Raw genomic sequence first — 288,358 nt, 5'->3', positions numbered from 1 at the left:
AAATGCCCCAACTAAAGCCTGCTATCTTTAGACAAAACACCAGGAAAAGGGCACCTAGCAAGACAGAAACCTTTTATAAGATAATTGCTCTCTTCTAGCCAAATACTACACACACACACACACACAACAAACAAAAAAAACCAGCCTCACCTTCACCCACGCCAGCAAAGACCGAGTGGGGATCCTAGACTTCTCCCTCACCAGGTGTAATAAGGGGCTCAAACTTCCCACAGGTGTGAGTCAGAAAAGTCCTCTTCCACAACTCAGACTTTCATGCCTGAGCTCTAAATACGTGTAGAGGAAATATTTAAGGCAATGTATTATAAACATAGGAAGCTAAAGCGATATAAAAGGAGGTCCTTTCTACGCTTTGTTTGAACTGGTAAAATGTCGACACTAGTAACTGTGATAAGTTACATACATACTGTATAATGCCATATAATGGAATCCCTAGAGCTACCATAACAAAAAGATAAGATATACTTCAAGATATACAAAAAGATATACTTCAAAACACTATTGGCTGGGCGTGGTGGCTCACACCTGTAATTTCAGCACTTTGGGAGTCCGAGGCAGGTGGATCACCTGAGGTTAGGAGTTCAATACCAACCTGGCCAACATGGCAAAACTCTGTCTCTACTAAAAATACAAAAATCAGCTGGGTGTGGTGGTGCATGCCTCCCAGACACCTGGGAGGCTGAGGCAGGAGAAAAGCTTGAACTCAGGAGGCAGAAGTTGCAATGAGCCAAGATCATACCAGTGCACTCCAGCCTGGGTGACAGAGCAAGACCACATCTCAAAAACAAACAAACAAAACCCACTATAGAAATATCAAGACTGAATTCTAAGAAATGTTCAAATAACCCACAGGAAGTCAAGAACAAGAAAACAGGAAGAAAAAAAAAACACACACACACACACAGAGCAAATAAAAAGCAACAAATAAAATGGCAGACTTAAACCTCGACATAGTAATAATTACATTAAGTATAATTATCATAGAATTTTCAATGTTTAGGTGGGCTTCCAGTCCAAGATGCAGAGAGCGCATGTGTTTGTCTCACCACCTGGGGTCTCAATGGACTACAGATTTGGATAAATTTCTGCAAGATGGAAAACACATGGTATCATGCTAACAGACAAAACGCACAGTAAACAAAAGAGTGATACAATAGAGAAAGAAACCATCTGTTTGGTTCTACCCTTGAGAGGCTAATTAGAGACTATTTCACTAGCTCTACTAACTAAAATACTATCACCTGGCAGGAAGCAGTGGGGGTTGCAGGGAGGGGCGGTGGTGAACTCCAAATAGATGATTACCTTTCTGGTGTCAGTGCCTGGGCCATACCCCTCACTCCTAACAACAATTCTTTTTCTCAGTTTCCTTCCTTAAAATCCTCCATTAATTTTGTATTCATTCATTTGACCAATACTTAGTGATTAGCTACTAAATGCTAGGCACTGTCACAGATGCTGGGGAAATACTAGTGAACAAGATAGACAAGGCTGATTTGGGGGAGTTTTAATTCTACTAACGAACAAATAATAAATATGAAAACAAAAATATAAACAGATCATTTTAAATAGTAGTGAGTTCTATGAAGGCAGAGACATTACAGGAATTGGTGCATATCCTTCCACCTGCTCATCACAAATAAATTTATTAGTAATTGCACTGCTACAACATTCCAAAGGCTGTTGAAATTCCACCTCTCCAAGGGCTGGAGTTCTCATTGCTATCGGCAAATGATCTTACTCCAGAATCCCAACCTTAGGGTATGCTTCCTAGGACTACTCTTAGAATACAGGGTTAGGTCATGTATTAGTCCATTCTCATGCTGCTAATAAAGACATACCCAAGGCTGGGTAATTTATAAAGGAAAGAGATTTAATTGACTCACCGTTCCGCACTGCTGGGGAGGCTTGAGGAAACTTACAAACATGGCAGAGGGGAAGCAAGCATGTCCTTCTTCACATGGTGGCAACAAGAAGTACTGAGCAAAAGGGGAAAAGACCACACCATCAGATCGCATGAGGACTCATTCACTACCAGGAGAACAGTGTGGAAGTAACTGCCCCCATGATTCAATTACCTCCCACCAGGTCTCTCCTACAACACATGGAGATTATGGGAACTACAATTCAAGATGAGATTTGGATAGCGACAGAGCCAAACCATATCAGATCAGGTTCTCAAAAAGCCAAGCCTAAGGTAAGGATTCCTGTGCAAGTGGTTTATGGAGAGAGTGCTCTCAGAGGAAATGCCTCTGGGAGTGATAGAAGTAGGTTTGTTTAGTGAAGGAGCTGGGCAAAGGTATGTTATCAGCTGAAGTGTGACCTCAGCTTGCACTCACAGAGAGCTCTGGAGTATGACTTGTACCACAAAGATTGTCCTACCCAGAGGCAAAGGAGATTGAACTGTTATACTTCTGCTTTGGCCTTTGAATATGAGCCACCCCAGGGCAAGGGCCAGAGGTGGGTAACCTCTCAGGCATCTTCACATGAGACAGCTCCTGTCATTCAAAGGCAATCCTCTCAAGAAGGATTTCTTAACTTCCCAACTTTCAATCTGGGAAGATTTATTATTGTCTAGCTTATTTTTATAGAAACTGTCATTTTATTAAATAATAGTGACACACTAGCCTTATATGTTGAAGACCTCCCTTAAAACTGCTGACAGATGTGGCATAAATCATTGTAACAAAATCAATTCTTTTTGGTTGGTCCAAGATTCCATTTTCCTTCTTGTTGAAGAAGCAAGTGAACTTTAAAGGAAAGAGCTAACTTTCCAAATTCAACCTGAGCTAGATACAAAATAAATAAAATAGAAGCTGCCCATTCTACCTTTTTTATGCAATAATAACAATAGTCCACTAATTAAGTCTTCCCTTCAAAAAAGATACTACTGATTACCAGTAATACAATATGTGTGCCAGGTGCAGTGGCTCATGCCTATAATCCCAGCACTTTGGGATACCAAGGCAGAAGGATCACTTGAACCCAGGAGTTCGATACTGGCCTGGACAACATAGTAGGACCCCATCACTACAAAAAATTTTTTTTCATTAAAAATTAGCTGGGCATGGTGGTGTGCACCTGGAGTCCCAGCTACTCTGGAGGCTGAAGCAGAGAGATACCTTGAGCCCAGGAGGTCAAGTCTGCAGTAAGCCATGATCATGCCACTGCACTCCAGTTTGGGTTACAGTGAGACCCTGTCTCAAAAAAGAAAAAAGATTTTTCCCAGGGTTTTAGAGTTCTCAGAGTGTCACAAATGCTGAGAACAGACAAGGAAAGAGGAAGAAAAAGTACAGAGAAACAATTTTCTATCCCCTTTAGTATTTACAAACTATAGTGTGTCCCTTATTTCTTTCATTGTTATAATCTGGTTTCTTGGCATTTAAGAAGGAACTGAGATTTTTCTGTAACTTTGATGAAGAACATTCCCGGAGGCCAATGTCTCTATGTGCTGGAAACCAGAAAGGGGAAATGTCCCAGCTAGAGTCTGGTAAACCATAATTCTTCCTATTGTCAAAGGATTTCACATCTTTGCTCACACATGGGAAAGTTCTCAAAGTAGATTTGACAATATTTCACAAATGCCACAAAAGGACCATGCTCAGCAAAGACAATTCCAGGCTTGGCACTAAACAATGTAATCTATCAACTGGCACCAGTGAGTCTCACTTGGTCTGAATGATCCACAGCACAGACCAGTACCACTCTTAGACTTGGGCAAGAGGAGACTAACTTGGGCACTGTTATTAAGAGGATTTCACTCTGGTCTTTCTCCAGGCACCATCCTTCTCATGGGGTGAGGATCCCAGGGGTCAAAAGGCTATGCCTACCTAGAACCTGACTCCCTTCTTTTAAACCATATTTCAGATATGAGGGACCCCAGAATTTCAGCTCTGGCACTGGCCCTTTTCTGAGTCCCTCTACCGTAGAGTGGACAGTGCCTCTGGCAGTCATATCTTTAGGCTGGGGGTTGTCCAAGGAGCAGCCATTGTAAGAATAATGAACACAGATGTGTGTGCAAGACCCTTCATGTACTGGGCAAATTCAGGGGTGGGAAAAGAGAGTAGAAGGGCTGTGATCCAGGGCCTAGCTTTTCCCACATGACCGTACTTCAGCAAGACCTCTGAAAGTCCTAAAACTCTCCATATAAATAGTATTCAGTTTAGGTAATAATTGAGTTATTATGTGGCACGCACAGTCAGGACTGGCAGGCACTATTCTCAGTATCATATATGTATATACAAATATATATATTATATGAATTACAATATATTATATATAAATATATTCACTTAATTTTCACAATAACCTTATGGGAAATATGCTTACAGGGAGATTAAATAACCTGCACCAGGCCACACAGTGAGTGGTGGGCCCAAGATTTGATCCCATGCAGCCTGGTTCCAAAATGTGTACTCCTATTTCACCATTAAAATTCAATTTTGCATCCCTTTGTGAATTTCTAGATTAGATAAATTTGACGTGTATCACAATCTTCCTTGGAATTTGCTTTGTAAAAGCAAACAAACAAACAAAAAAACAACATGATTTTCTTGGAGAAGGCGACTTGCTTAGTTACAACAACAGGGTGGATCCGGTGCTATATAGAGCAGCTTGCTGCAAGAACACGCGGCGAAGGAAACTTAACCCAGACCATGGAGTCAAGGGGCACTTCCAGAGGAAGACAGTTTCTGAAATAAGTCTTAAAAGATAGGTCCAAGGTAGGCAAGCAAATAAGATGAGAGCAGGACAATCTATTCCAGCCTCTAGTAGGAGAACAAAAACAAATAGGAAGGAGGGCTCTTTATTTTATTTTATTTTTTCATGGATGGGATTTTATTAAAATTGTACATAGATCTCAAATTTAAAGTTAAAAATGAGCATTTTTTTTTCTACTACCAAAATAGTTATTTTAAAAATAACTTGGAAGCCAGGCGCAGTGGCTCACACCTGTAATCCCAGCACTTTGGGAGGCTGAGGTGGGCGAATCATGAGGTCAGGAGTTTGAGACACTCTGGCCAACATGGTGAAACCCCGTCTCTACTTTAAAAAAGAAACAAAAATTAGTCAGCATAGTGGCGGGTGCCTGTAATCCAGCTACTCTGGGGGCGGAGGCAGGAGAATCGCTTGAACCTGGGAGGCGGAGTTTGCAGTGAGCCGAGATCACGTCACTGTACTCTAGCCTGGGCGACAGAGCAAGACTCTGTCTCAAAAAACAAAACAAAACAAAACAAAACCAAACCTCAGAAAACTTTAATACAACTTGGTTATATATTAAACATTCACCTAAAATCCCAATCATTTCTCTCCCATCTCTCTCTGCTAGAATCTTGGAGGGCCCTTTAATTATAAGTAACTCACTGCAAAACGCTTTCAAGACAAGAGTGAGGGGAAGGTGAAGAGGGCAGAGCTGAAGTGTTTATTATATCTCTAAGTCCATTGCCTTCAACCTAAAAGCTGCCTCTGAAAATTTATCCAGAGGAAATGAAAAAACTGTGTCACTTCTCTGAAAATTCATATTTTTTTAATATTCAGGGAAAAATTTACAGAAACTTAATTGTGTATAACCTTACCTTGTGAGCAAGAAAAATGACTCTCAAAGATGATAAAAATCAGTAGTTGTCGAGAGTATGATCTTTTGATTCAAAGTAGAAATTCACTTTTATTATTAATCTTTATTGGGCCTACTCACTCCTGCCAGAGTGGGTCATGCAAAGACTCTGGGGTCTTAAGCAGAGTACAGTATTTGGTAAGAATGTTCTAGGGTTTGGTTTACACTGACCACCACTGAGATGCCCATTGCAAGTATATGTAGTCATTTGAAGTTTGGGACTTCTGCCATGTCTATGCCACACTTGGACATTCAAATCATTACAGAGTCAGTCTAGGAACTCCTGTGCCTACAGTTTGGTCTCCTTAGGTGCTCTAAGCAACCATTTGCCCTGGGAGTCATGCCATTTCACCAGGACACCTAGAGAGTGGGTTTCCATCACCACTGGAACCCAAAGACCTGTCTCCTCAGCCTTAGAGAAGCTTCTCCATTCTCTTGCTACTTTTTTATCCTGCTTGTTTAAAAAAGGCATTTTTTCTCTCCCTCCTTTCCCTTTTGAGACATTTAACATTTTCTCTCCAATTGCTTTTGGCTTTTCCAAATGCCAAAAAGAAAGCTTGTATTCAAGCAACTCAGGCTTTAGGCACTGAAAAAACATACATAGCAAAGGAACAAAGGCCTTACAACTGGGAACAGGCCAGGCATGGTGGCTCATGCCTGTAATCCCAGCACTTTGGAAGGCCGAGGGGGGTAGATCATGAGGTCAGGAGATCAAGACCATCCTGGCCAACATGGTGAAACCCCGTCTTTATTAAAAATACAAAAATTAGCTGGGCATGGTGGTGCACACCTGTAGTAACAGCTACTTGGGAAGCTGAGGCAGGAGATTCGCTTGAACCCAGGAGGCACAGGTTGCAATGGGCAGAGATTGCACCACTGCGCTCCAGCCTGGTGACAGAGCAAGACTCCATTTAGGGGGAAAAATAAAAAATAAAAATAAATAAATAAATAAATAAACAAACCTGGGAACAAATTCCAGAAGGACAAGCATCTCAAATATCTGTTTTCCAGCAGCAAAAAAATTAATAACAATTCAACAAATGATTATATAGGATATTCGAATTGTTATACATTTTGCATCAATATAAATAACACTATAAAAAATTCTTCTTTGGTATTTGTATTCTTGGGATACATTCAAATAGTAGAAGCACAATATATCATTTGAGGTGCCTGCTTACTTAAGCAAATGTAAGGTGAGGTCATTAATGTTATGACTGAAAGACAAAAGAGAAGCTTTTTGTCAATTGCTGGAGTCCACTTTTCCCATGAACACCTTGTTATACTCTGAAGGTGAGACAGAGTAATTTTCAGGAAGCCATTGGTTTCCTGGAGGAAACTCAACTCCTCATGCCTAAGATTCAAAGTTAGAAGGACTCATCAGAATGGATTGAGATGGTCTCGTGCAAGTTCCTCTAGCAAGAAAGCAAGCAAAGCCCCCCAGAAACACTCACCAGAAGGGAAAGAAAGTTTGGGATGGTACTGGAACTCAACACAAGGTATGAAAATTGGGAAGGGAGGTTGGTTCTGTAGCAGCGTGAAGCTAAAGTAGGAAGCCCCTCTGGACCAGTGACTTACAGAAAGTCTTGCTAGCCTAAGCCCTTGCCAAAGCACGGGCATGAGATTGGATTAGATAAGAGATCACTGCACAGTGGATAAGCATCCAAGCATCCGCCAGTCTGCATAGACCAGGTCTCCAGCAGCAACAGTGTTGTGGGCAGTAACTACAGCAGTAGAGCTGATGGACTGATTCCTCCTTCCAGTTCCTTGTCTCCTCTGGGATGTTGAAGCACAGCTAGTCTTTTTTGCCTAGGGTCCTTGGGTAATTGAGGATATAGAATGAGAGAACACAAGAGGAGGAATTGGTGGGTGTTTGAAGTAGTAATTGAAAAAATTAGACATGTGAACATGCTTGTGTCCCAAGCTGGAAAAACAGGTCAATACATACATATACTATCAGAGTCACAGATTTATTTACAACCAGAGAAAAGACAGAAAATCATAGCTTCTTTGTTGCTTCTTCAAGTAATCTTACCTGCTGTGTAGAAAGGATATCTATCTTTGAGTTTACTACAGTAAATTTGGTCCACCAACTTTATTTAAGCAGCCCTTGTAGAAACTCAGTCATCTCATACAAAATTCTGTGGCTCTCAGATTTTTAGATGGAGTGACCCATCCTCTTTCTTCAGGATGGGATATGGGCAGTGGCAAAATGATTACCTGACCTTATGAAAGCAACAAAGAGGACCCAACATTACATGCAGTGCCTCTGGATCCTTGCTGGTCTTACAGCAGAAATCTTGTCTGTGTGTCTCCTTGACTGACCACTGAGGCATAGGCTACTAGTCACAAACTAGTATGTATGACCAGAGACCATGGTCAAAGCCATTTGGCCCTGTCCCAAAGTCTCTACCTCCTACCTAAAGTGTACACAAAATAAATATAGTTCAGTTGAAAATAGCTGAAATATTGAGGGATATTTAGGGTACAAGAGTACTCACAGCAGTATTGCAATTACAATGTGTATATGAAGGCCTTATTGACTTGATTTACATATTTTTCTTCTTTCAATATGTTCTAGTTAGTTGAAGTTAACAGATTCCCAAACAACCCAAAATATTTTTTTAAAGTACTAGGAATTATAATTATATACCTTTCATGAATGAATGGTCAAACAAAATTCCTGCCAGAGATAAGTTTTCCAGTGTTCTGACAAAAGGGCCTGCTATCAAGTATGTGTTGAGAGCCATTACAATGATATTGTGTATATCAACATTTTTTTTTTCAATTCTCCAAAGTCAGAAAAATGGAGAAGCCTCCCACCAAAACTTCAAGAGAAAGGGATGAAAGAGTTGCTCACCCTCCCTAAACTTTAAATTCAAAGAAGGGGGCAACTAAATTGGGGCTTTGTGCTGTTGGACAACCCCTGGCTGTGGACCAGCAGTGCAGGATGGGCAATTTGCCTAAGCAGTTGTGAGCCTGGAATCTCTTGGGCAGAATCATTGCTTGAGAATAGTTTATCTCCAGGAAATTTCTTTGCTGGGGGCAACTGGGAGGGAGAAGGGTGGGGGGCAGAAAGGTCTACTTTACTTGAGATGTTTCTCAGCAGATAAGTTTCCAAAAAATCGTCATTCATATCTAAATATGTCTTCTAGAGAGATTAAACAAGGTTCTAAGAGCTGTAGAACAGGTTTAGAAGAAAGTGTTCAGTTAAAGTTAGGCTAAACCTATAATTCCTACAGGCAATTTGCTCCTGGAATAGTCAGCACCAAAATCCCATAGGGGGATTTTATGGATGTGTACCTTTTGAACAGAAATCTTTAAAATTAATTCTTTTTTGTGTTAAAAAGGAAAACATGAATAGTAAGATGCTATGATATAAAATGGATGATGTTAAATATAAATTGATTTACCTATATTCCTTAACTTGAAGATTTAGTGCTTGGTAATCTTAATTTGGGAGGGGTTTATTGTGAGGTTTTACATTTTAGATAAGCTTCCAATTCAAGATGGAAGAGGAAACACATGTGTTTGCCTCAATACCTGTGGCCTCAGTAGACTACAGATTGAAAACATATGTGGAATATGGAAAGCAGATGGGGTCAGGCTGACAGATAACAGAGCATAGGAAACAAGAGAACGAGGCAGTAGAAGCCATTCTTCATGGCTGAACCGTTGAGAGGCTTCTGGCTAGGCAGAGGCAGGCGTAGAGAGTAGAAAGGGAAACAGAAAGAGAAGTCACCTTCAGCCACTAGAATGGCTGCTCCGCTCAGCCAGCATCTCTGTTCTAGGCCCCTGACCATATAGAGTAATGGGTGGCACCAACATTTAACCAAAGTAGAAGCTATTCTCTAAAATAGTAAATCATTTATCTGGGTAGGATTATAGTTACCCTTGACGATCCAGGTACTTCAGAGAACTTTGCAGGCTTTAGTTTGGAGAGCAAAAGTGATGAGCAAATAGCCAAATGCCAAAATGAGGATTCAGGGGAGAGGCCTATTGAAGGAAAAATCTATAGAAAAAGCTCACAGCTGTGCCTGAGTTTCACCAACCCATTCCTTCACGAAAGGAAGAGAGATTCAAGCATTAGCAGAAAGCCAAGACAAATCACAACACCAATGAGAGGAACCAAATGAGCACATTACAAAAATAATAATGACCCCTGAGGAAAAAGCAATTTTTCATAGAACTGAGAAGATCTAAGGAAAAAATTCTAATTTGTATTCTCAGGGAAGGTTGAGAGGATATTGAGATATTGCATCCAAAACTATAAAAGCAGATTGCTATAGAAAAGGAGAAAAAATTAAGATTTTTTTTAAAGTGTAACTATTTTAGCTAAAAGAGAAAAGTCAATATAAGAATATATGGTTGTCAGCTGGGGTGGCCATGGGAATGCTTGAGTCACCACTTCCCCAACCACAGGCAGTGCAGCTTACAGCTCCCTGTGCTTAAAGAGAGGAGAGAATAGAGTCAAGAAAAGTTTGTCTTGCAACTTGGATATCAACTCAGCCACAGCAGGATAGGGCACTGGTCAGAGTCCTTGAGGCCCCCATTTCAGGCCCTAACTCCTGACAACATTTCTGGACACACCGTGGGCCAGAAGGGAAAACGTTTCCTTGAAGGGAAGCACCCATCCTTGGCAGGATTCATCACCTGCTGACTAAAGAGCCCTTGGTCCCTGAATAATCAGCAGTGGCAGCCCGGCAGTACTTGCTATGAGCCTTGGATGAGTCTCAGAGCCCTGCTGGCTTCAGGTGTGACCAAGCACATTCTCAGCTGAGATGGCTATGGGGAGACCCCTCCTACTTGAGGAAAGAGTAAAGGTGACTTTGTCTTGCAGCTTGGGTACCAGCTGGACCACAGTGGGGTACAGTACCTTGTGGGCTCCTGGGGTCTCTGATTCCAGACCTTGGCTCTTGGATGGCATTTCGGGACCTGCCCTGGGCCAGAGGGGAATCTAATGCCCTGCAAGGAGAGACTCAGGCCTGACAGCAATCATGCAAGCTGACTGACTAGCCTTTGGGCCTTGAGTGAATATTGACAGTAGCCAGGCAGCATTCAGCACAGGCCTCAGGCAGTGGCAGCCACGGGAGAGACTTCTCTGCTTGAGGGAAGGGGAGGGAAGAGTGGAAAAAACTGTCCTGTAGTTTGGGTGCCAGCTAATCTTCAGTATAATAGAGTAGCAGGTAGATTTCTAAGGTTCTCGACTCCAGGCCCTGGCTCCCAGATGGCGTCTCTGGACCACCCAGGGCTAGGGGAACTTGCCAGCCTGAAGGGAAAGACACATGCTCAGCTGAATTTGCTACCTACTGATTGTAGAGCATTTGAGCCTTGAGGGAAAGTAGGCAGTAGCCTGGCAGTGGTCACTAGAGGCCTTGGGCGAGACCCAGTGCTGTGCTGACTTTGGGCCTGACCCCATGCCGTCCTAGTGGTTGTGGCCACAGGGGTGCCTGTATCATCCCTCTCCCAGCTCCAGGCAGCTTGGCACAGAGAAAGAGACTCTGTTTGGAGAAAAGTAAGGAAAGAGAACAGGAGTCTCCTTGTAATCTAGGGAATTCTCTCTGATCTTATCCAAGACCACCAATGTGATACCTCTACAAGTCTGCAAGAGCCACACCATTACTCGGCTTGGGGTGTCCCTTGAAGCAGATATGGTTGCAGTAACCAAAGACTTAGATCACAACACCCAAGTTCCTTTGAATACTTTGAAAGCCTTCCCCAAAACGGACAGGTTCAAACAAGCCCAAACTGTGAAGACTACAACAAATACCTAATTCTTCAATGCCCAGACACTGACAAACATCCACAAGCATCAAGACCATCCAGGAAAATATGACATCACCAAATGAACTAAATAAGGCACTAGGGATCAATCCTGGGGAAACAGAAATATTTGACCTTTCAGACACAGAATTCAAAATAGCTGTTTCGAGGAAGCTAAACAAAATCCAAGATAACATGGAGAAGGAATTCAGAATCCTACTAGATAAATTTAACGAAGAGACTGAAATAATTAAAAACAAGCAGAAATTCTGGAGCTGAAAAATGCAATTGACATGTTGAAGAATGAATTCATCAGAGAATCTCATCGGCAGAACTGATCAAGCAAGAGAAATAATTAGTGAGCTTAAAGACAGGCTATTTGAAAATACAGTCAGAGGAGATAAATGGAAAAAGAACAAAATACAATGAAGCATACCTACGAATCTAGAAAATAGCTTCAAAATGGGAAATCTAAAAGTTATTGGCCTTAAATAGGAGGTAGAGAAAGAGATAGGCATAAAAAGTTTATTCAAAGAGATAATAACAGAGAACTTCCCAAACCTAGAGAAAGATATCAATATTCAAGTACATGAAGGTTATAAGCACCAAGCAAATTTAACACAAGGAAGACTACTTCAAGACATTTAATAATCAAACTCCCAAAGATCAAGGATAAAGAAAGGACCCTAAAAGCAGCAAGATAAAAAATAATAATAATAACATACAAAGGAGCTCCAGTACATTTGGCAGCAAACTTCTCAGTGGAATCCTTACAGGCCTGGAGAGAGTGGCATGACATATTTAAAGTGCTAAAAGAAAAAACTTTTATCCTGGAATAGTATATTCAGTGAAAATATCCTTCAAACATAAAGGGTAAATAGCCTTTTCCAGACAAAAGCTGAGGTATTTCATCAATAGCAGACTTGTTCTACAAGAAATGCTAAAGGGAGTTCTTCAATCTGAAAGAAAAGGATGTTAATGAGCAAAAATAAATCATGTGAAGGTATGACACTCACTGGTAAAGTAAGTACACAGAATGTCATAACACTGTAATTGTGGTATATCTTGAGTAGAAAGACTAAAAGATGAACCTATCAAAAATAATAACTGCAACAACTTTTCAAGATGTAAATAGTATAGTAAGATATAAATAGATATGACAAAAAGTTAAAAAGCTGGGAGATAAAGTTTAAGTATAATTTTTATTAGTTTTCTCTTTGCTTCTTTATGTAATCAGTGTTAAATTGGCATCAGTTTAAAATAATAGGTTATAAGATAGTATTTGCAAGCCTCATGGTAACCTCAAATCAAAAAACATACAACAGATACACACACAAAAATACAAGAAATTAAAACATATCACCTGAGAAAGTCACCTTCACTAAAAGAAGAACAGAAAGGAAGGAAAGGAGTAAAAGAAAACAACAAAACACCCAGAAAACATAATACAAATATTAGTGGCATGGCATATGTAAATATCGGTATATCAAAGAGCTATCAGCACTCCCATGTTTATTGCAGCACTATTCACAATAGCCAAGATGTGGAAGCAATTTATATCCACCAACAGACAAATGGATAAAGAAAATGTGGTACATATACACAACGGAGTATTATTCAGCCATAAAAAGAATAAGATCTTGTCATTTGCAACAACATGGATGGAACAAAAGGACATTATGTTAAGTGAAATAAGCCAGGCACAGAAAGATAAACTTCACATATTCTTGCTTATTTGTGGGAGTTAAAAAATAAAATAAAATGATTGAACTCATGGAGATAGAGAGTAGAATGATGGTTACCAGAGGCTGGGAAGGGTAGTGAAGATGGGGGTGGGGGAAGAGGGGATGATTCATGGGTACAAAAGTATAGTTAGACAGAATGAATAAGAGCTAGTATTTGATAGCACAATGGGGTGACTACATTCAACAATAATTTATTATACATTTTAAATAACTGAAAGAGTATAATTTGATTGTAACACAGAGAAAGGATAAATGCTTGAGGTGATAAATACCCCATTTACCCTAATGTGATTATTGTTCATTGTATGCCTGTATCAAAACATCTTATGTACCCCACAAATATATATACCTACTATGTACTCACAAAACGTAAAAAGAAACAAAAAGAATGTATGGTTGATTGACTGTATTAATTATCCCATTTCTTCACCCCTCACTTTATCCAAGTCCTTCATTATTTAACTTCATGGCACCTTCCCTCTTTGCCTCTGAGCTCATCCATGTGAATTCCTTTAACCAATGATGATGCTAGCAAATGTGACACAGGCAGAATCTAGAAAAATGTGTTCCTTCTCTTTTACCTTAGTCATTATTTTCTTGACATATGTAAGAAACACATGGAGTAGAGCTCGAGGGGCAGCCTGTAGACTCTCAAAGATACTCTCTACTGAAAATACAAAAAAATTAGCCGGGTGCGGTGGCGGGTGCCTGTAGTCTCAGCTTCTAGGGAGGCTGAGGCAGGAGAATGGCGTTAACCCAGGAGGCAGCGGAGCTTGCAGTGAGTGGAGATCGTGCCACTGCACTCCAGCCTAGGCAACACAGCGAGACTCCGTCTCAAAAAAAAAAAAGATACTCTCAAGCCTGACAGAGATCAGAACCACCTGTTTAAGTCTCAGCTGAATGCTCCTCTCCTGGGAGGCTTCCTTGGCCCCTCCACCTAATGAACCCTGCCTTGGGCAATAATCTCGCTAATTTTATACTGCCTTCATAGCACCCATTATATGAGTCCATTTTCACACTGCTGAGAAAGAAATACCTGAGACTGGGCACTTTACAGAAGAAAGAGGTTTAATGGACTTACAGTTCCACATGGTTGGGGAGTCCTCACAATCATGGCAGAAGGCGAGGAGGAGCAAGTCATGTCTTGCATAGATGGCAGCAGGCAAAAAGAGAGAGCTTATGCAGGGGAACTCCTCTTTATAAAACCATAGGATTTCATGAGACTTACTCACTGTCACGAGAACCGTATGGAGGAAACCGCCCCCCTGATTCAATTGTCTCCCACCAAGTCCCTCCCACAACACGTGGGAATTATGGGAGTATAATTCAAGATGAGATTTGGGTGGGGACACACGGCAAAACCGTATCACCCATCATTAATGAAATTATCTTGTTTATATCATTGTGCTCATGTTTATTGTTTGTTTCCTCTACTAGAATGAAAGCACCACTGGATCAGGGACCTTGTCCATATTATTCACTAGTGTTTGTTTCTCTAGCATCTACAACAATGCCTAGCCATTAGCAGGTAATTAGGAAGTATTTGTTGAATAAATTAAATTTGAATGAATTAAAAATGAATAAATACGTTGGTGGAAGGAATAACTGGAATGAAGATTGGTATTAGGATAGATGATCAAAGAATTTACTAATTGATATGCCCCAGGCATGGACAGATTAGAAAGACTGACATCCATAGAAGGCCTGGAGGCCCCCTCTTGCCAGATGACATTTTAGTGGACCCAAGGAAGACCCAGAGGATCCCTGAAGTAGTTCAACATTTTAACAACGGGTCTGTCCCCCAGTGCATACCATTTGAACACCACTCTGCTGGCTAGGACAACCATGTAATGTGCTATGGTAACAAAGTTTCATGGACTGGACAAATACATGCAGTGGCTCATTTTTGAGTGCTCAGTAACGTCATCTTAGTGCCCGCAAATCATGTATCTGAGGCTATGTAAAAACAAGATTGATCAGCTCGAATGTCAAGCTCTCAGGCATCTTTCTTTGCTTTGTGGGATTGAAATCATTTAAGGAAAGGAATGAGATCACTTACACTTTTTAAAGACAGAGGGACGCCCTGAGCTTCCCACTTCTCCCACCCACATTTCTCTGAAGTCAGTGAGGCACTACTTCTGCTTGGCAACAAAGAAGCTGCCTTCTCTTATTTCCCAAAGTCCCCCTTTTTTTTTGCCAAGATAATCTTTCCCAGACAGAGGCATTCAGGAGAAATAGAAGTCTCCAGTCCCCAGAAGTGGGAAGGGAGGCAGGAAATCACACAGAAAAGGCCCTGGCAGTACTTAGTCAAATGAGTTCAGCATTTGGATAGGGACCAGCAGCTGACACACATATGAGAAGATTAGGAGAGTATGTGTACTGAATAGTTCACCAAAACCAAAAAAATTAAAATTGTAAGGCTGTGGGAAAAAATACTAGTTATGACAATAAAGCAATTAATTTTCCTTACAAAGTATCTGTTAACCACAACTGGCAAATTAATCACCAAAATCATCACCAAAATAATCCACTATAAAACTTCACTTGGTTGTTTGAGAAAGGAGAAAGCCTGTTAATCAGAGCCAATTTTTAATGGCTGATTTTTCTAAAGCCCTTTTAGTGCTCAAATAAGGGTAACTACTAACAGTCTTTTGGACAACTAGTATCAAGAATGAATGAGAATCATTCTTAAGGACTTTAGGTTGTTATATTCATTAGTTGCTAGCATACTTACAAGTAGATTATTAGTATTATTGTATTAAGTATCCTGTCTTGTTTCTCAGAAACATTTTCTCCACACATGTTAATATTTTAAAAATCAGTCCATGCAATGATATGATGATTAGAACCATAAATAGTTTGGACACTAATTAATGAAGCTTTTCATTTTTAGGAAAACAGCAGAATTATCTCAGAAAGGCTATAGGTGCACAGCTTTTAACTCTACCTCCTGCTGCTAAGGGATGTTAAATATTGGTAAACAGAAAGTGAACACAGAAGAAAGAATTTCTGATTGATGAGGGCAAGTCTTTCAAAAACCATCCAATTTAAAAGATACCCTTTTCCTGGCCGGAAACCAGAGAAGTCTCTAACCCTCTCCAACCACAATTTCAGTAATTTTTTAGATGGCATTTTTCCTCAGAACAATTAACATTATAGAACAGGCAGAATTCTATCATCCCTACAATTGACAGATAGCAAGAAATAACCCTCCAAAAGCCAGAATAATGGAAAACATGGATGAAGTCATAAAGTCACAGTAAGAAGTTCCATAAAGAGTAAACTGATTATGTTACAAGTCAGGGAGTTCTGTGAAATTGTGTTGTCTAAAATCGAGAAGTAACTAAGATAGGCTATTCCATGCAACGTGCTGTCGAGGGTAGAACACACTAGTAGTGATCACTCCAGGCTCAAGATTTAACCAATAACCTAGTAATAAGGATGGGTACCTAACAATAGAAACACACCACAGAGGTGGCGGGCGCCTGTAATCCCAGCTACTCCGGAGGCTGAGGCAGAGAATTGCTTGAACCCGGGAGGCGGAGCTTGTAGTGAGCCGAGATTGCGCCACTGCACTGCAGCCTGGGTGACAGAACGAGACTCCGTCCCAGACAAAAAAAAAAAAAAAAAAGGAACATACCACAGATATGCACATGAAAAGGGGTGGCGGTAGGTTGTGATGACAAAGGTTACTAAACACAAGTGCTTTACTTTATTCCTTAGTTTGGGTTGACTCATTGGCCCCCACAGGGCATGCGATGGGGGTGTGGCTCGCTTCCTGAGTGCCCTGCTGCTCAAACCTCTAGGGGAGCACACAGGCGGGCAGGCTGTGGGGCTCCGACCCCACCGCAGTGTCTAGGGGTGAATGTTTAGGCTCCCCAGCCCCAAAAGGCGTGTGTTAAAGGGTGCTCTATTAGTTTGCCGTTTATAGGTGGCTTGTGTTAACCAGCTCAATTAGACCCTCTACCCTGTCACAAGGACAGAGGGCTTTCTGTATCCTGGGTTCTTGCCTGGTGCACCCGAAGAATCAGATGACACGTGGGCTTGGAGAATGAGTGCAAAGTTTTAGTGAGTGGAAGTAGCTCTCGGCGGATGGGGGAGCCAGAAGGGAGATGGTTTTCTCCTGGAGTTGGGCGGCTCGGGGGCGGCTGTCCTCCGACTGCCCCACCGAACTCCACCTGGTCCCACCTGTGGATGGCCTGCCGGCTTGCCTGTGCCTGTGCCTGTTCTATATGCTCTTCCGCCGTCATGCTCCTCTCGACGTCCTCTCAATGACCAGCCGCTTGCGTCTTCTTCCTCCAATGCGCTCCGCAGGACGTCCTGCCGCTTGTGTCTCTGCCTTGCTAGGGTCTCATGTCTTTATAGTCCCAGGATGGGGGCGTGACTGGCCAGCGTGGTCTTGGAAAATGCAACATTAGGGTAAGAAGGCAGCAGTGCCAGTACTCACCTAGGTCTGTGAGGATGGAGCCCTAACCAGGGACCACCCCCGTCTCTAACCAGCACTTCTGTTCTCCCATTCCTTATCATTTAAAGGGACCACACTCTACCCTTCCCAGCACTCCCGTATCATCATTGTTTTATAAAATCCCAAGCTGAATAATTTGTTATTATAAGCCAAGAAACCTGAAATTAGACCCAGCCGGTTTACATCCTTAGTATCCTAGGGCAGAGACTGGCAACCCCAAACCAGAACGATGCTTGAATAAATCCTATTTCTCTTGCAAGTACTCCACACCAAAACCAGTACAAAAGCTCTGTTCTAACACTTATCCTAATTATAGGGCGGGGGGGTGGGGGGGCAGAGATCAGTAATTTATTCTGAGAATCAATGGAATTGATCAATGGAATTTATTTTGGAATCAATGGCATCAAAGAAAAAAAGGTTTTAAAAGTCACTAATCTCTATATTGAAGCAGTAGTTTTAGACGCTTTAGTGATAAAATGCTAGACACAGCTTATTGCTAAGCAAGCATGAACAAAGCCCAAAACTAAGATCAAACACCTGGGAGAAAACAGACAGAATGGCAAAGTGTAAATGTTGACCAAACTGAGTACAGGCTGAAGCTGAAAATTAAGAGCTCAGAACACCAAATGACTACATAGGGAGCCTGAACACCAGGGTCAAAGAGGAACATAGGTAGTCAAGGACATAGAATTTAGAAGAGTGTATGATGGGTATCCATGGCAAAAACAAATATGAACAGACAAGTACAGATAAACAGATCCACAGGGGACAAAGACATGAAGCTCAAGGACTAAGCTCTTGACACTTATAGTATCCTGGTTCTAATCCTGTTTCAAAGCCCAATTGTAACTCTGCTATTGGATTGTCTATGATACTTCTGCATTCTTGTAGTAAATTCTCCAACCCTTCTTCTTTGTTGTTTCCTGTTACTTGTAACCAAAGAATTTTTATTAACATAGCATATGTACGTTATAAAGATCTGGAAGCATATTGCCAAGTAGTTCTTCAGAGAGTGCATGGGATTCATTTACCCAGTGACAGGTGCCTGCTTCCCTCCATTCTTACTAACTGGATATTTTCATTCTTTCAATTCTTTACAAATTCTTTTTTATATTCTAATGGCCAGTTTACTCAGAAATAGCACACTGTCTTTGCCACAGAAATATAGGAGGGATGGATACTGCTAAGAGATTTAGACTCAGAGAACAGGGACTCCTATTGATATAAATTTGGATTCTCTTCCATTGGAAAAAAATGATGAGATCATTTATGGCTAAATATGGAATAGTAAGATCATGCTAAGCAAGGGGATCTTTGAATGAATGGACAGAAGGATGGATAAGTGTGTGCTGCATCACAATGGAAAAGGAACTGAACATGGTGGATACCTTTTAGGTCTGAAGGAAATTGCCCAACCCATAAAGATTTCCTCATGATCCCACTGGTGTCCAAAGCTGATCCATCAAAAGGATACCTACTCTGCCACAATGTATTAATCATAACTTTACATAATAAGATGAGATATAAGAATTATAATGGAGGAAATTATTTTGTAGAACTGACTACACTGCTAGCCAATGAGTAACTGAAGATTATGAAACTTATCAAAGAGTTCAGGTGAGTAGGTAGTTAAATATGTACCAATCAATATATTCTAAATAAAGCTGGTTAAAATATGTATTATGTTACTCTCAAAGACACAAAAAATCTGGGAATGATCCCACTGGTGAGCATGAAAATAAATGTGTAAGAAGTATATAAATAGCAATAGCAACCCCAAAAAGCCCCCTAAATTTTAATTTTAAAAGTAAAAGTGGTTTAAATAGAGATATATGTCTTGAGATGGGATAATTGGTATTATTAGATGTAAGTTATTTCCTGAATATAATTAAAATTCAACAAAGATACATCTAGAATTTGACAAAATATTCATCTGAAAGAAAAACCTATGGGGCTTATAAAATGTTGGATTAATGGGGGCACTTATCCAAACATATTTTAAAGATTACCATAAAGCTACAGTAATCAAAAAAGTATAGAACCGGCAGTAGAATAAACAAGAAAAAGTCAGTTTTAAAAAACAGATTAATATGATAAATCTGAAAGGAATGAAACATGATAAAGGTTGCATTTCAAATCAGTGAGAACAAGATGGATTAGTGAATTATACTTGGGAAAAAATAAGTTAGAACCATTATGTATCTGTCAAGGTCAACTGCAAAAATCCAGTGTATTTATTAGCTAGTTTAAGCAGAAGGAAATTTATTACATGGTACTAAAGGGCTTACGGAATCATTAAGAGAAATGGCAAACAAACAAACAAACAAACAAACAAAAACCCATAGTCTGTACTTCCAGGAACAGCTCCTAAAGCCACAGGGTAGGTCTGGGCTCGGAAAGTTGGTGCCAATTTGCTAAATTTCTTCTACAGTGGCTAGGTCTGCAGGCATACTGCCTTTGCTAGTTTCTGCACAACTCACTTGCCAAATTAAATCTCACACAAGTACATTTGATCCACGAAAGCTAAGTCACGTCAGCAACACTCGTTACATAGATGTGTGGAAACTGCAGGTTTTAGTTTTCCAGCCTGTGCAATGCAAGGAAGGGCATTAGAAGGAGGAGGACTAGATGGTGAGCTGAGCAATTTACACAAACCAAAATAATCCTCAGATACCTTAAATGTAAAGAACCAAATAATAAAATATAACAAAATATAGATACGTTTAGGCATTTAAACTGATATTTTTTAGTATTTGAAGTATTACGCTATATGTTAGTATGGTGTATAATAACATACATTGGAAACATCTTGAAGTTATCAGTATGTAATTGCTTGTTAATTATGGTGCCTCACACAGACTGTCAGGCATTCTTTAAAAGAATTAGAGGATATTTAATTATATGGAAAGATTTCACAATAGATCACTGAGTTTTAAAATTAGGTAATACAAGTTATAGGGTACAAACTCATTTTGCGAATTATTCCTGTAAATTGTGTTATATTCAGTACACATTAATAGATATATTACATGTAATGTACATTTTAATTTATAACATGTAACAAAACACATAACACACACATATATTTCTGGGGAGAAAGAGAATGAGAGTGAGAAGGAAAAAGATTATAAAAATGGTAACAATGAGTATTTCAGAACAATGTGGTTGTGGGTTTATTTTATTTCTTTTTTTGCTTATAATTTCTTAAGTAGATATACAATAATAGAGTATCCCCTCTGTTACAAGAGGAGGTTATTGTAAAAAAAAACACACAAAAAAAAACCAAAAGAACAATGAACCAATATAATTTAGAAAAAAAGATTTTTTAAAGATTTTAGAAATAAATGTTACCTAACTTTTTTTTTTTTTTTTTTTTGAGACGGAGTCTCGCTCTGTCGCCCAGTCTGGAGTGCAGTGGCGCTATCTCCGCTCACTGGAAGCTCTGCCGCCTCCCAGGTTCACGCCATTCTCCTGCCTCAGCCTCCCTAGAAGCAGGGACTACAGGTGCCCACCACCATGCCCAACTAATTTTTTTGTATTTTTATTAGAGACGGGGTTTCACCGTGTTCGCCAGGATGGTCTGGATCTCCTGACCTCGTGATCCGCCCACCTCGGCCTCCCAAAGTGCTGGGATTACAAGCGTTACCTAACATTTTTAATGAAAGTTAACGTTTACTGAGAACTTGCTATTTGACAGCCACTGTTCTTAGTGTTTTAAATGTATTAATATATTTATTCTTCATAACAACCCAAAAGGTAGACACTATTACTATTTTCATTTTACAATGAGGGAACACATAAAAGGTTGTGTAAATTGCCTGACATCATACAACTAGCAAGTGGTTGAGCTTACTATACAACACTGTTATAAAACCCAAGCTCTCAATCACAACATTAAATATTATCAATATTAATATTCTTAGCTAATATTTATTGGACATCAACATAAAATATAATGCAACCATTTTTAATGGTACAATTCAATGGCTTTTAGCATATTCACAGAGTTGTACATTAATCACCACAATCAATTCTGGAATATTTTCATCACCCCAAAAAGAAATCCCACTTCTGTGAGCCCATCACCACCCCATCACCCCAGGCATCACACCAATACTTAACTTCTGTAATCTATTGTATCCTTGCAACAATGCTGGATGGTAGAAGTGAATAGCCCCACTATACAGATGTGAAAACTGAGGTAGCGAGAGGTTGAGAAACTTGCCTAAGTTATACAACTAGTAAACAGTAGAATTGGGACTTAAATTCAGGCAATCTGTCTTCAGAATACATTCTCCTAACTACTCCGCAATGCCCTACCACATTATATTACAAAAATGAAAGCTCATGAATAAGTAGAAATTACTCCAGGAATATAAAGATTGTTCAATTTGAATAAATCTCGCAAAGTGACATATCACACCAATAATAATAGCGAAAAAAATACTAACCCCAAAAGCACTCAGTATCTATCTCTAGCAGAAAAAAATAGATGGATGACCCCCACAAGTAAACAAGAATAGAAGCATGCTTACACGTCTATCTGAAATAACTGTAATTAATACCTAACATTGACACAAGAAAGTCATATGTAAGTAATAAAAAATAAAACATATCTGTTATCATTACCCTAACTTAAATTTATTCTACATGTTTTAACTAATGCAGTCAGTAAAAGGAAAATATGAGGTTTCTCTTGAAAAAGAAAATGTAAAATAATTATGTCTGTATAAATAGAAAAATAAAAGAAAACCAACTTCAAAATCATCTTTAGTAATGCAACATTTCAGTAATCCAAGAAACTGAAAGTCTGTGAAAATAAAAAGATATACGTGTGTGGGAGTGGCAATGGGAGTGGAGGGTTAGAGCTCAAATTCATCTTTCAGGCTGAACAGTCCCCATAAACTGGAAATCATTAAGTCCTGTTTCACCTCCCAAGAATGCATACCAGTTAAAATTCTTTACATTCTTTTTCCTTGCCTATTTTGCCTGGAAAAATGCTTGAAACCACAATGTTGGACAGATAGTTTATTTTTGTGTGTCAGGATTTTAACTGGAAGGAAGAGGAGAAAATTTTTCGTGGATCTTTAGGTTATAATGATTTGACCTTTTACTAGTTATAGGATTTATTGCCCACATGAAAAAAAAGGAAGAACTTTTGCAAAGGAAGAGTGGAAAAGCTAAGGGCCAATATTGTGTATTCCCGTCTTCCCTGACCTACTATCCAAAACCTCCAGTAATGTAGAGAAAAAAGAAAGGCCCCAGAGTCCTTTGAAGTCTGTGTGACTTCAAGGAAATTACAGAGTAACAATGTCATGGAGCATCTTGCCGGCTGCTGGAGACCCCAGGGCTCTAGGCTGAAGGGAGTCTTCAGCTTTGCAGGTCCAAGAGCCCAAATAAATCTGCTCAACTAAGGTTATTCTGGGATGTCCAAGAGCTTTGACTAAATGAACTTACCAGATTTTTAAAAAATATATAAACCAGTCATTTATGCGTCTTTACCTGCCTCCTTCCCACAGAGGTTTTGGTGGCTAAGATGTCAGTCCATTAATTTATCTTTAGAAATACATCAGTAGCTGGGGTACACCAGATGAAAACTGACTTGGAGTCAGAATCCCTGGTCCAAGTCCCAAATTAGTCATTTAAATACTATGTGTGATCCTGGCTGAGCCACTTAGACCCGTCATTCCACCAGAATTAGCTTTACCAATGTCACCAATAACCTGCTGGTTCCCAAGTACAATACACTCTTTTATTAAACTCTCACTTAACCTCTCCATGGCCTTGTACCCTGCTGATCACCTTTCCTCCTTAAGTTTTCATGACACCACCTTTCTGGTTTTCCACTTACCTGTCAGCTGATCCTTCTCCTTATTCTTTATCTTATCCTTTGCATCTAGGATCTGTCTTTAATACTCAACTATTAGGGTTCAAATTCCTTTCCCTGGGTAGCCTCATCCAGATCCATAGATTCAAGTCCCAGACCTTTATCCTAAGACCCAGAACTATAGATTAGACATTTCCGCCTGAACAAACCTTGGAGACCTAAACTCAACAGACCCCAAACTGAACTAAGTGTCTACCCTTATGCCTTCCCCACACTGTCCAATTCAGAAAATTAACTCCTCAGGTGAAGTTGATGCTGCTAATCTATGAATGACACTTTGAGTAGCAAGTTTGAGAAGCGAGAACTTTTTTCATGGCTCCAACACTGGATTATCAAGTCTTGCAGACTCTTCCTTGTTTATAGCCCCTCGCTCCTCATCATCCCCACCTCCATTGCCTTAATTCAAGAGTGAATGACACCTCCTTCAACAGCCTCTCTGCTCTCTCTACTGATCTCCCTGACTCCTTGCTGGGCCATGCCAATTTTTCTTACGTAGTCCTCCCATAATCACCTTTATCAAAGGCCTGTTTGAGACTCTTAAATGGCTTTTCCATAGCTCTAGAGTTATTTAAGCTTCTTTGCTTTGTACACAGGCCCTTCATGGTCAGGCTTTATTCTACCTCTAGACTCACATCTACAATCCCACATCCCTTGCATCTCAATCGTTATCTCGATTTTCCCAAACACATCATGCTGTTTAATGTATCACTGCCTTCCTACACTCATTTCTTCTACTGGAATGCCATTCCAAACCTCAAAACTTATTCTTTTCTCATCTTCCTAGGATCAATTCATTTATTCCTTTCAAAAGAGGTCTGCCCTTTCCCCAGTGTGATAGGTTGCATTTGCTCACCACTCTCTGCCTATACATTTTTGCCATGGCTTCATCATGACCAAAGTAGACTTTCCCACCCTTGTGCCTTGCTGTGGCCAATAGCACAGAAGCAGAGGTAATAATGTGCCAGTTCCAAACCCTTTTAAACAAACTTATGACATCCCTATGAGAAGAAGCTGTCTGAGCCTGTCTCAAAATGATCATGAGAAACACATGGAGAACTTCTCCAATCAGCTGACCGTCAGAGGACCAAAAGACATATCAGATAAATCCTTACTGGTATGTGCAGTTTAGAGGTGTGGTTGCTTCTTTTTTGGTATGTTGTAGATTAACAAAAACATTTAGTGTAGTTTATTTGTCCTCTGTCCTCCCATAGCCACTCTGCATGTGTTAGTCCAGCTCTTCTCCAAGACAAATGAGAAAGTAAAACTGGCACCTTGACCTGCTGCCATTCAAACTTTAGTCAAAGGGGAAAAAACATCCTCTCTGCTTTCTAATAGTTTTCCAAAAGATAATAACACCCTGCCTTGTACTATTCCTCCAAATAAATGAAGACTTCAGCCCTTTCCCTTAAGTTGTTAATTCTTTAACCAAAATAATTTTATCCTTAACTTTTATAATATATTCTACATATATATGGGAACCTTTATTTACTTATATGACAATCAAGTGAAGAAGTACCTGATTTTCTGCCATGAACAAACCAACTTTCACCTTGTTTAATTCAGGGAGCCCAGCTCTCTTGAAATCTGGAGTAACTTGAAAAACTATGCAAGTAGAAATATTTTTATTTTTCAATGCTTTTGTTTGAGGTTTTTGTTTGTTTGTTTGTTTGTTTTTGCCAGGAGCAAAAACTTGGGGCATTAGGCACCATCCAGGGCTCAGCATTCTAGAAGCCTATGTCTTGCAAGAGTGATGGTAGCTCAGGAATTTGTCTGTGAGAGAAGAAACCAGAAAGGCACTGTCTTGGGATGACGCTAAAATAAAAAGGCTGGCTCACAATCCAAACTTATCGCCAAACCCAGAGAAACAGGCAGGCAGTGAATCCCACTATGAGTACCAATAAAAGCAATTTGGGTATCCAATTCTAACACTCATGAGAAGGTATTACTGCCGTTGTTTAGAGGACCATTCAGCCTCTGGCATAGGTGAGAGGGAGACAGGCTGACATGGAAAACCTCTATTGCAAAACTTTTCACATGGTGACACAGAAAGTTTGTGTATAATTCTTTTATGTTGTTTATACAAAATAAGCTTTTTCTTTCCAGCTTTTTTTTTTTATTATTCTTATTATACTTTAAGTTCTAGGGTACCTGTGCATAACGTGCAGGTTTGTTACATATGTATACTTGTGCCATGTTGGTGTGCTGCACCCATCAACTTGTCAGCACCCATCAACTCGTCATTTACCTCAGGAATAACTCCCAATGCAATCCCTCCCCCCTCCCCCCTCCCCGTGATAGGCCCCAGGGTGTGAGGTTCCCCTTCCTGAGTCCAAGTGATCTCATTGTTCAGTTCCCACCTATGAGTGAGAACATGTGGTGTTTGGTTTTCTGTTCTTGTGATAATTTGCTGAGAATGATGGTTTCCAGCTGTATCCATGTCCCTACAAAGGACACAAACTCATCCTTTTTATGGCTGCATAGTATTCCATGGTGTATATGTGCCACATTTTCTTAATCCACTCTGTCACTGATGGACATTTGGGTTGATTCCAAGTCTTTGCTATTGTGAATAGTGCTGCAATAAACATACATGTGCATGTGTCTTTATAGCAGCATGATTTATAATCCTTTGGGTATATACCCAGTAATGGGATGGCTGGGTCATATGGTACTTCTAGATCTAGATCCTTGAGGAATCGCCATACTGTTTTCCATAATGGTCGAACTAGTTTACAATCCCACCAATAGTGTAAAAGTGTTCCTATTTCTCCACATACTCTCCAGCACCTGTTATTTCCTGACTTTTTAATGATTGCCATTCTAACTGGTGTGAGATGGTATCTCATTGTGGTTTTGATTGGCATTTCTCTGATGACCAGTGATGACGAGCATTTTATCATGTGCCTGTTGGCTGTATGCATGTCTTCTTTTGAGAAATGTCTGTTCATATCCCTTGCCCACTTTTTGATGGGGTTGTTTGTTTTTTTTTTTTTCTTTTTGTAAATTTGTTTGAGTTCTTTGTAGGTTCTGGATATTAGCCCTTTGTCAGATGAGTAGATTGCAAAAATTTTCTCCCATTCTGTAGGTTGCCTGTTCACTCTGATGGTAGTTTCTTTTGCTGTGCAGAAGCTCTTTAGTTTAATTAGATCCCATTGGTCAATTTTGGCTTTTGTTGCCATTGCTTTTGGTGTTTTAGACATGAAGTCCTTGCCCATGCCTATGTCCTGAATGGTATTACCTAGGTTTTCTTCTAGGGTTTTTATGGTATTAGGTCTAACATTTACGTCTCTAATCCATCTTGAATTAATTTTCATATAAGGAGTAAGGAAACGATCCAGTTTCAGCTTTCTACTTATGGCTAACCAATTTTCCCAGCACCATTTATTAAATAGGGAATCCTTTCCCCCATTTCTTGTTTTTGCCAGGTTTTTCAAAGATCAGATGGCTGTAGATGTGTGGTATTATTTCTGAGGATTCTGTTCTGTTCCATTGGTCTATATCTCTGTTCTGGTACCAGTATCATGCTGTTTTGGTTACTGTAGCCTTGTAGTATAGTTTGAAGTCAGGTAGCATGAGGCCTCCATTTGTTCTTTTGACTTAGGATTGTCTTGGCAATGCGGGCTCTTTTTTGGTTCCATATGAACTTTAAAGCAGTTTTTTCCAATTCTGTGAAGAAACTCATTGGTAGCTTGATGGGGATGGCATTGAATCTATAAATTACCTTGGGCAGTATGGCCATTTTCACAATATTGATTCTTCCTATCCATGAGCATGGTATGTTCTTCAATTTGTTTGTGTCCTCTTTTATTTCACTGAGCAGTGGTTTGTAGTTCTCCTTGAAGAGGTCCTTTACATCTCTTGTAAATTGGATTCCTAGGTATTTTATTCTCTTTGAAGCAATTGTGAATGGGAGTTCATTCATGATTTGGCTCTCTGTTTGTCTGTTACTGGTGTATAAGAATGCTTGTGATTTTTGCTCATTAATTTTGTATCCTGAGACTTTGCTGAAGTTGCTTATCAGCTTAAGGAAATTTTGGGCTGAGACAATGGGGTTTTCTAAATATACAATCATGTCATCTGCAAACAGGGACAATTTGACTTCTTCTTTTCCTAACTGAATACCCTTGATTTCTTTCTCTTGCCTGATTGCCCTAGCCAGAACTTCCAACACTATGTTGAATAGGAGTGGTGAGAGAGGGCATCCCTGTCTTGTGCCAGTTTTCAAAGGGAATTTTTCCAGTTTTTGCCCATTCAGTATGATATTGGCTGTGGGTTTGTCATACATAGCTCTTATTATTTTGAGATACATTCCATCAATACCCAATTTATTGAGCATTTTTAGCATGAAGGGCTGTTGAATTTTGTCAAAGGCCTTTTCTGCATCTATTGAAATAATCATGTGGTTTTTGTCTTTGGTTCTGTTTATATGCTGGATTACGTTTATTGATTTGCAAATGTTGAACCAGCCTTGCATCCCAGGGATGAAGCCCACTTGATCATGGTGGATAAGCTTTTTGATGTGCTGCTGGATCCGGTTTGCCAGTATTTTATTGAGGATTTTTGCATCGATGTTCATCAGGGATATTGGTCTAAAATTCTCTTTTTTTGTTGTGTCTCTGCCAGGCTTTGGTATCAGGATGATGTTGGCCTCATAAAATGAGTTAGGGAGGATTCCCTCTTTTTCTATTGATTGGAATAGTTTCAGAAGGAATGGTACCAGCTCCTCCTTGTACCTCTGGTAGAATTCAGCTATGAATCCATCTGGTCCTGGACTTTTTTTGGTTGGTAGGCTATTAATTATTGCCTCAATTTCAGAGCCTGCTATTGGTCTATTCAGGGATTCAGGTCTTCCTGGTTTAGTCTTGGGAGAGTGTAAGTGTCCAGGAAATTATCCATTTCTTCTAGATTTTCCAGTTTATTTGTGTAGAGGTGTTTATAGTATTCTCTGATGGTAGTTTGTATTTCTGTGGGGTCAGTGGGGTTATCCCCTTTATCACTTTTTATTGCATCTATTTGATTCTTCTCTCTTTTCTTCTTTATTTGTCTTGCTAGCGATCTATCAATTTTGTTGATCTTTTCAAAAAACCAACTCCTGGATTCACCGATTTTTTGGAGGGTTTTTTGTGTCTCTATCTCCTTCAGTTCTGCTCTGATCTTAGTTATTTCTTGCCTTCTGCTAGCTTTTGAATGTGTTTGCTCTTGCTTCTCTAGTTCTTTTAATTGTGATGTTAGGGTGTCAATTTTAGATCTTTCCAGCTTTCTCTTGTGGGCATTTAGTGCTATAAATTTCCCTCTACACACTGCTTTAAATGTGTCACAGAGATTCTGGTATGTTGTATCTTTGTTCACATTGATTTCAAGGAACATCTTTATTTCTGCCTTCATTTCATTACGTACCCAGTAGTCATTCAGGAGCAGGTTATTCAGTTTCCACGTAGTTGAGCAGTTTTGAGTGAGTTTCTTAGTCCTGAGTTCTAGTTTGATAGCACTGTTGTCTGAGAGACAGTTTGTTATAATTTCTGTTCTTGTACATTTGCTGAGGAGTGCTTTACTTCCAATTATGTGGTCAATTTTGGAATAAGTGTGATGTGGTGCTGAGAAGAATGTATATTCTGTTGATTTGGGGTGGAGAGTTCTGTAGATGTCTATTAGGTCTGCTTGCTGCAGAGATAAGTTCAATTCCTGGATATCCTTGTTAACTTTCTGTCTCGTTGATCTGTCTAATGTTGACAGTGCAGTGTTGAAGTCTCCCATTATTATTGTATGGGAGTCTAAGTCTCTTTGTAAGTCTCTAAGGACTTGCTTTATGAATCTGGGTGCTCCTGTATTGGGTGCATATATATTTAGGATAGTTAGCTCTTCCTGTTGAATTGATCCCTTTACCATTATGTAATGGCCTTGACTCTTTTGATCTTTGATGGTTTAAAGTCTGTTTTATCAGAGACTAGTATTGCAACCCCTGTTTTTTTTTTGTTCTCCATTTGCTTGGTAGACCTTCCTCCATCCCTTTATTTTGAGTCTATGTATGTCTCTGCATGTGAGATGCGTCTCCTGAATACAGCAAACTGATGGGTCTTGACTCTTTATCCAGTTTGCCAGTCTGTGTCTTTTAATTGGAGCATTTAGTCCATTTACATTTAAGGTTAATATTGTTATATGTGAACTTGATCCTGCCATTATGATATTAACTGGTTATTTTGCTCGTTAGTTGATGCAGTTTCTTCCTAGCCTCGATGGTCTTTATGTTTTGGCATGTTTTTGCAATGGCTGGTACCAGTTGTTCGTTTCCATGTTTAGTGCTTCCTTCAGGGTCTCTTGTAAGGCAGGCCTGGTGGTGACAAAATCTCTAAGCATTTGCTTATCTGTAAAGGATTTTATTTCTCCTTCACTTATGAAACTTAGTTTGGCTGGATATGAAATTCTGGGTTGAAAATTCTTTTCTTTAAGAATGTTGAATATTGGCCCCACTCTCTTCTGGCTTGTAGAGTTTCTGCCAATAGATCTGCTGTTAGTCTGATGGGCTTCCCTTTGTGGGTAACCCGACCTTTCTCTCTGGCTGCCCTTAAGATTTTTTCCTTCATTTCAACTTTGGTGAATCTGGCAATTTTGTGTCTTGGAGTTGCTCTTCTCGAGGAGTATCTTTGTGGCATTCTCTGTATTTCCTGGATTTGAATGTTGGCCTGCCCTACTAGGTTGGGGAAGTTCTCCTGGATGATATCCTGAAGAGTGTTTTCCAACTTGGTTCCATTTTCCCCCTCACTTTCAGGCACCCCAATCAGATGTAGATTTGGTCTTTTTACATAATCCTATACTTCTTGCAGGCTTTGTTCATTTCTTTTTCTTCTTTTTTCTTTAGATTTCTCTTCTCGCTTCATTTCATTCATTTGATCTTCAATCGCTGATACTCTTTCTTCCAGTTGATCGAGTCAGTTACTGAAGCTTGTGCATTTGTCACGTATTTCTTGTGTCATGGTTTTCATCTCTGTCAGTTCGTTTATGGCCTTCTCTGCATTAATTATTCTAGTTATAAATTCTTCCACTCTTTTTTCAAGATTTTTAGTTTCTTTGCGCTGGGTATGTAATTCCTCCTTTAGCTCTGAGAAGTTTGAAGGACTCAAGCCTTCTCTCGTCTCGTCAAAGTCATTCTCCGTCCAGCTTTGATCTGTTGCTGGTTATGAGCTGCATTCCTTTGGAGGGGGAGATGCACTCTTATATTTTGAATTTCCAGCTTTTCTGCCCTGCTTTTTCCCCATATTTGTGGTTTTATCTGCCTCTGGTCTTTGATGATGGTGATGTACTGATGGGGTTTTGGTGTGGGTGTCCTTCCTGTTTGTTAGTTTTCCTTCTAACAGTCAGGACCCTCAGCTGCAGGTCTGTTGGAGATTGCTTGAGGTCCACTTCAGACCCTGTTTGCCTGGGTATCAGCAGCGGAGGCTGCAGAAGATAGAATATTGCTGAACAGCAAGTGTACCTGTCTGATTCTTGCTTTGGAAGCTTCCTCTCAGGAGTGTACTCCACCGTGTGAGGTGTGGGGTGTCGGTCTGCCCCTAGTGGGGGATGTCTCCCAGTTAGGCTACTCAGGGGTCAGGGACCCACTTGAGCAGGGAGTCTGTCCCTTCTCAGATCTCAACCTCCGTGTTGGGAGATCCACTGCTCTCTTCAAATCTGTCAGACAGAGTCGTTTGCATCTGCAGAGGTTTCTGCTGCTTTTGTTGTTGTTGTTGTTGTTTAGCTGTGCCCTGTCCCCAGAGGTGGAGTCTCAGTTGAAAATGCAGAAATCACCTGTCTTCTGTGTCGCTCGTGCTGGGAGCTGGAGACTGGATTGTTCCTGTTTGGCCATCTTGCTCTGCCCCCGCAAAATAAGCTTTTTGATGCTTGTGTGGAGACATTACAAACAATGATTACGAGCCTGACTGGGCTGTATGGGACATGCTAATGATATAATGTTAAGTGAAAAAACAGAAAGCAAAATTGTTTTGTACACTATCATTTAATAACATATTCCTAGAAAACTGACTGATAGAAAATACATGCCTGACCAGGCATGGTGGCTCATACCTGCAATCTTAAACTTTGGGAGCCTGGAGTAAGTGGATAGCTTAAGCCCAGGGGTTTGAGGCTGCAGTGAGCCCACTGCACTCCAGCCTGGGCAGCAGAACAAGACACTGTCTCAGGAAAAAAAAAAAAAAAGATAAGAAAATACATGTCCAAAGGGATTTAATTGAGTGAAGGTAAGAAAATTTTTAAAATATATCTGTTTTACAAAATACGTAGGAATATAACTTTATGATGAAAAATAATAAATGTATCACATAAAATAATATCTACAAACAAAAGCTGAAAATTTAAAAAGAAAGGTTTTTCAGTGAGCATTGAATGAGATCAAAACAGTGGGGAAACGTTGCCCAAGTATTCCTATGGAGATATTCTACCAAGGGGTCCACTATTCATTCCAGTCCATCACAGTTTCCTCTCCAAACTGAGTTAGAGACACATGACTCACTCTTTGGCTTTAGATTTCTAGACTCCACACAGACTACAGCCCTTCTGATACATGACAATTGAGAAGATTACTGTTTACTTCAATTATATGCCAGTTATATACTCCTGACTGGTTTTCTTGACTGAACATAAACCTTGGTCATTTGCTGAAGAGTTAGAAATATTTTATCAGCAAATACACTTCATTTTATTATTGAGTGCTCGTATGCATAGAAGAGAAGGCTCATTTTTATTTCATTTTCAGAGGTAAATTTTCATACCTCATCTCCAAATTCAAGTTTCTATCCGATTTGGTAGCCTCATGCACCATATACAGCCTGTTCTAACGTTTAACAAATATGAGTGAAAACAGCTTGTCCCTATCTCTTTCCTATCTTGTTCATAATAACCCTTCAGGCACTTGATGTTAAAACTATCCATCAGCTCTAATTATTCAAATTAACCCACCTTCTCTGATTGACTTTGGCTTTACCCCCTATGTTTTCTTTTCCAGGAAAAAGAAAAAAGAGGGGAGATTTTTTCTGGATACCTGTGTATATCTCCTCATTGGTATTTAATTGAAGACATCTAAAAGGAACACTCTGCATTGGTACCAATATCACCAGCATTGCCTGTACTGTAAAGCTGAATGTAAGGTGGGTGGGGAGGGGAGAGGAGGTAAGCAAAGACATCGTCCTGTACCAAAATCAATTTATCTAATAGGAAATCACAAATAGGCATGATGTTTTGCAATACATACAATCTGTGTGCTGATTGGGGGAAAGGCCTAGAGTTAGAAATAATATGTTTATGGAATGACTAGCTTCTAATAACCAAGAAATCAGTATGGGATTTCTATAGGAATAACCAAATGGCAGGAGTGCTATTTAGAACATATTCTGTTTGGGTGCTAATGAAGGGGAATATACAGCTATACAGCTTTATAAAACCATAAGACAGGAACATGCCCCTTGCTCTGCAGGGCTAACAGAATGATTTAAACAGGAACACTGGGAGTAGACTATTGAAAGACAGCATCAGGGACAGGATTGGTCAGGAAGAGTTTGGAGATGGGTTACGGTACTAAAATGGGGAGTTAAGGGTCAAGTCCGTTCTATCATAGAAATGAGGAGGTCACAGTCAGAGGTTCATGTGCTGAGGCTTGGAGAGCCCATTCAAAAAGAGGCAGAATTCTGGACTCGGGTTAGGGATCAGCAGGTAAGGCTGACCGTGTGACTATTAAGAATCACGGGTACAGTGGACCTGGCCCTTGGATGATGTCACATTCGAGGAAGCACTGGCAGAAATGGCCAAAAAAAATTTTTTTCAATCTTCAACATGCAACCTTTAAAAACAACAAAAACAGTAAATGTACATTCAAAACTCTTGCTTGTATTCTCTCTGAGTTACTGTATAGACTAACTTCTTTTTTTAAATTTAATTTAATTTAATTTGAAGTTCCGGAGTATATGTGCAGAATGTGCAGGTTTGTTATGTAGGTAAACATGTGCCATGGTGGTTTGCTGCACCTATCAACCCATTACCTAGGAATTAAGCCTCACATGCATTAGCTATCTATCCTGATGCTCTCTCTCTCCCCCTACCCCCTCAACAAGCTTCATTGTGTATTGTTCCCCTCTATGTGTCCAAATGTTCTCATTGTTCAGTTCCCACTTATAAGTGAGAACATGCAGAATTTGGTTTTCTGCTCCTGAGTTGGTTTGCTGAGGATAATGGTTTCCAATTTCATCCATGTCTCTGCAAAGGACATAATCTTATTTCTTTTTATGACTGCATAGTATTCCATGGTGTATATGTGCCACATTTTTTTTGTCCAGTCTGGCACTGGTAGGCATTTGGGTTGATTTCATGTCTTTGCTATTGTGAATAGTGCTACAATTAACATGTGTGTCTGTATCCTAATAATGGAATGATTTATATTCCTTTGGGTATATACCCAGTAATGGGAATGCTGGACCAAATGGTATTTCTGGTTCTAGGTCTTTAAGGAATCGCCACACTGTCTTCCACAATGGTTGAACTGATTTACATTCCCACCAACAGTGTAAAAGCATTCCTATCTTTCTGTGGAGACTAACTTCTTATCTCTCTCCCCAGCCACCATGGTCCCTTCCCCATCAGCTATTTCTGTGCCTTTTTCTGCATCCAGGAGCTGGTGGGGCAGAGAGAAATGTTCCTTAGAGAGCAGTGGGTGGAGATTACCCTAGGTAGGAAAACAGCTTTCTCTTGGGGTAACTGGGATGCTTAAGTGACTTATACAGTTTAATTTTTATTATGTCTCTCTGCCCCTCTGGTCAAAATTACCACGCCCCCAACTTCGCAACATACACACACACACACATATATATACACACACAGAAAAATTCTTATTTTAAGTGGGGATCCCAGAAACTCTTTTTATTTACAGTCTAACTTCCCCACTCTTTTTCTTCTACAGGGGATACCTGTCACGGCCCTTGTGATTGTGCCTCTGGGCGTCTTCCAGCTGGAAGATGTGTGTGTGTTGGGGGTGAGGGTTGGGGGTGAAAGATGAATCTAACTCCCTCTGGTAAAGGCAGACTGAGCCTTGAACTACTCAAGGCAGGTCAGACTCTCTCTGAATTCCTCTCACAGTAGCTCATTGAAAAACATTTCCTAGATGAAGTCTTTATGACCCAAAGGGAAAGTATTCCAAGACTTTCCAAGAATATTCCAAGAATATCAGACTACTATCACAACTACCAAATTTAAAACATAATGAAGGTAGTAAACAATAGAAGAGAATCTTAAAGTCAAATTAGAATCTCAAGCCATACTTAAAAATGTTGGCATGCTTCCCAAAATTTCCTCAAGCATGATTTTCACTGTTTCTCCCAAGTTTAACTGGACACAGTTTTGGGGGAAACAGGGAGGCACATGGAGAGTTGACATGGATCTCCTGGAATGTAGATGGTCCATAGAGTAAAACTTTTCTCTTGTCTGGGGCCACCTGTGATAGCAAAACAAAGATATAGGGCTTATGGGAGAGTAGCCTATTAATATGGTTTGGCTTTGTGTCCCCACCCAAATCTCATGTTGAGTTGTAATTCCAAATGTTGAAGGTGTGTCCTAGTGGGAAGTGATTGGATCATGTGGGTGGTCTCTAGTGATTTATCACCATCTCCCTAGTGCTGTCTCATGATTGGGTTCTCATGATATCTGGTTGTTTAAAAGTGTGTAGCACCACCGCCTTCACTCTCTCTCCCTCCTCCTCCAGCTGTGTTGAGCATGCCTGCTTCCCCTTCGTCTTCCACCATGATTGTAAGTTTCGTGAGGCCTCCCCCGGCCATGCTTCCAGTACAGCTTGTAGAACAATGAGCCAACTCAACCTCTTTTCTTATAAATTACCCAGTATCGGGTAATTCTTTATAGCAATGTGAGAACGGACTGATATACCTATCCATAGAGAATTTGGGCTGAGATTTTCCTAATGGGTTGTATGAGAGTTTCAGACCTTCTCAGAGTAGCAGTGAAGTTCAGTGAAGCCTAGTTTGAGTCATCTTGCAAGGTCTCTACCTGAGAAATTGGCCAGGGCAAGGGGACCTCAGTGATAAGAGCTCTGTAGTCTTAACCTGAGAAGCAAAAGCTGACGATAAGAAGATATCAGAGGTGGCAGATGCAGACTGAATTACTAATACTAGGGAGTAGTGCCAGATTAAAAATCCCCAGATAATTTGCAAAGAATACATAAAAGTGACCCATAAAAGAAAAACAGGAATTGAGAATCTGACATGCAGGAGGTTCCAGTGTCAGGTTATGACACAAAAGCCATATAAGCCATTGCCCTTTTCTTTTAATACCTCTTGCACTTCCACGATGCCCCAAAATCATGAAATAGCAGTCAGTGAACAAAAAGAGCACAAAGGGAAAGGCTCTTCAAAACTTTCAGGGGCATCAAAAAGAAGCAAAGCCTGAGACACTGTCACAGCAAAGAGAAGGCTAAGGAGATATGATAACGGAATAAAATATGGTATCTTAAATAAAATTCTGAAACAGAAAAAGGAAATTAGGAAAAACTAATGAGATCTGAATAAACTGTGAACTTTAGTTAATAATAATGTATCAATATTGATTCATTCATTATAACAAACATACTTTAGAAATGTAGAGTGTTAATAATAGTGGAAACCCGGTATAGGGGATGTGGGAACTCTATTATCTTCCTAAGTTTTCTGTAAATCTGAAACTGTTTTAAAACATCAATTTTTTTTTCAAAGGTAGATGAGGGATACCAGTTAAGAGGCTGTTAAATTAATTTAGAGGCTGATGATAGGAAGTGGGACCAGAGAGGTAGCAACTGAAATGAAAAGCAGGTATTTGAATTTGAGTTACATTCTAGAAATAAAGCAGACCACACTTGCTAGAGGATTGTGTTGTGAATGAAGAAAAGGAGGTACTGAAGGTGCCTCTGAATATGGGGCTCAAGTGACTGGATGACTAGTAGGGTGTGTTTGTTGAGATAGGTATTGGGATAGGAAAAGATGATGGTTATTTTGGGGCAGGGGAAGAGAATGGATGTGAAGTGATTTGTTTTAGATATTTTAGGTTTGAAAGGTCTATTAAACAGTAAGATGAAGTTGTCAGGTAGTTTGGGATTCAAGGGAGGGCACAGGGCTAGGCACATATATTTAAAAGACACGTTGGTATATTTAAAGTCCTGTTATAATTGACAGAAATCAGTGTGATGGTATTTAGAAGAAGGCCCAGGACCAAGCCCTGGGGCACTACAATATTTAGAGATTATGAAGAGGAAACAGAACCAGAAAGGCCGACATGGAAGGTGCAGCCATAGAAGTAGGAGGAAAACCATGGAAGCGTTTAATTATGGAAGCCTAGTGAGGGAGATGTTTGTCAAACCCATCAAATGCTGCTGAGTAAGTAAGAGAAGATAAGAGAAATGACCACCAAATTTAGAAAGACAAGAGTGCTTTTAAGAGAGAGGTAGAAATTAAAGCCCAATTAGGGTGGATTAAAAAGAAAATTTTTAATCTCTTTTTAAAAATTTGAAAAGGTGGTGGCTCATGCCTGTAATCCTAGCACTTTGGCAGTGCTAGGCAGGCAGATCACTTGAGACCAGGAGTTCAAGACGAGCCTCGCCAACATGGTGAAACCCCCTCTCTACTAAAAACACAAAAAAATTAGCCAGGTATGGTGGTATAGATCTGTAATCCCAGCTACTTGGGAGGCTAAGGCATGAGAATCGCTTGAACCCAGGAGGCAGAGGTTGCAGTGAGCTGAGATCGTGCCGCTGCACTCGAGGCTAGGCAACAGAGCAAGACTCTGCCTCAAAGAAAAGAAAAGTAAAGAACAATGAAACGAAAATGTGTTGTAAGGAAGTGGAAATAGTGACTCTCAACAAAATTTGAGAAGTTCTGTAGCAAAGCGGAGAAACAAAATGAGAACCATAAGAGATAAGGTCAAATCTTTTATTTTTTAGTAGGCCAGAAACTCTGAAGGAAGTCAAAGAAAACAGAAGACATAATACCAGAAAAGAAATAAAAATTCAAATCACTAAAATCTTTAAAACACTCTTAAATACCATTTAAAAAAAAGAAAAGAAAAAACCCACAGAGTTTTGGCATCCATCTACGGACCCATGCAATTTTCTGCTTCCCTCAACATTGGGCTCGATCTAAGCTTTAGTGCTGAGCACCTAAGGGAATCTCCATCCATTTACTATACCCAGAGAAAAGCTTGGTCTCAGACTCCTGCAGTCAGTAGCTAGTCAGGTTGTGCCATCCTGGGGACACTAAAAACCGACATATGTAATTGCTGAAAGGGCTCACATCAGTTCCAGTATAAATCAAGCTTACCCTTCACTGATTAAAAAAGGAAAAAAAAAAAGGTAGATTCATCAAAACACCTTGCTATAGAAAGGATCACAAGTTTAATGTCAAAGCCCCTTCTCTCAGAGAAAAAGAGATAATAGAAAAAATAGGAAAAAAACTTTTCTAAAAGATCACAATGCATATTTTCAGTGCAGTTTGACAGGCTTTAGGGATGCATGAAACTAACTTATGTGACTATGGGAAAGTAAGCAATCAGAAAATAGAATGGGTTCTTAAGGGAAAAATGATTTATAAAATTAAAAAATGAATAAAAGAGGCCAGAAATAGCAGAATGAACACTATACTGCTGAAAAACAAGTTAGAACAGCAACCTAGAAATTCACTCACCTATTCAGCAAATATTCTTTAAGTACCTCCTCTGTTCTCTATTCTGGCTCACACGTAAGCCTTGAATATATAATATCAAGAAAATAAACTGCAGTCCCATGGAGCTTTCATCCTTGTAAGAAATCTTACAGAATTTGGTGAAGAAAAATATATTGATATAAATGATAAGAGAAATTGTCAGTAATATGGACAATAGATAAGGGTGACACTGTATTTATATAATTAGGTATTCCAGAAGAACACTAGAGAGCAAATGAAAGAAAGAGTAGAAGAAAATTTCTCTGAGCTGCTTGAGATTTACAGCAAAAAGACTCACTGAGTTCTCTGGAGACATGATAAAGTGCATTCAATTATATTAATATCAAATTTTAAGAGCATATAAATTAAAAAGCATTACTAGATATAGGAAGCATCACCATATAATGATATAAAATTTAATTCACTAGGAAGGTAATTTTAAACATGAATACTCCTCAAAATATATGAGGCAGAAATTCATAGACCCACCCCCAGAGAAAAAATGACAAATGCACCATCAAAGTAGGAGATATCAATATATCTTTCTCAATTGCAGATAGAAAAAGCAGAAAACAACAAAATAGCTAAGATTTTCAAACATAATCAGCATGACTGATCTAATGAAAACATAGAATTTTGCATCCAACCATTGGAGAATATTAGTTTTTCTCAAGCCTGCAAGAGACTTTTAGAATATGGATACCAAGATAAAAACTCTTGGCTTCTGAATTCCAAAATAAATATTACATCCTAAAAGATTATATACTAGACTGGCATCATTTATCACTGCTGAAACACGTAATGCTAGAAATAATTAAGCAATGTTTTAATATTTCTTAAGAAAAATATTATTACACAAGAACTATAAACTCAGCCAAAAAATATTCACATAAGAGGAAAAATGAAATATGTTTTCATACATATAAGCAATCACAAAGTATGCTTTCTGGGGGAAAAAAGTCATTATGGAAGCCAAAAGAAAAATGATTCAGCATAAAGAGATAAAGAAAGAGGAAGATGGGGGGAAAAAAAGAAAAAAAAAAAAACCTAACAAGCAACATAACCGGCAGGCTAGAGTTATCTAAGGACTTCTTGGCAGATGTTAGCAAAAATCCTTCAAAGAGAAACATCATTAGGAAAAAAAAGGATCTGAAAATAAATATGGAGTTGTTTTAATAGATGAGGAATTTTAGAGAAAAGAATAGGAAGGACTTACAACTCTGGTAAATTTCTGAATCTGAAAAAGGGAAACACACACACATATAATCTCATGATTAATAGAGCTTAAAATGTTTTTGGAAAATACTTTTTAAACAGACAACTTCAAAGTAACTGGAAAAAATAATTTCAAGATGGCAAATTAGAACAAAGAAAAACAAGGATGTACAAAAGCATAATAAAGAGAAATTTAAAAAACTAAATAACCCTATTATGAAAAGCCTCATGGAATGAATAATAGAGCAAAAACAAGATTTCTGCTGTTTATAAGACGTATGCCTAAAACAAAATAATGTAGAGTTGGAAAATTAATTTAAAAAGAGCAGTCTTGGAGATACTAATATTTAGAGTAATCTAAAACCAAATAAACAAAAAATTTGATTGCATAATAAAATGTTCAACCAATGTCAATCTAAGTCAAAAGCATTTAGACTGGCCAAATCACAATCATAATGACAGATCATATAAAAACTATATTAACTTCATAATTGAAGTAGAAGAGAATAAATTAAGATATATTAAACATACCAGTTCCAAACTTTATGAAAAATAAAATATAGACCCGTATACCCAGCAAAGAACTTACAAACTTTTCAAGTTTTAGGGATTTGACATGTTAATTCTAAATTGTAAATGAAACAAATGTGTAAGAATACGTACAAAAATATTGGCACAGAGGAATAGTATGAGTTTCCATGTCACATATTAAAAAATTTAACATTATGATGACTTAAATATTATATTATTAAAATGAATGTAAAATTATAATATGTAAATTTTTAAACTGAAAGAGTTGAGATCAACAAGCTACTTTTTCTTTCTTATTCTTTTTCTTTCTCCATATGCACATAATCTGTAACACTCATTTACAAATATTTTAAAATTCCATAACTGCTGTTAAAAGATTGGCTTTTTAGGGGAAAAAAGGTACATTTTCTTACAATATACTTAAATAAACTGCACTGAAATTGAATACTTAGTAATTAAAAATAATAGATGCACAAAATAAAAGAAAAGATAGTCAAATAAGTTTAAAAATCAGAGGGAAAAGCATGTCTAATCTTGTCTCAAAATTCAGAAACCATCAATGAAAATTATATAGGATTAAGAAAAAAATGAAAAATTTTTATATAGCCAAAGACATTATATTCAAAGCTGAAAAAATATATAAGAAAGATGAAGCGCTAGTTTGTTAACAAATAAATAGCTTCCAAATTAACAAAAACATCAACTCATAAAAATAAAAGATATGCACAGAAAAGAATAAACTTATGAAAAAATCCTCAATTTCACCAATAAACAAAGAACTGAAAACTAAAATAAAAGTGAGAAATAATCACATACCAGTGTGCCTAAAAATCAAAAGATTGCTCATAACCAGTATTGATGAAGACATGAGAAAATGGTCTCTAATAACTAAAAATCTCGAAGAATATCCCATCAGTAGTAACAAAAATTGAATGTTCATACAGGTAGCAGCAGTTTCACTTTTAGAAATTTATCTTAGGGAAGTAATAATTGCACAAAGATATAGATTCTTATCTCAGCATTTTTTTATAAGAAGAAAAAATTGGCCAGGTGTGGTGGTGTATACCTGTAATCTCAGCACTTTGGGAGGCCGAAGTGGGAGGTTCACTTAAGTTCAGAAGTTCAAGACCAGCATGGGCAATACGGCAAAACCCTGTCTCTACAAAAAATACAAAAATTAGCTGGGCTTGGTGGCACACGTCTGTAGTACCAGCTATCTGGGAGGCTGAAGCAGGAGGATTGCGTGAGCCTGGGAGGTTGAGGCTTCAGTGAGCCATGACCGTGCCTCTGCACTCCAGCCTGGGTGACAGAGCGAGACCCTCTCTCAAAGATAAAATAAAATAAGGTAAGATAAGATAAGATAAAATAAAATAAAATAAAATATTATAAAAACTTAAATTGCCACCAAGGAAGCATTATTTTAATTACAGTACATGAACACAATGGAATTTCACGTAGCAACTGAAAAGCTGAGATGCATATATATGTGTAGGTATGCAGAGTTGCCCAAAATTTGTAGAAAACAAAACCAGAAACAAAACCAAAAGAATATTACAAAGCAATTTGTATGCCAAGATCCAATTTTTGAATGATGTTGATTAAAATTCATAGTTACATCTTTAAGGTACAATATTCTAACTTTATTGCTTTAACTAAATTTAGCCTTCTTATAAAACCCTACTTCCATTCAGTGGTAGAAAGAAAAATCAATCTCACTCATGCAGGGTAACTTCAAAAATGATTTTAAAACTTGGTTTCTTGAAGGTTAACTATATACCTCATACCTTCTAAAAATATAAATTCCAAATGATTTCACATTGTTATTGTATTAAAAAAGTCATTAGACTACTAGCAGGAAACATAGGTATCTATTGACATAACCTAAGTATAGGAAGCAAAATTGTAAACAAGCTATGGAAGCTAAGAAGTTCAAGTAAAAGATTGGTATAATAAACCCCATACTGTTTAAAATTATGTAAAGTGAAACAGATTTATAAATGAATAAATAAACAAGAAAGTTTCCTTTATTAAAAGGGAAAATGATAACCTTCATAGCACATATGGAAAAGTGTTAATATATGTACTACATGAAAACTTTCCTAAATATTAGTTAAGAAAAAATAAAAATATCCCTTCCCTAAAACTTAATTTTTCTTCTAATATATATTTCAAAATAACTGCCCCTCCATTTTCTCATCAAAATAATTTTCTGTTCCTCCTTGCCCAATGTGCCAATTCTCTTGCTTCTCCCAAACATTTTTATTGTATTTTCTAGAGTAGAGCTTCTCAAACTTTAATGTACACACACATAGCCTGGAGATCCTGTTAAAATACATATTCTGATTCAGCAGGCCTAGGTCAGCTCTGAGAGTCTGCATTTCTTACAAGCTCCCAGATGAAACAAATGCTGCTGGACTCAACTACATGTTTTAAAGATGAACACATTCGGCCATATCCTTCTTCATTACTTCATTTAACTTCTCACTTTTGTAAAACTTAAGTACATTAGGAATGGGAGTGGGGAGCTAATCATTCCTCCTCATTCCCTAGGGCTGCTTCTAGACATGCAACGCTGCCTCCTTCTACCAAAAACTTCGAATACTTCCTGGTTGCTGTCATCTACTGGCCCCCAGGATGTGTCTCCTGATCCCCCTGATTCATTGAAGACTCTGGCTCCTGATTCACAGGCTTCCATTCCACCTTAAATCCAGCTGGCATCCTAACATGACCTTCCACCTTAAGTCCAGCCAGCATCCTAAGTGAACGATTCATCGTTCACATGGACTTGCCGGTCATCACTCTAGACATTCAGTCTCTCGATATTTTCCTCTCCATGAACCTTGTTTTCCTGTCTACCTGAACCACCAATTCTCCTCACACCTTAGAATCTGAAATGGTTCCACCCTCCAAATCTCTTTATGCAGATATTCTACTCTCTGAGCCAGCCATAAGCTCCTATCATTCTAACTTGGTGGCTGAATTTCCCCCTAAGGGCTGGTTTCACGGACATAAGATCAGTGTAGTCAGTTGCACAGGGTTCCACACTTATGAGAGACTGCATGTGGTTTAGTGCTCTGCTATGGGTGTCCTGATATTCTTAATTTTTGAAGAATAGGCTCCACATTTTTATTTTGCACTGGGTCCCACAAATTATGAAGTTGGTCCTGCTTCTCCTATGATATGAATTCTTAAAAATCTGTATTCATTTTATTATTTATTTATTTATTTTGAGATAGGGCTTTCACTTTTGTTGCCCAGGCTGGAGTGCAGGCGCAATCTCAGCTCACTGCAACCTCTGCCTCCTGAGTTCAAGCGATTCTCCCGCCTCAGCCTCCCGAGTAGCTGGGACTACAGGTGCACCAAGCCAGGCTTTTTTTTTTTTTTTTTTTTTTTTTTTTTTTAAGTAGAGACAGGATTTCACCATTTTGGCCAGGCTTGCCTTGAACTCCTGACCTCAGGTGATCCACCTGCCTCAGCCTCCCAAAGTGCTGGGAGGCGTGAGCCACCACACCGGCCTGTCTTCATTTTAAATACAGGAATAATATATACTCATTTTAACAAATTTTAACAATATAGAAATACAACATTTAAAGTCAAACATTCCCCCACCAATTACATTCCATAAAAGTAAGTACCATTAATAATGTTCTGTATCTTTACCTTGTCTGTCAGTCAGGATAGGGTGCATATGTGTGCAGGCGTATATTTTTAGTATACTTCATTATTAAATAATTCATATCAAATATATTTTCTGTAATGGGTATCCTAGACATCTTAACATATCTGTTCCTCTATGTCTACATTATACTTTTTAACTATTAAGTGGTATATTTCATTGCATGACTGCACCATAATTTATTGTAGCACCTGGGATGTGTTAGAGCCAAACAGAGAAGTACATTCAGATAACTTAGGACCTCCATCATGAACTAGGAAAGTAAAACAAGAAAAAAAAAAAAAACTCCACTCAGTCACAAAATAGAATATATTTTCATTTCCAGTGAAATGCCTCTATTGTTATGATGAGTGTAGAACCTGCCAAACTGCTCTGTACAGAACTCTTTACAGAGTCCACACCAAGCCCTGTACTTCAGACCTGCACACCTGCAGAAGAAATCCATGTCAGGTAATAATACCAATCTACCTGGACCCTTACTCTTAAATATGAATGAAGAACTCAAGGTCATCAGGTATTAAAGAAAAGCAAATGATGTGGAAAAGGAATAAGATAAACCCACAGAACTGACTGTGGAGAAAACAGAAATAATGTAAAAAACAGACTACTGCTACCTATATTTGCTTTTGTTTTAATTCTTTATCTTATTGACACTTTCATTGTATTGGCCCTTTTAGTTCCTCCTTATTCATTAGCACTTTTCTGCCTTCACTTCAACCCCTGTGAATTTTTCCGGTTGACTATTGCTGTGTAATAAACTATCTCAAAATTGGTGGCATAAAACATCAATCATTGTATTATGTTCATGATTCTATGTGTCAGCATTTTGGAAAAGGCATAGCAGGGGTAGCTTGATTCAGCTCTACTCTCTCTGGGGACCTAGTTGAGTGACTAGAAATGGAGGGCCTATTTAACTGGGCACATGTGTCTGAGGCTTCATCTGATAATGTTCTATATTACACTTCTGACACCAAATATGGGAGAGGACTTCTCATATCAACTAAGTCTCCAACTCTCTCTACACAAACTTGGTGTCCTAGGATTCAGTTCATTTCCGACACTAACTGTGAAGAGTTAGCACAGACTCCACTAGGGCTTAGTCCCACAAGGGCTGTGTCAGTTTAGACGTCAATCATGTGTCTGAGCCACCTATACTTGTGACCAATAGGCTATAAGTCAGGGAGCTCTGTCAACCCCTTCCTAAGGTTTGATAATTTGCTATGATAGCCCATAGAACTCTGGAAAACAGTTCACAAATTACTACTGGGTTATTATAAAGGACACAACTCAGAAACGATAGATGTATGGGGCAAGGTATGGTGGCAGGAGCTTCCATACCCAGTCTGGGCACACCACCCTCCAAGCACTTCATCAATAGACTCACCAACTAGAACTCTCTGAATTCCACCATTTGTGGGCTTTTATGGACATTCTGTTATGTGGGCATGATTGATTAAACCATTCACTATTGGTGATTGAGCTCAATATCCAGCCCCTCTCCTCTCCCTGGAGGTCTGGGGGTGGGGGCTAAAAGTACCAACCCTCTTATCACATGGTTAGTTTCTCTGGCAACCAATCCCTATCCTGAGTCTATCTAGGTGCCCACCAAGAGTCACCACATTAGCATAAACTCAGGTACAGTTTAAACAGGCTTTTTAAGAATAACACACATCACTTCTCTCACTATCTCAAAGGAAATTTCTAGGGCTTTAGAAGCCCTTAGGCTAGGAACTGAGGATGAAAATCAGACAGAAAATTCTTATATCACAGTATCACACCTTGGTTGTGGCTATCAGCTGGGTTGGCTTGGTTTTCTTCCTTATGGTGTCTACTGGAGCTAGAAAGTCTAAGATGACTTCTTCACTTACTTGCCTGACTGTTACTCCTTCACAGGGCTTCTATGTCCTATAGAGTAACCTGAATATCTTCCAGTGTGGCTCAGAGCTAAACCCATAACAGAGAAAGCATCATTTCGACCACAGAATCCAAACTAAGCCTGTCAACAACACTCCTGTCCCTTTCATTAACATATGCTCTTGATTCACATTTCTGTCTTTTTGTGTCACTTGTTGGTATCAATTAAATTATCTGCCTTCTTTGGCCTACTCTGAGATGCTGCATATTTTGAAGGAAAAAGAAACCACAACCAGAAAGCTGGTATATTGTTACTTTGAGAACTAATCATGATAATGAAACTAAACAAAATATTTCAAATCTTTCTGACAATCCTACAAAGTTTTTATAGTCAGATCGCTTACAACTGTCTTCCATTGTCTTTATTGACCTCAAACCTTATTCTCCACAAAACGTTTCACCTACTAATTGACAGGAAGTCATCAGTAGTGAGCTATTTGACTTTACATCACAAACTCTACAAGCCTACTTACAGCATACCTAAATAAGGTCATTTATTCTACCTGTGCTCAAAGCTGTTTTCTCCTCCTAATCAACAATTTTGTATTGTGTAATCCCCAATTGTATCATCAATTGTTTCTTCCTACCAGCATTTAACTATATTCAAATCATAGATAGATAGATAATCCGTCAACCACCTGTTTCTTTCATTGCAACCATTTTCTTTTCTTCCTTTAGATGCCAATCTTTTTAAAGTTGGCTATATTTGCTGTTTTCAATTTTTCACCTTTGATTTACATCACTACTTAATTCAATCTAGATTCTTTCTCCATAATTTCTCTGAAACTTTTCTCGCCAATGACAACTTTGTAGGTAAATCCAGAAGCTATATTTTTTATCTTGTATAATATCTTGGGAACATTTGACATGATGGGATTCCTCTTACTCTCTTCCCCCTTTTTTGCCACTGTGATAACTTTCTTCAGTCTTTTTGATGAATTCCTTTCTAATCATAAATGTTAGCAATTCTCCAGGGTTGCTCTTGGCTTTTTCTTTTCTTCTCATTCTGCATGCTTTCCTTGAGAAATCTCAAACATGCTCATGTTTCCACTGCCATCCATATGCCAGTTATAGATTTTTATCTCAAACTTACTCCTTTCTTCTAAAGCAAGTCCTATATGTGCAATTAGTACAACTCAACTTCCTACACAACCTTCCTTCTTGGATGTTCCAGAGATACCTACTACCATACACATCTGCAACTAAACTTGTATTCTTCCCCCGACCCTCACCCCAAATCTGTTCCTTCTCTAAAATTTCCCATCTTCATAAATGGCAACACTACCCATGCAATTGCTTACGCCAGAAGCAAGAGGGTTTTCCTTATTTTTTCATTTTCCCTTATAAACCTCATCCCATCAATCACTAAATCTTCATTGGTTTTACCTTCTAAATATATCTAAAATACACCCACTTCCATGCACACCACCAGCACCTCGCTCAAGCTAATGTCATTTTTCACTTCAGATATATTAGTAGCATTCAATTGCTCTCCTTCCATCCACTCATGCCCCATCTAAACAGTTATCTAATTAGCAGGTTTTGAAATTGCCTATCTCATCATTTTTCTCCCTACCTTGAAACTTTTGAGTGGCTCATTGCCTTCAAGAATAAAGAAAAAACTCCTGAGCATAATTTTATAGGGTCAGCCTAATATAGTTACTGATAACTATCCCAACTCCAGCCCCTGTTTCACATGCTCCACATATGTAACCATTCAAGTCCTTAAATACATGCTTTAAAAACTTTACACATGACATTCCATTCTCATTCCCATGTGTCCCTTCCACCTAAATAACTTCTACACAGTCCTTAGCTGTAAACTTTAAAATCGTTTTCTCAGGCAAGCCTTATTTGCAACTCCAACCCCATTCTTAGACAAGGTTACCTCACCCTCACTTGTAATAATTACTCACCCGACTGATCTAATTTCGCAGAGGTCAACCCACTCTCTCCTTTCCAAGAGAGTAAAAAATAATAATAATAACATAATTACTCTCCCAATGGATGTCCTTTCTAGACTGTAAGCTCTGTAAGGATAGGTACCATATCTTTCTCATTTTACCACTTTCTCAAACATGCAGCATATGTTTAGTACAGCTAAATAAATGCTTCATTAGGAACCAAAGAAACATTTAAAAGAAGTTTGGAAAAGAGAAGGTAAAGTATGATTCTATTTTTGAAAAACACAAGTAGAGATCTATTATAGGCTATGACGAATGTATAAACAGAAATGCACTCAGCTGTGATCAACAGAAATGTGAAAAACACATTAGTGATTTCACTTTTCTTATATCATGAAGAACATTAATGTAGGGAGTCCAGAGCCTGCACAGCTGTCACAAGATAATTTGATCCATCACATCTACATTCCAGAAAGAAGGGGAAGGGCAAAGAGCAAAACAGTATACATCATCTAAGTTAGCCCCCTTTAAAGAACTTTCTTAAAAACTCTACCTAGCACATTCTCCTTACATCTCAAAGATCTGAACTATGACACATGACCAACCTTATCTGTGAGGGAGGATGAGGAATTTCTTAGCAAAGGAGATAAATAAATGGATACTGGGTGGACCACTAGCGGTCTCTACCTCAACTATAGTGGTAGAGATTATACGATTATATCTCAAATGTAGCCCAAAATTTTATATAAAGAGTAGTTCTACCATAGCTGGAAAACCACGAGTGATTTTTATGTTTTGTTTTATTTTGAAAACATTTTATTATTTTGCTTTCTTCCCACTTTTACATTTTCCTATATTGAACAACTGTTATACTTGTAACAGATGAAATGTTATATATGAGTAGCCAGAACTATTATACTAGAGATATAAACTAATTAGGAGGGATTAGTCCTACCAGATATCAAATAATGTTTTAGGCCAGGTGCAGTGGCTCATGCCTATAATCCCAGCACTCTGGGAGGCTGAGGCAGGTGGATCACTTGAGGTCAGGAGTTTGAGACCAGCCTGGCTAACATGGGAAAACCCCATCTCTACTAAAAATACAAATATTAGTGGAGCATGGTGGTGTACACTTGTAGTCCCAGCTACTCAGGAGGCTGAGGCAGGAGAATTGCTCTAACTCAGAAGGTGGAGGTTGTGGTGAGCCAAGATTGTGCCGCTGCACTCCAGCCTGGGTGACAGAGCAAGACTCCATTTCAAAATAATAATAATAATAATAATAATAATAATAATAATAATAATGATGATGTTTTAAAGTTATCATAAACAAAATGAACAATAGTAGAAAATTGATCATTAGTACCAATAAAAGTTCCCCAAAACAAATATATATATGTATGTGTATACATACATGTTTGTATACACACACACACACACATAAATATACTATAAAGCAAAATTTTAAGAATAGGTTATTCAAGATTGATAAGTATCTAAAGTATAACAATCAGAGTCACAAAATTTTAGAAAAATGAAAGATTTGTTAAATTATCATGTGGGTGAAAAGACTTCTTTAAACAAGACAAAAAAAAACCCAAAAAACAAAAAACACCAAAACAACAGAAGCCATAAAGAAAAGATTGATAAGTGAATCTAAACAAAAACTAAAAACACAATTAAAAGGTGTGAAATTTGAGAAAATATTTGCAATATTTTAATAGACAGAGTTATTTCCCCTTATATAAAAATAGCTTCTATATAAAAATGAGGAAAATTTTGAAAATACAATAGGAAACATAAACTTGGAGCCCAAGAGACTACACAGGATTAGAGATAAAAATTTAAGAGTTGTCAGTGTACAGGTGTTTTTAAAATCATGGAACTAGATAGAAGCACATAGTAAAAATGATAGAAAAAGAAGAGTATAGGCACGGGAATGAACTTTGGAGGACTCCAGCAGAGGAAACTATTCAAGATATTAGACTGATATGGTTTGGTTGTGTCTCCACCCAAATCTCATCTTGAATTGTAGTTCCCTTAAAGAACTCCCACTGAGACGGACCCAGTGTGAGGTACTTTAATCATGGGGGCAGTTACCTCTATGAGTTCTCGTGGTAGTGTGTACGTTTTCATAAGATCTGATGGTTTTATAAGGGGCTTTCCCCTTCAGTTGGTCCTCATTCTTCTCTTTCCTGCCATCATGTGAAGAAGAACATGTTTACTTTCCCTTCTTCCATGATTGTAAATTTCCTGAGGCCTCCCAGTCCAGCATAACTGTGAGTCAAATAAACCTCTTTCCTTTATAAATTACCCAGTCTCAAGCAGTTTTTTATAGTAGCGTGAGAACAGACTAATATAGTAAATTGGTACAAGGTAGTGGAGTGCTACTGTAATGATACCCAAAAATTCAGAAGTGACTTTGGAACTGGGTAACAGGCAGAAGTTTGGAGGGCTCAGAAGAAGACAGGAAGATGTGGGAAAGTTTGGAATTTCCTAGAGATTTGTTGAATAGCTTTGACCAAAATGCTCAGTCCAGGCTGAGGTGGTCTCAGCTGTAGATGAGGAACTTGTTGGAAACTAGAGTAAAGGTCACTCTTACTATGCAAAGAGACTGGCAGCATTTTGCCCCTGCCCTAGAGATCTGTGGAACTTTGAACTTCAAAAGAAATGATTTAGGGTATCTGGCAGAAGAAACTTCTTTTTTTTTTTGAGATGGGGTCTTGCTCTGTCGCCAGGCTAGAGTGCAGTGTTGTGATCTTGGCTCACTGCAACCTCCACCTCCAGGGTTCGACCAAGTCTCCTGCCTCAGCCTCCAGAGTAGCTTGGATTAGAGGCTACTCTGTACCACCACACCCAGCTAATTATTGTATTTTTAGTAGAGACAGGGTTTCACCATATTGGCCAGGATGGTCTTGATCTCCTGACCTCATGATCTGCCCACCTTGGTCTCCCAAAGTGCTGGGATTACAGGCATGAGCCACCCTGCCCGAATTCTGGCAGAAGAAATTTCTAAGCAGCAAAGTGTTCAAGAGGACGCAGAGCATAAAAGATTGAAAAATTTGCAGCTTGACAATGTAATAGAAAAGAAAACCCCATTTTCTGGGGAGAAATTCTAGCCTACTGCAGCAACTTGCAAAAGTAAGAGGAGTCAAATGTTAATCACCAAAACAATGGTGAAAATATCTCCAGGGCATGTCAAGGACCTTCCCAGAAGGTCCCAGAGGCCTAGGAGGGAAAAAATGGTTCTGTGGGCCGGGCCCAGGGCCTCCCAGCTGTGTGAAGCCTAGGGACTTGGTGCCCTGCATCCCAGCTGCTCCAGCAGTGGCTAAAAGGGGCCAAGGTACAGCTTGGGCCATTGCTTTAGAGGGTGCAAGCCCCAAGCCTTGGCAGCTTCCACATAGTATTAGTCCTGTGAATGCACAGAAGTCAAGAATTGAGATTTGGGAACCTCTGTCTATATTTCAGAGGATGCATGGAAATGCCTGGATGTCCAGGCAGAAGTTGGCTGCAGGGGTGGAGCCCTCATGGAAAAGCTCTGCTAGGGCAGTAAGAAAGGAAAATGTGGTGTTGAAGCCCTCACACAGAGTCCCCACTGGGGCACTGCCCAGTGGAGCTGTAAGAAGAGGGCCACCATTCTCCAGATAACAAAATGGTAGATCCACTGACAGCTTGCATCATGCACCTGGAAAAGCCACGGACATTCAACATCAGCCTGTGAAAGAAGCCAGGAGGGGAGCTGTACCCTGCAAAACCACAAGGTAGAACTGCCCAAGGCCATGGGAGCCCACTTCTTGCATCAGTGTGACATGGAGTCAAAGGGTATCATTTTGGAACTTTAAGGTTTAATGACTGCCCTAGTAGATTTTTAACTTGCATGCAGTCTGTAGCCTCTTTGTTTTGGTCAATTTCTCCCATTTGGAATGGGTGTATTTACCCCACAACTGTACCCTCCTTATATCTAGGAGGTAACTAACTTGCTTCTGATTTTACAGACTCATAGGTAGAAGGGATTTGCCTTGTCTCAGATGAGACTTTGGACTTGGACTTTTGAGTTAATGCTAGAACAAGTTAAGACTTTGGTGGACTGTTGGAAGGGCATGATTTTGTTTTGAAATGTGAAGATATGAGATTTGGGAGGGCTCAGGGATGGAATGTCATGGTTTGGCTGTGTTTCCACACAAATCTCATTTTGAAGTTCCCATAATCCCCAGGTGTTGTGGGAGGGATCCAGTGGGAGGTAGTTTAATCACAGGGGTGGTCACCCTTGTGTTATTCTCATGATAGTAAGTTCTCATGAAATCTGATGGTTTTATAAGGGGCTTCCCCCTTTGCTTGGTTCTCATTCTTCTCCTTCCTGCCATCATGTGAAGAAGGACCTGTTTGCTTACCCTTCTACCATTATTGTAAGTTTCCTGAGGCCTCCCTAGCACCTGTGGAACTGTGAGTCAATTAAACCTCTTTCCTTTATAAATTACCCAGCCTTGGGCAGTTCTTTATAACAGTGAGAGAATGGACTAACACAAACACCAAAGAAGTGATCATGTGAAATTTCTAAGCCAGAGTTGTAAATGATGGACTTCAAGGCCGCTACTGGTGAAGAATTAAGGAAATGCAAGAAAAATGATACTGGAAACTAGAAGGAAGGGAAATCCTTCTCAGGTTGGGGCAGAAAGTTTAGCAGTGCTGACACCTACAGTAACATGGAAAGTAAAAGAGGTACCTATAAACTCAGTGCTTTTGCTAAGGAAATTTCCAAATGGGGTATTGGAGGTGTTTTCTACCTCCTTTTTGCCATTTATAGTAAAATGCAAGAGAAGATAGAAGAGCTAAAGAAAGTGCTGTTAAATATAAAAGATCCAGGAATTGTTTGGTTTGAAAACTGTCCACTTCCAACAATGGAAAATGATGCTAAGTAAAAAATAGCTTCAGGCAAAGAACAAATTGAGGGCGATTTCAAGAAAACATGATCTAAAAATGAAGCTAAGTTAGTGACTAAAACATTTTGTTCAGATTTGGAAAAGGTCTAAGTTGATGCCTCCAAGAATAATTCAAACAATAGGGCTTCTAAGAAACTAAAAGATTCTGTTTCTTAGCAGCTTCAGCAAAAGCCAAAGATAAAAATGTCTTATTTCAAAGGGATCTGTTATTTAGTGGTTGATACTTTTGTCTAATGGAGTAAACCCCAATAAAACTCATAGAAAACCCACAATGTTTTAAGGTAAATATATTATCAGAATCATTGTCAGGTTGAACTGAAGTAGACACAGCACAAATGCAAAGAAACGTTTGAATGCCCAGACTTCTACAGTCTGAAAGCAGGCTAAGAAAACAACTTAGTGGCAAACACAAGCTAACTTTCATAGAGAAGATAGGAAAACTCAAATGACAAACCAAGAACTCAGAATGTGGCACTAATAACCATGGAAAATCATTCTCAAGTTTTAAGTTATAATCAAGGAACTGCCAACAGATCTCTTGTTGGATAGCATAATGTATTCCCTACATGTGTCTTCCATGTCTCTCCTTTATTGAATGTCTATAGTGGTTATTTTTATGCCTGTCCCATCAGTTATTTGATTTGTTGGGGATGGGGTTGGGGATGTGGGCACAGATAACTATTTCTCCTTAGTTCACAGGTCTTCATATTGAAAGAAACCCTGTTGAGGGGTTGTCCTTAAGGAACCACAGTCAAAGAGCCTCATCCACGTGTAGAAACACAAATGGTTAGATCTTGTACTTTGATGATGCTGTAAAAGGAGAGACTATTGGGCACTCTGGGAAGGGGGAATAAATATGTTTTGCATGTGGAGAAACATAAATAATTGGAGAGTGGAGTGAAAACTGTTGTAACCAGACTTCTAGATGGCACCCAGTGATCTTTGCCTCCTGGTATTTCTGCCTTAGGGTGATTCCCTGCACACTGAATTAGAGCTGACCATGTGACCAATAGACTATTATGGAAGTGATAGATTGTGATTTCCCAACTAACTTGTTAAATACACAGCCACTTCAGTCTTGGTTTCTTGGATTACTAGCCTTGGAAGATGTGACGAAGGCTCTTTCCTTGACTAAGCTCTGCTCTAGTCAGGCTCCTCTGAACCTCTTCTTAATTAGGCCTCACCCTATAGACACGACAGACTCTTAACACAAATGATTTCATCCACCATCACCATCATCCCTACAAACACTAAGAGACCTGGAGAACAATGTAACCTTTTCAGTTTGGCTTCTTTTATTTAGTAATCTACATTTAAATTTTCCCATATTTTTATATGGCTTGATAGCTCATTTATTTTGAGTGCTAAATAACATTCCATGGTCTGGATGTGCCATAGTTTATCCATTCACCTACTGAAGGACATGTTGGTTGCTTCCAAGTTTCAGTAACTATGAATAAAGTTGCCTTAAGTATTCCGTGCAGGTTTTTGTGTGGACATAAATTTTCAACACATTCAGATAGATACCAAAGAGTATTATTGCTAGGTCATATGGTAAGAATATGTTTTGTAAGGAACTGCCAACTATCTTCCAAAGTGGCTATACCATTTTGCATTCCCATCAACAATGAATGAGAGTTCCAATTGTTCCACAACTTCACCAGCATTTGTTGTTGCCAGTATTTTGGGCTTTTTAATTCCCTGTTAGTTATAGTTAAGTTAGCTTATTAGTTCTAGGAGTTTGTCATTTTCTTCAGATTTCTTAGGCAATCATTAAAGTCAGTTTTATTTTTCCTTTCTGAAACTTGTTATTTCCTTTTCTTAACATATTTTACTAGATAAGACTTCCAGTATGATGTTGAAAAGGAATGGTGAGAGGGGATAGCCTTGCCTTGTTCCTTATCTTAGTGGGAAAGCTTCTAGTTTCTCACCATTAAGTATGATATAAGCTGTAAGTTTTCTGAAGATGTTCTTTATCAAGTTGAGGAAGTTCACTCTCCATCCCTAGTTAGAAAGTTTTTTTATCATGAATGAATATTAAATTTTTTAAATGGTTTTCTTCATTTATTGATATAGTCACGTGATTTTCCTACTTTAGCCCATAGATGTGATGGATTACATTGAATTTTTTAATGTTAAATCTGCCTTGCATGCCCAAATTAAAATCCTCTTGGTCATAGCGTATTTTTTATACATTGTTGGACTCAGTTTGCTAATATTCTGTTGAGAATTTTTGTATCAATGTTCATGAAAGATATTGTTTTCATCTTAATAATATATTTGATTTTGGTATAGGGTAATGCTAGTTTCATAGAATTGAGTTAGGAAGTATTTTCTCTGTTTTTATCTTTTGGAAAAGATTATAGAGAATTGGTATAATTTCTTCTTTAAATGTTTGGCAGAATTCCTAGTTAATAAACCCACATGGGTCCAGTGCTTTCTGTTTTAAAATGTTATTAATTACTGATTTAATGTATTTAATAGGTATAGGTTGACTCAGATTGTCTTTCTTCTTTTGTGAGTTTTGGAAGATGTCTTTCAAAGATTTGGTCCATTTAATCTAGGTTATCAAATTTGTGGACATAGAATTGTTGTTCATAGTATTTCTTTATTATCCTTATAATATTCATGGGATCTGTAGTAATGTCCACTCTTCCTTTTCTGATCTTAGTAATTTGGAGACTTTCTCTTTTTTTCTTGGTTTGGCTAGAGGTTTATTAATTTTCTGTCTTTTCAAAGAACCAGTTTTTGCTCCCATTGATTTCTCTCTATTGACTTCCTATTTTTAATTTCATTGATTTCTGTCTAATTTTTATTATTTTTCTTTGGCTTACTTTGGATTTAATTTACTCTTTTAAAAAAGTTCCCTAAGGAGGAATGTTATTGATTTTAGATCTTTCTTCCTCTCTAGTATATGAATACACCGCTAAAAATTTCCCTCGAAGCACTGCATTCACTGCATCCCACAAATTTTGATTTTTTTTAATTTAGTTCAAATTTTAAATTTATTGAGATTTCTTCTTCGACCCATGTGTTATTTAGAAGTGTGTTGTTTAACATGTAAGTCTTTTGGGGTCTTTTGACCAAACTCTTTTTTAATTAAAGAAACTTAAAAGACTGATAGTATCCAATATTGACAAAGAGATGGGTTAAAAGATAATCTCATACACTATGGTACTATAAACTGGTACAATATTTTTGGAGTACACTTTGGTATGCTTTACAAAAAAATGAAAATTTAAATGTCCATTTCCTATAATCAGGAAAAGGCAAAAGTCAATCTTAATGCTCATCAAGACTGAATACTATTTATCAGTTGGGATAACCTATGTTGCAGTAACAAATGAATGCCAAAATCTCACTGAAAACAGAGCACGTGCTTATTTCTTGTATAAATCAGAAATTATCGGAGACAATGCTCAATCAATTTAGAAGTTTATTTTGTCGACATTATGGACATCCCCTGAAGAAAGGAACACGGAAATCACAGAAACAGTCTGTCCTGTGTGCCTTTCTCCAAAGGGAAAAAGGCTTCAGTATTTAAATGGGAAGCACAGTTTGGAGGCGAAAGAGAGAAGGTATGGTCATATTACTGAATCCACATGTTGCACGAGAAAAGGAGCAGGTAGGGGAAAAGTCAGTTACATATTTGTCTGGTGCTCAGTAAATCAGCACTTTATATATGATAAGGTGAACATAGATAGATGTGAAGATATCTGGCCTTTTATCTGCAACCATGTGCTTAGGGAAAAAAGGAAAAGCAGTTTCTTGCATGACTTAGATTTCAGCTGAATTTTTCCCTTTTGGCATAGTGATTTTCATAGTGAGATTTTATTTTCCTTTCAGACTTGATAAAGCTGTCCATTCAATATGAGACATCAGGGAGTTTGCTCTACATAGTCACTCAAGCTGATGGGGGTTTCACTCTCTTATTCTGCCGCCTCTATTTTTGGCTTTTGGAAGGTGGAGGGGGAAAAAAAAGATCTGAAAAGTAGCATGGGGTATTTTAGTTCATCAAGTCTAGAAATGACAGATGTCACATCCACTCACAGGCCATTGGCCATAACAAGTGGCACAGACCTGCCTAACAGAGTTGTAGCTTTCCAAGATTCCAGGAAGCAGGGGTAAACAAAACATTGATGACCTGTAATAATCTCTACTTCAACTGCAGAGTAAGGCAGACACATACTTAAAACTTGGATAGATAACTATAGTGTATTATCAAGTTAAAAATCAAGTACATTGTAAATAGATAAACTTATTTTGTTGAAAAGAAACAGTTTCACATGTTTCTGGATAATATATTCAGATAGTAAGTTCTGCTTTTTTATTTCTCCTTGTTTTAGCTCATTCCCTTCTTCTTATTCAAGCAGATCAGAGGCTATGTGCTTCTCATCTTGGGGAAGAATATAGCAAGATGGCAGCTGAAAAAAATCAGACTCCAAAATCTAAGTCTTCAGTCCAGGGATATATCCTGAGCTTCAAGTTTCACACAGCCACTTTCCTACCACAAAATTCTCATTTGAAGGCTCTACTCATTATATTTTCTCTGTAAAATTGCTCTTATGTTCCTTATCTCAACATATCACATTCCCATTCATCCAGTGTTCGAGGTCACAACTCAGGAAAACATCCGTATCCAAACAATCACCGTGTCCCAAACACCCCTGGAATCCATTCATCTCTGCACCACCATTGTCACCTTCACCTTTTGTCTCAGTTAATGTGACAGCCTCTGATCCTATCTTTTGCCTTCAGTCTTTCTTCTCCAATTTATTCTGAAGTATAAACCAGATTGTGTGTTTTTTTTTAACTTAAATCCTTTAGCTTATTTCCTACAATTCTCAAGGATAAAATCACTTCCAAAATCACTCAAGTCATCATGCCAGCCTGCCTTTCAAGCCTCATCCTCACAGTTTATACCTGCCCTTCTTTCCCAAATGGCATGCTTTCTCTCACTAAGCATTTACACATCTTGTCTGAAATTCCTATCCGCGTATGATAGATGCGTGCCAATTTTTCTAAAGGGTTGTTTTGATGTAAACTGATTACCAGAGTGAGTGCAAGTTCAAGAGCTGAACAGGGGTACACCTCTGTACAACTCAGGTTCAAGGTGAATGGCTTTGACAGGACCGTTCTCATTCTAAGACAGAGTATTCTAAATTATCCTTTCAAAGATAGTTCCTCTCCCTACCTTCCACCATCCATTTCATTTTCCTTTAATTTCTGTGTCATGCCATCGTGTCCTTCATAACTCTTAACACAATTTGTACTTTTATTTTTAACTTATTTTCTTCTCCTTCACTGCAACTAAATTTTAAGTTCTATTAAAGATCTTGCTTATCACATTCCCAGCAATAACGTAAGAGTCCGGTACACAGAAGACTCTGAAAAAATATTTGTAGATGAGTAAGTCAAAGAATGAGTGGCAGATAGTGATAACAACTACCACATCTAATTATGGTCATAAAATTTTCACTTAAGAACTGTTGAGTGACACCACATTTCTAGTTTTGTTCTAGTCATTGGTATAATACAAAGGTCATGGAAAGCACAAGATTATCTTACTCTCAAATATTAATACTTGTTTTCTAGCTTAGAATACAAGCACGCCTGCAATAATATGAACACCGCACAGCACAGTTCATGCACCTGTTAATGACATTATGTTTTCTTCTCTTACTTTTACAGTGTTAAATTCTTTGAGGGATTAAAAAATATATAAACAGGTACTCATAATTTGTTTGGGGGAGCCACAATAGATAAATATATATAAGGAATTATGGATTACAATATAAAGAATATGTAATTAGGCATCAAATAATGCTATAAACAACAAATATTAGAACTCCAATTTTTTCCTTGAGACCGTTTCTTCATGTGTCAGAGTTATCACAAAGATCAAAATACAAATTATATGAATGTTTTCTGTGAGCAATAAATCCATTACCCATGCAACACAGTAGTGCTATTAAAAATTTTCCCAAAGCATAGCAAAGTAAGTTCACTACTCAGAAAACACAAACACATTGGTAGGTCATATCATTCAAAGGATTTAAGTTTTTTCTTTTTTGTTTTTTAACATTATTCTGACTTAATTTTAACTGTAATATTCTTAAACATGAAGGAAACTCTTTATCAGGATTATGGAATTAAAGAGCATTTCTTGATTAAGCATGCCTTTACTTGTAGTTCACACATTTCATTTACATAAACAAGTGTTAAGTACTACTTAGCACTATATGTTCTTCATAATAGAAAATACAAAGATTCCTTTCATGAAAGATGAAAGCTAAATGATGCAAATTATAAACAATGCCACACATGAAACAAAATGAAGTCTGGCTTTCCTGATGCCAAAGAGATGTTGAGAGTTCCACAAACCAAACAAAAATATAAAAATCACGGCTGGGCGTGGTTGCTTGTGCCTGTAATCCCAGCACTTTGGGAGGCCGAGGTGGGTGGATCATGAGGTCAGGAGATCGAGACCATCCTGGCTAACATGGTGAAACCTCGTCTCTATTAAAAATACAAAAAAAATTAGCCAGGTGTGGTGGTGGGCGCCTGTAGTCCCAGCTACTCGGGAAGCTGAGGCAGGAGAATGGCGTGAACCTGGGAGGTGGAGCTTGCATTGAGCAGAGATCGCATCATTGCACTCCAGTCTGGGCAACAGAGCAAGATTCCATCTCAAAACAAAAAAAAAGTAAAATCACTTTGTGAATGTCTGTGTTGATCAGGTAATGTGTGCAACAGATTATCTGTCGTCTGACTTCCAAACTGTAGGGGAGACTTCCACTTTCTACTTTACTCATTTCTGTATTCCTTGAAATATTTGTTTGCATGACTTCTCTCTGGACTATATATAGTCTATAGTTCATGTATACAGGGACTCTCTCTCCCTTTCTATTAACTCTAGGGAAGTATCAGCACCATACCCATTGTTACAGAGAAGTCTTATGAGTTTTAGCATGAGAAAATTATTAAATGTAATTGAAGAAATGAGGACTAGATTAGTGAATGCTAGGAGTCAGAATGGGGGTAAGGGAGTTGGATGAAGCTATAAATTGCAACATGAGGAATCTCTGTGGTGATGGAACTGTTCTGTACCTTGATTATATCAATGTCAACATCCTGGTTGTAATGTTATGCTATGGTTTTGTGAGATACTGGCCACTGGGAGAAACCAGGTAAAAGATATACGGAATCAGTCTATACTATTTCTTAGAACTGCATGTGAATCTACAATTATCTCAAAAGGAAAGATTTAACTGGAAAGCGACAGTAACAGTATAAGCAATTAAACAAAACAGGAACCCATGAGTTCATACTGGTATAAATGAGTGAATAAATGAGAAAAAAAGTTTCTCACAGAAGAATGCCAGTATGTTTTGAAAAGAGAATTAGAAATTCATCATTTGGCAACTATCAGAATAATAATTAATTCATCCAAGAAATATCAATGGATGCTAAAACTAGACATTAAAATTTGATGAGGAACAGGATACTCACATAGTCCCAATTTCCTCTCTACAGGGTGCTTATTACAAAGGAAAAAATGATTGAGGGTGTGTGTGCAACAGGTATCTGTTTTCTTCATAGTGGACAAACCTAGTAGACACCACCTTAACTGCATAATCAAAGTATCTAATAGGACAAATCAACATGACGTGCTGTTGGATGGGATGTGGTCAGAAGAACCACAGCAGCATTTCTGTCTTGTTTTGTCAAAGATAAATGACCTAAATACAATTTAAAATGTCAGACAAGCCAAGTTGAGAGACACTCTAAAAAATGACCTGTGATCTTTAAGTGACAAGGTCATGAAAGTCAAGAAAAAACTTAGAGACCGTTGAAGATTTAAGAAGACTCAAAGAGAGATAATACAGCCAGCCAGCTTGGACTAGGTTATTTTGCTATAATGGACATTATTGGACAAATTGATGAAGATTGAGTGGGATCTGTGAATGAAATGGTTGTTTCTGTATCAATGTTAATTTCACTTTAATAATTGCATTGAGGTTACGAAAGAGAATGTCCTTATCTGTAGGAATTACATAAGAAAGTATTCAGGGGTGATGGGGCATCATGTTGGCAATTTATTCACAAATATCTGTAAATTTGGTTAGCTTCTCCGTAAGTTCCAAAATACAAGTTATCTTTAGCATAAAAAATTGGGTTGAGAATTCTCTCTGCAGGCTAGATTAAGGAATCTTGTGCCCAATTTCTCCTTCTTCCTCTTCTAATGAACATCCATAGTCAAATGAGGATAGCATGATTGAAAATGGAATCTCCTAAATCAAGGATTGGCAAACTTTTTCAATAAAGGGCCAGAGAGTGAATATCTTAGACTTTGAGGGCCATTATAGTCTCTGTTGCAACTACTCCACTCTGTGCTAGTATTTAATGGTACAAAAGCAGTCATAGGGAATTAATAAACTAATAAGGATGGCCGTATTCCAATAAAACTTTATTTATGGACATTGACATTTGAATTTCTTAAAATTTTCATGTGTCACAAAATATTTTCCCAACTATTTAAAAATTTAAAACCTGTTCTCAGCTCATAGGTCATACAAAAATAAGTAGATTCGACTGATGTGCCTTAGTTTGCAACTCCAGCATATTTTCAAATGATCATTACATGTCACATCATTGAAGTTCATATTCAGAGTTATAAAGCTCATATTCATAGACTATTTGCTAATAATTTATGATTTAAGTTTATAATTTAATAATATGCTAATAGTCTGTGAATATGAGCTTTATAAGATTAAGGGAAGAATTAGAGAATTTGCCGTCAGACTATACAAGATGCAGGTGAATGCTATAACATGAACAGACCCTGTTTAGGAAGATTAACAATACATCCTGGCTCCTAGTTACATACACCTCTTTTATCATGTAGTGTCCAACCTCGTTCACAAACCACCCATTCTAAACCCACAAATAATCCCTAATTCTTATGGGGTTTGGAATGAGGTGAAGCTCAGTTGGTATGAAACAATTAGCACTTTGTTTCAAAAGCTCTTTTCATTAAAATGTTCTATTTACTTTGCTATAGTGAAGGCATGTGATAAAAGAGGTGTTTCTACAGTTTTTAACCTAGCATGAGTGCATACTCTCGGTTTTAAGGGAAGGAGCTAGAAGCAGTATATAATTTTTCAGAAGCTGAGAGAATTCCGGAGTAAATTAGAAGGAAGATGAACAGTGGAACCTAAAACAATAGCTAACTGGGAAGGAGAAAAGGAAGGCTGATAAGATTCATTAATTGTATGTTAGCTGTGGTTTTAGGTCTTGAAAATTATGGTTTCACTAATTTCAAAAGAGGAATATGTGAGGGGTGGCTAATTTGTAAAGAACAATTCAAAGACATTTGATTTCTAACAATCTTATATCCACCTAAAATTAAAGGTTCAGAATTCTCTTCCAAATCCTGAGACATTCACTTGAATAAATATTTTATCTTTTTCCAACACCTTAGTGATATACTGAAAATGTTATAATGGTTATATCATTGGAAGATATATGTAACTTTCATCTTATTGGTTATTAAATCTATAAATAGAAATACTACTGTGATTTTATAAACTAGTGAGAGTGTTTCATGAAAGCTGTCAACATTTTTTGTAAAATCAGAGTTTTTCAAAAAGAAACTCACTCTAACAGTTATCCTGTTGAGGTAAAGTACCATCTTAATAAATTGTCTCCTCTCATGGAACATAAACTACTATCTTACAGACACTGGCAAGATTTATTACTCAGATTGAAAAAAAACAGTTGGGGGTTGGGGGAGCACATGGTTGCTCCACCTCAGGGTTAAGCAGCCCTTGTAACAGAGAAATAAAGGAGGTCACAGCAGGAAAAACACCCATGCAAGGCAAGCTGGAAGACTCTCGAACAAGAGAAATAGCACTGACCAGAACCACACATTACCAAGCGCTGATTGAAAATGATTTATTAAAGTCCAATTAGTATGCTTTTCATTTCAAATAATCCATACAGCCTCCAGAAAAATATGCACATGCGTAAAAGTCCAAGTTCATTTCTTTCACTTCCAATATAAAGTATTCTGTATTTTGTAAAAAGTATGTGCAAACACCTTTCTGCTAATTGAGTCCCCACCTTCTTTTCACTACGGGTACTTTACAAGTCTGCCCTCTGCTCAAACAGTAACCGTGCACTGATGTCCTCCTTCCTAGACAGTCATTCATCTCCCAGACTTCTTTCTCTCAGACATCCTCCTGACCTCCCCTGACCTGCTTCACCACTGTGTTACTTCACTGGTCACTTGTTACAGCAAACTGATGCAACTACTACTCTACCTGGACAACGTATTAAACAGGTATCACCTAATAGGGCAGCAGCCTATTGGGGTGATTCCTGGAGAATACACAGTAACCAATCACCTACTGACACACTCAACCCATTTGCTACAGATAGACCCAAACTAATTGATATGACAATCCTTTATTCACTCAGCACATTTGGTTTCTTTGAATTTTCTTCAATTTTACATTGCAGGTGTGGCTACCAAGAGCTGGATAATGAGTCACTCAAACAAAGTTTGGAATTGCGAGATATATTGGGATACCTTGACTCTTGAGACAGTTGAATGCTTCTAGTTGATCTTGTTATATTAAAAAGTCACTCTCAACTAAACTGACCACTGCATTTCTTTTGTAAAAAGGTCATTTGACTGGCTTTTCCTCACAACTGCCACCCATGCAGTGCAAACGCAGGAAATCCCTTTTTATGAAAGGTATAAGTAAAAGATGACATTTCACATTTTTTGAAAAAAAGAATCCTTCATGGGAATATGTCCTAATAATCAATTATATGGACAAAGTTTATGCACACAAAATTTCTGCAAAATGAAAATTAGAAATAACCTAAACAGCTAACAACATGGGAATGGTTAAATAAACTGAGTTGCATCCATTCAATGGAATATAATATAGCCATTAAAATTGTTTTTGTAAAATTTTTAATACCATAAGAAAATGTGGCAATTTTGCAATGAAAAAGATCTACTTATAAAACTGTTTACAGTATGATTCCAATTATGTAAAAAAGGTATACAATACATACATAGGCATATATGGGGGTTGCTTTTGAAAGGTGGTTCCTTCTGGGTTGTGATATTATCAGTAACAATTTTTGCTTTTTTATACATTTCTGCATTTTTCAAGTTTTCTATGATGAGTATATTATTTTACAAAGACTACGAAAACTTTCCTCTGATACACTGGTAATTAGAATGTACTTGGGTATTTTAAATATGTGGGAACAATATTACAGTGCTTCATCTTCTATGACTTTTTTGGAATACATATCACTTTGGCAAAAATTTACATTCCCTGTTTTAAACTTGTTACAACATTTTAATTAAACAGTTAATATTGTCATTAGAGCATTGTTTGCTTCATAACCTAAACAAATACTGGCTTTGAAGTCTAGGTTCTATTTCCTAGAAGATTTAAAATTAGTATCCTTTTAATCTTTTTAAGTAAGGCATACTGCATACATACATTACATGCATGCTTTCTAAACAAAAGATAATTCCAGCTTACAGTTTTCCTATGTAAGGGAAAAAATGGAATTACGGTAGTTTAAAAACAGTCCATAGTCTCATCCATCACAAACATGCTGATAGGCATAAACATGTTTATTAAGTGAAACGTATCCTTTAAAAATAAAAAAGGGAAGGCTGTATATAAATGAAGCTGTGGATTCAACTAGTCAGAATTTATCCTGACTTGCACCAAACCACACAAAATCTTTTTAAAGTCTAGTTAGTGTAGTCTAAATGGACACTCCAGAGTCTGTTCTTGAATTCCATTGCAAGAGCTCCACTTCCTACTTTCAGAAGGGATGGGGATCAAGGTGAGGGTTGTCACATAAGCTAATTTTCAATATATATCAAGTCTTGTGGGGCCTAGGAACAAATACTGTCATTGGTTAGTGTTTAAGTACATGAGTTGACATTTCTCCTCTCTCACACCCCACCTTGCCCTGGCAATTGGGTAGGGGGAGACTGTTTATCCTCCAAGAGAGGACGGCTGGTTCCTCATCTCAGTTTCCGTTCTAAACCACAGAGTGGTCATTGCTGTGAACTCCAGCCAAGATGGTGTGGTTGAGGGAGGAAGCCGAGCGGTCTGAGCCTTCTGTGGGGCCGCTGGGGTTCTCACTGCGTTGGCAGCAGAGGATCTGCCTAAAGGTGGCGCTCATTTCTTTGTCGCGGTAGGAGTAAATGATGGGGTTCATGGCAGAGTTGAATTCAGCAAGGAGAAGGAAGAATTTCTCATAGGCCAGCACGTCGCACTGCGGACAACACACGTCTAGAAGTAACAAAACCAATCCAGGAGTCCAGCAGATGATAAAGGCCCCTACAAGGACAAGGATAGGGATCAGGAGGATTTTTAAAAAGAGAATGAAAAAACATTATAAAACATGCAACCATAAAGTGAAATGATTTCAGTTCAATATAAAAATACTGAAGTTGGAAGCCACAAATCATTGTTGCAAATGAAATACTCATTTCCTGAGATAATCAGAAAAAATTTAACGATAGTCAACTTAAAATTTTATTTCGGACGTTACTAAAATCAAGTAATTATGAGACATTGATGATTATTATTTTGAGCAAAACACAAAGAGTTTGATAAGCAATTGAGATATGAAAAACTGCATAAGCACTAATGCAAAAGATAAGCACTAATGATTAAGTGTCCTTTAATGTTTAATTAAGGCATAGTTTCTGGATTCAGGTTGTCTGGGCCCAAATCCTTGGTGGACATGTAATGAACCGGGTGAACTTAGGCAAACTACTTTCTTTCCTTAATCTTCCCATCTGAAAAATGCAGATGATTATATTTACACCTCATGAGGTTTGTTGTATGGATTAAAAGAGTGTTAAGGAAATAATCACTCAACCTGTACCTACAATAACAATAATATTACCTGCTGAGTAGCATGGACCTGTTTGGAAATTGTGATTTTCAATGATAAGATCTATGTTTTATTTTTATTCAACAACTACCTACATAGTGCTGTCCTATATGCTGTACCAGTAATAACTCATTGAATGTTCACAGTAGCCATATGACATAGAAACTAATATCCCCATTGTACAGGTGAAGGAACTGAGACCCAGAAAGTTTACATAACTGGCTCAAGGCCACAGTACTGGAAAGTAGAAAAATCCCAGAGTTTCTGCTCTTAGAGGCTGCCTCCAGAGTTCAAGCTCTAGAAAATATTACATTTCTACTTCTTGAAAATGATAACATTAAATATTTTAAACCACATTTAATGTTTTAGATATTTTATTAATTTAGATCAATTTTGTTCTCTTTCTTCCCCCAATTATTCTGAATCATTACAATTTTACTATAAGAGGAATTAAAATATAGATGATATGCTTAATTCTATTTCATTTACTTTCTGAAATCACTCATCATTTGGATCCCAGGAAAATGGAGGCATAAAATAGCATTAAAACCTACCACTGTGTTACTCCAGACTCTGTTGGGGATCTTCTACTGAAAGAACATGAGCCAATAGCGGTGGGCACCACTGTGTCCCATTACACCTCACCTAATGGGCCCCATATGTGTAATCAGGCAGGCTACATATGTGTAATCAGGCAGAGCGGAAGTAGGGGCAATCCCAGAAGGGCATTTGCATCTTCAGATTTAAATGGCACTGGCTTTGGTGGATGCAGGCTTGGACTGGGGTCATGGATTTGGTCCAGCCTCAAGGAATTAGTTTCACAAAATGTAAACAAATGAGATTTAGTCTCCAAACAGCCCACTTTTGAATCTGAGCTTTCTTTTGTGAAACTTTTCAGCAGGGAAATGAAAATAAAGGAGAAAAGTACCCCCATAAAGCTCTTTGTTCTACAACACAAATGTGTATTGGTTTTAAACTGCTGTTCACTTTGAAGATTGGCCAAGGTACTTCATTTTCTAATAAATACAATACCTTAGACTTTCCTTGGAGAGAAAAAAAATATTTCAAATATCAGGAGATAATAGCCAAGGAGCGATTTGAACTTCAATAAAAATGTTAATAAAGCATTCATTCCAAGTCCTTGAATTTCCTTGCTTGAAAATCACTCAGAAAGCTAAACATAAAGGAAAATCAAAGGAATGCCTCTTGGGTTTCAAAAATAATGCATTATTCATTGAGAAGCCAGGAAGGGAATTATTCTCAGGATGGAAAATGCTTGGATGGAAAATACATGGTCCCATTATGCCATTTACTTGGAAACTAAAAACACACAGGCCCTTCATGAATGGAACAGCATTCTTTCAAGTTTCCTTTCCCCTTTCTTTTATCAAAGCTCTAATTGAGTTCAAATTCAGAACTTGATTAGACACAAGGAACATGCATGTCAATAGCTAGATTTTAAATAAAATGATCTTTTTCTCCTGGGCAGCAGAAGGGAATATCTTTATTCTGACATACTTAAGCTGCTTAACTTTGTTCAAAAGTGAGATAATTCAAATACTGTCATTTGTTTATAATTTCTCCCAATGTTAAAATTTAAATGGTGTAAGATCTTTCCAGAAAGAGCCCATGAGCCTTACTTTTAGACCAAGAAATGCAAGGAACCCTGCTAGACTGAAGGCAGGAAGTGGGAAATGCCACAGCCTGACACAGGAGCTACTATGTATGGATGCTTCATTGAGGAACCTACAGTCCTATCCCTTTTTCTCTTCACTGAAAGGAACTGGTTTTTGTACTAGGATTAGGCCCCACCACACAGTCCCAACACTCTGTGTTTGGATCTTCAAGACTCAATCCAATCATTTCAGTGACTCACAGTACAGGCCTCAGAAATCAACATCTAAAACCAATCATATGGAAATTCCATGCCCCCCTCCCCCTCCTTTCTATTTCACAGAGGCCTCAAGGATCAAACTGACCAAAAGATGAGGATGCAATACAGAAGAGGAAAATGGGGGCTGGAAAATTTCAAGGGATGAGGCTCCTAACCCATAATGAATGGATATTCTGAAATAAAGTTTGCTAAAATTAGGGATTTCCCCTTGAGCTTCTAAAAACAATAATAAACCACACCTAAAGTCCTTTAATAATAGGGAGCTAACCATAATTCAGTCAGGTTACAGTACTTGAGATGTGCATTGTGGACCCTTCAACATGTAATCTATAGAGTCCAGTGTACACCTGAAAGACAGGTTGATACGAGTTAAAACACCTCCATCTCAGCACCTGTAAAGTGGAGAAATAATAGCTCCCTGCCTACTCCATATGGCACAGTGAGGATCAAACTTAGATATAACTTGTAAAAGTCCTCTATAAACTGCATATCTACCTGACCACCATGACTTATGTGAGTGGCACAGACTTGTGGCAGCTGCTGTTACAGAGCCCTAGGACAGATTCTCCAAGGGCAGAATGTGAAAATGTGTTTTGGACAAGGAAGAGCTGGCATGTCAAAAGGCTCTAAGACAATACTATCCTGATTATAAAGAAATTCCTAGGACTTGCAGTTGGGTATGAAGAAGATAACAAGAGGGAATAGAGAGAGAACACAGGGAAGCTTGTAAGCCTCAAATCTTTCTGGAGGTTCTCATGGGTCAATGCCAACACTTACCAAGATGGGGAATGAAATACAGTACTCAGTAGTCATAGTGTTTTATTAGTTTGTATATTTCCAGCACATTTCTGATAGAAGAATCCCACAAACCCAGGCACCACACCGATGAACAGTATGCAACAGTATGAAAGAGGAAGGGCCCGGTGTGGGAGCTCACACCTGTAATCCCAGCACTTTGGGAGGCCGAGGCAGGTGGATCACCTGAGGTCAGGAGTTCGAGACCAGCCTGGCCAACAATGGTGAAACCCCATCTCTACTAAAAATACAAAAATTAGCCAGGCATGGTAGCGCACACCTGTGGTCCCAGCTGCTTGGGAAGCTGACGCAGGAGAATCACTTTAACCCACTAGGCAGAGGTTTCAGTGAGCCAAGCTCACGCCACTATACTCCAGCCTGGGTGACACAGCAAGACTCCATATCAAAAAAAAAAAAAAGTTAGAGGAAGTACAAGTAGTTATGGTTATTTATTGTAAAGTCAGAAACAGAAGAAAAATCAGAAGATGCGATGCCCAAGGTCACAAACGTCTTGTATATCTGGCTGAGATATTTGAAATTTGTCCAGTCCAGCATACATTCTCAACCATAGCCACATATTACAATAGCCTGCAGAGCTTCTTTAAAAAATAAAGACCTTCATCCACCCCTCCCACTGTGGGATTGTAATCTCATTGGCCTTACTGGTCAGATTTTCATTTAAGACACAACATTGGTGACAGAGTGGAAGAAGAAAATAAAGTAAAGGCAAAACTATTTCCAAATTCCAAAAGAGAAATAATGAAACCCAGAATCAGGGCAGCAGCACTGGGAAGAGATATAGAAGACTGGAGAAGTATTTAGGAGAAGGACTCCATGAGATGGATGAGACAGAGAAGTCTAGAATGACTTCTAAATTTTTCCTTTGGTTGAAGGAGGAAACACAGGAGAAAATCTTGATTGGTGTTTTGTTAGGGGAGGTAAGGAGAAGAGAGCTAATGAGCTGGGTTCAGTATGTGTTTAGTTTGAGGTACCTGCAGGACATCAAATGGAAATGCCTTAATTACATCTAAATAGGCTCATGGCAATTTGTGTCATGGGAAACTGTCTCTCAGAGTGCTGAACAAAAGTGGTTATATTCCCCCGGATTTGCCAATATTACAAGTAACATGGGGCAGAGGATATTCAAAACAGATTTGTGGGTTGTCCTTCCTTGAACAAGCTTTATTCCTCCCTGATGCATCTGTCAAAGCAATCCGTGAGAACTCCAATGCCCACAAAGATGGAGGGAGAGGTGCTGGAATGCAGACGCAAAAGGCAGGAAGGAATGAGGCTGTTTTGGAACAACAGGTCACAGCTGCAGATCGAGATCATATTACCACACCTTCCCTCAAATCTACACAACCTCATCAGCTGAATAATGCTTACCATCTGGTCTCACAATTACAATCTTTTTTTCTAGAATGACTTTTTCCTAACTAGTTGAACTTTGCTTACATATGGAATGCAAGAACCAAAGTTAAAGAGGAAAACAGTCCTTGCCAGAGAAGACCTCTAGAGAGAGTGTCCAAGATTTTTGATGAAAAACACAGAAAGCATTTCCAGTCTGGCTGGCAAAGTTGTGTTTTTACAAAAGAACCAGACATCCCACAGATCCAAAACAAGTCAAGGTAAATCAATTCTACATCAGCACTGTGCCCAAGGTGGCCTCACTCTTCTTGATTTTCAAATAAGGATCCCAGAAACAGTCCTATCTCAGAGACCTGGGGTGGGAATCAAGGGAGAAAATAGGTGAGTGCCTAAGTTTCTTTTTCTGTTTTCCCTAAATTGTTTATTCCCTCAGGTCAGTCAGCTTGTATCCCAGAATCTAATCAAATTTTAGTTCATCTCTGTAGTTATATTGTGATTTCTGCTATTAAGATACACACATAATATATAGTTAGCTAGGAAATCCTTCGATGCTATGTATCTTAACAGAGCCTATGTCAGAAAAATAGGCCACAGATGCAAAGCTTATTCTTCCTCAATCTCGCAGCTAAGGGTTCATTATAATGGGGGTATAGGTGGATGGCTTTTTGAGATTAACGCTTTTTCTAAAAGAGTAACTCAGATTAATTATAAAATCTTTTTTCCTGACTATTGAAACTTTGTAATTTAACTGAGATATCTCCAAAGTATTATTGTTCTATGTTATTTCCACCCTGATACCAATTTTACTCCATATAGTTTGGTGTTCAACACTGCCATTCCTTCCTGGTCACAGCACATGTTGCATATGTTTAAAGTTTCACAATTTCATTTACTGTGTGATGTGCTCTAGTATTTTCATTACTCTTGAGAGCAACATTTATCTTTTAAAGAAGGATAATAACACCATACAGAGCTCTAAAGCAAGCAGAATACTCATTATGTTCTCTTTTTAACATTCCTGGGTGACAGTTTTAGCTTCATTAGACTCTATCACCACATGCTACCTTTCCTGTACCCAAGAGAATGCCAAAGCTGCCTTTCCTCTGGCATACTCTCAAGTAGTGTGTATCGCACACGTACAAGCTCCATACCCTCCAACAGACTCTAACTCTCATCCTGCAACTGTACATTGGAAAGTCCACATTGAAATAACTTGTATGCTAGTGCCATTCTTACAGACCATTCAGGTGCTGAAAAGCCAGGAGAAACCACTTCTCCACTGCTACCTCCCCTAGACAAGTGAGCAATACCTTTTATCTGCCAATTGCAACAGGCTCTTGACCAATTCCTCTTCCTCCACACTGCTTCCCTAAAGTCCAGCTTGTACACAACAAGTATAAATCAATTTGCATTAAGTCACTCTCCTGCTTAAAACCCTCCAAAATCTTCCTACTTGAAATCCTTACTGCTATCCATAATGCCCTACACATGACTGGCCCCTGCCACTTTCTTGGATCTCATCTCTTTCCACTCACTCCCCATTTACGAGGTTCCAGTCACACAGACCAAGCCCATTTCTGTCTCAGGATCTTTGCATTTATAGATCCATCTGCTCGGATTACTCTCTCTGCAGCTCTTTATGTCCATTTACTTATTAAATGTCACTTTCTTAAAAAGGCTATCCTTGGTTATCCTAGCCAAAGCAGCAGCCCACCACCATCACCATATTCTCCCATTTTATTATCACCACATCATGATATACCCAAATGACATATCCTTTATTTATACCCAAAATTATCGTATTTATTGGTTTACATGTTTATTGTTTTATCTTCCCTCAACAAGAATATTAACTTCATGAAGGAAAGAATGCTACCTCTTTCATATCTGTATCTCTGGAATCTAGAATATCACTTGGTGACAGTAGACACTCAGTGTCTTCCACTGGATGAATTAGCAAGTCATAGCTAAGCGCCTAGTACATATATCCCAAACAAGAAAAATTAATGAGTAGAAATGTCATTAAATTATGGGTGGAAAATAAACATTAACATCTACCGTGTGTAAGGTCTTTAAATGGATGCTACAGGACATTCAAAGGAGCATAAGGAAGACCCTAGAAGACCAAATTCTAGAATGGTGGAACAATTCCTACACACTTTTGAAGGTTCAGAATTTGTATCCTATAATTTTAGCCTGTATTACCTGGCCGAATTCTTTTTAAGTGTGAGGGTTTTTTAAATAAGTGCACAGATAGATAATAAAAGTGCAAGCACATGAATGAGAACAAGAAGCAGCAATTTCCGGACAACTTCTGAGACAACGGGCAGGAGGAAGGAGTGGGGGACGGTGCTTTGGTTATATCTACAATTCTTTTCAGAGACCTGAAGCAAATTACACAAAATGTTAGCATGTTTGATTTTAATGTTTGGCAATTAGATGATTGTCACATTACTTTTTGTGTTTTTTATATATTTGACTCTCTCATTCAGATATTTATAAATTTAGAAATGTTAACAACAAGAAACTAGGAGTCTTGATTTTTCTTTTCTTATGTAAGAGGTAAGAAGAGCAGGTAGAACAGTAGAAAGTTTGCTGATAGTTTTGTCTTGTTTGGGGGCTACTGTAGATACTGAACTATATCTTGAATTTATTTTATTTTATTTTATTTTATTTTTTATTTTGAGACTGAGTATCACTCTGTCGTCCAGGCTGGAGTGCAGTGGCTTGATCTTGGCTCACTGCAACCTCTGCCTCCCAGATTCAAGCAATTCTCTTGCCTCAGTCTCCTGAGTAGCTGGGATTACAGGTGCATACCACCATGCCTAATTTTTGTACTTTTAGTAGAGATGGGGTTTCACCATGTTGGCCAGGCTGGTCTTGAACTACTGACCTCAGGTGTTCTGTCCGCCTTGGCCTCCCAAAGTGCTAGGAATATAGGCATGAGCCACCATGCCTGGCCTGTATCTTGAATTTTTTAAAGTATGTTTTTAAAATTTAAAGTTAGCCACTACTAAAAATAGATATTGGATGTACCACTCAAACCACAAAAGAAAGAAATATTTTTTAAAAATGAAGGAAGAACAAAACAGTTTGAAAAGAAAACTCAATTTATCAAAAGGTAGGAAAAGAAAAGATAGAAGCAAAAGCAAGGAAATGCACACACATAAATAGAATGTCAAGAATAAGCCCAAACATGGGACTAGACATCAAAATGTGATGCCCTTAATTCTCTTATTAAAAACAGATTCAACACCATGACTTTTGAACAAATTTTTGTTTTCCCTTGAACTTCTAACTGCTTTCTCTTTTTATTCTCTCTTTTGTTACAGATAAGAAACACGTGGTTTATTACAGCAGAAGCATACCACAGATGTATTTCCAACTTTTTAATTATACAATTTATCCCCAAAGACATTTCCTGCAGCCCTATGACTTACTAACCCAATCGAACCCATTGATTTCTAGGCCTGCTTTTCAACTTCCATTGGGGGTTGCTTATTTTACATACCCAGGTGGTACATTGCTTCTTCAAACGTACATCTTTTTTTTTGGAACCTCTTTTCTTCTCCCTCCTCCACCCCCATTTTCTAGAGTGTACCATGAGCATTCTTTCTAGAAAGTTTGCATAAGCTTAAAATCATTTTCTCTCAGAACACTGTCTTCTAGTATTTAGTCTTGCAGATGAGAAGTCTGATGTATGATTCCCATTCTTTCCGTGTAAAACACCTGCATAGTACAGGTCCTTACTTACTCACCAAGCTTTGTCTTGCACTGCATGTCTGCTTTCTGGACTTACTAGTTTTCCATTCCTTTCAATCTATCGCAATCCCCCTAACCATGGGCCTTTGTGCATGTTACTCTTTCTTTCTGGGATGTTACCTGCTCTCCTCACAATCTAATTCCTACTCACACGTTACTTACCGCTACTTCTGGGATGCCTTCCCTGATTAAGTCAAAAATCCCTTTGTAACATGCTCTTGGCACAATAAAACCCTCCATGGTAGAAGTTATCACAGGTGTAATTTATTTTTATTTATAGTGTGATTATTGATTACTTCTGTCCCTCATCCGACTATTTTTACTCCACTGTGTCTATATTACCTAACAAAATTTTTGGCATATAGTAAGTGCTCTATAAACATTTGTTGAATGAATAAAAAAAGTAAGTGAAAGAAAGAACAAGGATCTAGTAAGCTAGCTACCTAGGCCATTAACCAAACATTTTTCTCATCCTCTCCTACCTGAAACTGTCACAATGTCTTTCATTAACTTTGGGAGATCACAAATATCACTAGAATATGATGTCTCGGCTTTGCTCATAATTCTTGCTTTGCCCTTGATCGACAATTTTATCTACAGTCTCACATTTGTCTTTAGATTAAGGAAATATCCTATTACTTTGACTACTTTTCTCTCCATTTTTTCTGTTCATTTGAGACTTCTTTTACAATGAATGTTGGATATTTGGGAATCTACATTTAAAAACTGATTGACCCTTGACATCTCTTAATTTTCCATTTATATTTTTAACACTTTACTTTTGATTTGGTATCCTGGGTGATATCCTGGATTTATTTTCAAGGTCAAATATTTGATTTTTAGCTATATCCATGTCACTACCTGGTAGTGACTTTCAGTTTGTCTGTTTGTTAGTAATGGGTAAAGGAGGGCAAGTGATCAGATTTTTTTATTTTCAGGAACACTGTTCTCTGAATGATCATTTTACATAGTAATGTGTACTAATTTAGTCAACACGGTATCTTCTTGAATCTGTGAAGCTATTAATTAGAGTTTATTTGATGTTATTTTATGCTTCCTATACTATCACTGTTTTCATGTAAAATGTTGCTCTACATTCAAATGCAGTGGGTGGGGGTCATCATGCTTCAAGGAATGTCTATTCATTATGCAGGAAACATTCCTGAATAGAGGACCCTCTTAATTTGAGAAGACAGCATAAAGAGTTGCCACCAAAGTCAGCTTTTCCCTATACCTAAAACATTCAGCCATGCCATCTGAGTAGGCAAAATGCTATATGAGATAATTACATGGGCAGAGAGTGTTTCTCTGAATGTTCTTATCTACAAATAGAACAAATAAAGTCAGAATAATGTTCCAAAAATATGGAAGCAGCACAGGCCACCTAATTAGATCCAGGATGCATGCACACATACCTCACTGCCAATGGTAGCTACTATTCTCAGGAATAGAATGCAACCCCTGAGGTCTATAAGCATACAAAAAAGGAAAGGCTTTAATTTACCTGCAATAAAACCAATACAGTCTAAACCTTGTTAAGATGGATCACTGCCTCTTCCTTTTTTCCTAATTCTTGTCTTCTGATTTCTACCCAGCTCTGTCTTAGGGTGAAGTAATTGAGGTTAAGACCGACTTGCCAGGCCAGGCATGGTGGCTCATGCCTATAATACCAACACTTTGGGAGGTCAAGGCGGGTGGATCACCTGAGGTGAGGAGTTCAAGACCAGCCTGACCAATATGATGAAACCCCGTCTCTACTAAAAAAATACAAAATTAGACTGAGCATGGTGGCTCATGCCTGTAATCCCAACACTTTGAGTGGATGAGGCGGGTGGACTGCCTGAGGTCAGGAGTTCAAGGCCAACCTGACCAACATGTTGTTACCCTGTCTCTACTAAAACTACAAAAATTAGTTGGGTGTGATGGCAGGCGCCTGTAATCCCAGCCACTCCGGAGTCTGAGGTAAGAGAATTGCTTGGACTTGGGAAGCGTGAGCCAAGATCACGTCATTGCACTCCAGCCTGGGCAACAAGAGCAAAACTCCATCTCAAAAGAAAAAAAAAAAAAAATTAGCTGGGTGTGGTGACACATGTCTGTAACCCCAGCCACTCAGGAGGCTGAGGCAGGAGAATCACTTGAACCTGGGAGACAGAGGATGCAGTGAGCAAAGGCTGCACCATTGCACTCCAGCCTGGGCAACAAGAGCGAAATTCCATCTCAAAAAAAAAAAAAAAAGAAAAAAAAGAAAAAGACTGATTTACCAGAGCACGGTTACCCATCAAAAACCAAAAAAAAAAAAAAGCTACTCCAAGGCCTACAAAGAGATTACCTGGTAAGCCCTTACTATTTTCAAGTCACTGATATTATTTTAAATTTGTAGAAAAAATAGATACACACACATATGTATGCATACACATATAACACATACATAACATGTATGCACCATGAACACTCAGGACAGTCTTCACTTTACTGTATCATAAAAAAGACAATAAGATTTGTTTTCTTTTACATAATGTGCACTATGAGACTCAATCAAAAACGATGGTGCCACATATATTCTTCACATAGAAAATAATTCACAATTCTCAAAATGATTAAATCTATTTTGCCTTGTAAACCTAGTGATAGACTGCAAATGTTTTAAAAAGCAAAATTTCCCCCTTATTTAAAAAATACTAAATAATAAACTTCACAGAAAATCAGTGTTGTCAACTCCAGACCAACACCATCTAACTGAGAAAGTGATACTAAACTAATTGCATGACTGTGGTCCAACTGTTACTAAGGTGATTTAAATAATATTTATCCCTTTAAAAGGATAAAGGAAATTCCCCTCAGAATCTTTCCCTAGCAAAAGTTCAACATTAACAGGAAGTTTATAATTGGTTTTGCAACATATTTAATTTTTTAACTACAAATTAAGATTCTCCCAAAATAATGTAAATCTAAACAAGTACAGAAATCTGGCTGAAAATGCTCATAGAATGTAGCTGATGACAAAATCCTGTGGATTTTTTTCTTTGCATTTCATGAATCACAAGATATGTATTACCCAAGAGACAAACTTCAAAGATAGAGAAACGTAATGGAAATTTTATTTACAATTCGTTTCCTTACTATCAAAATGGGGAAAATACTAAAAATTTAATCTAAAAGCCAATTCAGAAAACTTTGTGAATTATTTACATAACCTAAAAATGTTTATATTTGTATAATTTTTAATAGCCAAAAGACATGAAAAGAAGAACAGTATAAACTGTAAATGTGGTCATTGTCATTCTTTTTGAGATTAGTTACATCTCCTATAGCTGCCAAACGTCCTGGATTGATCTTTAGGAAGCACAGATTCTAGGCAGAGCAGAAAGGAGGTATGGTCTGTTCTAAGATGATAGCTGTGTATCTAAGATATCTCTCATTATCAAAAACTTTTTATAAATTAAAAAATTTCCTTAAAGTAAGGTTATAAAAACAATGATTCAATTGGGAAGTGGGTGTTTAGGCTATAGAATTCCAGATTCACAATCATAAACATAGTTTTTCTACATAAATTTCAATTATTTACCTACAAGCGTAGAGTACAAAAGCTGGCTGATACAATTGACAACACCAAGTCTAAATATCACAAAGCAAATTCTGACTAGCCCATAAATCCTAAGCAAAAGTCAATCAGTTCTAAAGCTGTCAAAATAAACTGCAACAATATCACTGATAGAAACTTATCCTATAGATATATTTACACACAATACAATTATGCATGTGCAAAGATTTGCAGCATTCTTTGTTTTAAAAACTGTAAATAACTTAGATAACCATCAATAGAGAAGTAAAATAAGGTACACTTGCACCCATAAAGTAAAATCCTATTCAACTTCTACCAGTTTATTCTGCCTTTACTGATACCAAATCATCAGATGCCCTACAGTAAGCCTTAACTGAGGATAATAGTCAATGCATCTAATAGTGTTTAGAACAACAAATCATAAAAATGATACTTTAAACATCTTATTTAAAAAAATAAATTTGTATTCATTTACCAATCTTTTGACAGAGTCAAGGCTTTTTATTTGAACACAGGTCCATTGACTGGAGTTCTGTGTCATATTCCAAGCAAAAGCCACCCCAATTAAGCATCCCATACTACTTCCAATTTGGCTCCTCCAGAATAGTCAGAACTTAAAATTCTTGCAAAGCGATTTCAGTGAAAAACCTTGTGGAGTGTTTTTATGGTTTCTTCAAACCTCGACAGTTGTTTTCATCAGTTCTTTTTTTTTCCCCCAATTTACCTTAATTGAATGTTAACAAAGCATTCACCTAATTTTCATAGAAACAATGCCTTCTTTTTGCACTTGTTTTATTAGACAGTATAATTATTTAATTAGTTATGTAACTAGGGATACAGCAATGAACCCAGCAGAAAAAAAAATTCTCTGCTTTCATTAAGTTTAGGTTCTAAAAGGAATGAGAAAGACAATCAACAAAATACAAAATAAGTAAGATACATTTTAGAGGGGAATAATATTTGGAGACTATGGAAGAGCAAGTGTGGATAAAGAAGAGCAGGTAGAAGCTCACACAATAAATCAGACAAGAGATAATGGTGGCTTTGAATACGGGAAAGTGGAGATCATAGACACATTTTGACCACACAGCTGATATGTATGGCTAACAGACTGGACATTAGAGAGAAGGAGAAAAGTCAAAAATACCTGAAAACTGAAAAAATGAATTTAGTGGCAAGGAGGTCACTGATGACAGTTCAGTGGAGTCATGAGAACAGAAGCCTGATTGGAATAAGATCAAGAGAGAACAGGAAAGAAACTGAATACTGCAAGGATATACAAGTCTTTGAAGCAGTTTTACTGGAAGAGAATAGAAAAGTGGCTATGGGCATGAATTAGTATGTTTCACAAAACTATTGTTAACACATTAAGTTGGTGAAAAGTCATGTAAGAATAGGTGCATATACTCAGTGTGTATATGCAGATACACAAGTGCCCTCCTACACTCGCTTATGCTTATATATGTAGATAATTTTTTAAAATTCTACATCAGAAATTAGTATTGCCATGGCTAAAGATTGGGGTGAGAAAGTAGACTCATTGTGTATTTTTAACTACTAGAATTTTTATCACAAATCATTACTTTAAAATTAATTGTAAAATTGTAATTGAGTTTACAACTGTCAATAACAACAGGATACCAACTGAGCTGCTGGAAATTCAAAGCGGCTTTAGGTTTGTTTGCTGTGCAAATAGCATAATCACTATCGGTTCTAGTAATACAAATCACATACCCTAATTAAGTGATTGCATTATATCCAAATGGAATGACTGTAACAGACTAGAAATCCATTAACGGCACAGTTTTGCATTCAGAGGCCAAAATATTTTTACAAATGAATACAAATAATGAGAAAGAAATGAACCATGCATTAAACTCAAGAAGTTGAGCAAAAATATATAACGTCCCTAAAAGGAAAAAAGAAATTAAAACACGTGACTGAAATAGAAAATAAAAAATAATAAACTTGATTAAGACAACAAACCTGGTATTTAAAGAAACAACCTAAGAGACAAGTGTCTTATATATGACCAACAAAATAAAACAGATTAGAAAGAAGAGATAACCATAGATGATGAAGTTCACACACTAGAAGAAGTTACATGAAATTATTTGCCAATAAGTTTGAAAGTATGGCTAAAATTGATGTTTTTCTAAGGAAACAAACTATAACAATTGATGCAATAGTTTGAAAATCTGAATATACCCAAAACAAAAAACATAGAGTATATAATTACTAAAAAAGTTCCTTCACCCCCTCAAAAGGCAACAGATTCTGATTGATTTGTAGATGAAATTTATCAAACCTAAGGGACGTATTACTTCCTATGGAATTTATATTGTTCCCCAAGCACTAAAATGTTTTAACAAATTCCAACTCATTCTAAGAGACCAAAATAAACTATAAAAAACTGACAAAACAAATCTCTCCACCACAAAACTGTAGATGAGTTTTTCTCAATGGGATCGGAGTTGGCTTTGGGGATGAAAAACTTATTTGTTGCAGGTAACTGTTCCATGAATTATAGGGTCCTTAGCACCCTGCCCATTGTGGCCAGCAAAAACTACTCCCTCACATTCCCAAATGTCCCTGGAGAATACTCAGCAGGAAGTACCACCTTTCCTTGAGAATAACTGTATAGACCGTCAACTTCATGAGTATAATTGAATCCGTCAGCAGAATGCTATGATACAACTAAAAAGGGTTAACACTAGGAAATCGCTTAATGCAATTCACCACACTATTAAGAAAAAATATTAGCACCAATGACTAGCATGGTAAAATCTAACATTTGCTTTTTTAAAAGGAAGATAAAACACCACCAACAAAAAATCAAAATATAATTACAAGTACAACACTTAGTAATCTGGGAATAGGGGGAAATTACAGAAAACTTATTAGAAACCAACAGAAATCTTATTTAACAATGATATACTAGAAGTATTCCATTAATATAAGGGATACGAAAAGGATATCTGTTTGTACTGACATTCTAGTCAATGAATTAAGCTGGAAAAGAAAAAAACTGATAAACAATTGAAAATAAGTTGTCTTCAGATTGCCTACTTGTTAATAGAGAAACTAAAATACCCGATAACTATTCAATCAACTATTGGAAAAAAATTTGTACCTCAGAAAAGTGGGCATATATAAATTAAAGTGCAAAACTAAATGGATTTCTTACAATAAATATGTAGGTGTCATTTGCAAGATAATCATCATTTAGCAAAATTATGTTATTCTTCAATAAAGAACATTATATAACTTTTAAGAAAAAATACCTAAATAAATGGAGCTAGTACCATATTCTTGAAGGGGAAGATTCAATACTTTTAAAATAGGAATTCTTTCAAAATTAGTTAGTGTATTAAACGCATTTGCAGGGGCAAGTTAATGAAGGGCTTATCTCATTAAAACATGATATAAAGCCACAGGTTTAAGCTAGTTTGGTACTAGCAGGAGGATTAGTGGCACACATTAGAATCCAAAAATGAATCTCTGCATAACAAAATCTAATACATATTTTAAAACATGAAGAAAAGATCAAATGCTCAATAAATAGTCTTGGAATAATTTGACATTAGGTTGAGGGAGGGATATCAAAGTTAGATTCCCATTATATATCAATACAATAATAAAATGAATAATCCAATTAAAATGCAAAATATTTTAATAGATGCTTCTCAAAAGAAAACGTATAAATGGCCCATTAAGCATATGAAAAGGTGATCAGCTTCACTAGTTATCAGGGAAATGCAAATTAAATCCACAATGAGATATGACTGCACACCCACTGAATGTCCAAATTTTAAAAGAGTGACCCTAGCAAATGCTGACTTGGATATAGTGGAACTGAAACTTTCATCACGGCTGGTGAAAATGTAATATGGTATTAATTATTTGGAAAACAGTTTGGCAGCTTCTTCAAAAGTTAAACATTCACATATCATATGACTCAGCCATTCTACTCCTTAATATTTATCCAAGAGAAAGGAAAGAATATGTCCACACAAAGATGTGTATGAAATGCTCAGAGCAAAATATTTGTAATAGTCAATAACTAGAAACAACGTAAAAGTCCATCCACAGATCAACAGATGAATATACAGTAGTATTTGTGATCAATGGAATACTAGTCAGTAATAAATAGAAAGAAACAAACTATCAATATATGCAACAACATGTTATATGTCAATTATAGTTGAATAAAGTAGGAAAGAGAGAATGACAGAGAGAGAGAGTGAGGAAGAGATTGACCAACACTAGAAAGGCCAGCACCAACCATCTTTAGTTTCTTCTTCTTGTTACCTGTATAAAGTAGCTCATAGCTCAGCCCGGCGCAGTGGCTCACGCCTGTAATCCCAGCATTCTGGGAGGCTGAGGCAGGTGAATCATGAGGTCAGGAGTTCGAGACCAGCCTGACCAACATGGTGAAACCCCATCTCTACTAAAAATACAAAAATTAGCCAGGTGAGATGGCATGTGCCTGTAATCCCAGCTACTTGGGAGGCTGAGGCAGGAGAATCGCCTGAACCTGGGAGGCAGAGGTTACAGTCGGCTGAGATCATGCCACTGCGCTCCAGCCTGGGTGACAGAGTGAGACTCCAAGAGAAGTCTCACTCTGTGAGGGAAGGAAGGGAGAAAGGGAGGAAGGCAGGCAGGCAGGCTGGCTGGCTCAAAAACACTCAATAAGCTTAGTGGTGCAGGCTGTGCCCTTCCTGGGGAAACCCATGATTGTCCAGCAATATCTGTGGCTGGGTGGTTGAGTCTGTTGATCCAGGGACGAAATGTTAGCAAGTGCTTTGGCTTCAGAACTAAAGCTCATCAGTATTAAATATGTTATTCTGATCTTAAAAAGAATAGCTAGCAGAGTGGGAAAGATTTAAAATGCTCCTACTAATGACATAATGGTAATAAATAAATGGGCACACTCATACACTGTTGATAGATGAGTCATTTGACCATCTTTTTGAAGGGCAATTTGGCAATATCTATCTAAATGTATAATGTCCTTTTTTACTCAACAATTCCATTTTAGAAGTGTATCATCCAGATATACTTGAAGAAGCATATAAAAATACGACCACAAAATGTTCAATGAAATATTCATAATGGTAGAAAATTAGAAACTATCTCAATATCCACTGATAGGATACATAAGTGGAGTAGTAAGCAGCCATTAAGCAGATTGGCACTGCTCTACCATAGTTACCCACATGGGAAGATATGCACATTACATTAAGTCTGTAAAGTTACATCATTTACAATAGGTCGCTTATTATAAAATTGCTATAGGTCTTATATGCATGTGTACCCTATGTGCATTTCAAAAAATGTCTAGAAGGATACACACCAAATCATTGGCAGCAGTTACCTTTAGGAACCAGAGGCAGTTGCATGGACTTTAAATTTTAATGTAAACATTGTTTTTGTAAATTTTTTGGTAAGAAATACGTTTTTCTAAGCCTGCCCAGGACAGGGTGGAAATTGACGGGAAAAAAAGTCCTGGAACCCACTGGGACACAAACTTGGTCTCAATTCCTGCTCTCATCCAGGGTAAGTGTTTGTAACTAAAAGTGGTATGGGACTGTCTGTTTCATGGACATCATTTTCCCACCTGCTTACACGTGGCCTCAGGGTGCTGGCCCGCATGAAGTACATCTACTATGCTCCCTGGTCTAAGCAGGAGGAGAAAAGAGGAAAGACAGACAGTGGACTTTGATAATGATATTGATGTAGATAACTAACCCTAAATTATTACTTTTTTTAATTCTGTGGAAATGCTTCATTAGAATAAATTAGAAATGCTTCAATGGAAAGAACTTCATTAAAAATGTTTTTAAAATAATGATAAAACCTTTATTAAACACTATTTACCATTAAAAAAAGAAACATGTTTTTCTTTAATAATTAAGGAAATGAACGACAATATTCACATGGGAACTCAAGAAGCTAGTTAGTGGGGAGGAAGAAAACTAGAGATATCTTGGAAATAAAATTTCTTTTAATCTCCAAGGCTGCATAATTTGGAGGACTTTAAAAGGTATGTATTCATCTTTTACAGGAGGAAAGAGACAGACCTGAGGTCAAATACTGTTTCTTTTCCTTACTGCTTATGGGACATTGGACAAGTTATTCACTTTTGTCCAGCCTCAATTTCCTTATGCGTCAAATGGGGATATGATCTACTTTCAGCACTATTGTGAGGACTGAATGAGACACTGCAAGTGGAATATGAAGCACAGAGCCACCTAATGGGTTCCCTTCATTTATTTCCTTTTCCTCTTCAGTGAATACCCAAAGGTTAGGCCTCCAAGAAATGTGGATATTTTGGGTGAACTGTTATTGGTTCTCCCAACCTAGAGATAGCAAAGTGGGAAGCTGTACTCCCTACAATGCCATTACCCTAGTCACAGAGTGACATCAGGCTGTCCTTTCATCTGAAACGATGCTGAAGTCACCCATCAGCATTTCTTGATGAATTCTTAAACTTCAGAGCCAGTCCCCTTTTTGCTTAAAATTAAAAATAAGGGACAGGTGCAGTGGCTCACACCTATAATCCCAGTCTTTTGGGAGACTGAGGTGGGAGGATCGCTTGAGCCTTGGAGTTCAGGACCAGCCTGGGCAGCAAGGTGAAACCCTATCTCTAGAAAAAGTAAAAAAAAAAACCAGCCAGGTGCAGTGGAGCACATCTGTGGTCCCAACGACATGGGAGGCCGAGGTGTGGGGACCGCTTGAGCCCAGGAGGTCGAGGTTGCAGTGAGTTATGATTGCGCCACTGCACTCCAGCCTGGGGGACAGAACAAGACCTAGTCTTAAAAAATAAAAAAAAATCTAAAATGAGGATTTGCTTTTAATGTCTTAATTTTAGACCCTATCTCATTTGAAAAAGAATTTGAGGTAAGTTTAAAAGTTTAAATGGTCCTTTATTTTACCATCCTTCAAGTAAAGGGGAATAATTTCTAAGAGGAATGGGCTATCTCAGCCTGCTAAAGTACCACATTCTGGAAAAGGATGAAATCCTTCTGGCTTTAGAGAGCCTGGGAAGACAGGGTGTAGTGGATGCCCCTACATAGCCAGAACAGCTGCCCACAGCCAGGTGTAGCCAGCAAAGCTTCTGGGTGGCTTGCTCCAACCTCTCCTCTCGGGCAGACACTAGGGCCTGGTCACTTGGCTGTGTAGGCTGCACAATTAGTTATTGCTGCACGGGGACCCCCAGTCAGGGCCTAAGGCAGAGGCCAGATCTTCTTAGCTGGGAAACTAGGGGAAACCCACTTGTTTTTCAATGACAGGGCCTGACCTAGTTGAGATGTTTGAGGAAAACAGATAAGCCAGGGAGGGAACTCTTTAGGGAGCGAACATGCAGGCCTTGTATTTCTGTTTTTCACAGGTTACAGCTTGGGAGGGTCTGGTGGAGACTTATCAGACCACATAGCACTGACCGGGGGTGTTTGGAGCTGGATGCACTCTGGCCACCTCGGTAAGATTGGACCCCACCCTACAGAAACAGCTGGACTGCTGGGCAAAGGCCAGCACTGAGAGAATTTCATTGCAGAACAGTTCTGGCTAAAAAACAATAAAAAGAATTTTCCTAAGAAATAAAGTAGCAACAAAAGAGAACCAGATGCAGCCCAGAGGGGCTTCATGTTGGCCCCGTGTGAAGAATAGAAAGACAGCCGTTGGGACACCTGGGCACTTCTCTTGCTTCTCATGCCATTCACCCATCCATTTCGTATACATTTCTTTGTCAAAGATCTTAATCAGATCAGGTTTACAGAGTGAAAAATTTCATTAGGGAAGATGTAAGCTGGGTCAATTCCTTTGTCTTCCTTTAACTGTAAACCAGTAAAGTGCTCGCTTCCAGTTTAGATTAGAGGGAGAAATGTGCTTGCTCCATTTAATCCAGGTATATGATGCTAATGAAGAACTTCAAGTCCTGCTCATAATTATTCTTGTTACCACGAAAGATTTTTAACTGTGCTGGATACTTTCTAGGGCCCTCTTATTTTCAAAAACATTGCTGACAATTTTCTTTTTGACAGTTAGTTTTCAGACTCCTGCTATTTATTCAGGTCATTTGTGGCCTTTTGATTTTTAACTATGTAAAGTTTTGAGGTGCAATTACATCTTTTAAATGCATTTATATATCTTTATAATGCCTAATTAAATTTATCAGGGGCAACCCACATTTGAAACATTTAAAAGGCATCTCAGAATGCTTTTTATTTGCTTAGTCTGATTATAACTCAATTACAACTTATTTTGTGTTTTGCACTTAAGTATTTGATTTTTACAACATTCCCCATTGTACTCCATGGTATGATCTAGAAAGTAACCCTACACTTAAGTAGGCAAGAAAAACAAAGGAAAGGATCTGGTAGAATACTACACTAAGGATGACCCAGAGTGAGGTTACTAGATTGGTGACTTTGGGATTTAAGCACTGTATGAACTTGAAGTAAACACAGAATACATTGAAGCATGACTTAAAATTTGGGAGGGGGTGAGTTAAATGACTTGTATTTGAATATGTAACTTTTTAGTGAACTCTTTAATCAGACAGAGACATTTATTTTCCTGAATCCTGCCTTCCTACCTGACATGGTTTGGCTCTGTATTCCCAGCCAAATCTTATCTTGTAGCTCCCATAATTCCCACGTGTTATGGAAGGGACTGGTGGGAGATGACTGAATCATGGGGAGGGTCTTGCCTGTGCTGTTCTCGTGATAGCAAATGGGTCTCATGAGATCTGATTTAAAAACAGGAGTTTCTCTGCATTAGCTCTCTCTTTGCCTGCCGCCATCCATGTAAGATGTGACTTGCTCCTCCTTGCCTTCCTCCGTGATTGTGTAGCCTCCCAGTCATGTGGAACCATAAGTCCAATAAACCTCTTTCTTTTGTAAATTGCCTAGTCGCCGGTATGTCTTTATCAGCAGTGTGAAAACAGACTAATACAGTATGCTTCAACCCCCTTAGCATGCTGGCAAAGTTCTTACGCATCAGAATTACAAACAGATCTTATAGGGAGAAACTTTTGCATCCGTGTCATCTGTTTATCTGAGAGTGGAACAGCATTTGGCTTCCTCTTCCATAAGTTAGAGGCATCTGTGTTCTTCAAATCATAGCATCCTTACTAAGCTCCATCACACTGTCTTTGAAGATAAGACAACTTAAGGTAGAAGGAAAAAGATAACTGGAGAACTAATTCTAGAAAGACAGGGAGAAACATTTAAAAGTAGAAAAAATAACTAGATATAGATTAAAATAAGGCCTTTGATTTTCTTTTTCCTTTTCTTTTTTTTTTTAATGAGCAGATATCCACACTACTGTAGTCAAGGATCATTGTCTCTGCGTTGCTGTTATTGTTGAATTTTCATTACTTGGGGATTATTTCACAAGGGATACATAAAATCCTCAAACGCAGAATTTCTGGAGGAAGGAAGAAAATATTTAATAGCAAAAACAGTGAGCTCAAGAAACCCTAGTAATTAGAATCATAGTCTTGACAAGTCAGATTTTCACTGGTCTTCAGATACGTATTTCAAGAGTTGAAAAAACTAGTGACTCATTTCTGTGACACTGGTGCCTCTGGGAGTCCAGTGAAAGCCAAGGCTCTATCCTGAAGGGTAAAAAGGACCCTAAAACAGCACAACGCTTACAATTCCAAGCAATACAAACCAATATTTCTAGACCAAGTTATTTTTTCCAGTGCTAGTTTTGCTTTTAGAAATTTAAAAAATATGTGTCTGTTTGACTTTGCCCAGTAGCTTTGGAATTACAAAATTATTTTATCAGAGAATTAACATAACTTGGCACTTTTATTCATTTACATATGAAGTAAAAACATTTTTATGTAGATTACCATGTGCAAAGAAACATGAATTTAAATCTAACTTTTGTACTAGTATTGTAGTGACAGCTTCCATCCATTTACCCATCCTTTTCTCCAGACAGAAATAGTCTACAGTGAGGCAGTATGAAACTCTAAGAATACTATATTTAGAGTGGGAGAACCGGATTTAAAATGTTTTAAAAGTTGCAAGGGTCCTCAAGGGTCATCTGGTTTACAGCACAAATTTACGAGATGAAGACAGCTATGTTTAAAAGCAAGCCTCCAATATTGTCCTTTCCACAAAACATGCAATGGTTTGATCTTTTGACTAGCACCAACTTCTCTAGGCCTCAAATTCTTCATCTGCAAAATGAAGGAGATCACTTAACAGCCTGAGAAATCTCTGGCTAATTAAACTAGAATTTTTAACTTGCTCCTTTTCTGCAGCACCGAATTCTTATTTTTATTGTAAGATGCAGTATTCATAAAATCAGGCCTTTCACATAATGTGTGTCACCTTAACTCCAAAACATCCTATGAGTGTTTTCACTGCATTCGTGCAAAGAAAAAAAATGAGATAATTCCTTGTAGTTGTAACCATCATGTAAAGTAACAGATTTTGATAAATACCAAAAACCTGATAATCCCCTTAGGTTCCTTGGACAAATATCAGATAATTGTTTTTTTTAAAATATAATACAAATTATTCCATTACCCAAATGATTGTTCTGGAGAATTAATGTTAAGAATGGAAATACTGGCTACATTTTATTACACATAAAGAATCAGAATATAGGATACTTAGGATGAGTTTCCTTCTTCACAATGTGAAATCATTAGGAAGCTTCAATTTACTATGAAATTTCTAGACATTTGAAATGACTATCTTTTTTCACAGTTGAAACTCTAGGAAATGTCTGAATTAAAGTACAAAGTAAAAATGATGGCATCCATCCATTCAGTTAAAACGAAAATTATCTACACCAAGAATTTTCAGAAGTTCATTTGATCCATAAATAGTGTCAAGCAGCTATCTTGTGCAATGCAATGTGGTCAGTGTCTTTGGGAGAATATAGAGATGAAATAAAACACAGACCTGGCTTGAGGAGACCAGAAACTGAAGCTGAGAAGAAAGGCATTTATGTAGCTAAACGGGAAACATAAGTGCAGAGAATAGCAGAGGGAGGAGAAAGGAAATGACAGGGAGAGAAAGAAAGCAAGAGAAAGTCACCTAGACCAGTGCTTCACCAACTTGAATGTGTACATGAATCACTGACAGATCTCTTAAAACACAAATTCCGATTCGGTAGGTCTGGAGTGGGACATGAGAGTCAGCATTTCTAACAGCTGTCAGGTAATGCTAATGTTACTCATCCATGTACAGCACTTTGGGTAGCAAGAGTCTAGAAGATCAGCACTCAATAGAACTTTTTGCAATGATAGAAATGTTCTGTATCAGAGCTGTTGAATGTGGTAGCCGCTAGGCACATATGGCTATCAAGCACTTGAAAAATGATGAGTGCAACTGAGAAACTGAATTTTTCAATTTGTTTAACTGTAATGAATTTAAATTTGAACAGACATGTGTGTCTAATAGCTACCCTATTGGACAGTGCAGCTCTAGACTATGCAGTTAGTTTAGAGCAAACTGAATAGGGAAGCCTCAATTTCCTACATGCTTTGAGTATATAAATTAACCTAGCTCAGAATTTCTCTACTTTGGCTAGATGATTCTTTCTTGTGGGACTGTTCATTCCATTGTAAGATATTTAGCAGCACAGCTGGCTTTTGCCCACTCGATGCCTGTAATACACCACCACCCCCCACAGCCCCAATTGCGAAAATAAAAAATGTCTCCAAACATTGCCAAATGTTTTCCCAGGGCAAAGTCAGTGGTGTAGATAATGCTTTTACATAAAAAGTTATATGAGACAAATAGCAACACTCTTTCAAATAACTCACTTATTTGTATTCATTTTCTATTTCTGCTGTAACAAACTATCACAAAATTTTGTGACTCAGAATAACCCAAATTTATTATCTTATAATTCTAGAAGTCAGAAATCTGATGTGAGTCCTTGCTAGGCTAAAATCAAAGTGTTAGCAGGGCTGTAATTCTTTCTTTAGGATCCAGGGAAGAATCGGTTTCCTTGACTTTTCCAGCTTCCAGAAGCTTCCACTGCTCATGGACCCTTCCTCTATCTTCAAAGCCAGTGATCCAGCATAAAACCTCCCTGTCTCAAGGCCTTTAACTTAATCACATCTGCAAAGTCTCTTTTGCCATGTGGAGTGGCATATTCACAGGTTCCAGGGAAAAGGATGTGAGCATCTTTAGTGATCCATATTTCTCACTTCCACCATGTTAAAATTAAAATTACAATTGTAAATCATTTCATACCTAGAATAACTTATGATAAAATTTTCCCCCAAAATTCAAGAGAACAGGAATTTTCTTCTGTGCCACAAGTACTTTCCTACCTGAGAACATTTCATAGCATTTATAGTCACACATAAATTCATCTAAAGAAGAACCAATGTTACAGTTTCTGGCACCATTCCCAGGCTTTCTTGACCCTGTTGCTATCACTAGTATAAAATTACATTTTTAATGCCCAACAAATGAGGAAATATGATTCATTTCTGAATCTCTGGGTGTTTCCTGAAATTTAAGAATTCCATTTGTATTTTATAGACTTATATTTACTACTTTAAATTTTTCTTTTAGATATATCTTAAAAGTGAAGGTAGTATTTGGTTATTTGAACCCTCATCCAAAACCTTCATCAGCACCTTCCCTGTGTTTTTTAGATTTTTGCTCATATGTGCCAAGGGCTAGGACATCTTAAGTTACAGAACACTTAGTGACAAATTTAATTGAATCTAATTATAGTGCTGAAATGTTTAAAACAAACCTTTTCTTCAATCTGTTCCTATAAACTGCTCTTTAGAGTGAAAGCCTGCATCTGCTCAAAATGTTTCTGAGATGGGCGAGGATGAGTAAATAAAGCCAGATGGCATTTACACTTAGGGTTTCTTTCCCTTTTTGAGTTTGACATATAAGATTTGACTGTCTTTAAAAGCTCATTTTTCCCAGCCGGTGAATTTGACAAGAGGTGATTAGGAGGAAGTGGTGAGAAGGAGAAGTGGTGGCCTAAAGATAGAGTATTTGTTGACTCACATTCCCACTACGACAAGAGTGGCAAAACTGAAAATGAGGCTTTAACTCTTCCTCCACACTCCTAAAGATGTAAGAATTTCAGCTCATTGAAGCCCATAGAGGCAGCATATATTAGTCTGTTCTCATGCTGCTAATAAAGACATACCTAAGACTGGGTAATTTATAAAGGAAAGAGGTTTAATGGACTCACAGTTCCACATAACTAGGAAGGCCTCACAATCATGGTGAGAGAGCAAGGTATGTCTTACATGCAGCAGGCAAGAGAGAGTGTGTGCAGGGGAACTGCCCTTTATAAAACCATCAGATCTCATGAGACTTATTCACCATCATGAGAACAGCATGGGAAAGACCCACCTCCATGATTCAATTACCTCCCACCAGGTACCTCCCATGACATGTGGGAATTGTGGCGGCTACAATTCAAGATGAGATTTGGGTGGGGACACAGCCAAACCATATCACAGCGTGATTATGAAGTAGGGGGAAGAAAGAAGGCAGGTGGACTGCATTTCAGTTTTGTTTACAGGGAACTATGAAAGGTAGAAACATAAAGAAATAGAGAACTTTCTACTGAAACAAAGCCACTAACCAAATTCATTTTTTCTATTATGAGTAGTCTTACGGGTCTTCTCCCACCCCACCTCTACCCAAAAATAATCCCTGCACAAGAATTCTGGTCTGGACAAGATTGTATGGATACTTTTTCCCTGTTCCTCCCAGCTAAGTATAAATATAAACCCTAGAAAAAACACAGAAAGAAGCCAGAGAACTCCAAAAGATGAACTGGTTAGATACCTCACAACTAGAGGAATGTCATAGTGACAGTGTCTTACAACCCACAACCTCACAGAAGGTCACCCAAGCCCAGTGTTTCTAGAGCCTCATCCTAGTGGCCAGCCCAAATAGGCTCATTCCCACTCAGACCAAAGGGGAGTCCCAATAACACTACCAGGCTGGCCAGCGGTACTAGCCAGGGAAAATGGAGCAGGAGCCATGATGATATGGTTTGGCTGTGTCCCCACCCAAATCTCATCTTGAATTGTAGTTCCCATAATCCCGTGTTGTGGGGGACCTGGTGGGAGGTCACTGAATCATGGGGGTGGATACCCTCACGCTGTTCTTGTGATACTAAGTTATCACGACATCTGATGAGTTCATAAGGGGTGTTTCCCACTTTGCTCAACACTTCTCTCTCCTGCGGCCTTGTGAAGAAGGATGTGTTTGCTTCCCCTTCCACCATGATTATAAGTTTCCTGAGGCCTTCCCAGCCATGTGGAACTGGGAGTCAATTAAACCTCTTTCCTTTATAAATTACCCAGTCTCAGGTATGTCTTTATTAGCAGCGTGAGACCAATATACCTGCTGACTATGAGACAGGAAAGCACTCTCCTTACTCACCAAGCCTAAGACTTCCTTCCTCCAATAAGAAACAGCAGGTGCCTTGCATCACTAGCAAAGGGGATCCTGCCACAAAAAAGGCTCCACCTGGGAAGTGTTTTCCTTGGAGAGAGGGGCAGTCCTCAGCACTAGTGCCTGTCTCCAGGATATCTGTTTGTATTCCCTCTACCCCCATCAGAGGCATCATGAGGCTTTACCCAGGAGCTCCACTCCTTCAGGCAGCACCAGCAGGTACCAGGAGGAACCCCAGCAGCCCCAGATAAACCAAGCAGACCAAAATAGCACCACAAAGTCTCTGAAAATGTAATTGTTATTGGATGCACAGCCCACAAAATTAGGCCAGGATTTTCTTGCTAAACCTAAATGGGATGACTGCTTACTAAAACAAAAGATTTAAATCAGACTCGGAGTCTCCTAACACCATAGCCAAATTCCAGGATAGAATGAAAAATTACCCATCAAACCAAAAATCAGGAAAATCACAACTTGACTCTGAAATGACAATGGACACTAACCCTGAGATGAATCAGATGAAGAACTTATTGACAAATATTTTAAAGCACCCATCCTCAAAATGGTGCAATGAATAATTGCAAATTATTTAGAAACAAATGAAAAAACAGAAAATCTCAGCCAAGAACTAGAAGTTACAAAAAAAGAACCACAGCGCTCACAGTTCAGCAGCAAATACGCTAACATTTGAACAGCATAGATAAGATTAGCATGGTCCCCCGCACAAAGGTGACATGCAAAGTCGTGACGTGTTCCATATTTTTTAAGAAATTAAAAAAACAACCAAATGGAAATTGTAAAACTAAAAAGTACAACAAATATAAACTTAGTGGGTTCAATAGTAAAATGAAGGCAACAAAGGACAGAATCAGTGAACCTGAGAACAAATCAACAGAATTACCAAATTTATTCACTATGAACAAGAATAGACTAAAACCCGACAAATAGCAGACCCTCCAGGACTTGTAACACAATGACAAAATGTTCAACATTCATATTACAGAGGTCCAGCACAGAGGGAAAAAAAGAGAGTGGGTCTGAAAAAGTATATTTAAAAAAATGACTTAAAATTTTCTAAATTTGGCAAGAAAATACAAATCTACAGATTCATAAGCTGTATAAATCTCAAACAGGATAAACCCAAAGAAATCCAGATCAGGACATTTCATAATTAAAATTTTGAGAAGTGAATTGAAAAAAAGAAGTCTTGAAAGCATTCAGACATTCCGAGAGCAACAATATATTACCCATTAGGAAACATCAACTCAAATAACAGCAAATTTCTTACCTGAAACCATACAGGCCAGAAGGACAAGGTGCATTTTCCAAGTGCTGAAAACAAAGAACTGTCATCTTCAAATTCTATATCCAGGAAAATGATACTTCAAGAATGAAGAGAATATAGAAACATTCTCAGATGCAAGAAACAAAAAGATTGTGTTGCTAGCAGACCTTTTAAAAATTGCTAAAATAAGTTTTTTGAACAGAAAGAAAATGATGGAAGATGGAATCTTGGAGCATGAGGAAAGAAAATAACAAAAAAACAAGCTGAAATATGGCTACATATGATAGATGATTCTCCTCATTAGTTTCATAAGACATATTAGATGACTGAAACAAACATTATAACACCATCTGATACTCAAGATAATAATATTTAAAAGAGGGAAAGGTAAAAGCGTTTCAATGAAAATAAGGCTCCCATGTGTCACTCCAAGTGGTAAAACGTTGATATCAGTAGACTGTGATAAGTCATATGTGTATTGTAATGAGAGAGCAACCAAAAGGAAAATTATTCAGAGGTATATTCAAAGACATAATAAATTGAAGTATAATCCCAAAAGTCCTCAATATCTTTGAGGTTCTGCATATTAAATGACTCAATATAAATAAAAGCATAAAGTTCACAGCAAAGCCCTAGGCTATGAGCTACCTCATTCGGAGACAGAACTACACTGGAGCATGTTTCTGACTCTTAACTAGGAATGTGGATCACCAGAAATTCCTGGACCTTAACTGCCACATCTTTGAAATAGGAGTGGCTGGAGAAGTAGGTCTGAAAGACAACCTGGACCACACCCAGTGATAATTCTATACATTATTACAGGTTTTAATTCTTCTCATCCATCCTGTGTTATCCCTTATGATTCAGATGTCTTTCAAAGTGCTCTGAAAACTGTAAGCAAGTTCACAATCCAAAGAGGATATTGTATGACACACTCCAATCTCTCACAAACCCCAAAGTAGAGAGGAGAGGAAGTGACAGAAGGAAGACACTTCAAGTGTAGCATAAACCCTCTGGAGCATGGACCATTTCCACTTAGAGGAATTATTCATTTCTTTCCCACCTCTGGTACGGAACACAAATAAGAAAAGCAGAGTTAACTATTTATTGTTGTTCATTCAGCATCCTCTTAGATCAGCTATAACAAATCCCTGGAACTAAAGGAACTATATGAAAATTGGCTGATGCCGATCATGGTCCACCAACTTAACATGCTCTCACTTCTTCCTCAGTTCACCACGCTATCCTATTCCAAGTCTGCATAAGTGGCAAGATAATTTGCCTTTGAGAAGTGCTAGGTCATATATGGATGGTTGGGTACACTGTACAATAACATGCATTTAAAACAAAATATGCCTTTGCTATTTTTTTTTTTTTCAGACGGAGTGTCACTCTGTTACCCAGGCTGGATTGCAGTGGCATGCTCTTGGCTCACTGCAACCTCTGTCACCCAGGTTGAAGCGATTCTCCTGCCTCACCTTCCCCCAGTAGCTGGGATTACAGGCGTGTGACACTACACCCAGATAATTTTTGTTTATTATTATTTTTAGTACAGACGGGGTTTCACCATGTTGTCCAGGCTGGTCTCAAACTCCAGACTTCAAATGATCCGCTTGCCTCGGCCTCCCAAAGGGCTGGGATTATAGGCGTTAGCCACCGCGCCCAGCCTGCTATGTTTTATAAATAAGTATAAACACCTTAATTGCACCATTTACCGTAAAAGTTAAAAGGTTTCCATTTTCTTATCAGTCATATGTAAAGATTTAAAAGGCTCTAAACATTTCCTCAGTGTCTTATGTTCTACGGAATTATTTTTCCTAGACAGATAGTGGTGAACCTACCTGGGCTAGAACATGCCAGTGTGTGCACTTGCTGGCTGAGTGTCCTGGCTCAATACCCTGAGGTTCAGTTTCTTTGTTTATGAAAAGGATATGGTAATACCTAATTTATAGCAGTGCTATAAGAACCAAATGAATTTCTGTATCTCAAACACTTGACATGTAATAAGCTTTCTACAGGAGCTATTATAATCCAGGAGCATGCTCTTTGTCAGAAACTTCACCATAGGTAGCAATGGATTTGGAAACAAAGTAAAACATTTCAAGAAATCAGATTAGTAAAGGTTATAGCACAAAAATACATCAAGTTCTATGGACAAGATAGATGTTACCTCTAAAGCCAAAATTCTCCCTGCTTATGTTAGGGACTTCTAAGATCCTTGGAACTCTAGAATCAACCATCTGACTACATTGCTGGTCCACTCTCTGTCTTCTATTACATGTAGGATGATGTTAACCCTTCCTACCTTGGTGTAATGTGTTTCATTAAAAAAAGGAAAAAATCCGGCCAGGCGCCCTGGCTCACGCCTGTAATCCCAGCACTTTGGGAGGCCAAGGCGGGCGGATCACGAGGCCAGGAGATCAAGACCATCCTGACTAACACTGTGAAACCCCATCTCTACCAAAAATACAAAAAATTAGCCAGGCGTGGTGGTGGGCGCCTGTAGTCCCAGCTACTCGAGAGGCTGAGGCAGGAGAATGGCATGAACCTGGAATGCGGGAGAATGGCGTGAACCTGGAAGGCGGAGCTTGCAGTGAGCGGAGATCGCGCCACTGCACTCCAGCCTGGGCGACAGAGCAAGACTCCGCCTCAAAAAAAAAAAAAAAAAAAAAAAAAAAAAAAAAGGAAAAAATCCTACTTCTTAATTTGTATAATATAATATTCACATTGGTGATGTTTTTTTTTTGTTTGTTTGTTTTTTTTGAGACGGAGTCTCGCTGTGTCGCCCAGGCTGGAGTGCAGTGGCCGGATCTCAGCTCACTGCAAGCTCTGCCTCCCGGGTTTTTACGCCGTTCTCCTGCCTCAGCCTCCCGAGTAGCCGGGACTACAGGCGCCCGCCACCTCGCCCGGCTAGTTTTTTGTATTTTTTAGTAGAGACGGGGTTTCACCGTGTTAGCCAGGATGGTCTCGAACTCCTGACCTCGTGATCCGCCCGTCTCGGCCTCCCAAAGTGCTGGGATTACAGGCTTGAGCCACCGCGCCCGGCCCACACTGGTGATGTTTTTAAAAAACTTATTTCAAGCCGTGTGTTCTTTTCTTTGGGTGAAAACTTCTGATTACTTCTGATTAAAGACACATAATCATGAAGAGTATCATCTACATAATTTTAGCCTGTGCTAGGAATGCACGTTTATCTTTTCATTTTTAGTACCAACCAAACATATGCCAAAATGGTCACCTCCAAATATTATCTAATAAAAGTACATATTCTGATCATTGTGTGGTAGAACATTTTTTCATATTAAAATATTTTTCTTGAGTTTGACTCTGAAACTTAGGAAAATAAAATGCTTCACAACAACAATACTATTATGGCTCATAATCAGTTATCAAAATACTTTTAAAACAGCTTATTTTCTTCTAGAATGAAACTTTTTAAATTAAAATGCTTTTCCACATAAAATGCATAAGTATATTCGGCAAATACAAAACGTAACAAATACAAAACATAACAAATACATCACATAAAGTAAATGAACTATATATTTACTTGCAAAACCAAAGTATCTATGGAGTGACACTGGATATATATGCTTTGAAGGCCAACTTAAGGATAAAGGAAGTTTCTAAAAATTATGATATAAAAATCCTTTATTGATGCAAAATGGATTCACATTAACATTTTAATTATGTAACTTAAAAAACTAGAATTAAGAACAAAACAACTTCTATGAACGTACATTTTCTGGTATTACATGCAGCTATCTGATTTCAAAAGTTGATATATATTTGAAAAATGTTAAAAATTACATTGATCATATCACTTTAACAAAAGGGAGAAAAGGATAATACTACCTCTGAGAAAGGACTAAATCTTATTTAAGAATTTGATGGCCCCGATGTCATAAACAATAAATATTCCTGATAATATTCTGTCCGGCGAAAAATCAAGAGAGGAAGAGAGAAGCTAAGATGAACAGAGATATATGGTGAACAACCTAGAATGACTCACTGGAGACTTGATGGGCCCTGAGCCACTGATGGTTCTAATACCCTTAGCTCTGTAAAAAGGTAAGGGGTAATCATTCTTGGTCTTTAATGGAACAGACTCTGGTGAAAGAAAGGGAATAAACTATAGGGATAAAGAACACACAACCACCTCAGCCAAAATAAACAGGTTACCTGTAAAGGGAGAATAATCAGACTGATCCCAGACTTTTCTATAACAATGTTAAAAATCAGGTTCCAGTAAAGCAACATCTATATGAGTTCACAGAAACTGTTTTGATTCATTAATTCTATATTCTCTCTTGACATTCACATGTCTGGACAACAGGAAAATCTCAGATAAAGGATATGTGTTTTCTTTACATGGTGAGACTACAGGTTACTATTTTCTCTCTTTGATTCTTAATATTTCCCTATATATCTGTACTGATCATATGTTATCTTTACAGAAGAAAATAATTTTTATTAATAATAATGCAGAGATTAAAACAGAAAGAGCAGAAACTACAGAGAGCATAAGGATGGCTTACTATGCAAAGAACAGTAATTTGATTTACATCAGTTTAATTGTTCTAAAACTTTCACATCAAAAAAGAAAGACTTAACCTTTGACAAAACACACACACACACACACACACACACACACACACACACACAGCTATTCTGATTTCAGGGAAAAGCTAAAATAGATTCATAAGAAAATTACACTACAGAAGATGGAGGCTAAGGCTTATATCCAACCCAAATAATTCTGCTTCTCATCAGTTGCTTCTTGTTTACTTGTTCTTCGGAAATAAATAGTGTGTTCTTCTTTTCTTTTTTTTTCCCTTATGCATATTTTAGGAACATTTTTCTATTTAAACTAGGAACTAAATTATTATTAATTTTAAATATCTAAATGTTTATAAATAGTAAGCTATTTTAAAATATTTTACTTAAATTATTTTAAAATAACATTTGTTTAAATATTTTTATAATTCATTAATGCTTAATAAACTATTAATAAATCTATATGGATTATAATTAACTATATATTAGTAAATTGATACTAATAAGTTATTGTCTAGATGCTATTTTATTAAAATTTAAATGTACTGAATTATAATTATTTTCATCATAAAGTATTAAAACAGGAAATTACTACTGAAATTAGTCTCTTGTCATATATTATATTCAAGAGAAATCCAAAGGGAAATATAAAGCGGAATAACCTTAAAGGAAAAAATACATTTTGAGGTTGAATGGAACATTCTGGTATTTCAGAGAGATTCATTAGTTAGTGAAGTTACCTAAGCACTATGAGGAAGTACCTTTTCTTCTGTGGACCAGGAATTCCCTGACACGAATACGACTTCCTAAGAGGCCATGAAAATGCAAAGGGCCAGCTCTTGGAGTTGCCCTTCCTGGAAAGAACTATATTGAAGGGAAAGGGCAGGTGTGACCAGCATCCTTTCAGAAGAACTGGTGTGGTCACATAGAGAAAAATGTTCAAGGAGTCTTATAGTTTCCATTTCAGAAGGGACAAGAGAACTACCAATCAGATGCCAGGGTAGTATTGAAACCAACCCCATTGTTCCACAGACTGTTCTTTTTGATAAACATAGAAATTGACCTTTTTTGTTTTAAAGCTTACTTGAAACTTATATTTATTTTATCTGAGTTCGTTTCTTAGGAAAGGACCTTCAGGCCTCTCAAAAAAGTATCAAAGAAGTGAAACTCACCAGATCACTGCACCAAATGCCACATCCCTCACTCGTCATGATTGCATCATTGCCCCTCTCTAGTTCCTGTTTCTTACACATTGTGACTTTTTTTTCCCTTCTATATAAACCCCTGGTTTTAGTCAGTCAGGGAGATGGGTTTGAGTCTGGCTCCCATCTCCTCAGCTGCAGCACCCAAGTAAAGCCTTCTTCCTTGGCAATGCTTGGCATCTCAGTGATTGGCTTTCTGTGCAGCAGGCAGCAGGACCTAGACCAAACCCCTGGTGTTTCAGTAACAGTATAAGTTACATGATCCTAGCACCTACTTGTACAGGCACAGCTCATTTCACTATGCTCATTACATTTTTTAGAGACTGAAGGTTTGTGGCAGCCCCATATCACATAAGGATAGTGGCACCTCTTCTCCAGCAACATGTGCTCACTTTGTGTCTGTGTCACATCTTGGTAATCCTCACAATATTTCAAACTTTTCGTTATTATATCTGTTCTGGTGATCTGTGACAAGTGATCTTTTTGTTTTGCTTCATTTATTAAATAAAGTGTTTTATTTATGTATTTATTTATTTAGAGACAGGGCCTGGCTCTGTTGCCATGACTAGAGTGCAGTGGTGTGATCTCGGCTCACTGCGACCTCTGTTTCCTGGGCTCAAAAGTGATCCTCCCACCTCAGCCTCCCGAGTAGCTGGGACTAGCTGGGAATATAGGTGCCTGCCACCATGCTCGGCTAATTTTTTGCAATTTTTGGAGAGACAGGGTTTCATCGTGTTGCCCAGGCTGGTCTCAAACTCCTGAGCTCAAGCTATCCACCTGCCTCAGCCTCCCAAAGTGCTGGAATTATAGGCATGAGCCACCACGCCCAACCCAAATGTTATTTTTAGAGCAGGTTAGTTTCACAACATAACTGACCAATAAGTACAGAAAGGAAATTCCACCTAGGATTTTCATAGGTGGAGAGGAAAAGTCAATGTCTGGCTTCTAAGCTTCAAAGGGTAGGCTGACTCTCTTGTTAGGGGATAATGCAGCTGGTGTGTCTTTAAGCAGAAGCCAGTGCTCATTTACCATTCCAAAAATCCTACAGCCCTTAAAAATTATACTAAAGCTACTCTGCCTGTAGTCTATAAATGGAACAACAAAGCTTGGATAACACATCTGTTTATATCATGGCTTACTGAATATTTTAAGTCCATTGTTGAGACCTGCTAAGAAACAAAGATTCCTTTCAAAATATTACTGCTCGCTGACAATGTATCTAGTCACCTAAGAGCTCTGATGGACATGTACAGGGATATTAATGTTGTATTCATGACTGCTAACCCAATATCCATTCTGCAGCCCATGGATCAAGGAGTAATTCTGACTTTCAAATCTTATTTAGTAAGTACATTTTGTAAAGCTAGAGATGCCATAGATAGTGATTTCTTTGATGGATCTTAGCAAAGTTAGTTGAAAACTTCCTGGAAAGAATTCACCATTCTAGATGCCATTAAGAACATCCATGATTCATAAGAGGAGGCCAAAATATCAACATTAATAGGAGTTTATAAGAAGTTGATTCCAACCCTCATTGATGACTTTGAGGAGTTCAAGACTTCAGTGGAGGAAGTTAGTACAGATTTGGGAGAAAGAGCAAGAGGAACTAGAGTTAGAAGTGGCACCTGAAGATGTGGCTAAATTGCTACAATCTCATGATAAAACTTTAATGGATGAAGAGTTGCTTCTTATGGAGGAGCAAAGAAAGTGGTCTCTGGAGATAGAATATATCCTGGTTGTCACTGTTGAAATGACAACAAAGGATTGAAAATATTCCATTAACTTAGTTGATAAAGCAGCACTAGGGTTTGAGAGGACTGACTCCGATTTTGACAGAAGTTTTACTGTGGGTAAAATGCTGTCAAAAAGTATCACATGCTACTGAGAAATCTTTTATGAAAGGAAGACTCAATCAATGTGGCAAACTTCATTACTGTCTCATTTTAAGAAATTGCCACAGTCACCCCAACCTTCAGCAACCACTACTCTCATCAGTCAACAACCATCAACATCAAGGCCAGACCTTCCACCAGCAAAAAGATCATGACCTGTGCAGGGCATGGTGGCATACGCCTATAATCCCAGCACTTTGAGAGGCCAAAGCAGGTGGATTGCTTGAGCCCAGGAGTTTGAGACAAGTCTGGGTAACATAGCAAGATGTCATTTCTACCCAAAATACAAAAGTGAGCCAGGCGTGGTGGTGCACACCTGTGGCCCAGTTACTACTTGGGAGGCTGAGGTGGGAGGATTGCTTCAGCCTGGGAAGCAGAGGCTGCAATGCACCAAGATTGTGCCACTGCACTCCAGCCTGGGTAACAGAGAAGATCCTATCCAAAAAAAAAAAAAAAAAAAAAAAAGGGGAGGATTTGAAAAACTAAGAAACAACTTAAGATACTTTTTTTAAATTTAAGTAAAAGAAAAAATATTTTCAAAAGATTATGACTTATGACTCACATGATAGTTAGCATTTTTAAAGAAATAAGCTTTTTAAATTAAGGTATGTACTTTTTTTTAGACATACTATTATTGCACACTTAACAGACTATAGTATATTACAAACATAACTATCATATGAACCAGGAAACCAAAAAATGTGTGTGACTCACTTTATTGCAGTATTTGCTCTATTACAGTGGTCTGGAACCAAATCTGCAATATCTCCAAGGTATGCCTGTATCTTTCCCACTTGCCTATTTCCCAATTGAGATCAGAATTAACACTTGTAATACAGAAAAGGGCTGGGTGATTGTTTTAAGGGCCAGCTGGAAAGCAGAAAGTCTAGGGAGACAGTATCTCAGTCTGAAGAAAACCTAAAAGGCAGAAACCCTTGGGTGATAGGAAGTGAAGGCAGGTAGATAGAAGAATAAACATCTGGGTTACTGAGGGCTGTGGGAGGGAGAAAGGAAAGCACAGTATCAATGCAGAAACCATGTGACTACATCACAGCTTTTAAATACTTAATAATAGAAAATGGAAAGAAAAACTACTTCTTTCTAAACACATCCTACTTCTGACCACCCATGAAGCCAGAACTCTTTGCTGTGACCCTCTCCATCATCAAAGTGACTAGAACTTCACATTACAGAATTGTGCAGCTTGTGAGCTTGAACATTGCCAGGAATCTCCACCCCTCAGAGACAATTCCGATTTCTTTACAAATGCAAATATTTGATCTCTGACCCAGGGATAGAATACAAAACTGCAAAACTCTTATCTTTTCATGACAGTTTTTAAAAAAAGAATTATTAGGGGGCAAAGATCTTTTGGCTGACTACAGAGTTTCCTCGGTTTTTTTTCTTCTAAAAGCAAAAAGAGAAGAGGAAACACCAAATGAGCTTCTCCTTTCACAATAAAACCCGTTTTCAGACATTCCTCGTTCTGGGAACATTGAGGTTTTATTAATGGAAATAGTATTTGGATATTCAGGCTTTCATCAACCATGGAAGCTGGCATAGTCTAAATTTGAACCAAGTATTGAAATACAGCCATCAATTTCTTGCTGGAGACAGTGTCTCCATATCACAGTTTTTTCATTACTCAAACAGGAGAAGGGCTAGAGATTCTATTCTAAATGTCACCAGGACACTCTGTTCTTCCTTCTTCACCCACCAGATGAGAAGGGTTCCTTTCAGTTCAAAGGATGCTAATCTTGCCTCTCTTGGGACTGTCCCAAATAATAAATGGGCTGACCTTAGCTAAACAGAGCAACTGGTCAAACCTGGGAAGATCAGATTTTCTGCCTCAGAAAGTACTGTCACAGGAACAAGGTTAGGAGGTTAATAGGCATTAAGCCAGTTACTCTTTAGCACATCCTATGAAGTGGTGTCATGTGTGCTATTTGTGCTGTTTCCCAGAGCGGAACTTAAACTTGAAAGTAATTGACTTGTCAAGCTCCATTCAAACTGAAGTCTGTATTCAAATCCAGATCTTTCATTATATTCCCTGACCTAGAAAACCATCTGGAATATAATAGGTGCCATCTATCTAGGAATCTAGCTATGTATCTATGTAGATAATTCTTGTTTATATATATCAGATAGGTGTTGAACTGTCTGACTCCAAAAGCATTTTTCTGCCAGACCACGCTGCATAGAAAGTATAGACTTTTAGAGCACCTGTTAGATTAAGTACAGGTTTCCAATAGGTAGTATTTACCACTACTACAAGTCAGCCAAATCAGAAAGGTTCATTATCCTAAAAGAAATTAAAATCAGTGCCAACTTGTCATAATATACATACACACAATTTGTTTCTAAAAGTCTCTAAATGAAAGTTTTGCAAAAGTATTGATGAAAGGTATTTATACACATATATATGTATATGTACACACACGTATCAAGTTCATTTCAATAAGTATATATATCCATTTTTAGCTTCAGATATTACAAAACTATGTAATAATCAGAGTAGATCAGCAGATAAGCCTAATCAAGTGTGTCCAGAAACAAAAAGCACATTCTGAATGGAACAAAGCAAGTGAAGTGGAGTTATGGAAAAAAAGACTAAAGGACAGGCTGCAATGTGATTTTGGAAGGATGAGAACATTAGGGTAAGAGATTTCTGCTTTCCTTCTTAGGCAGTGGGGATCCATTTAAATTGTTGAGTAGGAAGATCAAAGTGACTATTTTGTAGAATGTAGATGAAAGGTTACATGCTCAAAGAGGAGAGAACGTCAAAGAAGCTCAATTGGGTACCTGCTATATTTTTCCACAAGAAGGCTGGTTATTACCAGACTGTATGAACAAGACACGTCCAAGCTTGACAAGCATCACTGACTTATTTTTGGCAGGCGATTTGGGACAAAAAGAAGTTCCCTCATTGCTTTTTTCCTTTGGTTCCTGCCCACAAAGGATGCCAGCATCTCAAAAGACAACTCTTCCCAGGAACAAGCAAGCTCCACACCTAAGACCTTACAAACTCCTTTGCCTGATTCTAATCCTGTTTCCCTTCGTCTTATGTCACTGTCTCCCTAACTTTTAAACCATTTTATCATTGTGTACACAAATGCCTTTGTGTTAGTCTGTTTTCATACTGCTGATAAAGACATAACTGAGACTGGATAATTTATAAAGAAAAAGAGGTTTAATGAACTCACAGTTCCACATGGCTGGGGAGGCCTCACAATCATGGTGGAAGGCAAAAGGTACATCTCACATGGCGGCAAGCAAGAGGGAGAATGAGAGCCAAGAGAAAGGGGTTTCCCCTTGTAAAACCATCAGGTCTCATGAGACTTATTCACTACCACCAGAACAGCACGGGAAAGACCCATCCCCATGATTCAATTATCTCCCACCAGGTCCCTCCCACAACACATGGGAATTATAGGAGCTACAATTCAAGAAGAGATTTGGGTGGAGACCCAGGCAAACTATATCAGTCTTTAATAAATGTGTTTCTACAAAATTTCTAGAACAATTCTGGTTGTGAGAATAATTCTTGGTTTCCTTCTTTCCCAGGCTGACAGTCTTATCGAGAGAGGCAGAATGCTGATACTGACATGTAAGATGCCTAGTACAGTATGCAGAGACAGGCTTCTTTTTATCTCTTTTCACTTCCTTCCTCCATTAAAGACTCAAGGAAAAAAAAAAAAAAGCTTGTTTTATTTTGCTTGCTGAGATGATACTTCTGTTTTACTTTTCGTCCTTCAAAATTAATGTTTTAGCTCTCGAGCTAAGTCAAATGCTAATCTCATCCTCAAAAATGAAACCTATCCTTAGTTCTAGCCACTTAGCTTGAAAGAAACTTGAATAAAACAGATTTCACAAATTAAAAAAAAAGAATTTAATGATCAGAATGATAGTGAGAGCCCCTTTGTGCAAGCTGAATGCAAACACAGTCAAGGAGGTCTCTCATTTAAGATGCAGACATTGTCCTTAAGGATAATTTCTATGGTTTTTAAACTTCCCATATAATTGTATCCTCTAAAGTGTGCTTATGATTCATAGTTTTTCTTTATCTTCTTTTGTTTTAAAAAACAGTAATATTTATTGCTATTTTATGATCACGAGAATAAAAAGTATGCATTATAGACTATTTGAAAATGAATATACAACAGGCTGGGTGTGGTAGCTCACGCCTGTAATCCCAGCACTTTGGGAAGCTGGGGCAGGCAGATCATTGGAGGTCAAGAGTTGGAGACCAGCCTGACCAACATATTGAAACCTCATCTCTACTAAAAATACAAAACTTAGCCAGTGGTGGTGGTATGTGCCTGTAATCCCAGCTACTTGGGAGGCTGAGGCAGCAGCAGCAGAAGAATCGCTTGAACTCAGGAGGTGGAGGCTGTAGTGAGCCGAGATCATGCCACTGCACTCCAGCCTGGGAGACAGAGTAAGACTCTGTCTCTCCAAAAAAAAAAAAAAAGAATATACAACAAAAAAGTATCTATAATTCCATCTCCAGGATCCAAAATCCAATCTGTGAACATATGATACAAAATATGTACATGTGTCTATACACACATACATATGTCCACATGTGTATGTACACATATAACCACAATAATATATTTGTATATACTCATTTTTCTTAGAATAAATTTCTGGAATTATTAAGATGTAAATGGATATGAATGGTTTAAATTCCTTAGATGTAGATTTTAGCTATTTTTCCATATGTTATCATCAAAAACGAAACACTGACTACCCTAAGAAAGAAGAAAAATTGAACAAGTGTGCCTTATTTTTCTCTCTTGCTTACTTCTGAGTGTCTTACTTCTTACTTCTGTCTGTCAATATAATAATAAGTTATCAAATTATCAATTTGAAAATCATGGTAATAACATGAATGACTAAAATCAAACAAACAGGTAAGTATAGAGTGATATAACCTTATGGTAAAATGTTAGACAGATGTTAAATTTAAAGGATAAAGGAATCTTGAGTATAATATCAATTATATAACACTACTATATACATTTAAATGCATGTATACACACATATAAGCATGCAATAGCCATTATCTACTGAGGCCTGTCATATAATTGGCACTGTGCTAATAAGCTTACTGAATATACTTTCTCAGGTAGTTCTCGGCAATAACCTTATGAGATAGGACTGTTTGTATTTTACAAATGAAGAAATTGAGGTTCAAAGAGGTCATGAAACTTCTCTGGGCAATACAGCTAGGAATGACGGGGCTGGGATCTTACTCTGGATCTGGATACCTCCAGAGGCCTTTGCTCCTAGCCACTATGCTATATTGGCACAAGAAAAGACACACTGGATGGAAGTATGTCAAAATGGTAGTCAAGTTCAGACTCAATTTTGTATCCTTATTTAAATGATTCTGTATACTATAAAACACTGATATAGGATATGATTTACTTTTATAATCAGAAATAAATTAATGAATAATAAATATTGCATGCAGGCTTTGTGACTCAGACCCAGGTGGCCTGGATCACTCAGACCCTCCGTAGGAAGGCCATTATTTATTATTATTATTATTATTATTATTATTATTATACTTTAAGTTCTAGGGTATATGTGCATAACGTGCAGGTTTGTTACGTATGTATACTTGTGCCATGTTGGTGTGCTGCACCCATCAACTCGTCAGCACCCATCCACTCGTCATTTACATCAGGTATAACTCCCAATGCAATCCGTCCCCCCCTCCCCCCTCCCCATGATAGGCCCTGGTGTGTGATGTTCCCCTTCCCGAGTCCAAGTGATCTCATTGTTCAGTTCCCACCTATGAGTGAGAACATGCGGTGTTTGGTTTTCTGTTCTTTCGATAGTTTGCTGAGAATGATGGTTTCCAGCTGCATCCATGTCCCTACAAAGGACACAAACTCATCCTTTTTTATGGCTGCATAGTATTCCATGGTGTATATGTGCCACATTTTCCTAATCTAGTCTGTCACTGATGGACATTTGGGTTGATTCCAAGTCTTTGCTATTGTGAATAGTGCCGCAATGAACATACGTGTGCATGTGTCTTTATAGCAGCATGATTTATAGTCCTCTGGGTATATACCCAGTAATGGGATGGCTGGGTCATATGGTACTTCTAGTTCTAGATCCTTGAGGAATCGACCCTTGGGTTGGCCATGATTTTTTTTTTTTCCTCTTCTTTTCTTGTAGGTAACGTGGAACAGTCTCCTAATGAGGCAGACGTCTTTTTAAATTCCTACAGTTTTCTCTAGAGAATGCTAATTACTCCCAAACCACTCCCTAAAAAAAACTCCACTGACTTTAACTGGAAATTATTAAAAAGGTATATCCAGATGTTAGCAACAAAGATAATATTTTTTAAACTTGGAAAAAATAACTGTAACAATATGCATGGAGAACTATATAATTCATTCTTTTGGGTAGGCCAAAACAACGTCTTTTCTTTTTCTTTTTCTTTCTTTTTTTTTTAAACACTGTTGAGGGCAGATACAGTAGAATAACTAGTGTTGAATGTGTACATTGTCAATATTGTAACAACTTTGTAGTTGGAAGATAAAATAACTTCTTTTCAAATATAAGCTAAGATACGAAAAACAAAACTTCAAAATGTTCTTGGCCAGATGCAGCGACTCACGCCTGTAATCCCAGCACTTTGGGAAGCCGAGGCAGGTGGATCACCTGAGGTCAGGAGTTCGAGACCAGTCTGGCTAACAAAGTGCAACCCCGTCTCTACTAAAAATACCAAATACAAAAAAAAATTAGCCACGCATGGTGGTGCATGCCTGTAATCCCAGCTACTTGGGAGGCTGAGGCAGGAGAATTGCTTGAACCTGGGAGTTGGAGGCTGCAGTAAGCTGAGATTGTGCCATTGCACTCTAGCCTGGGCAACAAGAGTGAAATTCCATCTCAAAAATAACAATAATAATAATAAAGTTCTTAAGCTTTTTGGGGGCAGGGCAATAAGTTTTTAATAAGACTAAGAAACACTGTGCTAAACCTGATTCTTGAGGGAGCCAACCAAATATATTAGAAAGCCACATGACTGGGCTGTATCTTTTAAGCCCCAAAGAATTGCTTTCATTGAACTGCACTTTGGTTATAGACCACCAACCTTCACTGAGAAATGATATGACATGACTTTATAGGCCATGGCACTGAATGCGCTATAAAGAATGTAGAGCTCTCCAGAACATCACATCATAGCTGATGCATCCATCACAGAACAACACCCACATGAGAAATGTCTCTTTGGACTCAGTAGTTAGAAGGATTATTTCTCCTGATTTTACTTTATGGCCACCAAATCACGAATCTTATTGTGTTTTACATCTTCATTAACTGCTGGAAAGTATGTCTTTACCTGACTCCATCCACGTCAGTTTCTTAGATTTCTTTTTCCCTTTCCCTCCTTTTTCTTATTTTAAACTCAGCTTTGTCCTCTGAACTGAATGCATCTTTTTAAGCTGTCTTAGGTACTTTTCTTTTGAGACGGGGTCTCGCTCTGCCACCCAGGCTGTAGTACAGTGGTACGATCATGGCTCACTGTAGCCTCCACCTACAGGGCTCATGCTATCCTTCCAACTCAGCCTTCCAAGTAGCTGGGACAAGACACCATGCCTGACTAACTTTTGCATTTTTTTTTTTTTTTTTTTTTTTTGTAGAGATGGGGTTTTTCCATGTCATCAGGCTGGTCTCGAACTCCTGAGCTCAAGCAATCCATATCCACTTTGGCCTCCCAAAGTGCTGGAATTATGGGTGTCAGCCGCTGCACCCAGTCAAATTCTTTTTTTAATAAAAGATTAAGTATAAATAAACAGACACATACTCTGTCCACTTTTGTAAGACTGTTAATGCAATACTGCTATTGTACATAAACACCACTCAACATGAATGAAACCAGCATATTTCCTACACTAAAAAGAAAATAAATTTTCATTTATATTTTAACAGTGAGATTGAAACAATCTAAGGTCTCTCACCCACAGGTCATTCAGCAGACACTCAGGTTACAACCTGAACCCAACAGAGCAGCTGGCTTATCTATGGGGTCATGATTACATCGTGATTATGTGTTTCCATGCCACTATGTTCAGGAAGTAACTGGTCTGGGTATAAGATTTCTAGCCATCCTTGAGGAGAGTGGACAGAAGGGACCATCAGGTTAGAGATGCAGCATTTCAAAAACAAACAGAAGGGATGAAGGAAGTGGAAGTGAAGGAACAGGTAAAGAGATATGAGACTCAGAAAAGAGTAATGTCTCTGTAGCCAAAATTAGAGAAAAATTCAAAAAGGAAGTACTAGATGATACATTCTTTAACAGATGACTAATATTCCTGGCACAAACTTTTTAAAAACTAAGCATACATTTAAATACATAACATTCCATCCTTTAGTCTTCAACCTAACAACATCAATTCCTTTAAAACAGCATTTTTGAAAAGCTGATTTTTTTTTTTCCATCTGTACTCAAAAGGGTACATCTATGGTGGACACACCCTAAGATATTCCAAAATGAGTCACACTCTCGTGTAGTTCCCCCTCCCCTGGTATGTGAGCAGAACCTGTAACTTGCTTCTAACCACAGAATATGACAACGGTTATAGGATGCCACTCCCTTGATTAGGTTCTGTTAAATAGCAAAAGTGAAGGGGTTTTGCAGATGTAATTAAATTGACAATAAATTGCTCAAAAGGGAGATTATCCTGGGTCAGTTGGACTTACTTAAGTGAGCTCTTACAGAGGCCAGAGACTGGAAGAAGTACAGATTTCTCTCTCTCTCTCTCTCCCTCCCTCTCTCCCTCTGCCCACCCCCTGCCCCCACCCATTGCTGGCCTTGAAGACACAAGTTGCCATGAATTCTACAGCCACAAGGAAATGAATTCTACTAGCAACCTAAGGAACTTGGAAGCAGATCCTTCCCTAGTTGAGCCTCCACATGAGAATGCAACCCAACTGGCATGCAGACTTCAGCTTGTGAGACCCTGAGCACAGAACCCAGCTAAGCATGCCTGGACTTCTATCCTACAGAGACTGAGAGATAATTCATGGGTGTGTTTTAAACCACTAAGTTTGTGACAATTTGTGATATAGCATAGAAAATGAATACAACATCTAAAGACAGAGACAATTTGCTTGGAAATTGCCTTTTAATCAACTAAACAGAAAAAAAATGTAATGGAAACTTCAGACTCCTCTCTTAACTTCTCACATCACTTAGCCAAGTTCTCCCACACTAGATGTTCCAGATACTTAAACTAAAGCAGCTGTCACCATATCCAAAATGCTTCGCTGGAGAACCATCACATGATACCATTGTGGGGGTTTCAATGCTTGCTTGCCCAAGGAAATCTGCCTCCAATAAACCAGGAAATGTTTAACCCAGACAGCCTGTAACTTCCACAATTTTCTAATCAGCCACCAGAGAGTCCTCTTTAGAGTGTCATAATGACTCAGCACACACACACCCATGCCTTCAACCCCAAAGCTGCATATCTATGTATATAGTTGTTCTCCCTTCACCTACTTGGGCATGAAAATCACCAAATGAGCACAGAATCAGCAAAGGCTGTATAGGCCTCAAAGGAGGAGGCAACGTTTCATTTCCATTTTAGCACTGAGATCAAAACACAGCCAAAGGCCAGGCTATTCAGCTGAGACTTGATTCCATAATAGCATGTTCTCTCTACTCTGCACAAAATTATACCCTGATTATGTATTTCCATGCCACTGTGCCCAGAAGGTGGTTAGGCAGCAACAGCTCTAGCATGGGTGGAAAGGTTAGGCATCTGAATATTTAGAAAAGTAGAGAATTGGGGGAAGGGAAAGTTTGTCTCTTTTTCTGAAGCATTTTTCTGTCAACTGGAAATCAAACTTACCAATGCTTACATTATACTTTTCTGAGTGAGGAACATAATGCTTTGGATGCATAGTTTAAGTAAGGTCTACAAGCAATTTATCTTTTGAAATTATTTATAATGAGAAAGAATTGGCAATTTTTTTCAAGTGTTGTGTGATTTTTATGCACTAAGTAAAACCATTATAATACTTATATATACTAGACAAAGCAGAAATAGCAAATTTTCATTGTTTAAAAACAAATCAGAGAATAACAATCTTCTTTTCCTTTTTTTTCTTTCCTTCCTCTTTTGTTTTTAACTTTTGAAATACTAAAGGCAGCAAAATAACAAGTAATAAGCACCAGCATTGAAACTACAAGTCCTAGGTTAGGGTATGAGGTCCAGCAAATACTGAATTCCTTCAGCAATTCACATCATCTCTCTGAATCTGTTTTATCATCTTTAAAATGGGTAAAACACTATCTGCACTATCATACCTATAATTTCATAAAAATCATCACAGATCATATGTCTACCAAGATATTGTAGAATAAACCAAATGTGGCCAGGCACAGTGACCCATGCCTGTATTCTCAGCACTCTGGGAGACTGAGGTGGGAGCAATGCTTGAGGCCAGGAGTCCCAGTCCAGCCTGGGAAACATAATGAGAACCCATCTCAACAACAATAAAACTTTTTTTTAGTTAGGTAGATGTGGTGGCACTTGCCTATAGTCCTAGCTGCACAGGAGACTAAAGTGGGAGAATCCCTTGAGCCCAGGAGTTTGAGGCTGCAGTGAGCTGTGATCGCTACTACACTCCAGCCTGTGTGACAGAGCAAAACCCTGTTTCAAAAAACAAAAATAAAAACAAAACAAAAACAGACAGGCTGAGGTGTGAGGATGGCTTGAGCCCCGAAGGCTGAGGCTACAGTGAGCTTTGATCTAGTCACTGTACTTCAGTATGGGTGACAGACCAAGACCTTATCTCAATTTAATTTAAAAAAATTATATGAATGTATTTTTCATTTCAATATTTATGTTTCCTTTCATGAACTGACAAACTAAACTTTAAAAGCCAGTAGTTTATTACTCTGTTCCTAAAAAAATTAAAATAGTTAAAAGTAAATTACAAAGTTACTGTCAGAAAAATACGTATAGTAACAGTTAACATTTAATAAATGTCAGACATTGACTAAGGGGCATCACATAACTTCTCATTTGATTCTCACATGAAGGAAACCAATTATCTCTATTTTACAGATAGGGAATCTGAAGTTTCAGGAAGTTAAAGAGTAAGTGGTACACCTGTAATAAAAAAAGTTAAGCAGATTAATCCAGAGTCCACAATTAACCACTCAACTGTTTCAAATACATTTTCTGGGTTGATACTCCAAGAAAAGGAGCGATGAGATGTGGTCTCGGCATACAGGTGGTCTTTGTTGTTGTAAAGCAGAAAGTGTTACTAGTGAGCTAGGAGACCTGATGTGGAGGACAAGCCCACCCACACTGCAGGAAGACCGCCACAGACAGAATCTAATGGCCAGCCACATGAAAGGCATGCCATTAGGGCAGGTTATGATGGACATAATGCTCCCTGGAGTTGTGAACTGAAGAAGTCCTGTAGAATTTAGAACACATTGATTGACCTACAGCCAGCTGCCAAACCACATCAGAGCCTACCGGTCTGCATCTAGGTCTGCAAAGGTCCGGAGGCTACAGAGACTGCTGCTGCTTGATGTTGACTATGCAGAGAGCAGATGAGCAATGAAGAAAGTAACCAAAGAGCTGGAACCAAGACATAAAAGTAGGAACTGAGGAAGAAGAAGAGTCAATGAGACAAAAAAAAACTGAAGTAAAGCCAGAAACCAGAAATACAGTAGGGCTCTGGTTCCCAAACTGTGCCCCAAGGCACCTTGGGGTGCCACAGTGAATTCAGAGCAATACTACTAGATATTTTTAATTTGAGGGCAACTAACATTCGACATCTATCAGACACCCTCTGAACTACTAGCATGAAGTAGTTCAGCGCTTCAACATTAGATGGCATTACATTCCTTTCAATGACATCATGTCCTTGCAATATGATATCTGCTACAATAAAAATGAAGTGTAAACATAAAACTCAGTGTGGAACAGAAAATGAAGATGGTGTTTTCCAATCTGAATTCAAGTTTTGAGAAGTTGTGCAGTGCCCAACAGGTGCATACATACCTTGGTAAATATGAAGAATTAGATAAAAATAATTTTTTCTTTCAATTTTTATGGTTTTGTTTTACAAAATGGCTACTAATTTATTAGGACCTATATACATATTAAGTTGAATTAACTAAGTAAGTTGAATATACTTATTAAGTTGATTTAATAAACGAAACTGTTAGGTATTTCTTTTAGCTTTGGAGCACTGTAAAAAACTGAGATAGTATGAGCACTGAACTGAGAAGTCGTGGGAACATTGCTTAGGGATTAAAGTTGTCTAGGGAAGATAGAAAAGTAAAGGATCTCAGCAGTGAGTTGCATATCTCTTTTCAAGGCCTTTCTATTATTATTATCATGCTTTAAGTTCTGGGGTACATGTGCAGAACGTGCAGGTTTGTTACATAGGTATACACGTGCCATGGTGGTTTGCTGTACCCATCAATCCATCATCCACATTAGGTATTTCTCCTAATGCTATCCCTCCCCCAGCCCCCAACCGCTGACAGGCCCCGGTGTGTGGTATTCTCCTCCCTGTGTCCATGCTTTGACATGGCAACACCACTCAATACAAAGGAGGCTTGCCCCACTGAGTCCCAGAAGCATCATGGGTCCTGACCCTTGTAGTCTGGTCCTGCTCAAGGCATAATAAAGATCTGCCACAATGACAGGATTAATTCAGGGACTTTAGATTTCAGCAAGGCAATATGATAATCTGATGAAAACAAGTTATGTATCATGTATTTTATAATAGTACCTGCTAAGTACTTATATACTTGGCATCTTATACAGACGGTCCCTGACTTACAATAGTTTGATTTAGGATTTTTTGACTTTACGACAGTGTGAAAGTGATACAAGCATTCCTTAGAAACTGTACTTTGGGTACCCATGCAACCATTCTATTTTTCACTTTCATTTCAGTATTCAATAAATCGATGAGATATTTAATGCTTTATTGTACAACAGGCTTTGTGTTAGATTATTTAGCCCAACTGTAGACTAATGTAAGTGTTCTGAGCATGTTTAACGTAGGCTAGGCTAAGCTATGATGTTCCAAGGTTATGTGTATTCAATGCATTTTTGACTTACAATATTTTCAATTTATGATGGGTTTATGGAGATGTAACCCCACTCACTGTTAAGTCTGGAAACATTTGTGTAATAATCTTACTTAACCTTTTGAGGTTTTACTGTTTCTGCTGTGTCTCTCATTTAACAGACAAGGAAACTGGAGCTTGCAGCAATTGGATACATTGCTCAAGTGGATTCTGCTGGTATGCAGTAGTGTCAGGATTAGAATCCAGGAAGCTGGGACTTCAAAAGTCACACTGTTAATCACCATGCTGTACTGTTCAGCTGTTAGGCCTTTCGGTTTCTAAAGAAGTAAATATACACTAGACTTTCACATGGAACAAAGTACTTCAAAGGAGTACGTATATTTAAATGTGGCCAAATGCATTCCTATTTTTGTTTATTCTTAGTTTCTAAATCCTTAAAAAGTTTCCATCTCTTTTTTAGGTTTGCTAATGTTTATCATCACGAATAAAGATAACATAAATGGTCGTAACATAGCGCCATTAAAAAAAATCCAATATTGGCATGAATGTGACAAAAGACTCCCAATCCCCTTGTGATAAGAGTATAAATTGGCACAAACTTTCTGAAGAACATTTAACAATAAGTCATTATGATTCATTACTCTCTGAGGAAGGAATCATAAGAGATATTTATCTTAATGCTATAATAGCAAAAAAAAGAAAACTTAGATGTCCAGTGATTATATATTTATTTCATCATATGAATGTACCAAACTTTGGTTAGAAAAATCGCACTTTCAAAGATTACTTAATGGCATAATAAATGCTCAAGACAATCTTTTAAAGAATCTATAAAATTGTATGTGTTATATGAATTGAATTGTAAACAATTAGCAGAGGACTAGAAAGAAACAGTATATTCAATTTAATATTTTTTTAACTATAAAAGGTAACATTCTAAATGATTTTCTTTTTTTTTCCTTAATGAATATGCATTAGTTTGCTAATCAAAAAAAGAGTAAGCTGGGTGTGGTGGCATGCACTTGCAGTTCTAGCTACTCAGGAGGTTGAGGCAGGAGGATCACTTAAGCCCATGAGTTCAATTCCAGCCTGAGCAACATAGCAATACACTATCTTTAAAATAAAAAAAAAATTAAAAAGAGGAAATGTGATGTGATTAAAATAAGATTCAGTACTTAACAAGGTAAATGCAGTCTAATACTTCATTCCGTAAACATCACCTATACATCAACACCCAAGTCATAAAATTCATTTATATAAAGCTTTCCTGATTTTGCTTCCAACAAGATAGTCTCTCTCCTCTAAATTCTCATACAGCTTTATTTGTACTTCTTTTATGGTACTTTTGTCACCTTTTGCCTTTCTCAATAACTGTCTATGTATATGTGCCATCCTTCCTACGAGACTATAGGCATTGGCATGTCAGGGCCATATTTGCTTCATAATTACATCTGCCATGAGTCTGACTCCCATTCTCCCTGTATTTTAGTCATATTTGTAAGTGAATAGGGATTATACATTTTGGTTTTTGTTTTCCCATCACACAATAGGCAATATGCCACCCAAGTTGAATTGGTTTGTATATAGTTGCAGTGCTCTTTATGGCACCCAAGGAGACAAATACACTTAGTGGATGGTACCCCAAAGTACAATTTTTTTCTGAGATTTTGGATAGATATAGATATATGACAAAATATATATTTAATTTTATATATCTTATATATATAAAATAGTCCATATATCTAAAGACTGTCTGGCCTCTAGGGGGCCAGTATCCCTGTATCCAAGATGTTTGAGCAGATGCTGAAAAACCATTTATCATTGCTACCATACAGACAATTCAAGCCTGGCTTTGGAAGACTGTATGAACATCATAGTCCTGATAGTCTCATAATCCTGATAGATGACAGTTTATAGAATCCTGCTGGGATTCTACATTCATTGATTGAATGAATGATTAGAGAATGAATTTATGGACAAATACACAAATTAATGGGTAGAATCCCCATATAGAACCTTCAGATCACCTTGTACAGGCAGAGAATGGGAAAATGCCACTCATCATTATACAAGCCTATAAAAGAAGCTAGATAACTTCAAGGAATGACGATCCTGGGAAGGTAGCTCCAACCACTAACCACAGCAGGCCACAGGTGGCCCTTTCATGTATGTGGGCCATAGGGAAAGTATAAGAACATTACATTCATTGCAGCATGTGCCAGGCAGCATGCTAAGCACTTGAACAAATCTAATTTTCTCAACAACCTCCCCATTTGGGGGAAGAGCACTCTACCCAGTTATAGATGGGAATAGAAACTCAGAAAGGTAAATATACTGCTCTAGATCACACAGTTAATATGTCAGCAGAACTGGGCTTTTGCACACAAGGACATGTAAGTCCAACTCCCAAGCTCTTCAGATTATACCATGCTGACTCAGGAAGAAATTAAAGCCTATGAACAAGCAAATGATTGATTTACTCTTTTTCTACAAAAGTTTCCATGCAGACACATACAATTGTATTAGGTTAATGCAAAAATAAACATTGTTGGTCCATCCCCATTCTTGCGGGAAACAAATGGTTTCTCCTCAGAATAATATAAAATCATATGCCTACTTGAAACATTCTTAGATACCCCATGATTTCTCAAGATACCTTTTAGTAGATTGGGTGATTTTCAGACATTAATTTACAGGTGACAAATTTTCCTAGGGTGATAAAACTAATTAGTGTGGATGTTTCAAATATTTTGAGAGGAAAGTCTATTTCGTGTGAAACAATCTATTTTCTTTGATAGCTCTTCAAGAGCCAAGAATTTTGTCCTAGTGGTTTTGTGGGGTTTTTTTTCCCTAACTCTCCTTTCCTTTCCTTTTCCCTTCTGATCTTCTCCCCTGTAAAGCAAGTGTGCAAACTCACATGCCTGGGGCAGTCACGGATACTCACGGTACCAAAAATGTATCCATTCCAGTGGAAAAGGTGAAAAGGGTTTTAAAATTGAGCAAGGACAGGTTGAATGCCATGTAATTTAAACCAAAGCCAGCAACTCCTCACATGGTCATTGTTGAGGTTTGTGTGATGTAAGTACTGATGTCTGAATCCCAACACAAAGATTCTACTTCAATAGTCTGGGCTCAGGCCCAAAAATCAGCCTGTTAAATAAGCATCCCAGGTGACTCAGATGCAAGGTGGCCCTTGGACCACACCTGGAGAAACACTGAGGTAGAGAAGTCCTTCGTGGTACAGATAAAGAGGTTGTGTAAAGGTTAAGTGGATTGCCCAAAGTCAATCCAACTAGTAAGCGGCAAATCTGGAATTAGAATACAGCTAACGCCTTTGCAACTACGCTACATCACATTTTTTACTTAGCATTCCGCACTTTTTTTTTTTTTTTAATTTGGGTCACTGCTCTATAAGCAGCAGCTGCAAAAACATTCATAGCTTACATTTGTGTGGCACTTCCTATAAAAAGAGCTCTCACATTCATTATCCAATATGATCCTCACAAAAATATATTTTCTGTATTTGGCAGATGAAGGGGCTGAAATTCAGAGAGATTAAGATTCTTGCTCAAAATTATACTCAATTTGGGACAAAGTAGGACTTAATGAGTCCTGATAACTAGTAAGCACTCAAATGTTAAACATTATTATATTTTCTTTTTAGAAACTCTCAAAACTAAAAATATTGACCTAGGAAAAGTTAAGAAAAGTAGGAAAATTGAAAACAAAACTGAAAACAGCCAAACCGCACGCAACAAAGTTTAATACATATTAGAACTTCAAAAATGAATCAAATCTTTTTATAAAATTTAGCTGTAAAATGGGGCCAAGGAAAAGTAAATGTGAGAGGAAAAATAACTCACAATAATAGATAGATGCAGTAACTAAAGTTACTGCAATTTGATATGTTAAAAAACTAGAAAAGTAAATGTGAGAGGAAAAATAACTCACAATAATAGATAGATATGTTAAAAAACTAATCAATAAGCCTTCATTGTGTAACTTACACACAAAGATTTTATTGTTATGAAAATTTTAGCTGTATCTGAAAATTGTGGCAAACTAGAAATATTTTAACTGTGCTATATGTTGAAGGGATTAAAGTGAATAAATAATATGCACTCTAGAAATGTCTTCTCAATAAAAATCAATGTTACTGTAATTCTGATTTAAATATCCATATTTATAAAGATACTACAAAAATGTCCTTGAAGTCTAATCAAAACAATGGGTCAAAATGTCCCATGATCTCAGTAAGCTTCCTAGTAATAAAGTTATATCTGTTACTATTAAAGTTATAAATCGGTAACTGTAGAAGGAAAATACATTGAACATGTAATATTTTATAATTTAATGGTAGTAAATCAGTTATGTAATATAGATACAGCAATACATAGAAATGAATACTTTTTGTTTCTGCTTCTAATTTTAATGCTTTTTAAATTTACAAATGCTTTCAGACAGATTTCTTGCCTTAAAAGTATTAATACTAATTTAGATTGAACTAAAGCATTATGAAATTCCACTAAGGAATTCTATTAATGTTACTATCTCACTATGCTATATAATAACATAAACTACTGTTAGAATTACTCAAATTTTGTTTCTATAGCATGCTCTTCCACTCTAAATAAGTAGTTCTCATGTACTGGTAATCTAGAGTATATGTATGATGCCTTAGAAATAGTGTTTTTAATTAAAACATCTTCACTTTTCTTCTAGAACATTAGAATTTGCCAAAATAAACAAAGCCAGTGCTCTAATCTCTACCATCTGATCGTTTTATACACACACACACACACACACACACACACACACATATATACACACACACACTTTTTAAAGAATGTCTAAATACAGCCTCTTTTGCTTTAGTTCAGAAACTGACTGATTCCAGCTCCTCAATTTATAGCTTGGCCTTTCCTCTCAGACTGGACCAATATACAAAGGAGTACCACGTGCTTGGCAAGGTTAGCAAACCCAGTCTCTTCAGCATAAAATGGTGAATCACTTGCTGGCTACAGCAAAAGCTTCTTGACTGTTCAATTCATCCATCTTTTCTGCATGTTCTTTAAGGCTAGGCTCCTAAGTGACTACCTTCTCTCTCTCCCAAGAGAAAGGAAAATAACTTGAGTGAATGAGTTCATGCCTGCAATATAAATATGGGAAGCTTTTTGAAGCACAGAAATACCTGTTTAGAATGAACTCATGGAAAACCCAACTTAAAATGCAGTGTTCTTTGTGTCAACAAAAGTCTACTTGGGCAGAATAAATAAGTGAAGCCATGAATTTCCAGTCTCCCAATGCCAGATTAAATCCCATTTCTTCAAAAAGACCCTGTTATTGCTGTGTCACCCTATTAGAACTTCATATTTGCTTTGGATCATTATAATAACTCCTCTATGGGTGCAGGAGCCCTGCCAGGGTTTAAGTAAAGCCATGACCACATTCAGTCTAGACACTATCATCTTCACTAAAATACATGAATAGAAAGTAACTTCTCAGAGGCATAGGCTCTAGTTAGGCCTCAAAGAAAAAAATATCAAAGGTACCAACAGAAGAAAAAAATTGTTTATAGGAAGAAACAAATTTCATTAAAATGCTTTTTTCAAAGAGCATGACAAAGACTATGTAACAGAAGGGAAAAATTCAATTTTGACATAGAAGTATACAACATTACCTGTTCATAAGCAAACAAAATTTCTGAGAAACAAATACATGATTCTATAACCTGAATACAATCCTTTATTTCAAGGCAACTCAAAATAAAATGCAGAAATAGTAAATAAGTGAAACTTCTTGTGTAGTTAAATTGAACTCCAGGATAATATGGAAGCCTATAAGACAAAGGAGAAAATCCATGTAACATAGAATTAATTGCTATCCAAAATGCTGTATTTCCCAGTCAATAGTGTGTGTGTGTGTGTGTGTGTGTGTGTGTGTGTGTGTGTGTGTTATAGTTGCCAGATAAAACACAAGATACCCAGTTAAATTTTAATTTCAAATAAAGAAGTATTGTGTTTCTTTTGTTTTTAGTATAAGTATAGCCCATGCAATTATTTTTATTGGCTGAATTCGGCAATTCATGTGTGTGCCTCCTATGTTCATTCTCATTTTTTCAATCTGTATCAGGAAATCAGAAATGATGCTTCGAGTTGCAAAGAATGTAAACCCCTGAAAATAGAACTATACATTTCTAGATGAAACAGCTGCTTGTGAATTCTACTGCTGTAACAATAACAAAAAACACCTGAAGACATTCTGAAACCTCAACCAGGCCATTACAGACTGTAAAATACCATAGAAAATTATATTCCCATTATGCTTCAGGTATAGGTGTCAACTTCTCCTGGCAATGATCTTTCAGATCCTGAAACACATACATGTCACTGTCAATCCCTTCTTCTCCATAGGATGTTATTCTGACATATAGAAATGAATCCCTTTCCGCCGGACGCGGTGGCTCACACCTGTAATCCCAGCACTGTGGGAGGTCAAGGCGGGCGGATCACCTGAGGTTGGGAGTTTGAGACTACCATGACCAAAATGGAGAAACCCCATCTCTACTAAAAATACAAAAAATTAGCTGGGTGTAGTAGCCTGTAATCCCACCTGCTTGGGAGACTGAGGCAGGAAAATCGCTTGAACCCAGGAGGTGGAGGTTGCGGTGAGCCGGAGATCACGCCATTGTACTACAGCCTGGGCAACAAGAGCAAAACTCTGTCTCAAAAAAAAAAAAAAGAAAAAGAAAAAAGAAAAAAAAAGAAATGAATCCCTTTCCTTATAAGTCAGTAACCATTCAAAACCCATTTACTTCATAACCAGTTTGATGATGTCAAACTGCTATCTCTAGTCAATTTAAAAAGTGAATATGGGACTGGGCTCGGTGGCTTACACCTGTAATCCCAGTACTTTGGGAGGTCAAGGTGGGCACATCACCTGAGGTTGGGAGTTTGAGACCAGCCTGACCAACATAGAGAAACCCCGTCTCTACTAAAAATACAAAATCAGCTTGGTGTGATGGCACATGCCTATAGTCCCAGCTACTCGGGAGGCTGAGGCAGGAGAATTGCTTGAACCCGGGAGGTGGAGGTTGCAGTGAGCCAAGATCGCATCACTGCACTCCAGCCTGGGCAACAAGAGCGAAATTCCATCTCAAAAAAAAAAAAAAAAAAAAGTAAATATTATGCCAGTGCAAAATGCAGCCAAAAAGTTATAAGTAAATATTGCCTGACAATTCTGGAAGCTTCCCTTTCCACTCTAAGGATTTATACAAGATGTACATGCCTAACAAGGGTTATTGTCATAGCTAAGTGACATACTAATTACAATATAAGAAAGGTAATTAAATATTTCATTCAATTCAGGGTATAAAGAATATCTAATAGAAATAATTCCTTTGCCTAGGCTTACTTGGAAAACTTCTATACACCATCTAAGATGAAATTCCAACATCAATTTCATCTCGAAGTCTTTTCCAGACACTGCCAGGTGAAATACAGCATTCATATAGCACTTTGCCTATTTTATCATATTATATTGTATTTATTTACCATATTATATTGCACTTATTTAAATTATATGTCATCTACTATGATGAGAGCTTCTTGAAAGCAGGATACATATTTTTGTTGATCTTTGCAGTCATCCTCATTAACAGAGGGTCTAGAAGACTTCAATGCATGTTTGCTGACAAAGTAAACTATTATCAACAAGTTTGCACTGGAACTTAGCCTTAAAAAAAGTCCTGAGAGGCAGGAGTTATAGCTGCTTCATTTCAATGACCTTATGGCAAATATCCCTTTGAATGGGACCCATTATTAAACCTCATTGAATTTTCGGATACCTGGATATATTATTATTGTAACTAGGCAACCTGTAAAACTCCCAATCCAAAACAAGAGGTATATTTCATGTAGTCATTCAACAAATAACTAGAATGCCAGGCCCTATTCTAGGTGCTGGGAAGTAGGATTAAAGCCCCAGCATCATAGAACAGCCATGATGATACTTCACAGAGATTCATGAGGTAGCAGTGAGAGATTAGGAGTTATTAATAAATATCATTTTCTTCCTAAGTAAATGATGATGAATTCCAGACTAAAGGATTCATAGGTGGTCACACTGTGAAGTTAGGACTGGCTAGAGAACAGCAATCAAGTCTCATGACCCCAACCATTTGCCATTTCTTCTATACATGCCAGACATGGCCCTTCACTGCTGATCAAAAGGAAACAGAATAACAGAATGGTACCCTAGATCAGGGGTTCGAAACCCCCAGGTCAAGGACCAGTACCGGTCCATGGCCTGTTAGGAATCGGGCCGCACAGCAGGAGGTAAGCAGCAGATGAGCAAGTATTACTGCTTGAGCTCTGCCTCCTGTCAGATCAGTGGTGGCATTCGATTCTCATAGGAGTGTGAACCCTATTGTGATTTGCAGATGTGAGGGATCTAGACTGTGTGCTTCTTATGAGAATCTAACTAATGCCTGACAATCTGAGGTGGAACATTTTCATCCCAAAACCATCCCCCCTCCTCCAACCCATCTGTGGAAAAACTGTCTTCCATGAAACTGATCCCTGGGGCCAAAAAGGTTGGGGATCACTGCCCTAGATGATACCTGGGCTTTCAGCTGTGCCTTAAGTACTGCAGATCCATCTGAAGGAGCTCATGACTTTCTTATATTGACAAAGTGGCCTGTTCCATTCCAAAGTTCTTTTTAATAGTCAATGCCATTTAACCATCTCTGAAGAGTTAGCAGGTCAAAACTATTAGCATTTCCTGTGATGCTAACAGGATTTTTCATACACAAGGCTGAGGCTCAACGAGTAGGGTGTAGGCAAAGCTGCAGTAAAAGCAAAGGCCATTCATTCGGGATAAAAATTTGCAGAGTATAATTCGAGCCAACAGCTGCCAGAACACAATAGTAATTTCATACTACGTCATAGAAATGAAGCACCCTCTCAAACATCAAATTATATGTGGACTTGGTGTGTAGGTAGATGTGAATGGATGTGGTTGTGTCAAAAAAAAAAAAAGAGAGAAAGAAAAAGAAGGGGAATGCTCATGAGGACACAACCTAAGAGTAATAATACTTGCTACCATTAAGTGTTTTCTGTAAGCCACATGTATGTGCTTTACATAAATCAGTTCATCTAATGCTCACAACCACTTAAGGAAGGTCCTACGATTCTTACTTTATTAATTCTGAAACCAAGACTCAGAGAGGTTAAGTCAGTTATTCGGGATTATGGAACTCGTAAGCGAGAAGCCAGGATTTGAACTTCAAACTCTGGCCTATCTTACTGCAAATTTAAACTCTCAACCCCTAGGCAATAGTGATTCTCAGTGGTCACCACACTTCATTTAAGAAATCTTTGCATCATTTATTACCTTTAACGACAAGGAAAAGTAAATGACTTTCCAACATTCATATTTTGATGAACAAGAGTCTCGGCCAGACAAGGCCTGAATCACTCAACAGACCTAAAATAAGAGCTTCATGTTCTGGTTCCTCTGTCCACACTTCAAAAGGAACTCTGTTAGGTTCACGCGGTATTTTTGGTTTCTGTTTCTGTTTAAATGTTTCTTCTGAGAAAAAATATTTGAATGGAGATGGGCAACAAAAGGGTATAAAGAACTGGTGTTTGAAAGTTGTTTTCTGTTTTGACCCAAGCCCAGGGTGTGGGGTCTGGGAAGCACTGTGGGACTTTTGCAAGGACTGTCTCCTGGCCACCACCCATGCCTAGTGGCTGGCCAAACAATGGAGGCTCTCATGGATATTCTCTCAGGTTCTTCCTCAAAGAGGCCTTTACAGGGATGCCACTGGGACCTGAGGAGACTTGAGGTAGCTTTAGTTCCTCTTCAGAGTAACAGAATGTGTAGCTGGTCACCTGTGGCCAGGGAATAAGAGACTCTGTGTCCACTCCCTGCCCCCAGCAACAGGACCAATTGGGAAGTCTTCCCTTCCTGCCACATGGCAATCCACAGGAAAGTAAAGCCCCCAGATTCATCTCTTTGAGAGGATCCTTTATACACTCACCACTCCCTTTAATGGGGGATAGTGCATCTAAACGCTTAATATTAGAGAAGGTAATGGCTGGTCCGAGTGCAGGGAGGTGTACAACTAATTGATCATAACCAATTACAGATTTCTTTGTTCTTTCTCCACTCCCACTATTCTACTTGACTAGCCTTAAAAAATTAAAAAGAAGGTGGGATGCACCGTTTATACAAAGAAGAATCATAGTCTCTTATGTTTGTCCTAATCCCCTTTCAAGTTTTCCTCTAGAAAGCTCTACATGGTTGATCCACAGTAGTTACTGTCCTTATAATTTTATTTATAGAATAGAGTCCTAAGAAATCTTGGAAATCAAATTGGTCAACTTCATCCTACAGAAAAAATTAACACACAGGGAAAGTAACTTGCCCAGAATCATCCAGAGAGTTCTTGTCAAAGAGTAGATTCCAGAGGTGCCCTGACTTACTGAATATAAGTGAACACACACACAAACACACACACACACACACACACACACACACAGAGAGAGACAGAGAGAGAGGAGAGAGATAGCACAAACTTAATATAAAAACCAAGTGGAATGAAAAATAGTAATGCTGTTGTCAAGAAAGCTAACAGGATGTTAATATATGTGAAAAGCTAATAATGTACAAGCAATTCGGTTTCAATGACTTTTTTCAAGGTTTCATTAGGGAGGGAGATTACCAGTTGGTTATAAGAAGACCTATTCAAGGAAACTCTTTCTGTGAGAACCAGTTACCTTCACAGCCACAATGTTTACACCTAATCCTGGCTAGCCACATAAACACATGGCTGAAGTTCCCAAAAAAGATGAAGATGGAAAGTGTGGATGGGAGTGAACAAGGCAGGGGCAGTAAAAACAGCACCTTAGTGGAAGTCAGGAAACCTGGATCCTGCCTTGGATCATGAGCTAACTAAGACCTGAAGTTCTCAATTAACCTGGGGGTCTCAGTCTCCTCATCTGTAAGATGTAGGAGTTGAATGATGTAATTTTTAGGGATCCTTTCAAGTTCTAAGAATTCTAAATCTGGACCGACTCCAGCCAAAAAAAGAAAAAAAAAAAAAGCTTTACCAATTATACACAGTAATACAAGTCCAGTGTTGAAAGCTGCATTTGAAAAGCTGAAAGAGAACCTAGAGAAAAAATATTGGCTGGGCATGGTGGCTCACACCTGTAATCTCAACACTTTGGGAGGCTGAGGTGGGCAGATCACTTGAGCTCACGAGTTCAAGACCAGCCTGGGTAACAGGGTGAAACCCCGTCTCTAAAACAAAAAAAGAACAAACAGAGCAGAGCCTCAGAGGAGGTTGAACATACATCCTAGGTTGCCCTAAACAGTCTTGATTTACTCCTGTTATCCCAGATTCCCAACAGTTAGTGCCTGTTTTTGCTCCCAAAAGCGTGTTTGGATGATACATTATGTGAGGATGCTGCCTATAAGGAATTGGTGTTCATTTGATCTTGGGGGACCCTTCACCATCTCCCATCTCCCACAGACAGAAGCTCAAATTTCTTAGTATGTTACAAAGGTTTTGACCCTCTTGTCAAAACTCCATCCGGCATATCCACTAGATGCTAATCACACCTGACTACTTTCAGTCCCTCAAAGGTGATCATCATTGCTCATGAACTGGTCACCTTCTCCTCCACCCAGTGCTACAGTAAGGCAAGCTCCTCTACATCCAGCAAGACCCAGCTCAAGATTGCCTCCTCTGGGAGCCCCTCCCATCCCTCTACTCGTCATCACTCGCTGCCCATACCTCTACTAGCACATGAACCCGAGTGCTTTGCAACTCTTTTTAGTCTCCTCTACTACATCATAAGCTCTGTAAAGAATTTTTTCTTTTATCCCTTAGCACACAATTAGCACTCAACAACATGTTTATTGAAGTAAACTGAAAAGAGAAGCACATATAGATTTGCTAACAGGATACTAGCCAAATTAAATCTTTCATCAGAGTGAACAAGAAAACAATGGTCTTAAACTTATGTGACTCCCGCCACTTTCGTCACCACTGGTGACAGTCACCATGGTATGTGAAGAGTCAGTGTCCTGTGGTCAAAAGGCATGGTCTACAAGAATCTGAAAGCTGATTTCCAGTTCTGCCACTTACCAAAAGAATGATCTTAGACAAGTTATTTATCCTATCCTAATTCAGTTCCCTCAACGTAAAATGAAGAAAATGTAACTCCTTGATGTAAGATTATAAACAACACAGGAAGAGTAGGGCTGCGTACTGACCCTAGCACAGAGTATGTAAGACATAAGGAGTAATTTGATTTCCATGGTGATAGTTTCCAACCAGAACAGATCAAACTAGAAAAACAGTGTCTCCCTCTTCTTCTCCAAAGAAGTAAGTCACACCTGGATTCATTTTACTTTATGTCTCTCCCCAGGACTCAGATGTAAAAACCTCCACATCTTAACCATGATTTTCTCTCTTCAAATTCTGGATTTCCTCCTTTCTAAGTTTCTCAGACAGAAGTGTCATCACAAAGAATACAGCCAGAAAGGAAAGGACTTATAATTCAAGACACGCTGTGGTCAAATAAGGAAGAACATCTTGACTGCCACTCTGACTCAATAGTGGAACCGACTCAGAAGGAATTCTTGGTAAAATGTCAAGTAGGGAGACTTCAAGCCTAGGGGTATAACATGACTTCATGCCAGGGCAATGAACCTTAAAGTTAACTATACCTTGAACAAAATCCTCCCTCAATCAGAAGCCATCAGTTAGTGCTAATGCAATACCAAACAGTGGAAAAGGGTGGATGAAATGAGAGTCATCAGAGGCAAAAGGAAGAAAAGATTGCTCCCTTAAAAGCTTTCTCTGCCCAGGCAGCAAAGCTAGGCAGTTTCAACAGAAACAAATGAGATCACAGTGTTTCAATTTAATAGCACATTGCTGGCCGTTCAAATGTTATAACTAAATACAGCATGTGCTGCTAGTTGTTTTGATTAAAGGGAAGTAGAATAACATGGAGGGGAAAAACACTTGGGCTCTGAAACCCAAGTGCCCAACCTTGAATCCCAGCTCCTGACCTTGAATCCCTGTTCCTATACTTACTAGCTGTGTGGCTGTGGGAGAGTTACCTAACCTCTCCTTACCTCAGTTTTTATCATCTGGAAAATAAGGATAACAAATCAGTAACAGTACCTATACTCCATAGGGTTGTAATTTACAAATACAAATTTCTAAGGTAGCACCTGATTTATGCCAGATAAGTATTTCACAACCAAAAATAATTATTAAGATCCAGTACTCACTCAAAAGCAGCTTAATACAAGATCATGCTTAAAAATCAGCCATTGGTATTGCCCACCATTAATCTCAAAGATGCCTTTATTTTAATATAAGTTGACTCACAGGAAGTCAGTTGCTGACCAACAAATTCTTCTCTTGATCATGAAGACTGAATAGGTCTAAAACCCAGGGATCATTTTGATGAAGTTAAAATGGAAACTGAGTAATCATTCCCAGAATAAATGGAAGTAAAACAAACATATTATTTACTGAGCACCCATTGTAGCCAGGCATCTTCCAGGCTGTTGTATTTTAGAAGGCATGGAACATAAATGTGTCACTAGGTTTGGCTCCCACATAGTTGAATAAAGTGGCATTTACTGTAATGAATTCACTATGGCTCTGGTCTTCAGTTTTGAAGGCACAGAAACTTGGTTTTGTCATCACATGCATTTCCTCGGCATTCATTGACTACTAGATAGCCATGGCAGGCAATGTGGCAATGTGGAGAAAACAGACAACAAATCATTACAATCTTGCCTGCTCTCACACACCTGGAAATCTGGCAGTGAAGAAAAATATTAAAAACCAAATGTGCACAAACTAAGGTAAAATAACCAGAATTATCAATGGACTAATTTACAAAGAGAAGAACTTCGAGTAGACCAGACTTCTTGTTCCTACTGAAGTGGGAGATCAGCAGGACTTGTTTTCACAACCCTGCTGATCAAAACAGGATGTAGCAAAGAAACCAACCCAAACCCGCAAGGACCAGGAATCATAATACATATGCATTGGACATTCCTACCAGCACCATGACGGTTTACAAATGCAATGGAAGTTAACCTTACATGGTTTCAAGAACTCCCCATCCCTTTTCTAGGAAGTTCATGAATAACCTGTTTAATTATATTTATCATTAAGAGTGGGCGCCCAGGCATGGTGGCTTATGCCTGCAATCCCAGGATTTTGGGAGACCAAGGCAGGAAGATCACTTGAACCCAGGAGCTCAAGACCAGCCTGGGCAACATGACAAAACCTCATCTCTAAAAAAAAAAGAAAAAAATCTGGGTAGCTGGGTATGGTGGTATGCACCTGTAGTCTCAGCTAATTGAGAGGCTGGGTGGGAGGACTGCTTGAGCCTAGGAGGTCCAGGCTACAATGAGCCAAGATCATGCCACTGCACTCCAGCCTGGGTGATACAGCAAGACCCTGTCTCAAAGAAAAAGAAAAAAGAATGGGTACAAATATAACTAGTCAGCAATCTATTAGTGCTGCTCTATGCTACCCTGCCTATGAGATAGCCCTGCTCTGCCTATGGAGCAGTCATTTTGCTGTACAGTTACCCTAACAAACTTGCTTTCTTTCACTGTTGGCTCACTCTTGAATTCTTTCCTGGGCAGAGTCAAGAACTCTCCCAGGCTAAGCCCCAATTTTGGGGTTTGCCTACACTACGACAAGACCAACCCATGTCTCCCATGTTACCATGCCTATCTAAGGATGGACACTTACAATTCAAATAGGAGAGCACATTGTAGGAATGGCATTAGGCACCACGCCTTGAAAAACATCTGTAAAGATTGCGACTTCCCTATTCTAAGCTTTCCAACCACTCCCTGCCCACATCCTGCCCATTCTCTGATTCTCACCACTTTTCTCAAAAAGGCTACGGTCCATTTAATTTCTGCTTCCCCTATCACAATCATATTCCCATCTTTCTTCACCAAATACCTTCACCTATCACTGTGATGGGGTTTTCCATGTTCTAAAACTTCTTCCATCCCACAGCTTTAGAAATCATGCTCTTTATTCCAGAGATGTCAACTGCATTCTATCTTTGTGAAGTATACTAGTTTAAATATTATTTCTGTTATTTTAAAGTTAGTGGTTGTATAGTGGTAGTAGTTGGGCATGAGAAAGAGGCATTTAGGGCAGATGTACACTGAAACACTAGCTCCTATAGCCTCAAAATTATTATTTCAACGTGAAAAACAACCCAATGAGGCACAAAAGTATGTCAATCATTCAGTACTTTGCACACTGGAATACACAAGATATTATAGAAAGGTCAAAATTAAAACAAGAACTTGGCAAGTTAACAGTCCAAGTTCAGTAGTCATTTGCTGCTGGCAATTCTGTGAACTATGAGTAGCCCTTTTCATAATAGAAAAAGTTCACGCATATAAAAAATGTCAACCAACATTTAGATCATCAGCAAATAAACATTTGAGTCAATACAGATAAAAAGTCTCTTGTTATTTAATGTCTCATGTTTTATTTCATACAAAAATAGCATCCATGGTAAACGAAGATGTGTTTCATCCACATTATGGAAAATACGGCCTTGTGGCACAGGTGTGCTTAAGGTCCTGTTAATAAACATACAGAGAAACCATTTTTGTAGTTCTACTACTAATTTTCATTGGATGAAATAAGACAATCTCATATCTGAGGTGACGGGGTCCTCTGTGTTTCAGTTAGTGAGGCAGGCTTTTAGGTGTGTCAGTGATCCCAAGGCTTAGTTGCTATTCTCACAGGTCTACAAGACAGTCAACAATGAGTATAGCTGAAAATGATGTCTATGATGCATTCACCCTAACCAAAACAGACAAGACCTATGCATCAATCCGAATGCTACTTTATATAATGATCATTAGGACCCTGTCTCATTTCAGTGGCTAAAATTAAGGTCACTCCCAAAGTTTCAGAGGAGCCACATAATCCCATGTTACATTCACTCAAAAATGCTATACAAATTGGAGCACAGAGAATTATAGGAACTTCCCATTGAATTTCTGCAGGGAAAGAGGAGGTGATAAAATGGTTTTTTTTGTTTTTTTGTTTTTTTGTTTTCAATTTCCATAGGGAAAGATGAAATGATAAAAGGTTTTCAAAAAAGATTTTTTAATGTGATCAAATGTTAACCTGAATACAGTCTATGGAGAATGTGTAATTCCATTGGGTAATTATTTTTAAAAATTCTCATTCTAAGCTCCAAAGGAAATGTCTGCATCTGTCCTTTTCATGGGTATACCTCCAGGAGCCAGAACATAGTAGGTGATCTTTAACTACCTTCTACATACATAACTGAATAAATATGTTCCTCTTGATCACTACTATGAATTTTTCATCCAAGAAAAACAATGCTTATTTAAAAGCAGAAGGTATTTGACTCTACAAATCTTGCTCTTCACCTTGAAATATGGATTAACTTCCATTACTACAAATAGAAAATTAATAGAAAAGAAGGAAGTTTTCATGAAGATGACGGTCAGAGAATATCATTAATTCCAATCTGTTTTGTTCAGTAAATCTATACAAAACTTTGATATACTTACCTATAATGTAGTAGCAATTACAGAATAGACTAATAAAAATAACTATACATGGAAGCATATTCATATTCTATGAAAGCACTTTCTGTCTGAAAATACGTAATACAGAAACCACAATGCAAAAGTTTCACAATTTAGGCTGTAAGAAAAACAAAACGAGTTTGATTGGTATTTCTGGTATTTTCAATATTAGACAGCCAAACTCTTCAATGACATTTTTTACATCATCATCATTTATACTACACCACTGAGACCCATGTTTCCCTAACACTAATTCTATAATTTTAGAAAGACTCATAAGCTGACATTTAATATAAAGGTGCCTCATCCCCTTGTAATTCCTGCATATATACCTGGTGAATATTCATACTGTTGGTTACCTCTGTCACACAAAAAAATGTGGTTTATGTTAAGTCATTGAGAATCTATAAGGTAAGTTACAGTCAAGACAAAACTTACCAAGCACAATGACCACAGTCTTCAGAAGACTCATCATGGTATCCCGATTCCGCCGGGGTCCAGAACTATGCCGAGACATTCTCATAGTCCTCTGGCGAACATAGCCAAAGATGTGAGCATAGAGAACCACCATTACCACAAAGGTCACCAAGTTGAAAATGGCCCAGAAGACTAAGTAAGAGTCGCTGTACAGGGGTGCCATGTTGGAACAATTTTCAATATCACAGATACAGTTCCAGCCCACACTGGGTATAGCACCCATAACGATGGCCATAGTCCAGATGACCACAATGACCACCACTACCCGCCGGTTGCTCATCCGTGTGTGGAGCTGCATGCGGAAAACCGTAATGTGCCTCTCGATTGCAATAGCCAGTAAGTTGGCCACAGATGCCGTCAGGCTGGTGTCAATGAGGCCCTGACGAAGGAGCCATGTGCTAACAGTCAGCCTCCGAGTATTGGGCCCTGTGTTGAACATGAGATAGAAGTAGGCCAACCCAGCAAAGAAGTCTGCAGCAGCCAGATTAGCCATTAGGTAATAAATAGGAAAATGGAAGCGGCGGTTGACATAGATTGCCACCATGACCAGTAGGTTGGCCAACATGATGAAGATACAAACAGTGATTCCAAGTCCCATCACCAGCTTGCTGACTGTGTTCCATTCTGTGGCAAGATGCTTTCCACTTCGGTTATAAAAGAAGGCAATGGATTCGTTGTAGAAGCACTGTGGTTCATTCATGGCTGTGAACTAAAAGAAAAGGAGAAAAGATGATGAAAAAGAAGCCACAGGTCCAAATTTAAAGCTTATATAGACAACACAAGACTTCTATAGTACATGCAACAGAAAAACAAAAGCAAATAATTTGAACATTTGATCCTGCATACCATCTTGTGATTATGTTGAAACCCCAAGGTTTCTCACAATATTACTGTCCTCAAGATTAAAGGCAGTTGGAGTTAAATAAATGACAAGGTCTCTGTTTAGTGGTTTCACGTCATTGAAGTCTACTAGAAAAGCCACATGGCCAAGAAATCTTGCTCAAAATATATGAGACAGACAAAAATTTTGCAGAACATTGCAATTGGATATTTACCATAGTAAAATCTATTTGATCTGTTATTTAGGGAATCTGTAAACACAGTTGGTTTCTAGATAGGGTATCATTGCCCTATTATTCTCCATTTCTATTCTCACATAGTATGTTCCATGTGGGACAGACATTTTGTAATGCAGGTTCCCACAAGGACCATCATTCCGAATATTTCAAAGAAGTCACTGTGCATCAAAGGTTTTTTGCCCAAAGCCAGCATTTGCTGCACAACATTCCTGTGGTCAGCACTGCCTACCCCCATAACTCCTTAACCTCAGAATAGGACTCGTCAACCAATCTATGACATTTCAGAATTTTTTTCTTTTTGGAGGACCCAACGTAACCTCCAAAGAGTAGGTGGCCCTTTGACAATTCTCTACAAGTAAAATATACTTAGATTAGATGCAGCGTATTTTTTAAAGTATGGAGTGACAATGCTTTATAACATGTTTACTTATTCTTCAACATCATTGATAAGAATATATTTCCTTATTATTTATAATCTCACTTAAATCTAAAAAGGATTGAGACAGTGTAAAACAGAATAATATATATTTACTTACATATATCATAATATATAATAAATTGTAATTATATATAATAATATATTTAAACAAAATTAGAAAATAAGTAACAAAAGAGAAATTAGAAAATTGTACATCACATAGAGTAAGTCATTTTTCTTGAAGCTGTAAGCTTACCTGGGACCCTTAAAATTAAAAAATGTATCTTGAAGACAGTTCACATTCTACTATTTCATTTTTATTTTGCTTTGCATCTAATAAATTACCCAAAACATATGACACTTTTAACCACTATTTTTGATCAAATATTCTACTGAATATCCGTAGGTTGTACATAAATGTTTACCAAACACTGAAACTTCCAAGAACAATGTGAAACACTTAAGTGGTTAGTCTTCTGACTTACCCAGGCATCTAAAGTCTCTTTCCTTATCTAGACTTCAATAGCTTTTAGACTATGCTTCAAACATTATACTTAATACACTGTATAATTATTTATCTGTTTACTTGTCTGCTTCTTAAAGAGATCACAGTCCCAGGCACGGTAGCTTACACCTGTAATCCCAGCACTTCGGGAGGCCAAAGTGGGTGGATCACTTGAGGTCAGGAGTTCAAGACCAGCATGGCCAACATGGTGAAACCCCCTCTCTACTAACATGGTGGTGGGCACCTGTAATCCCAGCTACTTGGGAGGCTGAAGCAGGAGAATCACTTGAACCCGGGAGGTGGAGGTTGCAGTGAGGCAAGATCATGCCACTGCACTCCAGCCTAAGTAACAAAGCAAGACCCTGACTCCATCACAAAAAAACAAGACAAAGTTGATCAAGCTGTTTCCCCACTGGACATGTTTTAATGGCTTATGAGTACACGTTAGATAAAAGTCTAAACTCTTCAATCATCTTATCAGACCTTACTTACCTGCCTCTCCAGCCTCAACTCAAGATATTAATGACTCCAAACTCTCAGGTTCAGCGCTATTTAATGTGTTGTGCTCTCTCTCTCAACTCTGGTTCTCAACAGTGAAAACACTGGTTTCCTGTATCAGAATTACCTGAGAGTTTGTAAAACACTGATTGCTGACATACCCCGCAAGAACTTCTGATTCAGTAGATCTGAGGTAGGGTCCCAAGTAATCCCAAGGCTGCTGGTGCAAGGAATCACTGTATCATAATTGCTTAATTATTTGTTGATCCCCTCTACACTAGGCTATGAAACCCTATAAACGCAGAGATTCTAGCTTGCTTATATTCATTGTTGTATAGTATTCAACTGTTCTATGGACTACATGCTAAATACATATTGATTTCCTTAATAAATTAAAGATATTTCCAAAAATGTTTAAACTTTACAACTTTCCTTTCTGCAAAGGATATTTAAAACTTTGTCAAGACAAATATAAAAGTCTGTTCTTTTCATTAGTCTCTATAACCATTTACCTTCTCTGAATCAAGAAAGGTTTAAACCAAATATCAAGCATATATTATTTCACAGCATTCCAACTTCTGAACACCAAGTAGCAACAAAGTTAAGGAGAGATACAAGAAGCTTCTTAGCCCTTTCCACAGGGAAAAACTATAAAGTTAAGGATGGCAAAATTAAAAAGTATAAATTATCTCTTTAAGCCACAATGTACAAAGATGAGTAAAACTGACAGATTTTCTCTAATGGTAGAGAAAAGTGCCCTGTCTTGTGCCATTTCTTTTCTCTCAACAATTAACTGTAATGCCATAAAAACCATACATATTTAATGGCATAACTTAAATGATTTTTGAAACTCAGTTTTATCATTTGTGAAATGAGGAAATTGGACTAACTTATACATAAGTTCTATTTCAGATTTAAAATCCTATACTAAGAGGATTCTGGATAAGAACTCTGTATTTCATGAAAATTAGCAGCTAAATATTGAAAGAGTAGAAAATACACCAGGAATTAAAAATTGGGAGTGTATAATATGCTTCAGAAGAAGTGAGAGGAATTTCAGTTGGTTTTATGACAATAGAGGAATTAAAAGAGAGGAATTAAACCCCCTCTCTTATCGTCTGCAGAAAGCAACAGGTCGAAAGAATAAGCAGTGGAGACCCTGAAAGTACCTCCAATGGCAGTCAGAAGGGCAGTGTGAATGGGCTTTCCTACTTCTTCAGGAGCTGACAGACTTAGAAAACCCACATGGTTCAGAGAGAATCCAATCTAACTGCGATTGGACTATAAGCCAGCAAGATAGTCAGTGCTATAATGACAGAAAAACAATTATGGAACATAACGGGGAAAAATATAATCAAAGGAGGTGGCCACTCATCTCCCACCAAAGAAGAAATCACCTCCCACTGAAGCAGATGTATGGGAGGGGAAAAAAAAAAAAGAAGAGAGAGAAAGAGAAAAAGATTAAATGATGGGACATCTCTGATTTGTGTCCTCAATGTGTTTCGTTAATATAGTAACACTGAAAATAGAACAAGCCATTAGGAAGACAAAAGAAATCAGTAAAAACTTCACAAAAATAGTTTTTTATTGCTACTTTAACAAATGGCTATAAATTTAGTGGCATAAATATACAAATTTATTATCTTACAGTCCTAGAGGTCAGAAGTCCAAAATAGGTCTCATGGGACTAAAATCACAGAGAGGGCAGGGCTGCGTTTCTTTCCAGAAGTTCTAGGGGAGAATCCATTTCCTTGTCTTTTCCAGCTTCTAGAGGCTGCCCACATGTCTTGGCTCATGGTCACCTGTCATCTTCAAAAGCTGGTAATGACTAGTCAGGTCTTCCTCACATGACTGACACTCAATCTTCTCTCTCACTCTTCCACATTCAATGACCCTTGTGATTACACTGAGCCCACCCAAAAATCTAGGAGAACCTCCCCATCTCAACATCTTTAACTGAAACATATCTGAAAAGTCCCTTTCTCTATGCAAGGTAGTAGTCACAGGTTCTGAGGATTAAGTAATGGATATCTTTGGAAGCCATCATTGTGCCTATGAGAACAAACTGAAAAACAATTTCTGAATTAAAAATGGCAATGCAGACAATGAAATGAAGTATAAAAATTACAGAAAACTGAAATGGCAGGTAGAAGACTTAAGAAATTCACCCAACACTCAGAAAAGAGTCAGAGATGGCAGGAACAAAAGAAAAGAAGGCACATATAGGAATAAAATTCAAGATGCACCAGGAATCCAAGGAAGATCAGAAGGAACCTGAAGAAACACAGCTCCAAACAGAAGACAAGTTATTGCCTGAAAAGAAAGGTCTCAGATTACTGATTTAAACTTACATAGATTACAAAACAAAGTTAATTAAAAGCAACTAAAACGTAGGCATATCTTGATGAGATTTTGGGATCTCAATGGTAAAGAACAATTGTAAGAGTTTAGAGAAAAAATAAATAACAAGTCAAATATCTAAAGAGAGAGAAAATCAGAATTTCAAAAACCAGATCCATTATGCAGAGAAATTTCTTGAGATACACAGCCAACTACACTGATGTTTTCATATGAGGACAACAAAGAACAGTCACAGAAATGTAAGTATTCAGAAAGAATGGCATCTACATTTCCTTCGTAGAGAAAGTATATATACTATTTAGCTCATGAGAAAAGAAAAAAACAAATACACACATACAGTAAATACAAGACCCTGGCAGCAAGCATTAAAACCCACAGAACATGATTCTTAATAATTGTTCTTCATAGGGTTATAAAACTTAAAGCAAATACCAAAAATAATTATTGAAAGAAGCTATACCTATTAATAAAATAGCAATTTAATAATAATCTGGGATTAAAATTACTTACTGTGTAGATAAAAACTTGAAATGGGGAAGCAGAATGTAAACATATTAATTTTATCTTATTACTCAGGTAAAAATGAGACGATTTAAATTGTGACAAGTTTTCAAAAATAAATTTAAATATGCTGATTCAAAAACCACTGAATTGAATAATTATTACACTAAAGCAGAATGACAACTTTTTGTATTATTGGAGAAAAACAGAGTGCAAAATAGGAGGAATGCATAAGCAATATACAGAATGACAATTTTGCAAAATTTACATAGGTGAGATTATAGATGATTTTTTCATCTTTAGAAAGTAGCTCATATTTATTGCAAGAAATTTTGGGAAGAACAAAAATACATCATACAAAGTTCAATAAGTACTTTTCTAAAAAGTTCATTATGAAATCCAAATCACTATAATTAGAAACTTCTCTGTAATAAGAAGTTATAGAATTTTACCCTGCCCAAGCAACAAAAACATTAAATAAGATAGCATTATTCCCAAATTAAGTTGTCCTCAAAACTGAAAAGAGAAGTTCATATTCATGGCCTTTTCTCATCCACCAATTATTTTATCTTAAGATGAGAGGGTTCAAAGGAAGTGATCTCGCTAGCTGCTCTGTACAATAGATGTTCCAAATCTCAGAAATTTACCTCACCTTATTGTGTGATCTCAAAATAAGTTATAACAAATCTGCCAAGCCTAAACTCTAAAGCGTCACATATGGTGTTCACCTTCACCATGCACTTCATTCATCCATGTACACATTCATGAACTTTAATAGGATACCAAGTTGGGCATGGCACTGCATTATGCCTTCTAGGGGTATGACTAATGCACCCAAGCGCCTGCCATGGAGCCACTCATAGTACATCTGATGTGTTCTTTCATCTCTTGAAAGACAATTACATACGCATTAGCCAAGAGGAAAAAGGAACAGTTGGCATAAACTCACATACTAGTAATTACATCAATGTGGTTTAGTATTTAGATATGAATGTAAATATGTACTCTACTGAGATACTCTAAGGGAGACTGTAATCTCTGCTGATAAAGAACTAGTAATAAGATATAAATCAAAAAAACTTACTTCCTCCACTTCCATTAAAATACAGTAGAGTGAGGCAAGGCGGGTGCCTGATTTGCAGCTTTGGTTAAGCATTCTCATGTTCAACCAGCTAATTTGTTTTTCAGTACGTTCCACAACTGTTCTGAATCTCAGTTGTCTCATTTGTAAATTAAGGTAAGGATGACCTCTAAGACTTTTTAAATTCTTATTCTTAAATTCAAAATAATCAGGCCTATTTTCTTTCTCCAAAAAAGATTAGAAAAGAGACAGCATAGAATTTAATTAAATTCCATTAAGTCTCTATTAACAAGAAAAAAGTCCTCGCCCTTCTTAGAGCTTCAAATTGGACATTTTCAAAAGTGAGGTGTTTTGTCACAAGAACTAGAAAATGGGCCACAAAACAATACTGAGATCCACTAAAAATGATTTTAAACTAGAATACTTAAAATTGCTGAAGAATATGCAACTAGTAAATTTTAGGAGGTTTATCTGAAAAAGTACATAAAATGCTACTTCTTATAAAATAATAATGTATATCAATGTGATATACACATAGGCAAAAAGAAACTGTGGAACACATAAATTGTAAGTTAATAAAAGCACTTTTTATCTATTATAGCCCATTTTCTACCATGCTGAGAAAAGGAACACATCATCGTACTTGCCAGATTTCCGAAGAGAATTCTGTGTCAGTCCTAAGAGGAAGGAATGGAAAAATTCACTAAAAACACTAAGATGTACTGGATAAAGCATAATAAATAGTCCTTAGATGCACTGCTAAGCTAAGAGGGAACTTAAACCAAGGTGAAAGGCTGTCCAGGCAGCAGACTGTCAGAGATCATGGGGACAGGGCTTTAATACTACTGGGAAACAAGATAAGCCCTTGGGCTTGACTGAGGCAGTCAGTTGGAATTAAGACCCACCCATCAAGCTAGCAGCCTCAAAGATCTTCATATCAGTAAGTGTGTATATCAGAAAAAAAAAAGATATCCCTACTTGCATTGGGAAGAACAAGGAAGTTTTGTCGAGCTCAGGCTCCAGGTTGGAAAATAAATAAATAAAGAGTCCCTTAAGAAATCATGACTCTAGTCCCATAAATCATACAAGGCTGGGATTTGAAGTTAGACTACGTCAAGTCTGAGAACCCCCAGGAGAAAAAATTAACACAAACCAAGGTCCCGAGTTTGGGATATCCCCATTCTCCTCCCACTCACCGCCTAATACTAGCGAACACCAAACTTCTCTGGAGGAGGAGACCTCAACACAGTCACATGGGATTCTCTCAAACCAGCCCCACTGAATATAAACTCATCTTCCAAAAGTGAAAAAACACAGGAGGATGCCACATGTGAGAATCCCCAGAACAGTCCACAGCAGGATTAGACCCAAGAATGTCAGATAATAAATGATTAAAGACAAAACTGAACTAACTGCATTCTCCCTTTTCCACTTCTATTGGTTCAACAGTTATACACTGCTTCTATTCCTTAATGCTTAGTCTTAATATTCTAACATGCACACTTGACAAGAAGTCTGAAGGTAATCCTCTTCCCTTGATACGTTTTCTCTCCATTGCCTCCACTCCCATCTTACATGTTACTGTGGCTCAACATTCGACTTCCGTTTGTTCTGAAGCCTACCTAAAATTACTTGCTATTATTTATTTTCAAAGTTTATTTGGTTACCCCATAAGAAGCCAGTAGAATTATGTTACAAGAACAAACAAGGAGAGTAAGAACAAGATAAATGATGAGTTAATCTAATTTAAGACCATAAATGAGAGTTTCTAAATAAAATGCAAGTAAATAAAACATGCATCTTCAAGATACACACACACACACACACACACACACACACACGATAGGGTGCGTGTATGTATAACTAAATGGGTTGTGTGTATGTATATATATTTCTTATGACCAAATAGGGTTTATTCCAGAATGCAAAGATGATTTAACATTTAAAAATTTGGTTACATAATTAACCACTTTAACAAATTCAAAGAGAGAAAACAAGCCAATGATCATCTCAAAAGACATGGAAAATGTGCTTGGTAATTTTTAATACACTTTCATGATATTTTGACAATCTACAATTAGAAGACAATTAATTTCCCTAACTTATTGAAAGGTAGCTATCAAATATGTACACTAATTGTCATATTTAAGCATTCGCTTTCAAAACATTCATATCATATTTAAATACGACATTCATGTCATATTTAAGCATTCACTTTCAAACAGAAACAAGGACAGGTTCAACATTAGACAGATCAACGAGACAGAAAGTTAACAAGGATATCCAGGAATTGAACTCATCTCTGCAGCAAGCAGACCTAATAGACATCTATAGAACTCTCCACCCCAAATCAACAGAATATACATTCTTCTCAGCAACACATCGCACTTATTCCAAAATTGACCACATAATTGGAAGTAAAGCACTCCTCAGCAAATGTACAAGAACAGAAATTATAACAAACTGTCTCTCAGACCACAGTGCAATCAAACTAGAACTCAGGACTAAGAAACTCAATCAAAACCGCTCAACTACATGGAAACTGAACAACCTGCTCCTGAATGACTACTGGGTACATAATGAAATGAAGGCAGAAATAAAGATGTTCTTTGAAACCAATGAGAACAAAGAAACAACATACCAGAATCTCTGGGGCACATTTAAAGCACTGTGTAGAGGGAAATTTATAGCACTAAATGCCCACAAGAGAAAGCAGGAAAGATCTAAAATTGACACTCTAACATCGCAATTAAAAGAACTAGAGAAGCAAGACCAACCACATTAAAAGCTAGCAGAAGGCAAGAAATAACTAAGATCAGAGCAGAACTGAAGGAGATAGAGACACAAAGAACCCTCCAAAAAATCAATGAATCCAGGAGTTGGTTTTTTGAAAAGATCAACAAAATTGACAGACCGCTAGAAGACTAATAAAGAAGAAAAGAGAGAAGAATCAAATAGACGCAATAAAAAATGATAAAGGGGATATCACCACCGACACCACAGAAATACAAACTATCATCAGAGAATACTATAAACACCTCTATGCAAATAAACTAGAAAATCTAGAAGAAATGGATAATTTCCTGGACACTTACACTCTTCCAAGACTAAACCAGGAAGAAGCTGAATCCCTGAATAGACCAATAGCAGGCTCTGAAATTGAGGCAACAATTAATAGCCTACCAACCAAAAAAAGTCGAGGACCAGATGGATTCACAGCTGAATTCTACCAGAGGTACAAGGAGGAGCTGGTACCATTCCTTCTGAAACTATTCCAATCAATAGAAAAAGAGGGAATCCTCCCTAACTCATTTTATGAGGCCAACATCATCCTGATACCAAAGCCTGGCAGAGACACAACAAAAAAAGAGAATTTTAGACCAATATCCCTGATGAACATCGATGCAAAAATCCTCAATAAAATACTGGCAAACCGGATTCAGCAGCACATCAAAAAGCTTATCCACCATGATCAAGTGGGCTTCATCCCTGGGATGCAAGGCTGGTTCAACATTCGCAAATCAATAAACATAATCCAGCATATAAACAGAACCAAAGACAAGAACCACATGATTATCTCAATAGATGCAGAAAAGGCTTTTGACAAAATTCAACAGCCCTTCATGCTAAAAACGCTCAATAAATTCGGTATTGATGGAACGTACCTCAAAATAATAAGAGCTATGTACGACAAACCCACAGCCAATATCATACTGAATGGGCAAAAACTGGAAAAATTCCCTTTGAAAACTGGCACAAGACAGGGATGCCCTCTCTCACCACTCCTATTCAACACAGTGTTGGAAGTTCTGGCCAGGGCAATCAGGCAAGAGAAAGAAATCAAGGGTATTCAGTTAGGAAAAGAAGAAGTCAAATTGTCCCTCTTTGCAGATGACATGATTGTATATTTAGAAAACCCCATTGTCTCAGCCCAAAATCTCCTTAAGCTGATAAGCAACTTCAGCAAAGTCTCAGGATACAAAATTAATGTGCAAAAATCACAAGCATTCTTATACATCAGTAACAGACAAACAGAGAGCCAAATCAGGAATGAACTTCCATTCACAATTGCTTCAAAGAGAATAAAATACCTAGGAATCCAACTTACAAGGGATGTAAAGGAACTCTTCAAGGAGAACTACAAACCACTGCTCAGTGAAATAAAAGAGGACACAAACAAATGGAAGAACATACCATGCTCATGGATAGGAAGAAGCAATATCGTGAAAATGGCCATACTGCCCAAGGTAATTTATAGATTCAATGCCATCCCCATCAAGCTACCAATGACTTTCTTCACAGAATTGGAAAAAACTGCTTTAAAGTTCATATGGAACCAAAAAAGAGCCCGCATCTCCAAGACAATCCTAAGTCAAAAGAACAAAGCTGGAGGCATCACGCTACCTGACTTCAAACTATACTACAAGGCTACAGTAACCAAAACAGCATGGTACTGGTACCAAAACAGAGATACAGACCAATGGAACAGAACAGAGTCCTCAGAAATAATACCACACATCTACAGCCATCTGATCTTTGACAAACCTGAGAGAAACAAGAAATGGGGAAAGGATTCCCTATTTAATAAATAGTGCTAGGATAATTGGCTAGCCATAAGTAGAAAGCTGAAACTGGATCCTTTCCTTACTCCTTATACGGAAATTAATTCAAGATGATTTAGAGACTTAAATGTTAGACCTAATACCATAAAAACCCTAGAAGAAAACCTAGGTAGTACCATTCAGGACATAGGCATGGGCAAAGACTTCATGTCTAAAACACCAAAAGCAACGGCAGCAAAAGCCAAAATTGACAAGTGGGATCTCATTAAACTAAAGAGCTTCTGCACAGCAAAAGAAACTACCATCAGAGTGAACAGGCAACCTACAGAATGGGAGAAAATTTTTGCAATCTACTCATCTGACAAAGGGCTAATATCCAGAACCTACAAATAACTCAAACAAATTTACAAGAAAAAAACAAACAACCCCATCAAAAAGTGGGCAAAGGATATGAACAGACATTTCTCAAAAGAAGACATTCATACAGCCAACAGACACATGAAAAAATGCTCATCATCACTGGCCATCAGAGAAATGCAAATCAAAACCACAATGAGATACCATCTCACACCAGTTAGAATGGCGATCATTAAAAAGTCAGGAAACAACAGGTGCTGGAGAGGCTGTGGAGAAATAGGAACACTTCTACACTGTTGATGGGATTGTAAACTAGTTCAACCATTATGGAAAACAGTATGGCGATTCCTCAAGGATCTAGAACTAGATGTACCATATGACCCAGCCATCCCATTACTGGGGATATACCCAAAGGATTATAAATCATGCTGCTATAAAGACACATGCACACGTATGTTTATTGCGGCACTATTCACAATAGCAAAGACTTAGAATCAACCCAAATGTCCATCAGTGACAGAATGGATTAAGAAAATGTGGCACATACACACCATGGAATACTATGCAGCCATAAAAAAGGATGAGTTTGTGTCCTTTGTAGGGACATGGATGCAGCTGGAAACCATCATTCTCAGCAAACTATCACAAGAACAGAAAACCAAACACCGCATGTTCTCACTCATAGGTGGGAACTGAACAATGAGATCACTTGGACTCGGGAAGGGGAACATCACACACCGGGGCCTATCATGGGGAGGGGGGAGCGGGGAGGGATTGCATTGGGAGTTATACCTGATGTAAATCACGAGTGGATGGGTGCTGACGAGTTGATGGGTGCAGCACAGCAACATGGCACAAGTATACATATGTAACAAACCTGCACGTTATGCACATGTACCCTAGAACTTAAAGTATAATAATAATAATAAATAAATAAATAAAATAATAATAATAATAAATCTTAAAATAATATGAAAAAAAAAAAAGGACAGGCGCAGTGGTTCATGCCCATAATCCCAGCACTTTGAGGGGCTGAGGCAGGCGGCTCACTTGAGGCCAGGAATTTGAGACCAGCCTGGACAACATGACAAAATCCCATCTCTAATAAAAATACAAAATTTAGCTGGGCATAGTGGTACATGCCTGTAATCCCAGCTATTTGGGAGCCTGAGGCATGAGAATTGCTTGAACCTGGGAGACGGAGGTTGCAGTGAGCAGAGATAGCACCACTGCATTCCAGCCTGGGTGACAGAGTGAGACTCTGTCTCAAAAAAAAAAAAAAAAAAAAAAAAAAAAAAGAACATGAAATTTTTTAAAAAACCTTATTTTTATCCACACATAATATAATCAGCTACACAGAAAATGCAAGACACCTATAAACAAACTGTATTAAGAGAGTTTAACAAATTTTCTGAATTAATCATCAAGCCGTATGAATCAACTGCTACTATAAAAATACCAGAAAAAGGCCGGGCGCGGTGGCTCACGCCTGTAATCCCAGCACTTTGGGTAGCCAAGGCAGGCGGATCACAACATCAGGAGATCAAGACCATCCTGGCTAACGTGGTGAAACCCGGTCTCTACTAAAAATACAAAAAATTAGCGGGGCGTGGTGCCAGGTACCTGTAGTCCCAGCTACTCGGGAGGCTGAGGCAGGAGAATGGTGTGAACCCAGGAGGCGGAGCTTGCAGTGAGCCAAGATCGTGCCACTGTACTCTAGCCTGGGCGACAGAGCGAGACTCCGTCTCAAAAAAAAAACAGAAAAAAAATTCTAGTTATTATTTCCAGACAGAACACATATACAGTAATGAAAGCTCTAATGTATCCAGGAATAAGTTTAACTTTACAAAAGCATACAAGCAAACCTAATTAAATGAAGAAATAAAATATTTTGTGAATAAAGATGTAAAGACGTCAGTTTTCCCAGTATCAATATATAAATTTAACATGATAAAATTAAAATCCCAAAAGAGTTTCTCATGGAACTTGACAGACTCCCTGAACATTGATATGAAAGCACAAAAGAACAACACCCAAGACAACTGGAAAACTAATAACTAGATGCCTTATTGAATACTACATTTTAAAGTGACGATAGTCAGGACATTGTGATATTGGCATAGGAATACATGAATAACCCAATGGAACAGAATAGAGAGCCTGAAACACACATATTATAACTTGATATGAGAGATATGATTTTGCCCATCAATTAAGAAAATGACATATCTGTTCATTCATGTAAAAATACTTAAAAACTTAATATTTATTTTAAACACAGAAATCCATTTCAGGCAATATGAAGATATACATATAATAAAATACAATTTTAAGAAGAAAATGAAAAAATATATGTATAAGCTTTGAAGAGGGGACTATTTCTAAATATGACCAAAAAGCATCAATAAAACTAAACCAATCAAAATTTTAAGACTTCTGTGCCGCAAAATCTAATGAGTGAAAAGAAAAACTAAATTAGTAGAAACTTCAGAAACACACATAAGAAAGACTTTCTCTACAGTGAAATGTAAAGACTTCTTGCCAATCAAAAAAAATCCAATAGAAAAAGGGGCACCGATGTGGATAGGCAATTCACAGAAAAGAAAACCTTAAGAGCCAATAATCACATGAAAAGAAAATTACATTTACAGGGAATCAGAGAATTAATTACAAACTGCAGTGAGATCCAATTTATTTTCATCAGGTTGGCAAAAATTACCAAGTTGGAAAATGTCAAGAGTCAGTGAGGTCAGTCCTACGGTGCTGGTGAAAGTAAAATTTAGTACAATAGCTTTGACAACCAGTTTGGCAAAAACTATTAACTATGAACATGTTCATACACTAGATCAAAAGATTCTAACCCTAGTTAAAAAAAATCACACATGTGCCTAAGGAGAGACACAAGAATTCCAGTTGCCACTTTTTATAATATCAAAATATCAAAAGCAACACCAATATTGATCAACTGGTAAATGAATAAACCACAATATTACCAGAAAGATATATTATAAAGCAGTTAAAATAAACAAAGTATAGCTTTAAATATGCTAATGATGGAAGCAATTTGCACAAGGATGCATGCAGTACATTATTCTTGTGAATATTAAAAACTTGCAGAAGCCAAGACGGCTGACTGGAGGCATGTGGTACTCACCTCCTCCACAAAGAATGGAAATAGCAAGTAGATAATCACACCTCAAAAAGACCACCTAAGAAAGAGTACTAGAATTCAACAGAGAAGTGACAGGAAACACCTAAGGCAAGGAAGAAGAGGGAAGCAAGGCAGCCTGCTTTTCTGGGACTGGTGAGAAGCCTGGAATGGCTCTTTGATGCAGCGAAAGCGGAAGGGACCCCCAGTGGTCCACAATCCCACCACAGATTCCAATCCTAGACACAGGAGAGGCCCTCAACCCACAAGAGCCCTGAGACTCATGTAGGGAGCTGCCTGGAGACCATACAACAGCATTACTCCAGAGATGGAGCTCATGCCAATTCCCACCTTCCCCCTTACCCTCTAGTCCTAAGCAGCTACAGCAAAGCACCACTTTGAGAGCCCAGCCCCCACCACATTGCATTCTACCCAAGGGGCCCAAGACCCCCCTCGCTCCACATATCTGAAGTTACACTGACACCCCCTGCCTGCATCTACCACCACAGCTGACTGCCACTGGCAGCAACTCTGCTGCCCGCAACAGCAGAGCTACAACACATTTAAAAGTGCCCTGAGGAAAGGCTACTCTGCTTATAGCTGCCACCTGGGGCTGAAGCATGAGCTCTCCAGCCACCTGTCTATGGTTGCTGCCACTGAAAGCAACCCCGCCCTCTCCAGCAGTAGGACCACAGCACAGTCACTGCCACCCCCACCAAGCATTCCACTGGAGAACTGAGGATCACCCCGCCCCTGCCTACCACAGCTAGCACCAGCACACAGCACTTGGGAGCCTGAGGACACGACCACCTGGCCCAGCTCCGCCGTCTACCCCCAGTGCTCAAGCATGCCATCCAGGGGCCTCAGGATCTCCCTGCCCCAACCACCACCACTGGCATCTGAGCACGCTTCCTGGGGGCCTCAGGATGGGCTCACCCAAACTGCCACTATCACCTCAGTTGGCACACAGACATATGTGCCACCTGCAGGACTAGCGACTGGCGCTCCCAGTCTGTTGCAGCCACTGTCAACACAGTATGGACCACTTGGATCCCACAGGGTTGTCCCATCACTAATACTGCTATCTCCCACACCACACCTGACACTCAAAGGGACCTAAGGACCTACCCACATGCCTGGCCCACTGCTGCCACTCAGGCAAGCCTGGAAGCCCAAGAATCAGCCTGCCTGGACCTCTTACACTGGTACCAGCATACACCAAGAACAGGCATGCTCAGCCTGCAACTGCCACTACTGAGGCTCAGGACTGACCCATCTGACATCCCCGGCCCCAGCAAATCTTTCCCACAGCCTCCACAACCAACCATACCCTAAGCCACTTAAAAAATTACAGACACGTAGGCCGGGTGTGGTGGTTCATGCCTGTAATCTCAGCACTTTGGGAGGCCGAGGTGGACAGATCACCTGAGGTCAGGAGTTCAAGACCACCCTGATCAACATGGAGAAACCCCAACACTACTAAAAATACAAAATTGGCTGGGCATGGTAGCACATGCCTGTAATTGCAACTATGTAGGAGGCTGAGGCAGAAGAATCGATTGAACCCAGGAGGCAGAGGTTGTGGTGAGCTGAGATCGCACCATTGCACTCAGCCTGGGCAACAACAGTAAAACTTGGTCTCAAAAAAAAAAAAAAATTACAGACACGACTGATGCATTTACAGCCAAAGAAATTATATGGAGACTACACTACTTCACATACTCAGAATCAAAGCCAAAGTGACCTACACAACCAACACCACAGATACATCTTCAGGAAAACATCCTCCCCTATGAAAGTAAATTCCCAAAACAGGAATAAGAAACTTTTATATCGGATGTGTAAATTATCAACATGCAAACAAAAGAAACACAAAAAAGCAAGGAAACATGACACTTTCAAAAGAGCACAATAATTCTTTAGCAATAGACTTTAATGAAAAAGAAACTTATGAAATCCAGGATAAAGAATTCAAAATAATAATATTTTAAAAAACAGTGAATTATAAGAGAATTCAGATTAAACAATAAAAAGAAATCAGAAAAACAATTAATGATATAAATGAGAAATTTAGCAGAGACAGATATCATTAAAAAGAACCAAACAGAAATATTGGTATTAAAGAATTCACTGAAAGAAATACAAAATATTTTCAAAAAGCTTCAACAACAGACAAGATCAAGTAGAACAATTTCAGAATTTGAAGACAGGTCTTTTGACATAACCCAGGCAGACCAAAAGAGAAACAAAAGGATAAAAAAAGAATGAACAAAGCCTATGTGACATATTGGACACAATATACTGATCAAATATTTGAATTTTACATGTTCCAGAAGGCAAAGAGAAAAATGAAATGGATAGAGGACCTATTTAACAAAATAATCGCTGAAAATTTCCCAAGTCTAGCAAGAGAATTAGACATCCAGATATCGGAGGCTCAGGGATCCCCAAACAGATACAACCCAAAAAGGTCTTCTCCATGGCATATTATAATCAGACTGTCAAAAGTCAAGGACAGAGAATTATAAAAACCACAAGAAAAAAAAAGCATCAAGTCACTTATAAGGGAACCCTCATCAGACTAACAGATTTGTCAGGAGAAATTGTATAGCCAGGAGAGAATGGGATGGGATGACACATTCATTTGAAGTGCTGAAGGAGGGAAAAAGAAAGAAAAAAAAAATCCTGCCAGTAAAGATACTATACCCAGCAAAGTTATCCTTCATAAATGAAGAATAAATGATGTATTTCCCAAACAAGCAAAAGCTGAGGGAATTACCACTAGACCATACCTACAAGAAATGCTTCAGGGAGTCCTAGACTTGGAAGTGACAGGATAATTTCTACCATCATGAAAACACACAAAAGTGTAAAACCCACTGGTAGAGCAAACACATAAATGAGGAAGAGAAAGAACTCATATGTTACCACTAAAGAAAACCACAAAACCACAATGATAAACAAAAAGAAAGGAAAAAGGATACATGAAACAACCAAAAATCAATTAACAAAACGACAGGAATAATCCCTCATATATCAATAACAACCAAGCATGTAAACTGATTAAATTGCCCTCTTAAACGATATAGACTGGCTGAATGGATTTAAAAACGTGATCCAACTATATTGTTACCCACAAGAAACTCATCTCATCTGTGAAGACACATGTAGACTGAAAGTAAAAAGATAGAAAAAGATATTCCATGCAAATGAAAACCAAGAATGAACACAAGTACCTATACACATGTCAGATAAAATGGACTTTAAATTAAAACAGTAAAAAGAGAAAAAGAGGATCATTATATAATGATAAAAGAATCAATCCAGGAAGATATAACAATTCTAAACATATGCACAAAATACACAAACATCTAGATGTTTAATATTATTACATCTAAAGGAAGAGACATTTTCCAACACAATAATGGTTGGGGACTTCAACACCCCACTTTCAGCATTAGGAAAAAAATTAACAAAGAAACACTGGATTTAAACTACACTTTACACAAAAATGGACCTAACAGACATTTAGAGAACATTTCATCCAACTGCTATAGAATATACATTCTTTGTATCAGCACGTGGAACAGTTCCCAGAATAGACCACACAAAAAAGTCTCAACAAATTTAAATAAAAATCATACCAATTATCTCCTCAGACCACAACAGAAAAAACAAAACAAAACAAAACAAAAACACAAATCAATTACAAGAGTAACTTTGGAAACTATACAAATACATGGAATTTAAAAAAAATACTACTGAATGACCACTGGGTCAAGGAAGAAATTAAGAAGAAAATCAAAAAATTTCTTGAAACAAATAAAAATTGAAACACAATGTACCAAAACCAATAGGATACAACCAAAGCAGTGTGAAGAAGGAAATTCATAGCAATAAATTCCTACATCAAAAAACTAGACAGATTTCCAATAAACAACCTAAAAATGTATCTCAAAAAAACTAGAAAAGAACAAAATCAAGCCCCAAATAAATAGAAGAAAAAAATATATAAAGATTAGGACATAAAAAAGGATGAGTTCATGTCCTTTGCAGGGACATGGATGAAGCTGGAAACCATCATTATCAGCAAACTATCACAAGAACAGAAAACCAAACACTGCATGTTCTCACTCATAAGTGGTAGTTGAACAAGGAGAACACATGGACATGGGGAGGGTAACACCACAAACGGGGGCCTGTCGGGGGGTTGGGGGGCTAGCGGAGGGATAGCATTAGGAGAAATACCTAATGTAGGTGACGGGTTGATGGGTGCAGCAAACCACCATAGCACATGTATACCTATGTAACAAAACTGCACATTCTACACATGTACCTCAGAACTTAAAGTATAATAATAATAAAAATACTATGTGTAGTAGAGAATAAAAGTTATTATTTTAAAAATAAAGAAAGAAAGATTAGGGCAAAACTAAATAAAATAGACTTTAAAAAACAATACAAAGGATCAAACAAGAAGTTACTGTTTTGAAAAGATAAACAAAATTGAACTGCTAACTAGAATAACCAAGAAAAAAGACGACCCAAATATAGTAAGAAATGAAAAAAAAAAAAGCAGTGCAACTGATACCATAGAAATACAAAAGATCATCAGACTATTATAAACAACTGTACGCTAGCAAACTGGAAAACCTGGAGGAAATGGATAAATTCCTAGAAACATACAACATACCAAGATTGAATCAAAAAGTAGAAAACCTAAACAGACAATAATGAATAATGAGACTGAATCAGTAATAAAAAGTCTCCCAACAAAATAAATTCCAGGACTAAATGACTTCACTGCCAAATTCTACCAAACTTACAAAGAACTAACACAATGCTCCTAAAAGGATTCCAAAATATCAAAGGGGGGTAATTTTTCCTAATTCATTCTACAAGGCCAACATTACACTGATATCAAAACCAGAAAAGGATGCAACACAAAAAGAAAACTGCAGGGCAATATCCCGGATGAACACAGATGAAAAAAGTCCTCTACAAAATATCAGCAAACTGAATCTAACAGCACATCAAAAAGATAATATACCACGTTGGGTTCAGTGGCTCATGCCCGTAATCCCAGAATTTTGGGAGGCCAAAGTGGGAGGATCACTTGAGCCCAGGAGTTCAAGACCAGCCTGGGCAACAAAGCAAGATGCCATCTCTACAAAAAAAAAAAAGTTTTAATTAGCCAGGCATAGTAGTGTGCACCTATAGTCCCAGCTACATGGGAGGCTGAGGCAAGAGGAACCCTTGAGAACAGGAGCTATGATTATGCCATTGCACTCCAACCTAGGTGATAAGAGCAATACTCTGTCTCAAAATAATAATAATAATAATCATCATCATCATCATCATCATCATCATCATCATCATGATGCACATGCACCATGATCAAGTAGGATTTATCTCATGGATGCAATGATGGTTCAACACACGCAAATCAATAAACACAATACATCATATGAACAGAATGAAGAATAAATACCATATGAGCATCTCAATAGATGCAAAAAAAATTGATAAAATTCAACATTCTTTCATGACAAAAACTCTCAGCAAACTAGGCATAAAAGAAACATACCTCGACCTAATAAAGCCTATATATGACAAATCCACAGCTAACATCATACTGAATAGCGAAAAGCTGAAAGCCTTTCTTCTAAGAACTGGAACAACACAGGATGCCCACTTTCACCACTCCTAGTCAACATAAAACTAGAAGTTGCAGCCAAAGCAATCAGGCAAGAGAAAGAAATAAAGGCATCCAAATTGGAAAAGAGGAAGGCAAATTGCCCCCCTTTGCAGATGACATCATCTTATATCTAGAAAAATCTAAAGACTCCACCAAAAATCTCCTACACTGGATAAATTCAGTAAAGTTGCAGGATACAAAATCAACACACAAAAATCAATGGTGTTTTTACACACCAATAATGAACTATCTGAAAAAGAAAGAAATAAGGCAATCCCCTTTCCAAAGCTATAAAAATAAAATAAAATAAAATAAAATACCTAGGACCAAATTTAACCAAGGAGGGAAAAGACCTCTTCAAGGAAAACTACAAAACACTGATGAAAGAAATAGAAGAGGACACAAACAAATGGAAAGACATCCCATGCTCATAGATGGAATGAATTAACATTGTTAAAATGATCTTACTACCCAAAGCAATCTACAGATTCAGTGCAATCCCTATCGAAATACCAATGTCATTTTTTAAAGAAATAGAAAAAACAATCCTAAAATTCATACAGAACCAAAAACAAGCCTAAATAGCAAAGCAATCCTGAGCAAAAAGAACAAAGCTAGAAACATCACACTATCTGACTTCAAAATATATCACAAGGCTATGGTAACCAAAACAGCAAGGTATTGGTATAAAAACAGACACACAGACCAATGGAACATAATAGAAAACGTTGAAATAAATCCTTGTATTTACAGTCAACCTATTTTTTGACAAAAGCATCAAGAACCTACATTGAGGAAAGAAACCCTCTTCAATAAGTGGTGCTGGGAAAACTGGATATCCTTATGCAGAAGAATAGAACTGGACCCCTAGGTCTCACCATATATAAAAATCAACTCAAGATAAAGACTTTATTAAGACTGCAAACTATAAAATTACTAAAATAAAACATTGGGAAACACTTCAGGGCATTGATCTAGGCAAAAATTTTACGGCTAAGAACTCAAAAGCACAAATAAAAACAAAAACAGGCAAAAGGGACTATTTTAAACTAAATGCTTTAAAACAATCACTAGAATGAAGAGGCAACTGGTTGAATGAGGAGAAAATATTCTCTAACTGTTCATCTGACAAGGTACTAATATCCAGAGTATACATGGAAGGAACTCAAACAAGTCAAGAGTTAAAAAAAATAATAATAAAAGCAAATAATCTCATTAAAAAGTGGGCAAAGGGTATGAATACACTTTCTCATAAGAAGACATACCAATGGCCAGTAGGTATATGAAAAAAAAAAAAATGCTTAACTTTCCTAATCATCAGGGAAATGCAAATCAAAACCACAATGAGATATCATCTTATGCCAGCCAGAATGGCTATTATTAAAAAGATAAAAAAAACAACAAATGCTGGCAAGGATGCAGAGAAAAGGGAACTCTCATACACTGTTGGTGGGAATGTAAATTAGTACAGCCACTATTAAAACAAACAAAAACAAAAAACACTAAAACCAGAAATTCCATATGATCTAGGTATCCCCCTACTGGCTATTTATCAGAAAAGAGAAAAAAGAAAAAAAGAGAAGGTAAGAAGGAAGGAAGGAAAGGAGGAAGGGAGGGAGGGCATCATCCCAGCACTTTAGGGGGCCGAGGCAGCCAAATTGCTTGAGCTTAGGAGTTCAAGACCAGTCTGGGCAACATGGTGAAACCCCATCTCTACCAAAAATACAAAAAAATTAGCCAGGTGTGGTGGTACACACTGGTGGTCCTAGCTACTTGGGAGGCTGAGGTGGGAGGATCACTTGAGCCTGGATGATGGAGGTTGCAGTGAGCTGAGATCACAACACTGCACTCCAGCCTGGGTGACAGAGTGAGACCCTATCTCAAAAAAAAAAAAAGAGGAAAAAGATACCATTATATCAAAGAGACACCTGCATTCATGTGTTACCACAGCACTATTTAAAACAGCAGAGACACAGATTCAACCTAAGTGCCTATCAATTAATGAATGGATAAAGAAAATGTGGTATATATACACAGTGGGATACTATCTGGTCATAAAAAAGAATGAAATCACGTCAGTTGCAGCAACATGAATGGAGTGCGGCCGGGGGGGCGGTGAGGGGGCAGTCATTATATTAAGTGAAATAAGCCAGACACAGAACAACAAATATCCCAGGCATGGGGTCTATGAACATAGGACTAAAAAAAATTGATCTCGGCCGGGCGCGGTGGCTCAAGCCTGTAATCCCAGCACTTTGGGAGGCCGAGGCGGGCGGATCACAAGGTCAGGAGATCGAGACCACAGTGAAACCCCGTCTCTACTAAAAATACAAAAAATTAGCCGGGCGCGGTGGCGGGCGCCTGTAGTCCTAGCTACTCAGGAGGCTGAGGCAGGAGAATGGCGTGAACCCAGGAGACGGAGCTTGCAGTGAGCCGAGATCGCGCCACTGCACTCTAGCCTGGGCAACAGGGTGAGACTCCATCTCAAAAAAAAAAAAAAAAAAAAAAAAAAAAAATTGATCTCATGGATAGTGAATAGAATGGTGGTTACCAGAGGCTGGGAAGGGTAATGGGGAGGTAAGGATAAAGAGGGGTTAGTTCATGGGTACAAAAAATATACAGTTAGATAGAAGGAGTAAGTTCTAACATTCGATAGCACAGTAGGGTGACTATAGTTAATGAAAATGTATGGTATATTTCCAAATAGCTAGAAGAGAGAACTTAAAATGTTCCCTACACATTGATATGGACGGGAACACATGGATGTGTTACCAACACATCTCAACAGAAATAATGAGTACACGAGGTGATGAATAGCCTGACTTGATCATTACACATTCTATGTGTGTAATAAAATATCACATGTACCCTGTAAACATGTACAAACATTATGTATCTATAAATAAACCTGCAGAAGCCTGCTATATGTTTTTTATGTTTTTCTCACATACATATACATTCACAAACACATGCAGAGAGATGATAAGTATCAATTAATGGCCTGGGCAAAGAGGAGGCTAATGGAATTAGGAAGCAGTAAAAGGGCTCCAACTTTATCTGTAACTACTGAATTGTTTTATGTATTAAGTCCCAAAAGAGCTTGAAGAAATTACATCAAAATGTTAACATTTTACAAAGCATGGTAATGGCTATGCTATTGCATTATAACTCCCTGTATGCATTTCATTTTGCTTAATTTTTTTTTTTAAAAAAAGGAAAGAAAGAAATTGAATTCAGTCTGAGCCATTAAGAGGGAGAGGAAGAAACGGGAGGGGATGTTAGTTTACTCATCCATAAAACAAAGAGGAAAAGATCACCTTTTTTTATATGTTGAGCATTGAGAACTCTATCTCTGTGAACTCTATTCTCCTGAAACTTTTAATCAGTCAACCCAGAAGACTTGAACCTTCATAAACCAAATGCCAGCTCTAAAATGCAGCCTTACTTGAACTGACAGGTCAAAACAATATAATAATTCATCCTAACAAAAATGAAAAATTATTTTCCATTAGCTCATTTTGCTGAAAGGCTAATAACAATATATTTCCTTATAAATTTATTCCATTTCAATTTTAAAAATGGAATTTTTTATCTATTTTAGTTTTTATTATCTTCTACTACCTTCCATTATTGTCCTTTTTTTAAATTATGAAACAGCTTATCTCTATAAACTATCTTTTTTCTGTGACGAGTTAAGAGACAGCAATAAACTTATACAATTTTTTTAAAGCAGCATTTAATATTTTAGATACTGAGATCAATTCATTTATAACCATTTTAATGGGGGAAAAAAAAAGCCAAATGTGCTCCTAAGACTCCTATGAGTAAATGTATTAGTCCATTTTCATACTGCTATAAAGAAATACCCAACACTGGGTAACCTATAGAGAAAAAGAGGTTTAGGGCCAGGTGTGGTGGCTCACACCTATAATCTCAGCACTTTGGGAGGCCGAGGCGGATGGATCACCTGAGGTCAGAAGTTCAAGACCAGCCTGACCAACATGGTGAAACCACGTCTCTACTAAAAATACAAAAAGTTGCCAGGTGTAGTGGCACACACTTGTAGTCCCAGCTACTTGGGAGGCTGAGGCAGGAGAATCACTTGAACCTGGGAGGCAGAGGTTGCAGTGAGCTGTGATCGTGCCACTGCACTCCAGCCTGGGTGACAGAGTGAGACTCCATCTCAAAAAAAAAAAAAAAAAGAAAGAAAGAAAAAGAAAGAAGAAGAGGTTTAATAGACTCACAGTTCCACATGTCTGAGAAGGCCTCACAATCATGGCAGAAGGTGAAGGAGGAGCAAAGGCACATCTTACATGACTGCAGGCAAGAGAGTGTGTGCTGGGGAACTGCCATTTATAAAACCATCAGATCTTATGAGACTTATTTACTATCATGAGAACAGCATGGGAAAAACCCACCCCATGATTCAATTACCTCCCACCAGGTCCCTCCCATGACATAAGGATTATGGGAGCTACGATTCAGGATAAGATTTGGGTGGGAACACAGTCAAACCATATCATGTATATTCGTGATACATCATTTGAAAGAGTAAAATACCATGGTGTAACTGATTACTATAATCCTCACAATCATTTGCCACCTTGTTTCTTCTGCCTTTTCTTTCTCTACTGCCATAGCATTGAATTCCCCTCTGCAACTTCAATGTTGCCCTAGTTTTCCAGCTAGTTTTGAATGAGACAGTGGAATGATCTATGGCTGAGTCTTTCCATCTTGACCTATCTTACATAGTGGGATCTACATCTGACCATGACAGCTCATTCCTAAGTTCCCATCAGTCATCTCTACACAATCCAGCATGTCAGAGGTGAGCCCTGCACTATGACCTATGCCATTGAGCTGGGATGCTTCCAGGGTCTTCTCCTCCATTGTCTTTACTAGGTTACTTCAGTAACCTGATCAACCACAATTAAGGTAATACTAAACAGAGTTCTAAGTACGCAAAGCTCTGAGAATTGGGGCCTACACCTGATCCACTCCAAAACCTTCCTATGCTTGGTGGTGGAAAACCATCTAAGTGCAAATGTTTTGATATTACCTGCTGGACATTCTGACTTTGAAATCAGCCACCTAGTTCACCAACACACACACCCTACTCTTCTTCCTGCAAGATTGGAATTCCTGCTATTAAAGGCTGTCTGAATCATTGAAAGTTGTTTTATTTCCAAGCTATGCTTTCAGAAACTAATATGTTCCATGGCCCTCTAATAAACATATTCTCTGATGCTGAGAAGCAAGTATCAACCCACTTTTACTTTTCTCCTGGTCTGAGCCTGCCTAACACAATCATGTATGAAATGGGATAAGTTTAACTTAAGGGCAGCTCTTAAGTGATGTTATACTACTGAATGGCGTATTAATATTATCACACAGCAGGGAAAGGTTGATTTTTTTTTAGTGACAGTCTTATTAAGGCAAGGTACAGATATTAAAAGATAGAAATTCCCTGGGCTCTATAATTATGATTTCCTCAGATGGAAAAAAACAGCAGGCCATTGTCCCACCTTAGTGTGTAGTCACAGCAAAACTGCAACAAAAGTTCAAAGAAAGATGACTGGAGAATCCAGGGATATGAAAAGGAGATCGAGCAGTTTCCTAATGGGCAAGAAGTGGGAATAAGCCAGACCCACTTTGAAGGATAAAGGAGTAGCTTCATTAACCATTAAAGACTAAACCAATTAAAAAGGATGTATTAGAAAGAAAAATAAACAAACATGAAAGGTGTCATACGTGGTTTACCCTAGGTGCCCCTGTACAATTTCATCTTATGAATAGAAAATTCAAAATGGGCTTTCAGATTCCAAAATAATATCTCTTCTCAAACCTTATCTGAGTTTATAAACACAAAAGGAGGTACAAGATGAATTTAAATTGCAATATGGAAACAAATTTAACTTCTAATAGAAACATGGTTCAAGATGAAGTCAGAAGTCTCAATGTTTATCTCCAGATGCATTTATTCCTGGCAATACATTGGAGTTTTCCATAGAGTGTTTATCCAACGTGGCCTTCCTTTGATGGGTCTTCTGGCATACCACATACACAGACCATATGTAGTGGTTCCCCGTTTCTCCCTGTAAAGAACTTATAGAATAATCAAGGGGAAAAGGGAAAGAACTAACATATGTCAGGTATCTATTAAAAGGCTGATACTCTACAAAGCACTTAGCAGTTATTTTTGCCATTTAAACTTGTGACCACAGTGTATGTTATTTGAATTCTAGAGATTTTAAAAAATAAAGCTGAAAAAGACCTATGTATTGAAGATCCCCTAGCTATGGTGTAGAACAGTCTAGATTTGAACCAAAATCCACCTGGGTCTATGCCCATGCATTACCTTTTCCCAGTTCCATGTTAGATGAAATTATTGTGTGGCACTGGAAACATACTTCATACTGCAATTAATTGTTCACATTTTAGTTTGAAAGAAAACACTATCAAGATAATCTATAATCCCTTACTTCAGAAACTCATAATTTAATAATTGCAAACATTGTATTAATTCCCTTACTCTGGAGCCTTCTGTGTGTCTCATTTTTGTATTTTTCAGTTGTGAAATATTCTGGTTATAATTTCAATCTATTTTCCCACTTAGAAAATAAAGAGAGGAAGTGGAATTGCCTTTTTAAACCGTAAGAGTCATTGAATCATTTTATGCAGAAGAGTAAACTGATCTTATCAACGTTTTTAAAAAACAAAAATAAATAACCCACCAACTACAAAAACACATTTTAGAAAAGCAACTGAAGAAACCTGAATACCAATTGAGTATCAAGTGATATTAGGGAGTTATTTATACTTTTGCTAAGTGTGATGATGGCAGTGTGGTTATTTAAGCAAATTATTTTTTAGATATGCATATTAACATAAGCGGACTTTTTAAAAGATGACAATGGTAGGGATTCTGAAATACTTCATCCCCAAAACAAGGAGCAAGTGAAGCAAGTATGTCAAAATGTTATTACTGAATCTAGGTGTTGGCTATATTGAGATTCATTGTTATTTTTATTTTTGTGAATGTCTGAAAACTGCCATAGTACAAAGTTCTATTCAAAAAAACAAATCTTTCAGCCTCAAAAAAAAGCAACCCACTTAATGTGAAATTCAGTTGCTTTGATTTTAAAAAAATCCACTTTCTAATATCAGAAATAAAACCTTCCAAAACACAGATTTTGAAAATAAATATTTTGTTGAGAGAACCTATTGGTAAGGATGTCCAAAAAAAAAAAAGTGTCTTCCAAAAGACAACAAGCAAACACCAGTCACGTTTTTTTGTTTTTGGCTTTTTATTTTTTTTGAGACGTCTCACTGTTTCACCCAGGCTGCAGTACAGTGGCACAATCTCAGCTAACTGCAACCTTTGCCTCCTGGGTTCAAGCAATTCTCCTGTCTCAGCCTCCTGAGTAGCTGAGATTACAGGTGCACACCACCACACCCGGCTGATTTTTGTATTTGCTGTAGAGATGGGGTTTCACATTGGCCAGGCTGGTCTCAAACTTCTGATCTCAGGTGATCCACCGGTCTCAACCTCCCAAAGTGCTGGGGTTATAGGCGTGAGCCACCACGTCCAGCCTCAATCACCTTTTATCAGAACACTGAATGAGAACTGGAGGAACAATCTCTCAACTAAGACATTGAAAATCTACCCAAATTCACAACTTCAGTGAAAGCTACAGGAAATCACTTGGAGGGATCAAAATACCTTTATGCTCTTGGCTTAAAACCAAAATGGTTGCGAACAGGCAACCTACAGAATGGGAGAAAAAATTTGCAATCTATCCATCTGACAAAGGTCTAATATCCAGAATCTACAAGGAACTTAAACAAATTTAAGGGAAAAGAAATCCCATCAAAATGTGGGTGAAGGATACGAACAGATACTTCTCAAAAGAAGACATTTATGTGGCCAACAATCTATCCATCTGACCAAGGTCTAATATCCAGAATCTACAAGGAACTTAAACAAATTTAAGAGGAAAAAAAAATCAAAATGTGGTTGAAAGATATGAACGGATACTTCTCAAAAGAAGACATTTATGTGGCCAACAAACATATGAAAAAAAGCTCATTATTCCCGGTCATTAGAGAAATGCAAATCAAAACCACAATGAGATACCATCTCACACCAGTTAGAATGGTGATTATTAAAAAGTCAGGAAACAACAGATGCTGGAGAGGATGTGGAGAAATGGGAACACCTTTACACTGTTGATGGGAGTGTAAATTAGTTCAACCATTGTGGAAGACAATGTGGTGATTCCTCAAGGATCTAGAACCAGAAATACCATTTGACCCAGCAATCCCATTACTGGGTATATACCCAAAGGATTATAAATCATTTCTACTATGAAGACACATGCACACACATGTTTATTGTAGCACTATTTACAACAGCAAAGACTTGGAACTAACCCAGATGCCCATCAATAATAGACTGCACAAAGAAGACACGGCACATATACACCATGGAATACTATGCAGCCATAAAAAAGAATGAGTTCACATCTTTTGTAGGGACATGGATGAAGCTGGAAACCATCATTCTCAGCATACTAACACAGGAACAGAATACCAAATACCACATATTCTCACTCATAAGTGGGAGTTGAACAATGAGAACACATGGACACAGGGAGGGGAACATCACACACCAGGACCTGTCTGGGGGTGGGGGAAGAGGGGAGGGAGAGCATTAGGATAAATACCTATTGCATGCAGGCATAAAACCTAGACGATGGGCTGGGCATGGTGGCTCACACCTGTAATCTCAGCACTTTGGGGGGCCAAGGAGGGCAGATCATGAGGTCAGGAGGTCAAGACCAGCCTGGCCAACATAGTGAAACCCCATCTCTACTAAAAATACAAAAATTAGCAAGGCATAGTGGCACACGCTTGTAGTCCCAGCTACTCCGGAGGCTGAGGCAGGAGAATCACTTGAACCCGGGAGGCAGAGGTTGTTGTGAGCCAAGATCACGCCATTGCACTCCAGCCTGGGCAACAGAGTGAGATTCCATCTCAAAAAAAAAAAACAATCTAGATGATGGGTTGACCAGTACAGCAAACTACCACGGCACATGCATACCTATGTAACAAAACTGCACATTCTGCACATGTACCCCGGTACTTAAAGTAAAATATTTTAAAATAAAATAATTTAAATTCAAATAAATATAAACATTAAAATTAAAAAATAACAAAATGATCACATAACAAATGAGAGACAGCATGATACACCTTGAAAAATACTGATATAGAAGAATCTTTCCTTACTGGAATCACAGGTGTGAGACCCGAATACCTTTGAGGTTCTCAGATACCTATTCTCGTCTCTAATATAATCCTAGGTTTGTGAGAAGCCAAACTGCTCACTCTGGTACTGAACTATTGACTCTTTCATGAAAAACGAAAATGAAACTTTTAATCCAAATTCTATCCACAGTAACCTGATCAAGCACAGGGTAATGTGCCTAACACAGTGCTAGAAACAGAAAATGGCTCTGGAGAGCTGCAAGTTTGTTTGGTTTACTACCCCATCCCCATGCCCCCAATATCCACAGGACATGAACACATTAACTCAGCCTAATGATGAACAGGTTCCTGTCTGCAAATACATCCCAGGAGTTTCCTTTGGATAAGAAAACTCTTTTTCTGTGTCTGGACCAGCAGAATTACAAATCGGCTACAAACACAGCATCTTCTTGCTGCTGCTAGTCCAGTTTTGTCTTAGTATTCATCACCTAGCTTTGTAAGAGCTAGGTGCTCTCTCAGCATGAGAAAATAAAAATCTGTCTCAGAGTCAAGGCAGGGGTAAAGCAGAGAATACGAACTTGCTCCACTTCAAAGCACAAGGCATATCTTTCAACTAACTAAACAGCAATCCCAGCAGGCATGACAATGCAAGCTTTCTTCCCTATTATTGTTTGAAACAATCACAAGCTATTTGTTCATATTAATTAGTTTATATGTAGTATTAGGCAGCCTTGATTAGAAAAATGCTCTTTGTTACTAAATGAGTAGAGTAACAAACAAAATCAAAAGCTTTTTTAAAAAATTGTTGTTTTGGCCTTAGAAAAGGGTTTTTAGGCCTTTCACACTTGAATGTGGATTTATCTTTACAAAGTCCCTGAATTCACTGGAAAAGAATGCAAGTTGATGTGCCAAACAATACCAGGCTAAGGTGACTGAGTGAGCTGCTTATTATGCTTTGCCTAAGAAGATGCTATATCTAAATTATTTTTACCTTCTTTGAACATGGGCAAAACTGATAATAAGGGAGAAGACATTAGGAGAAGTTTCAGGGCAAGGGCAAGTGAGCCTTGAACTAAATTTGACTGTACAAATTACATGCGAGGAACTGACATATAATTAGGAGGTCCATCACTGGCCAAAGGATCCTGGGAACCAAGTGACCCAATGGTCTGCATCTCTCCAGAAGAAGCTATCTATCTCTATGACCTAATGCCCGAGTGTATAGCTGGCTCCTTCCCCGTGGGCTTAGTTCCCCAACCATCAGAGGCTGCCACTATTCCCAAAATACAGCGAGGATAATGGAACTACCCTGGTTAAAGTTAATTAACAGACTTGCTCAATAAAACAATTATCGAAAGTCAGGACTTGAACCCAAGTCTATTTCAAAGGCTGGGACCATTAAGCTAACACAGACTTCTTTAAGATCAATGTTAAATTTGTTAATATGGTTTGAAAGGCCTTATAAAATCTCCAATTTTGTAACCTAACCTATTTATGCTAATTCCAGCATTTGCCAATTTCTGCAGTGTAACTATTTCATATGGCTGATTTCAAGAAGCTAGCATGAAGTCAACTGGCTCACAAAATTCCTGAAAATTTAACAATCCGCCTCTGTGAGTTGGTATAGGTAGCTCTAGGGACATTACTGTTTACAATCTCACACCCCACTGTAGTGCAACCAACCAAAACAGAATTCTAAATGCTTTGCTCTCTCTCTCTCACACACACACACACACAAACACACACACACACACACCACCCTGGGACACTTGACATTCACCCATGCTTTTTCTTCTCTTTTACCAAGATAACCCATATTCATTTGTTCTCAGCCTAGTGGTCTTCCTTCAGGAAGTCTTCCCTGATCCTCTAAATCTTTTCCGGGTTCTCCACTTTCCTCCCAGAGCACCCATACTTCCTGTATTTGTGCATTCCTGCATTGGTGACAAAACCTTGTAACGTTTTATCTGTATATCTCCCACTTATCTCTAAACTCTGGCAGAGCAAAACTTATTTCTCTTACTTATTCTTGTATCCCCCAGGCCTACCACAAGGCTTGCTGAACAATAATAACAATGCTTGCTAACACACACTGGGCAATATGTGCCCAGAATATGTGCCAGGCACTATTCTGAGTTTTATAGAAATTATTTCATTTCCTCCTTAAAATAACCCTATCAGGTTGGCTTCATTATTACCATGCTCATTCTGTGGGTAAGGAAATAGGGGCACTAAGAGGGTGGATACCTTCCCCTCAGGCTCAGGTAATTAGTAAATCAAAGCAGGGTGACTGGTGAGCCTATGTTTCTCCCTCAAGAAACCAGTGTTTCTTGGCCACATTTTTTTCTCATTAGTGATCCTTAAGGAGAAAAATTAATTATATTTAAATTTTCTATAACGAGAAAAAACTAAATACTAAGGAATAAGATTTTGTTGGATAAAGGTATAAGCTTTGGAGGAATTTTTTTCATCTCCCCAAACCCACTTTTTGTCCTCTTGGGGCAATATCACTATGTTAAGAATGTATGTTCTAGGACTTTCACATTACCCATTTCCATTAATGTACCATATATTTGTCCCTAAAAATACACAGTCTTGTTTTAGAATTTTAATGGTAGCTTCCCATAAGTACTATTTTGCATCTTGCTTCCTTTTTCTTCCATACGATATCTTGAAGTAATATATGGCTGTGTAGATATCCTCATTTTAAAACCACTGAATAGTGGTCAGGCGCGGTGGCTCATGGCTATAGTCCCAGAACTTTGGGAGGCCGAGATGGGCAGATCGCCTGAGGTCAGGAGTTGAGACCAGCCTGGACAACACAGTGAAACCCCGTCCCAGCTAAAAATACAAAAATTAACCAGGCGTGGAGGCACGTGCCTGTATTCCCAGCTATTCAGGAGGCTGAGGCAGGAGAATCGCTGGAATATAGAAGGCGGAGGTTGTAGTGAGCCAAGATTGCGCCACTACACTCTAGCCTGGGAAACAGAGCAAGACTCTGTCTCGAAAAAAAAAAGAAAGAAAGAAAAAGGAAAAAGGAAAAAGAAATAAAATGACTGAATAGTATTTCAATCATGTCCACATTCCTGAATTCATTAAGTCTTTCTACTATTGGATATTCACAAAATTTTGTATTTCTTGGTTTGCAACCAATGCTTCAATGAATATCTTTATACACTCCTTGGGCTCACGTGTGAGTGTTTTGCTAATGTAGATTCCAAGACAGCAGCAGGGCATGTGCAGTAATGTATAATTTGAATAGATACTGTTGAATTACCCTCCAGAGTAACTGTACCAATTTACTTTCCCACAGAGAATTTACAAGAGTACACATTTCCCCCAGTAATTGTATGAAATAGAACCTCTTTCTCCTTTGAGCAGTGTTAAACATTTTAATTAAATGAGTCATTTAGAAGTATTTCTATTCCTCACCAGCCGATAGGAGCTTGTGTAACAGAGAAGATGTATAGATAAGAAGAAGCTGTTGGAAATGCTGACAGATGACAGCAGCAACACCGGGATGTGGAAATGCCTTGTCTAGAAAACCTGCACTAGCCTAACTCACTTCACAAAAGGACTAAGAAGAGTCATTACATGGGAACAGCTTCTGTGGACTTTGAAATGGTGACCTCAGGTAACAGGCACTAAATCTCTTTGCCCATTCTCCAAGTCTCTCGGATACCAAAAAAGTCTACTGAAGATAAGGGAAACCAAACACCCAAAGTAAATGAAGTGTTGAAAGGACAATGGTCCACTTACCAGAAAGAGAAATGCATATGACGATGGTAACACTAAACATTCTGGAAAATAATACTGAAGGCCTTGGTACTTTATTCTGTATTCATATGATATGAATAAAGGGCTTTATTCATAAGATAAAATCCCAAGGTGGATAACAATGATGACATCCCAAATGGTGCTGAGGAGAAAACACTATACTATATGAAGGAAAAATGCCCCTTGTTCTCCTTTTTCCCTCTCCTTCTTCTCTCCCTCTCTCACAAACACACAAACCCCTATTAAAATACATACAAAATTGAAGAGCCTGCAAAATCATACTGAAAAAAACAGTGTGGAATAACGTTCTGTATCAAGTTCAAATTTCAATCAATATGGCTCTTTCTTGAAAGTATGCTTTTTTCTTCAAAGCTACCCGAGGCTGGGCACAGTGGCTCAGGCCTGTAATCGCAGCACTTTGGGAGGCCAAGGAGGTGGATCATTTGAAGTCAAGGGTTCAAGACCAGCCTGACCAACATGGTGAAACCCCATCTCTACTAAAATACAAAAATTAGCTGGGCTTGGTGGCAAGCGCCTGTAATCTCAGCTACTCAAGAAGCTGAGACAGGAGAATCACTTGAACCCAGGAGGCAGAGGATGCAGTAAGCCAAGATTACACCACTGCACTGCAGCCTGGGTACCAGAGCAAGGCTCCCTCTCAAAAAAATAAATAAATAAAAATAAAGTTGGCCAAAACTTGATTGTCACGAATGAGAGAGGAGGTCACACTATAGAAAGAAGATAAATGACGAGTAAATGGGAAACTACACTTCCTGCGCACCTCTGTATGCCTCATGTATATAAACCATCATTTAATCCATGTAACCATCATGTGAGGAACGATTACATGAGAGAGATCTGAAGCTGAGAGAGGTTGGCAAGACTAAGGCTTTTTATCCCGCAATCAGAGGAGCAGGGATGTGAACTGTGGCCTTATGACTCCAAAGTCTGTTTCCACATTGTACCCTGCTGCCTGCTGAATCTGAAAGAGTCCAGTGAATGCTTGATTAAATCAGGCTGTAAAATCATCCGAACAAAGACCATGTCCCTGCCATATTACTGCTCTTCACTGGACAGAAAAAGATAACTCATACGATTGCTGTTCAGAAGTTCCTGGAATCGCATTTTGTTTTCAAAGTTCCTAGAACAGGTCAAGGCAAAAGAGTAAGTATAGGAGGAGGACGACAAGACAGCCCTCAAAAAACTTGTTAAAGTTAGATCCATTCTGATATATTTCATTAAACCCCACCCCAACCCCCAGCCCACAAAAAAAGCCAAGAGAGGAAAAGCAGCAGGGTTTACTACTGACTTATTTTGATTTAGAGTGTGATGCCTATAGTGACAGTCGGGCATCCTAAGCACTGAAAACCAAGGCCTCCTATGAACAGAGGCCAGTTCACTAAAATCACTTGTTCATTGTTCCAGCTGCTTCCTGAACTAAATGGCACCTCACTCACAAAAGCACCATTATTCAAATACTCACCAAATGATAGCGAGAGAGATATACATGATCCCTAGAGTCAAACACACTTCCTGAAACCCAGTTTAAATATTTGACAAACTTATGATTATGTCAGACCTCTGCTAGTCTGAAGCCCTTACCTGGGGCTGTGAAATTACAGGGATGGAAGTAGAGATGGCAGCCATGACAGCTCTGTGGTTGTAGATGGTGAATAGGCCCCAGAACTACGGGAGACAAATGTTCTTGTTTGCTGATCAGATCAAGGTCATGCTAGGAGAAGCTGTGTATCTGGAAAACAACAGGAAAACCCACATTTAGCATAAAAGGACTAGCATATGGGTGTGAAGTACCATTGGCCAAAGGAGGTAAGAATCCCTAGAGTCAAGTTTCAAATACTAGCTTAATGCAAACAGAAAGCCTATAGGGAAAAGCTAAGGTCTAAAAGCCATGACTTCTGTGCTATCTGTCCAAATACTCTTAAGTTGAGGAATTTTCATAGGTTTGAATCCAACATGCCAGGTAGATGTTTTGGGAAGACAGTTTCAAGTTGCAGAGCTGGGGAGGGTGAGTCGGTGGGAAAAGCCATCCTGCCATTAAATAATAAAGGAATTGAATAATCCATAGTGGAGAGCTGATGGCTTACATAGAGGGCAAAGGGAATGCAGTAACCACCCCCACTTATCTGAGGAGTGGATTCTAAGCCCCCCAGTGGATACTTGAAACGGTGGATAGTGGGTTAGGCGTGGTGGCTCAAGCCTATAATCTCAGCTCTTTGGGATGCCGAGAGGGAAGGATTACCTGAGGTCAGGAGTTTGAGACCAGCCTGGCCAACATGGCAAAACCCCATCTCTACTAAAAATACAAAAATTAGCCGGGCATGGTGGCACGTGCCTGTAATCCTAGCTACTCAGGAGGCTGAGGCAGGAGAATTGCTTGAATCTGGGAGGTGGAGGTCGCAGTAAGCCAAGATGGCAGCACTGCACTCCAGCCTGGGCGACGGAGCGAGACTCCATCTTTAAAAAATAGAAAAAGAAAAAGAAACTGTGAATAGTACCCAACCTTGTAAATAACAGAGACAGTTACTAAGTGACTAATGTGCAGGTAGCATATGTGGAGATGCAGGACAAAGGGATGAATCACATGGACAGTATGAGATTTCACCCACACTATCCAGAATGGAGTGCAATTTACAACTTGTGAATTGTTTATTTCTGAAATTTTTCATTTAATATTTTTGGACCAAGTTTGACTGCAGGTAACTGAAACCGTGGAAAGCGAAACTTCGGATAAGGGTGGACTACCATAATACCGTCAAGTAATTAGATATCACCCAGTCCAACCCCACCTATTTGCAGAAGAAAAAATTGAGGCTTAGAGAACAAAAGGGACTAGAGTCACACATTTAACGGTGGGACCAGTACTACAGCAGCAACTCCAATTCCCAGGCCTATATGAAACATAACAAAGTGAATGTGTTCCCTGCCTATATTTACTCAAGGAACTTAGTCACCGCTTTTAAGACTAAAGAAAGGCAAGATACCTGATGCTGTAGGAGTCAGTCCTGAGAAGTCAGGTACTCAGACAGGTGGATGGGGAGCTTCATAAATCAGATGTCCACCTGTGTGAGAAAGAGAACATTTCTAAAATCCTTTTGACATCCTCAAAGAGAGGATGCTAAATAAGCACAAAGTATAACCAAATCTTCTCTTATTCACATGTTCATTAAGAAAACTCAGAGAGATGCTAACTTCCGCACACTAAATCACGGCCCTAGTTCTGTCCAAAGGCTGATGTGACTCTTTCCACATTGCAATTTAGTCCAGAAGAAAAAAATTTTTCATTTTAAGAAAAGAATTTTTTAAAATTCTTTCATTTTTAAGAAACATTTTCATTTTCTGGTGATTTTCATACCCCCTAACAATATCCTTTCTTTTATTTAAAGACGTTATTGGCCGGGCACAGCAGCTCACGCCTGTAATCTCAAAACTTTGGGAGGTCAATGGGGGCAGATCATTAGAGGTCAGGAGTTTGAGACCAACCTGACCAACATGGTGAAACTCCATCTCTACTAAAAATGTAAAAATTAGCTGGGTGTGGTGGCACATGCCTATAATCTCACCTACTCGGGAGGCTGAGGCAGGAGAACCACTGAAACTCAGAAAGCGGAGGTTGCAGTGAGCCGAGATCATGCCACTGCACTCCCGCCTGGGCAACAGAGTGAGACTCCGTCTAAAAAAAAAAAAAAAAAAAAGAGTTATTGAGCATCAATAGGGAACTGGACGCACAAGAAGTAAGGCTAAGCCAACCTTGCCTTTAAGGAGCTTTTGTCAGTAAATACGCTTTCTAGTTTCACCAGCATGCAAGATGATACCTGAACACCTTTTTTCTCTTTTTTTTTTTTTTTTTTTTTTGAGACAGAGTTTTTGTTGCCCAGGCTGGAGTACAATGGCCCGATCTCGGCTCACAGCAACCTCTGCCTCCCAGGTTCAAGCAGTTCTCCTGCCTCAGCCTCCCGAGTAGCTGGAATTGCAGGCATGCAGCACCACGCCCGGCTAATTTTGGTTTTTTTTTTTTTTTAGTAGAGATGGGATTTCTCCATGTTGAGGCTGGTCTCGAACTCCCGACCTCAGGTGATCCGCCCGCCTCGGCCTCCCAAAGCACAGGCGTGAGCCACCGCACCTGGCTACCTGAACACTTTTTAAACTATTGGGAAATGATAATTTTCATAATAGTAAAAGTAATGAACCAGAGGTCACAAGATCCAAATCTTGTATGCTAGGAACTGTGCAGTTAGACATTTAATCCAAGTCCTTTGTCCCCCAAATCCCATGGTGCTACCCTATATTAGCTCAGGAATACCGGGCAAATGAGAGGCTCAGAAGTGCTGCTTTTCTAAGAAATAATCTAGGTTTGACAGCAACTTTTATAAGCTTAAATTTAATTGCTACATTTTTGTGCAGTATCCTTCACACTACAGTTTCAATCACTTTAGGTTCTAGCTGCTTAGAACTATAGAGCCTTCCTATTTTCTTCTCCCATTCGAGCAATTATTTTCATTGACAAATAAGTAGTAAAGTTATCAAGCTATCTTGTCATGACATTCAACAGCAAATTCCACAGCTGCCCTGTGACAATACTGATGTTCTCCTTAGTCCCAGTTATAGGAACAAATAAGACTTGTTTATCACACTGTGAAAGTAAATAAACAACCCAGGAGAAAAGTATATGTATACAGGAACTTTCTTTTTTCAAGATGACTGCTAGAGTGCCGAACTTACCCAAGAAAATTACAGGAACCCCAAGGTGCACTGTTTTATATTGAACTTATTCCTAGCATTATTTTTTGTCCACTCCTACTTTCATTTTTCCTTTCTCCCTCTTATGTATTTATAATTCACATTATCTTGTTCTATGTGACATAAATGAATATATCAATAATATAACTATAAAGCAAAAAATCAAGCACACAACATTCCATTCTTAAGGATGCATACTATATGCTCAGGTCTAACATCATTTCACCAAGCTATGTCATTAAGCAATAGAACCTTAAAATATATTCAATATTCAGAATATAGAGAGTTGCCTGAAAGGTAAATAGAGGCAGCTAGCTTATAGTAAGGAAAGCGATATAGAAATGGATGAGATCCACCAAACAAATATGTCATATGGCGTTATTACTAACAACAGCAGAGGGAAAGATGGGAGACTGGGATTTAATGAAAGGCCACTGGATGCTGAGCTTTGGAGCAGTAATTTACCCTAGAGTTTGAAGCAGATACTATTCAATTATTTTACAAGGGAGACATCTGAGGCTTTGAAAGGTATTGTGAGATTATGCAACATACCCCCAGTCACACAGTCAGGAACTGAAAGAGCTGAGGTATGAACCAGGGCCTACGCTAAGATTCATACTCTTTCCACAGGCCAATACTCCAAGTGATCAAAGATTAAAAAGAGATGGAAAGCATGTGGAATCTTTAAGCAAAAATGTCAGATAAAAAATGGAGAAAGTAGGATGAAAGTCAGATGACTTGCAGAGTGACCCTGAGACAGAGAACCTTGTGCTCCTCTCATCTATATAAAATTTTAATCATGTGACCCTCATTTGGATGTTTCATTTCCTTGAGATGCCTAATAAACATGACAGATGGTTAGTTTCACATTTTCAAGAAGAAAATAAGACAGAAAATTAACTGCCTTCTCCTAAAACATGAGACATGTCTAATTTTGTTGAACCTATTCACACATTACGAGAATGCTTTATAAAATAGCGTATGGTTACTTTGCCAAATACAAGGGCTGAACGACATTTAACTTCAAAGGTACAAATCAGTTTTCTTTTGGGAGCAAAGTCTTAAAATTATATTATGAAATCTATTTGCTTCTCAACTTATTTACGAAACTGCACAAATCATGGGGGAACTAAAGACAAAAAAGACATCACCCTAAGTAATCATGCCATGCAGTATCTAGCTGAGCAAGCTGGTTCACTTTGACAGACAAACTCCCTGCCTTACCAGAGCCCCAGACTGTCAACTAGAGAGTTGCACAATAATTTTTAAGGAAATACACCCCGGGCAGGGCGTGGTGGCTCACATCTGTAATCCTAGCACTTTGAGAGGCCGAGGCGGGTGGATTATGAGGTCAGGAGTTTAAGACCAGCCTGGCCAAGACAGTGAAACCCCATCTCTACTGAAAATACAAAAAAGAAAAACAAAAAGAAAAAGAAAATTAGCTAGGCATGGTGGCAGGCACCTGTAATCCCAGCTGCTCAGGAGGCTGAGGCAGAGAACTGCTTGAATCCAGGAGGCAGAAGTTGCAGTGAGCCAAGATCACACCACTGCACTCCAGCCTGGGCAACAGAATGAGACTAAGAAATATACCCCTCTGAACTCTTCCAAGTACTTCGACACCTGTGCTGCAACTCTTCTAGCCTGCCATCAACCTAACTCTCCATTTCCTTTGCTTGAGCTTCAAAACTATGTTCTAGCCATAGAAAACCATGAAGCAATGTGGGTTTGCCCGGCTGACATCAGGCTCTCCAACTGCCCTTGGAGCATTACTGTTGCCCCTTCTCTTCTTTCCTAGTTGTCTCCATTTTCTATTCTCCTAGGCATCTCTTCTCATCTATATTTCTCTTCTCAAAACCGTAAAATTACCTCTAATGCCTCTCACTTGCAAAAGATGAGCTTTGTCATCTATTTATTTATTGGATCATTCATCCATTCCTTTATAATCACTGGGTCTAAATTACCTCAGTATCCCCCTACAATTCAAATCTCATGTATAAAATACAATTTCCAAATAAGAAAGCTATAAGCGTATTTTTTTGTGCCAGATTACCAAAGAAATGACCAGCTGATTATAAGACAGGAAATATCCTGAATCAGCCCTGGAAACTAGAGATAGATCTTAAACATTCAGAAATATATACTTGAAAGAATCAACATGGGAGGTTGACAAAAGGACTAAAACACGATATCCTCTTCATGTGAAACTGCAACTGCACGACCAGAAAATAAGCAAATGAGAATCCACCAAACCCATAATGATACCCCTAGTTCAGTGGGATGGGGGCGCTGAAGCCCAGGGAGACTCGGGGTACATTTAAAATACACTAACTCCTTTAAAAGGGTTCCTGGCTTCAGAGGCCAGCCAAGCAAGTAACCTCTGGCTGCATTTACTTCTGGTTGACAGGTGGCTATGATGACTACCACGGAAAACACGTGAGAAAAAGACACTCCCAGCTGGCTCCTGGCAACGGCAGCCACGCCAAGTGACAATGACCTTGCTAATTACTGAGTGCCACACCAAATACCTAAAAGAAAGTCTCTGGTTTGAGGCAAACTTCCCTGTGATTACTTCTGGAACTGATGCTGGCACTTTTCCCAGGCCTCACAGGAATATGAATTCATAATTGGTAAATTAATCTACTACAAATATAACCTTTTTCCTTTGTCTGGACTTGAGTCAAATAGTGACTCATCCAAGTTTCTTGAAAGAACACAGGGTTGCTAACGCATGCGGGGCTTAAAACCTAGATGAGTTGATAGGTGCAGCAAATCACCATGGCACATGTATACCTATGTAACAAACCTGCATGTTCTGCACATGTATCCCGGAACTTAAAGTAAATTTTTAAAACAAAAAGAGAAGGAAGGAAAGAAGGAAGGGAGGGAGGGAGGGAGGGAGGAACACAGGGCAATACCCGATACTGAATATGCGTTGACTTCCCTAAGGATAAGCAAAGGAGAAAAATCTAAATCCACCAAGCAAATAGAACACATTATGGTTCAAAAAAGGGGAAGATTCTAGAATCAGAGAAAATATTTACTTAAGAAATAGGTATACTACATAAAAGAGAAAACTCTATTAACAGAAAATTTCTAGCTCATGTTCTTAAAATTCCAGGGGACATTTGCACATAGAGCAGGTAGTCATAGAAAGAAACGTGAGACCAGAAAAGAGTGTGTGTTAACCAGAAAAGATAATCTGAATTATGAACTTGAATAAAAGCAACCAATGAAGCAGAAAGTAGAATATTTTTAAAAAGCAAAAAATAAAATTAGTGATGCAAAAGATAAAACAGACTTTTCAGAGGTGGTTGGGGGAAGCTACATGGGTAAAGATTTTTGCCTTCATCCCCAAAACAGAATAGATGAACAAAAAGCAATAAAGGAGGAAAGAAGAAACCATCATTGCTGAAACCAGGAAAGGACAAATTTATTCTCAAAACTTTAGAAAAGTATTATAGATGAACAACAATTTAGATAAAATGGGGAAATTTTTCAGACTGTGTATCATTCTTCAGAGAGCCCTATGGTCTGATAGAAACAAAATAGAAAAAATTCCTGAACCCCAAACCTGGAGGAACAAGATGAGATACAGGCAGGCTAGAGCTGAAGCTTGTATTGTTTCTTATTATCTCTTCCCTGTATTGGAGCTAAATAGCATCTGAAGCCAGTCTTACACCATCTAAGGCCTGAGGCTGAAGGATTTTTCTCTCTGGAATCTGAGCAGATGAATAGGTTTAACAATAGTAACATCAAGAATAATATATTGCACTTATTCAAACAAAAACAGGATGCTTAAAAAGTGGTAATTCAAAATTCTAAAAAAGTTGTTCTCACAGAAGTATAGAGCAAAGTGGTAGTTACCAAAGGCTGGGGTGGTTGTGGGGAGAGGAAGTTGGGAAGATGTTGATCAAAGGATACATATTTACAGTTAGACAGGAGGCATAAGGTCAGATCTACTGCAGTTAGGAGGAATAAGGTCAGATCTATCATGTAGGATGGTGACTATAGATAATGATGATACATGGTATTCTTGGAAAATGCCAAGGCAGTGGATGTTAACTGTTCTTACCACAAAAACATGAAGACTATGTGAAGTAATGCATTTGTTAATTAGCTAGACTTAACCATTCTGCTATGTACGTATGTGTGTGTGTGTATATATATATTTCAAAATATCATGTTGTGTATGATAAATACATATAATTTTATACGTCAATTTTTAAGAATTTCAAAAAAAATTCAGTAGACAGACTGGAATATAACTTTAAGGAATGTGCCCAAAATGTAGAGTTTAAAAAAAAAAAAGTAAAGGAGACTAGAACAGTAAAAGTGAGAAGGCTACAAAATGAGTCCAGAAGGTCTAATAGTCAAATAGAATTCCAGAATAAAAGAGTAAAGGAAATGGGGGTGGGAGTGAAGTCAAATGACTAACTCAAAATATTTCCTAAAATGTAAGGTCATAATTGTGCAGACTGTAAGGGCTCACTGAGTGCCTACCTGCCCATTTCATTTGATTTCAATATGCCCACATTAAACACAGTATCGGTCATCAAGAGTTGTATTTTTTTAACTGTAAGGATATTAAAAAGGTCCTATAAAATATCATAAAGCAGGTAGGGAAGCTCATAAGCAAAGGATTAGGAATCAGAAAGTCTTTGGACTTTTCAACAGCAACCCTGAAAGCTAGAATACAATGAAGCAATGAGGAAGGCAGTTTACAAGCTAGAACTCTATTGGCGGATGTTCTTCTGCAAAGCAGAGAGGAAACTAGGAAAAAGACAGGCATGTGATACAGGAAACAGGAGTCCAATACAGGAGTGGGAAAAAAGGGAACTCCTGACATAATTGTGAAGGGAAATCCTTGGGTGATACACAAGAAGACTCAAGAAGTAGTATATCAAGAGGAGATTTGGATAACCAAGAGCGTTTAGGACTGAATGAGTAAAAAGCCCATAGAAAACTAAGCAAACATCAAAAGAACAATTAGTTTAAATAAAACAAAAAAATTGCAGAAGAGGAAAAGGATTCATAGAATTCTACATGGCTCAGATATGAAAGGCATTAACAAAGTCATCATCCTATTAACACTGAATAATGGCCTAGTCAAAATTTTGACCTAACTATACTAAGACAAGGAGGTTCAGGATGGGAGTATGTGAACAGTACACTTTGCACATGGTACATCTCTAAATGTTCAAAACTAGGAAGACAAAAAGAAATAAAAATCTTAGAATTCCACAAAGTACATATTTCAAAATATATTCACAATTTTAAAAATTTTCAAAAAGAAGTAAAAAAAAAATCTTACAGATTCAATGCAAATATCAAATGAGGCTGCTAAAACAACTGACAGTGGTCTCTGGGGAAGATAAAATTGTAGGAAGGGAGCAAGGACTCCTCTTTCCTGGCAAGCCTCAGAGCTACTTGACACTTTAAATTACATACATCCTGTCATTTGCAGCAACAGGGATGAGCCTTGAGGACTGTATGTTAAGCGAAGTCAGGCACAGAAAGATAAATACTGCAATGTTCTCACTCCTATGAGGGAGCTAAAAAAGTTTATCTCACAAAAGTAGAGAGTAGGATAGTGCTTACTAGATACTAGGAAGCCTAGGGAACAGGGAGGGATAGCGAGAGTTTGGTTAACGGATATACAAAGTTACACCTAGATAGCAAGAATAGCTTCTAGTGTTCTATAGATCTGAAGAGTGACTTATAGCAAACAACAATTTATTGTATTTTTTCAAATAGCTAGAAGAAAGGACTTTGACTGTTACCCATATAAAGAAATGATGAAGGTTTGAGGTGATAGATATGTTAATTACCTTAATTTGATCATTACACATTGTATGCATGTATCAAAATATCACACTATATCCCATAAATATGTATAACTGTACATCAATTAAAATGAATATATTAAAAGATAATATAGAGGAACAAATCCCAAGCATCATTTAATTTCTTCTGTAAATAACTCAGCATAAAATATACATTGTAAATAACTTTATGTTAACTAATTTAGTTGTTTTGTCCTTAAAAGAACTCTTCTATAAGGAAACTACCTTACCATCATCACACTTAAAAAATTAACCAGAGGTACTTGATATCATCAAATATTCAGTAATTTCACAATCCCCTAATTTTCTTATAACTTTTAACACTTTGGTTGGTTGAATCAGAATTCAAATAAAGCACATACATTTCTTTTCTTTCTTTCTTTTTTTTTTTTTTAAGAAAAGGAGGAAGAGAGACAGGCAGTGCTGCATAGTAGTTACAAGTACAGTACGCTAGGGAATCCAACTGCCTAGGTTCAAATCCTTGTCTTGCCAGTGTGACCTTGGGCAGGTTATGTCATGTCTCCTTGTCTCAGTTTCTCCTCTGTAAAATGGGTATGATAATAGTAAGGTTGCCACATATAACTGTAAGAACTGAATTGATTAATATACCTAAGACACCTGCAGTAATACTTATGATACTGTGAACAATATAGTGAACATGGTAAAAGTGATAGCTAGAATTGTTTGCCAAATAAAGTATCTACCTATATATTTTTAAATTATAAAAATTTACAAGTTTGATTTTTAAATTTTTTAGGAAAATTTTAAAAATTAATAATAACATTGCAGAAACTAAAAATTTAAAACTACAAAAGACAGAAGTGCCACTGCAGAAAACTGAGTTGGTGCCATGGAAGTCTGGCTTGGGAAAAAGTACATGTACTTACAATAATGGAATTTACTAGATTGATTAGAAATTATGGACATACAGAATCTACAAAGAACTTAAACAAATTTACAAGAAGAAAACAACCTCATCAAAAAGTGGGCGAAGGATATGAACAGACACTTCTCAAAAGAAGACATTTATGTAGCCAACAAACTTATGAAAAAATGTTCATCTTCGCTGGTCATTAGATAAATGCAAATCAAAACCACAATGAGATACCATCTTACGCCAGTTAGAATGGTGAGCATTAAAAAGTCGGGAAACAACAGATGCTGGAGAGGATGTGGGGAAATAGGAATGCTTTTACGCTGTTGGTAGGAGTGTAAATTAGCTCAACCATTGTGGAAGACAGTGTGGCAACTCCTCAAGGATCTAGAACTAGAAATACCATTTGACCCAGCAATCCCATTACTGGGTATATACCTAAAAGATTATAAATCATTCTACTATAAAGACACATGCACACATATGTTTATTGCAGCGCTGTTCACAATAGCAAAGCCTTGAAACCAACCCAAATGCCCATCAATGATAGACTGGATAAAGAAAATGTGGTACATACACACCATGGAATACTATGCAGCCATAAAAAAGGATGAGTTCATGCCCTCTGCAGGCACAGGGAGGAAACTGGAAACCATCACTCTCAGCAAAGTAATACAAGAAGAGAAAAACCAAACACCACATATTCTCACCCATAAGTGGTAGCTGAACAATGAGAACACATGTACACAGGGAGGGGAACATCACACACTAGGGCCTATCACAGGGTGGTGGACTGGGGGAGGTATAGCATTAGGAGAAATACCTAATGTAAATGACAAGTTGATGTGTGCAGCAAACCAGCATGGCACATGTATACCTATGTAACAAACCTGCATGTTGTGCACATGTACTCCAGAACTTAAAGTAAAATAATAAAATATAAAAATAACAAAAATTTAAAAAGAAATTATGGATATAAATTACAGAACACAAAGATTCAACATAATCGGCACACTTGAGAAAAATAAGTGGAACAGAAGTTACTTAGCGATAAAAGTAAACTTTCCTAACTCCTACAACTCAAAATCAAAAACAAGCAACTTAAAAATTGGGCAAAATACTTGAGTAGACACTTCTACAAAAATGTACACACACACACACACACACACACACACACACGGCCAAACATGAAGAGATGTTCAACATCACTAATCATCAGTAAAATGCAAATGCAAATCAAAATAGTAAGATAACATCTGACACCATTAAGATAGCCATTATCAAAATAAGAAAAAAGTATTAGCAAGGATGCGGACAAACTGGAACCCTTTGGCACGGCCGGTGGGAACAAAAATGGTACAATCAGTGTGGAAAACAGTATAGAGGTTCCTCAAAAAATTAAAAATAGAATTACCATATGATTTAGCAATCCCACCTCTGGGTATATATCCAAAATAATTGAAAATGATCTTTCAAAGAGATATTTGTATACCCATGTTCAAAGTAGCATTATCTACGAGAGCCAAGAGGTAGAAGCAACCCAAGTTTTCAACAACAGATGAACAGACATAAACTAAATTGGTATATACATACAATGGATTATCATCCAGCCTTCAAAAGGATATTCTGGCATATGCTGTGACATAGATGAACCCTGAAGACATTATGCTAGTGAAATAAGCCAGTCAAAAAAGGACAAATACTCCACATATATCAGATAGCTAATAGAGTAGTCAAATTAATAGAGACAAAGTACAGTAGTACTTGCCAGGGACTGGGGGAGAAGGATGAATGAGAAATTGCTGTATAATGGGTATGGAGTTTCAGTTTTACAAGATGAAAAGAGTTCTGGAGATTGGTTGCACAACAGTCTGAATACACTTAACACTACTGAACTACACACTTAAATGGTTAAGAGGGTAAATTTTATGTTATATGTATTTTACCACGATTAAAAATTCCGGCCGGGCGCGGTGGCTCAAGCCTGTAATCCCAGCACTTTGGGAGGCCGAGACGGGCGGATCACGAGGTCAGGAGATCGAGACCATCCTGGCTAACACGGTGAAACCCCGTCTCTACTAAAAAATACAAAAAACTAGCCGGGCGAGGTGGCGGGCGCCTATAGTCCCAGCTACTCGGGAGGCTGAGGCAGGAGAATGGCGTAAACCCGGGAGGCGGAGCTTGCAGTGAGCCGAGATCGCGCCACTGCACTCCAGCCTGGGTGACAGAGCCAGACTCCGTCTCAAAAAAAAAAAAAAAAAAAAAAAAAAAAAAAAAAAATTCCAGGAAAACTATGAAGTAAATGATAACTGAAAAACAAGTTTAAGTTAATAAGCTTTAAAAATTAAAAGAAATCCCATTAAAAAAATCAAATGGGGAAAATAAATCAAATCATAATGGGAAAAAAAAAATGGGCTGGACACAGCCATTAACCTCACCCCAACAAATAAGATGAAGGAATAAATTTCAAGATTTTGTCAGAAATACGGAATGATTCAAAAATTCTACAGCCAATCAAGCCTTTGTTTACCTGCAATAACAAAAACAAGCCACTTTTAATATTTTTAATTTTTGTGGGTACATAGTAGGTGTATATATTCATGGGGTATACAGGCTATTTTGATGCAGGCATGTGATATGTAATAGTCACATCAGGGTAAATGGGGTATGCATCACCTCAAGCACTTATCCTTGCTTTGTGTTACAAACAATCCAATAATCCAATTATACTTTTAATTATTATTAAATGTGCAATAAATTCACCCTGTTGTGCTACCAAACACTAGATCTTATTCATTCCATTTAACTATATTTTTGTACCCATTAACCAACCCACCTTCCTAACCTCTCATAACTATCCTTCTATTTTTAATCACCAAACGTTCAATTGTTTTAATTTTTTTAGTTCCTACAAATAAGAATATGCAAAGTTTGTCTGTGACTAGCTTATTTCACTTAACACACATAGTTGAAATACGTGTAACTAATAAGCTAAGATGAAAACTACAGAAAATCACAAGAAAAAGGAGACCATTCTTCACCTTTTGAGAAAGGAGCCAATCAGTACTATTTCATTTCTAAAGTTGATAAAATCAGAATTTCTGGTTTAAAGAATCGGAAAAAGGAAAGGGGAAAACAGGATGACAGAGATACGGCCATGCTAAACTTTTTATCTGGATTACTTATCCCTACTACCGACTCTATCCCCTTCACTGACAGTGAAGCAAATGGTTTAGCTGGGATGAAGGAGGCTGTGGGTCCATTTGCTTCACATGCAGATTCAGGACAAAGAAATCAGAAATGCATTTGAGAAACCAAATGACTACCTTATGTTTTGTTTTAAAATACCATCGCCACCTGTGGCTACAGGCTACTTTCCTCTCTGTGGCTTTCCTCTTTTCCTCAAAGCATCAGGCCTTCAGTGTACTCACAGGATACAATATATTTCATGTTCATAAATCCTTTTTCACAAATAAGATCAGTCTTTTCATTTGCTTCTCCAGCTTTTCAATTAGACCTTTTATTCTCAAATTGGTCTAAAAGTCTATCATTTTTTCTACAGGGCACAGAGCTGATGCATTCCAAGGAAGAAATACAACTAGCCCATCCTGCGCACACTGAATGCAGAGAAAGAAACACAATTAACACAATTGCGCCATTTTACATGTATTTTATCAGGTCAGGGTACAGTATTCTAGAAGCTGGAGAAACTGACCAAAACTTATATAAGTAAACTCACTGTCTTAATTTCAAAGACTGTATTGCCAGCTATATAGTTTTCATTTTAGAAGTGGTCCTGATGGATAGGAACGCTATCCTTACACTTACCAAAATAACCAAGAATTGTAAAATTCAAATTATGGAGATTACTATCTTAGAATAAGTGTCACCATGAAGGCAAAGGATATATTGGCCAAACTGTTTAGCCTCAAGGTCAAGCTAGTTTGTGTTACAATGCTTAGAAAATGGGAGAAAATCTCTACTTAGAAGTAGTAAATCAGGAACGGCCCTGGAACTACAGATTTCTGAGTTGGAGAAAATTGAACTCAAGGGAGTGTGATCAGTCATGAAGGCAGAGAGCAAGAAGAGAAGGAATGAGATCTACATTTTAAGGGAAAATGAAGAAGATTCAACAAAGAAGACTGAAAAAAAAAATCCTCTTGAAAAGTAGAATTCTACTCTGAGTAAGAGACAGACTTCATTCTGCCCTGTTTCTTTCCGGAGTCGTCTAAACTCTTGATCTTCTTAGTGTGTACATGCCATGACCCTCAGCCATTTGCATAGGGACCTAGACCAATTCAAATATAAATTAGAATTAGGATTTTCACCTACAGGAGAAGCACCCTACAGGGTGGATACATTTCTACTGAGGGCGCCACTGTGCCAAGCTGGGGTGTTTTCAGTCCATGGTTTTCAGAACAAGGAGAATTACAACCTCTATAACCAAGCTTCAGCCAGCCTAGACTCTTCCAACCACTGATGAGTCTTGAAAAATATTTTATTCTAAGAGTAAGTGCATGTTTCTAACATCAGAAGTAATTCTCAGTCAAGTGTGGTGGCTCGTGCCTGTAACTCCAGCACTTTGAGAGGCCAAGGCCGGAGGATTGCTTGAGTCCAGGAGCTGGAGACCAGCCAGGGCAATATAGTGAAACTCTGTCTCTACAAAAATTAAAATAAAACAAAAATTTAAAAAGTAAACTATTCTTTAAAAAAAAGAAAAACAGTAATTCCCAAATGGCCTAAAATAGAAGGAATGTGAATATATGAAGTGAAGGAAAGAAAAACGGAAGGAAAGAGACCAATGGGGGTGGAAACGAAGTGTCGAAATAGCTAGTCAGAATATAGAAGTCTGTGGCTGTGGTAAGTGAAGTGATTCAGCACTGAATAACAGTGTTCAACAGCAGAGGGTTCTCTTAACAGAGACATCTTTCATTATTTAAGGTTTCAAGTAGCTTAAAATTCAAGCACCTTTGGGAGAATGAATCAAAATACTGAGTGCTTGAAGGATTGTGATTTGAAACTGCCTCAACATAAGAAAGTCATCCTTTAAAGATGGTTTTCTGATGTGTTTATATACAAAGTATAAGAAAATAGGCACTCAAATAAATTTCTGGTATAGGTGAAACTGTCGTAACCTTTCTGGAATGCTAATATTAGGGATACGTGTGTATATGTATGGTTAGCATCAAGATCCTAAAAAGTATGCTGAATCAGAAGGCATGTGATTCCACCACTAGGAATTTATACTGTGGGAACAATATAAAGGACAAAGAGTTTGGTACAAGGATGCTTAATGCAATATCATGTATGATAGGAAAATTTTAGGAACAGTCTAAGCATCGAGTAATACAGTACTTGGCAACCTTGTTATTAAAACTACATTTACATTCAATTCAACTATCATATAATATCTATTCAATTATGTTTATTCTATATAATATATTGCATATATAATAGGTATTATTTTCAGTTATATAATACATATGTTTATATAATATATATGTTTATATAATATTTCAACCACCAATAATTTCATCTCTAGCACTATCAATAACACTCCCTACTCCCTGGCTCCCTACTCACCAAATTATTCTTTAAAAACCTCAGTCTCCAAATTTGGGGGGAGACTGATTTGAGTAATAAAACTCCAGTCACCCATTCAGCTGGCTCTATAAGAATTAAACTCTTTCACTATTGCAATTCTCCTGTCTTGATAAATCAGTTCTATCTGGACAGTAGGTAAGGAGAACTCATTGGGCAGTTACACCATAGAAAACCCTGTGTAACCTGCACATATATATAAAAAGTTGGTCCTCCATATCTGTGGGTTTCACATACCATGAATACTGTATTTTTGATCTGCATTTGGTTGGAAAAAAATATGCATATAAATGGATCTGCACAGTAGAAACCCATGTTGTTCACGGGTCAACTGTACATGTATTTGGAGTCCCCAAAGGAAAGAAGGAGAGTGAAAAAACAAGGATAAAAATAAAAACTGTAAACCCACAGACTCAACAAGCTCAATGAAGCATAAGCACAAGAAACAAAAAATAATTAATGCACAATCAAATTTACAAAACCATAGCAATGAAATCTTTGAAGTCACTGGATTAAAAAAAAAAAAAAAAAAAAAGACATGTAGCATAGAGAGGAACAAGGATAAGAATGACAGCAGATTTCTCATCAGAAACAATCCAAGCAAAAAGACGGGGGATCAACATCTTTAACATAATGGGAAGTGGGGGGAACAATCAATCTAGAATTTTATACACATAAAAAAATGTTCAGAGGTGAAAGTAAAACAAAAACATTTTCAAACATACAAAAGGTGAAAGAATTCATAAGCAGACATTGGACTATAAGAAATGTTAAAAAGAAGTTCATCAGACAGAAGGAAAATTATACCACATGAAAACATGGATCCTCATAAAGAAATGAAGGATACCAAAAATATTAATAGTAATAACATGGATAAATATAAAAACCATTTTATTATATAAGTATCTTAAAAATATAATTGACAACAACTCATAGAAAGAAAAAATATTTGCAAATCATAAGGGACTTGTATCCAGAATAAAGAACTCCTGCAATTCAATAATAAAAAGACAAGCTAATTTTAAAATGACCAAATATCTGAATAGATATTTTTCTAAGAAAATAGACAAATGGCTAACAAGAATATGAAAAGACACTGGATATCCTTTAGCCATTAGGGAAACAAAAGTCAAATCCACACTTCATAACTACTAAGATGGCTATAATTTAAAAGACATAATAACAAATGTTGGTAAGAATGTGAGGAAATTGGAAACCTTATACATTGCTGATGGGAATATAAAAGGTGCAGCCACTGTGAAAATCTGGTAGTTCCTCAAAATATTAAATAGCATTTTCATATGACCTAGCAATTCCACTCCTAAGTATATGCCCAAAAGAACTGAAAATATATATCCACACAAAAACTTCTCCAAGAATATTCACAGAAGCATTACAGAATCATCAAAAAGTAGAAATAATCCAAATGTCTATCAACTGTTGAAAGGATAAAGTTAAATATGGTATTTTCAAACAATGGAATATTATTGGGCAACAACAACAAAGGAAAGAAAGATACATACTACAACATGCAGTATTGTGTATTTTTTTCTAAGTGAAAAGCCAATCAAAAAAGGCCACAAATATATGAGCCTGTTTACATGAAACGTCCAAGATAAGTAAATCTATGAGAAAGAAAGTAGATTCATGTTTTTCAGGAGTTTGGAAGAAGATAAATAGGGAGTGATTGAAAACAAAATATGAGGTTTCTCTTGGAATGATAAACATTTTCTGAGCTTGATTGGGGTGATAGTTGCACATTATCTATCTATCTATGTATCTATCTATGTATCTATCTATCTATCTATCTGTCTATCTATCTGGAGGCAAGGATTGGCTATGTTGCCCAGGCTGGCCTTAAACTCCTGCACTCAAGTGATCCTGTCTCAGCGTCATGAATAGCTGGGACTACAGGCACATGCCGCTGCTGCAGAACTCTTAATATATCAAAAACTACTGAATTTTAAATGGTTGGCTTTTATGGTATTAAATTATATCTCAATAAAGTTGTTCTAAAAAAAGATAATGAAAATAATAACAATAGAGTTTTTTACAAAAGTTTTAAAAAGCAAGGGAGTAAAGTAAGTATACTGTACTATTGTAAAGTTCTTGTACTATACATAAAGGGATACAATGTCACTTAAAAGTTGACTACAATAAATTAAAGCCTACTGCACACACTGAATCAACCACTAAAAACAAAATAAATAATTGTGGCTAATAATCCAATAAGAAGATAAAATAAAATCATAAAGTACACCAAATCCAAAAAACAAAAAAGAACAAATGTGACAAATAGACAAAAGCAAGACGATAGATTTAAACATAACCATATGGAAACACATATATATATATACACTCATTAAATGTAAGTGGTCTAAACAACTCAATTAAAAGGCATAGATTATGAGACTGGATAAAAGAGCAAGACACAACTATATGCTCCCTACATGAACCATACCTTAAATATGAAGACACAAATAGATTAAAAGTAAAAGGATAAAAAAAAGAAATACCCAGCTAACACTAAACAAAACCAAGCTGAAGTGCCAATATTAAAAGCCAACAGAGTAGATTTTAGAGCAAAACATATTACCAGGGATTTTTTAAAAAAAGTTATTTCATAATGATAGTCTCTTTATCAAGATGACATAACAATCCTACAAGCATATGTATCTAATTACAGATTTTTGAAATATATGGAGTAAAAACCCGTAACTGGAGAAATAAACAAATCTACAAATATAGCCAGAGATAAATACTCCTCAGTCATTAATTAACAGAACAGAAAAAATCAGTAAGGATATGAGACTTGAACAATACAGTCGACTTGATCTAATTTGACATTTTGAAAAGACTCAACCCAACACCAGACTACACATTCCTTTCAAGAACAAAAGAAATCTGTAGGAATATAGACCATATTCTGGGCCATAAAACAAGTCTCAACAAATTTAAAAGAATTTGAGTCATAAAAAGTCTGTTCTCTGACCACACTTAAATTATCAATAACAGAATGATCTCTGGAAAATCATCAAAGGCTGGAAAATAAGTAATATATCTCTATATACCTTATAAATCAAAGAAGTCAAAGGAGGTAATTAAAAAATACTTTGAATTGAATATTTTGAATTAAATGAAGATGAAAACAAAACATGTCAAAATTTGTGGGATGCCACTAAACCAGTGCCAAAGAGGAAAATCATAGCATTAAACACCTATACAACAGAAAAGAAGAAAAGTCTCAAATAAATGACCTCATCTTTTACCATCAGAAACTAGAAAAGGATAATCTAATTAAAATCAAAGTAAGCAGGAAAAAATAAAATAGTAGATAATTATATAGAAACTAGAAAACAAATCCAAAAGACGTTTCTTTAAGAATATCAATACAATTGCTAACCCTCTAACCAGATTAGTCAAGAAAAAAGGTGAGAAGATATAAATGACTAATAATAAAATTGAAAGAGGGGTCATTACTATTGTCCCTGTCAGAGACATTAAAAGTATAATAAATGATTAAGACAGTGTAGTATGGCCTTTTTTCCACTTTTAAAAATGAAGTCACAATTTTAAAATCATAATGGAACTATTAGATATCCGTAAGCAAAACTATAAACTGAAAAAACAAACTTTGATTCATACCTCATACCATATACAAATTTTAACTGAAAAGGGTCATAAACCTAAATGTAAAACTTAGAACCATAAAACTTCTAGAGGAAAACATGAGAGAAAATCATTGTGTACTTTGGGTAGGCAAAGTTTCCTTAGATAAGATACCTGTGAGACACAGCAACAAATGTAAAAAGACATATTTGCTCATTTCTGCTTGTCAGCATACCCTCCCAAAGCCCCTGACTCTGTGACAATGTGCAGCTCTCCAGAAAGTTTCATCGAAGACAAAACAGAATAAAGAACAGGGCCTCCCACCCTCCAGCTCTTGCCTGAATCACTGTATTCCTTAAAAGATAAACGGCTCCGGCCGGGCGCGGTGGCTCAAGCCTGTAATCCCAGCACTTTGGGAGGCCGAGACGGGCGGATCACGAGGTCAGGAGATCGAGACCATCCTGGCTAACACGGTGAAACCCCGTCTCTACTAAAAAATACAAAAAACTAGCCGGGCGAGGTGGCGGGCGCCTGTAGTCCCAGCTACTCGGGAGGCTGAGGCAGGAGAATGGCGTAAACCCGGGAGGTGGGGCTTGCGGTGAGCTGAGATCCGGCCACTGTACTCCAGCCTGGGCGACACAGCGAGACTCCGTCTCAAAAAAAAAAAAAAAAAAAAAAAGATAAATGGCTCCAGTCCTTGCCTTGCTTTTTCCTACACATAAGAGAACACCTGACAGGGTTAGTGATTATGCTTCTGTAATCTATAACTAGATAGACTCTTGCATCCAAACTGATGTGATTTTATATGTACTGAACCTGTATATAACCTGTGAGTTGAAACACTATTTTGGAGCAGTGTGATAGAACCTTTCTGGGTTTTTGTTTGTTTGTTTTTGTTTTTGGATGGAGTTTCACTCTTGTTGTCCAGGCTGGAGTTCAATGGCACAATCTCGGCTCACCACAACCTCTGCCTCCCGGGTTCAAGCAATTCTCCTGCCTCAGCCTCCCAAGTAGCTGGAATTACAGGCATGTGCCATTTGTATTTTTAGTAGAGACGGGGGTTTCTCCATGTTGGTCAGGCTGGTCTCGAACTCCCGACCTCAGGTGATCCGCCCACCTTGGCCTCCCAAAGTGCTGGGATTACAGGTGTGAGCCACCGTTCCTGGGCAATAGAACCTTTCTGAAGGACTCCCCCTAGGCTGTAGTCCTCAGGCTATAGCTCTCAGTAAGACTTCTGAATAAAACTAACTTACAATTCTTTAAAAGCTTGTTTTTTTTCTGTAGTCAAAATATCAAAAGCATGATCTATAAAGAACAAATTGAAAAACTGAACTTCATTTAAATTTACTTTTTAAAAGACATTGTGAAGTAAATTAAATGGCAAGCCACAAACTGGGAGAAAATACTTTCAAAGTATACGTTCATAAGGAACTTGTATCCAAAGCACATAAGAAATTTCAAAATTCAAAAAGGGGCAAAAGATTGGGACAGTTTACCAAAGATAATATACAGATGGCAGATAAGCATAGAAGAGCAATTAGGAAAAATGCAAATTAAAACCACAATGAAACACCACTACATGTCTATTAGAATGGATAAAACTGAAAAAACCAACCATACCAAGTGTCAGTGAGGATTTAAAGAAGCTGCAACTCTTACACACTGATGTGGGAATGTAAGATAGAATCAGTGTGGAAAATAATCTGACAGTTTCTTTAAAAGTTAATTATCCACTTCAGCCATTTTACTTCTAGGTATTTACCCAAGAGAAAAGAAAGTATTTGTCTATACAAAGACTTGAGCACAAATGCTTCTAGTAGTTTTATCTGTAAATAGCCAAAAAACTGGAAACAGTTCAAATGTCAATTCATAAATGAATGGACAAATTGTTACATATCCATAAAACAGAAGACTACTCAGCAATAAAAACAAATGAACTACTGGTATACATAATACTATCTATCACTCTCAAAATAAGCCAAGTGAAAGAAGCCAGACAAAACACAGCACTTACTGTATGATTCCATTATATAAAACTGTAGACAATGCAAACTAATTTATAGTGACCAAAAGCAGTTCAGTGGTTGCCTGGGAGTACAAGAGCAGAATGACATGAGGGAAGGATTTCAATAGCAGAAAAGTTGAGGAGTGTTGGATATGTCCACCATTTTCATTGCAGTGATAATTTTGAGAGTATATACATATGTCAAAACAAATCAAATTGTATAAATATATGCAGTCTATGTTATCAATGAAAACATTAAAAGAAAGCATAAGTCTTAAAGAAAAATGCTATTTTACAACTTTTTAAAATGTAATATTTAAAGAACATTCTCCTTAAATGGCAAACTCTGGCATACAAGAAAATATGACCACTAACCACAAACTAATTTTTTTAATATACTTTAAGTTCTAGGGTACATGTGCACAACGTGCAGGTTTGTTACATAGGTATACATGGGCCATGTTGGTTTGCTGCATCCATCAACTCATCATTTACATTAGGTATTTCTCCTAACTATTCCTCCCCCAGCCCCCACACACTGACAGGCCCCAGTGTGTGATGTTCCCCTGCCTGATACCACAAACTAATTTTTAAAAACTATACGTTTGTAACAATGCAAGGGCAACCCAATGCAGCATGTCAGAGTCTAAGTGAAGTGAAGAGGATGTCCCCATGGGAAGGCAGCCCAGAGTTTGTGTCAAAGCCTGAAAGATGAGGGGTCAACCAGGAGAGAAAGACTGGGGTAATCCAGGAGAGAAGGAGAGAGGTTTTCAATAGAAATAGAAATAAAAACAGTTATCAATGTGTGTGTTGCACAGTGAGAAGCTTGGGAGTAGTGATATCCCAATAACAATGAGCACACCTAACACTTATATCTTGGTCTCTTAATACCATTCTCTACAGAAAGGAGCCAGGCTCCTTGGAGATATGTCTGCTCTTCAGATTAGGGAAATACATGATGTCTTGGACATCTTGAGCAGACAGTTAAGACAGCACTTAAAGAATTATGTAGACATGTAAAAAGGACAAGGAAACTAGTTTCAAAGGTACTCACTGGTCTAATTATTTCTAACTTTGAAAACAAAAAAAGAATCCATAAGTTCATTTTAATATAAATAAAAGTTTGACCAAAAAAATGATATTTACAGAGACTCAAACACTTCCCTACAAAATACTTAACTATAAAATGCAAAATAATAACTTCACAGTAAGTAAGTCTGGAAGACATCACCTTAATCAAGTGATTAAAATAATATCACCAATAATGGAGCAAATCAACAGTGTGTGCCACCTGATGAAATGCAATGAGAATATCACTTCTGTCATATTCCTGCCAAAAGTTCGAAATCTGAATTGAATCAACAGGAAACATGAAACAAACCCACTGAGGAACATTCTATACAATAAACAGCCTATAATCAAGAGATCAAGGGTTATAAAAGCCAAGAAAAAACTGAGAAACTATTCCATAATAAAGTAGACTTAGAAAAGACCTAGTAATAAATACAATGCAAGATGGTTAGCTGGATACTTCACTATCGAGGATATTGTTGGGACAATATGAGAAAATTTCAATGGGATCTGATAATTAGATGATAGTAAGATAACAGGGTTAATTTACTGATTTCAGTGGTTGCTTTGTGAGTATGTTGAAGAATGTGCTTGTTTGTGAGAAAAACAGAGTATTTGAGGATGTTAGAGCATCCATGTAAACAATTCACTCTTAATTGACTTAGGGAAATAAAAGGTTCTTCACACTTTTTTTTTTTACTGTACTTGCAACTTTTCTATAAGTTTGAGGGAAGCAGAGTAGAGGAGCAGAGGAAGGAGCAGGGCTAGGAGAGGCAGTCATCTTACATAAAATAATTGTAAGTGGAAGAGAGGGTTCATGTGTCACTACTAACCACAAGAATAGACATCCCCAAGATCTGGCTAGAAGTGACTATTACAAAGTACATGACTACCCCAGACACACATGTGCCTGATTTTAGAGAAGACAGGAAAAGATGTCTCAAACAAATCACAAACTCTAAGAGGCATGTTGCCAAAAGTCAAATAGGTCTTCTGAAAAAGGAGAAGTCTAGACCACAGACAACAGTGCAGGCAGCATCATACCACCAGGTTTAGCTGTGTTTTCAAAAAAGCTAAAGAAATATCACAGTATTAGAAAGATACATTTATGTTCAACACAAACAAAGATAAAAGCAGATGCTCCAGCAATGTGGCCGTAAGTACTTCTGTTTCCAGGATACATGTCACATGAGAAATGTGACGAGGTACCATGTTCTTTGAAGATGGTACATTATGAAATTTCTTCTGCCTACCAGTGAGACTAATCTCTTCCAGATGTTGTTTGGCCCAAATGTGCTATTCAAATATATGAAAGTTTTGTTTATTTTCAAAGTTTGAGAGCCAAATAAGAAAGCCAGTTTCCTTCACCAGCCTCTAATTAAACTGGAGATAAAAGCTTAAAAAAAAATCAGTATATAACCTAAGTCTAGACTTATACATCCTGCCCAAAGTTTTGAGCGGGGGACGGGGAAGAAAATAAGACCTGTGGAATACAATCCTAGTATCTACTTCAGCATGGGAAAAATAATGAGACGCTTGAATTTCATTTCCTTTCCTGCTCCCAGCATATTACCATTCTTCCTCATTGAAAACCCTCTTGGCAATACCTCTCTAAAACAGTAAGAATAGAGGGGAATCTAAAGAAAACTAGTATTGTGCTAGAGGATGAATTATTCCCAGCTGGGTAGAGGATATGTAAATACTCCGGCTTCCTGAGAAGTCATATACGTGATTTTACCAACTTGAGGGGGCACCAAGAAAGAGCTGGCCTCGTTCTTTGATATACAATTCTATGAATAACATCTCAAATGTTACCACTCTGTTGAAGAAATCAGGAAGTGAAGCAAAGGGAATTAAGTGACTTTGCTCTGTTCACAATGATTTAGTAACTATGAAAATCACCAAAAAAGGGGGGAGGGGTCCCCTCTCTAACTTATGTGAGTGGTTAACTCCTGTTTTCCTGTTATGAAAGAGTTTAAAAGATAATAGCGGACACTTTTAAAAATAATGGCTGAAGTATTTTATCAGGAAAGCAGCAGAAAATGGAAGGGAAAAGAAGCCTCTTTTTTAATAAACTACGAGAAGATAGTAAAACCACAAAGTAGCCACAAAGTCCCTATGTCTGAACATGACCTAAAAACCAACTGGAGACCTAAAAACAGCTGTGAGGCCCCACTTGAAAGACTTCTATCTGCTAATTGGCCTGAAAGATGCTGTCCTACGTGTCCAAAAAACACAGGGGGATAGTCCAAATATGTAGAGAATAGAGAATGTCACACAGAAAACTTCTAACTAGTGTGAAAAGGGATTTGATGACCACTCCAAAAAAGAGATAAGGCATTATGACATTAGAAAGGGAATTCTGGGCTGGGTGTGGTGGCTCACACCTGTAATTCCAACACTCTCCGAGGCCAAGGCAGGAAGATCACTTGAGACCAGGAGTTCAAGACCAGCCTGGCCAACATGGCAAGATGTCATCTCTACTTAAAAAATAATAATAAATATAAAAATATTTTTAAAGGAAGGGAATTCTGAAACAAAAGGAGTCCACTTACAAAAAATTAAGTTTTACTAAACCGATATTCCCTAACAAATCTGGGAGAAGAAGAAACAACCAGACTCAGTGGCTGTGGGTTTGACCTGACCAAGAATTTCCTGGGGCTTGAGAAGGAAGCATGTGCCAAATGGCTGAGGTTAGAGTGACTGTTGTTTTAAGCCAAGTCATAGCGATAAAATGAGCAGGTGGCAAGTCTCTAAATCTTTTGTATTCCCAGATTTCCCCATTTTACAGTAATATAGTGCTGGGGGCAAAGGATAAAATGTGATGTGTTCAACCCATTGCAGAGAAGTGGCTCCAAGGGTATAATTTTAGATTTCTAAAAGGCCAGTTCTCCAAAGAACTACCCCAGTTTCTTTCGGTGGTGACTGTGGAGGTAACTGAAGTGACATACGAGGACCCTTCTCCTTCTGGGGTCTGATGGTCTCGTTATGGAGACTGATCTCTGATCCAAGTTACATGAACTCCTCCTCTCAGCTGGAATTCATAGCACCACACTGATTTCCTTTGGCCCCAAGCCCAAATTGCAGCTGTTCGTACTTATTCGTGGTATGGTGTATTTTGAAATGAAATGAACCAGATTTTTCCTACTGCCTATGTCAGTGCCTGGTATTGGGAAACATTAACTCTTTCACAGTCAGGCTACCAACAACTGTATTGTGTCTATGAAAAGAAGGACACTATAAAGAAGACACTGATCCCAAGCTGGGAAAGAGTCCATCAAGAAGCCCATTTCAAAGCAAAGGACAGATATTTCATCATTTACTTAGTTTTGGAGCCTCATCTACTTCCAAATAAGTTTCAGATATGTTACAGAAGATTATAAAGAACACGAGTCATGGACTAAAGTAAGCAAGGGAAATAGGTATTTCAAAACTGAGTGCAAAATTTTACTCTGAGCTCTCTGGTAACCAAAGCAAAAGGGAAAATGAAGAGTTGCATATGAACTATTGAGAGAAAGAGATGTTATTTTCTTCTACTAAATCCTAGTAAGAGTTATCAAATGGTATAAAATATACAAAAATATTAATATGGCTATTTATTCTTTATCAACTCTCAGTGAAAGCTGAAGATAAAAATAAATGGTTCTTGCATGGTATAGCGCCCATGAAACTTAAAACACAAAACAAAACCAGACTTAAACAAAACAGAGTTTTTGATTTAGTAGAACCTAGACACCTGTATTTTTTTAAGTCTCCTTAATTCTGAAGCATATATCTGATTACATGCCATTATCTTAAATCAGAGTTCTTCACAGATACTTGGACTAGAACAAATGTATTATATTCTACATTTATTGCTAGTAAGTGATCTAACATGATACAAGGTGAGCAGAGCAAGCTTTACTGCAGAATATAGTAACACTGAGTCCTATGTCTTCTCCAAAGCTGGTGAATAAGAGGCTGTATGAGAGAGAACCAAGAATCTGTATTTTAACAAGCACCCAAAGTGGGTCTAGGTTGAAAGCTAGGGGTGTTAACTACTGCATTACACCAGTGGTTCTCAAATTGTAATATGTGGCACACAGAATTCACTGGAGGGCTTGTTCGAACACAAATGTATGAGCCCACCCCATTGCATGTCTGATTCAGTAGGTCCGGGGTGGATGCAAGAATTTGCATTTACTAACAAGTCTCCAGGTGATGCTGGTGCTGGTCATGGGGCCACACTTTAAGAACCACTCACTAAACTGTCCATTTAATAAATCAGTGGCTTCACATGGTCTTTAATAGAACTGGAAATAATAATTTGAAATAATATATAATTCAAGACTAAAGTCTCTGATAAGTATCTTAAGTGTTTAGTATTGTTGATTAGAAACAGTTTTAAGTGCTTTTAATACCTGGCATAAAAGACAAATTTGGCATTTTAATTAATTAATAAATAAATAAAGTGGACTTTCATCCAAACTGAAGCCCATTCCACTTGGTCAATTATAAGGACTGCCAGAAATACTGTTTTAGGAGAGAACGTTTGAATGATTCAATAAAGACTATAACTGAAACACCGTGGACCAGTGGAAAAAAGAATTGAGGGCAGGTGTTACCATTTATAAATCTTGGACATTAAAAATACACACACATGTTTAATGAAATTCCTAAGAGCATGTTAAGTTTGAGAACTTCATCCCGGCAAGCATGTACAACAATAAGGGAGCTGCAAATGTACCTCCACATTATATGACTTGATCTGTAGCATAAAGGTATTTAGTGTAATCCATCTGAATCTGAATTTTGGAGGGTGCCGCCCAAGGCAACAGATTTAGTTTTGACAAAGTCAATAGCAAGTTCTCCTTAAATAAAAGAATTGGCCAATAGGTCTGAGGATTCTTAAATTCATTTTCTGTTCATGAGCATAAGATCACACTATAGCTCTATCGGAAAGGCAATATCTAATGCATAGATAGATTTCTTAAGTTATTAAATCATAGATTCAAAAGAAGGCATAAGGCTGTGGACACAGGTGGATTTTATACCATTTGGAAATGGAAATTGATCTGTCAAAAGATAACTCCCATATACTACATTATTCTCTGGATGGCTGTATCAATCCTCTTAAGAAACATTAAAGTCTAAAATCTTCATGATCAGTCACCTCAACCCAGAGACATTTTATTAAGATCAAAAGCTCTGGTGAAATTAATATATCCCGCAAATGGTCATAAAGTGACTTCTGAATAAAGACAACATCAGCCCCAATTCCCCAATATGTCCATATCCAATTTCCACTCAAAATATACATGAAGACAAAAACTCAAAATAGCTAAGAAACCAAGAATAACAGCCAGCCATTTATAAGAACCTGGGAGTAATATCTATTAAGTACAGTGCAGATGGAACTGAATTAAAAGCAATTGGTGTCCAATGAATGCTTTGCTTGCTAAAAAAGAACAGCTAGAAATAAATTAGAAGGTTCAGACCTCCCCCACCCTACTTCATTTTCCAGAACACTGGAATCAGCAGGAATGAGCAGCAACAGCATCCCCACACTGTGCAGCCCTGCTTTCTAAAACAACCAAACAGCTATCCACTTGTCTTAGTCAGTTCAGGCTGCTATGACAGCTACCACAGACTGGGTGGCTTAAACAACAAACATTTCTTTCTTACAGACCTGAAGGCTGGAAGTCTAAGACCAGGGTGCCAACAAAGTTGGGCTCTGATGAGGGCCCTCTTCAGGGTTGTGGTCTGTGATCTTCTCATTATAGCCTCACAAGTGGAAACAGGGCTAGAGAGCTCTTCTGGGGTCACATTTAATGAAACTCCTAAGAGCATGTTAGGACAGGGTCTTGCTGCCACCCAGGCTGCAGTGGCGCGATCATACCTCACTATAGCCTTAAACTCCCAGGCTCAAGTGATTCTGCCACCTAAACCTCCCAGGAAGCTGAAACTACAGGCACACACCACCACGCCAGGCTAATTTTTTTAAATTGTTATTAATAGTAGACACAGGGTCTAGCTGTGTTGCCCAGGTTGGTCTCAAACTCCTGAGCGCAAGCAAATCTTCTGCCTCAGCCTCCCAGAGTACTGGGATTACAGGTGTGAGTCAACACACCGGGTGTAGTGTCTCTTTTATAAGGCCCCTAATCTCATTCATGAGGGCGGAGCCCTTATGACCTAATCACCTTCTAATACCATCACCCTGGGGACTGAGATTTCAACATATGAATTTTAGGGAGACACAATCTTCAGTCCATAACACTGCTATTCTTCCCTTTCTCTTACCCCTTTCAGAAGTTCTGTACAAAGAAGTTTTTTCATAAATCAGTAAGCACAATAAACAATCTACTGGTTGGTTCATGGCCTCCTGAATATGGGAGAACAGTAGTCCAGTTCTAAAGGAGCTGGGTACAAGAATTCTAACATGAAAAATTTCCTTGTCACTAACCAAATCTCTTAGTATTGACTTGTGACTGAGGAAACAACGGGCTCTACTTTGATCGGGTGACTTCTTAGGGGCATGGGGCCAGGGTTTTCTCCTGTTTCAGCAGTCAGGGCCCAGAGCCTCCAGAGGTAGTCACCGGGATCACCCTTGTCAATGGTGCCAGCTCCTCACTTGCACAAAGGCACCAGGCTAAAAGGAGACCCATGGCTGCAATCCAGCAAGGACTGCACTACCGCCCCCAGCCACGTGCCTCAGGGTGAGCTGTGCTCGCCCAAAAGAATAAGCCTTCTGAAACCAGGCAGGAACTAGGCAGCTAGTAAATGGGGCATGGTCTCCAAAGAACTCCAAAGTCTAAGCCCGCATTGTCCAATATGATGGTTGCTCTTCTACGTGCACAGTGCAGAAATACAACATTTTCCATTATCGCAAAAATCTGTTGGACGGTGCTGGAATCCTGTCCACAAAAATTACGAAGTGGAAGGACACTTCTCCACTTTTCAATTAAAATGGAAATACTCTTATTCTTTCCTATAAAATACAGTCTCCAGAGAGGTCGGTCATTTTGGAGTCAGAATTAAATCTAACTAAATGCCTCTAAAACAATGAAAACATTAAGACAGCTAGTACGCTAAGCTCATAATAACCCCTTTTGTTCACTGTGTGTTTCCTATGTTTTAATATGCTAAAATCAAACACATGGAAATGCTGAGCTGTTTTAAATAATACTCCTCAAAAAGGAATAGGGTTCTCATTAGAAGCATTTTCTTCAATATCAGGAATAACAAGAATCTCACTATTACTCCTATTATTCAACACAGTTCTAGACAGGCTAGTTAATTCAATGAAACAAGACAACAATAAATAACATGCAAGGAGTAAAAGAGTCAAAACTCTCCTTATTTGTAATCAAAATGATTATTTAAATTCAAAGTCCAAGAAAGTCTACAGATGAACCTGCTCCAAAATTTCCAATGAAATGCTAAGGACCAAAACAGTCAATACAAATTAAGAGAACAGAAGTAGAAGACTTGACCTACGAATGAGTAAGATATATAAAAAGCCATATAATAAAGGTAAAGTGACAATTGTTCCAGGCTAGACATTCAGAGGTACACAGAGTCTCAAAACAGTCTTACATGGATGATACACATGACATTACAGTGGGGACACAAAGGGACTGGAAAAAAAAATGGTTGTAAGGCAAAAGGAAAAATGTACATAATCAGACACCCTAACTTCACATCATAAACAGAACTAACATCCAGATGGATTAAAGGCCTGAACATAATTTGACTGGCCTCGGGGAACTCCAGCATCATGCTGGTCTCTTACTTCCTTTTAGCTTCATTTCTGAACCCTTCTACTGTTACTCTGTGCTAACAATCTAATGTAGGGAAAGCTGCCTCTATCTCCTGAAATGATACAGAAACAAGAAGTTAAAAAGTTGATATCGTGCTTGAAGATCTCTTTTATACCTAAAACTAACCACTGGCTTCCTTCCCCTCCAAAGAGAGTCATGTAATGTTCCTGATCAGCAGACAGATTAAAAGCTCAATTAGAATTCTGTTTTAAAAAATAATATATATAGCTTCTCAAAGAACATATAAGATGCTGACTAATAAATACCCTGGATAAAAACTTCTAAAATGACTAATAAATACCCTGGATAGAAACTCTCATATAAAATTCATATAAATGTGGCCAAAAATGCAGAATAAGATTTAGCTTTTAATATATGCTAACCTTCTTTGGAAATTAAATATTTTACCTGGAAATAACAGTGGTTTTTTAAAGTTGTATCTTGAGACTTTCTCCTCTGTTTATAGCTCTTTTTACTTTATATAACACTTACACGTTTCAGCTGATTAATAACAACTACACAGGAACATTCAATTCCAGAGGCAATTTTAACATAGTCATTGATAAAATACAAGCTATCATAATAAAACTGTTTAATTTACTTACAAAAGGAATACAGTTCTAATCACATATTCATCTATTATACTTCTGTTGTAAATTTCCTTTGGGAAACTAATTTAAAACTTCTAAACCACTTCAATCTGCACACTTAACAGTAAATCACAGCAATATGTATATGTATTCTAGCTCTCTTGAGGCAAAACAAGCCTTTAATTTTAACAGACACTACTCATGGGGTGCCAAAGTTAATCACACAAAACCAGAAGTATGGCTCAATGTGGGAACATATTTCTGAATGAACTTATCCTTAAAGAGAGAAAAAGTGTACCAGAATATAAACTAATAATGGGAGATAGTGAGGATGAACACAGTGCAATATTCATTGCTGTTTGAGAGTTGAATAGGTAGGTATTCTTTATTCCTAATCGAAATAAGGATAAACCAAGGGACCTAAAACTCCAGAGATAGGATTTTTCCTGCTGAGGCTAATGGAAATAAGCAATTACAACTTTCAGTAAAAGATAAATACAAGAACTATGCTCTAGAAAGATGTGTCCATCAAAAGTCGAAAGCACTATAGGTGTAACTTCTCTTTAAAATATGAAGGGAGCCAGGCATGGTGGCTCACACCTGTAATCCCAGCACTTTGTGAGCCTGAGGCAGGAGAACTGCTTGAGGCCAGGAGTTTGAGACCAGCCTGGTTTACATGGTGAGACCCCATCTGTACAAAAATAAAATAAAATAAAATATGAAGTGTTGGTTACAAGAAACTTAATTTGTATACCCAGATGAGAAATTCTGGGAATCCAGGCAGATCATCAGGATCCCATTTGAAATGGAAATCCCCTGATCCTGTGGAAGCAACTGTAAATTGAATCATTTTATTATGATAGTTTGTATTTTATCAATGACTACATTAAAATTGCCTCAGAATTGAATTTCCTGCATAGCTGTTATTAATCAGCTGAAATGTGTAAGTTTTATATAACGTATTTAAACCACAGAGATTAAGTCACAAACAGAGAAGGGAGGATTATGGCTGTCCCTATCCCTGGAGTTTAGTAGGCAAGCCAGAACACTCCAAGGTAAGAAAGAGTCAACACATGCACCCTCACATCTCAAGTAAAAGCAGGCAAGAGTGAGACCAGCAGGGTGGCACACAAATCTACTTAGAACCCATTCTCTAGGGACAATGAATGTAATTTGCTTAATACAGTGAACCACAAACCAAAAGACAAAGGGCTATCTTGGGTGCTTAAAGTGTTACAAAGACATAGGCATTCCTGAGGATGCCCTAAAGAGTTTTGTTTTTTGGAAGAAAAATCTCCTCTTTGAGGAAGGGAGGATAAGTATGGTGACCTATTATTTGGGGTTCAGGGACTAAAAAGTGGTAGCTGCAATCACAGAAAGGGCAGTCACCCAGGAGCCAATGCAGTGTGGCCAGGTCAGGAGCTTCCTCCTCCACCATCCCACAGAGCTGGACCATGAAAACCAAACCATGTTTTGTGGGAGTTAAGGGGAGATGCTGCAGCCACATATTCTAGGAATTATTCTCCCAAACCTTCAGCTGTATCTCAGATTTATATGGCTCACAGAAACAAAAATATAATGGTAACAATAATTAGGCTCAGAATTCGTAACTCAGAAATAACTGATTTGTATATGTCTTGGACCACTACTCCAACTAACATGTAATATTCATACTGTTAGTAGTGTCAAAGTCACATTAACTATTTCAATGAAGTTCATCCCAACAACCCAGACTTAAGAAAAACTAATCATTCCATGAGGGCATAATCAAGGCTCCATCCTTCACCCAGTACACAGCTGCCATAGTTCTTTGTGCTCATAAACATTTGTGAAATGCATGTCTTGATCCTCCAATGATAGTCACCGTCAATTTTGGCTAACAATGACTTTGCAAGACATCTCTCCCATTCATCCTAGTCTTCAGTTGGCCACATCTTGTTTTGAACTGCAGTTTACTTAATTCAATTATTCTCTCTTCTGTGGCTTCAGTTTTGTTTTCTTCTCAGTTCCCAGTCCTCAGAATATAAACACGCTAAATTTACTATTCAAGAAAGAAAAAATACTCCCTTGATCCCAACTTCTTTCTCTTCCTTCTCTCCCATCTCTCTTCTCCATCCTCCCTTTTCAAGGCCCAGGATACTGAAGAAACAGTGCTTATTGCTTTTACATTTTTACATAATGAACCATGGCTTCCTCCACCAACTCAAAACTGTAAGATCACTGTCCTCTAAAAAGGATCTTTCTCTGTCCTTATCTTACTTGACCTTTTGTTGGCATTTTGCAACAGTAATCACTCGTTTTAATTTTGCCCTACTCACGACACCATGCTCCCTTGATTATTATCTTTGTGATAGCTTTTTCTTAAGCATCTTCGGAGGACCTTCTTCCCCTGATGACTAGGAAATGTTGGCTTACCCACAAGCTCTGTACTTAGCCCTTTCCTATTCTACTTCTGCTTACTCTCCTTAGGCCATCTTATTCATACCAATAAATTCCACAGACACTTACAGTCTGGTGATGCTTAATTATGCATCCCCATTCCAGAACGTAATCCAACATTCGAACTTAATAGATTCAAATCCATTCTTGGCTGGGCATGGTGGCTCATGCCTATAATATCAGCACTTTGGGAGGCTAACGTGGGAGGATCACTTGAGCCCATGAATTTGAGACAAGCCTGGACAATAAAGTGAGACCCCATCTTCAAAAAAAACAGAGGAAAAAAAAAAACAGTTGGGTGTGATGGTGTGTGTCTGTGGTCCCAGGTACTCAAAAGGCTGAAACAGGAGGATTGCTTGAGCCCAGGAGGTCGAACCTGCAGTGAGCCGTGATCACAACACTGTACTCCAGCCTGGGTGACAGAGTCTCAAAAAAAAAAAAAAAAATTCTTTCTCCTCCAGCCCCCACTGTCACTTACTGAGTTCAAGTTACCTCCCCTGGACAATTACAAGGATCTCTATCTCTAATCTCATTTCATTTCTCTGTCTCTCTCCAATTTAACCTCTTGCAACGATCTAACAAAACTGTGGAAATCTTTCAATTGTTAAGAATTGGGAGGGAGGAAGGCCTGGCAAGACAGCTCAAGACTATAATCCCAGCACTGTAGGAGGCCGAGGCAGGTGGATTGCTTGAGCTCAGGAGACCAGCCTGGGCAACATGGTGAAAAAAATTAGCCAGGTGTGGTGGTGTGTGACTGTGGTCCCAGCTACTCGGGAGGCTGAGGTGAGAGAATTACCTGAGCCCAGGAGGCGGGGAGGTTGCAGTGTACTGTGATCGCACCACTGTACTCCAGTCTGAGCAACGAGTAGAGACCGTGTCTCAAAAAAAAAAAAGAATTAGGAGGGAGGAAGCAAACTTCAGATTCCTTTTTACATTCCACAAGACCTCCTCTGATTCAGCCTCTGCCTCGTCCACTAGCAAGTCTTACATCATTTACCAACAAAACTACCTGGAGTTCCTAGAAAACATCATGGTACTTCATGCCTTCCATATTCTGTTTTCACAATTAAAATGCCTTCTTCCACTGCCTATCCACAAGATGAACTCCCTTTATCTTTCAATCTTCCAATGCCCAGCTGATGTCTCAGGAGTCTCCTTCTTAATCACTGCCACTCACACATCATCAGCAGTGCGTTGGTGTGCCCTGCTATATGCCATCACCTCTGTACCTTGCACATAAGTCATAACATTCATCACACTAAACCCTATTCAGTTATGAGACAACTGCTGGACTTTGAACTTCCTGAGGATACAGCCAGCACTATAATTATTTCTTTATCCTAATGCTCAGTGTGCCTGGCAATATAGACAGTGCTCAATAAAGGGTAATTGAACAAGAAAAGGAGGAATTAATGAAGGCATATAGCCACTAAAAATGAAAAATGAACTGAAGAATTGGTTTGCCCAAAAGTTCAAGTATTCTAACACAACTATTTCCGGTCCAATGATTTTCTTCATGCATGCATGCATGCATGCAAAAGGCTATACACAAGACACAAAGTACTGGTAATATAATCTTCCCAGCTTTCTCAAGTCACTGCAAATTCTGGTGATACAAGAGCCTTCCTAGTCAATCCCACACATTCCATTCCCAATGGCCATTAGGAAGAAAAAGAAACATATACAAAATGTTGGGGAAATGCTCCCTAATGGTTAAGCATTATAATTAACTTTCTGTCTTGGCACATCCTTTACCTTATTCCTTCTTCCTTAACACACAACACACTCACCTGCTTGTTCCATCATGAATTTGGAGTTCACCATTACCTGTGCAAATATCTATATTACCAATTCCATGCTATGGTAATTACATATTCAAAAGTTACAGACTCAACACACAAAAAAAATCCCAAATAATTTGGCTTGATCCAAATCACACCTTAAATTGGTACACAGGCAAGCCAACTCAAATAAATTCACAGGGGTATAAGGTATAACTCTTTATAGCACATAAACAAATTTTTATGCATTAGAATTAAGTATGAAAAATAAAGCCTTAAGAGATCCAGAAGAAAATATAGTAGAATGTTTATATAGTCACAGATTGAGAGGAGGCTATTTTAGCATAAGGCCAAAGAAAAGATTGATAAAGGTAAATACCTAAAATAGTTTGGATATTTGTCTCCACCCAAATCTCACACTGAAATACAACCCCCAGTGTTATACGTGGGGCCTGATGGGAGGTGTTTGGACCACGGGGACAGATCCCTATGAATGGTTCTGGAACATCCTCTTGGTGGTAAGTGATCTGAGTTCTCTCAAGATATGGTCATTTAAAAGCATGTGTCACTTCACCCCAACTAACTCACTCCTTCTCTCCCTTTCTCTCTCTCCTTCAGTGGTGCTTGTTTGCTCCTGTTTTCACCACATGAGGTGCCTGCTCTCCCTTCACCTTCTGCCATGACTGTAAATTTTGTGAGGCCTCCCCAGAAGCTGAGCAGATGCCAGCACCATGCTTCCTGTAGAGCCCACAGAATTGTGAGCCAAATAATCTTCTTTTCTTTATAAATTACCTAGTCTTAGGTATTTCTTTACAACAGTATAAAAATGGCCTAATACACTACCCTAAACATTTAAAGCTTCATTATATTAAACAAATGCATATATGAAAAAAATGCTTTATATCACATCATAAACTGTTAACATTCTTAAAGTTTTAAAAAAGAAAATTATATGTATTAAATATATAGCTTGAACAAGTAAATTTTTAGATGAGCATCCTAATAGAAAAATGGTTGACAAACATCCACAGGAAATTTATGAGAAATAATACAAACAATCAATAAGCATAAGAAAAAATTGTGCCTAACTTCAAGTGATCTAATTTTAAAAATAAAATGCCCCCAACACATTGATAATTTTTCTAAATTTATAATACTCAGGTTAATGAAGTTGCTGGACTTTTGTGCATTGTGATCAGGGGTTTCAGTATGGAACAACCTCATCCTGTCCCTGAAGGATGATTTTGGCAATATGTATCAAAAGCCAGACAAACACACCCTTTGACCTAGCAATTCTACTTCAAGATGTTTATCATTGGAAAAGAATCAACAATCTGTGCTAACATACCTATTGAGGACAATCATTACAAAACTCTATCTGTGAAACTGAAAGCAACCTTAAGGTTTCAAGAAGTGGTATTAATTTAAGAGACCGAGTGTGGTGGCTCATACCTGTAATCCCAGCACTTTGGGAGGCCAAGACAGGCAGATCACCCAAGCTCAGGAGTTCAAGACCAGCCTGGCCAACATGGTAAAACTCCATCTCTACTAAAAATACAAAAATTAGCTGGGCGTGATCGTGGGCACCTGTAATCCCAGCTACTCGGGAGGCTAAGGCAGGAGAATCACTTGAACCTGTCAGGTGGATGTTGCAGTGAGCCAAGATTGTGCCACTGTACTCCAACCTGGTCAACAGAACAAGACTCTGTCTCAAAAACAACAACAACAAAAAAGGTTATTAAGTAAATAACAATATATTTGAAGGACAAAATGTGTCCTACTATTTTAAAAGTCACACTATAGATATCTTTTCCCAGAATACTAAGCGCAAAATACAGTGAAAACTCTCCTAGCACAAAAACGTGTAAAACTGCTGTGTGTGTACGCATACACAAGCACACACCTCCACCTCTGTAAATGCTTACCCAACTTGGCAAAAGTCATGAATCTACCAAGAAACAAATATAAGTCAAGAAGTCAACTGGGAAAAGAGAAAAAAAAAAACAACAACAATGGAGTCTGTCAGCCGATTATATCCCAATAATCCCAGGTGACTTTGAGTTTTGGCTTTAAAAGCAGAAATCAAGTGAAAAATGGAAGTCAGATCAAAGACCTCTACAAAAAGCTGGGACATCCTACCCTTAACAGCTGAACTAATAATAAAAATACTGACCCATGTCACACAGGGAGAGGGTCAGAAAATGTGACTGTCTCACACATGGATCTAGGTAGGAAACAGTCGCCCCTGAGAATTTATATCCGGACACTTGCCCTTAATAAACTGAGGAAGACGTGAATTTATACTGCTGGTGTAGCCACCCAAAAACCTCAAGCTAATAATTCAATCTGATGTGGACATGGGTTGAGAGTGCCTTTAATGCATCAAACAGAAGAAAACACAAATTCTTTCTGAACTGATTCACCTTAAGCTCTCAAAGAATTCCCAGAGAAAAAGTTCCTAGAAACATGAGCTTACATTGGGAGAGTGGGGAGTGGGATGGGATCGCAAAGCACATACAGAAACAAGTCAACATTTACAGGAGTCATCAAAAAGAACAAATAGCAGAAACAGATTTACAAAGTCTACAGATACTAGGATTATCAAATACAGACTATAAAATAAAAATGTTTAATAGGTTTAAGAGCAAAAGAGGACATATTAAAGGATATTAAAAATGACTATACAACTTTTAAGAAGATATAAACAGAGTTCCTAAAATAAAAATAGAAACAGGGTTCCTAGAAATATAAAAACACAGTATTTCAAATTAGAAATTCAGTAGGTAATACAGCTGATTAAGTGCAACTGAAGAGATAATCAGTGAACTGGACCATCACTACAAACAAATTACACAGAGGCACAGACGGGAAATCTCAAAGTGAGGTTTAGAGTCAGGAATGAGATTAAAACAAAAAAAATTCATACCAAAACAAATTTTATTGAGCCTTTATTGACATAAAAATGTTTGACACATTCCTAAATATTTTTTTAAAAGCCACAAACCAATATATACTTGTGTCATTTTTATTTTTTGAAAAGTGTGGGGTTTACAGACATAAGTGTACATATTTGGAAGAACTGGTAAAAATGATTGGTTTATGTTTGAGTGGAAATATTTCAGTCCATTTTTAATTTAAATTTTTATAATTTCCAGGGATTCTGAATTATATGTGAATCACTTTTATAGTAAAAAAAGTTATTTAAAAATTAATAGAAAATAATACTGGGCATATATATATACACACATATATATATTTGAGTATATGAAGGGACATATACCAAAACTGTTAACAGCTGCTATTTCTAGTTTGTGAGAATTTGCATGATTTGGATGATTTTTACCTATAATTTCTAATCAATAATTGAATAAATTATATGTCTAAATATGGAGGGGAAAAGACTTGGTACTTAAAAACATTAATAGAGATTTTATTATGGATGCTAAGTTACTATGATTTTTATATTTTACAAATTCTCGTTTGTTTTTGTTGTTTATATAGTTTACACTTTACATATTTTCACTTATCATTTCATAATTAGGAAAAGATATATAGAGATAGATAGATAGATAGATAGATAGGTCAGTTGGCCTTAGAATTGTGTACAAAACTTTGTGCAATAAAATCCCATTTTAAAATTGAAAACAAATATGCAATATATCTATATATTTACATACAATGTTTTCAGAGACAATGTTATGGAAAAGCACTGCCTTTAAATGTTAAAATTTTAAAACACAGAACAAAAATACATGCAGCTCTCATAAAGGTCTTGCAGAGGAATAACAGGCAGAAATTACAGGAGAATGTTAACAGTAGCTGTTCCTGGTGTCCTAGTTCCCTTCTTGCATTAATATCTGGGGAGGGAGAGAACAAGAGAGCCAGTCAGAGTTTCTTGATGTTAACACACATCTGGCCTCAATTTTGATTCTTGGGAACCAGAGCAGTGGAAGCAAGAGGACCAGGAAAATAAGACAGGGGCTAAAACCACCTATCTTAAAACATGTTAAAATGTACAATCATTGAGGTGAATTAGAGGCAAAAAGTCAACATTTACTACCGCCCTTCAAGATAAGGGAAAAGGACCAATCAACCAAGAAAAAGGGAAAAGCCAATAATGCTTAACTGTTGCCACTTTTCTTAATGACATAAAAACCCACATCAGACAAATTTTTTTGGTATACTACCCTTGAACTGGAAACCACAGATTTTAATCTCGAATTTATTTAGGAATAAAAATTCAGATCACAGGCAACAGACTTCCATGTGACTTTAAATGTATATTATTAGCTAATGATAGGAAAACTTCACATTGTCCAGTTGAGTTCACATAAAATGTCATGGCTTCCCTTCTCCTTCCAGAAACAGATCTCTGAAAGCAGATCCCTAAAGAAGAATACCAAATATTAGCCAAAACTTAATTTATTCTATCCCACGTTCCTCTGATCTTTGAAAAAGTGATTCTGCAGTGCTTTCCAAATTCACAGCAGACACAATGTATAAACATCGAATCATCAAAGACAGTTCAAGAGAATGCCTCACTTTTAGAAACACTACAAACTAAAACTTAAGAGCTTCTACACCTGCAAATAATAAACTTCAAAGGCAATCCAAACTATCCTGGCATTTATCATTTGTGGGCATAAGTGTGTGTAGTGGGTGTAAATCTGTGCTTGGTTTTAATAATCAATTGACTGACTGTAGTTTAACTAGTCCTATTTCAGCCTTGAATTCGTGTAGAGTGTCCTAAAGCTATTTTAAGTGTGTTGTTCATAAAATTTATAGCATCTCATGATTGGAAGAAAACTTCTGAGGTCATCTAGTTCTACATCTTATCCAATCCTGTAGTCACTGCAGAATCTATTCTGTATGATGTGTGCTGGAACACTTCCAATAACGGGAAGCTCACTACCTTCCAAGGCCAGTCATGAGGTCCTTGGACAGAGAGTTTGCTAGAAATTCTCTCTCAAATGTAGTTCACATTACCTCAACTGAAAAACCCATCCCTGGGACCCAGCTACTCTTTTGTAACCAAACTGAATCCCATTCGTTAAACACTTCAAAGCTTATCTGGCCGATGAAGATAGAGATCAGATTGTCTGTTTCTTTCTTTCCTCTGTCTTATAATTCTATTTTGCAGATCCTTTACAACTTCTTTCCACTTTTCACTGAGAACACGACAGTTGATTTATTCTATCCTTCAAGGATGACACCTAAAACACAATATGGTACCCTTGCTGGCTAGTTCTGACCAGTCCAGAATATGATGAAACCCACTTGCTCTTAATGTTTGGATATGAGGTGTTTAGAGAGCACATGATAATGAAAAAACAAACAAACAAAAAAAAAACTGCCTACAGTTTGATAAAACAGCCATTTCAAATTGGCCCAACTTTGAAAAATGCTGTACCGTGAGATGGAAAATAATAATAACTGAAGTCCCCAAATCCACTGTTTCTCAAAGAACATGTGGCCCACCAGTTGTCTGTCAAAAATGCAGAGTCTCAGCTAAGCACAGTGGCTCATGTCTGTTATTCCAACACTTTGGGAGGCCAAGGCAGAAAGATCACTTGAGCCCAGGTGTTCAAAACCAGGCTGGATAACATAGCAAGACCCCGTCTCTACAAAAAAATTTAAAAATTAGCCAGGCATGGTGGTGCACATCTGTGGTCCCAGCTACTCAGGTAGCTGAGGTAAGAGAATTGCTTGAGCCTAGGAGTTCAAGGCTGCAATGAGCAGTTATCATGCCACTGCACTCCAGTCTGGACAACAGAGCAAAACTCTGTCTCACAAAAACAAACAAACAAACAAACAAACAAAAAATGCAGAGTCCTGGATCTTTCCCAAATTGTCTGAATCGTGAACACTGTGAGCAGGCTGAAAACTCTGCATTTAAATACACACCTCTGGCATTTCTGATGACAGTAAACAGTGAGAACCAATGCCTTACTCTATGCTTGCCAAATTGTTATTGTTTTAACAAACACAAATATGCACATGCATGCACACACGCTTGTACACACACACACACACACACACACACACACACACTCAGTGTCCTGGCAGTCCACAAAAGCGGAAGTGAATCTGGGTTGGTCTCAGTTGATGGTAAAGCTGGGTTTAGAACGAGACCGAGGTAATCACATCTTTCAGTTCCAGTCCAAGAAGAAAGAAGAGGACACTATCTGGGATTTGGTAGGAGGATGAGACAGAGTTTTAAATGGGGCTGATGGGGCAAAATAAAGAGCCTAAAATAAAGCAATTACTTCATTCACACTTGATTCTTTGAGGTTGGTGGTAAAAGACTAAGAAACTGTTTAATTGAGAGAAATATGCCAAAAGAGAGGGGGAGAAAAAGGCAAGGAAAGAGAGAGGAGAGGATGAAGGAAGGAAAATTGCAAGTAATAGTAAGGAGGAATTCCTGTGACTGGACAGGGTAGAACAGCTGGATTCAGCCTGTAACTTTGTGAAAGGTCTAGGATTTCACTCTCATAATTTTAATTTTCAAATTTTCTTCTGTTAATATTAAGCTTTATGTGATTTAGAAAATGTTCTCCCCTAAATAAGGAAACTCATCACAAAAGTCGCTGATATCTGCATTTGCTGCAGCAAGAACAAAAAATACATTCAAGTATTTATTTTTAATTCCAGGATGAGGTCAAATTTACGTCCTCAGAGAACAAGAAGATACTCTAACAATGAAGGCCAAAAGTGCTTGTAAAATCCTTTTTGCTGTTGGGGTCACAGTTTTACAAAGTACACTTCATTCCGGTTCTAAATACACATGCAAACTACAGACAAAACATCCTACCACAAAACTAAATCTGAAAATGTCCAGAACCAACCAATCCACAATAAAGAGGTTAAACACCAAACCCGAAATGGTAAATGTAATAACCATGATCCTCACCATGTGGTAAAAGATGAATCCAATTAATGTTACCTTAAAAAGAACTTAAGTAACTCCTTCCTGTCCTAATTGCCCATTATAAGCCTCAGAAGCCAGCTGTGTGGCAGAGACAAATCAGTGACATTGAGCAAAGCATGTTCTGACCAAAGTACCACTTTACCCTGTGTGAACTCTATGAAACATGCATTAATGGATTCCAAAGGCATTTAAAGAGGCTATAACCTGTCAAACATTTACAATTACAATGGGATCAATAAGAACTAGATTTTTAGATGGCATTTTTCAGATTGCTCTATTCTTCTGATTCCAAAAAGAAAAAGAAAAAAAGGGAGATCAAGGAGCTTGGCACAAAACAATGACATTTTGTTAAATCCTGAGGCTGGAAGAAACCTTAAAGGTTATCTAGTAAATTTCCCCAACCTTCATTCCCTCTTGCAAACAACTCAATCATCAAGCAAGTCATTATCAAGGGCAATTTCATCACACCCAGCAGTCTGATCTGTCAAGTTAGTTTCTGAACTGACTATACCACTTAGCCCCTCATCCCTCAGAATTGCCTGTGACACTTCAAAATCCCCTTTTATATCTGAAACTGTGCATCTATGCAGCTGTTTGCGCTCACACACACTATTTCAGCCCTCCAAAATACCCAGCCTCCTGCTCTTTCCATTCTTTCCTGTTCAACAGCCCTATCCAAGGTCAATTCTCACAATGCCCAGCCTAAATACCATGGTCAGCCCTCTGGGCTCCCCTCACACCAGTCTGCTACCTACCATTCATGCTCCTTTCTGTCAATCTGCCCTTTAACACCGCAATCATGATTAAACTCCAAACTGCCTGTTCTGCTCCCATTCACAGCCTCCAGAGGCCTCGTGGGGAAAACTTAAGGACAAGTTAAAGCTGTCACTATTAATCAATGCGTTCTAATCTCAGATGAGCCCACAAAGAGAAGCCATCAATGCTGCCATTTCTCTCAGCACCTCTTCCAAGCCTTAAATCCCCTCAAAGAAACTCCCCAGTTTGCACATCCATCATGGAGAAGTGGATGGACATCAGGCAAGAAACCCCGCAAACCCCCATCCTTCCCATCCTTCTCTCTCTTACCAACCACCACTTAAATGATTCAAGCCATTCTTTCAGATATCTTCTCTACACTTACCCTAGACCCATCCTCTCAACCTTGGATCACATTAGAATGACCATGTGTCTGCCCTGGCCTCTCTTTCAAAGACTGAGTCATGGCCTGAAGTGAGCCCCCTGCACATTGTATGTTTCAAAAGCTCCCCCAGGTGTTCTTAAAATAAGCCAAGGTTGGGTATTACTGGTGAAGACAATTTTATCCACGCCCATGGTTTTAAATACGAAATCTGGAGTTCTTTTCTGGGCTGTGTTCTCACATATCCAAATGCATTATAGTACATACTCCACAGGGTTTGCAAATTCAACATCTACCAAACTCCTTATCCTTCCTGTTCTAGGCTAAACTGTGTCCCCCTGAGAAATTCATATTCTGAGGTCGTAACTCCCAGTACCTCAGAATGTGACCACATTTGGAGCCAGGGTCTATAAACAGGTAATTAAGTTAAAATGAGGTCATTAGAGTAGGCCCTAATCCAATATGACTAGTGTCCTTATAAGAGGAAGAAAGTTGGACACAGGCAAGTACAGAGGAAAAACCACATGAAGACGTAGGGAGGAGATCACACATACAAGGCAAAGAGAGAGGCCTCAGAAGAAAGCAGTCCTCACAATTCTCTACAACTTCCAGCATCCAGAATTTTGAGAAAATAAATTTTTGCTGTTTCAGCCACCCAGTCCATGGGACTTTATGGTAGCCCTGGCAATCTAATATAAATACACTTCCCATGTCCTTGTTACTCTCTCCTACTTCGTCTCATTCAACGGCATTGCCATCCATTCACTATCACTCTTCCCTCTCCCTCACCCACCATATCTATTCAATAGCCAAGTTGTATCAATTCTTCCTCCTAAATGTTTTTCGTGTCTACCTTCTTCCCTCCAAACCCACTGTTACTGCCTTAACTCAAGCTCTAATTATCTCTCTTAAGATATCCCAGTACTATACGATCTCAACTTACAGGTAGAATCTTAAAAAGTTGAACCAAGAAGTAGAGGGTAGAATGATGGTCACCAGAGGCTGCGGGCAAGGGATGAAGAACAGCAGGGTGGGAGATAGGGAGTTGTTGATCAAAGGGTACAAAGTTTCAGACAGATAAGAGGAATAACTTCTTTCTGAGACCCACTGCACAGCAGAGTGGCTAGAGTCAATAATAATGTACTCTGTATTTCAAAATAAGACTAAATTTCAAATGTCTCACCATAAAAAATGATATAGGTCAGTGAAGTGATGGATATGTTAACTAGCTTGGTTTAATCATACACTGTATACATAGATCAAAACATCACATTGTACCTATAAATGCATTCAATTCTGATTTGTCAATCAAAAATATTAAATTTCTTATTAAAAAATTATGGTTGTACATATTAATGGGGTACATAGTGATATTTTGATACATACAATGTATATTAATAATCTTTAAAAAACACATGATCATCTCAATAGATGTAAATAAAGGGTGTAAAAAAAATTCATACCCTGCTGTCCTCCTCATAATTTCAGTGGAGTCCACAAGGAAAGCGATAATCAGGGACCCCTCTAACCTTCCACCGCAAGTGGTATCAACCAAGCCCTTCCTCAGTGCCTGATCTTTCATCCCAGTACAGTGAAAGATAACAATAAATTATTGCTTAAAGCTATTTAATTTGGGATTAAAAAAACAGCAATAGTCACCTAGAATGATATGTCATGGATATCTCTCAATAATATAATTATGGGTAATTTTTTCAATTAAATTGTTCTGTGATACTGAATACAAGTATCATTTTTGTAAACAAAAATAATTTCAGAGAACCAACATTCCACCTTTCTCTTCTTTTCCAAACCTTGCTTTTAACTTTATGTGTGTATTTCTTTTTTGACAATAGGAAGTAATTCTTACACGTGGGAAAACTACTTACAGGAAAAATAAAGATGTTTTCATAAATAACTTTTTTTAAAAAAAAGCTATTCTAGTCCCTTCTACCTGCAACTATTTCTCTCGGGTGTTTGGAGAATAATCTTCCTAAAACAGAAATCTAGTATGGCAATGATCTGTTTTAAACCTTTTCCACGGTTCCGCATTGCCCCAAGCCCAGCCTCCTCATGTACAGCAAACTGAGTCCTTCAGGTACTTCTGGCTTAGGCTATAACTCACCTTGCTTGTTAAGCCCCAGCACTTTGGATCTACTCAGAAATCCCCTGACATATAATGCTAATCCACACAACTGTCTTTGCATATGCACTTGGCTTTTCCTGGAATACCCTCCCTTGTCCAAATTCCATGCCTGGCAAATACCTACTCATCTTTCTAGTCACAGCTTTTCAATGAAGCCTTTTATGGGTCCTACTCCCCACCCAGATTAATCACCGCCACCTCTATGCTGCTTCTGAACTTACACATACATCATTATACTGTGACCATATACCAGCAAATGTCACAAACACAAATACCCACAGGGACCAACCAGGTATCATACATAAATACATGAAGTGCCTAGTGAAAACAGACCTTCAACTTCCATGATACAGAAACTACACTTGCACGAGGAACAATCACAATGTCCACCTGTCTATGTTGACTTTTGAAACTTGACCTGAGCAAATAAATTGTATGTGGGGCCAAATTCATTTAGCACATAGACTTCCAGTCTTGCAAACTCTGGCCAAAGGCGTCAGAGCCTTCATTTCTCTTCCTTCTACTCCCTGAAGCAAAAAGACTCCAGAAAATCCGTGCTCATAGGCTGATCTTTGTTCATGCTATCTTCAGTCAAGCCAGCGCTTAAAGCACAGGAACCTACACTTAACTAACCACAAAGACAGGATGCAGTATTGAGCTTAATAACCTTGAACTCACTGCCACTCAGTTCTTATCAAAAATATCCTTTTGGATGAAGTAATATTCATAGGGAACATCCTGAAAAGTATCTAATTCAGCATTCCACAAAGAATATGGAATGTCTATCCTTGGACAGAGCCAGAAGTGAGCTGCTTGTCTGAACTGTCTTGCTTTGGCTCTTACAGAATGGCTTTTCTGAGATAAGCAACTGGCATTATGCCATTAACCTACATTGAGCAATACAATTTTTTTAACCCCACTGTCACATTCATTGTAAGATTGCATTTGGAGACACGATTCATTACATTAAATTATCTAATGTTTGGAGAACCATGGATAAAATCCCATCTCCTCCCAGCACATGAAGAGCTGTCCCCCCTGGTTAGTCCTTATCTTCATGGTAACACAGTTCATTGAGTCCCCTCTTCATGTCAACTACGAGGAAGAACAGCAAAACGTGTGGCCCTTTTCTAATACATGAATAGCACCCTAAGGTGGGCCTTGGTCTTGGTCTCTGCTTAAATTCACACTCTCACTTCCTCTTACCCCATTTCCTTCCTATGCTTATTAAACTTCACTATATTTAATAGGAAAATAGATATGCAACTAACTTCTAACATTGCATTTATCATATGGTATCTTCATTCAGTTCCCATCCCTCGAGTCTGAGTTTTTTGAAGGTGGGCCTCCATCTTGCTCACCTTTGTATCTCCAGGGTCTAGTAAGTGATCACTAATTAGATGTCAAATTTAATTGGACTACATGTGACTACTTCCAGTAATGGGTGAAATTGCAAATCTATTACCTCCTAAGGAAGCTCACTTTATTTCCCCAAGGCACAAAAGTGGTCCCTGACTGTAATATCAATGGCATCTAGAAGAAAAGTAAGCTTATGGGGGTAAATATGCGAAATACACACTAAACCAGCACAGATATAATTACCAATTAGTTTTTAATTCTTTGCTATCCATTTTTAGAGTACTTGCTCCATTTTCTAATAGTTAACCAGTTATTTCACAGAAGTATACTCATCAGGAATACCCTACCATCAGTTGATGCAGTGAATACAGTTAAAAACAAAATTTGGCCGGGCGCAGTGGCTCACGCCTGTAATCCCAGCACTTTGGGAGGCGGAAGCAGGCAGATCATGAGATCGAGAGATAGAGACCATCTTGGCCAACATGGTGAAACCCATCTCTACTAAAAATACAAAAATTAGCTGGGCATGATGGCACATGCCTATAGTACCAGCTACTAGGAAGGCTGAGGCAGGAGAATTGCTTGAACCCAGGAGGCGGAGGTTGCAGTGAGCAGAGATCACACCACTGCACTCCAGCCTGGGGACAGAGCAAAACTCTGTTTTTAAAAAAAAAAAAAAAAAAAAAAAAAACCTTTTCACAGCATATTAAAGGACATAAAAACTAAGGGAAGCTTGAAACATAATGTTCTCTGTTAGAAGACAAAACTGTGGATGAGTGAAGGATATCACCACAGTGGAGAGAACATCCGCCAATGAGGTCTAGTCAATGTCATCCACGACAGATTATTATTAAAGTTTCCCATTGCTCTAATCATTTTCCAAGTTTTACAAATCCACATTTCACTTATACTAATTTCTATCTTTAAGTTTTTCTCAAACTCTGCCGGTAGGAGTATGAAGCATTATCATTGTTTTGGAAATCAATTTAATCATTTCTATCTCTAGTCATAAAAATCATCCCTGCCTTTTAAGGCAGCACATTATATTACTGGGAATCTACTCTAAAGAAATTACCTGAAATGCAAAAATAGGCTTGCAAAGATGTTCACTGAAGTGAGTTCACTATAGCAGTAGCTGAATGGAATTAACATCACTTCTGTTTACTGCATACTATTAAGAGAAAGGACAAAGTACTGATTATGCCCAGTAGGATTTCAACTAGATAAAATTTACAGAGAAAATATTAGAAGGGAATATCCCATACACTTGACAATGGCTATCTCTAGGTGGGGAGTATGGGTACTTTTTCCTTCTTCTTCTTTATGTTTTTCTTTGTTTTCTAAAATGAACACAAACAGGTGTTACTTTTGAAAGTCAAGTTTTTAAACTACCTTTTAAAATCGACTTGAGGCCGGGTGCGGTGGCTCAAGCCTGTAATCCCAGCACTTTGGGAGGCCGAGACGGGCGGATCACGAGGTCAGGAGATTGAGACCATCCTGGCTAACACGGTGAAACCCCGTCTCTACTAAAAAAAATACAAAAAACTAGCCAGGTGAGGTGGCGGGTGCCTGTAGCTCCAGCTACTCGGGAGGCTGAGGCAGGAGAATGGCGTAAACCCGAGAGGCAGAGCTTGCAGTGAGCTGAGATCCAGCCACTGCACTCCAGCCTGGGCGACAGAGCGAGACTCCGTCTCAAAAAAACAAAAAAACAAAAAAAAAGAAAAAAAAATCGACTTGGAAACCAAATAATATTAGTTTCAAATCAGTGATCTAACTCTTAATCAGTCTACAGAAATTACATAAAAGTTGTTGAGTACAATGCTTTTTAAAACAGCAAGTACAAAGGAAATAAAACTGTAAAAATAGGGCAATGGTTTAATGAACAGTTTAACAGCTTAATGGATTATTATCAGGCTATTAAAAATATGATTCAGACTATATTGCCTTATATAACAGTGGGTTAAAAACGATCAGTAGAAATAAGAACACACATTTGTTACTTCTAGGTAGAAGCAGACCATAAAATAGAACATAATAGAAATAGGCCATAAAACTAACATGACTAAATAACAAATATATTCATTAGGGAACTGCAAATACAAGTGGGTTTGTTCATGTAAATATTGCCATAATGTGATTTCAAAAATAATTTTTTAAATGTTTATAAGAATACACCAAGGGCCAGGCATGGTGGCTCACACCTCTAATCCCAACACTTTGGGAAGATTGCTTGAGCCCAGGAGTTCGAGACCAGCCTGGGCAACATAGCAAGACCCGTTCTCTGTTAAAAATAACAATAATAGAGATATATTTTAAAAGATAATAAACAGTACTTCATATAAAAACAATTAGTTTTAAATAAGTTCAACGGTTTTAAACACTTTAAGATGTGTTCACTAAAATATTTTTACTCACTGAGTTATTCTGCCATTAAAACAGGATGAAGAAGGAAAAAGGAAAGGCAGGTAAATGATAGTGTGTACTTTCTGCTGAACAGCTACTGGACAGAGTTACTACTCTTATTCCCTACTCAAATTAATGGCATATTGTATTAGCTTAGAATGCCATTAAAAAGTTCCTTGGGAGGCCGAGGTAGGCAGATCACAAGGACAAGAGATCAAGACCATGCTGGCTAACACAATGAAACCCCGTCTCTACGAAAAAAAAAAATACAAAATATTAGCTGGGCGTAGTGGCGGTCACCTTTAGTCCCAGCTACTCAGGAGGCTGAGGCAGGAGAATGGCGTGAACCTGGGAGGCGGAGCTTGCAGTGAGCTGAGATCACGCCACAGCACTCCAGCCTGGGTGACAGAGCCAGACTCTGTCTCAAAAAAAAAAAAAAAAAAAAAAAGTTCCATAGATTAGGTGGCTTAAATAACAAAAATTTATTTTCTCATAATTCTAGAGGCTAGAAATGTAATACAGAGTGCCAGCATGGTTGGTGGCTGGTGAGGGCACTCCTTTTGGCTTGCGGACAGCTGTCTTTTCACTGTTTCCTCACACAGCCTTTCCTTGGTGAATGTGTATAGAGACAAAGACCTCTCTCTTCCTCTTCCCATAAGGCCACCAATCTTATCAGATTAGGACCCCACACTTATAATCTCATTTAATCCTAATTATCTCCTAAAAGTCCTATCTCCAAATACAGCTACGTGGGGGGTTAGGGCTCCAACATGAATATTAGGGAGAAAATCCAGTCCATAGCAAATGTTAAATATGTTTTATAATAAATCTCTTGTAGAAAGAATACATTTTGTCAAGAGACCTCGGCTAATTCTTGCTTCTAGAGAAATAGTATTCAACAAGGTTCCTAATCCCTGAATCAGATGAGAATTTGTGATTTCAAAGCCAAATTAAATCACAAATTAAGATGGCCAAATGCTTAAAGAGAAGCTGGGACTTTTTCCCAAGGTCATGGTGACTAAACCCCTGCCTGAGTGTTGAAATGCCCTTGAACAATCAGAGAAGTTCAACTGATGCTTCCAACTCTGAAAATACATTTCTCCTGGGAGCTTTAGACTTTTGTCTACACCACTTCTCTCTTAGGGCTCTCCAGAATGCCTTTTGTGGGATTCTAGGCCAGGCGTCTACATGCTCTGTGCCTCTTCCTGGCTTTGTCTACCTTGAACCTACCCTAACCCCATGACCCCAACCCCTTCAGACCCAACCTGTTTCTAGTACTAGCGTTGAGCACCTGTGCCTAGTACCTGCTTGGACCTACACATTACCAAACATTGCCTGTGCCTGTGTGACCTGCCCCCACCCTGTCTCAGATCAGGAGCCTAGAGTCCTGGATGGTTTCCATATAATAATTAGCTTAAGAAGATATTCAACAACAAATAAAAAAAAAATCAACTGATGAATCAGCACCAAAAACACACTAAGTAAAATCTCCATAGTTACCTAGACTTCCTGAGTAAATATTTTACCATGAATGAGGAATTCAGTAGAGTTCAGACAAACAGAAAAAGCATGTATCTCATCTTTCTTCCCTTGATTTCTAAGCAAAAAATAAGAACAAGTGTAATAACATATTCACATTACAATAAATGAACTTGAAAGACTGAATATACTGAATTACAAAAAATAATGTTGAAATGTATTTGAATCAACTGATTTAATATACTGGTAAGAAAAGCTGAGTTGGTGGGGGAAATGGAAGTCTGGTCAAAGGGTACAGACTTCCAGTTATGAGTAAGTTCTGGGGATCTAACGCACAGCATGGTGATGATAGTTAACAGTACTCATTTCACAGTATATATGTATATCATCATCCTAAATAGACCTTAAGTACAGTTTTGCTTGTCATTATGCATCAATAAAGCTAGGAGGAAAAAGAAAAGATAAGCTGAATTGCCAAGTACCTTTCATTCTCTTCCACATAAGCCCATTTCTTATAAAATATTCCTTAAACTTGGTAGTCATTAAAACTGAATTCATCTTCCATATGATTCCTTAGCCCTTTAAATCTTTTTAAAATAACATCACCCTCATCCAATGGGTTTTTATAAAATGTGGATTATACATAACTTAGATGCTGCATATTTCTCCAAAGCAAGCATCCAGCATATAAACATAAGATAATCATATTTTTCCATGTTTGCTGAATCTGAAAGGATTAAAAAAAATAATTTCAAGTGTGGTCAAACTACAAACTAAGATATAAAGTATTAAAGATTTAAGTCAGTCACGGTGGCTCATGCCTGTAATCCCAACACTTTGGGAGGCCCAGGTGGGCGGATCGCCTGAGGTCAGGAGTTCAAGACCAGCCTGGCCAACATGGTGAAGCAAATCTCTACTAAAAATACAAAAATTAGCTGAGTGTGGGGGTAGACACCTGTAATCCCAGCTACTCAAGAGGCTGAGGCAGGAGAATCTCTTGAACCACCCGGGAGGTGGAGGTTGCAGTGAACCGAGATCCCACCACTGCACTCCAGCCTGGGTGACAGAGCGAGACTCCATCACCAAAAGAAAAAAAAAAGTCTCAATAGAATTCTAATCTTTGCCCATTCTTCCATGTTTTAATGAGAAGCATTAGCAGTGTTTCCCAATGTGAAGGAATTAGTGCCACCTGAGCCTGACTCCGCAAAGACACAGAAAAATGCAAATACCTGGAGTTCTCCCAAGTTTGGCCTGAGCTTGTCAGACTAGGTTAGTTAAACGGTGGGGTGCCAAGTCTTTAAAGAGTCAGAGCAAAGTTGAAAAGAGAAAGCATAAAGGCACTTAATATTAATAATAGGACTGGGAGAATGATTCTTGAAAACTGATTTCAAGTCCTCCATTTTAAGACAAGGATCCCAGGGCCTCCAAGGTTGGGTATCAAAGGTCAAGGGTACCATGCACAGCATTGGAAGAACTGGCACTTGAATCATGGTCTCCCATCTCATGTGGTCTCCAACTTACTTTACGGATTTCTAATTTAAAAGCTTTCTTTTAAACTCTTCATGCAGTTTTAAAAGAGGATGGGGGAAACGAACACTAAAATCCTACCAAGTTAAAAAAATAAAAATCCTAGCACAGCAATAATTCCTATCATTATATTCAAAATCAACAAGCAATGAAATACTCACCCAACCATCTGATCTTCACTTACCAAAACTTAACTTCAGTGTTATAATTTCTTACAAATTATGCATAGTTACAAAATTGGTAATTATACTATATAAAAGTATTTTTTAATCCAACCAAATCTACTTCTCCTACAGATCATACACAACTTTGTACAGCTCCTCATACGGAGCAAGCCTTCAAAAAACCCTGCTATTTAGCAATATACGATATTGCTTTAATACAAAACTACTTCAACAAACGCTAATACCCATCTCCCCAAAAAAATCCTTGACATTCCTATTTGACTTTTGTCAAGTAAGAAAAAAAAAAGCCACAAACAGGAAGACCCACTAAATATCACAAAAAATGCCAACTCATCAAACAAAGAAGATTGCCTTCCACCTGTCTTTCCCTTCCAGTTTTCTGTTTTGCATCTGTTACTATTTCTTCCATGACTCTACAATCCCACACACACACCCCTGCTCAGTCCTTCACAGAGTTAACCCATTCTCATTCTGCAGACCTAACCAAATGTCGCTTCCCCAGGGAAATCCTGAATCACCCCCAAAGTCAGATGAGGTTCCCCTGCTTAATCGCTTTTGCTCTTTTCTCCCACAGAATTGATCATGCACAGTATATATACATTTGGATGATTTTATTTGGTTCATGTGCTCCATCCCACTAGACTCTATGCATCATGCCTCCAGTGATAACGACTGCTTTACTCATCACTGTATTCCCAGCTACTACCAAGATAACCGCTAATGTACCTAACAAATGGATGTTGAAAAATGAATGAACCTGATTTTAGACAGCACAGCAACAGACTAGATGGTGTCTTTCAAACTGCAGTTTATGACCAGATCAGTGTTTTCAAAATGTATGAGTTGTAACCAGTACTTTTAAAAATGAAAATGAACAAATTATCATAGGAAAAAATAGAAAAGAAAATATCAGAGTTTACTATGTGTAGTAAACTATATACAACTAACGTCTCATTCATATACATATATGAACATTTCTAACTATGGGTCATGATTAAAAAGTTCAAAAGTCACTGAACTAAATGGCCCAATAAAACTCATCCCAATTTCCCATTAAAATGCTCAAGAAGGTGCACACAAAGACAAAAATTAGCAATAGCATTAAAAATATACAAGGAAAAAGAAGCCAAAGTCAAGGCATTATTTCCACTAACTACATAGTACAAAAAATGGGTAAGAAGCATGTTCTGGGACCATATGCACGATGTATACCATACCTTTTGAACTTCAACAAGACAGATTCTCTAACAAATGTAGAAAAAAATCCTGAGTTGAACTCAGGAAATGCGGAAGATGCAACTGGCCAGATAAATCTGAAGAGCCAGTAATATTAGACTGAACCGCAGAAAACTGCCATTATGTAGGTCAAGAGCAAATACCAGCAATCTCATATGATTCAACTTACCAATGAAGATAATGAAAATGGCAGCTAATACATTCAGTGTGCTGAGCATCTTTTATATATGCGTGTGTGTGTGTGTGCGTGTGTGTACACACACACTTTAAGTTCTGGAATACATGTACAGAACGTGCAGGTTTGTTACACAGGTATAAATGTGCCATGCTGGTTTGCTGCACCCATAAACTCGTCATCTACATTAGGTATTTCTCCTAATGTTATCCCTCCCCTTGTCCCCCACCCCGACAGGCCCCGGTGTGTGATGTTCCCCTCTCTGTGCCCATATGTTCTCATTGTTCAACTCCCACTTATGAGTAAGAACATGCAGTGTTAGTTTTTCTGTTCTTGTGTTAGTTTGCTGAGAATGATAGTTTCCAGTTTCATCCATGTCCCCACAAAGGGCATGAACTCATCCTTTTTTATGGCTGCATAGTATTCCATGGTGTATATGTGCCACATTTTCTTTATCCAGTCTATCATTCATGGACATGTGAGTTGGTTCCAAGTCTTTGCTATTGTAAATAGTGCCGCAGTAAACATGTGTGTGCATGTGTCTTTATAAATAGAATGATTTATAATCCTTTGGGTATATACCCAGGAATGGGATTGCTGGGTCAAATGGTATTTCTGGCTCTGAATCCTTGAGGAATCACCACACTGTCTTCCACAATGGTTGAACTAATTTACAGTCCCACCAACAGTATAAAAGTGTTCCTATTTCTACACATCCTCTCCAGCATCTGTTGATTCCTGACTTTTTAATGATCGCCATTCTAACTGGTATGAGATGATATCTCATTGTGGTTTTGATTTGTATTTCTCTAATGACCAGTGATGATGAGCTTTTTTTCATATGTTTATTGGCTGCATAAATGTCTTCTTTTGAAAAGTGTCTGTTCATAACCTTCACCCACGTTTTCATGGAGTTCTTTTTTTCTTGTAAATTTGTTTAAGTTCCTTGTAGATTCTGGACATTAGCCTTTTGTCAGATGAATAGATTGCAAAAATTTTTTCCCACTCTGTAGGTTGCCTGCTCACTCTGATGATAGTTTCTTTTGCTGTGCAGAAGCTCTTTAGCTTAGTTAGATCCCACTTGTCAATTTTGACTTTGGTTGCAATTGCTTTTGGTGGCACACACATGCCTGTGTCCTGAATGGTATTGCCTGGGTTTTCTTTTAGGGTTTTTATGGTTTTAGTTCTACATTTAAATCTGTAATCCATCTTAATCTTTGTATAAGGTGTAAGGAAGGGGTCCAGTTTCATTTTTCTACATATGGCTAGCCAGTTTTCCCAACACCATTTATTAAATAGGAAATCCTTTCGCCATTGCTTGTTTTTGTCCAGTTTGTCAAAGATCAGATGGTTGTAGATGTGTCGTGTTATTTCTGAGGCCTCTGTTCTGTTCCATTGGTCTATATATCTGTTTTCGTACCAGTAATAGCCTTGTAGTATAGTTTGAAGTCAGGTAGCGTGATGCCTCCAGCTTTGTTCTTTTTGCTTAGGACTGTCTTGGCTACACAGGCTCCTTTTTTAGCTCCACATGAAATTTGAAGTAGTTTTTTCTAATTCTGTGAAGAATGTCAATGGTGGCTTGATAGCAATAGCACTGAATCTATAAATTACTTTGGGCAGTACGGCCAATTTCATGATATTGATTCTTCCTATCCATGAGCATGGAATGTTTTTCCATTTGTCTGTGTCCTCTCTTGTTTCCTTGAGCACTGGCTTGTAGTTGTCCTTGAAGAGGTCCTTCACATCCCTTGTAAGTTGTATTCCTAAGTATTTTATTCTCTTGTAGCAATTGTGAATGGGAGTTCATTCATTATTTGGCTCTCTGTTCATCTATATTGGTGTATAGGAATGCTTGTGATTTTTGCACATTGATTTTGTATTCTGAGGCTTTGCTGAAGTAGCTTATCAGCTTAAGGAGATTTGGGGCTGAGACTATGGGGTTTTCTAAAAATACAATCATGTCATCTGCAAACAAACACAATTTGACTTCGTCTCTTCCTGTATGAATACCCTTTTTTTCTCTTGCCTGATTGCCCTGGCCAGAACTTCCAATACTTATGTTGAATAGGAGTGGTGAAAGAGGGCATGCTTGTCTTATGCCAGTTTTCAAAGGGAGTGCTTCCAGCTTTTGCCCATTCGGTATGATATTGGCTGTGGGTTTGTCATAAATAGCTCTTATTATCTTTAGATATGTTCCATCAATACCTAGTTTATTGAGTGTTTTTACCATGAAGGGGTGTTGAATTTTATCGAAGGCCTTTTCTGCATCTATTGAGATAATCATGTGGTTTTTGTCATTGGTTCTGTTTATGCAATGGATTACGTTTACTGATTTGTATATGTTGAACCAGCTTTGCATCCCAGGGATGAAGCCAACTTGATTGTGGTGGATAAGCTTTTTAATGTGCTGCTGGATTCAGTTTGCCTTATTGAGGATTTTCGCATCAATGTTCATCAGGGATATTGGCCTGAAATTTTCTTTTTTTGTTATGTCTCTGCCAGGTTTTAGCATCAGGATGATGCTGGCCTCATAAAATGAGCTAGGGAGGAGTCCCTCTTTTTCTATCATTTGGAATAGTTTCAGAAGGAATGGTCTCAGCTCCTCTTTGTATCTCTAGTGGAATTCAGTTGTGAATCCATCTGGTCCTGGGCTTTTTTTTGGTTGGTAGGCTATTAAATACTGCCTCAATTTCAGAACTCTCCACCCCACATCAACAGGCCAGGTGTGGCATTCATGCCTGCAATCCCAACAGTTTGGGAAGTCAAGGTGAGAGTTAGGGACTAGCCTGAGTAATAAAGCAAGACCCTGTCTCTACCCAAAAAATAAATAAATAAATAACCAAACATGGTGGCATGTGCTTGTAGTCCCAGCTACTCAGGAAGCTGAAGCAGGAGGATGGCTTGAGCCCAGGAGTTTGAGGCCACAGTGAGCTATGATTGAGCAACTGAACTCCAGCCTGGGTGACACAGCAAAACATGGTCTTTAAGAAACAAAACAAGAAAAATATTTTGGGTAAACAGCAGAAAACAAAAACAGAATTTTTTTTTAAGTCTTGTCCTCATCTAAGAAGTCAGAAGGAAAGTGCAATGGAGAAGAAAATATCAGGCAAGCTGGGTAGACAGGAAAGGTCACACAATTTTAAGTGCAGTGATAGAAGGCCTCAGTATGGAGTTGACCTCTGAGTTAAGACATGAAAATAATGAAAGCAGGTGTGTGGATATGTAGGAAAGAACGTCCTACGCAGAAGGACACAGACCAGGAAACCACAGTCCACTGTGTGGATAAGCTCAAAAACAGAGATCATTTAGAGTAAGGATACAACTCTGGGTACATCAACACGGAAATATGGGCAGAGAAGCACAAGTCCTCAAAAAAAAAAACAAAACAAAACAAAAAGAAGCAAGCAGAGATACGGAATGACTAAACATAATTAGGTGTATTTAATTAGTCACACACATTAAATAGTGTGACTAATATGTAGCCATTAGAAGTTAAAAATGAAAGATTTTAATGGCCTGTGTACATACTTATGATACAAAGGAGAATGCTGTTAAATATTCTGTAAAAGTAAATTTTTTTTTTTTTTTTTTTTTTTTTTTGAGGCAGAGTCTCACTCTGTCACCCAGGCTGGAGTACAGTGGCACAAACTCAGCTCACTGCAACCTTCGCCTCCTGGGTTCAAGAGAGCACATCCAGCTAATTTTTGTATTTTTAGTAGAGACAGGGTTTTATCACGTTGGCCAGGCTGGTCTTCAACTCCTGACCTCAAGTGATCTGCCCACCTTGGCCTCCCAAAGTGCTGGGATTACTAGCCTGAGCCACCATGCCTAGCAAGAAAGTCAATCTTAAGTGGTGGAATTACACATGAATCCCCTGTACATTCCAAATGTTTTAAAATGAGCATGTACTGTTTTTCCCTATCAAATTGAAATGAGTATAATTTAAAAGAATCATAATGGCTTAGAAAAAGGAAAACTAAGAATAAACTTACCTTTTTTCTATCTTGCATGCAAGAAGGCATGCCAATAAAATTATCTAAAGTGAAAATAAATTCTTAATTAGAAAAAGACTTTTTTTTTAACCAAGTAAAGGACAAACTTGCACTGCATCCTACTTTTTAGTAGGCAACTAGAGTTTAAAATTATTTGATCAGCTTTTAAAACCTCTATGACAAACTTTTATGAGTTTCTCGAAGTGTGATCTTTAGGCTACTGAAATTTCCAAAGTTCTTCTGGAAGGTTTATCTTTTATATGACAGCAATGTGACACTCACTGTCACTAGTCCTACAGTATATTAAAACTATAACTGCAAGGCGGGGCGCGGTGGCTCAAGCCTGTAATCCCAGCACTTTGGGAGGCCGAGACGGGTGGATCACGAGGTCAGGAGATCGAGACCATCCTGGCTAACACAGTGAAACCCTGTCTCTACTAACAAAAATACAAAAAACTAGCCGGGCAAGGTGGCGGGCACCTGTAGTCCCAGCTCCTCAGGAGGCTGAGGTAGGAGAATGGCGTAAACCCGGGAGGTAGAGCTTGCAGTGAGCTGAGATCCAGCCACTGCACTCCAGCTTGGGTGACAGAGCCAGACTCCGTCTCAAAAAAAAAAAAAAAAAAAAAAAACTGTATCTGCAATTTCCCCCAGACCTCAAATCACCACCTAATTATGGTAAGAAGTTTTTTCCAGATAACAATAGCTGTAATGGGCTGTTTCAGGGATTTTTTGTTCACCCCAATGGGATATTGTTGAAATTTGCACCATTTCCTTCCTATATGCCCAGGACCACCTATCAAGAGAAGCCATAGTAAATACTCAACAAATGCTTGATAACCCATAAAACTACTTTAATCTGCTAAAGAAAAATATTGAATTGAAATAAGTCTTGTCCTTGTGAAAATATATCACTCTTTTCACTCTAAAAGTGCTCTCCATCTTATCACACACATTTCACTGGCATTTACTTCTACATTTAGCAATTATTCCTGAATACTGCCAACTGACTCCTCAGCTAAACTTCAAACTCAAATTGCCAGCTACCAGCTGAAAATCTCTGCCTGCGTGGTTTTAGACATGTCTAAAACTAACAAGCCTTACTGCAACAATCAGCATACTCTCATGTCCTGTCTGGTAATGGCATCAACATGCCCTTTTTTGTCCTCAGTAGTCTCCAGTACCCTTCTACCTCCACAACCTTTGAGACTGGTCCCACCACTTCCTGCCACAAACCATCAATTCCAGGCACTCCTCCCCAAGCCTGTCACTCAATGGGTCTTCCTCATTACTCTTCTTCATGGAATGAGCTCCACAGACCATCGAGGCTGGCATCCTGCTGCAAGTCATTTCCTCCCTCTAAGGCTGACTTACCCTCTCCATCCTCACATACGCAGAAAGCTCTTTGTTTGAACCTTGGTTTACCATATTCATCACCACCTACCTGATCTTAATGATTTGAGTCCATGTCACTCCATGTTCATGACCTACTCAAGAGTGGAGACCATACTTTCTTAAATTTTTTGACTTTAGTGTCCTCAGGCCAAGCACGATGGCTTGCACCTATAAACCCAGCACTTTGAGAGGCCGAGGCAGGTGGTTCACTTGAGGCCAGGAGTCCAAGACCAGCCTGGCCAACATGGCGAAACCCCATCTCTACCAAAAAATACAAAAAAAATTAGCCAAGCATGGTGGCACACGTCTGTGGTCCCAGCTACTTGGAAGGCTGAGGCAAGAGAATTGCTTGAACCCAGGAGGCAGTGAGCCAAGATCATGCCATTGCACCCCAGCCTGGACGATAAAGTGAGACTCCACTTCAAAAAAAAAAAAAAAAAAAAAAAAATTAGTGTCCTCAGCCAAACACAGAGGACACAGAAGTTCTCCAAGATCTCAGTTGCACAAAACTAAATTGACAGCGTCTCAAAGTGACCAGAGAACATATGGTGCTGAATCTGGAAAAGTCAGTCACCTTGCCCTAGCCTTTGAACCTTTACTTCTTTGTGCCTAGTCAGAAAGTAAAGCAAGTAGCTCTCTGTGGAACTACAATAAATAGTGGGCACAGAATGAATGCCTCATTTACTTGACAATAATCCTTCTCCCCAGAATCGTAGTCCAAGAAGGCAAAGCATCCCCTTAACAAAAGGCAACTCTGTTTCATTTGTGTTATTCTCTTAGTAAGAACACACCATCCTTATCATCTGCTGATTACAGACTTCTAAGGCGGGGGTTCTCATTGAATACTCCTGCAATGAAACCTGCCTATAATTAATAACTCTATCTTCTCTGCTCCAGAAGTGGCTGATAGGCCTTTCATCCAGGACTTGTTTTCTACCTAACAAAAGTTTCACAGATGCCAAACGCATGCTCCAAAATGCCCCTCCTCCTGTTGTCTGAGACCCAGATGAAGCAGGGTCCTTGTGGCAATAATATTCTCTGCAATGCTTTTTGTCATCTTGGTTGTTGCACAGCTGGAAATAGTTTTCTTGTTCCCATTTACAATAGCCAGACATTCATTATCACTCTGACAAGAACTCTTGAGTGATGTCATGCTGCACAAGTTCAAGAAGGGCCCATGCAGGCTCTTCCAGCTTCAAACTTCTCACTCTTCATGGCAGCCTCAAGTATAGCCGCTCTAAAGCAAAAGAAAAGGGGGGCAGGCACAGACAGATACACACACAAACATACATATGAGTATGTAAAAACATACCCACACTCATCCCACACACACATAAATATACATAAGTACTAATTTTTGTAGGTTTGTATAAGCAAAAGGACAACTATGGAAGGCTATGGAACAAACTGATATCAGATGTGTAAGGTTAAAGTGGCAGAGAGAGATTTTTTATGTTTACTTTAGACACATCTGTAGTGTTTGAATCATTGCAAAAAAGAAATTTGTAAATGAATGCAGCTACCTTCCTCTGGTTGGGATGCTTTCTATTGTGTTTACATCCCTGAGTGACTTGAAGATCATAAGTGAAATGCATTAGTGAAGCAAAGCACCATGATAGGGTGACTTCAAAATAAGTATTAGCCAGATGCGGTGGCTCACACCTGTCATCCCAACACTTTGGGAGGCCAAGGTGAGAGGATCCCTTGAGCCCAGGAGTTTGAGACTAGCCTGGGTAATGTAGTGAGAGCCCATTTCTTAAAAAAGAAAAAGAAAAAGAAAAAAATACCAGGCATAGTGGCACACACCTGCAGTCCTAGCCACTTGGAAGGCTGTAGTGGGAGAATAGTTTGAGCCCAGGAGGTCAAGGCTGCAGTGAGCCAGGATTATGCCATTGCACTCCAAGACCCTATCTCAAATAAATAAAAAATAAGTCTGACTTTCCACAGGCACTAGATTTGAATTATTCTACAAAGCAAACTATACACTGAGCAAAGAACCTCAAACACAAGTTGGGTTAAAAGTAAGAATAGAGAAAATGAGATGGAAGCAAGGCAGGGCTATAGATAAAACACAGCTATGTCTATCTCTAGACTTCAAAACAGATAAATCCTAGCAAAATATTTCAAGCATATGAAATGAAAATCAGATTACCAGGCTCTGTGGTCTCCTTCCCTCAGTGGGAAAGGCCAGCTCACCTCAAGGTATTGAGATTATCTTGCAGAAAATTTTCTTAAAATGGAAGAATAACAAGATACATATGCCTGAGTTTGAAGGCATTTTAAAAGAACTTCTCCTACTAATGTCATATGATAGAAGGAAGTTCCATGACAGAAGGGGTCCATTCACATCTTGTTTCCTGCAGTGCTATCTTCCCAGTACAGGGTGGGTACAAATGTCTACTGAATATGGAAGAAAGAGTAATATAAAGGATTAAGGAACACGTCGTAAATGAAAACTAGAATTACCAACCAGATATCAGTTCTTATTCTTATTTTCCAGATGTAAAAAGACAGGCACTTTGACCTACCCAGGAGTAGCAAAACTGGAGATAGAAAGCCTCTTGATCCCTTTTTTACCTCTTCTAGGCTTGGTTTATCTCCCAGGGTCCTTCCAGATCCTAACCTTCCAGGAGCATTCCCTGACCTCCACCACCTCACCGCTAAGGGTCAAGTGCTTCGCTTGGTGCTCCCGCAAAGTTCTCTCTCTCATAAAACTTGTTACACTGAATTGTAATTATCTGTTAATCGTGTGTAAGCTCCTCCTGGAGGGTGGGATTCCTGCCTTATTCACACTCACCCCTAGTAACTAGCACAAAGTCTGGTATATAGTAGGCAGTCAGTTAAGTGCTCCTGAGATGGGGGCTTAAAAAAACAAAACAAAACAAAACAAAACAAAAAAAACATGTTTCCTCTGCCTCTGCCCCTGAACCATTTCTCCCTCCAAAGACCCAGGAATATCCTTCAATTAGGGCAGAATTTCAGAACCAGGGCAGTTAAAGGTTGGTCAAAGAGAACACCTAGACACAGGGGAAGAAAATTTAGTATAGCAGATCGACATAAAGTCTAATCTAGAGCATTGTTTAGACACATAAGGTAATGAATACAGGGAAACTTGCTATAAAGAAATGGTTCACAGTAGCAATCTCAGCATAGCAAATCCTAAACTCTGAGAAACATAGCATACGTAATGGCCATAATGAACAAAATTTCCTTCAACCAACAGTTGGAAATCCCACCCATGGCCAGGTATTAGTCAAAGTCTTTTGCTTTTAGAGAAAAAGGCTGGTTTTGAAAACATTTTCCTTTATTTTCATAATACAACAAACACAGCTTGCCCTGCCTCATGCAAGCTTATTGCATGTTTGTTTTAGCACTGGACTAAAATTAAGGGTCTGCCCTGTCATTATATCACTTTTTTTAAACAGTAACACAAAAATAAAATAAATTATAACCTAAATCCATGAATGTAGTAAAATAGTTCTCTTTCATTTCTGGAAAAAAAAATAATTAGAATTTTACATGGACTTCAGTGTTAAAGTTTCTATAGCACTGATTAGATGACAGGGACATGCAAGTATTAAGACAATTTTCTTTGGCGCAGTCCCACAAGTTAATAATACAACAACAACACTGCTTTGAAATCATACTAACCTGCTAAAAAATGCCAAGGAGTTTAAATAAAATCATCACCACCGCCACACCACCCCTCCACTTCCCCCACCAAAAGTGTGTCCTAAAATGAAGTGTACTAACCTTGGGCTTCTCCAACTTAATTAACTTAATTTATTAAACATGCCAAACTCAAGTTCCCTTGCAGAAGATAAAACAAACTTCTGGGAAGATCATTCATTCAAATTGAATCCACAAGGTAATTGAAAGAAATTCGGCCAGCTTCTTTTTCTTTTTCTTTTTTTTTTATTTTTACTTTTTTGAGATGGAGTCTCACTCTGTCTGCCCAGGCTGGAGTGCAATGGCACAATTTTGGCTCACTGCAACCTCCACCTCCCGGGTTCAAGCAATTCTCCTGCCTCAGCCTCCTGAGTAGCTGGTATTACAGATGCCCAGCACCACACCCGGCTAATTTTTTGTATTTTTAGTAGACACAAGGTTTCACCATGTTGGCCAGGCTGGTCTCAAACTATTATCTCAGGTGAGGTCCACCCGCCTCAGCCTCCAAAGTGCTGGGATTACAGGCGTTAGTCACTGTGCCCAGCCTCTTCTTTTTCCTGTCTGTCTCCTGGGTACCCTAGCATCTCCAGATTTAAGAGCAATTCAGAGACATCCAAGTCAGTTGCACCTCTGACATGCAACTGAAAACCGATGTATATCCTCCTGTGACACAGAGGTACTGGGGAGCACATGTGAACCTACAGAGCTCCTGAATACCTCTCCCAAATGGATCCCACAGAGTGAAGATGATAAGTTAAATGCTTTAGCTCTAGGGATTTAAAATATATAGAAAGCAAGTTACTTCTACTGGAAGTTAAACTTAAAGAATTCTCATCGTTATGTCATCTCTCACTGCAGTACCCAGGGTGCTACTTGGTTTCCCCCTCTCTCTCCTTCCCTCTACCGCCTTGCCCTATCATTTACAGAGGCATTAATGCCAGTTTCAAACTAATAATAATTCTTTTTCTTCTGTGCTGCAAATACCCAACCACTGTGGTTAAATACCATGTATAACATAAACAGGGTCAAGAATGCCAGTTGCCAGAAGAGTCATGTTTAAATTAGCATTAACCAGCAAGCCCTTCCCTAAACAAAAAAGAGAGAGGGGAAAAAAAAATGTTTTCTTGGACAGCTCTGTGCTTGCAGAATGACTTCAATCCCACATGTTCAAAAGGCTCCACAAGGTCCAGCTGTAACACAATAGCATCATTAATTTTTACTAAATTAAATTTCTCAAAAGTACAAAGCACTATCAATTTGCGGGGAGTGGGGAGGAAGAAACCACTTATTAGTTTATTCTACAACCTTTATATAATTTGAGTAAACTGGCAATAGTGTCTTAAAACCTAGCAGCCATAAGTTACACGGATTGTAGTGGAATAAAAGCCCAGTCCTCCGTCCATCACTGCACCCCTCACTCTGCCCCAATATGTGTTATTCAGTGTCTTTCCACATCTTGAGGTTACGTAATACTTCCTCCTCACCTCCCTATCCCCATGTAGCACAACTCCTCCACAATTTGTCCCTTTGTAACTTTCCAGCCTTCATCACCCCACACTCTCACTTCGTCTTCATTACCCCACCATTTGTCTTTTAAAAGATATGTTATTCTTCAAGCCACATTTATAAAGTCATCCCCTGAATCAAAACGTAATTCTCCATTCCCTGGCATGACAAAGTTCTTGGACTCTACAGCTACCACCCAGCTACACAACACTGCACATACTATTCAATATAACCCGTGAGGCTCGCTGCGTCTTTCCCCCCTGCGTTGCAGTTCTTTCTGGAGCTTCCTTTTCACCATCCTTGCATCTACCACATGGAAGGAATTCAGTAACTGTTTGCTGAAATAAAATCGCCTCCTTTTCTCTCAACTTTCTAAGACATCCATAATAGTTTTCCCTAAGTTTTTTTTTTTTTTTTAAGAGACAGTCTCTCTCTGTCACCCAGGCTGTAGTGCAATGGCACAATCACAGCTCACTGCAGCCTTGAATCCTGGGCTGAAGCCATCCTCCCTCCTCCGCCTCCCAAGTAGCTGAGACTACATGCACATGCCACCATACCCAGCTAATGTATTTCCTTTTTTGTAGAGACAGTGTCTCACTATGTTGCCCAGGCTGGTCTCAAACTCCTGGCTTCAAGTGATCCTCCTGCCTCAGCCTCCCAAACGTTGGGATTACAGGCATGAGCCACCACACCTGGCCAAGGATATTTAAATAGGAGGGTAACATGACATGTAAAAATAAGAAACCAAACAGTAGTATGATGCTGACTTAAGGCCAGAGAAGACTATTGGACTTTAAACCAAGAGCTTATGTTTAAGTTTTTATTACATCACAGTTCAGCTTTTAAAATAAATAACGTTCCTCAAGGGCGTAGGCATATTGATACCAAAACATAAAAGAAAAGGAAGACAGGCCACACATCAAGCACAGACATTAAAATCTTGACTTCAAACTAAATTCTAAAAGTTCTGTTATCTGCTGAATACTTGGAGCTTCCCAGTGAAAATGATACAGTGTATTCTGCCCAGATTGCAACTTTCCATACTAAGCATTTGAAATTATTCTTGGCCCTAAATATCACTTACTTCAGACTGAATGTCACTGTGTATCAAAAACACTGAGCAAGTGAAATTTTTATTCTTTGAATGTTCCAGTAGGTCACTAATGGAATAGATTCAGTAAAACCTTGCAGAGTCTATACGGTATAATTTGAAACAACAACAACAAAAAAATCAAATTACTTTCTGGAAAGTATTAGCTTTGAACAAAAATAGAAGTTTCGAAAGGGCTGCCACTTACATTCTTACCTCTGTTATTTCTTTCCCATCACTCACAGGGAGAGTGCTGTGTGCCCACAGACCTGAGTAGGAGCTGTTCCCCTGAGAGACAATGATGCAAATGGGTCAAGTGATGCCTAGTAGAAGTCAGACCGCAAGAATCACCTTGACCTCACCTTAGTGCAGCTAAGCAAACTCACAAGCTTTAAATAATAAAGGTAACAAGAGACTGATCTGAGGGGGGAAGTATTATTGATTCCCTTGAGGAAAAGAAAAAAAAAAAAAAACAGAGGAAATGAGCTCCCAGCTCAAGGATTTTTCTCCTCCAGGCATCCTCTGTTGCTGGTTTTCTTCCATCTTCCTGGCTCTCTGGACCTCTCACTTCCCCCCTACCTTTTCCTACTGCTCTAACATAAAATAACCTCCCACCGGTTTCTAGCTATTCGGGAAGCTGGAAGGAACAGCAAGGATCACCAACCCCTTCCATTTTCCGGATGGGGAGACGGAGACCAGGAGCTGAGCTGACCCGACCGGCTGAGGTCGCGCCGCTAGGGGACGTGTTGTGCCTTGCGGGCTCGGATGATGACAACCCAGCCTTCCCTCCTCGCTCCCCGCCCGTGCCATCCTGCCTCAAGCTACCTCCTTCTCTTGCCACTTGGTGTTTTTATCCTCAAATTAGACAAGTATCAAGAAAAAAATGCAACCTTAATATACTTACAATGCTGATTATTATTCATAATTTTGCATTGGGGCAATTATACTCGCTCCTACTGGGATATGGAAATCAAGGGCAGGAACAACTAGGTGACATTCTACCTCCCTGTGTATTTTAATGCTATTTAGTTTGGTTCAATAACCATACCTTTAACATTCCCTCTTTTTCCTTGGACTCACTCTTCTATCTGGCAAGGGAATAACTTCTTTAAAAACTTCGCATTTTCCAAGTGCACAGTCTCCCCTTAACCAGAACTGCAGACTCTGAATCACAGACCTCTGGCTTACCAGTTATGCTTAGCTGAGCAAACACACTTATGCAAATACGTGAAAAACAAACTGTTAGAGCCTGAAGGAATAGAGGATTTCGCTGTGATCATTATTTACGTTTTCAATATTGATGTTTACCAATATCTATCTAACCCCATAGGAAACGACGCGTCCATAGTGAAACAAGTCAGTACCCACATTTATGAAAAAATCCACGGATTTCAACAAAAATGAAGAGGGGGGAGCAGAAGCGGAGAGCCACAACCTCAGGCCCCAGACAGCAGGCAGCAGCAAGTCCCGAATGCCTTCACTCGTAACATTTCAAAGGCCAAATGGCAGCAAAGAAAAACAAGAATAAACTTTAAATCCATTCACCACAAAGCAGTCCTACGCAAGCCAAAGGAGCCGTCGATTTCAAAACCATCAACTCAAAGCCAGGTCCCTCCCTTGCCTTACAACCTCCAGTTACTTGCTAAGCACGTTTGTTAGGCGGCTGGACAGAAACTTAGTTAAAAGTCCTCAGCCCGGTGTGAGGGGACAACCGACTCGTCAGTGGGAAACGAGAGGTGTGGGAGCCCCAGTGGCGCAGGGACCCCTCGGAGGTGCACGTCCAGCAGGACGAGGTTTTGGGAGAATTTCGAGGCCCCCTCGTAAGCCCTCCCGCGCACCCACCCCGACCCAGGTAACCGGAGGCCACCTACGTGTCACTTGGGCGGGCCCCGGGGCGCACTGACCTGGAGCGAGACAGGAGGGCCGGCGGCCCGGGCGGTTGCGGCAACTTCCCTCCCGAGGATCGGTCAGCCGCTGGGTGCGGGAGGTCCGGGGAGCCTCGCCTCCTGCAGGCCGGCTAGTAAGAACGCACGGCCACCCACCCGCGCCGCGGCCCAGCGCGCGCACTCACACTCTCTCTGGCACCCGCACGCGCGCCCCCAACCACAAAGCCCGTCCACCGCCGGACAGTGTGAGCCCAGCGCGCCGTGTGGCTAACGAGCCGTCGCCGCGGCCTCTGGCTTCGCGCCCAGGGGGCGCCGTCCCCACACGCCGCGCCTGCCCCTTTACCTGCGCTTGCCGCCGCCGCGCGTCCCGCTCCCGCCGCCCCCGGGTTGGCTTCAGGCCGCGCGCCCAGTCCCGGCGGCCCCCGCCCCGCCGCCAGCCGAGCCCGTCCCTCCGCCCGCCCCTCGGCCGTCGCCCAGAGCGAGGCCGCCCCCTGCGCCCACCCCGCCGGGATCCCGTGCTCGGCCGGGCGGCGGGGAGGGCTCCGCGGCTCCGGGCCCTGGCCGCCCCAGATCCCGCCCGCGCTCAGCAGCGGAGCTGCAGACGGAGTAGCCACTCGGGGAGCGTCAGCCGCCGGTCGGCCCCTACGGCCCGGCTTTGGCGCGCTGGCAGGAGGAGGGGGCGCAGAGGGAGGGCCGGAGGAGCAGCGCCGACGCCAGCGTCCTCTCTTCCTCCGCCTTCCTTCTTTTCTGCTTGCTCCACGTAGCACAAGTCAGCAACTCCCGGGACCCCAGAGTCCGCCCTCCCCGCTCCCAAGCTGGACCCCTTACCTGGCGTGGCGCCCCCAGCGCCCCTGACTTCTGCGCCCCTTCCTCCATTCATTGGCTCGACAGCCCTCGCTGGCTGCAGGGCCGGGGCTAGGGGGTGGCCTTAGCCTCCCATTCATTATCTCAGCAGCCTCCCCCGCCCCGCCCCCGAGCCGACAGACCCGCAGCGGGAGACCCGTGGCCGCCAGCTCGGGTCCCACCCCCGCCCCTCCTGAGCTCACCCCAGCGCGGGACAGCTGGCAGAACTCCGGTGGACGCCCCGGCACGGCACGGGGCATTTTCACGTTGTCGCTCTCCTCTTGCCACTCGAAAAGCTCTGGAAAACATCGCGGGGCCCACAAACCCCCGAAATGTGGCCTCTCTTTCGTGGTTCATTTTCTAAACTTTCCAGAAGGCGCAAAGTTTCTCCCAGCGCCGCCCTACACTGGAGGCTGAAAAGAACGCAGAGGCGGCTTTGCTGCTAGGAAGGTGCATACGTTTCTAGTTCTGATTTTTCACTTCACTGGATCTGTAAACCAAAGCAAGTGTGTCTGCTCCCCTAGTTCTCCATATCCATGATTATAAATTTCTCTTCCGCTTTCCCAGTGTAGCTTTGCAAGTGTAAACTATCAATTTTAGTGAGAGTAATTAAGGGCGGGGACTGCACACCTGGAGGTGTAGGTGGGCGCGGCGCGGAATTAAGGCCCAGGGATCATTCTCAGGAGAGTGGCAGCCACAGGGATTCGCCCAGGTCTTATAACAACACCCACTAGATGGGGTCTCCCTAGCCACGCCACCTCACCACACCCATCTCCCACTTTTGGCTTCCCAGGATTTCCGGAGTAATCAGAATTATCAACCTCTCGCTGCACAGCTAAGGCCACCGCATATCAAAAATAGCAGCGTGCGAGTAAAAGTTTCATAAGCCCTCGCCTTGAAATGGCACAGAGGACACAGCACGACAGCAGTAAGGCATGGGGACTCAGCAGGACTGATCCCATTGAGAGAAACGCAGAACAGCGAGGCAGGGCTATGTTGGTGGTGGCCACCCGGTAACCGTGGGCTTTGCAGAAGAGAAAAGTCACTGCAAACCGCAGTTGGACGGAAGCTTTTCAAGCCTCAAGTGAGTTATGCTGTGACGGGACCATGACCATCTCCCACCGGTGACTGCTTAGAACCTTGACCAAGCTCGTGTGGTTTTCGCAGGATGGTCAGGGCTGAGCCCTGGCTGTAAATAATTTACTATCTAAAGCTGTTTCCTTTTTAAAACAATGGTTCTACTCTTTAAAAAAAAAAAAAAAAAATCGAATCTTTTTTAAAAATCCACTTTAAATAACTTTGCTTTCTATACCTTTCCTACCAATATATGATTTGTTTTATAACAATTTACTATGTGAAAAAATTGAAATTTTAGTACATGCACAGTGCTAATATGTTCATGCACAATGCTACCATGTTTGTGTACAGCATGCAGAAATGTGTATAAATACGTATACCCATGAATACAGACCACTCCTTTATCTCACAGATAATGATAGGGGTTGATACTAAACTATAAGAAATATTATATTGGGATGAATAGGCAAATGTTCACTATAAAATCTAAGTATCATATATATTGGTAAGAAAAAAATATACTCGAAAGAGGTTTCCGTATGTTTTTAACCATAGCTCTACTCAATTCAGAAAAATCACTTGTTAGCTAATTTTCCTGTCTCTTTCTTCCTATACACTCTACTTACTGTCAGATTTCTTAACACCAATACTTCTATATCTAATATAAAGAACATTTTAAAATTAATTATTTCCATGTTTAGCCTTTCCCCATAAATCAAAGGTTGGGTAAAAGGAGTTTCTTACCACTCAACTTGAATATTTTTAATATGTTGATTTTTTTCTCTTACCTTCTTAAGGAACACAGTTGCTTCTGTTTTGACTACATATTAACTATCTTAACTACTCTGTGGCCCCTTCTAACATCAAATTGGGAGGCCTGTCCATACAAGACATGTGTATTCAAAAGTAAGCTATTTGCTATAAAACACTTCATTTCCTCTTTATTTGGCCTGCTGTGGCCTGAAATGAAATATAGAACAAATTAAAAGGTCTGCCTGGACAGACCTGTCTTCCTGACAAGCGTGGACCTGTCTGAATGAGACAGCTTCTGCAGCCAGCTTTAGATCGATAACTTTAAAATTAAATGTAGGTATGTACATCCAGTGGAAAAGGACAGAGAAAATGAAATACAATACAGAATTCAGTTCATCTTCTAGATTAATCCATAAAACCTAGCTCATTATGTTCCAAATGAGCTACTTTTCTCATCTGTAAAATGGAATGATAGTACCAGTGCAGTCTTTTATATGGTTCCAAGTTGTCTTCTATCAAAGTAAAATAATATATTTGAGTGGGCTTCTAAAGACACTAACATTGATGATGAGGTTTCAACAGGAACAAAGAATACTTTGATAAATTTTCTTGAATGTTTTCTCCTGTCTGTAGTCCTCTTAACATTCAGACATTCCCTTTCTTGAAGAGTCATCCTGATGCTTTCTGTCCTAACCTTTCTCTCCTACCCTCTGCCAAGCAGGATTTCTTTAGATTTGTTTCTTCGAATGACTTCAGCAGAGGCAAAGAACCAAAAGACACCTGGAGCTGTCAAACATGACAAAAAATATACTTAGCCACAGTGGCTCATGCTTGTAATCCCAGCACTTTGGGAGGCTGAGGCAAGAGGAGCACTTGAGCCCAGGAGTCCGAAGCTGCAGTGAACTGTGATTGTGCCACTGCACTCTAGCCTGGGCAACAGAGCCAGACCCTGTCTCTTTAAAAAGTTTTTACATTTTTAAATATATATATATGTTCAGCAAAATGAAGCCAGGCATAGTGGCTCCCGCCTGTAATCCCAGCATCTTGGGGGAGGCCGAGGTGGGCAGATCACTGGAGGCCAAGAGTTTGAGACCAGCCTGGCCAACATGTCTGTCTCTACTAAAAATACAAAAATTAGCTGGTATAGTGGCACATGCCTGTAGTCCCAGCTATCGGGAGGCTGAGGCATGAGAATCTCTTGAACTTGGGAGGCAGAGATTGCAGTGAGCCAAGATTGAACCACTGCACTCCAGCCTGGGCAACAGAACAAGACTCTGTCTCAAAAAAAGAAAAAGTTTAGCAAAATGAAACACTGTGATGGATATTTCAAGTTTGGGTTTTACATTAGTATCTGGAAGGACACCATAGACCTTGTCAGACTATTGATATAAGCTAGTGATCCAAGGACTATAATTTAAGAAGCATTTAGGGTGGAAAAATTGGCTGTCACTGCCTTTGGCACTATTATTTGCTCAAAAGCTTCCCCAGTCATGGCACACTCATGGAAGAGTTCTCTCTTCCTCCCTCTGTTTACTTCCCTCTGGCAAAAAGCTTTTGAAATTTTCTATTAGAGAGTAATCAAAACTATCAGCAAAACGATCTGTTGGAAACTTTCCCTCCAGTCTATTAAGGTAGAGACTGATTCAAAGACTGTGTTTTGGTGAAACAATACCCTGAGAGAACTCAGCCTTTTCGGGAAAGTTTTGCAGATGCCTGCAGGCATTGTTTTCTTCCTCCTTGAACTAGGGTATTTGTGCCTCTCCAGTATTTTTCCCCTTGGCTAGGGGGGAAAAAAAAGCATTCTCCTTAGGACACCTTTCTATTTTAAAAGGCCAGTGGCAAAAGTGGGTGGGGCAGCCCAATTTAGTAAAAAAAATAATAATAATAACACTCTTTAGAGTACAGGTGGCATAAGGAGACTCCAAAAACGGAGAGAATTTGGGTTTGCGTGCAGCAGCCTCCTGCAAGGACTAGGCTGCAATGAAAGCCCCAAACAGAGTAACTCTGTGTACACGTTTTTCTTATCACATACATCTGCATGAATAATCTGGGTAATATCAGAAGTAGGTCAAGGCTAGCAAATCCTTTCTCTGTAGGCTCCCTCATCCAAAGCAAAAAAGGCTTAGATCTAAAACAGAGTGAAGACAGAAAAGGAACAGGAAAAAAATATATGGGTGTTATATATACAACTCTAAAGCTGAAAATGGATCTGGATACAAAGAAATCATAGAAAGGGTCAACAAAACAAAAACCCAGTTCTATAGAACAATAGTAAAATAGATAAATTTCTGGTAAAATTGACAATGAAAAAGAAAAGAAACAAGGCTATGAATATGGAGATTATGATTACAGTTTTAGTAGAACTTTTTAAATCTAAGAAAACTATGAACATTAAAAAACTTGGCTGAAACACTTTCTTCAATAAATTGATTCTTAATTCAATAAAAGATGAAAATTAAAATAATATATGATTTTACATTTTCCTTTGTTAACAAATATTTTTTTAAATAATGATATTTGCAATATAGATATAAACTCATGCAAACTCTCTGTAGTGTAATTTAGCAAGACAGTATAGTTACATTTTGTATGATTTTAATTGAGGTACATTTATTTATTTATTTATTTAAGATGGAGTTTCATTCTCGTTGCCCAGGCTGCAATGGCACAATCTCGGCTTACCACAAACTCTGCCTCCTGTGTTCAAGTGATTCTCCTGCCTCAGCCTCCTGAATAGCTGGCATTACAGGTGTGTGCCACCATGCCCAGCTAATTTTGTATTTTTAGTAGAGACGGGGTTTCTCCATGTTAGTCAGGCTGGTCTCGAACTCCTGACCTCAGGTGATCTGCCTGCCTCAGCCTCCCAAAATGCTGGGATTATAGGCATGAGCCATCGTGCCTGGCCAGAGTACATTTAAATGTATGATAAACATATCAAGAAAATTTTACTTTATGTGCAAAATTTTAAAGTAATATAAAGCTCAATATTTTTAAAACTTGAAAAACAGCAAAATTACAGAGCTGAAATACTTTTAATAAATTATAAAATTGTATTAATTCAAAAATAATATGAATGTATTTAAAACCTTTAAATAATTTAAATTCTTATTTCTAAATAAATATGCAAAAAAGTTCAAAGTTTTGGTTGATAAGACTTACCAAATCTTCATAGACAAATAACCTCTATTCAAATGGTTGCAAAGCATAGAAAAAGAAGAAAAACACCCCAGTCCATTATGAGCTAATAAAATTTTGATACCAAAACCTGACAAACCCATAGAAAAGAAAATACTAGACCAATCCAATAAGGAATAAAAAATGATAAATTCTACATATAGTGTTATTAAACCATGTTCAATGTGTTTTGTTTTTTGTGGTTTTTTGAGTTTTTTCTTTCTTTCTTTCTTTCTTTTTTTTTTTTGAGACAGAGTCTCGCTCTGTGGCCCAGGCTGGAGTGCAGTGGCGTGATCTCGGCTCACTGCAAGCTCATCCTCCCGGGTTTGTGCTATTCTCCTGCTTCAGCCTCCCGAGTAGCTGGGACTACAGGCGCCCGCCACCACGCCTGGCTAATTTTTTTGTATTTTTAGTAGAGATGGGGTTTCACTGTGTTAGTCAGGATGGTCTCGATCTCCTGACCTCATGATCCACCCGCCTCAGCCTTCCAAAGTGCTGGGATTACAGGCATGAGCCACTGCGCCCGGCCAATGTGTTTTCACAATATGCATAACAAACATGTTGGATTGAGACCATAAATGTAAAGATGGCTTAATATTAGAAAATGTGGCTGGATGCAGTGGCTAACGCCTGTAATCCCAGCACTTTGGGAGGCTGACGCAGGCAGATCACGAGGTCAGGAGTTCAAGAGCAGCCTGACCAACATAGTGAAACCCCATCTCTACTAAAAATATAAAAATTAGCCAGGCGTAGTGGTGCACGCCTGTAGTCCCAGCTATTAAGGAGGCTGAGGCAAGAGAATCATTTGAACCTGGGAGGTAGAGGTTGCAATGAGCCAAGATCGCACCCCTGCACTCCAGCCTGGGTGACAGAGTGAGACTATGGGGGAAAACAATAAATAAATAAATAAGATATATATATATATGTATATATATATTTATGAAAATGTGAAAATGTAAAGTAATTCACAACTCATCTTTTTTATCTTAGCAAAGTAGGAATAGGGAGGAATTTCCTGAACATGATAAAGAGTTGCTACCAATAACCCAACTCTAGAAGCATTATTTTTAATGTTAATTCATTCAACATTTTTCTTTCAAAATTGGCAACAAAGATAGCTTTTACCATCTCCATTCAACATCATACTGAAGCCACCTGTCAATATAATAAGACAAGAAAAACAAATTAGAAGGTATAAAAGTTAGAAAACAAGAAAAGTATGATTTATAGGTTATATAGTTGTCGGCTTAAGAAATTCAAGCAAATCCAATAAAGTATCTAATAAAAAGAGCTTAGCAACATTGTTGAATATGAGATCAATATGCAAAAAAGCCACACCCCCTTAGAAAAAATAATTTTTTAAAGACCTCTCACACATATTGATACAGAACTGCTGAGCTCCTGGCTAAACCCCACCCTCCACCCTGGAACCCCTGACCTAAGTAAAAACAGCTGATCCTGAAGGGCTGGGCTTCTGGCTAAACCCCACCCTCAAGCCTGGAACCTCGGCCCTAAGGGAAAACAGCTGACCCCATTTTTCCGCTGAAATAATTGCCTTTTGGCCCACCCTGTCCCCTATCCTGTGCCCATAAAAACCAGACCAGCTGGCAGGAAAAAAAAGGAAAAGAGAAGCACAAGCAGCTGACTGGAGGGGATACAAGCAGCCAAGCAGCAAGCAGCGAAGCAACTAAGCCTCAGAGGCTATGGATAAATGTGGCTAACTTCAGAAGGTGCAGTTTCAGAAGGGAGCCCAGCCAGAGACAGCTGGGCTTCAGGGAAAGATCACCTTTTTCCTGCACCATCCCCTTTCCAGCTCCCCTTTCACTAAGAGCCACTTCCACTGCTCAATAAAGCCTTCTGCATTCATGTTTTAAACAGTTCATGTGACCTGATTCTCCCTGGACACCAAACAAGAACTGAGTGTCAAAAAAGGCAGGTGCAAGAGGCTGTCACCCTGACTCTTCACTGAGCTGTTAACACTTAGCCATCCACAGACTGCTGGCTGAGTGAAATCAGCCACTCTATTCCTGTCCACGAAAGGGGTCAAGGTCAAGGTAACAAATACCATCTCAATATTAGCAAAAAGTCTTTTAAAAAAAAAATTTTTTTTTTTTTTTCTTGAGATGGAGTTTAGCTCTGTTGCCCAGGCTGGAGTGCAGTGGCACTATCTCAGCTCACTGCAACTTCTGCCTTCTGGGTTCAAGCCATTCTCCTGCCTCAGCCTCCTGAGTAGCTGGCATTACAGTCATGCACCACCATGCCCAGCTAATTTTGTATGTTTAGTAGAGATGGGGTTTCACCATTTTGGACAGGCTGGTTTTGAACTCCTGGGCTCCAGTGATCTGCCCACCTTGGCCTCACAGAGTGCTGGGATTACAGGCATGAGCCACTGTGTCTGGCCCATATTAGCAACAAGTCTTTATTATAACTTTAATCAAAACTAATAGAAAAGTACAGTGCCTGCATGGAAAATTATAAAACTTTATTAAAATACATAAAAAGGCCTGAATATGCACCATGTTTGTGGATGCAAAACCTCCAGTATACATAATGCAATCACTCAAAATTGCAATAGGGTTTTTCACAGACCCTGACAACTTGATTCTAAAATTCAGGGGTGAGCCTAAGAAGCCAAGAATAATCAAGAGAATTCTGGAGAAGCTTAATGAGGGAAAATTTTCCATCCAGCTATCAAGATAGTCTAAGGCTTCTTTCTCAACTTAAAAAAAAAAAAAAAAAATGTGGTATTGGTGCAGTGGCTGATAAATAACGTAATGAAAGAGAATTCAGAAACAACTACATGTGAATGTCCAAGTCCATGCAAATTCATACATCAAGGATGATTTGCTTAAAAGAACAAAGCTGAAGACATCACGCTATCCAACTTCCAACTATACCACAGTGCTATGGTAACCAAAACAGCATGATACTGGTACAAAAACTGACACATAGACCAATGGAACAGAATAAAGAACCAAGAAATAAGACTGCACACCTACAACTATATGATCTTTGACTAACCTGACAAAAACAAGCAATGGGTAAAGGATTCCCTTTTCAATAAATGTTGCTGGGATAACTGGCTAGCCATATGCAGAAGATTGAAACTGGACCCTTTCCTTACACTATATACAAAAATTAACTCAATATGGATTAAAGACTTAAATGTAAAACCCCAAACTATAAAAACCTCTTGAAGACAGCCTAGGCAATATCATTCAGGACAAAGGCACAGGTAAAGATTTCATGAAGACACCAAGTGCAAAAATTGACAAATGGGATCTAATTAAACTAAAGAGCTTCTGCAGAGCAAAAGAAACTATCAACACAGTAAACAACCTACCAAATGAGAGAACATTTTTGCAAACTTTGCATCTGACAAAAGTCTAATATCCAGCCTCTGTAAGGAACTTAAACAAATTTACAAGAAAAAACAAGCAACCCCATTAAAAAGTGGGCAAAGGACACAAACAGACATTTTTCAAAAGAAAACATACATGCAGCCAACAATCATATGAAAAAAAAACTCAACATCACTGATCATTGGAAAAATGCAAATCAAAACCACAATGAGATACCATACCATCTCACACCAGTCAGAATGGTTATTATTAAAAACTCAAAGAATAACAGATGCTAGTGAGGTTGTGGAGAAAAAAAAAAAAGCTTATACACTGTTGGTGGGAGTGTAAATTAGTTCAACCATTCTGGAAGACAGGGTGGCAAGTCCTCAAAGACCTAAAGACAGAAATGCCATTCAACCCAGCAATCCCATTACTGGATATATACCCAAAGGAATATAGAAATCATTCTATTATAAGGACACAGGCACACATATGTTCACCGAAGCACTATTCACAATAGCAAAGACATGCAATCAACCTAAATGCCCATCAGTGACAGATGGGCTGAAGAAATTGTGGATAAAGAAAATGTGGTACATATATGCCATGGAATACTATGCAGCAATAACGAGGAATAAGATCATGTCCCTTGCAGGAACATGGATGGAGCTGGAGGCCATTTTAAAAGGTTCTTAACCTTTTAAAAAATAGTGTGATGTAGAGAACTGATATTTTTTCCTCTATAAGAATCTTTAAAAAATAGTGTGACATAGGGATCTGATATTTTTTCCTCTATAAGAACCTTTTAAAAAGTAGTGTGACGTAGGGATCTGATATCTTTTCCTCTATATAAAGTGCCAATTATCTTAGTATCATGGCACATGTATACCTATGTAACAAATCTGCACGTTCTGTACATGTATCCCAGAACTTAAAGTACAATTTTTAAAAATTAATTAATTAATTAAAAAGTTACTTTGTTGTATATAAAATGAGTATTAAATAAGTATTTTTTTAAAAAAACTTCTTAATGAATTAAAAACCTAAATTTGCAAAGTGGAACTTCCAGATTTTTGGAATATCTTCATCACTTCAAGGTGGAAAAGAATCTCTTACAAAAGACACAAAAATACAAACCACAGAGAATTGCTCCTTTCTTTCAAATAAAATGTGGCTTGTTCTGATATGCTGGATTTTTGCGAGATCTAGTAGCTCACAGGATGTTGGCTCAAGTTCTGCAATGAGTATTCCAGGGAATATGAACAGTATTATGTCACCCTGTGCAACAGCAGGAAAGAGGTTTTCCTACATTATGTGTATTTTATGTCATTTCTGTGTTTTGCCTTGATGGCGTAGTATACCTTCTAGGGCAAGGTGGAAGCAGCAGTGCCCATGTGCCCTTACAGCAGGCTCTGAAATATTTCTGGGTATAGACCTGTCCCTTTGAGAACCTAATCAAAGCTATAGATAAATGTAGAATATACATATTGTAGGAGAGGCCCCTAGTGACAATATCCATTGTTGCCATCTTGGACATCAGCTTCTTTTGGAGATAGTTGAGGACATGTAACAGTTCTCTCCAGTAGAATGTGAGCATAAGTGACTTCTGCCAGTTCTGAGACTACCTATGAAATCCTCCCATGGGTGCTTCTCTGTGCTGTGTGTCCCTTCTGGCTAAGATGGTGTTGCTCACACCAACTTTGGAAGCCATGAGTTGAAGAAAATAAGCAGCCATAGTCCTGACACCTAAGCATCCATATGGAGTAGCACCTCTCTGCTAACATAAATAGCCAGTATGGATTCTTGTGTGAAAAAGAAATTTCCTTGATCCATTAAATTGTGAGAATCTTAGCTTAACTAATGCATATATTCACACACCTTTTGAACATAATCTCGGGGTTCAATGACACCCTGTAGCCTAGATCGTGGATGGATCAGAGAAAAGGAGAGACTCGAATGTACTGCCCCTAGAGTGAGCACTCACTATAAGTGGACAAGTTAGAGATGTGACACCTTTGCAGAAACTCTGCTTGATTGGGCACTGATTATATTGAACTGAATGACTCTGCCAAACCCCTGCATTTCTCAGAGGCCAATATATACTCTGCCAGATACAGAGACAGAGTACATTCCAGTGATTTTTTTTTAAAGGACACAAATGGAAGACTGGTTAGCAATATCAGGAACAAACTACTGATATACACAACATGGGTGAATCTCAAAACATGATGAGCAAAAAATGACGCAAAACAGTACATACTACATGATTTCATGTTTATAAAGCTCTAGAATAGAAAAAACTAATCTATGAGCATTGATTGCCTTTGGGGTGGGGATTGACTGAAAAGGCACACAAGGAAACTGCAGTTAGGGAAATGTCCTGTATATCTTGCTTTGTGTGGTGGTTACATGGGTATATGTAAATATGTAAATAATATTTACATGAGTATATGTAACCACCACACAAAGCAAGATGCAGGACATTGCACTGAACATTTAAGATTGGTAGAATTTATCATTTATAAATTACACCTCAATAATATATTTTTTAATGCAAATGAGGCAGGTTGTGGTGACTCATGCCTGTAATCCCAGCACTTTGGGAGGCCAAAGCGGCAGATCACTTTAGGCCAGAAGTTCCAGACCAGCCTGGCCAACATAGCAAAATGCTGTCTCTACTAGAAATACTAAAAATTAGCTGGGTGTGGTGGCATGCACCTGTAGTCCCAGCTACTCAGGAGGCTGAGGCAGCATCGCTGGAGCCTAGGAGGTAGAGGTTGCAGTGGGCCAAGATCACGCCATTGCACTCCAGCCTGGGTGACAGAGCGAGACTCTGTCTCAAAAATAAAAAAAAATTAAAAAAGCAAATGAAATTATTGGGGTCTATCCATACAATAATATTTCTAAAACTATTATGGAATAATGTTCAGCCATTATATCTTTTGGGAGCTACTGTTGTGATTAACCACATATTATCACTATAACACCTAACAGCAGAAAGTGATTGTACTCCTAGGTAAAACCAAGACACACGATAAACATGTCCTAAGACAAATTATAAGAAACAAGTTAATAGTTTGTTCCTATGCATAAAGCTTGTGGTTTCTTAGAGATAGCATCCTAATTCCATGTAACCATAAAATATACTTTGATAATCAGTGTGTATGGTTTTCCTGTCTGTAGTGGGATAGAAGAATTAATTGACAGGACTCTATTTTGAGATTCTTATTCTGTATTGTCTTCTCCCTGTATTTCCACTTTTCCCTCTCTCATTGTTGCTTAGTAATATACTCTGTGCTTATTGCTCAAGAAAGTATATGACAGGACAGGAAACAGAAGAGCCAAAAATCTTTACAGAAAGATTAGGAGAAAGGGATTTAAAAAGTGGTGTGAATAGACCTTAGTTCCATAGACTAAAAACAGATACTCTATAAGAGTGATAAACAGAGGTCTGTGTATCCTGAGAGCAGAGAGGTCATCTGCCCTGCTTCCCAGCAGTGAGGCTGGGGAGACAGCAAGACCCTGGAGAATAAAAGACTTCAAGGGATGGGAATTCTTAGGTAGATGGGCCCTAGAATAGCTTAGTCACAGATGCCCATGTCCCGTCAATGGCATAGTGGCAATGGACTTGGGCAAATGAAGTAGCAAAGTTAACCTCTAATGACCAAAACTAGCTGGACCTTCTCCAACATGTTGCAACTACAGAAAACCCTGGAATGTTGACTGACTTGGGTAGCTATGTGTAATTCCCTAAGAATGAAAGAAAACTCCAAAAAGCTGAGCTCCTGTTTTCCCACTAACTCTGAAGAATAAGGGTACCAGAGCAGGAATTTAATCCGAAATAAAGAAAAATACTCTTGCATATCTAAATTTATTGATGGGATGATTCAAATCTACTGTACTGGCCAGGTTCAGTGGCTCACACCTATAATCCTGGCACTTTGGGAGGCCGAGGCAAGAGGATTGCTTGAGCCCAGGAGTTCAAGACCAGCTTGGGCAACATGGAAAGATCCTGTCTCTTTTTTAAAAATAATTTAAATAAAGAAAATAAAAGGAATAAGCCCGCTGTATTAGTTTGATAAGGCTAGTATAACGAAATATTGCAGACTGGCTGGCTTAAGCAACAGAAATTTATTTGCTCAAAGTTCTAGAGTCTGGCAGTCCAAGGTCCCGGTGTTGGCAGGGTTGTTTCTTCTCAGGCCATTCTCCTTGGCTTGTCTTCTCGTATCTTCTCTTCATCTTCCCTAGGTCTGTGTGTATCTATGTCCTAATCTCCTCTTCTTATAGGGATATGAGTCGTATTGAATTAGGACCCATCCATATGACCTCATTTACTTTATTACTGTTTTTAAGGACCTATCTCCAAACAGACACATTCTAAGGTACTGGGGTTTAGAACTTCAAGTTAGGAATTTAGAAGGGGAAACGTTTCAGCCTATAATACCCACTAACTGTGGAGTCCTCATCCATGATTGCCAGAAATCCTTGGGCATCTCATGTCTATACCATGGAAAGATTACAAATCCCAGAGTAAGAACCACTTTGGTATAAGACATAGTCACAACCTGGAGAGGATTACTATGCAGACAAGAGGTGACCTTGCAGAAATCACTGCTAATTTGCAGAATACAAATTGACTGTAAGGAGTTTGAAACAGTAGCAGAGGACACTTTAAACCCCTTGGGAAGACGCAGTGTGATCAGAAGAAAGAAAGTGATAGCACTTGCGCATTACTAGGATTTGCTGATGAGGATACTTTATTTCCAATCTCTAAGAAAACATCTAGAAAGGAACGAGTATGAAAAGTTATCTTTGAAAACTTTTTCTGAGACTTTAGGTTTCTGAAAGATTAACAGTAGAAATTACTGGACTTCTTCCCAGAGAGAGATCTGCCCTGACTTGTAGAAATTTAGATTGAGAGAGCATGAATCTGACCATTAGGGACAAGTTTTGGCAAGTGTATTAAACTGAGTGCCATAATCAGTTCCAAGATGAACTTGAATGAACACAATCCTCCCCTTCTATAATTTCTTTCTTTTTTTTTTTTTTTTTTAGGACAGATTCTCGCTTTGTTGGCTAGGATGGAGTGCAGTGGCACAATCTAGGTTCACTACAACCTCCACCTTCCAGGTTCAAGTGATTCCCCTGCCTCAGCCTCCCAAGTAGCTGGGACTACAGGTGTGTGCCACCATGTGTGGCTAATTTTTGTGTTTTTAGTAGAGACAGGTTTTCACCATGTTGGCCAGGCTAGCCTTGAACTCCTAGCCTCAAGTGATCCACCTGCCTCAGTCTCCTACAGTGCTGGGATTACAGGCAGGAGCCACCGTGCCTGGCCCCCCGCTTCCATAATTCTTCCAACAGGCAAAGGAGAGGGAAGAGGTAGAATTACTGCTTATCTTGTCAAGCAGGAACACTGAGTCAGCCTTTGTTAGCAGCACTACCAGTGCTAACACAATGAACAAATGAATGAAGTGGCCACCATGGCAAAGAGGGAGGCTGCATGGGCCCAAGAGCATGGGTTTCCACTTACCAAAGCTGATCTAGCTAGAGCTACTTCTGAACCTTCAAACTGCCAACAACAGAGACCAGCTCAGCCCCTAGATTCTTTGATGAGACCAACTAGTAACTTGGTAGCAAGATTGCTAGGTTGGGCCTCTTCTTTCTGGATGAATTAGTAGTTCATTTCCTTAGGAATAGACACCTAGTCTGGATATGTCATTTCCTTTCCTGCCCTTGGGGCCTCAGCCAGTATCGCTATCCAGGGCTTCTGGAATGCCTGACCTACAGGCATGGAATACCATGCAACATTCAACCCGGGCATTTAGTTTACAATGAAGAAGGTGTATATGGGCTTATCACATACTGCACCATCCAGAAGTTTCCTACTAACGGATGGAATGTTGCAATGAAGATGCAGCTAAGGCACCAACTTGGGACAGTATCTGGCAAGAATACAGAACTATTTTTCAGGATGCAGTATATGCATTGGATCAGGGATGTTTATGCAGTGCTTTGCCACTAACAGGAAAAATACGTGGGTCCATGGACCAAGAAGATGGAAGCAGAAGTGACCCCACTTAACATCACTGTCAGTGACTCCCTGCAGCATCTCATGCTTCCCTTCACACAACTTTGGGCTCTTCAGGGTTAGAGGTTCTGCGCTCTTGCAAAGTTCCCATTGAACTACAAGCCATGGTTGTTGCCTGGGCAAATTGGGGTCCTTATGCCTAGAAATCAGCAGACAAGTGCAATCACCATCCTTTCAAGAATAATCCACCCTGATAATTAACAGGAGGAGATAGGGCTGCTGTAATTAAATGGGGGCAGGAAGGAAGTTGTATGAAACTCACAGGGCCCACTTGGGTGCCTCTTGGTACTCCCTTGTCCAACTATGGCTATGAATGGACAAATATCACAACTAAAGAAGAGTACGGTTACGAAAACACAGACCTGTGAGGAATGAGGGTTTGGGTCACACCATGAGGTACATTAGCAAGACCGGCAGAGGTGTTCACTGAGGGTTTAGAGAATTAGCATATATAATAAGGGAAGAAGAGGGTGAGTACTATTTTTGATCCTGAGACCAACTATTGTGATGAAGCCTGACATCCATCCTGCTAGTCTTCCTCTTCTAAGTTTTCCCTCAGGAAAATAGGCCCATCAGACACTTGGAGGTGCTGCTACCTCAACAAGTTTGGAGAAATAGCTCCACACGGAGCAAGGGGTGGACTATAGAAGATACGGAAATGTGCCATTCAGATCCCTTTCAAGAAAGCACACTGACCAGCTGCAAATAATGTAGTTAGCTAATAGCCCATGGTATTTAGTGCCTTCAGGGTCCTGTGTAGCTTCAGAAGTGGGTTCATATTCCTCTTGGGGCATCCTTTCAGTCAATAAATGAGCAAAGAGGTGATAGCCGAGGTTATGTTCTTCTCATGGTGTACCATGCCCAATGACTGAGCAAGGGACCAGTGAGAAGTTTCTCTGATGGACCATCTTTGCCCCCAAGATCCACGTTGGGATAGCAAAGACTTTGTAAGGTCTGTATCACGATCTGATGGCATCCCCTGCCCTATCCTGCTTCTCTACCTTTTCCATTCACAGATGTTACTCACCAGTGAACCCTCTGCACTCCTAAATCTCCCCCATCTACTTCCTGAGAACTCACCCTATAACAAGTCTTTTCCATAGCTACTATCCTATTGATCTTATATTTATCTTAAAATAATTTTCATGTAATAATCTTTTTGTTGAGATTTCAAATTGCCTGAACTGAAATTGTTATGGTATTTGCTTACTGTACTTTACCCCTTTGTTTACCCTAGTACTGTAGATACTTTAAAAAAAAAATTTGCAAAATCAGATCCAGGATGTATTTATCAATGCAGTTCATTTTACTCTTGTGTATCTCATTAATTATTTTGCTTAGAGTCAAATCTTTGGGTTTAACTACTGACTTCCTTGGGTTTATGTTGTTATCCTCTTTCTTTTCTGGTGCTGAACACTCAGTTAATTTTTTTTCTTCCTTTTTAATAATTTTTTATTATTTATTTATTGGGATAGAGTCTCACTCTGTTACCCAAGCTGGAGTGCAGTGGCACAATCATAGCTTACTGTAACCTCAAACTAGACTCAAGCAATCCTTCCATCTCAGCCTCATGAGTGGCTAGGACTACAGACACATGTCACCACACCTAGCTAAATTTACTTTTTAATTTTTTATAGAGATGGGGTCTCACTACATTGCTGGTCTTAAACTCCAGCCTTGAAGCGATTCTTCCTCCTGGGCCTCAAAAAGCACTGGAATTACAGGCATGAGCTGCTGCACCCAGCCCTTAATAATACTTTTTAAATGCTCTCAACTTGGTATACAACTCAGCTGCTTGGGCTAGTCTTTACATTTTTCAACAAGGCCTCCTGGGTGTTGCTATGGTCTGAACATTTGTGTTGCCCACAAATTTATATGTTGAATTCTAATCACCAGGGTGATAATATCAGAAGGTAGAGCATTTGAGAGATGATTAAGTCATGAGGTCTCTGTGCTTATGAATGGGATTAGTGCCTTTGGAAAAGAGGCCTCAGAGAGGTGCCCTGACCCCTTTCACATGTGAAGACACAGCAAGAAGGTACCATCTGTGAACCAGGAAATGGGCCCTCATCAGACACCAAATCTGCTGTTGCCTTCATCTTGAACTTCCCAACCTCCAGAACTGTTTTAAATAAATGTCTTTTGTTTAAAAGCTATCCATTTTAGTGTATTTTATTATAGCAGCCCAAATGCACTCCAGCAATGATCTATATTTTAGTCTCGGCACATCTTTAAATGTTTTTTTCCCTTAAAAAACTATGTTGGAACTAAGAAACCCCTTCAAATCTACACAAATAGGTCTTTGTGTAATAGGATTATAAATAAATATATAAACCTTCATAAAATAGGTTCAGGAAAGTTTTCTTCTACCATACACTTAATTGTTGCTTTTGCTCATTTCAGTCTTCTTCGAGAATAGCCTTATCCACATATTGGCTCTGAGATCTCTGTTCCCCATTCAGTCACTCACTTGTCATTTTTATCTCTTTGCCTTTCCCCATTGCATCCTAGGAGAGCTTATAAACTGTAAAATTCACATTACTAACTATTATCCAGAACATTTTTATATTTAATTACTCCAATATAGATTATTTAGAATGCATTTTAATTTTTCTCAGATGTCTCCCTTTTGTCTTCCATTTTCTTTTTCACCTTATCTGGTTATCTTTTAAAAAAAATCTCTCATGCTGTTAACATTTTGTATCAACCTGCCCTTTTCACAACCTGCCTGTCCAATTTATTTAAAACCACTTTTTTGCACTCCGTTAAATATACCTACCTCAATATCTAGCACTTTCTAGTTACACAGTAAATACTTGTTGAATTAATTAATTTTAAATGAACAATTGAAACTTAGACTGTAGGTCAAGTTCCATAGTAAATGGAAAAGATGCTATGCTAACAAAATTGGCAGTGCATCCAAAGGAAAATGAAATGTCTTTACTTTTTGTGTTCCAAGTTTTATTCAAAGTCTGTTTTTAACGTGTAGTTTAAAAAAAGTATCCCAAATTTAAACCTGTTTAGTAGTAATAACTGAGTATCATTAATCCTGGATCCAGCTTATGTAATAAAGCACTTCTTTTTTTAAAAAATTGTCTTGAAGAAAAAATTTCTCTCTGAAACATTGAAATCTCCTGCTCACTTTCTTGCACTCTATGAATATATTTGAAGCTACTTCTTTTTGTGTTTTGCTGGGAAAAGGTCTGAATTTGAAACATTAACAATAGCACAGTTTAAAAAAAAAAGAAAAGAAAAGAAAACTCTTCTGGTCATTTTAACCAGCCACAAGTGGCCAGGGTAAACTTCCTTCATGAAAGCTTCTTGCCTAGAGGTGGAACTGGGTCATTATATCTGTACAATAACCACCCCTACAAACAACATATGAATGCCAGATGGTTGGAACTGTTCCATTAAGAAACTGATGTCTTCATTGTTTGGAATTTGATTTTGTAGCTTTCTCCATATAGTGATTTGATTGCAGCATTTGGAAGCTTTGAAAGCTTTCCCATAAATTATTCCACCTCTTGAATGTGAAACTAGGGTAGGCTCATTAGCCTGTTTTTCCATTAGTATGCTACTTCCACCTTCTTACTCAGAAGCAGATAATTTAGGCAGAATTCATAAAAAGAAAATGTGGGTTTTGTGCTTTGGTTGTTTCTTCAAGGAACTTGCTACTGCATATTTCTCTCAATTTAAACTTTTTATTTATTTTATTTTGTTGTTGTTGTTTTGTAGAGATAGATTCTCTCTACGTTGTCTAGGGTAGTCTCAAACTCTTGGCCTCAAACTCCTGGCCTCAAACTCCTGGCCTCAAGCAAGCCTCCTGCCTCAGCCTCCCAAAGTGTTGAGATTACAGGCATGAGGTTGAGATTACACTTCACCCAACCACTTCTTTCACTTTGTTCATTGAATATTTATGTAGGAATTTTCATGAAAAATAATATAATAATCACTAACAAAGTTCTTACTATGTCCTTACCTGGCTCTTATATTACTTTCAAGTTCTTACACTACTCTAAACATTTTATACACATTAACTCCTATAAGCATCACAACTCTGCGAAGTGAGTACTGTTATTATTTCCATTTTATTGAAGAATAAGGAATACTGAAGTCAAGTAACTTACCTAAGATCAAGTAGGCAGTAAGTGGCAGAACTAGGATTTTGATACAGTCTGTGTTCTTAGCCACCCCACCACACACCACATTGTCGAAGTCCCAACTAATCTATCTTGTTCAAAAGAACAATGGTAAAACAAAATTCTCTGCTCCCCTCTTAGTCCTCATCAATATGAACAGAGCCTTGGTATTATTGTAACAAATGGCTTGTCTATTCCAAGCCTTAGAGAAAACCCTACGGTATACAGCCACGTATCGATAGGTCCAGTCTTTAAAGAATCTTGGAGAGCCGGTCAGGCACGGTGGCTCACGCCTGTAATCCCAACACTTTGAGAGACCAAGGTGGGCAGATCACGAGGTCAGGAGATCGAGACCATCCTGGCTAACACGGTGAAACCCCGTCTCTACTAAAAACGCAAAAAATTAGCCGAGCGTGGTGTCAGGCACCTGTGGTCCCAGCTACTCGGAAGGCTGAGGCAGGAGAATAGCGTGAACCTGGGAGGCGGAGCTTGCAGTGAGTCGAGATGGCACCACTGCACCCCAGCCTGGGTGACAGAGCGAGACTCTGTCTCAAAAAAAAAAAAAAAAAGAAAAAAAAATCTTGGAGAGATCCATTATTCTGTTTATTAAATGAAGGGTTTTTTTTATCCCTAAAATTCTTTACAACCTATTTTGCTATGACTCTTGGTGTTCCCCATTTTCTTAAAGTGAAACATGAAATTTTAAAAAATATCCATCTGCAGAAGAAATAAAGTGTGGCATGAAGTTACAGAAAATGGAAGTGACCTATAAAATCAACACTACAAGGAGTTTTGCAACATGGTCATTATTGTGATATTATTCAGGGATCAGTAGGTCCTAGTGGGAAGACATATGCCTGCCCCGAAAGTGAAAGAACATGAAAGTGAAGACATGATAACCACAAACACTTGGAATAAGACACTGCAAGAGGAAGACTCAGAGAAACTCAGTAGTTTAAAGGGATTTCGAGAACATCCTTACTCAAAGGCAAGTATTTAAGAGTCATCCTAAGATTAGCCAGATGTGTCAACTCCATAGGAAAATGGATGAGTGGTGGACATTTGTTGTTATTTTGTTGCCTACAATCCAAGCTCCCTTCTGCTAACAGTATCTTGATCTTCCTTTCTACTACTTTGTGTGGTCTTAACCTTTTGCTTTTTATGGGTGCCTATAATGTGGATGATGTGGTACTGACCATTCAGAACATTCATGTGATCATGGAATTGAAAAGTTCTAACATGTACCAGTGATCCAGTCAGAGTCATTGATCTATGCTAATGATCTTGGGTACTTTCACTTGAGCTGATGAGAAAGTGGTATATGCTCTTTTCTTGCTAGAATTAGGGCTGTTGAGGTCAGGTGCAGTGGCTCATGCCTGTAATCCCAGCACTTTGGGAGGCTGAGAAAAAAAAAAAATAGACAGGTGTGGTGGCATGTGCCTGTAGTCCCAGCTACTTAGGAGGCTGAAGTGGGAAGATCACTCAAGCCCAGGAGGTTGAAGCTGCAGTGAGCCATGATCATGCCACTGTTCTAGCCTGGGCAACAGAGTGAGACCCTGTCTCAAAAACTAATGATAAAATAAAATAGAATTGGAGCTGTGAAACCAAAAACTTCAAATGTTGGAGACTGCCATGACTGAGAACTTGCCAAAGGGGTAAGCCAACACTCAGAAAAGTAGCTTTAGAAGACATATCCCGATAACCTATTTTGAACCCCTGGATCAAGCTGTATCTCTTGTCTGTTCCTTGAACTTTTACATTGCATAGCGAATACATTCCCATTTTTATTTCAGAGTTTTAAATTTTCCCTTGCTGTCTAAGGAGTTCCAACAGAAGGAAGAGAACCAAGAGTCCCTGGCCCCTTTGGGGAGAATTTCTCCATTTTCCTTTGTTAAGGGAAACAATGGAGCACTTGAAGAAGGCTCTGGAGAGAACAAGAGTTGGGATTTGAGGATATCCCTGAATAGACTTTCTTCATTCAGGGTATTTAAATAAATAGCCTGGATTGCTACCTTTTAGAACATGAGAAAAAGTATTCTGCACTTTCGCACAGAATCTTTGGGGATGAAGGGGAAAAAAAATTATTTCAACAATTTAAAAACCAGTTTTATGGTGGTAAAAAAGAGGTTCCATTTGTGCTCCTGCACCAGACTTCAGAGACTCACCTTTTGGCTTGTGAGCCACACAGATGACTTTGGGCTCTTAGAGAAACATTATTGACCAGGCTTTACATACTTTTAAAGAGATCTGTTTCCTATCAACTGCTAGTGGTCACCAGAAATCTTTCCTTCTCCTCTTGCCTAGTAGTGGAATTTTAGCTAGGCACATAGATATTCAGCTCTAGCCTCCATTTCCCAACCTACTTTGCAACCAGTTATGGTCATGTGATTAGTTCTCATCAATGGAAATGGAACAGGTGTGTGAAAGAATGTGAGTAGAAGAGATGTCTGCAGCAGCTTCTATATCATTTGCATGAAAGGAAATTGCTTGCCCTTCATCACTGTACTTTCTCCTTCTAGCTCGATCTAATTTCACCCAGTTAAGATAACACCATAGGGATTGAAGAAGCAACAAGATGGAAGAAACAGTGTCCTTAAATGACTAATCGAAGGTAGGAGAGCTGCCCCACCAACCTGGACTACTCACCACTAGACTGATACTTGACAGAGAAATAAATTGGTATACTATTTAAGTGCCGGTATTTTGAGGTACTTTTTTTTTTTTTATAGCAGCTTGACATCTATTCTAATACTCCCATTTTCTGAATCTTTCACCACAGCCTTCTCTCCTTTCTCATAAAAAGGGGAGGAAAGAAGGGAAGAGTCCCACAAAAGAGTATTAAACATAATCCAACAAGACTGTTAAGGAAGCCCATGAAGGGAAGGGAAGAGAAGGGAAGAAAGGAGGGGAGAGGAAGGAAGGGAAGGGCAGGAAGGAAAGGAGGGAAGAGCCCCACCAAAGAATATAAAACACAATCCAACCAGATTGTTAAGGAAGCCCATGAAGGGAAGGCAAGAGAAGAGAAGAAAGGAGGAGAGAAGAGGGGAGGGAAGGGAAGGAAAGAAAGGAGGGAAGGGCCCCACCAGAAAATATTAAACACAATCCAACCAGATTGTTAGGGAAGCCCATGAAGGGAAGGCAAGAGGAGGGAAGAAAGGAGGGGAGAAGAAGGGAGGGAAGGAAGAAAGGGAAGGAGGGATAGGTCCCCACCAAAGAATATTAAACACAATCCAACCAGATTGTTAGGGAAGCCCACTGGTGCTGATCATTCTAATCCTCATTCATAAGTAAAAGTTCAGTGAAAAATCACCAGATGAAGGAAAAGAATAAGCCACAAGAAGAGAAAAGGAATTTTTTTTTTAAATCAGAAAAAATGGCCTCAGTGGGAACAATGGTAATGAAGAAAACTAAATAAGGCCTTTAAAAATTTTAAAGTGGCATTTCCAATAAGATCTTTTGGATAATGCATAAATACAATAAAAAACATGTTTCCATTAGAATGTATTAGAAAGTAGTAATTGGAAAAGAAGAATGAATTCTAATAGATTTAAAAACATGACTGCCAACAAAGAAAAGCAAAACCAATTAAGCAGCAGAAGTCTGGAAATCAAATTAATGAGTTAGAGTCACTGGCATACATTGTTCTTCTAGAACAGAGTATAACCATGGCAGCATTGTGATGGCATCATGAACATTTAGTTAGAAGACTTGAGTTCAAATCAAGCTCCACTCCTTTTTAGCTATTTAGCCTCATACTGCTTTAGTTAACCTTTCTAGGTGTCAATTTTCTCACCTATTATATTGAGCTAGTAGTACCTCTGTTATTGAATTGCCATGAGGATTAAATAAGGTAATCTATGCAAAATTCTAGATGTCTGACATAAAATACTTAATAAATGTTAGCTATTGTTATTAATATAAAGCAAAGATATGGGAGATCAACTGCTTTATGGCAACTGATATGATGCTGAGTATAAGTTTTCAAATTTTACAAAAGTGAGTAATTAAGGTTGACAGCTGAAAATAAAGAGCTTCCAAGTATGCACTTTCTAAAGAGAGATGCTAAAAAGTGGGGGCAGACTTACAAGCTGTAATAAGAGATGGCGTAATATGTCCTAGCTATTAACAACACTTTTTCCCCCAACCCCAGTTTATAATAAGAGAAAGCAGAAAGGTAAGAGTTTTCAGAAAGTTCATGTAAATGACTACATGTGCTTCTCATTGATTGTACATATTACCTCATGAAACCACTACTAAGCCATGGACATAGCAGACATATCAGGGAAAGATAATGTTTGTAACTACTGTTCCACCTGACTCTGGTCCAAGATGTTGATGAGACCTGGAAAATATAAAATAAAAGTGAGGCTACCAGTGAAATGCACCATTCATTGTAAAGTCCAAGGGTCTCTCTTGACAACTCGCTCTGGGACAGTTTTAGGTGAGGAATTTGACTGAAGAGTGGAGTAAGAAAAAAAAAAAATCAGAGATAGAGGTGGATCTTTAGAATAAATAGAATTTAAGGGACATATTGGCCAATTTCAATGCTTAGATATTAGTTGGATTCTCATACAAATAAATTATATTTTGAAAAATGAACCAGACATGATGGCTCACATCTGTAATCTTAGCACATTAGGAGACCGCGGCTGGTGGATCACTTGAGCTTAGGAATTTCAGACTACCCTGGGAAACATGGTGAAACCCCATCTCTGTGAAAAATATAAAAATCAGCTGGGCATGGTGGCATGCACCTGTAGTCCCAGCTACTCGGGAGCCTGAGGTGGGAGGTTGGCTTGAGCTCAGGAGGCACAGGTTGCAGTGAACTGAGATTGTGCCATTGCACTGCAGCCTGGGCAACAGAGCGAGGCCCTATCTCAAAAAAAGAAAAAGAAAAAAGTGAGACAATTGGAATATTTGAATTGTAATTGAGTACTTCGTGATATTAAGAAACTATTATGAATTTTTAGGTGTGATAACACTATTATGTTTTAAAAGAATTCTCTTTGAGATATTCACTGAAATATTTAAATGTAAAATGATATGATGTCTGAGATTTCTTTCTAAATAATTGAAGGACACATGGATGGTAGCAATAAAAACAAGTTTGAACATTTTTTTAAAGGTTGAGTGAATTTAAAAAGTCTGCTGTTTTTAAGAAGCATGCCTAGAATGAAAAGAAAACAGAAGTTTGAGAATAAACAGGATGGGAAAGTACTAAGCCAAATGCTAATTTAAAAACTCATGGGTGGCATTATTAAGATCAGATTAAGTAATATTCAAGGAAAAAATTAAATGAGGTAAACATGGACAGTTCATAGGAATACACAACATAATTTATCAAAAAGCTACAGTAGTGAACCTTTGAGCTTCAAGCAATATTGCCTTAAACTATCTAAAGCAAAAATTATTAGAAATACAAGGAGATTTTAATACAGTAAAACAAAGTACAAACCAATCTGACATAAGTATAGATTAAAATGTTTGAAAGGCAACATTATATAGATTCCATTATTATGAAATTTAAAAATAAGTACATACAATTAATTTTAGGTGTTTAAAAGTGACTTGTAATTTTATTCATCAATCGTACCAAAATGTGGTCAAAATGTTAAAAAAAAAAAAAAAGACATCTTAATAAAGATAGTAGAGTCCCATTTTAGACCTTGGGGATACGATAATATACAAAACACAGCTCTCCCTCAAGCTTCTGTTTTAATGGGAGGAGACAGAAAATTGACTAATAAGTGATATGTCAGGTAGCAATAAGTGTTGTGAGTGCTTATTTTAGATAAAGTGATCGGGAATGAGGTTTTGTAAAGATGGCCTTTGAAGAGAGACCTGAGGAAAGCAGATAAGGAGGTGAGGAAGGGACAGGAGTGCACATTCCAGGTAGAAAGGAAGGCAAGTGCAATAGTACTGAGATGGTAGTTTGCTTCCCTTATTCAATGAACAGCAATGAGGTCAAGGTCATAGCTGGAGAGAAAGGAGTAAGGGAAAGAAGGCTGGGAGAGAAAGTCAGAGAAAGTTGGGTGTGGTGGGAGTTGGTGTGTATATTGTGGTAGAGACCACAGAGGGCCTTGCAGCCTATGGGAAGGACTTTGGATTTTCCTCTGAATGAGATGGCAATCTGGTAGGTTTTAGGCAGAAAAATAACAAGTATTAGAAGAACAATCTGCCTGCCATGTTAAGAGGCTACCGGGAACAGGGGAAAGGAGACCATTTAGGAGGCTACTGCAATTGACCAGACAAGAGATGGTTGGATTCTGAATATATTTCAAAGGAAAAGCTAAGAGGGTTTGCTGAGGGATTTAATATGTTAACATAAGAGGAAGACAGAGTAAACATGATGCCAAAGTTTTGCCCTGAACAACGGGAAGAAAGGAAGTATTATTTACTAAGGGGGTACTGCAGTGGTTGTTCATGAAATAAATACCTACAATACATACAAAGGCATTAGAAAAATATATGATTGATTTTTTAAAAAATCTTTTGACTTGGGAATGGCTTGGCATGACACCACTGGAAGAAAGCATAAAGAAAAAGACTGATAGGTTTAAATTAAATAATAATTTAAAATGCCTATAAATAAAAACAAGGGATTTTTTAAAAAATGATAAACTGGGGGAAATATTTATGCAATATGAAAATTATTTTTGAAGTATTTTAATGTGATTTTCCTTTTTCGATTATCCATCTAGTTTGGGTGATAGTCAGGGATGATTAGGACTGTTAACAGCAGGAGCGCAAGAGAAAGAAAGCAGTCAATGTTCAGCTTCTGACTGTCAAATGGCTTTGACCGACAGGAAGGGGATTTCCTCAATTATCTGAGTTCTCACTTACACAATTACTAGCTTGATCATAGAGTTTCATTACAAGTATAAAGTAGACAGCACTCAACAAAGCCCCTGCCACATAGGAAAGAGTGAAAGTCCATCCTTTCTTTTTCTAGCAGAGTTTTGAGAGAAAGGAGAGGATGAAATCAGAAACCAGTGTCCTCACTTTCCTCCTCTTAGAGGAAAACACCCAGAAAAGGTGTCAGGGAAACTGAGAACACTGGAGCTCATGGAGTGCTTTCTTGGGACTAGGAGAACCCCTAACTACACTTGCGCAATGTGATGTCCAACAATGTATGAGAGCTATAATGCAGCACTGGCCGAGAGAGTGACTGGATAGATGGCTTCCCACATTTGTGTGAGCCATACAGGGGCACCTGACATTAGCACATGCCTTCCTGGGAGGACATAGGACACCAAAGAGATGGGTAGACCAGTGCACGTGAATGTTGTTGAGACAACGAGACTGCAGTGATGACATGTGTATAGGTTATTCCGAGGTCTTGATAGTCTAAGTAGAGTTCCCTCCAGAATGCAGACGATAGTTTGTCTTTTTGAAGACTCATGTTTTCATTTTTTTTCTGTGGTTTTATGGACATTTTAGTGAGACATGTAAATCTGCTTCAGGAAATAGTATCCTTGTTGGCACACCAAAAAAGAGACTAGGATAGCTTTACCCAGCCCTACTCCAATACCAGTAATCTCTGTCACCCCTTATTCCTTGAAAGGAACAGCTGACTTTCTCAAATTTAGGTAAAGTATTGTGTGAATCCAACTTTAGGCTTCCTTCCAACCCTATTGCTGCCTCCAAGTTTTTTATACATATAAATTTTGTAATCATCAGTGGCTAACCAGGTACCATTTTCAACTCTAAACCCTTAAAACAGGCACTTGAACTTTGAAGTTTTCTTTTTTGAGACAGAGAATAACAGGCTTCCATCCTTCTGTTGGTGAATTTTTCGATCCTGTCTCTTCTGCAACAGGTTTGCTTCAGCTACTTTGAAATACCATCTTCCTCTCTGGGAATAAGGGCAATTATTTCAGTCAGTCATTTACTTCTGATGGTACTTTCTTATGATTTCTCTGTTGTGCAGTAAGTATCTCAAAGAGAAACGTTGGGATATGTGACTACGGGATCAAGAAATTTAGCCGTAAGTTCTAATTTAATGAATGTCTTAACAGCAACATGGTCGTCTATTTCATTTTGGTAGGCAAATCTAGATGTTATAATCTAAAATGGATCTCTGTAGCTACTCACTTCCTCTTTCAACCCCCCTTCTCCCACATCTCATTATTGTTACTTTTGTTTTACTCATTAGACACTTCTCTCCCCATGTCCTCCAGTTCCATCTGAAATGTTCATTCTTTCTGTGTATGTGACTTCATCCAGTGCATGTAGCCCATCTTCAAGCAACCTCTCCAAGGCCCCAATACCTGGATGAACTGCTTTTCAACACTAGTATTACTATTAAGTATTTCCTTGTTCAGATGAGGATTCCTGGACCCCAGCCCCATCCCAACAAATCAGAAACTCTGGGCAGGTCCTAGGAGTCTGTATTTTGTAAGCTTTCCAGATGATGATGATGCATACTAACACTCAAGAACTACTGACCTACAAGCCTGGGCATCATGGTGAAACCCTGTCTCCACAAGAAATTTTTAAAAATGTATATTAGCCAGACATGGTGGTGCATATCTGCATTCTCAGCTACTAGAGAGGCTAAGGTGGGAGGATCCCTTGAGCCTGGGAGGTTGAGGCTGCAGTGAGCCGAGATCACTCCTCTGCACTCCAGCCTGAGCAACAGAGCAAGACTGTTTCAAAAAAACTTTTTTAAAAAAGAACTACTGACCTAGAAAAGAGGTTAAAAAAAATACATAAGGTCCTTTAATCCTCTCAATTCTTGGTTGTTTGGTTCCTTCCTTCTTTGTTCCCTTTTTTCTATCCTTGGCACCTAATGGAACTACTGGGCTCACTTTCTGGGAGTCTTTCTTCCTCTTTTCCCCTCTTTCTTCATCTCTCTTTTCTCAGCCTCTCCCCGTCTCCTCCTTTCCCGGTCTCCCCCAAATCCCTGCACCACCACCCCTGCCCTGCCTTGGCCTGGCATTTAAGTGCATCATGGCAGCATGCTAAGCATTACAAGTATCTGAAATTCTTTATTTTAAAAAAGAAAAGAAAACTAACTTGTGCAAGAGCTGCTGGATCAAAATCTCCCTTGAGCTTTGGACATGTAGACTACAGAATACGGAATGGTAACGAGCCAGGAAACCCGAAAGTAAGCACAGCTGGGATCCATAAAGTCCCCTCCCCTCTTTGATTCAGAGAGAAACATTAAAACAGCTGACCTCTTGCTCCAGCATTTCTTTTCTATCATCTGGAATGTATGATAAATAGATATTTAAAAGCTGACATTGTCCTGGCACCTTTATCCTTCACCATAATTTTACTAGCTCATTATCTTTCAAGAAAGCTTCCATCCTATAGACCTTATGAAAAAAGGCTTAAATATTCCAGTAGAGTTCTGTGTTAGAAGAGTATGAAAAAAAAAATCTTTTCAAAAACTGTTGCCTGCAGAAGTGTAATACAGGCAAAGACTGTGGTTGTTTTATTAAAAACAGTTAAAACGCAACTAATTAGAAGGTTGTGGTCCTTTATTGCAATCTGTTACTGAAAAGTTACATGTTGATGAAATTAGGGTTAGTAAAAGTATCCTTAAATAGTATTGCCAGCGTCTGTAATTTAAAGGAATTGTGTAGTAATTTTTTGGTCAAGTAATTAATTCTTTTTGACATGAAAATATTCATCCTATTGTGTCTTATTTTGTAAATTAAGGTTGATCAAAAAATTATTTTTCTTAAAATAGAGGCATGTCTTTCACTGAGTGTTTTGTTTTAAAGGTTGAGATAAACACAAATGCTGCAAGTATGTTTACCTTGTATCAGAAACATGTTAATTATATGTAAGTTAACTTATGAGTGTCACAGCTTATAAAAAATATTATGGGGAAAGTGGATTGAAACATGTTAGTTTGCTTTAGAGTTGTCTCAGGTCATGAGGCTTCATGATTCAGAAACTAGATACTTCTTTCACGTGGGAAAAAAAAAACTGTTTAATCATCCTCAGTTTGTTTTTAAAATAACGAATTCCATTTTTATTTGCAAAAGTTCACAAAGAAACCCATTTGATTTACTGAATTTAAATAATTTATAGACAGATAGCTTTCCTAGAGATAGGAGGGAAAAAAATGTAACAACAGCACCCACTGAGAATTATCTTCCAAATACCGCCTCTAAGTCTGGACTTCAGATCAAGATCTGGCAAACACACAGTACTGAAATTGTCAGTTCTCTGAAATAATCACAGCTCACTGTCAGTCAGAGGTTTTGCAATTGAATTAATGCACATTTCTCTCTTACGTAGCAATTCCCCTTTAATTCTTAGTCTTCTCACTTGCTTTTAAAAGAACTTCATTTCTACCTATACTTCTCTCAGCTATACAAATCCACAACAGGAAATATAGTTAAGGCATTGAGACTGGTAAGGGGAAAAAAAAGTGTATATGAAAAAAAGAAGAGCCAGGGAAAGAAAGCATCAACTTCTGAATAGCTTCAATATGCTCATCCCAAATCTGATAAACATCCCTTTCATATTAAATATTGGCTGGAAGTACTTTTACATAAAGGAAAAGAGAAGATCTTTTTATGGTTTTGAAAGGTGAACACAAGATCAAAGCGGCCAGGATCGAAGTTCCTTGACTGGAATTCCACCAACACAGATGGAAAACCGGTTGTTGTGTCGCTTTTTTGGTTTTGTTTCTTGTTTTTTGTTTTTTGTTTTTGAGATGGAGTCTCACTCTGTCACCCAGGCCTGAGTGCAGTGGCACAATTTTGGCTCTCTGCAACCTCCGCCTCCCGGGTTCAAGCGATTCTCCTGCCTCAGCCTCGTGAGTAGCTGGGATTACAGTCGTGTGCCACCTCGCACGACTAATTTTTGTATTTTTAGTAGAGACAGGGTTTCACCATGTTGGTCAGGCTGGTCTCAAACTTCTGACCTCATGATCTGCCTGCCTCGGCCTCCCAAAGTGCTAGGATTTCAGGCATGACCCACCGTGCCCAGCCAGACAACCCGTTTTTTTAAAAACTCAAATATATTCACAAATAAAAATAAGCCACTGGATTTTAAAAGCCCTGGCCTGTGTTATATGGAACATCAGGAACCAATTAAATTGCTCTCCCTTTCTTGTTTATCCTAAATAATACGGTCTTTTCCCTCCTCTGATTATACCAGCTTTGTGTCCCTGTGGCAGGGATCTGTTCTTCCACTCTCTACTAAAACCCTTTCTCCATAGCACATAAGAGTTGGAAAAGATCGAAAGCCTGCATTTTATTATGCTAAGGAAAACTAGCTAAATATCCATCTTGTATCTTGTAATATTTTCTTCTGCCCCCAAAAGACTATTGGCAGTTGGTTAATGAGTTGGTGCATTTGTATGTGAATCACAATATCCAACCGTTGACAATGATTCTGTTTTTCATTTGCTTAAACTTTTCACCTCCCTCCTGAGCTTATAATGGAACATATTCTTCATGTTCTGCTTTTAGTTTTCCTTTTTTAGGCTTGTGCGCATGATTCAGTTCTGAAGGGAGAGAGAGCTAGACTTCGTGCCTTATTGTGAAATATGGACTATCAAGTGACATCAATCCTTCCATTTACTGTCTGAGAGCACACCACTCAGCATGTCTGTTTCTTGTCTGACCACTGGGACCACAGCCCCAGTAAAGGGTATGATGTCTCATGTCTGCCATCAACAAATCTACATATCTGCCCCTAGGGTATGTTCCTAGGAGCGGGGTGGCTACTACCCATTGGAAAGAGCTACCAGTTAAGTTCGTAAAACCACAAGTCACATGGCTTTTGACTTGTACAATACACAGGCATGATCATCCTTGTATATTTTGCTATAAAAAACAAATGGAGAAAGAGAAGGAGTTTAAGCCAGTGCCCTTTTGCATCTGTCCAGCGTAAATAATACCACACGAGTCTCAGAGTGCTTAGATAAGCTTGACCTCTCCCAAGAAAAGAGACTTGTTGAAGCTTCTATTCTGTGTGAATCTGAATCAGTGAGCTCAATGTTTAATGTCTTGTTAATGTCCAATTATTCCAGAAAATGACAGATGAAATATTATCTCAAAGTTGGAAAAAAAATAGCTTTCATATTATAGCCACAGGATCCCAAAAGCTTAGCTCCACCATCCCAGTGGCCCATCAATAAACACTTTTTCATTAATAAATACTTTCACTGTTCCACTCAGATCATCTAAGTGCCTGTCCTTTCCTACTATACAATATCTTGCAGTTCTTTTCCATCTAATTCAACCACTGGATTAAATTATGTAACTTCAGGGACAGTTGATTGGTCATCTACCTTGCTGTCTCCATGTTAGGGCTACTTTTTACGCATTTCTAGGAAACAGAAAGGAATAGTTGCCTTTTTAGAAACTGCCTAGTGATGTGGCATCACCAGATGTGTTCACGTTACCTAGTAGACGTCATTCAAACTTGAGTGGTGACAAAGTATAATTGAGGTGGGGGGAGGTGGGTATCAAACCAGAAAAAAACAAAACAAAACAAAAAAACCTAAATTTGGCCAAATCTCTTCATCGAAGATGACACCAAACCTGTAAGCCTCAGTGTTCTAAACTATTAAAGGGATAGCAGAAAATTAACATCCACTGAGTAGCTACAATGTTCCATACACTTCAGAGAACCACTTCAATTTTATTCACACAAAATTCTTGCAAGGAAGAAGACTTTCTGGGTCGAGCGCGGTGGCTCCCATCTGTAATCCCAGCACTTTGGGAGGCCAAGGTGGGTGGATCACGAGGTCAGGAGATCGAGACCATTCTGGCTAACACGATGAAACTCAATCTCTACTGAAAATACAAAAAATTAGCCAGGTGTGGTGGCAGGTGCCTGTAGTCCCAGCTACTTAGGAGGCTGAGGCAGGAAAATGGCCTGAACCCAGGAGGCGGAGCTTGCAGTGAGCGGAGGTCACATGGCTGCACTCCAGCCTGGGCGACAGAGAAAGACTCCGTCTCCAAAAAAAAAAAAAAAACCCAAGAAGAAGAAGAGAAGGAGAAGAAGGAGATAAGAAAGAAGAGAGGAAAAGAAACTCCAACAAAGTAAACCCAGTGTGTTCCATTAAGTTCTAAGCAAAGAAAAAGGGAAAGGAGAAAGGAAGGAAGGAACCAAATAACTAAATAGGTTAATTAATTTCTCCAGGGCCACAAAAGGTGGCAGGGCCAAGATTTGCATCTAGATTAACTGACTTCAAAGGTATTGCCTCCCTGAAAATACCTGTACGAAAATGTTATGCTTGGTGCATAGTTAGTGCTTGGTAAATGTGCTTTTTCCTTCCGAAGTCCTGTCGAGCTTTGAAATACAGATTCTATTATAAATTCTAAGTTTCAGACCTATTCATTAATGCAGATCACAAAGTTCACTGTGCACATATAGCTTGGCACTATCTGCTGAATTCCACTTTAATTCTCACCATGCTACTCCCTCTTTCAACATCATCACTTCTCTCAGGCTAAATTTCTTGCTACCCTCATATTCCATTGTTCCCACATTTCCATTTTTAGCTTTAGTAAGGTTATGCTCTACCCTTTAGTACCATTTGCAAGATTCTGACCCATTTTTTGTATGCTAAGAGCTCTTGAAATTTCAGCTTCTGTTAGAGGTATTTTCAGAAAAAGTTAAAATAAGGATAGTAATTCCTTGATGCCTTACCACCTAGTTAACAATTTATTTTCATTAAGCAAATTCTATTCAGGTTGGGAGTGGTGGCTCATGCCTGTAATCCCAGCACTTTGGGAGGCTGAGGCAGGTGGATCACTTGAGGCCAGGAGTTCAAGACCAGCCTTGCCATCATGGTGAAACCCCATCTCTACTGAAAATACAAAAATTAGCCGGGCATGGTAATGCACGCCTGTAATCTCAGCTACCTGGGAGGCTGAGGCCCAAAAATCACTTGAACTCGGGAGGCAGAGGTTGCAGTGAACTGAGATGGCACCAACGCACTCCAGCCTGGGCAACACAGTGAGACTCTGTCTCCAAAAAAAAAAAAAAGAAAATATATTCAAATGAAATCATGTGATATGCTATATATACTATAATGTATGGAGTATATACAATATATATGTAGTGTAATATATACCATTAATATTATAAGATAGACATATATACCATCATAGTATATTATTCCATATAGAATATGGGATATTCTATTTTATTTAAATATAATTTATATAAGATGTATACACTATATAATTTGATTTATATATATTATATATATACTTTGTGAGCTACTTGGTTTGGACTTCTGTGTTTGCATGTGTCTATGATAATGCTGTTCTCTCAGGCTGATGGTTCATGAATGTTTATGAATCTAAACAGTTACTGTTAAAACTGAAACAGTACCCCAATTTGGACATATGTTGTCATAATATAGCACTATATTCTTCTACATGTCATAGAATAAAAATTATTATTTTAATAAGAGAGATAGTTTGATTATAATCATTTAATGTCAAACAATGTTTGGGGAAACTCCTTAGGTGGCCAAGAGACTTTTTAGAAGAGAGATATTAATAATCAAACTTAAGTTGTTTGTATTGCTGTAAGATAAGTATCTTTCTTTGCCTCAGAACTTCAGGAGAGTCTGCTATGCATATATTAAGGGGAGAAAGCAAGGTTGTCATGGAAGAGAGAGAAGAGATCAGCCATAGAAAAAGTGACGCAGTCAATTTTAGAACAAGAAGTAATCTTGAGAATATAAGTGAAACCATGCGCTAAAATCTGCATTTCCCAAGTCCTTGGGATATGGGCCATGAGTTGAGATTCTTGAATTGTATGTAACTTTTCAAGGACAAGGGGACAGGGGTAATTCCTTTTTAATTTTAAGTTCCGGGATACATGCACAGTATGTGCAGGTTTGTTACATAGGTAAACATGTGCCATGGTGGTTTGCTGCACGGATCAACACATCACCTAGGTGTTAAGCCCCACATGCATTAGTTATTTATCCTGATGCCCTCCCTACCCCCACCCCCACCAGCAGCCCCCAGTGTGTGTTGTTCCTCTCCTTGCATCCATGTGTTCTCATTGTTCAGCTTCCACTTATGAGTAAGAACATGCGGTGTTTGGTTTTCTGTTCCTGCATTAGTTTGCTGAGGATAATGGCTTCCAGCTCCATCCATGTCCCTACAAAGGACATGATCTCATTCCTTTTCATAGCTGCATAGTATTCCATGGTGTATATGTGCCACGTTTTCTTTATATAGTGTATCATTGATGGGCATTTAGGTTGATTCCATGTATTTGCTATTGTGAATAGTGTTGCAATAAACATACGCATGCATGTGTCCTTATAATAGAATGATTTATATTCCTTTGTGTATATAACCAGTGATGGGATTGCTGGGTCAAATGGTATTTCTGGTTCTAGATCCTTGAGGAATCACCACACTGTCTTCCACAATGGTTGGACTAATTTACATTCCCACCAACAGTGTAAAAGTGTTCCTATTTCTCCACAGCCTCACCAGCATCTGTTGTTTCTTGACTTTTTAATAACCACCATTCTGAATGGCATCTCATTGTGGTTTTGATATGCATTTCTCTAATTATCAGTGACGTTGAACTTTTTTTCATATGTTTAAGTTCCAACATGGGTAATTTCTGCTGTTATTTAGGTTTTATTTATTTCAAAGCATTCTGGGTGTGAAACAACAACATCTTGAGGGTAGTATAAAAGATAGAAGGTACTACTGCAGCATTGCTAAAATGCTTCTCTTTCTTTAAAAAATCCTCTTGTCCTTCTCTCTAGTCTAAATCAAGGGTTGACAAGCCATGGCTGGTAGGCCAATTCCGGTCTGTGGATTGTTTTTGTAAACAGTTTTACTAAAACACAGCCACTCCCACTTATTTATATATTGTCTGTGGCCATTTTTGCACCACAATGGCAGAGTTGAGTAGCTGCAACATACACTATAAGGCCAGCAAAGCCTAAAATATTTACTGTCTGGTCTTTACAAAAAGTTTGCTAACCCCTGCTCTAAATCAATTATTCATAAACCTGATTGTTCATTAAAATCCCTTGAGAAGCTTTGGAATAATTTTAGCATCTAGATCCCAACCACAGAGATACTGATTTAATTTGTTCTAGGATAGTATGTAGACATCAGCATTTTTATAATTGTCCAAGTGATTCCAATATGTAGGCAGGGAGAATCATTCTAATAAAAAATATTCTAAATATTTTTTAGCTCACTAATAAAGAAAAGTTGAAGAATCATCTTCTAATTGCATATATTCCAGATTTTAACTAACCAATAAAATGTATCTTCAGGGACTTTATTTGATCAATATGAAAACCTGGAAAGGGACTTTTTGACTAACAATTATTTTCTCAATGGCCACACACCAATAAAATGCTCCATTTTCATTTAAAACACACATGCACAGTGAGTATAGGTGGCAAGAATTTCCTCTTCTGCTGGGAAACATTCTCAGGTTCTGCCTGCTACCCAGACTCAAATATAAAGCAGTTTCCCAATATAGGTTGAGAGTTCAAACTGGGCAACCAAAAATTACAAACATCTGCTATGATATTGTAAAACAAATTATTACAAAAGGAAGGGAAAGAAAAAACAAGTTCAGAGTTACTGCTCTATCTAATAAAAGAAGAAGCATTTCTAGAATTCAGATTGTTTTTGAGTAAAGTTCAAGCATGTAACATTATAATGTGAATTCATTTAATATTTTCCAATTTCAATATCTAACAAGTAGCTCATGTAACCTACATTTTCTAGATATTGTTAACATGTAAAAATCATATCTCCTGATATGATCAAGTTAAAACTGTCTAAATTCTTTTCCTGCTTGACAGCAGAAAGTTTCCTCAATAGAAACTTCTCTTCTATACCAAAGGCATCTGTATTATGTCATTCTTGCATTGATATAAAGAGATACCTGAGACTGGGTAATTTATAAGAAGTTTAATTGACTCATGGTTCTGCAGGCTGTATAGGAAGCACAGTGCCAGTTTTAGCTTCGGGAAGCTTCTAATCATGGCAGAAGTTGAAGAGGGAACAGCCATCTCACATGGCAGGAGCAGAACCAAAAGAGAGAGTGAGAGGAAGGTGCTGCACACTTTACAACAACTAGATCCCACAAGCACTCACTCACTACTGCAAGGCCAGCACCAAAGGGATGGTGCTAAATCACTCATGAGAAATCCACCCTCATGCTCCAGTCACCTGCAACACTGGGGACTGCATTTCAACTTGAGAGTCAGAGGAAATACATATTTAAGGCCTATTAGCTTCAGAATAAAATAGTCGGACTTGAAGATATTTCCAAAAATCCAGGTTATTCTGACTGAATTAGCACCATGAGTTTCTAAGTATGATCTTTGGGAGACTTTGATCATTATCAGTGTTTTTGGTCTTTCCTAGCCTTATACCCAACTCCCAGTGGCCTGTGGATAACTGTGAAAGCACACATACACATATTTCATATGAATAATAAATAATTTTAAGTAACAGTACAGGCTAAATCACATTTGGAAAAGTAACATTTTCTTAAAGGTTACAAAATCTACAAAGATCCAACTCTATCCTCAATGAAGTCAAAAGGAATAGCAGAGTACTGGCCAGGCACAGTGTCTCACACCTGTAATCCAAACACTTTGGGAAGCCAAGGCAGGTGGATCACTTGAGGCCAGGAGTTCCAGACCATTCTGGCCAACATGACAAAACCCTGTCTCTACTAAAAATGACAAAAATTACCTTGCCATGGTTGTGCACACCTGTAATTCCAGCTACTTGGGAGACTGAGGCACGAGAATCACTTGAACCCAGGAGGTGGAGGTTGCAGTGAGCCAATAGAGCACCACTGCACTCCAGCCTGGGCGACAGAACGAGACTCTGTCTCAAAAAAAAAAAAAAAAAAGGAATAGCAGAGTATTTTAGTTCCTTGAAACTACGTGGTCTCCCTCCTCTCCAATCCAGAATAGGGTATTTGTGGTGGTCTTCCCATAACATGTTTGCCTCCCTTCCACCATACACACACACACAACCAAAGAACTGCTGGAATTTTTGAACTGACAATGTTTTAGTCAGGAATCAAGCCCTGTAACTATGGGATTCCCCTTCCCTCAGCAGCCTTTCAGCAAGAAATAACTTTTAGCCATATTCTTGGCCTGGAAAAGAGAACAAAAGCCAGGTATGAAGACAGCAGATAATTTTTTTTCTCCTTAGGTAGCAAATCTCACAGGTTGTCGTTTTTTCCCCCTTGTTAAATATATTCTCATACCAAGATATTTATTTCCCCACAGGTCTATATCCCTATTTCCTCCCATAGCCATAGAATGTGTAAGAAAAGTAACTTTCTCAAATTTGACCTGTGCTGCTATGCTATTTTTGTTTTTGTACTTCCACTATTTTACTTAGCAGTTATTATAATTTGTTAGTGGGGAAGACAGTAGAAGTATGCTTCTGGTAGGATAGAAAGGAAATCCTACAACTCTCTCTGGACTGTCCATGAACTGAAATTCTCCAAAAGATGTCTACTTTTGGTTATTTTTACTTATTTTTAAGGATTCTATCTCTGTTGCCCTAAGGGAATTACATTTATATTGACTTTCTGAAAATTGTCATTTACCTCCCACCCTAAACTGAAGAAAGGAAAAGAAAGAAAACAAAGGAAATCTGGAATCTGTCAGTATTTTTCTTTCTCCATCAACTTTTTCTCTTATTCACTTCCTCTTCTTCCTTACTGGGGATTACAGTCCAAGCCCTGCCCACGGGGACTGGTCATTGACTACAAGAGACAGCCCTGCACTATGCACATTCATCATCACAACACTAAAGAATCATTAGATTTGGCAGGGCACAGTGGCTCACGGCAGTGGCTCACACCTGTAATCCCAGCACTTTGGGAGCCCAAGGTGGGTAGGTCAGGAGTTTGAGACCAGCTTGGCCAACATGGCAAAACCCCGTCTCTACTAAAAAAGTGTAAAAATTAGCTGGGCGTGGTGGTGGGCAACAGTAATCTCAGCTACTCAGGAGGCTGAGGCAGGAGAATTGCTTGAACCCGGGAGGCGGAGGTTTCAGTGAGTTGAGATCGCACCACTACACTCCAGCCTGGGCAACAAGAGTGACTCCATCTCAAAAAAAAAAAAAGAATCATTAGAGTGAGTTCCTCTTCTTAGTGTAAAGGCATCTCTCTATTTCCTGAAAACAAAAAATGCTAAATCATACCTGAGAGTGAACCCAGTCCTACATACTTCCCCAGGCCGGGTGCAGTGGTGGTTCATTCTTGTAATCCCAGCACTGTTGGGGGCTGGAGCAGGAGGATCACTTGAGTCCAAGAATTTGAGAGCAGCCTGGGCAACGTAGTGAGACCCTGTCTCAAACAAACAAACAAACAAACAAATAATCCTCAACTTGCTTCTACAAAGCTCTTTTGCTGCAGAGAGTAAGAACCCAACTTTCTCATCCACAATCCTATTCTCTCAAAGACAGATCATGGGGAAATATTAAAGACAGTCTTCCTTTGCTCTAGGGTAGAAGATCAGAACACATCAAAATCCCACTACTAGGAGACTTTGGTGGGGCAGCGAATTCTCTGAATACTTTCAGTTTCAGATGCCAGATATAGTAGGGAGTACTCTTGTGTTGTGGGAAGAGGGTAAATTTTATATTAAAACTACTCTAATGCACATAGTCCTCATTTGAACACTCAAATAATTTTAGATTATTTCTAAGTTGGCATTTACAGTGCATGTAATTCCTAGCTTATCAATAATTGTCCTCACCGTGACAAATTTATTTTCCACTTACTGCTGTTTCTCTTAATGACCGGTTTTTAGCAATAATGTATCTACTTGATTTTTGTTTATATAAAATTGTTGTCATCTCTAATAGATTTCACAAGCTAGGTAGGGGATTGGGGAGGGTGAGATAAAGACAGATTGATTATTGGGTACAAAAATACAGTTAGATAGAAGAAATAAGCCTACTGTTTGATGAATCAGTAGAGTGACTACAGTAAACAATAATTAATTTTGTGTATTTCAAAACAGCCAGTAGAAAATAATTAAAATGTTCTCAACATTAGGAAAAGAGAAATGTTTCAGGTGAAGGATATCACAATTACCCTGATTTGATTGTTATATATTATATGAATGTATTAAAATATTACATACACCCTGAAAATACGTACATTATGTATCAATCGAAATAAAATAAAATGAATTATTTCACAGGTTTTTCAGAAGGCAAGTAACTATGTCAAAGTGAATGAAATAACATGGCTAATTCTAACATTGACTAGTTATGTGATCTTGAAAAATTATTATTCAAAATGCACTTCCATTCATTCAAAATGGATGTGATAAGAGTACCTACCCCACAGTGTTGCTGTGAGGATTACATGAGGTGACATTAACTAGCATATAACAGCTGCTCAATAAATATAGTTTCCTACTCAGCACTTTGGGAGGCCGAGGCAGGTGAATCACCTGAGGTCAGGAATTTGAGACCAGCCTGACCAACATGGTGATACACCATCTCTACTAAAAATACAAAAATTAGCCAGGCATGGTGGTGGACACCTGTAATCCCAGCTACTCAGTAGGCTGAGGTGGGAGAATTGCTTGAACCTGGGAGGTCGAGGTTGCAGTGAGCTGCTATCACATCACTGCACTCCAGCCTGGGCAACAAAGCGAGACACCATCTCAAAATAATAACAATAACAATAATAATAATAAATAAAGTTTCTTTTCAAGATCTTTGGGTGGTGAAACCTTCTGTGACTCCTCTGTTTCCCACTGGACATCCCACTGGGCTGCCACTAGTTGAATTTATTATCTGACTTCCTTAAATCTCTTTACTCATTTATTCATTCTCAGACCTAGAAGTGTATTTTTACTCTGCCCCTCAAGCCCATAGTTACCCTCCCAATGTCTTCAAACTTTTGCTCTCACTACTGCATTAACATCATTTCCACAAGTTCCTTGTGGCCACTATTCCATGCCCCTCAACATCCTCTGCTTGCCACATTTTCTAACTCAGTAACATTTCTCATCCTCTTTTGGGGAATTACTGGCTTTAGCCAGAGTCAATCTGCCCTACGTAGCATTTCCTATTGCATGTACCTATTACAACTTCTGCAGTTCAATTTCCAGAGAGGAGGTGGGGGAAATGTGGTTCTTAGGGAAACAAAAAACAAAGAAAAAAATGATGTAGGCGTTTAGACAAAACCAACAAGTAGCTCAATCTAGTCGGGAAACCCTGTATATTGGGAGTTAAGTGCAGTGTTCATGGAGAACCAGGAAATCATCTTCATTCTCCACTCCAAGTTCTTCTATAATTTCAGCAATATATGGCAGGACTTTTCGAGTTCTTACTATGTGTGAGCCACTGAGTATTTTACACAGATTATCTCATTTCCTTTTTAACTAATTCTGGAAATAGATACATTTATTATCACATCCTTGTTTTACAGATGGTGAAATTGAAGCTCAGAAAGATGCTCAAGGTCACACAGCCAGGGAGTGACAATCTGGCTCTAGCACCTGTTACCTACCCTCTACTCTACTCTCAAAAGTCAGGGTTAACTACAGCTTCCAGGCTAAGAAAAGGTAAGGTAACCATCTTACCTAACCAGCTTTTCTAAGACTTGAGGACCCTGAGGTTCTTCCTGGTGCATGTTAAGGAGGCTGGGAGAAAGGACCTGGCAGAGATAAGAGTTAGCGCCCTAGCTCCAAAGCACCAGAATTCTTCACAGTATTAAGAAAATAATTATTATCACTATTGAGCATCAACTACTTAATGATGCTACACCAGGAATTTTATTTCATTTCATTTTTACGATAACCCTGCCAAGAGCTTATTCTTGTCTTCAGTTTACAATGGAGAAAACTAAGGCTTAAAACAGTTAAGTTACTAAGTAGCTGGGCTGAGGTTTAATTGAGAGCTCTCAGACTCCAAAACCCTTCTTCTTTCTAAGATACCATATTGTAATTTTTTATTTTTAACTTTTAGGGGAAAAAAAAACATGTATTGCAACTCTTCTTGTCTGTAGTTCATGACTTATGACCATCCTTAATTCTGCATGAAAAGATTAAAATGATAGAGATTAAAATGATTCAAGTAATCAATTTCTGATTATCTCAAATTCCCAAGAGAAGCTAACTTATCCCATCAACCGAGACATTTCCCCAAGAAAAGGGATAAAACAAACACATTATTTTATCTTTCATTATGTGGTTTGCAACTCCCAGTGAAAGGAACTCAGTTACAAAATTTAAAAACAACCAAAAAAATGGATTACAAGGAAGTTCTGGAATCTATTCTTTTGAACAGGTAAGAGAAAGCGCAAAAGACCAAAAATTGGGCTAAATAACTAAAGGAATGTTGGAATGATCGTATTCAATGGAAAGAAAACTAGGGTTTGGGTTCTAGTCCCAGTTCTACACGAGCCATATATTCTTGAATCAGTCTCTTTACTTCTCTACAGCAGAGTTTCGTCAACTATAAAATAGAGCCAATGTCTGGCTTAAGCCACTGAATTCATGAAAACATTAAAATAAGAGAAGGTTCCATAAAGTATTTTACAATTTGCAAAGTTCCATTCAAATATTGTTCCATCATCCTCATCGTCTTTGGAGTCAAATGGGTGAGAGTTTAAGCCCTAATTCAGTCATTATCAACTCTGAGATATTGAGCAGCTCACTTAACCTCTCTGTCCTTCTGGTTTCATTTATAAAATTAGTGTAGTGAATATTTGTTACCTATTTCAAAATACAATCCCTCCTTCTTTCAACTAAACATTATTCATAATTTAAGTTCAGGTATTCACTCTTTCATTATGGAGTTCGAATACTTCAGGTCACCTGACTCCACCTCCAGTTTCAAGAGCGGGCCTTGATCGGATTAAACAAATTAGGGAATATAGTTTGCCTTGCCAGAGTGATTGATTTACAATTAATAGTCTGAACACCAAAGAGATTGGTTCGGATATAAGCATATTAATTACCCCACTCTGACCAATGAAAGGAGGTTTTCAGATGAATGGGAGCTTTAGAAAAGAAGCTTTCTAGCTCTTGTGATTTGGTACCTAAAAATAAACTTTATATTTTCATCCTTGGCCATGGTGGGGTATCTGGTACCAGACTAGCCCTCCACTATAAACAACTAGAAAACTGGACGAAATATATAAAACGACTCAACTATTTTTACATATTATATGATAGGTAGCACAAGACTATGATGCCTGAAAGAAGAGAAACAAATGAGGAGTCCAGTGATTACCCCAGCTTTCTACAGGATGAATCAAGGAAGAGGAATCCAAGCACAACACAGAAGTCTTTTTTATTTAATTTTATTTTTTATTTCATTTTATTTTATTTTTGTAGAAATGGGGTTTCATCATGTTGGCCAGGCTGGTCTCAAACTTCTGGCCGCAAGTGATCCACCCACCTTGGCCTCCCAAAGTGCTGAGATTACAGGAATGAGCTACCGCACCCGACCAGAAGTCTTAGTAACTTGAGGACACAGAGATCAGAGTTCAGGGAGGCCAAAATGGCTTAAATTTGTATGGAGTACCAGAAAAAAATAAGTTTCTAAGAGAAATTGCTCCATAAACCTTAGACTGTTTAACCAAATAATAAGCTGTATATATAAGCTGTATATTTATAGGATGAGACTAAACAAGAGCAGCTACTAGAGAAAGAAAACTAATGTGTAACTGTAAGTTGAACAACTACCAGAACTTTCAGTATCAGCCAGTAATAGGGCTTCAAAATACATAAAGAATAAATAGACAGTTTCATAATATGGATTTTAATTGCTAGAGATATTGTTAGATATTTTAATTGCTGAAATACCTGTCTCAGCGACTGATAGAACTAGACATGATATCAGCAAAGACATAGATTATTTGATCAACATTATCAACTGATATTTCTAAAACAATACAATCAATACCAGTAGGATATACATTCTTTTTAGTGTGCATAATTATTAGAATAGACTACACTTGGAGCCATGAAAATAATTTTGATACATTTAACAATATTAAAAGCACAAAGAGGATGTTCTCTGACCACAATGGCATTAAATTAGGAATAAAAAAGAATTAGATATCTAAGACATCCAACTAGATGAAAATTTTAAAATAAACGATAAGTAATAAATGAGCTGGCCATGCATGGTGGCTCATGCCTGTAATCCCAACTCTTTGAGAGGCCAAGATAGGAGGATCACTTGAGCTCAGGAGTTCGAGACCAGTATGGGCAACATAGCAAGAACACATCAGTGGTGGTTAATACTGAGTGTCAACTTGATTGAAGGATGTGAAGTATTGATCATTCTCCTTCAAAAGAAAGTGCCCAATTTCTTTATTAATCACAACACCCTCTGTGAGGGTGTTGCCAAAGGAGATTAACATTAGAGTCAGTGGGTGGGGGAAAGCAACCCACCCTTAATCTGGTGGGCACTATCTAATCAGCTGCTAGCAAACATAAACAGGCAGAAAAACATGAAAAGGTGAGACTGGCCTAGCCTCCCAGCCTACATCTTTCTCCCATGCTGAATTCTTCCTGCCCTCGAACATCAGACTCCAAGTTCTTCAGTTTTGAGACTTGGGCTGTTTCTCCTTGCTCCTCAAGCTTGCTGACAGCCTATTTTGGGAACTTGTGATTGTGTAGGTTAATACTTAATAAAGTCATATATATATTTGTATATATATATAAAATATTCTCTCTATATATGTATATATGTGTATATATGTATAGGTGCATATATATATTATACATATATATCTCCTATTAGTTCTTTCGTTCTAGAGAACCTTGACTAATACAGATTTTGTTACCAGGAATGGTTTTAGAGGAACAGAATATTAAGGATGGAGTTCTTTTGTTGGTTTTGGGGTTTCTGGAGTTGGCTGCTTAATATAATTAGACCCAAAAATACTAAGGACTCTACTTCCAATAGTATGGAAAACACTGATAGTCCTTGGCATGAACTGTTTAGAGTTATGCAAAATAAATGCATTTGACACTCCTGGTTCACCACTCATGAGAGACAAGGAGTTTAGTGACTCTATATGTAATACCTTTGACCACATGTGGAGAGCCAAGATACGTAATGAAGCTGGTTGGCTGCTCCTAAGTTCAGTGGACAAAATGATAAAAGAAAACAATGAACTCAGGGATTGCGTCTCCTGGCTTCAGAAACAGATGCTGAGCCTCAAATCTGCTAAAATTGCCCTGAGTGAGAATCTTATCTCCTGTAGAGAAAGAGCTGAAATTGGAAAAACAGACACAGCTCCTATCCTGCAAGTGGCTGACCTGCAATGAAAGGTGCATCCGCAGCCTCGCCAGGTATCTACAGTTAAAGTGAGGGCAATGATTAGAAAAGAATGGGACCCTGCAACTTGGAATGGGGATGTGTGGGAGGACCCTGATGAAGCTGGGGATGCTGAGTTTGTAAATTCTGATGAACCTTTTTTGCCAGAAGAAACAGCTTCCCCATCTCCAGTAGTGGCAACATCCGCACCCTGACTCGGGCTGCCACCAGCCTTTCCACCTTTGTCTGAGGAGATGAACCCTGCACTGCCAGAGGCAACAGTGATGGACTCCCCTGAGGCAGTTGCCAGGCAAAATAATACTGATTATCTTCAGGAGCCACCCCCAACTTCTCACTTCTGGTACCAATTTACTATATTAGTCCATTTTCATGCTGCTGATAAAGACATACTCGAGACTGGGAAGAAAAAGAGGTTTAATTGGACTTACAGTTCCACATGGCTGGGGAGGCCTCAGAATCATGGCAGGAGGTGAAAAGCACTTCTTATATGGTAGCAGCAAGAGAAAAATGAGGAAGAAGCAAAAGTGGAAACCCCTGATAAACCCATCAGATCTCATGAGACTTATTCACTATCATGAGACTAGCATGGGAAAGACTGGCCCCCATGATTCAACTACCTCCCCCTAGGTCCCTCCCACAACACGTGGGAATTCTGGGAGATAGAATTCAAGTTAAGATTTGGGTAAGGACACAGTCAAACCATATCATCATCTCTACAGAAAAGAAAAAAAAATTCTTTAATTAGCTGGGCATGGTGGAGCATCCCTATAGTCCTAGCCACCCAGGAGGCTAATGCAGGAGGATGCCTTGAACCCAGGAGACTGAGCTTACAGTGAACTATGACCATATCATTGCATTCAAGCCTGGGCAAGCAAGATCCTGTCTCTGTGGGGGGAAAAAAGCAATGAGTGAAAGAAGAAATCACAAAGGAATTATAAAATATTTTGAATTGAATGATAATGGAAATACAAGATACCAAAATTTATGGGATGAGATAAAGCAGTATTTGGAGGAAAATATGTATCTTTAAATGCCTATATTGGAAAAAAAAAAAAAAGAACTAAAATTGATCGTTAGTGACCACCTTAAGAAATCAGAAAACAAAGAGCAAAACTAAGCCCAAAGTAAGTAGAAGAAAAAAATATAAAACAATGAAAATCAATGAAAGAGAAAACAAAAAAAATAGAGAAAATCAATGAAATTAATAGCTGACTTTTTGTAAAGTTTAGCAAAATTAAGGAGCTTCATCAGGCTGATCAAGAATAAAAGAAAATACAAATAACCAATATCAGAAGAACTGAAAAAAAGATATCACTGTGAATCTTATTGACATTAAAAACAGTAAGAAATCCTCAGGACCAGGTGTGATGGCTCATGCCTGTAATCACAGCACTTTAGGAAGCTAGAGATTTGGGGATCAATTGAGCCCAGGAGTTCAAGACCAGCCTGTGCAACATAGTAAGAACCCCATCTCTATGAAAAATTTAAAACATTTACTAGGCATGGTGGCACACACATGTAGTCCCAGCTACTTGAGGGACTGAGGTGGGAGGATCGCTTGAGCCCAGGAAGTCAAGTCTGCAGTAAGCCATGATTGTGCCACTGCACTCTGGATGGCAGAGTGAGACTCTGTCTCAAAAATTGATGATGATGATGATGATGATGATGATGATGAAGAAAACATTAGAAATCGCTTATGTCAATAACTTTGACAATTCAGCTGAAATAAACGATGCAAAAAAATCCCAAAACTGATGCAAAAAAATGAAAATCTGAATAACTCTTTATTAAAGTTAAATTCCTAATTAAAAATCTGATGTTAGTCATTGTTTAGCCTTTATAGAGTCCATCATCTATGACACATACATACATGTGTGCACATACATATACACATACATGATCATACATGTCATATATAATCCACTTCTGTATCTACAGAGATTTTATCAGGATTGCATATATCACCCTTCGACACCCCTATAGGGCTGCCCCTGAACACCAAGCCCCCAAAGGTTTCTCCAAAACCTCTCTCCAAAGCTGTCCATGACCACTTTAGCCCACGGGGGTGACTCCCTCTGCTTATACTTGTTGCACTCTCATTTTTTCACATATGTGTGCCTTCTTTCCCAAAAGATGTTGTCTATACTTAAGGGCAAGCACCACTTGCTTAGATCTCCCTCTGTAAGCTCTCATATAATCAACATTTAACAATACTTATAGGTTGCATAGAAAAACAGAGAACATTGTCTTAATATTCAGCCAAACAGAGTTAAAGGGCATGTTACCCCACACTCAGTGAATCTTCTGAGATTAGTTCTGAAAGAAACAAAGGAATAATTGCCATTTTAATCTTTTTTTTTTTTTTTTTTTTTTTTTTTTTTGGTAGAGACAGGATTTCACTATGTTGCCCAGGCTGGTTTTGAACTCCTGGGCTCAAGCAATCCTCCCATCTTCATCTCACAAAGTACTGGGATTATAGGCGTGAGCCATTGTACCCAGCCTCATTTTAATATTTGATTAAACTCAAGAGTTTATGTATCAGTGACCTTCTACTTCAGCAACAAGGTTTACTAAGATAAGTGTAAGAGGTTCATCTCAAAATTAAAGTCCCTGATCCTGGCCTGTATTAATTGGAAGAACAGGAACATTGTGACCTCTCTGTGGGATCCTGCATTGCTGTTGCTACATCTATGACAAAGAACCTCAAAAGGGGGACATTCTAGGTCAGAGTTGAGGGTTAGTTCAGAGAGAAATTCAACCTTGGCCTTGGTTCTGATCTCCCTGACTTTTAGCCACACGATGACCCCTTCCCTGTGTGTCTGATGGTCAGGGGGTGGAATATCTCCAGAGTCTCTATTTCACTTCCCTAAAGGGGAGGGTGTATTCCGGATTCCAGAAAATTAGAAACCAAAGAGCACTGTCTTCAGAGAAGTAGAGAAAGAGGAAGAGACGGTGAAGCCAGGAGGGGCCAGGAGAGTTTACACAGACTGGCTTCTGACTGTCCATGACTAAAAACTTCAGCAGTGACTCAGCATGGACCAGGAAATGGGACTATTAACTAGAGCAGGTCACACTTATTGGAATCACGGCAAAAGGCCCTTTTCTCCGGCATCTTAGCAAAAGGGATACAGTGAGATTTTCCAAAGTCAACAAAGTCAGATTCTTTGAATTTGCAAATCTTCCTTGTCACTTCTCGGCATGAAGAGCATTGCTTATAGGTTTCAAGAATCGTACCATTATTCTTTCAATTAGCATTTTATGTACTACCCTATGTCCATCTTCTCTCAATGGGACTCTCCTGAAAGCATGCTGTCTTTTTCAGCCTGTTTCTGTGAAGAGGAGAGCATGAAATATGTGGAATATCGTGCTGAGACCTTTATCACAAGACAGAACCCAGAGGATTCAGACAGACGAAGAAGTCAGGAAGCTTGCATGTCATATCCTGCTGGAGGCACAAAAACCACAAGGTAAGGCTTGCCTGGTTATACCATTTGCTGGAATAACTTTAGGAGAAGAGCAGTGGGGTTCACTTACAGAACTTAAACAAGACCCATCCTAGCACAAACTGGGAAAAGATGAAGGTCAAATCAAATGGCCCTGGTATGAATTTATTTTTAGGACTCCTTTTTTGAAAAACAAGATTCTTGATTAGATCACAGAGAGAAGCATGAAGTATCTGTCCCTATGGAGTTAAACCCGGAGTGAAATTCTAAAATCCTTCCATCTAACAGCCCCTACATGTCATCAAACTGATGTGCTTCCTGCCAGTTGGGATGTTCCCAGCAACTGATAACCAAGAACCATTTGAGAGCTCTGAGGAGTCCTTCTGGATGGCTTTCTTAGACAATGTCATTAAACTTCTTGTTTCCATGAGCACCAAAGTGTTTGTTTTAAACAGATTTCCTATGACCCCCACATGTGTTTAAATTTTCTGGACTTGATGTCTTATTTAGAAAGCCAGCTGAGCCCATGTCTGAGCAAAGTAATGTGATATGACAGGCTAACTGGGCATGAAGTTCATCCCAGGCATGCTTGGGACCAGGAAATTGAAGAAACACATGAGTATTCACCCACCGTGAGGGTGTAACAAGGGAGGGGTGGGGAAGGTAGAAATCTTAAGGGGGAACACAATAATTTTTTCATAAACCAAGTGAAACAAATTAAGATTTTAAAAATTCCATGATGCCAGATTTTGACATCAGCAATTATCAGAGGATCAACGTCCTCTGCTCTTTTGGGTTTCAGTATATTTAAAATATCCTATCTTCTGTGGGACTTAGTAAAAATTGACTACCCCTCTTCTGCACTGGTTCCCAGACCTTGCTGTACATTGGAATCACCTGAGAAGCTTAAAAAACTACTGATGGCTAGATCCCACTCCTAGAAATTCTGATTTAATTGGTCTAGAGTGCAGCTGGGACACCAACCTATTGTGAAGCCACCTGCGGATTCTAATCTACAGCTAAGTTTGAGAACAAGCACTCGGTGCTTTGTTACTCAAAGTGTGGTCTGAGGACCTGGGAGCTTGTTAGAAATACAGATTCTCAGGCAACATCCGGATCCACAGAATCAAGATCTCCATTTTAATAAGATCCCCAGGTGACTCACATGCACATTAAGTTCGAGAAGCATTACTCTATTTTTCCGTAGCCTCCTTCTGCTCTGCAAAAGAGTATGTAGCTCTTAACAGTGGTTGTACATTAAAATCACCTGGAAAGGCTTTCAAAAATATTGATGCCTGGATCCTTTCTCCAGAGATTCTAATATGATTGCCCTTGAGTGTGGATCCTCTCTCCAGAGATTCTAATATAATTGGTCTTGAGTGTGGCCTGGGCAGTTTTTCAAACAATGTTTTAAGTCTTTCCAGGGGGTTTTAATATAAACTCCAGGCTGAGAATCGCTGCTATAAAAAGATGTTTTTTCTTCATTTACTTTAGCCTTTGGTATAAAGTGACCATTTCTGTTAAATAGTTAGGTTCCCTGGGAGAGAACCCTCTATTCTAATTTTCTGCATTGGTTATCAAAATTCAGTGTAAAAGCAACAACTGAGTGCCTTCCCTTCAGAGAGTTTTCTTTGATAAGTCTGGAATGGGGCCCAGAATCGGCATTTTTAAGTCCCATTTGGAATTCCAACATGCATAGTTCTTGTACCACATTTTAAAAAACACTGCCTTAGCATGACAAAAGAATAGGAGAGTAGAGTTTAATGGGCACAGGGAGAAAAACGAAAGTGTGTAAGGTCTCAGAGTAAGGGTTAGGGAGCAGAAAGAAGTGAGGCAGGTGGCACACAACATGGCGCTCCAAAGGTTGATGAAAGAGAGAAAGGAGAAACTACACGGCACAATTCTTAGGAATGAGCAGTAAAGCTCAAGCTCTGTACAAACCAGATGACTCCTTGTCTCATCAACTCCAAGTTGCCCAAGGAACAGCAATGTGCCTCAGTGAGCACTGTAATTGCTTCTTCTCAAGGCTCCTGAAGTTTTTTTTCTTTCCTTCCTTCTTCTTAAGTCAGTCAAATTTAGCAGTGGGGGATTGTCTTCCAACTTTAGTGACACTAATGTTAATAAGTTCTGATAGCCCATCAGACCAGCCTCCTTTCCCTTCTTGACCCGTCGAATTAAAGAATTAGAAGAACTTGACTTGAAAGAACACTGTCCAAAACCTAAAATCCTTAACTGCACCTTGCCTTATAGAAAAGATGTATGCAGAAAAATCGTATATAGAATTTTGGTAAATCAAATGAAATTTTTAATGACTACAGAATAGGAAAGGAGCTTGCAATTTAAAATAATCCTCTGACAATCCCCTGAAAATTTTTTTTTCTTGTTTTTGAGGTTTTATTTTTATTTTTCTCTATATCTGATTTTTCTTAACAAAGAACACACATTTAATGTGGACCACTCATGGAGTCATTATTGGATTAAACAAGAAAATGCACTTAAAGCATTAAGATAATCCCTGGCATGCAGTAAATATTCGAAAAAGTTAGATTTTTTAAAAGATATTTTTTAAAGAGTAGCTTTAGGTTCACAGCAAAATTAAGAGGCAGGTACAGAGATTTCCCATATACTCCCTGCCCCACACACATGCATAGCGTCCCTGATTATCAAAATCCCCACCAGAGTGGTACATTTGTTGTAATTGATGAACCTGTGTTGACACATCATAATTACCCAATGTCCATAGTTTACATTAGAGTTTACGGTTGATGGTATTCATTCTGTGGATTTAGACAAATGTGTAATGGCATGTATCTACCCTCACGGTATCATACAGGGTGTTTTCACTGCCCCTCGAATCCCCTGTGCTCCAATATTATTTTTACTATGATAATAGAAATTGTGCAACCTAAACTTAAGATAGGGAGGGTTATCTATCTCTACCTACCCATCTCAGAGATCAAGACCAGCTCTGAGACACTTAATGAGATTTCTCTCCATTATAAAAGAGCTTGCAGGCAGAGGGGAATATTGTCAGGCAAAGCCACAGTCTATCAACGATTGACCAAATGGTAACTCCCTAAAGACGATTGGAGTAAGGAAAGCAGGGAAATCCAGATTTCAGTCTCCGGTACTGGTAAGGAGCAGCAGTGATTTTTTCCCCTAATAAATCCATTTATAAAGCATCTGGTCTCATTCAATGAGGGCTTACTGCATAAAGACACAAGCTTAAATCTCATTTAACCCCTCGACATTAGCTTCACTTTACGGATGAGAAAAGTCAAGAAAGTGTCTAAAGCAGTTCCTTAAATCTGTTCCCATCTATATCCAAAGCCCAGGTTGTAAACACTTTATATGTTCCCGTTCCTCAGTAATTATTACCCCAACAAATGTTCTCTTGGCCCCCTTATCAAAATAAGCAAAGACAAGTCATTTGTAAGGTGACACTCAGGCATGTTAGAATAAGGCTTCAAACTCTTGAAACAATCTTGGATTACAGAATGTGAAGCTCCTTCTCTTAAGAGACAAATTCCAAACAAGAAGTTGAGAGGCCATTGGAAATTCATTCAAGAGCTCAAGAGACTCAATTCGCATGAGTCTGATTTATCTCTTCGTTTAAGAAGTACCATTTTTAATAATTCGTGATGTCAGGCAGAGCCAGATAATAGTTACTTCCCAACTGGAGGCCTCCATTAAGAATCTGCACCCCTGTTCAACCAACTTGAACTCATGCTTAAAACTTGCCTTTCTCTCCACCCTTATCCCAGTGCACCTGTCCGCTGACCAGGACTCTGCAGACCTTACCCCCATGTTTCCTTTATGAAGGGCACACAGGACAGGCGCCCTGTTGTTCCTCATCTTAACTCTGGTCCTGACTGTCCCAATTCCACCCCCTCCCATGTAATGACTTCTGAGACATTCAGATACTATTTAGTAGTACTTCTTGGCTCTACCTTTTACTGCATGCTCTCTGACACCCTGCGACACCTCCCTGTGTGTGCTATCCTATGTTCACAACCACTTAGGTTATCTCTGATCTAGCTGCCAATCTGGGATAGGACTTTTTCCCTTCATGCTTAGCCTAGTGCTCTATCTGTATTCTCTACAGTTTCTGGCTTCAGATTGGAGGCCCGATTGCATATGCTGTCCCAGGGGCAGCAGATGTTTTCAAATGCCTGGGGGCTAACATTTAGGGAAGGTTTGTATCCAAAGTAGGAACCCAAGATGACATCAGCAGAGCCTGGTAAATCAGCCGACCATTGTCTGGAGCACTTAAGGAAATGAAATCCCTGCAGGCTTCCGATTTTCCTTCTTAATTAGCCTCCTCCATTCCCTTAGGCATTTGTTTCCTTAGCAGGATCCTACCCCATAAACTTTCCTTTGCCCGGACTCACAGGTGTTAAGTAAATACCTGGGAGCAATTACCCATAGCTTCACAGGGTTTTTGCTTTTTTTTTTTTTTTTTTTTTTTTTTTTTTTTTTTTGTAGTCCACTACAGGGCCCCTGGCCTGCCAGCTTCTGCTAATGCTAATTGGAGTGCTTGTGTCACATTTTCTGCCTGGAGGAGAGGTTTTTAGCAGTGCTGCTTTGCCTGCCTGGGGCAAAGAACCTCTATAAATGTGCATTTATTCTTAGCAAGTCTCCCAGATGGCCAGCAGTTGTTTTACACATGTGAAAGGACTTGTTGTCCCACGATCTCTAGGTGTTCTGAAATGGAGGGGTCAAAGGGCAAACCAAATAAACCCACAACAATATTAATCCCATTGTTGAAACTCAGATTTAGGCAATTCAGATTCCTGATCGAATGGAGCCAATGTTAAATTTGGAGATAAATTTTACAAATCTCACCACCAGGTTCAAGTTTAAAATCCCACATAAGAAAATAACACTGAAATCTGGTGATTATAAGGTCTCTGTTTCCATCACAACAGCCTTTTGCTCCCTTGAACATCATGAGTGGCTTGATGGCTCTGGCAGGTCTGATCACTATGTTAATTCTTTTAAAGAAGAAAATGGGGAAAGTTAAGAGAGAAGTGGGGAGAGAGAAGAATCTTTTGACTTCTCTATTAGGAAATCTGAATCTTTGTTTCTATAGTCGAATTATGCTTGTGGGTAAAACACTGTGAGTCAAATTTCTGTTAGACATGATACACAGTGCTATCACTAAGATGTTTGTTTTATTCAGGTTGGATGAGGCTAAGAATTCATTCGTTCATTCAATATGCACAGGGGTTGAGATGAACATACAATTTATTATCCAAACATAGACAATTTAAAGAGTATAAGGGGTGCTGTATTAATTCCACCAAGACCACAGACTCGTAACAGGACGTCTCTGAACAAAACGAGAGGTATGGCCACCTTATTATTGAGCACTTTCTATATACTATATTGTGTAAAAACAGAAAATGCCTGTGGGGGCTGGGAAGAGAAGCTGTTCTTCATTTCTAGGTCCAAAATCAGTGTTTAACTCCCACCTGCTCTCAAAAGATCAAATGGCTTTGTGAGCCTACTGGTTATTTCAGGTGAAATAAAGACATGTGCTCAGGTCACTCAATCACTGACTTTTGTGGCTTACAACAATTCTCTCTAAATAGGATCCAGTTTCATCTTCATATTTTTTTGAGAACAGGTTGAATTTTTGAGCAGCACTTTTATATTCAGTTGCACTGATATATGATGAGTAGAATAACGAGGCCTAGTCTTAATTTAAAAATTGCTCTCCTTTGAAAATGACAAAACTACCCTCTTCCTATTCAAGGGAACATTACACAAGATAGTCAAGCAAGATGAAGTACAAAAAAGTTGTGTGTGTGTGTGTATGTGTGTGTATCCCCAGTTTTAGAAAGAACTGAACATAGTGGTTAACCCATGTATTCATAGAACAGTATTTATAGTTTAGAAATAAATTCTGCCCACATTACCATAATTGATTCTTACAACTGGATTAAGTAGTTCTACTATCCTTATTTTACAGTAGAGAAAACTTACTACAGCTAGACAATAAACAGGGACTTGAAGCTTCTTTTTGTTGTTGTTGTTGTTGTTGTTGTTGTTGTTGTTGAGACAGAGTCTTGCTCCGTTGCCCAGGCTGGAGTGGAGTGGTGTGATGTTGGCCACTGCAACGTCTACCTCCCAGGTTCAAGCGATTCTCCTGCCTCAGCTCCTGAGAAACGGGGATTACAGGTGCACACCAACACGCCCGGCTAATTTTTGTATTTTTAGTAGAAACAGGGATCGCCATGTTGGCCAGGCTCATCTTGAACTCCTGACCTCAGATGATCTGCCTGCCTTGGCCTCCCACGGTGCTGGAATTACAAGCGTGAGCCACCATGCCCCGCCTGCACTTGAAACTTTTAACTCTGATTCTATTGTTCTTCTTGCAGTAAAACTATAGCTTGTTGTAGATGTTTAAGGAATATTTGTAAAGTAAAAATAACCCAATAGTTCCATCAAATTTAAAACTTTTCAAAGCATTTTCACATTTACTTGTTCAATATACCTACAGAGACCACTGTATGACATCCACAGACTAGATGCTGGTGGTAAAAAGGTGAATAAAACTTTTCCTAGGTATAAGGAACCCAAAATCTAATGTATGAGACAGACAAGGAAATCAGTCTAGTTGAGTTGATAATGGGAGTGAAGGACACACACAACATGCCACAGCCACAGAAAAGCATCAAGTTCAGGCTGTGTGGACCAAAGAAGGCATCCCAAGGATATGATGCTTGCAAAAGAAACAAGAGTTCGCCAGAAGGACAAACTGCAAATGAGCTCATGACCTTGAGTCAGGAAACATCAGGTTACATTAAAGCAACAGCAAGTTGCTTCCGAATAGTTGCAGCAAAGGATGTGTTTTAGGATAAGATGCAGGCTAAGGAGTGGGGCCTAGGATGGAAGCCTGGACTTTTGGGCTAAGGAGGTTGAATTTATCCTGTAGGTTTGGGGTCCAAATAAAAACAGCAGTGGGTGGCATAGACAGAGACATCTGGAGAAGCAAATACAACAGGCTCAGTGATAGATGGTTGGGATCTAAACTGAATAGAATGAAGACGAAAGCACAGCCAGAAAATGTGTAAGACACGGAGTCAGCAGGATTTGGTGTCTGGATTGGGGAGATGAGAGGTGGGAAGAAAGCAGGTACAACTCCAGGTTTTTCATTTGAGTAACTGGTGATTAAGAGTTTCATGAACCAGCCAGGTGTGGTGCCTCATGCCTATAATCCCAGCACTTTGAGAGGCGGAGGTGGGAGGATTGCTTGAAGCCAGGAGTTCAAAACCAGCCTGAGCAACATGGCAGAGTATTCAGGTGGCAAAACCTACAGGGAACTGGCAATAGGCACCTGAAGCTTAGCAGAAAATTCTAGCAGTAGACAGATTTGGGAACCATTCATATGTAGGCCTCAGGTGATGCAGAAAAAGAAGGCCATTCATCAAACAGGGGAGCAGACTGGGGAGGGAAGGGAAAAAGATTCCAAACAATAGGTTATTATAGTGGTTTTTTTTTATTAGAAAGCAAATTTGTTGGAAATATGTATTTTGATCAAATAAAATGTAGCAAAAATCTTTCCCCTTACTTGGTTTCATTGGGAAATATACACATCCCTCCAATATTTTTTCCCCTAAGAAATAGACTGAGTCATATGTAGGGTTAGAGGAAACCTTTCTTCTGTGAGGTGAAGCTGATGAATGTGTGACGACTTTTAATAGGAAGAGCTGTACTAGGGGACAGGTGGCATAATTTCAGCAGCCCCATAGGACTGACCTTCAAAGTATCCTGCCAGTTCCAACCCACCCTCTGAGATCATACCATTTCATTCAGCCTCTCCGTTACTCGTATCTAAACAAACAATCGTTTCAACTTCCACCCACCCATATTCTCATCCAATATCAGATGTAGATGTCCCCACGGCTCTCAGTAAAGCCAAAGAATGACTGAAATCTCTATTTAGCCCCGGGAAACAGGCCATGTAATAAGCAAGAGGGAGGTAACTTTCTTAAGCGTCCCACAGTGAAGTCACTTTTGGCTTGGTTCTGATTATTTAAATGGCCTGAGTGACTGGATCTTACCATCCCTTCTTCTGACCTTTGTGACCCTGGGCAATGTTAAGGGTTGAAATGTGTTCTCCTCACTCCCAAAATTCGTATGTTGAAGTCCCAACCCCAGGAACTCAGCATGTAATTATCATGGGAAAGAACGTCTTTA

General features: G+C 38.5%; 1 protein-coding gene and 1 non-coding gene across 16 annotated transcripts; one reads left to right on the top strand and one right to left on the bottom strand.

The window, feature by feature from the left end:
• Window positions 1–62,317: 62,317 nt before the first annotated feature.
• Window positions 62,318–233,583, bottom strand: LPAR1 (lysophosphatidic acid receptor 1). Of its 15 annotated transcripts, none has more exons than XM_077965306.1 (6): window positions 232,844–232,932; window positions 167,119–167,228; window positions 166,540–166,617; window positions 165,140–165,287; window positions 130,244–130,991; window positions 62,318–64,763 (listed from the first exon to the last, which is right to left on the bottom strand). In XM_077965306.1, exons 4-6 carry the CDS (start codon window positions 165,182–165,184, stop codon window positions 64,462–64,464), a joined length of 1,095 nt encoding a protein of 364 aa, XP_077821432.1. In that variant the 5' UTR covers window positions 165,185–165,287; window positions 166,540–166,617; window positions 167,119–167,228; window positions 232,844–232,932; the 3' UTR covers window positions 62,318–64,461.
• Window positions 91,784–91,893, top strand: LOC114672883 (U6 spliceosomal RNA). The gene has a single exon (XR_003723417.1). It is a non-coding gene; the product is annotated as a U6 spliceosomal RNA (small nuclear RNA).
• Window positions 233,584–288,358: the final 54,775 nt, after the last annotated feature.

This window comes from Macaca mulatta, chromosome 15 (genome assembly GCF_049350105.2).
Source record: "Macaca mulatta isolate MMU2019108-1 chromosome 15, T2T-MMU8v2.0, whole genome shotgun sequence".
NCBI classification, from domain to species: domain Eukaryota; kingdom Metazoa; phylum Chordata; class Mammalia; order Primates; family Cercopithecidae; genus Macaca; species Macaca mulatta.
Note: the sequence above shows the minus strand (reverse complement) of the source record. Positions and strands in the feature narration are given on the sequence as shown.

Excerpts from the sequence above, each read along its gene's own strand:
- LPAR1 (XM_077965302.1), bottom strand. The coding sequence starts at position 233,118 with ATGCCCCGTGCCGTGCCGGGGCGTCCACCGGAGTTCTGCCAGCTGTCC. Across the intron at positions 130,992-233,061 it reads GCCAGCTGTCCCGCGCTGGG|TTCACAGCCATGAATGAACC; the intron begins GTGAGCTCAGGA and ends CTTTTCTTTTAG. Across the intron at positions 64,764-130,243 it reads GACTGTGGTCATTGTGCTTG|GGGCCTTTATCATCTGCTGG; the intron begins GTAAGTTTTGTC and ends TTGTCCTTGTAG.